The 288,358-nt window shown below is 40.2% G+C and overlaps 12 protein-coding genes across 18 annotated transcripts in view; 8 read left to right on the top strand and 4 right to left on the bottom strand.

Annotated features, from left to right (window-relative positions):
* Positions 1 to 846, bottom strand: part of LOC134644073 (F-box only protein 47-like) — a 5,866-nt gene extending 5,020 nt beyond the window's left edge. Inside the window, exons 1-3 of the mRNA XM_063496771.1 lie at positions 651 to 846; positions 153 to 314; positions 1 to 23 (exon numbers count right to left, since the gene is read on the bottom strand). The exon at positions 1 to 23 is cut by the window's left edge and continues 54 nt beyond it. Coding sequence (XP_063352841.1) covers positions 1 to 23; positions 153 to 314; positions 651 to 846 — 381 coding nt within the window. The remainder of the gene's footprint in view (positions 24 to 152; positions 315 to 650) is intronic.
* Positions 847 to 2,788: 1,942 nt separating this feature from the next.
* Positions 2,789 to 7,816, top strand: LOC134645806 (claudin-14-like). Its single transcript, XM_063499404.1, has 4 exons — positions 2,789 to 3,000; positions 3,500 to 3,956; positions 5,341 to 5,597; positions 6,589 to 7,816. The coding sequence occupies exons 3-4, from the start codon at positions 5,364 to 5,366 to the stop codon at positions 7,096 to 7,098; spliced, it is 744 nt and encodes a 247-aa protein (XP_063355474.1). The 5' UTR covers positions 2,789 to 3,000; positions 3,500 to 3,956; positions 5,341 to 5,363; the 3' UTR covers positions 7,099 to 7,816.
* Positions 7,817 to 9,455: 1,639 nt separating this feature from the next.
* On the top strand, positions 9,456 to 20,908 carry LOC134646039 (high-affinity choline transporter 1-like). Its single transcript, XM_063499713.1, has 9 exons — positions 9,456 to 9,623; positions 10,843 to 11,095; positions 11,356 to 11,469; positions 11,881 to 12,036; positions 12,204 to 12,352; positions 12,669 to 12,812; positions 13,055 to 13,208; positions 15,220 to 15,437; positions 16,439 to 20,908. Exons 2-9 carry the CDS (start codon positions 10,912 to 10,914, stop codon positions 17,090 to 17,092), a joined length of 1,773 nt encoding a protein of 590 aa, XP_063355783.1. The 5' UTR covers positions 9,456 to 9,623; positions 10,843 to 10,911; the 3' UTR covers positions 17,093 to 20,908.
* Positions 20,909 to 51,340: 30,432 nt separating this feature from the next.
* Positions 51,341 to 71,945, top strand: LOC134644812 (GRIP and coiled-coil domain-containing protein 2). Its single transcript, XM_063497898.1, has 24 exons — positions 51,341 to 51,527; positions 52,031 to 52,093; positions 52,351 to 52,435; positions 52,520 to 52,599; positions 52,690 to 52,794; positions 52,972 to 53,476; positions 53,595 to 55,453; positions 55,606 to 55,681; positions 55,814 to 55,914; positions 56,154 to 56,252; positions 58,290 to 58,409; positions 59,273 to 59,437; positions 59,627 to 59,731; positions 60,430 to 60,592; positions 61,004 to 61,104; positions 61,317 to 61,394; positions 61,489 to 61,626; positions 62,812 to 62,930; positions 63,422 to 63,598; positions 63,857 to 64,065; positions 65,737 to 65,964; positions 66,175 to 66,314; positions 68,785 to 68,986; positions 69,856 to 71,945. The coding sequence occupies exons 1-24, from the start codon at positions 51,522 to 51,524 to the stop codon at positions 69,927 to 69,929; spliced, it is 4,998 nt and encodes a 1,665-aa protein (XP_063353968.1). The 5' UTR covers positions 51,341 to 51,521; the 3' UTR covers positions 69,930 to 71,945.
* On the bottom strand, positions 67,534 to 68,555 carry tmem223 (transmembrane protein 223). Its single transcript, XM_063497899.2, has one exon. The coding sequence runs from the start codon at positions 68,428 to 68,430 to the stop codon at positions 67,648 to 67,650; it is 783 nt and encodes a 260-aa protein (XP_063353969.1). The 5' UTR covers positions 68,431 to 68,555; the 3' UTR covers positions 67,534 to 67,647.
* A 1,772-nt stretch (positions 71,946 to 73,717) lies between the features above and the next one.
* Positions 73,718 to 108,460, top strand: LOC134645346 (LIM and senescent cell antigen-like-containing domain protein 1). 5 transcript variants are annotated; one of them, XM_063498756.2, is made up of 11 exons: positions 92,663 to 93,007; positions 98,202 to 98,361; positions 100,009 to 100,075; positions 100,231 to 100,351; positions 101,088 to 101,237; positions 101,517 to 101,667; positions 102,875 to 102,967; positions 104,491 to 104,539; positions 104,772 to 104,847; positions 105,206 to 105,337; positions 106,800 to 108,460. In XM_063498756.2, exons 1-11 carry the CDS (start codon positions 92,796 to 92,798, stop codon positions 106,912 to 106,914), a joined length of 1,326 nt encoding a protein of 441 aa, XP_063354826.1. In that variant the 5' UTR covers positions 92,663 to 92,795; the 3' UTR covers positions 106,915 to 108,460. The 5 variants fall into 5 exon arrangements, with proteins under 5 accessions (XP_063354822.1, XP_063354823.1, XP_063354824.1 ...); XM_063498752.1 differs by lacking the exons at positions 92,663 to 93,007; positions 105,206 to 105,337 and adding an exon at positions 73,718 to 73,879; XM_063498753.1 differs by lacking the exons at positions 92,663 to 93,007; positions 105,206 to 105,337 and adding an exon at positions 78,460 to 78,547.
* Positions 108,461 to 110,380: 1,920 nt separating this feature from the next.
* ranbp2 (RAN binding protein 2) lies at positions 110,381 to 135,234 on the top strand. 2 transcript variants are annotated; one of them, XM_063498060.1, is made up of 30 exons: positions 110,381 to 110,565; positions 113,164 to 113,231; positions 113,319 to 113,430; positions 114,695 to 114,847; positions 115,146 to 115,376; positions 115,539 to 115,681; positions 116,191 to 116,386; positions 116,632 to 116,772; positions 116,892 to 117,051; positions 117,170 to 117,351; positions 117,696 to 117,892; positions 118,393 to 118,516; positions 119,112 to 119,273; positions 119,677 to 119,814; positions 120,122 to 120,253; positions 120,398 to 120,625; positions 120,728 to 120,811; positions 120,955 to 121,096; positions 121,234 to 121,328; positions 121,414 to 125,902; positions 126,315 to 126,392; positions 129,862 to 130,038; positions 131,314 to 131,400; positions 131,584 to 131,759; positions 131,945 to 132,185; positions 132,677 to 132,763; positions 132,860 to 133,014; positions 133,099 to 133,372; positions 133,555 to 133,910; positions 134,160 to 135,234. In XM_063498060.1, the coding sequence occupies exons 1-30, from the start codon at positions 110,494 to 110,496 to the stop codon at positions 134,463 to 134,465; spliced, it is 9,186 nt and encodes a 3,061-aa protein (XP_063354130.1). In that variant the 5' UTR covers positions 110,381 to 110,493; the 3' UTR covers positions 134,466 to 135,234. The 2 variants fall into 2 exon arrangements, with proteins under 2 accessions (XP_063354130.1, XP_063354129.1); XM_063498059.1 differs by lacking the exon at positions 126,315 to 126,392.
* Positions 135,235 to 136,408: 1,174 nt separating this feature from the next.
* Positions 136,409 to 140,713, top strand: tpt1 (tumor protein, translationally-controlled 1). The gene is made up of 6 exons (XM_063498061.1): positions 136,409 to 136,534; positions 137,152 to 137,225; positions 138,694 to 138,878; positions 138,968 to 139,073; positions 139,902 to 140,018; positions 140,228 to 140,713. The coding sequence occupies exons 1-6, from the start codon at positions 136,507 to 136,509 to the stop codon at positions 140,228 to 140,230; spliced, it is 513 nt and encodes a 170-aa protein (XP_063354131.1). The 5' UTR covers positions 136,409 to 136,506; the 3' UTR covers positions 140,231 to 140,713.
* A 1,880-nt stretch (positions 140,714 to 142,593) lies between these two features.
* LOC134645128 (general transcription factor IIF subunit 2-like) lies at positions 142,594 to 210,152 on the bottom strand. 2 transcript variants are annotated; one of them, XM_063498428.1, is made up of 9 exons: positions 210,087 to 210,152; positions 208,615 to 208,688; positions 208,361 to 208,379; positions 207,414 to 207,581; positions 206,254 to 206,281; positions 149,026 to 149,107; positions 146,762 to 146,861; positions 144,689 to 144,832; positions 142,594 to 142,780 (listed from the first exon to the last, which is right to left on the bottom strand). In XM_063498428.1, the coding sequence occupies exons 1-9, from the start codon at positions 210,150 to 210,152 to the stop codon at positions 142,652 to 142,654; spliced, it is 810 nt and encodes a 269-aa protein (XP_063354498.1). In that variant the 3' UTR covers positions 142,594 to 142,651. The 2 variants fall into 2 exon arrangements, with proteins under 2 accessions (XP_063354498.1, XP_063354499.1); XM_063498429.1 differs by lacking the exon at positions 206,254 to 206,281 and having other exon boundaries at positions 207,437 to 207,581.
* kctd4 (potassium channel tetramerization domain containing 4) lies at positions 174,640 to 176,578 on the top strand. Its single transcript, XM_063498427.1, has one exon. It carries the CDS (start codon positions 174,955 to 174,957, stop codon positions 175,729 to 175,731), a length of 777 nt encoding a protein of 258 aa, XP_063354497.1. The 5' UTR covers positions 174,640 to 174,954; the 3' UTR covers positions 175,732 to 176,578.
* A 17,782-nt stretch (positions 210,153 to 227,934) lies between the features above and the next one.
* LOC134643992 (TSC22 domain family protein 1-like) lies at positions 227,935 to 269,419 on the top strand. The gene is made up of 3 exons (XM_063496612.1): positions 227,935 to 231,280; positions 265,756 to 265,807; positions 267,759 to 269,419. Exons 1-3 carry the CDS (start codon positions 228,672 to 228,674, stop codon positions 268,026 to 268,028), a joined length of 2,931 nt encoding a protein of 976 aa, XP_063352682.1. The 5' UTR covers positions 227,935 to 228,671; the 3' UTR covers positions 268,029 to 269,419.
* Positions 269,420 to 271,070: 1,651 nt separating this feature from the next.
* On the bottom strand, positions 271,071 to 276,141 carry serp2 (stress-associated endoplasmic reticulum protein family member 2). Its single transcript, XM_063499204.1, has 3 exons — positions 275,975 to 276,141; positions 272,661 to 272,733; positions 271,071 to 271,504 (listed from the first exon to the last, which is right to left on the bottom strand). Exons 1-3 carry the CDS (start codon positions 276,056 to 276,058, stop codon positions 271,464 to 271,466), a joined length of 198 nt encoding a protein of 65 aa, XP_063355274.1. The 5' UTR covers positions 276,059 to 276,141; the 3' UTR covers positions 271,071 to 271,463.
* Between the last annotated feature and the right edge of the window lie 12,217 nt (positions 276,142 to 288,358).

Below are 288,358 nucleotides of genomic sequence, written 5' to 3'. Positions count from 1 at the left end.
GGTACACCTCTTGAACAACACACCTAAGACATCAAACACGAGGTCACATTGCCATTCGATGGTATGTTAAATTGTAGCTGAGGCTGTCAGAAATACAAGTTGTACCTTAAAAAGCAGCAAGAAGAGCTATACAAAACAAAACACTGAAATACCGAGGTCTCTGTAGTGTCCAATGGTGGATTTCTGTTCAATGGGGCTGGAGTGGTGAAAGCTTTGGAGGATCATTTTATTCTTCCAGGCCACAGTGGAGATGTAGTCTGCAATATATCTAGTAACTTCCTTTGATACCATGCTGAACACACTGATCTCCAGCACTGAGAAAAACACAAACATATTTTCATCGATCAAAAATGCAATCCCAATTAAACTGTAACTGTAAAAGTTAAAACAACCTTTTTCTAAACAAATTACATCAGGACATTCCAGAATGGAGCTATTATTGCAGAAAGTGTTGTAAAAGTAGTGCTTAAAATTACACATAAAGACACATAGTTACACATATATGTTGGTAAAAGCTTTTGTACCTCATATAAGTTATACAAACAAAAGGTCTAAGCTGTACCCAAAAGCCCCTTACAAAATAACAGAGCTCCTATTATATATTAATTGGGGAACAGTGTTACAGGTACAAAATAATAGGTGAAACTCACCAGACAGTTTGTCTAGGATCATGTCAAACACCTCTGCAGGGATCCTGCTGAAGAAGCTGGTGCAGCTAGTGGCGCACTGGCTGCGGGTCATGATGGTCCTAGAAGGTGTGGGCCCATTACGGTTCTTCTTGTAAGGCGTGTGTGTCTGTGAATACTTACCAACATTTCTCAATGGCTTCCCTCTGACCATTGTCATCGCTGGCTAATTGACTGTCAAAAAGATAAGCAAATATGACTCGGCTAACACAAAGTCAGCTAACATAGTTAGGTAAAAGTAACTCATAAAAACTACATTTTCATCAACTTTGAGCCTCACAAGAGTCACAAATTCAGACACAGAGTTAACAGGGCTACAAACTGACATTACAACATCTTACCTGTGCAATTAAAACCGTGAATAGCAAATCCTGGAAGTAAAGGTATTGGCAGCTAACCTTGCTGCTTTCTTTAATGCCACATTAGCAGACAACGGCGCGAAACTGCCCCCTCTCTCTCTTTCCTTTCATCTGTGCGGTAGGGATGGGAAATATTTATATCCTTAAGTTACAACACCGTTATATATATGTTACTAAATTAAGGCTAAAAAGAAAGCAAATGTCAGCACAGACTGTAAGTAAATCAAATGAAAAAAGAAAAAAATAATAAAATTGCTCACTGAAAAACAGTAGCAGATAGCTAGTTGTAGCTAATAGCTGGGTTAGCTGTTATCCCAGAAAGCCATAGAGACTTTTCCTCTATAGTATTATTAAATAATTAAATAAGGTATTATTAATGTTTAATACATAATAGTAAGATAGTTGTTAAATGATACAGTCAGTTTTTTTAAAAAAATAGCCTACATTCAGTTCCAGATTTTATGTATGTTGTGTGGCATTGTTCCATTACCCTATTATCAAGCCAATAGAATTGGCAAAGTATTGTAGCAAAAGGTAATTTGTGATGTGTCTATGTGGTTTTTTTGTTTTGTTTGGTTTTGGGGTTTTTTTTTTTTTTGGGGGGGGGGGGTATGTTTACTTGTATTAGTAAATTGACTTGTGAAGACTAAATATATACGTATATATAATAAATACATTATCTCACTATATACTAGTGAGTTTTTCAAAATGCGTCCACGGTAAAAATGAAAATAAAAAAATGTTGATTTACATTTTTTGAATTAACAGAGACAGTTTGGGGTACAAGTACTGTTTCTGTAATTTTACACATTTCTTAAAATTTAAGCCCAACAAGTCATGGTGACAAATTTCATTTTTTCTCATATTAACCCTCTCAAGGCAGGTGTTGCAGATTTGCAACAGTTTACAACTAACAACCTGATTACCCCACATACATATTTTATGAGATTTTTTTTTTTGATAATTTTCCCCGAATATCAGATTTCTCCTGTAACTAAAACTTAATTTGAGCCTGAGAGGGTTAAGATATCTCAAGGATTACATTTGTAGATAAACCTCTTTGCACTGACAGAAGGGTGAGTTTCACTGGTCCATCACACATAAGATCAAAGTGGGAGGTATGTGGGCCACAATGTAAAATACCTTAATATCCCTGATATAGACCATATTCACAACAGACATTTTTGACATGTCAGGAAAGCAAAGTGGTTTTATGTTAGTTTAGGTGTGGTCCAGTGCTAATTAGAGTTATCATTTTTTGATGCTAATTAATTGTAATGCTTTGATAAGCCACAATGTGTGCAGTAAATACAGATTTGTCACCTGAAAGGCCCTGTATGACATCCACACCAATGCTTTTTTTCCCATTATGGTTTGCTGATAGAATTTATTGACCTCACTTAACTCCCATTATTGGTCCAACCAACCTCAACCCACGTATCAGAGGTCTAATCAGCCAAATGGCCAAAACACTTGTGTCTTGTGTGTTTTGTGCGTGTGCAGGGGCTTTTAGATATGTGACTTTGTAGGCTGCTTCGTCGTTATTCCATATATCCGTTTGTTGACAAAATATGTGTGGCACAGGCAAGACCTCTTAAGACTTAAACCAGTTTAAAAGAATGGCCTGTACTACACACATTACCCTCTAGCACTGTGTCCAACAAACTAACCATGCTCAGCTGCTAATCACAGGATTATTCTGCTTAACTAAGATTATTAAGTGTTCCACATTCAAATGGCGTCTCCCACAGGCAGACCTTGGAGAGGATCATCTCTTCACTATAGAGCTGTCACAGAGAGTTGTATGAAGGGCCCAGGGGACAGACTGGGAAAATGCTCTTGTATACCAAGAGGATGTCACGCCAGGTTAAACTTGGGACACAGAATGAGGAAAAGCACGGAGAGAGAAGCTCAAACTTCGATGAATTCACCAGCATTTCCTGGATTTCCCTACAGTATGTACAAGTGGAGTTATTGTCCACTAGTTTCATTATTATTCATGTTTTGTTTTCAGGTAACTTTAGTTTCAGTAGTTTCCAAGGTGAGTTTGCTCTTTTCAGTTGAGGTTTTTCTGTTTGTTTGTTTAAAACATTTTAGTTAAATCTTCATTACTTTCTATTATTAGTTTTATGAAGGCTGCAATACACAGATTTATATAAGCCAAAGTCTTCTCATGCTGGTAGTGTTGATTAAATCTAAATAAATTTGCTGTATGTTTTTTGTTTATTTAAGGTAGCTAAATTACATCCATGCATTGTTTTAATTTTAGTTAACTAAAATTACCTAATGTGCAAGTCATGTATTTAAAAACAGTCTTAATTGGCTGCAGCTTTGTTTTGTCTCTTTAAATTGCTTGTAATAGCAGTTAATAAACATTAACCATTCCTCTACAAGTTTGTTGTTGGATTTAATTCTGTATTCATTTATTCTTGTTTTTATTATTATTATCAACAGATCTGTAGGTGCAGAACTGATTTACTGAGACAAAAACAGCACAGCCAGCGAAGACAATGTCTTTTCTGTCTGCCTCAGCTTAGCAGCGCTGCCCTGCCTCCAGGTCCACATTTGACATTGGCCCTGTTTATCTGTCGGGAGCAAGAAGCCAGCAGCGGGACTGTCTCTCATGTCATCGCTGACATGATGCTGCCGACACTGACAGGGATAATGCCGATGATGATGATGATGATGATGATGAAGATGATATCTAAAACAGGCCAGTCACACAGCTGACAGTCTTGCAGCACACAAACACACATCCACAGATTGTTTGTCCATTAAGACAAGAGCAGAAACAGAAGGAGCTGGTCAATGTGGAGTCAAAGGCCCTGTTTATCTGGAAGTACATCTCTGCATCTCAGGACGAGTATACCATCTGGACACCTGTGATGATGGTCCTGTAGTCCTCTTATTGGTGAGTATTTAAATGTGGAGACTGTTAAGTAAATGTTAGAAGTACAGGTAAGGCTACGCAGCAGTCATGGAGTGTTTTATATTGTAAGTATTGCAGTGTGGTATGCAGAGTAGTCAAAGACTAAACTGGGCTAATTTCAGGGCAAGCAAATTTGAAGCAAGACACTTGTCACAGCTTTGCCTTTGTTCCCATTGCTTAATTGTTATGCCTTCAGCGTAGTCAATCATTAAATAAGGACAAGGAAGCTTGTGTGTATGTGATATTTTAAGAGGCTCCGGCAGTGCCAGGTCTAACACTGAACAATAATCAGGCTTCATAAACAGCTTCTGTTCTCTGAGGACGTCAAAACAATGGGTCTGTATAAGCACAGTTTGGTCTTTGGTGTGAAACTTAAAGTCAGTTTTATTCATGCGGGAGCAAAAAGGCACCTTTAATTAATAGTATTGTTTGTCCGTTCATTGACCACATTGTATTATTCAGAGACATGAAGTCTAGGGAACAAAAGTAAATGATTAAGCATGGATGTTTTTTACCTTTTCACACCGTTCACTTAGGGGATCTGTAGTTGTAGCCTACAGCTGAATGTTATGGTGTTTTTAGGGCTCAGCATGCATTTGCAAATGTAAAACTAAATGCCAAAGGATGTCAGGTCAGAAATTTTCATTGAAAAATAACATAATTTGGCCAATTATTACAACAGCAGTCACTGCTATCCTCTCTTGTCACAGTTTGGGGCCCAGCGGCTGGAGGCTCTGTCAGCAAGTCGTTCAGTCCTTCGCTTTCAAATACCCTGCAGAGCTGTGAAAAATTTCAAAGTTAGTGGCTTATAGCGGTGCTTCTCAGCTTGGGTGGTTTCTGTAAATGTTTAATTTCCTCTCTCTCTGCCTTCTTGAGGGGCGGCGAAGAGCTTAACAAATAGACTTCTGTGGTTTGCCCTCCAGAGGAGAGCGTTAAACAGGTGAAGCTGAACACCGCACTCATTAGTTACACATGCAGTCACCTGCCACTCACCAGAGACGGATGCCAGAATACTGAAAGTTTCCACAGCTATTTGTGCCCACACTCGGGAGAGACACTTGAGGAATGACTCAGACTCTGTGACTGGATGTGAGCTCAGTGGAATTACTGTACTGCTGGGAACCGTGGCGATAAGAGGAGTAATCCAGCCACATTTCAGCCTGCGGGACAGTCAGTAGTTTTGTTCTGAAAGTTTTCTTTTTAAGTGGCATGTATTTAAATTGGTTTATGTTTGCTGATTTTTATGAAACCTCTGAATCCAATGCAGTTGTCATCTTGTTTTTCGGGACATTGAAATGCTGCTAACTGCCTTTTACTAGAGTTTATATATTTTTACTGATGGTAATTTCATACTTTGCCGTTTCAGGATCTCTCTGAAAGGAGCCGATCATGGCCAGCATGGCGCTTCAGCTCCTTGGCTTCTTCTTAGGATTGCTGGGGTTTACAGGAACTATAGTTGCAACCCTGCTCCCTCACTGGCGCAGCAGAGCTCATGTGGATGGTAACATTATCACAGCCACCGGGTACATGAAGGGCCTGTGGATGGAGTGTGTCTGGCGCAGCACTGGTATTTACCAGTGCGAGCTGTACAGGTCTCTGCTGGCGTTGCCACCCGACCTGCAGGTACTACACGAACACCAACATGTAGAGAAATGAGAAGAGCAGAAATCTCAAAACACATATAGGGTGGTTATTTTATTTATTTATTTTTTTATAATAAGTTATCTGAAAACCTGCTGAAAACCTTATTAGTTTAGTCGTTCATTATGAAGTAAGCATCTTTTTAAAAATCCTTTTTGGAATTCTGACATCTCATAAACAAAACCAGTTACTAACCTATCATATAGTAATATAAAATCATTAACTTAAATTCATTTGATAGCAACCATGCATGTTAACATAACTCTGTAACTCCAATACACAGTTTAAATTAGCATGCTGCACAGAAACTTTATAGCTATATGGTTATTTTCCACCTTTACACCCAGTTAGCATTTACGTGCACAATGAACAATTTAAATATGAAGTTTTCAGTTTTCATTAATTATCAGATTAAATGCTAATGAAAATAATACTTATAGCCCAACTCATTAGTACATATTCACTTTTAGAATAAAGTTTTAGGATGGGCAGGTAGGTGGAAGGTCAAGAAGCCTGTTTTTTTAAGGACTCTTGAATATTAAATTTATGTTGCTTTAATCACTTTACACTCCTAGATTTTATTAATACATTAAATAGATTATACTATGTATATATGTATATATATATATATATATATATATATATATATATATATATATATATATATATATATATAATATTAATATCTTTGAATATATTTTCTTATGTGAGTTTTTAGTCATACTGCTGTTATTATTAAACTCAGCATACTCACTATTCAGAAAAGCATACATAGTCTCAATTTAGTGTAATGTGTTGGATATTTATTAATAGAGACGGACAATAACCCTTAATATAGGCTAGAATATGAGTGTTTGCACTTATTAAAAAGCAGTATATTAATTGACTGGTTCATTGCCCAGACCTGTTAAAGTAAGAGTTCATTTATAGTCCAAAGTTTAATAGTTGTCTACTGTTTCCCTCTCCACATCAGGCTGCCCGGGCGCTCATGGTAATCTCCTGTCTCACCTCAGTCCTGGCATCTCTGGTCTCTGTAACTGGGATGAAATGTACCCGCTTCGCCCGGGGTTCGCTGATTAAATCTCCCCTGGTCCTGAGCGGTGGGATTTGTTTTCTTTGTGCTGGGCTTCTTTGCCTGGTCACCGTGTCCTGGACCACCAATGAGGTCATCAAGAATTTCTACAACCCATTAATTCACAGTGGAATGAAGTATGAGATCGGACTGGCTGTGTATCTCGGATACGCCTCGGCCTGTCTCAGTCTGGCCGGGGGAATGGTGCTTTGTTGGAGCAGCAGTGGCGACAGGTCACGGCAGAGTCCCCCCCATACGCAGAGGGGTCAGTCATCACACCTTCCCCCTGTCTTCAACAACTTACATCCGCCTGCTCCACCCTACAGGCCCCCCGAGGCCCTGAAAGGCAACCATGCTCCCTCGCTTTGCTCCGCTTCCAGCAGTGGCTATAGGCTCAATAACTATGTCTAAGACTAAGAGGAATACTGAAACAATAACTGTGAGACGACATGGACCCTTTTTTCAATATTTTTAAGTTTTATGTCCTGCGTACCCATAAAAGGATCAGCTGGAAAAGAGAAGACCCCCATAATGCAAAACACCAAAGTCAGATTTGAACAGATATTTGCCTCTGTCTTTCCTCTAACATAAACAACCAAGAGCCTTGGCTAGTCTTGTCTTAGCCCTGTAAGGCTTTTCCTATGCACCTGAAGGACCAGAAGGTGGCAGTGTTTTACAGGAAATCATCACAGAAAAGACGATATAAATGATATTCCATGTTCTTTGCTGTGACTCTCATGTTATTGGATCATTTATCTGGCCTTCTTCCTAGATGGGATTTAACTCTTTCTGAAAGGCAGTTCCCTTTAAAGAAAAAGATTTTATGTCAGTACTCAGTGTTTTAAAGGATTTTCATGACACTGAAAATAAAACCTGACACTATAAGTTGTCTAAAAATGTGCACTAGTGTTAATAAATGATTAAATGTTATATTGTTACTAGTGTAAGCATCCTCTGATAAAAGGGACTGGAAAAGGCCGTTGCAAATTTATGATCACAAGTGACATTTTCACATTAAACCCATGTTTGTAAAATAATAGATTGTTAGAAGTTTAACACCCAGAAAACCTTTTTTGTATGTGTTAAGTACCAGGCCTGTCTGTGAAGCTCCATTAAAATATAATTTCAATGTTTTTTTGCCAACTTATTGTCAGATTTGCGTAAATCTTGACGAAGCCACTGGATGGCGACAAAGGTCTTTTGAAAAGGCATCCCAAACCATTTTTGAAGAGCTGCTTGTATTTATTTAGTCTGCCTTGTTTGGTGTACTGCATAGGACACCAGTTGCATCGCTACATCTGAGCAATTTTTTTTTTTGTTTGAATGGCTCTGACATATTGTGAGTCATTAGCCATATATGTGGAATTATTACCACCTTGCGGAGCTTTTCTGGCTGTCTGCCTACTGACATGTAACACTGTGGACATCTTTCTGAGGCTTATTAGTTGGAAAACCCTCCAATTAGAGCTGCCCTCTTTCTGGCAGGCTGTCAGACCAATGACTGTATAAAAGAGCCACACAGGCACTAAATGAGAGGACATGTCACGATTCAAGGAAGTGACTTATCTTATTTCAGCAATCAGACTAGTCGTTGTCATCATTTACATCAATTAGATAAATTACATTATGAATTAACGGGAAAAAATCTATTTAATGCCATAAAACTATAAGATTATTTACATTAAACCTTGTTGAACTGCTCCAGAAAATGGGTTAAATTGTATATCTATAGGAATTATTTGCTTTGAAATCACAGGTTAAAACATGAACTGTACATTGAGTTGGGCCAAAGATTTGTTGCTGAGCCAAAATGTTTTTTCAGTGAGCAAATCAATATGGTAATTTTAAGATCCTGGGCATGTGCAAGATATATAAAAACTCTGTTTTGAATTTATATCAGATCAAACTCATATTATTTTGTTAAACAGGATAACTTTATTTCCTCCCTCATTAAAAAATTACAAATTTAAGGCACTTCTTACATCAGTGAAAGCATTTCTTGATGTATGTGCAATACAGCCTTTCCCTGCTGTACTGCTGCTTTCACGTGCACATGTTGAGCTCAGCTTCAACATCATTTTTTTTTAAATTAAACATCTCAGAGAAGTACTCACCAAATATGATTTAAACAACCTAGAAATACGAAATGTTAGTTTAGTACCATGGACAGCGGAACTGGGTTCCTTCATAGATCTTTAACAGTAATAGATCCCGGTGCAGGAAGGCGATATAATAAAATACTGTAACTATGCTGCTTCCAAATGTCTAAAAGTTTACTTCAACATCATGTTGATCAAACGCACGAACTTGCGAGCAGATTGATGTTTTTGGACGAAAAGGCGTCAGAGTTGAATGTGTAATGCGGACTTATAAAGTGGAAATTAATCCTATGTGCGTGGCTCACATTCTCAACATCACCGCCATACAACAAGCCTTTGCAATAAAGGCGCCTTGCCTTAATCATCAGCGAGCGAGGACCTGCGCAAGATCATAAATCAGGCCTGAAATGTAACCTGGCAAAGTAAAGGTTTCATCTATTGCCAATATGATATTATGATATTGGAAAGCTTTTCCGCAGAGGTTGTGCGTCATGCCATTCTCTATTAGGTGCTATTTTCGTCCTGCCCTGGAAGACATTTATCCACCATCTACCCACCCTGACAGCACCCAATAAACCCACCACTCCCATTCATCTCCATCCCTCCACCCACCTCCAGCCTCTCCCCCTCCCTCGCTTGGTCCGTCTCCCTCTCTGCTGCCGACGAGCATTTGTGATTTAAAAAACAACATAGTTGAATGGTGTTTGGTCGTCCAGGAGGATTACAGACTGGCACCGCAATATATCACAAATATAATTTGTCTCTTACACTTTTTTGAATCTACTTTTGGAGTCCCAGCTGTTGTGATCTATTTAGACCCGTTTTTCCAAAGCAAAGGTAAGAAAATTTCTATTTTGTAATGACTTTACTAAAATGATATGTGGTTGCCGAATGTAATTGCATTTTACTGCATTGACAATTGATTTAAAGAGAGCTCAATAATTCAACACCGGCCTCTTGGCACCATGGTGTCAGCGCAACGGGGAACCTCAGGTCTGAGTTTGAGCACGAACCTCATCAATGCAGCTGTTTTTATGAATCTGTTGGAAAACGGACCTGATTTTTTTTCCCCCAATGCATCGCCATTACAACGGAGTGCCCGACTTTTGCGCACAATAGAGTTACCAGAAACATGCAAATGTGGGTGCAAATCTTTGGAAGCGTAAAGTTGTAAATACGTTGTTTTTTTTACTTACTTAAGTCAAGTGACCGAAAGGAATATCTGTAAATGAGGGCGCATAACGCGTGTAAAACACGTTCAGCTGTTGTGAAGAACTAACTAAAGTAACACTAATAATGTACGCACTCTTGGACTGATACCACTGGATCGAGTTTGCATCGTTTCTGATTCCGATCTGTTGATTTAGTGACACAAGCTGGAGTCCCTGCTGGATACGGTAAGATTCATGGTCGCAGTATTTCCGAGCAGGAATTTGCAAATCGGTCATTTTATCTAAAATATAGTTTAACCTGAGGAGTTTAAACTTTAATTAGCAAGTATATATAAATGTATTACTTGTTACACTTTCACGTGTACTAATTTAAACTTTGACATTTGGTTAAAAAAATATTATTATTATTATTATTATTATTATTATTATTATTATTATTATTATTATTATCATTATTGGGAAAATGATTAGTTGTTCAGGCTAATATAACTTCGGTTAACAAGGAGCATTAAAACTGTAACAGCTGAATATTTGCAGTAAGCGTGCATGTGCGCAGAAAACCTGAAAATGAAATTTGAAATACTTTGTAATTTCTAACGGCGTTGGAAGCACCTGGCATCACTTGGACTTAGCCAGTATTACATCCGACACACTGAGGATAAAATGCTTCTGTTTTGTTTCTTTTAAGAAATGTATTTGTCACACATTATTGTTTTCAGGTTGATTAAATTGATAGCTTTTGAAATGAAGTTCCATGTAGTTGCAGTTACAGTTTGTCTGCACTCCTTAAAATGTGTTTCTGCGGGTTGGGATTGTGTGTTTTTATTATTTCTGACAAAGCACAAATGTATCATTAAAGGGCTTTTTCCTTTGTTTCTTCCAAGTTTTCTCCATGAGTATCCAGTCCGCGCGCAGCAGCACTTGATCTCGGCGGGGAAGCGGAGAAAAGGAAGATGACCATTCACGTCGAGGGTCTCGTGGCTATCGTGCTCTTCTATGTCCTGATTCTGTTTGTGGGGATCTGGGCTGCGTGGAAGAATAAGAACTCTGGAGTTGGCGATGGCTTAGATCGGAGCGAGAGTATCATGGTTGGGGGAAGGGACATCGGCTTGTTCGTTGGTGGATTTACGATGACCGGTGAGTCTTTAAATCTGTATTTCTTGGTGTCTGTTCGACGACAGCCACGTGCGCATTTTGTCCAATTTTCATACCGTATAAGGTTCAAAAGGACAAAAAAAAAAACCTTTCCATTGACTAGGGTCTTCCGCTCCGTCTTTTACGCACAGATTGCGCAGCGGGCAGTTTTCACCATTATACCCATGCAGTTCGGAAAACTTGAAATGTATATTTTCTTTTGATTTGTTAATTTACAAATAAGTTTTCTTCTTCTTTTTCAGCCACTTGGGTGGGAGGGGGCTACATTAATGGAACAGCAGAATATGTCTACCTCCCAGGCTTCGGCCTGGCCTGGGCACAGGCACCCTTTGGTTATGCTCTCAGCCTTGTAGTAGGTAGGAAACCTAGAAAAACTTGGATAAATATATCTGCTTATAGCGAGATTGGAAAGGAAAAGAGTTGCATCACCTAATGTAGTTAATGTAATGTAGTTTTAATGTAGTTAATGTACTTTTTGCCTAGAAATGAATACGCTTTCCTATTTTTAAGACAGAAATTCATTTACATTAAATTCATATTGATATGATATTTAGGTGTAGGAAGACTGATATTTGTGCTATTAGACTGATATTAAAGTAAATGTAAATTTAAGCTGTGTTGCTGAAGCATATAGAATTTGGTCTATTCATTAAGGTTATTATACAGCATCAGCACACTTTACGTTAAGTTAGTAGTATTGTACAACTTTCTAAAATGCTTCTCTTGTGCTTTTTGTCTGCATTACCTCAACATCTGACATCACTCAGGGGGCCTTTTCTTTGCCAAACCCATGCGATCACGTGGATATGTGACCATGCTGGATCCCTTCCAGCAGCTATATGGAAAAAGGATGGGTGGTCTGCTGTTCATTCCTGCACTCATGGGAGAAATCTTCTGGTCTGCAGCCATTTTGTCCGCTTTGGGTAGGCATCCCAATGGATGAGATCGTGAATCTCACCACTTTAAATCTAATCTATGCTTTACAATATACTGCATTGTATGCCCAAACTCATTGTGAGTGAAACATCAGGTTACCCAGATTTTAGTGAATTTTTTTTTTCTTCTTCACTCTGGTTATATTTCCATGCAGGTGCGACTCTCAGTGTGATAGTGGATATAAATATCAACATGTCTGTGGTGATCTCAGCACTGATAGCCATCTTCTACACACTTGTTGGAGGACTTTACTCTGTTGCATACACAGATGTGGTCCAGCTCTTCTGTATCTTTCTGGGTTTGGTGAGTTTGGGAGCTACTCAACCAGCAGCTCTAATGATTTTAGCCAATATTTAAAACAAATCTTCTATCAGTTCTAGAAGATTTTTAAGTAACTTTTTAAGTAACATAACTTAAAAAAAAAAAAGATCTAAATTTATACACACAGAATCATATCAAAACATGAAATTGATAAAAGCACCTTTTGTATCAACAACACAGGGTAGAGTAGAACTTGATTTCAACAGTCAGATTTTGAAATGGTATAAGAATACAATAATTCCATATTTACATTTTATTGTATTAATGTTGCATTATGATTTTCTTCTTCTCCTTTCAGTGGATCAGTGTGCCTTTTGCTCTGTCCAATCCTGCCGTGTCAGACATCGGTGTTACAGCCAAGAAAACAATCTATCAGTCTCCTTGGCTCGGGACGATTGAGCCTGAAGACAATTGGCTCTGGGCGGACAACTTCTTTTTGCTTGTAAGCCATAACTTTTATCTGAAGTTTCACCGAGAGACAGTATATAACTCTAAAGTCAATTGCAGACACACTTTCACTGAAGTCAAAATGAAGGCATCGTGTTTAAGAGACCCATTCGTGGCACATAGCATTTAATGGTTTCTTAGTACTGAAATGGAGTTCTTTACTAGAAACAAAGAGATTCACAGTATTCTTTTTAGACTGCTGATTGTAATGCATTGGTTTGGTGTTTCTGTTTCTAGATGTTGGGGGGGATTCCCTGGCAGGTCTATTTTCAACGGGTTCTTTCTGCTTCTTCAGCTACCTACGCCCAGGTCCTTTCATTCCTTGCTGCCTTCGGTTGCTTGGTCATGGCTGTCCCCTCAGTCCTCATAGGAGCTATAGGGGCTTCCACTGGTAATAATACACACAGAGACACAAACACAAATATGCACCCACAGGTGCATCAGACATTATTATTCTTAAAGCTAAAATGGGGGTCCCATAATATTTTAATAATCTGAATTAGATGAGTTGCAGAAACAGTTCTTTTTAAACAGTGTACCCGAGTGTAGTATATATAATCCTTTCTTTAAGCAGTAATGGAGCTAGCTGTCATTTGCAGCCAGATTTACAAGGACAACAAAGACATGTAGAAGTATGAATCAGTATACAGTGCCACCGGTGCTTTATATGCACACATGCTGTTATGTCTGGATTGCAGCTGTTAAATCAGACTTTTTAGGCAAACACACGCTAATCAGAGACTAATCCAAGACTGATGTGCACACGCACAGACATGCACAGTGATTGAGCAGTAAATGAAACATCACAAGACAATCGAAACATCCAAGAACCTGATCCTTTATTCAAACGGGAAAGTGTGATCAAAGAGAGCACCCTGGCTTCATGGGGTTGTTTACACCCCAGCAGCCCTTTTCTTTTTTCAGATGTGTAAATGCAGATGTATACAGTGTCTGGAGGGTAAACAGCAGACGGATGCTGTCACGACGTGCAGAGGAGAGAGAGCCATCAGACCATGGCAATTTAGTAAATATTACATCTGAAGAGGAGCTAATTAATCTGGTCCATCTGAAGCCGTTCCACGTATAACCGGCACTAATCAACCACTGCCTATGAATATCTGGGGATGGGTAGAGAAAGACATAGACTGTGTACCTCTTGTGGAGGAGGAGGGCAAAAAATAGTAGAAAGAAGGTTAGGGTAAAAGAGGGAGTTTGTAAAACAAGTAGTGTCAACTTGTAAGTGAAAAAAATATTTTGTGTCTAAAGGAAAGGCAGAAGGAGATAGAGAGGAAGATCACCTGACCTGTAATTGGACAATACAAAATGGGGTTAGATATGCTAGTTTAGTTTAATATATACAGTGAATGCTATGGTTAATTTGAGGATTTTTTTTCTTAAAAACAAATATATATATATATATATATATATATATATATACACATATACATACATATATATATATATATATATATATATATATATATATATATATATATATATATATATATATATATATATATATATATATATATATATATATATACACACATATACATACATATATATATATACACATATACATACATATATATATATATAAACCATAGTCGTCTGAATGTTGGCTTAACGAAGATGAGGGTATCAGTATAGCTAGCGTGCATGCATACGTTTGTATCTAATAAGTTCAACATAGCCTGTCAGAACTATTGGCTCCCTTATGATGTTAATCATTATCAATGATTAATCGACAACAGTTAAATGCAATTAATCAACATAATGTCCATAATTATTTAATACTGACTCATATGCTTCCACGGATCATTAACATACCAGTATATTACCCTCGTCTATGTTGAACTGGGGTCTAGTTTTCAGTCAGTATCCAGTTTAATTCGTACTATTATTACTGTGGCTTTGTTTATTGTGTTTTGACCAACAGCAGATTGAATCTGTGCTGCTATTAAGGCACCTACGCACATTAAGGCCTTTTGTTTCTCAGCTTTAAAGCATGTGTATCCACTGAGAGCATTAACTTTTTTTTGTCTGAAAAGCTAAGGGATCAAAAATTGTAATAAAGAAATCCGTACACTTAAATTTCTGCAGGGTGGCCGGAAAAGTAATGCTATTAATCTTAAAATGCGAATGTGTGCCAGTTTGTTCAGCTTGAGTTACGTTGTGTTACTACCTCATGCAAGGCACTTTCTTTCTGTTTTTTGTTCAAACCAATAATTAAGACAAATGCTGATGACTGTTTTTCTAATTTAACACATAGATACTCTTGACAGTTGAGTGCAAAGATTGACTGGTTGGCTAAATGTTTCATAAGAGCCGTAATAATAAGCTGTGAAATTTGCATTGTTTACAGTGATCAATTTTTAACTGTTTCTCATGTCCTGATTCAGACTGGAACCAAACTACATATGGTTCCCTCCCTCCAAAGGATAAGGATGAGTCTGATATGATCCTTCCTATAGTGCTTCAGCACCTCTGCCCACCGTACATCTCCTTCTTTGGTCTGGGGGCTGTGTCAGCTGCGGTCATGTCATCAGCAGACTCATCCATACTCTCAGCCAGCTCCATGTTTGCCAGGAACATTTATCAGCTCGCGTTTCGGCAGTCGGTAAGAGCAATATTCCTAGCATACACGTACGTCTGCACAATTTCAGCAAGTGGTTCCAAACATCAGTCAGCCTATCGATAAATCAACTTTATTTTCATATGGAAAAAACAACAAAACAAGAGCCTACAGCAGAAATTAAATGTGCACTTTATCGAATTTGCCTAATACCCAAAACCACACCCGAAACCTCGAGATGGAAATCTTTGTAAGTTGTTTGTGTTATAATTATTTGTTAGATAATGTTAGATGGGTAGACAATCTACTAAATTGGTCTCACTGAGATTTCCTGCTATTCATTCTCATCACATTTGTAACAGACATTAATTTTCAGAATTGTGAAAATTACTGTGCATGCTAATACTGTGCAAAAGTCAAAAGCCAACCTGCTTTTCTTTATATTTTGGTAGGAAAAATATATATTCAGGCATCCTTTTATTGTACTAACTGTGTATTTGGGAGCATTGTCATTCTAAAAAATGAAAAATGAAACAATTGCTAATCAGATGCTTGCCAGTTTTCCCAAGATCCCCCACACCACTGGTTGAAAAGCAAACCCAAACCTCGGTTGTGTTGTAAAAGCTGCTGCAGACACATATTTATACCTCTCTTCTGGTTTCCTTTGAACATATTAATTATGATTAGAGGGAAAAAATAAATACCATTTGGATTTCAAAAAATCACTTGATTAGACCTGTTGCCATTGATTTTAAGACCAAATAGTGCCCTACAGTGTTATTTTGTTGTACCACTGAGCTCACCTTTTCTCAACATCCAGTTTCCCTGAATAATAAGAGTATGGAGAAGTAAATGAGTGAATAATTTCAAACAGAACCTACATCTCCAAGCGCTTTTGTATCTAAGTGCAACCTCACATGGACACTACTTTAGCTGTAGGCTCTAATCTTTTATCTGAACTGACTTTCATTTTAGTTAACACCCTGTTCCCCTCCAGTTGTTATGTTTCTGTCTTTACTCTTTTATCCCTTTCATCTCCCTTACAGGCCTCAGATCGGGAGATTGTTTGGGTGATGCGCCTCACCATCTTTGTGTTCGGAGCTCTGGCCACTGCCATGGCATTGTTAACAGGATCAGTATACGGCCTGTGGTACCTGAGCTCTGATCTGGTCTATGTCATCATATTCCCCCAACTTCTCAGTGTACTGTTCGTTAAGGGCACCAACACCTATGGTTCTGTGGCTGGTTATATCTTTGGTCTTCTGCTGCGCATTGGTGGAGGGGAGCCCTACCTCAAACTACCTCCATTCATCTATTACCCCGGCTGGGTGACCCAGGAGAAGGTCCATCACCTCACTGGAGATGTAGAGCACTTTGTCCAGCAGAGGTTCCCCTTCAAGTCTGTGTCCATGGTGGCATCCTTCTTGGCCAATGTGTTTTTTTCTTACCTGACAAAGTATCTATTTGAAAGTGGTATGCTGTCACATAAGTACGACTTCCTGGATGCTGTTGTTTCCAAGCACAGCAAGGAGATAATGGACAAGGCAACACTGGTAAGCAACCATGATAACATAATTCTTTCAGAGATGGCTCCTGTCAGGCAGGTCTTGGGTGCCTCACTTGCTGGGACCTTTACCAACACGGAGGTCCTCAGTGATGATGGGGCATCTAGTCCAGAGGCTTTTCACAATGAAGATTAGACATTTAAGGCACAAAGTAAACTAGAACCAAGGAATGTAAAGAAGAAGGAACAGTCAAAAGAGGCATCAATATTCTTCAGGAAAATTACTACTGCCACACTGGGAGCCAAATCAACAGAGCATCTGCTGTGGCTTTCAAGTGACTCCAAAAGTTTCTGACGGCAATATGGTGCCTCCTTCTTTTTTGAGATTCCTTGCCTAGAAACAGCAAACGGACTCAATCACCTGTGCGAATCATGCCACACTCATTCTTGTGTTTTCTTATCATGACTCTGTGAAACTTCAACCATTTTCATTTAAGTGCTGCTATAGTGATCGGAGGAACTTTGGATGGATGTACAGTGGGCCTATATGAGCAAGTCTACAAGGATTTGTTGTGGATCATGAAAATAGTGCAATATCTAACCAAGAAACTGTGTCCACATCTACAAGTCATTATATAAAGCATAATATACGTAAGTTTGTTTACATGCACCTGACAACTAAGCTTTTATCATACTTTGAGTTTCATGTAGAACAACTTTATTGATAGAGCAATAATATTTTTTAGGATCCACATTGTACAGCTAGATACATTTTAATGAATTAGATTTTTACCATGTCTGGTCTTAAACCTGAAGACCAGTAGATGTTTGCAAGTTTTATGTTCTGTTTTCAGCTCGATTTAATCTTCTTGCTGAAGTCCATAATTATATGACCAAACCCTGACTTTACCAAATAGAAGATACTGGCTAAATCAGCAAAATCCCAAACAGTGTCCCATAAAAACATTTTTTTTCATTCACTACCAACACTTAGCAAGCTAACTACCATCTTTGTTGTATTGACAAGATTACACTAAACAAAAGAGATCAATGAGTGTCCGCATAAGAAGAATTCACTGTGGGGTGGGGGGTTTATAGATACAGGGCAAAATTATCATCCAGTGGTGTTGTGGTTAACACGCTCGCCTTGCATCCGAAAGATCACCAGTTCATAACTGGCTAGTGTACTCCCACTATTTTGACCCAAGTCCCTACCTGGATAAATGGCAGGGTTGCATCAGGAAGGGTGTCCACTGTAAAAATCTGTGCCAAATAAAATATGCAGATACATTCTCTGTGGTGGAACTAAGGGAGCCACCGAAAGTACCTATCCATCAGATTAATGAAGCTTCTGCTCAGCTCTGTTTTGATCTTTGCTATTCTTGTCAGTACTGACGAGTCCCTAAAGTTACAACTTTATTGTAACTTTAACCCAATCTCTTTAATGTGAGCTGATGAGACGGTGACAGTGAAATCAGAAAACCAAAACAGTGAGTAAAACGACAACAATAGTCTGGAGCACAAAAGAGTGGTTCTGAGCTCAGTGATGTAGTCATTTGATCCAGTATTTATTCTAAAATAAAGTTTGATGGTGACAGGGAGACATAAATAATGATCATAAGCTTCCTGCTACTGACACTAAAGTTCTGCACTGAACCTAAATTGTGTGCTGCTGAATCATCATGAATCAGAGTAATTAGACAGGAGCTCTGACTTTATTACACTCCACCCCGTGACCTTTCTTTCCCCTTGTACTTTCCAGGCAGCCATTGTCTTCCCTTCATTTCAATGCATTATGAAAATCAATTTGCTATCATTGTTTTTGTCAAACATACAATGGGAATACATCTTTAAACTACCATTCATTTACAGCTGTAATGGTAACACTGACACCAGTAAAAGCACATGATGTTCATTTTGCAAACAGATTTTATAAATGACTGGAACCTAATAGCAGCCTGGAAATAAATCTCAATACAAGACGCGACAGTGAACTTTGAAAGTAATCAAGAACACTTCAGTGATTTTTATTTTTAACATGAACTCACAGAAGCCATTTTGAAATATATATATGTGTGTGTGTGTGTGTGTGTGTGTGTGTGTGTGTGTGTGTGTGTGTGTGTGTGTGTGTGTGTGTGTGTGTGTGTGTGTGTGCGCGCGCGCCTATGATAGTTTGTTTTCTCATCCTAAAGCTGTATTGACTGGCCAGCTACAGCAGGTTAGTGGGGACAGGAAATGATTGTTCCTCCCAGGATGGTGTAGTAGCACCAGTCATCATCGATCCGGCCCCAAGTCGATCAGCCCTCAGGACATTTGATTAATGCTGCACAGAGGTTCAAAAATGATGGTTTGTAAGGAGTGTGTTACAGTGCGATATTAGCAGTGATGAAAGTTGAAGTGTTACTTGATTGAGCACCCTCATACATTGTTCAGTATAAGTCCTTACATTGTCACAGGCCTGGCAGTTTTAAACTACCGGACACACTGCTGCCCTGTGTGGAAAAAAGAACAAAAGAAACAAAAAAATCTGTCAAGTTAAGAAGATTTTTGGCATTGTTATGTGTTACTGTTGTCCAGTTGACTTCACTGTGTTTATCTCCTCTTAGCATCGTTGTGGTTCGTTGGTGTCTTTTTGAATCTTATGGACTTGCCTTAATTCAAACGTCAGTGGTGAAAAATGAGTGATTTAGGAACATGTTGAAAAGGTGACATGTATGAAATATTTTTCCATTGAAGGATAAGGCTGGTAATATTCTAGATGTTCTTGTCAACTATTATTACCAAGTGAGACCGAAATCAACAATGTGTTAGTCGGCCTTTTGGCACTCTCTGACCTCAAAAAGTTCAGCGAACCATACCTGGTTAAAATTTTTCCCTCAAGATCACCTTCTCAGATAGCTTCTTGTGCTGCTGCTATTTTTGCATTGCTTTCTGATAGTCCTGCTATGACCACTTGCTCTGTGAGATTTTATCACAGACCTCTAAATTGTGCACAAACCTCAACATCTGCTTCAAAGTGATCGAGGTTTGTAGGTTCAAACCATGAAGGAGCAACATCAGCTCATGAGTAGGACCAGAAGGGTGAGACTACCATTGTGAAGTCCTACTGCTCTACTGGCATCTGAAAAAACATGACCTCAAACGAGTTGAGCACTTGCCCAAAATATAAATGGAGCTGAAGCTTTACTGTGTTGACACACCGGAGGAGATCAAGCATGCCTGGCAGAGGCACAAGACTGCTACTGAGTGTCCAAAAATAGCAGATGTGCTGGAAGCTGTCTGGACTTGCACCAGTAGGTGATCTTGAACAGGTGATGGGTCCTGTTTTAATCTGGAAAGTTTAAGGATTTTAATTGGCTGTTTCCCAGATTTTCTCAACCTTTTACATAATCGGTATTGATCCCAGGTTCAGGTTTTGGCTTCAGTGGCAAAACTTGTTACAATCATATTATTGATGATTTTTGTCTTTTTAGGCAATTAGGTCGCAATGTAAAAGATCTAGAATAACACCAGCCTTCATCCTTTAAGATGGCAGAATTGCCTTGAAGTTAGTCTATAGAGAGCAAAGGGGACTTGAGCCCCCATGTGCAGCCATATCAGCTGAGGTATAGTAGGACCTACTACTGATCTGACCTGAACCAGTTTTGGGATCGATGATAAATCAGCTTCAGCTTCAAACAGGGCGGTCTGGTCTGATGCTATGCAAAGTGTCAGGCAATCTCATTGGACTTAAATGTGAATGTAAATGTTCTCCTCAACAGATGAGTGTGTAGTTTCCAGGGTTCATCCACAAACCCGAGCGCACACGCAGAAAATAATTAACGTCAGCTGGTGGACTGACACGTTTTTGGCTCTATGTCGTAAATAACAATGACGCTGTATTTTTGTGTGATAAATGTATATACCAACAAAAAAAAGAAAAAAGCATAGAAACAAATTAGTTTATCTTAAAATGCAGCACTGAAAATGATGTTTGTTGACAGTGAAATTACAGCTATTTATTTATTTATTCATGCAGTGTCTATAAAAGTATAGTTGTAATTGTGAGGTCACTTGAATAAATTATATTCATTTAGCAAAGTACTGAGTTGGTCTTCTTTCATCTACACGTATGCACACGTTTGTTCTATAGTGTATTAAATGTAGAGATGAGACAGTAAAGTGTGTGTGCATGTGTGTGTGTGTGTGCGTGTGTGTGTGTGTGTGTGTGTGTGTGTGTGTGTGTGTGTGTGTGTGTGTGTGTGTGTGTGTGTGTGTGTGTGTGTGTGTGTAACGCGCGCGTTACGGTAAGAAAGTGAATGATAGTTATGGCTTACAGTATGCCTCCAAGTAATAAATGTGAGTCGATTGTATGTGTGTGTGTGTGTGTGTGTGTGTGTGTGTGTGTGTGTGTGTGTGTGTGTGTGTGTACTAGAGGTTTTAATCTACAGGCTGCCACCCACGTGGAATCATCAATCAAAATGCTCACCTCCGAATCTTATAACTGCCAAAACTGTCAAGGCTGTCAATCAGTCTAACGCACACACACACACACACACACACACACACACACACACACACACACACACACACACACACACACACACACACACACACACACACACACACACACACACACAAATACACAGTCTGGATCCCAGCATGACCCCTGGCTGGTGGAAGACATCTTCAAATTGCATTGTTTCCTCCTCACAGTATTACGTTCAGTAAAAGGTGAGTCATGTCCAATACTGCACCAGGTTTGTTATAGATTATAGCCACTAGTCATGGCTTTAGTATGCTGCAATACTGTAGATAGTGAGAAAAATACTGGACCACACCGGCAACCACAAAGATCCAGGAAATAGATGAAATACTGTGAATGTGGGGTTTTGTGTGTCAGACCTTGGGATTGTTAGCCATGTAGATCATAGCTGTGATTTTAGACAAAATGATGTTACTTTTTAGTTAAACTTTGTAAGACTTGAAGAAAATCATTTAAAACCACACAAGATATTACAAGACCGTGTTTGAGAGAAAAAACAAAAGGACTTTTGTGGTAAATAGAAACCAAAAATATATCTCAAGATATTTCCCTGTGTGTCACAAAAAGTTCAAATGTGTGTTTTTGTTTAACAGGTGCATCGCACAGCTCAGTTATGCTAAAGAAACACACAGACACATAAACACAAACACACACATATATACTGAAAAGATTAAAGTGTTACATTTGCCAATCTTTATCACAATAAATGAAAACAATGGGAATACAATATTTGCTGAGCACATGAGTCTAATAAAGAATACAATTGTACTCACTGTTTACTTTGAGGTATAAATTTAGCTACAAAAATATGATTTGTCTTTACTACAGAGAAGTGAAATAGTTCACAACAGCAGAAAGTAACTTTTGCCTCTTTGGCATGGATTCAATACATCACTACTGGAGCTGCTAAGCAGGTGGAAATGAGGAAGACCTCAGACAGGATTCATGGATGTATAGAAGAAGGAGAGGGTAGATGAAAAGCTGGAAAGTGTAACTAGTAATGTAGATGTTTTCTTCCTTAGCAGAGCCCTTTGTGTTCCACGTGCAACCCTGTGATGTTCATCGTATGTTTATCATCACGAACCTCTGACTGAACTCCCAGCTGATGTCTTTGTATCTCCATGCATCCATATATGTACTCCCTTTTAACCCTGCAGGCTAGCCTCAGGCATCATAATGCAAACTTTGTCCTCACTGAAGCTTTCTCTGTGTTTAACACAACAAAGAATTCCCTGAACATTCCCTGAACTAGCATGCACTTCACACACGCACACACACACACACATATTTCAGCCCTGCAGCACAACTCATGACTTATTCTCTCTAAAATGACAAAAAGTCAGGAAGGCCAGCTGAAAATGCTGATGAAGAAACAACAAATTATAGACTTGGACTCATATCTTTTATTTATTGATTATTTTACATCTTAAATGCTTTTGAGACCGAGGGTTTAATAAGTGATTGGCTCAGTGCTTAAGTGCAGCTGTTTTTGTGCTTCCAGACACACTGACATAACTTCAAGTAGCTCTTCCTTTAGAAATCATATTTTGGAAAAAGTGTCTGCTGCTTAATTAAATGAATAACAATTCTGCCATCCCATTACTTTATACCCACGTGTCCAGGAAAGGCCCTAGTATGACTTAAAGAGGTTGCCAGCGAATCACAAGCCTCCGATAGCCAATCCTCCTCCTCTTAATGGGGCTAAATAAGATTTCTAATACAAGCTCCCTCTTGGGACTTCTCAAATTTAGTGTTTCCGGGTTCTTAACTCAACCATGAAACATGGAGTCCTCAATTAGAGGTCAGAGAAGGCCTGTCTGGCTCTTTTCTGTGATCCTTTTGCAGCCTCTAGCAAACAAAAGCTCCCAAGAGGAGACACTTATCCCTTGGGGGTTGCATCACGAATGATGTTGGGTGTAAAAATCTGTCAAATCAAAAATATGTGGATCTACCTGCTGTGGTGACCCCTTATTACTAAGAGAGTAGCCAAAAGTAGCACTTTTAAAATATTCAGCTGGACTTGTCAAACAAGACAAGCTCTGCATAGCGTCTGATCTAAAGGCTGTCTGTTTCTGAATGAACTGCTGCTGCTGGTGGAGGAGGTTTTACTTTTAATCTGCATCCCGGGCAACTCTAAAATGTTTGGCTGTAGAGAAAGATGGAGAGAGGGGCGAAATACTGTAAGCTATCCATAATTCTTTTTGAGACACTGTGAGCCAAGACTAGATAGCCTCATACATTTTAAACTAATAGGTTAATAGGGATAAGCGGTAAAATGCATGAACAGCTCAGAGCCAAGTAGCCTACTGGAAACAGAGTGAAAGGTGTGGAAGAAAAAGAACTCACTTTGATTCTGGCTACAAGCTAAGATATCCTTAATGAATAAAAGACACTGTGCAAACTGATCATGAGTAATCAGTTAAATCAGTTAAGCAAACAGTTAAGCAATCAGCCTAAGTTAGAAAGCAAACGGAAAAATGAAAACAGAAGCAGATAAAATGCAATAACAGACATAAAGGCATAAAAGAATAAACTACAATGCTAAAGAAAGATGTGAGCTGGATGAAGAAAGAAGAGAGCGAGAGAGATGATGTCGTTTATAGAAGTAAATCTTGGCCCATTTAGTGCTTTCTCAATAAGGGCAGTGGATGAGGGCCAGTCTGGAAAACAGTCATCGTCATTATTCACATTAGACTAAGTGCTCCACTTCTCTGGACAGGGGAGGGGAAAAGAAGGAGAGCGAAATAAATGGGAAGGCCAGACATTTACTGTGGCACCCTTAGCTCATATGAGAGATTGCCTGGACTGAGAGTCTCCGCCTACCAGTTATGTCCTTGCTTCTGTCCTTCACCACTTAAGAGTAGATCTCATAGGGAAGAAATGGATAAAACCAGAGGTTTTTTTTATTTTTTTTGACATCTCCTTACTAGTTTAAAATTAAATGAACCACATTTCGGAATAAAGGAGAAATGTCTTTATTCACACTAACAAAAGAAAATGCAGAACGTTAGCAAAAACCTGACAAACACTCAAATTTGTTGGCTCTTTATATTTTCAGAACAATCCTGTGAATCCTAGAATATCACTGATTATGTAATGTTCTCATTCCTGTGTGGCACTGACACCATCGCTAATTAAACTGGATAATTTATTAGGTACACCTTGCTCTTATGAAGTTTGACCCCTTTTTGCCTTCAGAACTGCTTTCAATAAGGTACTGGGAACTCTTCTCTGGGATTTCTGTCCATTTTAACATAATAGCATCACACAGCTGCTGCAGAGTTTTTGGATGCTCATTAATGAAGTAAATCTCCTGTTTGACCACATTCCCAAGGTGCTCTATTTGATTGAGATCTGGTGAGTATGGAGGCCATGTCCAAGAAACTAGTTTGAGATAATCAGAGCTTTGTGACTTTATGTGTTATCCTGCTGGAAGTAGCCATCAGAAGATGGAACCACTGTGGTCATAACGCGACATGGTCAGTCCCAAGAACATGTTCCCCAAACCATTACACCACCAGCATGAGCCTGAACCAAAAGAAAAATCTGGATCTAGATTAACTGAATCAGCTTTCTGGGAACAAAGTAACAAATTAAAATTAAAGGTGCAATATGTAGGATATCTTCTGTGCTACTTTTTGATCCTATAGCTGCAATAATAATAACATACAATCTATACTTTAGTGACATTTCAGTGAAATTAATTGAATTTCTCAGAGGTTTTTCTTTAAAAATATAAACACTTTCCACTTGAACAGATTTTGGACACTGATGTACCTGCTGATATTAAAAGGAAATAGATTTACTTTATAAAAATAAAGCTATTTCCTCACAAACTGTCAGGTGTTTTTAAATAATAAAGTACTGTATCTGAGTCACTCATGTAAGCACGGTCATTCATTATCGTAGCTGATAATGTCTAATATACCTCTGCCCAAAGCAGGTTTTTAATGAGTGCAATTAAATTATATGTGTGGTCTGGATATACTCTAGACAATACCTTTGGATAGGTACGGTATCAGGATGCATAATAAGCCATGGTGAATATCATGTCTACAGTAATAGTGTTAAGGTTCAGTGTAATCTATTATAGTCCCCTCTGATTTGTTTGAGATACAGAATCAGTTTGGTCACAAACAGCAAACAGCTGCAGCAAAATATAATTTAATACTTGGCATATTTTGGGCGGGGTGGGGTGGGGTGGGGGGGGGCACTACACATACTTTTGATCTTTTGCCATTTTGGTAAAGATTAAACTTTTAGTTGCCACACCCCTTTCTCTTCCTCCTCTTCTTCTTAAACTCACTGACAAAACTTTTTTCTTGATAGCTTTAAAAAGTAGCACATTACAAGAAAGTATAGCTAATGGTTTCTTCTTTTGTTTTGTTTTGTTGTTTTTTGCTTTTTGTTTGTTTGTTGGGGGGTGGCATTGCTTATATGTTATCCTAAATCATTCTGGTCATGGACACTAGCAACCGAGGCCATAAACTCATTAGTTAAGTGTGTACTGAGGTCACGGAGGACAGGTTTTATGGACTATTTTCCACAGACACACCACTTTGCCTACACTCTACACAGTCTGCCTTTCTTTGTGCAACCCACATTGAGAGGGATTTGGTAGTGCTGATGTAGCTAGCTCATGGGAAAGACATTGGGGCGACATTGCTACACAGTCTTCGAGGTAAACCCACCTTAATTTCATTATTCTTATAAAAAAAAATGTTGTCATTTAGTAAAAGAAGTCAAGCTGTTTTTCTTTTGGTTAGAAAACCAAAAGAAACCATGTTTTCACCAGTGAAGCAAATCTGTTATTCTTTCTAACGTGTTTGTAGATTTTACCGTTTTTAACTCTGACTCCAGTTAATAGTTTTCAGTCATGTGACCAGCCTGGAGCCCTAAAGGGGACTATTTCTACATACTAGACACGCTATAAAACCTGTTGATCTTCCTTTTGTTGCCATCCACAAATATTCAGATCACCTTTTAAAGGAAAAAGACACAGCCTATGTAAATGTACAAGTTTTGGGTTGTGATTTACAATATAAAGCACCTGCCACAATATATCAGACCCCAAAAATCATAACTAGACCATCAGTTCAGTAGTGTTTTCTTCACTTTATGACCTCACACTGCTGCCAGGATGAAAATGTTCAAAAGCCAAGACTTTTATCACTTAGAAGCAGCATTTTGTATCTGGATAAGTCAATAATGCTGCTGTTTGGAAGGTAAAGGATGCGAAATTCTTCACTGTCAAAGAAATGGTAACTGCTAATTAGCTACTATGTATCCTTCCATCATTAGTTTGAGGCTTATTATAGTCAATGATATGAGTTAGCAGATAATCAATATTTCAATATTTTGAGAGGGTTTTTTAAAAACATGAATTTAATTAAAACTTATTACCAGTGCTCATATATTGACCCACCATTAACAACCAGAGTTGCTGTTAGGAGGCTACAGCTGGACTCAGTGCTTGTACATCAGGATTAAAAGAAAGGTGTTTTTGTGCAGTGTTGTAATCAACACGTAGCTAAACTGAGTGTTAAATAATTTGTACATCTAATTATTAATTATCCAGCATTTTGGCTGGATACAGACTTGATATAAAGTGACAGTCAGGAATAAACGAAAGCCTCGTTTTCACCTGCAGGTTGGCGTTTCTGTGATGATGTCAAGACACCTGAAAACTTCAGTTCTTCTCTCGTTGTCTTTTGTTTAAGCTGCAGTGACACTGAGGACTGACAGAAGCTTGCGTATCTCATCATCTGACATGACTGCGAGTTTTTGGGTTTTTTTACTTTTTGGGGGCATTTGACCGATACACTACACCTATTGATTTTCTGTCACAGTAACACAGAATTAAAAGGCACTTTGTGTTAATGTATGTGTGTGTGTGTGTGTGTGTGTGTGTGTGTGTGTGTGTGTGTGTGTGTGTGTGTGTACGGGTTCGTACTATCCTGGTGGGGACCAAAATCTGACTTTTACTATCCTGGTGGGGACTTTCTGCACCGTGGGGACCAAAATCCAGGTCCCCTCGGGGTTGAAAGCAATTTTCACACTCAAAATGCGGTTTTACTGTCAGGGTTACAATTAGGTTATGGTTAGGTTTAGGGTAAGGGTTAGGGTTAGGCATTCATTTTTAATGGTTAGGGTTAGGGTAAGGGGCTAGGGAAAGCATTATGTCAATGGGATGTCCCCACGAGGATAGCAAACCAGACATGTGTGTGTGTGTGTGTGCGCGTGTGTGTGTGTGTGTGTGCCCTACATGGTATACATTTCACAAATGAAAACCTCATACTCACTTTACTCTCTTTCATTATCATGCTTTTAATGCACTTCAATACACATCAAGTCAAATGTGATTTTACCTTGTTCGAGTGTTTTTCGTTCACTCGTGGAAAATTCATATGACCCATCCACATTACAGGGTATAATTTAGCTACACTAAACTGCCATTTCGTACAAGTGCCTCTGCCTTCTGACAGATTCTGTAGCCTTTCTTATTACCGCAGCACTAACTGATTGCTGTGGTGGCTGCCTGTGTATTGAACTGCGGTAAGTAATGAAAATGGTGTGTATCCGCTGCCGGTCCTCCCATTGATCCCATCAGTGGTAAGTCGCTTGGCTCCAATTAGGCCTTAATCGGCATGAGAGAAAAGGAGAAGATGAAGTGCACGAAATGTGAAGCAAAGGGTTACCTGTAAGAAAGAATAATTACCTATATTTCTGTAAACAAGCTCAAGAAAAGTCTATTCTTTCCACTCACAATAACTGAGCATGAATACACAGTAACCCCCTAAGGGACAATAGATTATTTGTCCTACAATTTATATGTAATGTTAGTCACAGAGGAAAGCCTACTTCCCCATTTTTTTTCCAATTTACACCATCCAACTCGCTCCTCCTCCTTCCTGAAGAGCTGACAGGCGCTGACTCTTGTCACAGCAACGCTAATGTAATCAGCTGAACCCACACAACCTTCGATGCACAAATTGTATTACAGTGTCGTTTTGGAGGGTGGGGCTTTACAGTGATTTTGTTATTGCCTGGACTCTCCATGAATGTTGAGTGGGGGAAGGCACTGCAGCCCTGACTTGCATATTAGACACATCCAGTAGCTGCAGACAAGGCTGTGCATGTGTGTGTTTGAGTTAGGGCTTCCTCTGTGAGCGTGTATTTATGTGTCCACATGTAAATGTGGTCTTCTTTCTGCTTCACTGCTGCTGCACATCTGGTTTCCTCACACAGGTACCAAACAAGTTAGGATTCGTGCTCAGTTTGAGACAAAGCAAAGAAAAACAAAAACATCCAACAGTGGGATAAGAATATGATGAAAGCTGGCGGGTGAAAAGATGCACATACATTAATTTGGAAAAAACAAAGGTTTTTTTTCCAAAATGAGGCTGTCAGTTTTCCTTTAATAACACGATCACTTGGCAAAAAATGAAAAGATCAGTTATTCAAGCGTCATTCTGTTTTGGACAGCCGAACAGTGAAGTAAATAATTTATCCCATTTGAAATTATAATTCAGAAGGTTTATATAAAAAAAATTTGGTTGTGCCATCTTTGAAGAAAAGGTAATTAAGCCCCTATTTTCCTCACCCCACACCAACCAGGTTTAGTCACTCTTTGCAGGAGGAATGGAAACAAACTCTGCTATAAAATAATCATCAATATTCAGTGATAACAAATCCATTATACATAAACCTGAATGAAACCTGAAAGAAACCCAATTGTGACAACTTGGAACTTAATCAGGCACGACTGACTACAGAGATCAAGTGAAATCATCAAAATCCAGTAACTAGGAAAAATCAACAGACACCGATGGAGATTGAGCAAAATCTTGGGTGAGAGATGATCCTTAAGGTAGAGGATGAATCAAACATCAACCAGTTCTTACTGATCAGTGAACGGTGAATCGAAAGAAGTCCTGAAACTCAAGGGACTACAGCACACAACCTACCTGAAACCGAACAGCTTCATTGACCCATCGGTACAGAAGGCTGTTATACCAGGTTTCTCTAGATTTTTAGAACACACTAGCATCACATGGCATCAAATCCATTCTGTATAAAAGCAAAGGCAAGAGCTACATCTTGTATTTCTAGACCTAGCCATGCTTTTTAGATCCACTTCATCTGGACAGCCTTCAGCTTTTTTAAGGCACCAAAAAAATAACAATGGACAGAAACCACTTCCAGAATTTGCAATTTTGTGTCACAACTTCATGGCAATGGAAGTGATCATCTGAGCTTCCAGCTGGGTTTTAGGAGGACAGCATCTACAGGCTGGACAGTAGATGGCTCCTATTCATGTCTACATGGATGACCACCCTGACCTCAATCATCCCATTCATTAACTGACTGTTACCAGAGTTTATCTTTGACACCAGAGAATCTATATTGATGAAATGCCTTCTCCAATGGTAAAGCTGGTACAGTTGAGAAGCTGGAGAGAACAATCAGTTCACACATTAAAAAGTGGAATGAACTCCCTTCCTGCCTGAGCAGTGTCAGCTTGCATGGGTATGGGACTCTGGAACTGCCTACCTTTAGTCTCGCTTTAGAGTAAAAACGCCCAAAAATGAGGCTGAGAATGAGTCCAACTTAGTCTCAAGCTACTACAATATGAGCCACCAGTCCCATACTGGCAACTTGGAGGATGTGGACTCTGTAAAAAGCCATGCAGCAAGTGTAATCTACTCTCAAGTACTGAGATATCATGGGACAGGTTCAGTAATGAAAAAGCATGACAAGTCAACCAACATGGCACAAGGTGAGATCTGGCAGCAAGAAGACCCAGAGAGATAGGTAAAGACCAAGCAGGGCTAGTGGATAAATTCTGGAGCATTTCAAAATCTGGATTGCTTTTTCATCCTCCCCTGGCTCATGTGCACCTGTTGCAGCAGGCAGGATGTGTTCCTGATTAGAAGTGATACCAGCTGCTGGCTAACAGGCTAACAGGGAGATACATTTATCTGGCTAACAGAGCCCTGACAGGGCTTCTCTCCTCCACTCTGCTCTCCGTAATGCTTTACGACACTGTCATTTAAAGATGACATATGATACAAGCGGGGTTCAGCTCGCCAACATCCCCCATCGTCACACAAACACACACATACACGGCTGCTGAGGAGGCAACCTGGGACGGAAAGAGAGGCAGAGATTAATAAGCAGCTGCTCTGTGGTGTGTGTGTATGTGTGTATGTGTGTGTTTGTTGGCCAGTATAGTCTCGGTTATTTATTTGGTTTTTATTTCCAGTTTTACGTCTTCCATGAATCAGGAGCAATGGTTGTGTGTGACTCTGGGTATTGGCTGTTTATTCTGTTATGTGTGTTTATGCTGACGCTTGTGCTTGCATGTTTGTGCTTTAGATGTGCCTGAGACACAAACTAGCACAGGGATGGCTAAAACTCAAACACAATACACAGTGTGTTGAGCCTGGGCGATTATCATGGCCCCATAGGTAATCATTAACTGAGGAGACACATTACTTATTAACTAATCAATTAATAATTGATTAATTAACAAGAAAATCTGAGTCCAGTGGCACAATGGAACCTATTTATAGTACACAGCACAGGGAAAGCACACTGTCATAGATAGATAGACGTGAAAAGCTTTAACTTAAAAGCATTTTTTCTCTTGTTTTGAGTGTAGCTTGAGGTTGTGGTTACTGTACTGCTACATTAATGTATTTTTATACCATAACTCAGCCTGCAGGGAATGACTCTTACATATATATAACTATTTATATAACTGACTAAAGCAAGTGTCTCAGTGCTCAGTTGCCTTAACATCATGGGTCCATAGAGAGTATATAAATGACAACTTTAGCCAGTCTTGGGCTTGTTACTCAAAAGAAAGTAATGTATTACTTGTTACTTTTCTTAAAAGTAATGCATATGTTATTTAATTTTTCCCTGCAGAATATATTAAATCACACTTGTCCTTGCATTACGTTTGCATTAAGATCTTAACACGGCGGACACGTAACATTTGTACAAATGTTTTGTATATTCACCTATACTTAATGCAGCCGTTCACATCAACCGCGTGATTTCACAGGATGAATTTGTGGCATTTATTTTTCTTAAATCAATTTCAAAATTTTGCATGTGAATAAACAGATCTGACCAATCACTGTCACAGTGCATTAAAGACTTTTCTTTAATGTTTAAGTCTGAACACAAACACTGCAATAGAATGTGAAGAAAAGCTTACCAAAGCGACTTCAAAGTGATTGTCACATTGACTCTACTATAGAAACGTGTACAGATACAAATGGAGGCAGCAATGCTAAAGCCCTACATGTTCATCACTGTCATTGTTACATGATGAATTTCAGGCTCTTTCTGCTGGTATGGGGTCGCCAAACACTCGCTCACTTTAACATCACTCTAGATTCTTGGCTAGCTCAGTGTTAGCGTGCTGTCTGTGCAGATGCATGCAAAGAGTTGATGTTGTGTTAGCAACAAATTGCAGTTATTGCCGTCTTTGATACTGTTTCCACTTTAACATCACGTTTTTGTCCTTTCATGCAATAAAAAAGTGTCATATTCATATCTCCAATCCTCAAAAGGTGTAGGCTTCACCATTGTCCTCCTCCCTGGACAGAAAGTGAAATCAGCTTAATGTAGTCTGAGTGAGCAGGAAGAAAAAATCACTTTTGAAGTGCAGATAACTAAAGAACCTTTGTAACACAAGTACAATAACTCATTAACATAAATACAGCACTGAAAATTACAATGTGATTCAAGTAATGTTTTACTTTGGAACACATTACATCAAGTACTGAGCTTTTCTACTGTGATGTCACCTATGAAGTCTTTGGTTTCTTGTTTTGGCAGTATCTTTTTTTGAACTAAATAGTATCTTAGTTTGACTAAATGGCTGAGCTGGTCAGCTAACACTTGAGCTAGCACGTTGCTAACCAACTATGTTAGCACAATGCATTCTTTGCTCAGTGTCAAATTGATTGACATGATTGTTTTGATGATTGAAAATCAGGCTTAAACCAAAAAGTACTTACTAAAAAAATCTAAACAGCCAAAAGATTACAATACTGTAATCTCAGAGTAGTCAAGGGCTAAACCGGGGCCTGTGTTAGTGTCTAGTGTACTCTATACATATCTACACATATCTTACAAAAACAGCATCCTGCTTTCATAAAGAAGACCTAAAACTAGAGGTTGAGACCCTAAACTCTTAGAAAAGTGTTTCATCAGGTCATAAATCAAGTGAGAAGTAAAGTTTCTTCTACACAATCATAATTAATTTTGAAGCCAGGTGTAGGGTGACCAATTAAGGCACTTTTGCATTATCTTCAGACCAATATACTGTGTCCACTTTTACCCCTCAGCTGTGAAGGGGTTTTGTAATCACCCTGCCAGGCGCGTGGGTAACATGGACATCCAAGTTTGTGAATGTGATAACATGAGAACAAAGCGACGTAGGACTTTCAAATTGAAACCGCAGTTCCATCTAATTAAAATCTCACACTAGTTTAAATCTCAGTGACCTCGACCTCAAAGTCAGGGGTTAGAGGTCATGTTTTCTGAAAATCTTATGAACAGCTTATTATGAATAACTCAGGAGGGAAGTCAGCTAGGATTTTGAAATTGATACCATAGTTGTATCTTCTAGGAGGCTGAGAAGAAGAAAATGAACATGATTGTCAGTATTTATGGGACTTGGTAACTACAGAGCAAGGAGTAAAAAATTAGAAAATAGACATTTAAGTGACTATGTGCTGAAGCTGTTCCAGAACTTGAGTTGGTGCAAAGAGTCACTGCTCTGACAAAATTCTTGCCTGTTAGAAGCAACTGATAGAAGAAGCATCAGCTGGCTGAGCTTAAAATACTAATGATTTACAGCAGCTTCACAGTCTGCAACTCACTAGAGACACATTATTATATATTACAATATGGTTTAAGAAAAGCAGTGTATATCTTGAGTATACAGATACCAGTATTTTCCATCTTCACCATTAGTTTGTAACACAGATCTTCATTTTTCTATCTCAGAAGGTTCCCCTGGAACAATTACAGGAGCCTAAAAGTACCTGTAATACTTTTAGGATTTTAAGTAAACTTTTATGGTCTGGTCATTTTTACATTTGGAGTTTGAAGTAGTTGAACATCTTTTAAGGTATACTTTGTTTTCAACTACAAGAAAATAAAGGGAAGGTGAAACATTTTTAAATTAATGATCTTGGCTCAACCAAGGAGACTCTCTTTGTGGCTCTCTGCTTATTAAATTGCCTATTGATTCAGTGCTATCTCAGCCATAAACCATGCAGCCAATCTGGAAATATTTATGTGTTGTTTAAAAAAGGGCTTACCTAATATAATTGCTCCAAACATCTAACACTAAGGTGTCATATTTAAAATAGTGTGCAGCTCCACTAATTATAGATTATTGTCACGTGGAAACTTGAGTGTTTACTGTGGGGTTATTATTTGATATTCTTCTGGAACACCAAGTGAGCAAAGGTAAATAAAAAAATAAATAAATAAAAGGCAAATTCTTGGAAGCAGGGAGGCATTTCACAAACAACTCCAGTACTTTCAGTACTCCTCTGCATTTCTGTCTCTTTCTACTCTGTACAGGAAGCAGCAGAGGATAATTAGATTACCGGTTCTGAATAGGGAAAGATAATTAAATCAAACATGAGCTAACCCATTTACAAATTTATTGCCCCTGTTAGGGATTGGGACACCCTCCCTGAATGCAGAGGAATGACCCTTAAATTCAGATCAATAAAATGTAGCTCCCACACAGCACAGTTCACATCCTTGCTTTTGTTATAGGTTTTGTGTTTACATTTTTGTTTGCATTTTGTTTGGATAAAATTTTTAGCATTTTTTAGCACATATTTGGTTTGTGTGAATCTTCATTTATTGCATTAGGGTCATGGTAAATATGTGAATGTTGCAGATGTCTGCTTTCTTCTAAAAAATAAACACTGCATAGCTTCTCTGTCTGCATGTTTCTGTATCTTGGAATTTTTTTGAGGAAGTAAAGTGCATCATCTGCGTCACAATAGAAGTAGGTTTTGGTTTCAGGCTGTGAGAGTGCAAAGCTAAATGGATAAAGCCCTTAAGACTGTGATGAAGCTGGGAAAACCAATGTTTCAGAATTTCAAAAGGACTGTCTGCTCTAGATACAAAAGCTGACCCAGAATTAGTGCTGATGTTGCGTCGCACACATTTTATGTCCGTCACTAACTGAGAAGGATACAGTTGAGTAGTATATATTGTTGTATAAGAGTGTATACACCCTTTCATGTGCTTCAGCTTTTAATGTTTTATGACAAAAAATGAACTGAACGCATAGAAATGTATTTAGCCTAAAGATGTAGACTGGGTTATTCCTCTGAAAGCATTATATTGCCATCATTTGGCAAATACTTTTGGCAAACATTATTTTCTTTATTTCCTCTACAGACTGGGAGCAATTTAGAGTTCACGGCCTTTCTAAAGGACACTTAGAAAGGACAGACGTCAGGATCAAACCACCACCTTTATGACTAGCTAAAGAGTTCCATCTGCATTTTAGCCTGAAGGGAGAATATTCATGGATGTCTACTGCCCAGTGAATAAAATACCCATTTTCTTATTAGATTTTTTTTTCTATCAAACTTTAATGTCAAATGGTTTCAGTAGACAAATACAGTGGAACCCCGACTTACGAAATTAATTTGTTCCTGAGGGTCTTTCGTAAGTCGAAGATTTTCGTAAGTCGAAGCACCCATCGCGCCTTTTGAGTGAACGATAGGCTGTAGGCTAATTGCTAACTGCAACAACAATACGTCGTTCAAGTGGAACAGCGAAGCGCAAGTACGAAAGCCAAGGGGTTGTCACATGATTTGGGAGGCATTGTGGGCATTCTGGGCTCAGCCAATCAGAGCCAGCGGATTTTGTTACGCGGGCATTTTGCCGTAACACGGGCAGAAATATTGCCGTTAAGTGCCTTCGTAACTTGAATTTTTCGTTAAATGGGGTATTCGTAAGTCGGGGTTCCACTGTATTTAGATTTAGCGCTTTTCTCCTCTAGTCCACCAATTGAAGCGTTTTATAAGACCTGCCTCATTCACACAGCCCTTTTTTCTACACCTAAGTGCTTCTATCCAACATTCACACACATTTATACTCCGATGAACCCATTGGAGAGCAACTTGGGGTTCAGTATCTTGCCAAAGGATAGTTTGGCAAACAGACAAACAGACTGAAGCAGCCAGGGATCAAACCACAGACCTTCCAATTATTGAATGACCCTGCTCTGCCTCCTGAGCTACACCAGTGTGTGAACAAACGTGTTCTTTGTTCACACAATAACACACACACTGGTGGTCACAGTTACCATGTATCAGGAGCTAACTGGGGTGTGGCTGTTCTAACACCTTTGGGCAGAAGGTATCCTTTTGGCACTGGGTTTATGACAGTTCTGACACAGGTCACTCCCAGCTCATCAAATATGGAAGCTTTAAATTACCTCTTGCCATCACACTTATGCATGCACTGGTTGGGTATAATTTTCCAGCATGCACAGTGAGTGTCAAATTTAAGCAAAACAAAGTGTAAAACATAAAAGTAAGAAATGGAACAGAAGCCCCACCTGTGGACTTTATCACACGTTAAAACAGAACTGTATATCTCAGTGTTGATTCAGCAAAGGAAAACTTTTGCATATCCTGCTAGGGGCATCGGACCGAGTAGCAGTATTTGATGTCCTGGGATGAAAACTCTTTGGTGTCTTACCCAGAATAATTTGGCGCATAAATGGGGCAGATTAAGGCACCGGGTAGTTTTAATTTGGCATAAATAAATACATATACAGGTGGGTCCACCCTGGAAAGCTAGTCAGTCTGTTGCAGTCTGTTGCTCTCAGACAAATAACTAAATTTCCCCCCCAAAAAAATGCAGCACTGCAACAGTTGCTGTCTTATTGGTTGATATTTTTCACAATAAGAAAAGGAATATATAATAAATGCCACCATTAGCATGCAGCTTTGATCAGGAAGGGTTTTAGTTTTTTGTCCCTTTCAGTCTATTAAAATAATCCCTCTGCATTGATTTGCTTGACAAAAAGGAAGTAACAGAGAAAACAGGGCAGGAGAAAGGTGGTATTGATTGACCCATTCTTAAAATAGTGAGGAAGCCATACCCTGAGCTCTGAAGAAAATACTTTCCATCGGTCAGATGCAAAGTTCCCTTTGTGACATTTGTCCACCTTTAAACAAGTCTAAATATGCACACATCCAGTGTTATACTTGTTTCATTCAGGGCTGATGGATAATACCTTTTACTCAACACATTTTCAAACAGTGGTAATGGTGTTGCTACAGAGTAGATGCTGTGAATGACATCAGCAGTAGATGGCATGCACCACTGTACAGTAACTCTTTCTGTAAAATGAAATGGATTCTTCGAGAGAGTCAGAAAGGCTATTTGTCTCCTGGTCCAAACAAACTGAATCTAAATAGGAGATCAATACTGATATCTTTAGGCTGCTAACTGCTACACTAATATATTATTGATGCCAGGGTCTTGCTGGATTAAATTTGGGCTGCACACAACAGTTCATCTTGATCTGCAGGCACAAGGGGGAGAAGCTCCAACGAATTCCCCTAGAAATGTGTGTATGATGCTCATACAGGTCCAAATAACAGAAAGATAATATGTGTTAAAGAAACTGCCAGGCTGAGAAATGAAGAAGGTTACACAATGTGACTGGGAAAAGGCCATCACAAACTTTGGCTCCATTCGTCCAGTGATGGTCTGGATAAAAAGGCTGTGGGATTCAAGAGGATTACTTATCCAGAGTGTTAGCCATAGGCTGAGGTCCCTATGATTCAGTCACTTTGCGTTTGACCTTATTAACCAGGTTTCTAAGTACATACATATCACACATAAATAATAATGTGTATTTTTTAGCATTTAATATTTTTTACTTTTTAAGCCTTTGCATTTATAAAGGCAGTACAGAGCCAATAGGAAGAATGGAAGAGAGAAAAAGAGGATGGCATGTAGCTCAAACCATTTTTACCATTTTTCACAAAAAAACAAAAAAAAAGTAAATCAAACTGAATGAATAGCAAAAAGACACGAATTAAAATGGAAATAACACAAAATATGTTCCCATATAGTATAGCTGGACACTTAAGCTTATTATACCTGCCTTTTCCACACTGCATATTCTGGTAAGATGTTGTTTTATTAGTCTATTTCACCAATACAAATAAAGTCTCTGGTTTTAAGCTTAACATACGTGACTGACCCACACACACAAATCTGTTGCCATCTACATACACATCAATTCACATTATATTCACATTGTTGTTGGTGTCACTTTGTTGATTTGTTGGTCACTGCAACTACTTGCAACTGGTTGCCAAGTGTAAAAATCTGAATCCAGTCACAAACCTCTCATTTTACATTTTTTACTCCAGGGTGACTGAGCCCTGAATAAGTGGGCAGAAAGAGGCTAACATGTCTTTTAAAGCTAAGACTTGTCACAGAAAGAATAAATAATGAGAACAGGCTTGAGGGAGAATAGTGATAATGAAAAGGGTTCTACAGTTTTCAGTGAAACCACCTGATTGCTTTTCATTTCAGCTGATGTCATCTCTTTGAGGGAGCAGCTGGATGTTTATTTTACTTAGTGACTTTGCTGAGGTGTAATTTTCTCATGTATGTTGGTAAGAGTTAGTTTATTCAATGCATGTTCACGTTTTTTTATCTCATTAGGCTGAGAAGGAGGATCCCCAGGACAATGGCAGCATTACAGGATTTGAGTTTTTCCTACAGAAACAGCTGAAGGAGAAACATATTCAGAAAGAGATTGCCGAGTTCATACAGAAAGGTATCTGCTATGTTCTTTTTTCTAATGTTTCATTTTGTTCACGCTTCACAAACGATTTCTCCTTTTTCACTCTTTCATTTACATCAGTGAATTGCACAATAAAGGAAATGAAAATGGGAAACATTGCTGTTGCCATTGTGCCATGTAGTAATCAACCTCTCTACTTCCTTCTCACTAACAATCTCTCCAAGCTCACCAAGATCCTTCTAGCAGCCCAGGAGAAGGGTGAGTGGCTGTGAAGAAGAAATAGACACAACCTGCCCCCATCACAGAGCACCCTGTCACACATGGGTGCATGGATCAATAGATTTTTAAAAATTGTCAACATCTGAAAAGCACTGTCCCAGGCTTCTTACTTTAAACCCGCTCTAGAGTTGTGTAGGCTGTAAGTAGAGTTTTTTAGGCTCCTTCCTTAACAGTTGATTTTATAATAGCAGTGTAATAATTATCGCACTACAGAGGGTACATTTAATCTCAGGAAGGTTAAAAGTCAAAGTCAGCTTTAAACCATCAGACCTAAAACAAACACACACACACACACACACTCACATACATAAATCAACAATCTTTCTATAGTGAGTGTGAGATAGAGAGTGTATGAGTGAGTGTGAGAATGCCTGTCTCTTTGTCACAAATGCACTTGATAATGAGGATGGGAAGCTGCAGCGATGCCCCCAGAAGCCGGGCAGTCGACCCCTCTAGAGGCCGGCCACCCTGGTACGAGTCGAGAGCAGGGTCCCAGGGACCGGGCATAGGTGGAGTTCCAATGGTAACATAAAGAGCAAAGCTCGTATTATGGAGATACTGCAACCCTTTTCTTATTAATCAGAGTCTGTTTGGACCACACCAGCCAAATTTTGATTAAACTTGCATCTGTTTGCTAATTACCATCATCACTAAAGGTGATTAAATATGATCTATCATCTGCAGTATTTACTTGAATGAAAGAAGTCAGACGTTCCAACTGACACCATCCCTGGAGACGGCAACAAAAATACACCCAGTTAATAAATAACTCTTTTCTCAGTAAACAGTAAATTTGTGCTTTTGGAGATTAAATAGACTTTCCCCGTGTTTTTTCACAGGAAAATATACACAGCAAAGTCTGTTCCAAAGATGCAACAACAGTTTACTTGTTAAAACATACAAACATGTTTTCTGAGCGGGACTTATTTATTTTTCTTAGTCAAATTTCACTTGATTTTAAACCAGAGTACCATTTACACAGCGCTAAACATAGATAAAATCAGCTGAAGTGACATCAATATGTGATGTCATGAATCAGATAAAGGAACTAGCTTACACTTATGTTAGTTTATGATGTGAGTGCGACATCCTGTTTGTGTATATTATCTTTAACTGCATATACCTACAACGTGCGCAGCGCGGTCAGAAAGGCAAAGCGGAGCTACGGGGAAAAACTAGAGTCACAGCTACGACAGTGCGACTCTAGGAGCCTGTGGAAAGGACTGCGGACTATAACGGACTATAAACGACCAGCTTCTTCAATGATGAATGCCGATGCTTCACTGGCTGATGAGCTGAACACGTTTTATGCTCGCTTCGACGCCGCAGCAATTAAAACAACAAACGGCTGCGCGCGCTCGGAGTGCACCAGTGAAGACAACGCATTCATCATCACAGAGCATGCCGTGAGGAACACCTTCAGGAGGGTGAACACCAGGAAGGCAGCAGGACCAGATGCAATCCCTGGCCGGGTCCTGAGAGCCTGTGCTGACCAGCTAGCACCGGTGTTCACGGAGATCTTCAACCTTTCCTTGGCCCAAGCAGTAGTTCCCACGTGCTTCAAACAGTCCATTATTGTTCCTGTTCCAAAGAAACAACAGCCCGCTTGCCACAATGACTACCGTCCAGTAGCACTGACTTCAATTGTGATGAAGTGTTTTGAAAGACTGATGAGAAATCACATCACTTCTTCACTTCCTGCCACCATCGACTCACTTCAGTTTGCTTACCGGACTAATCGTTCCACAGACGATGCCATATCTCACCTGCTCCACACATCCCTGAGTCACCTGGACACTGGCAGAGGGAATTATGTTAGAATGCTGTTCGTGGACTACAGTTCAGCATTCAACACAATAATTCCCTCTAAGCTTTTTACCAAGTTGACGGATCTAGGACTCAGCTCAGCACTGTGTCAGTGGATCCTCAACTTCCTCACAGACAGACCCCAATCAGTGAGGGTGGAAAAACAAGTCTCCCCCTCCATCTCACTCAGCACTGGAGTGCCTCAGGGCTGTGTTTTAAGCCCCCTGCTGTACTCACTGTACACTTGTGACTGTGTAGCCACATCAGACACCACCTCCATTGTCAAGTTTGCTGACGACACTGTTGTTGTAGGCCTGATCTCCGACAACATCGAGACGGCCTACCTGGAGGAGATTAGGAACCTGGAGAACTGGTGCCAGGAGAATAACCTCCTCCTAAACGTCAGCAAGACTAAGGAGCTGATCGTGGACTTCACTACAAAGCAGGCGAGGAATTACAAACCCCTCATCATCAGTGGCACGCCAGTGGAGAGAGTGGACAGTTTCCGATACCTGGGTGTCCACATCACTCAGGACCTGTCATGGTCCTGTCACATCAACACCCTGGTTAAGAAAGCCCGTCAGCGTCTCTTCTTCCTCAGAAGATTTAGAGACTTCCATCTGCCACTGAAGGTGCTCAAGAACTTTTACTCCTGCACCATCGAGAGCATCCTGACGGGAAACATCTGCACCTGGTTTGGGAACAGCACCAAGCAGGACAGACGAGATCTGCAAAGAGTGGTGCGCTCGGCCGAACGCATCATTCAATCAGAGCTCCCTGACCTGCTGTCCATCTACACCAAGCGGTGCAAGTCCAAAGCTAGGAAGATTATGATGGGCCTCTCCCATCCCAACAATGGACTCTTCTCACTGTTGAGGTCTGGGAAGCGCTTCCGCTCCCTTAAGGCCAAAACAGAGAGAATGAGGAGGAGCTTCTTCCCCCAGGCTATTCGGGCCCTGAACCAGGTGTAGGACTGGACTCTCCCACACACATCACATCACTATAAGACTGGACTCTCACACACATCACATTAACACACGCACCACCACACATTTCCTATAATTTATAATCTTTATAATCTCTTTCTGCTATTTGCACATTTTTTTTACTGTAAATTTCTAAGTTAATTTGTAAATTTTGTAGTAACCTGTAAATTGTAAATACTGTAAAACTTTTTTCTGTCATTTAATGGTCGGGCATTGTACAGCTACAAGCATTTCACCCCTATGTCATGCTGTGTATGGTTGTGTGTGTGTGACAAATAAAATTTGAATTTGAATTTGATACCTGATGACACCTGGTCATATATCTGTTGCTGTGGTTGTGAATCATGTCAGCTCACAGTTCACTTTAAAATCCTGTTTGTGCTGCTTCATCAGAATCTATTATGATTCTGAAAAAAGAGAACAGAAAAGGAGGGATTACAGAAGTTAACACTCACTAGTGTATTTGTTTACCACCTTATTTTTCCATCCATCCATTTTCATTTGCTTCTCCAAGTCTGATTATATGAGCTGTCATGGAGGACAAGAGTAAACCATTTACACCTTTAGCCAATTTAATCAAGCCCCATGCATGTCTTTGGATTGTGAAAGGAAGCCAGAGCACCTGGGGAAAATCTGTGATGACACGGGGAGAACATAAAAACTCCACACAGAAAGTCCTATCCTGGATTTAAATTACCTTTTTACTGCATCCCCGTGCATCCTTATCTGTTAACATTTTTGAATTTACACAGTAATTAGTTGTACTCCACAGACACTAGCAGACACTAATTGGCATGACCACTAAGTGTTATATGTTGTCACTTAAAGACTATGGAGATTTATGAAGTCAGTAAGTCAATAGCATTCAAACACTCACATACTTGAGACCATATACAGGGGAACATGAAACCTCTGCACAGAAAGGCCCCATGTGACCATGAAGTTCAAACCAAAAATTCTTCTTATTGTGAGTACACCACCATGCCACTTGTTACTAGAAACAAGATTTAAAATGGTTTTGTAGGAACATTAGATTTTGTAAATGAAAATCAATCCGATATAATGAAGCAAAGCCTATAAAGGTCTAAACAATCAAAAAATCAGCTGTAACTATTAACTGAGCCAGGACAGTGAAAACATTGAGCTAACTACAGGCTAATTTTCCTTCCAGTAAATAATGACTTTCTATCTATTCCTATTTAAAACTCTGAACTTGTTGAACCAGGAGCTTTTCTATGACTTTTTCATTCACAAAAACCTCAGACTAAATCTTCTAATCAGCACAAATCAAATGGGATCAAATACTAATTGTTTCTACCCACATCCACCTGAATATGTTCGCGATACATAATTTACACCCTCTTGTGAAATGCAGGTTTAAGCTATTGTCAATGGTCTTTTTCTATCATAGCTGATGGATTACTAATTGGACTTCATTAGTCACCTCTATCTGCAGTACTCTGAAGCTGCTGTAATTCCACTAATGGAGTGCTTACGATTCAGGGCCAGTTTTCTGACAGTGACTGATGCTGCTTAATTGCTGGAAAAAAAAGAGAGCAGTTCCCCAGCTATTGCTTAAGCATAACGGTAGCTACAGAGAGGGAAGGCAGTCTCATCATGAAAGCCAAGACATGTTACACTCAAGCACCGCTGGTCTCGCAAGGGAACAGTATGAAATGATAAGTCTACTCACTAATGCTGAACCAGGCGTTTCTATTTCTCATGAACAAAATCAAAAGCCATTATTTTGCAGAGCTTTGCAGCTGGGTTATAATAGCACAGCAAAAACAAAAAAGGAAAAAGAGAGTGTATTCATATGTATTGTGAATATAGTCACAAAAATAATTGAATGCTAAATGCTAATTATGCAGCAGTTAATATAAACAGTATGGAGCATTAAGCAGGTAGACAAGCCAGGTTTTTCCTTTAGAAGAGACTTGAAAGAGACTGAATATTGGACTCCTAATAGTGCATTTGCATGAGAGTGAAACAGATAAGGTCTATGAACACAGTGTTGGTGGCTTGCAGAAAAACGTTAGTAACTTGTTAGTAACAGAAACAGCACTATGTTACGTTACTATCTATTTACTGATGTGATGCACACAAAACACCATCCTCAGCTTAGGCTCCTATGGCAACTGTCAACAAAGAAATATGTGACATCCATTTTATATTTTTAAAATATGTGTTTGGGACTTTTTAGCCTTTATTCAATAGGACATTGGAGAAAAGACCCAGTGAACGTTGGTGAAAGATCAGTTGGATAACATACAGTAATTGGCCTTGGGTCTTTGCATTAGGCTTAGAGCACCTGGGACACCTGCTCACCTCGGGGAGTTAAACCAGTGCCCCAGCCACTATCTTAACCTATTATGAGGCTAGAGCCAACCCCACCTGTCATAGGACAAGAGGTAAGGTCATGCAGTGCAGCCTCGGCATATTTTAAATATATGTGATTTTATGGTTAATTGTTAAGTTTAATTAACCAGGAAGTGAACCTCTTGGGATTAAGAATCTACTGTAAGAGATAGATTTTAACTAGCATGTTTTTCATTGGCAAGCACTCCTGGAGAAAACCCAACTCAAGCATGGGCAATGCAAACACAGCAGGGCCTTACATGATTTCAAACATGGAACTCTTTTTGGCACTTTGCTCATCAGTTTAGAAAATAAAGTCAGAACTCTGCCATGTTTCACTGCACTGACATTTTCTTTGATTTATGTTGAAAAATTAGCATACATGAATCTTGGTCAGGCTTAATGACTTTGAATGACTACCATTGTCCTGTATCATTAACTTTTATTTGCCCCAGTTAGTCTAAAAAAAATCAGTTTGCTTATAAATGCCTAAACAATGCTTTTATATATAAGACACTGTCTCACTGCTGAGAAGCTTTTTATTTATGTAAGGAGTTTTTTATCTTTTACTGCAAATGCTGAATGCTGAACTTCACTGAATTTGACACACACGTTCCTGTACTTGTGTGTGTGCAAAGGAGCAGGGCTGAGCTGAGGGTTGGCCAGCACTTCCATTAGCTCTGATTGAAATTGAACCATGTAGATGAAATATGTGAAGGCTAAGAGATCTCTTTAGTACACACATATATATACACACACACACACACACACACACACTGGAAAATATGTTCATGCGTACAGCTACAGGCCAATGGTTACAGGTCACAGCTCCACCAGACTGATGATGAATGACAAGAAGCAGAAGAGAGAGAAAAAGGTGGAGAGAGAAGAAGTGTAAGAGGGACGCAGAGCGAGGCAGTATTTCAGTCACACTTAGCAAACAGCTGTCACTGGTGAATCCAGATGCCTCATCACTCTCTGAGCCTTCAGCTACAGCGCTTTATCTCCACAGCCGCTAATGAAATCAACACTGGCCTGCTGTGTGCGCGTGTGTGCGTTTTTTGTATCTGCATGTATGAGTTTGGGTTGTTGTTTGGCTCATGTATTAAACAGAGCTGACGTTTCAGGGCTGCCTCACTACGCTGAATGAATGTGTACATTAGCTTCTGTGGTGACTAAGCAACAGGGTCATGTATAACAAAATGACAGTGAAAAATTGCATTCTCACTGATGGTCTTGAAATGATTTGCATTACAGCTGGCTGTTTGAGTGCACAGACTTCAGTAAATGTCTGATGTGAAAATGTGCTACTGACTGCAGACTTAATCTTCTCATAACCAGTATATGTGTTATGGAAAAATTATATGTTAACTGACCCTTACAGCTTTTGTGGCAGTTTCCCCCAAATCATCAGGTCCAGTATGAATATGAATACAAAAGTGCATTGATCCTTAATTTCACTTTTATTTTTAAGATGACTGTTTGGTTTCAGTTTTCTTTGGAGGAAGCAATTCAGTGAATCTGCAGTATCTGTGCAGGATGTTCAAAATGTGGTGTAAGCATGTGGAAGAGGCAGGCAGGGAGTGGGGACAAAGGAGGAGGAAGAGGGGGAGAGAGGAAGACGGTTGTAATCAAGTGCATCAAGCGTAAGTGCAGACGGATGCAGGTTGTGCCCATGGTCCTTGATGAAGTGCTGTTCTCCTGCTGAGCCACCAAACTATTTATATACAAGACACTGACAGCCTATAGGTACGGAAGAGAAAACTGCTACACTTACCACTCTTTCTTCCTTATTGCTCGATACCTCACGCATATCCCCCCACTGTGTGCTATTGTACACAAAGCGAAGTCCAAGAGTTGTTCTCTCCCAAAATTTTAAAGTATTTCCAGAAGCAGTTGACCCTGTCCTGTGGTAACTGGTGTTCTGGACCAAGGGGCATCTGCCTCAAAAAGTCGGGTTAACCAGAGAGCAAAATCCTGATGAGATCAAAGGTCACCCATGCATTTGGATTCATCAGATCAGAGGCCTTGCTGCCTGTATGCAACATCAATAATATACTAGCATCACCGGGATCAAGGGCCGCCACCTCTTCTGTTACACCACACCTGGAAACACAGAATCAATGAGAAGAGCCACCAACAATTTTCGTTATCTTATCACATTTAGGCAGTCATTCTTTTAACTTAAAATTGTTTGGTATTTTTCAGCAACCTGCCTAGAACACCTCCTGTTGCAAAGCTACATGGGGTTAGGTGATGGAGGCCATTTAACAGTCACAACATACCTTTCATGTTGCTTCTTTTCATGCTTCCTACATGACTCACAATCTCTTGATGAGTCCAGACTTAAATCACTAGTAAACTATATATTTATGCACTGACATCATAATTTGTGCAGGTGTTATGGTTTACATATGATCTATCATAATGACCAGCATCGTTGATCCATCCATCCATTTGCTTCCGCTTATCCTTTCCAGGGTCGCTGGAGCCTATCCCAGCTGTCAGAGGGCAAGAGGCGGGGTACACCCTGGACAGGTCGCCAGTCTGTCGCAGGGGCTAACACACAGAGACACAGACAACCATTCGCACTCACATTCACTCACATATTCACACCTCTGGGCAATTAGATTGACCAATTAACCTATCCCCATTGCATGTTTTTGGACTGTGGGAGGAAGCCCGAGTACCCGGGGAGAACCCACGCAAACACGGGGAGAACATGCAAACTCCACACAGAAAGACCCCGGCCTTATGGTGGAATTGAATTCAGGACCTTCTTGCTGTGTGGCAACAGTGCTAACCACTGTGCCACCCTGCTGCCCAGTAGCGTTGACATGGATTGTTATTTGCGTTTTAACTACTGATGCATGGTTTGATATCGAGGTTTAGGTCTAGAAAGATCCAGATGTTTCATAATGCTGTCTTTGTCTGGTGCTTTGACTTATCATTATAGGTGCACAGAACTGATGTGATTTACATCACCTTGAGCTCTACTGAGCCATTTATGATGATGAACATTCAGTATGCTAAACTAAGATGGCAAACATGGTTATTATTACGCTTCCTTAATATCGGCATTTTAAATCACGGCAGATGGCTACTGCTCCTTGCCCCTGATTATGCCACTGTTTCCTTCCTGTGAAAAGGAAGTTTCTTCTCTCCACTGCTGCCAAGTGCTTGCCTAACTGTTGAAGTTGTCTTTTCATTATTGTACATTCTCAGTGTACCTACGAAACAGCTTGAGGCAACTGTTGTTGCAATGTGGCACCATATAAATACAGTTTGAATTTAATTAGAAACTAAAAGACTACGCAAAAAGACTACCTATCTCTTATCTCTACTTGAATAATGAAATACAGCCACTGACAAATTGCCTCTTCTAGGAATTCTGACACACTGATTTGACTATTAACCTGTTACATAAAGAGCCAGAGTTATTAACAGCAGCTCAGAACATAATGACATATTCTGTCATCTCTCAGGTGTTCACGCTTTGGTCATTTATTAGAGAACCTGCGCTCTCGGGGTCTGTGGTGAAAAGAACAATCTGAGAGGTTCAGTTCCCACATTAATACATTAAAATGTCAAAGCTATATGTTAAAATGCCAACCCTATTAATGGTGCTGCCAGTCTGCAAAGGTAAAATGTCAAGAGGGAAACAAATGCAGGAAACAATGAAGATAATAAGGGGGAGACCAGTATAAATCCCGAGTAAAGGTAACAATCGTATCTCAAGGACTCATTCAAACAAATGCAAATACTTTGTTACAAGAGAGATTAGCAAAAAATAACTGAATGAAGTCGCTACTGCTGTGATGATTAAAGATGACAGACTATGATCCAAAGAGTGTGTAAAGAATTTTGTACATAGTTAGTGATGAGTAGAAATTTTGTATTCTGAATTGTTCATTCAGTCTTTATTAGCAGTGAGTTGTGCTTGTTTAAGCCTAAATCAAAATGCCATTGTCTTCAGTGAAGTTGTTGCTTACTCAGGAGCTAATCAACAACTGCCTTGGCTTCTGAAGGGTACCCACTGGGAGGCTTCAATCACACTGTAGGGGTCAGTGACATAAGCACTCCACCTCGCCACCCCCAAAGTCACCTTTTAGTGATTGGGTAGGAGGTCGAGTGGAATAGATTGGGGGAGCAAGCGAAGACAGAAATGGGGCGCGGATGCCAATTATTTTATCTCCCCTTCAGCTCTGCTACAGCTTCACTACAGCTACACTGATTTCCATATTGTTTAAATCAGAGTTGGTACCTTACACATCACTGATTTAAGAAATCCATTACACTGTCAAAGATTTGCTTAATGTAGCGACAAACACACTGAGGATGATCGCCAAACTCTGCTGGATCACTAAGCTTGACTGAGCTGTGTGTCTTTAACCTTATTATTATAGTTTTCTTGCAGGTTTCCTACAACATTACTATTTTATTTTATTAAGTTCAATTCATTTTTACTTATGAAGCACCAAATCACAACAACTGTCACCTCAAGGCACTTATATTTTAAGGTAAATACCTGTGACAGCATGTGTATATGCTTTTTAATGACAAAAAACCAAATGATTTTTATATTTACTATATTTATAAAGTCACAAATGCAAATCATGTATGCGTGTGATGCATAAGAGGAGCACACTTCCTGTGGCTCCCTGCCTCCCCTATTTTAAGGTAAATACCTCATTATAATAGTGAGAAAACCCCAACAATCAAACGACCACCTATGAGCAAGCATATGGCGACAGTGGGAAGGAAAAACTCCCTTTTAATAGGAAGAAACCTCCAGCAGAACAAGGTTTGGGGAGGGGCAGCCATCTGCAGTGGCCAGTTCGGGGGTGAGGGGATGGAAACAGGACAGAAGAGTGGAAGACGGTCAGAGATGAATATGCCGATTAGTGTGCACACAGAGAGTGAAAAAGAGGTGAGTGAAGAAGAAACACTCCGTGTCAGCAGCCTAGGCCTATTGTAGTTAGTTAGTTATATTTAGCTGATGCTAAAGATGCTCTAGCAATCCTTTTATTTGCTACTGTCAACTAGCTGGTGAGGACAGAAAATAGCTTCAAAAGTCTTCTCATTCATAGGTTACTTGCTCATTAAACACTCATCAGCAGGAACATTTATTATGTGACAGCTGTTGCTGATTAGTGGTTGTGATTTCGTAGAGTGAATTTGTACTGAACTAAATCTGAACAATAAATTTACTTCCCCAGTAACAAGTTAGCCACATCAACATAGCTTAAGGTGATGATGAATGGCTGTTGTCCTTACCAGCTATTAGTCACAACTATCAGTAGTGTAAATACAGCACAAAATTTCTAAAGGTAAATTTGACATGACATAAATATTTAAAGTTAAATTGTAGAGATGAAAGATGTGATTTTTGTGACAGCATGTGTATATGCTTTTTAATGACACAAAAAACAACTGATTTTCATATTTACTATGTTTATAAAGTCACAAATGCAAATCATGTATGCGTATAAAGCATAAGAGGAGCCCACTTCCTGTGGCTCCCTCTTCTTATACAACGAGATGAGGTGAGGGAGAGCAGCAAGAAAAGGTGAATGTGTCTCACTTGTTAGTTTAGTTTGAAATGTGGGAGCAGAACATACAGGAGAGAGAGACAGAAATAAAGAAAGGCAGAAGCATGAAGGAGCTTCTGTTGCTCCTCTTGATAGACCCAGTCAGGCTATTCATTACTCCCGGAACGCCAGCCAGTGTCAGTTATATTACAGCAAAGCCATCCCTGACTGACGGCCACGAGTGGGGGGAGAAAAATGGCAGCAAAATACTGCTCCATGCCCTGGGAGAAAACAAGGGAGTTGCTGTGATGGATGGATGTGTTTGACCCAGGCGGGGTGGAAGGTAGAGATGGGTCTCTTCCAGATGAGACAGGGAGTCGGCAGAGTCTCTGCACCCCCCTGCTCGGAGCATCTCAGCCTTGTCAGGATGAGAGGCATCTTGCTAAGTTGCTTCCGTCAGTGCTTCTATCACTTGTGTCAAAACAGACACTCTCCATATTCAACAGATAAAACTGGACCTCACGTGATTGGAATACTGAAACAGAGCTAGGCTGTCCACTGGGTTTATGACAGCCCTGATGTCAGCAGGAGGGCAGATACCCCCCAACCTCTCTATAGCAGTCCCAAAAATATCATTGTAGTATCAGACAGCTTTGGGATGATTTTATGGCACCATAGACTTGCACACACAGTAAAAAAAAAAGTCTCTCTTTTTTTAGGATCTCAGCTATAGTATGCAACCAACTCCTATGTAGCCTTTGACTTCACACTATAGGTTGATAAGGTTTTCCTCTTTAGTGGGACTGCAGAACAAATGGTTTCAGTAAAAACAAAAATGTGTCTAAAAAAGAGATTTGCAAATCTATGGATGGTCCGTGAAACCCAAAGATGATTAACAGAGAGAACAGCAGATGAAATAACTGTAAAGTGTTTAAACAGATGTTGCAATACAAAAGCCAAATACAGGATGACAGAAAGCCCATCAATAAAAGTCTGAACCATTTAATTTAAATAAATATAACAGAATATCCCTTTATTTTCCAAATCCCAAACTTATGACCTGCATAGTTTCCTTGTCTTAATCTCTTAAGTTATATATCAAAATTTAATTCTACCCCGTCCTGCCTTGTCCCATGCAAACATACACTTTGCCTCATGTAGTTTGTTGGTATCTGTTCACCCTACGGCTAGATCAAGTGGCTTTGATACACCGTATGTGTATAATAAACAGCAGTTGTATTTTACTTTTACAGTGGAATAAAATCTTTCTTGACCATAATACTAAATTCTGTTGATAATTTATTAAATGTTGAAAGACCTGCTGCAGGCAGCTACTTACTATTTCTCCTCTCAGACATCAGGCCAGCACTTAATTACAGGTTTTGCTGCCATATAACATACCCAGATAGACATCACATCTATGTAGCCATTTAAGACTATTTACCATAATCAGTATTTTATTAAGTTATTATCTAAGTTATTTTCAGTTTTTGCCTTTTCCACATTTTAAATATCTGAGCTGTTTGTGTCTAACAGGTGAAAGTGAACAGAAATTCAGTCTGTGCACAACTCAGAGAATGCAAAAGGCTCTGATTTAAAAGACAGATGTGCTGAGCTGGTGAAATTGAGATGGAGAAACTCAAATTCCAGTTGGTAAATAATGTAATTAGATATAAATAAATTAAATATGAACATAGCAAATGAACAATGATCAGCCAGGATCAGTATAACTTATACTACTGTTATGCTCTTTTTTCTTTTCTTTTCTTTTTTTTAATCTAAATTTAATTTGAATTAAATGCTTCAAACATTTAAATAAGGGATTTTATATGTAAATTATTATTATTATTATTATTAAGGCATATGAGGGGCAGTTCGTTATAAAGTTTAGCTGCTGACATGTTTTTATTTGTTATGAATTTATAAGACTCAAAGTACTAATCATCACAACTTAGAAACAATGTAACAGTTAGAAATGTATCAATAATACATCGTTTGTTGTCTTTACGTTCAAAATAGATAGTTAACTTTTTTTCTTCAATGTTAAATTGTTGGTGATTGCCGGTGTCTCTGTTTAAAGTTGTGACGTCAATTATACCGACGTCACCTGGTTGACGAATGCGGAAGCGTGTGCTTTAGCTTGTTAACTCAAAACCATAACAGAGGAGATGTTTTCCGTGTTTAGTCTGTGACGAATCGTAAAATACTTTGGAAATCGATTCGACTTTGTCCGGTCAGGTTCCCGGCAATCTCCCTGAGCTTGTCAGACGATTGAGAAGCAGTAAAAAGTCCGAAAAGCTGGGATGGAGGTAAATGATCATTGTGGAGGGGTTAGCGTTAGCTAGTCTCACAGATAGTAATGATGTGTACCTCGAGGTTAGCTAATATATATATATATATATATATATATATATATATGTGCGTCTGTTTCTTAATAGCTGTTGTTGTAATGCATAGTTAATTATCATGATGAACTGTGCTGGTAACAGTAAAAGTCACCTGCAGTAGTCCTACTGTAACAACCATGAATTTTAAATGTGCTTAATATCGAGACGTTACCTGGTGATACTTAACTAACTTTGCTTACGCAGTTTCAGTAAAAAATCTTCTGCTTAGTTTCTTTGCCGAATTGACAATAAGTCCGTAATTAATCATAAAATGTTGTAAACGTGCGCCACCAGAGGTAGACTTTTGGTAAAAAAGGACATTAAAGTAAAATTCAAAGGAAATATTATGCGACCTTTGTGGAATAAATCTGGAGTTGATCATAAAAACAAAACATTTTTTCATATTTTTCTTTTATTAAAAAAAGGACCCTGGTGGTACCGGAGCTGAGTCTGCGACTCCATCGGCAGCAAGCACACCCAGGTCAAAGGTACTGCACTTCAGCTGTCTACAGGCTTGTGAGAAATTATAGGAAAACCTCCTCCCCCACCCCCACCCCTCTTCATTCACAAAGAATTCAACTTATTCTGTTCCTTTAATTGTCATTACTGTCCTGCATACTGTTACGACTTACACATAAGAGTTATATGTATCAACACTCTTCAACAGGATTTTTTTTGGTGTTTTGTTAGAGATATTTTGGTAAAGATATCTTAGCCTCCTTTTAACTTTGTGTCTTATTTTCAGCTGGACACGCTCTCTAAAGATGATGTCATCAAGTATGCAAAAAAGCAGGTAGCTGCCATGCAGAAGATGAAGAGCAGATGTACAGGTATCATTACACATTCATCCTGTGTTTGTGTTGTGCCAGTACTATACAAGTTAATGTCATGATTTTGTTTATTTGTCTTCTTAGATTTGGAAAAAGAAGTTGAAGCCCTGAAACAGCAATCCAAAAGCAGCAACAACAGCAGTTCAGATGACGCTTTGATACAGGTTTGCATGTTTGCTAAAAGCTTCCTCTGTTAACACGCAGTACTTCATTTTCATACTGTGTTATGTGAATCGTTTATTTGTGTGTAACAGGAGCTGACTGAGAGGATGGATGCGGTGCTGCTGGAAAAGGCGGAAACGCAGCAAAGTCTTGCAGTGTCTCGTAAAGAACTAGAGAAGACTAAACAGCAAGCCAAGGTGAAAGATAACACTCACACCACTGTATGATGTGTAAGCCTGATTACACATTCAGGTTTGTGTTCAGAGAAACTCAAACGGGTTTATTTGAACACACTTTGACATTTATGCAGTCTAATAGATGTATTTTGTTATTATAACCAGATCTTCTTAAAACACATATGCTGTTTGTTGCAGGATGATCTGGCAGCGCTGCAAGGTGAGTTTGACCGGGCGATAGAAGAGCACCAAAAGAAGATCAAAGCCCTAGAGAGCAGCATTGAGGAGTGCACCAGCAAACACCAAGAAGAGGTGTCTCATTTCCAGAAATTACTAAAAGAGCGAGAGGAGCGTGACAGAGAACGGGAGAGTGAAAGAGAGAGGGAGCGCCAAGCAGATCTTGCTAGTGCAAAAGAGAGTGCAGAGGAAGTCCGACGTTGCTTAGAAGCTCAGCTGGAGACCCTTCGAGCTGAACTGCAAACAATGCAAGAGCGAAATTCTCAGGAGGTTCTTGAGATCCAGGAGAACCACCAAAAGGAGTTGACACTGGCCCAGCAAGAGGTGGAGAACTTGAAGGAGGAGCTGGCTCAGAAGAGTCTGCAGCACGAAGAGGAAATGAGGACTCTAGAAGAGGACTATGAGATTGAGAGGGAACGTCTCTTGTTGCTCCAAGAGGAGCTAACTGAGCAGCTTGCACTCAAAGGTGAAAAAGCTCTTTTTAGTTAAGTCTGTTCTGGTATCGAAGTATTAATATTGTGTTTTCCTTTTTTTTCTTTAAATTCAGTTTCAATTAAATCAAAATATTACTCTTATATTTCCAGATAGCTACCTGCAGGATGTGCAGGAGGAAGATGAAGAAGCTGCCCGTGGTTCGGGGATCGCCAAAATGCTGGAGCTGTCTGGCTGCAGTCAGGGTGACTCGAGCCATGGTGATGGAGAGGAGACAGAGACGGGAAGACTAAAAGCGACACTTGATGATGTTCAAGCCCAGAACACCATGTTACAGGATGAGATGACCCTGCTCAGTAATGTGAAGGGTGAGCTCGAGGCAGAGCTGGAGAGGGTTAAAGAAGAGTTTCAAATGGAAAGAGAAGAACTGGAGTTCAAAATTAATGAGCTGCAGATGCTCAAGGACAGTGCTTCTGCTGAAGCTTCAATGACCCAAGATCCTGATCAGCAAGGTGTCCTCAGAGAAGCTGAAGAGTCTGTGACCAGTCCAGCCGAAGAGCAAAACTCTCAGAGTCCAGAGGAGGAGCAGCAGAAACTAAACCAGGAGCTGAGGACAAAATGTGAGGCCTTAACCAAAGAGCGAGACTCTGCCCAGGCCGAGTGCCACCATATGAGGGGCATACTTCAGAGTTTTGAGACAGAATTGGGAGAGAAGACAAATGATTTTATCGTACAGTACAAAGCCATGAAGGAACAGGCAGCTAATAGTATACGAGACCTTAATGAGAATGTGGAACAGCTCAGCAAGGAGAGGGATGAACTGCTGGAGAAGCTGAGAGAAGCTACAGATGAGAAAAATGCTCTGATGGGGGATATGCAAGACCTGAAACTGAAGCTTGAGAGCTCTCAAGGTGAAGAGCAAATGTCTTCAGCCTGCGAATTGAAACAGTCGTTGGAGGACATTACTAGGCGGAATGAGGAGATCATATCCCAGCTAGAGATGAAGGAGAACATGACTCAAGATCTGAACGAAAGGGTCAAAACACTGACTGAAGAGCGAGACGAAATGCAACACCTGCTGAAGATCAAAGAAGAGGAAATGCAAAAGCTCAATAATGAGAGAACAAAAGAAATCGAGAGGCTACAGGAGGAGAAAGAAAAGGAGGTGCTTTTGCTAAGAGAGGAAAAAGAGACGGAGCTGAAAAGCCTGAAAACAGAAACTGAGGATAAAGTGAAACGTTTAAAGGAGGAGAGAGAAAAGTTAGAGGGAAGCCTAAAAGAGGAGTTTGTGAGATCTGAACAGACAGTTTCCACTTTAGAGCTGACTATAAAAGAGCTTTCCACTGAAAAGTCTGATCTCCAGCAGAAAATGGAAGAGACTCTCTCAAGGCTTTCCAGAGCTCAGGAAGAGAGGGAGCTCTTAGACTCTAAGCTAGCAGCCCTGGAAGCTCAGCTGAACCAGGAGACATCTGAAAAGCAAGAACAAGAAGCAAGGCTGAATTCAATGAAAACAGAGGCAGAAAGAATCTCTGGTTTTCTTGGAGTAATGGAGGAAAATCTGGGTGAAGAACTCCAAGAGTCCATGAGAGAAGTCAAAGACCTCCGAGCACGGGTTGATGAGCTGGAGAAGGAGAGGGCCCTGTTGAGAAGCAGCCTTGAAGAAGCTCAAGGGGAGAGAACATTTGAGGAGGTGCAAACAGAGCTCAAGGCCCACATCAAAGACCTGGAACAAGAAAGAAACATGTTGAGAACCAACATAGAGGAGGTGGTGAAAGATACTGAGGGTCTCCAGAAAGACCTGCAGGATATGAAATCAGTCAATGAGAAGATCATCGAGGAGAATGAGAAACTGCAAGCTCAAATTTCTCTCATGACCAAAGAGGAGGAAGAGAGGGAGGAAATAGTGAGAAAGGTGGAGATCATGGAGAAAGAGAGCAGAGAGCTCAAAGAGCAGCTGACAGAAAAGGATTCACTCATATCACAGCTGAGGACCGAAATGGCTTCTATCCAGGTGAGTGGAGCACGTGATGTGTGTTTATTTTCTGTAAATGGGGAGAGTAAGTGCTTCTCCACACTAGCAGTAATGCATCTGTGGGGAGAAAAAAACTGTCACTATGACAATTTGTTTTTGTGCTCTTTCTAACATTCTCTCTTTTTCCTCAGTCACCCTCTCAGGAGTCTCCTGAACAGTCTGCTTCCTCTGAGGAGAATAAACCCAATGAGATTGCAGAGAAAATAGGTGTAGAGATGATTTCTGTCCATGCTATTTATAAAAGCAATCTAATCTACAAGTTATCATGCCGAAAAGAACCAACGTTATTTTCCCGGCCTTTTGATGAATCATATTCTTCTTTGTTTTAACTTCCTGCAGCTCTTTTAGAGAAAAAAAATAAAGAAAAGGACGAGAAAATGAATAAAATCAAGGCAGTTGCCGTCAAAGCAAAGAAGGAGCTGGACACCAGTAAGAAAGAGGTACTGTGAAGAATGAAGAATGTTATCATTTACCAACACAGACAATAAGGCTATAATGAAAAGCTCTAGATTTCTCTAAATAGCAAACATTGTGGTAGAAAACTTGCACTCCATACTCATCGTTAGGAGAACTCCACAACATTCTCCTGTTTTACAGATTAATGTAAACATGAATAATCAGTATATTTTTGGCCAGTAAATGAATGCTTGGTGGGGTTTTTTGTTTGTTTGTTTTTCAGGTTATAACCCTGAAGGAGGAAGTAGAATCACTGAAAGCAGAGAGGGAGAAAGTGAACAGCTCTATGAAAGATATCATCCATGGTGCTGAAGGCTACAAGGTAGGAATCTTGGGTTGGAGAAGACTTGTAGCATACAAAGGCAAATAGTTTGCATGAAGTAGTGCACAAAGTACGTAAACTATCACAGTTTTGTCTTCTCACTATACAAACGTAAAATACTGGGACAACTACATATTAATGCCTATGGGAGTTTTATGCCATGAAAACCATGGCACGAAGCTCCTGGACCACAGTTTTTGTGCTGATTTTAATCCCAGAGGAGGTTTGGAGCTCTGCAGCTACTGAAGTAACTCAGTATCTCTGCATTCGACAAACCTGCTCTGTAACTTTATGTGGTCTGACACTTCCTAAACACTAACGCTCTCAGTGGCAGTATTTCAAAGTGGATCATGGAATATCTAAGATAGCATCCTGTTACAGCATCACACTCGAATTCAGCAAACTTTTTAAAACAGCCCATTCTTTCACAAGTAAATGCAAAGCAGAAATTTGTATTTTCTTATATAAGTAGAGCGTTATAACTCCAGGAAGCCACTTTTTTCTTTCTCATTGGATGCAGTACCCTCAACATATTTTGGTTCAAAGTTTAATTTATCAGCTCACCAACAAGCTCTAGATTTTAGCGTGTTACGTAGTGAGAATATATATTTTAACATGCGTAGTGATTCTGCTTGTTTCTGAGTAATTTACCTGACAGTGAAGCTGAGGGATAGTCTTTCAAGGTTGACTCCATTAATACAGCACCATTGATTCAATCAGTTAACAAGCATAATGCATTCACTAGAGAAAGAAAATCTTTGGCTTATTTTCTGCAGAAGTTTCTAATGAAATATAGGTGCACTTTGGAGTTACTGAGATTTCTGACTTTCCTGCTTATAAAATAGGGTCATCTACTGATTGGAAGGTTGGTGGTTCTATCCCTAGCTCCCCCTAGTCTGCATGCCAGATATCCTTGGGCAAGATATTAACTCTGATGGATGCATCTGAAAGCAACTTAGAGTATGAACGTGTGTGAATGTTAGTGAGCACTTAAAATCATAGAAGAAAGTGCTTGTGTGAATGGATGAATGTGGCATGTTATATTAAGCGCTTTGAGTACTCTGGGAGAGTAGAAAAGTGCTATAAAAATTAGTCCATTTAATATTTAATTTGGTACTGATCAAAATGATTGAAAAACAGCATTTAAATAAAGTAATAACACATATACAGTTTTACACTGTAATGATTTGCATTGCAGGCTGTTTGTCTATAAGAGTAATTTTTAGGCACATTTTATAAGCCAGCACTGGAGAAATACTTGTAATTAAGAAGGCTTCACAAACATGTTCTTGCTACAGTACCTGCAAGAAGAATCCTGCACTGTTTCTAATAGACCTGACCTCCTAACAGTTAGGATAAAGGGTGTAGGTAAGGCATCTGTTGTTTACATGTTAGATACTGTCTATATTACTTGAAGACACTAGGATCCTGTAGTGGGACTTTCATGAAACTGAAATTTCCAAGTGGAAAAAAGTTTGTTTTCCTCTCGGGATTATGGTGTCAGAACAGAGACGCCGCAGTGAAGTATGTTTACACTGTGGCTCTTTTTCTCAATGGCTGATTGAAAATGGCAGAACTATTAGGTTTGTATCCGGGTGTATCAGATGTTACTGCTTCGCATGGACCTTTTTATGTCATTAGCTTTTCATCAAAATAAAAGCATAGCATGAATTAAAGCAAAATAAACTTGACAGATTCCATTGTGCATTTAATTAGTTTCATGCATTACTAATACAAAAATCTTTCTAATTGGCAAGTAGAGGCACGCTCACTTTAAAAAAAGACTTTGTGTGAGACATCGCTCCCAGTGGTGTTCATAAACAGCCCCCAGATTGCACTTTGCTTTATGACTGTGTCTCCATTAAAGAATAAAACCACTGTGTTGTGTCTAATGAGAGTTTTGTCCCACGTTCAAATGTAAATGCAGCTGATATCTGAGATGCATAGTGTTTACCTTCACTGAGCTGTTCATCCGGCTTCTAGTAATGAATATTGAAGACTTGTTTGTGTGTGCGCGCGTGTGTGTTTTGTGTTTAGAACCTGCAGATAGATTACGACAAGCAGACAGAGCAACTGGATAAGGAGAGGGAGAAGGTGGAGGCGGCAGAGAGACAGATTGCTGAGCTGACCAAACGACTCAGCAGTGCTGTCACGCAGGTAACACAGACACACATTCAGTCTCACGCACACACACACACACACACACACAAACTCTCGCCCTCCACTAAATCAAAGCAGGGGTTTTTGTCCAGTAATACATTTCTTCAATATTTACCCCATAATTCAGTTTCTGTATGATTTAGAGGGAGTCGTTTTAGCCAGCAACACTTTACCCAGCTATATCTGACAGCCCGGCGCCCACAAATAGCCCATCAGATGTGACTGGGTGAGCTAGGGAGAAATTGTTTTTATATGTACTCTTTTCCCCAAGCTCATAACTGTTTCTCTCCAATGAGAGAAAAAGAGGCAGGTAAATGGAGCGGGCTGTAGCTTCCATCTGCTGCGTGCAGTACTGAAACACCATTTTCTGAAGCACAGGCTTAGTCTTGTGTGCGCTCATGGATCTCAGGGGGAGCGCGAAGACTGGAGCTAGTCGGGGATCTCAGAGTACGTCTGGACATCTCTGTTTACCAATCATAGTTTCACTGTTTGGCTGACAGATGATGGGAGAGAGCTGCTGCACAGGAAGCCCATAGAGCCTGCTACTGTCAGATTTGCATGAATGATTTTTTTATTTTTATTTTTTTAGGTGTCACGTGCCAACTGGTGTATTTATAAATGAGAATGTTGACTACAAAATATGTAAAACAGCTTTCCTCTTTGTATATCATCCGTTTTTGTTTCCTGCAGTTCTTAACTGACACAGTAAACTGAAACCAGAATGAAGTTCACACTGTAGAGTCACTAAAGCTGACAGATTATGAGCAATAAATCAGATGAGAATACACCAGATTTCCTGAAGGGTATCACTGCACACTCACCTGACAGCGGCAACAAACAAGTCTTTTTTTTGTTTTCAGAGTGAGACACTGAGCAGTGAGAAGGAGGACCTTCTGGCTGGTATGGAAACCATGAGGAGCACATTGAAACAGTTAGAGACCAAGAATCAGGAGATGCAAAGGCAGTCAGCAAGTTTGGAAAGAGACCTGCTGGCTGAGAGAGCAATAAAAGAGCAAAAGATAAAGGTAGAAATGAAGAGAGATGGATGTCATCTCCCTCTTTTGTGGAAGCAACTGCTCTATGTTTTATGTTTTTAAATAATCATTAAAAACAGCCATGCACAGTGAATTTATTTTTATAATATGTAATCTATATTACATTTAAAGATACCCCCCCCCCCACCCCCCCACATGTGCACTTGCTTGCCTCTCTAGGATTTGTCATCTGCCATGAAGGAGGCAGAAGAGCTGACAGCCCAGCTCCGCAAGCAGCAGCAGCAGTCTCAGCAGACTGCCCAGGAGCTGGAGCAGCTACGCAAGGTACACACACACACACACAAATAACACACAAATGCTTCTCAGACACTAGCGCGTCTCAGAGGGCCGATCCAGTCAAGCGACTGAGCTGGTGATGGCCGGCCTGCAGCTACAGCAGCACCTGATGGAGAGAAGGAGAGTAATTCTAGCCCACAGTACAGGGACCACTGTTACTTTTCCATTAGTGGAGACCTACATAGTATAGACGTGTACATGAAAGCTGCCAGGAGGTCTGCCTACGTCATGTGAACACAAAGATTGGATTTTTCAGGCTGATACTGATAGTAGAAAGACAATTAAATGCCTATAAAGGTTTTTTTTAATCTCATTTTGGCAGTTTTAGATCAGGTAACAAGCATGTTTTAAGTGCAGCAGAAATATGTAGATGTTAGTTCAATGTTAATTTAAGGAAGATGAGGGATTGTATTATGTGGCTGTGATTGTAATTATTTAATTTAACTAGATTTTAGGACTTTAAAAAGTCAGATCCTTAGTTTTCTTTAAGAAAACAATGTGTGTGTAGATTATTTCATCCACTTTCTTCGGCTGTCCAAGTTTCAAAAATACTAACTGCACAATATATTCAGCATAATTCAATTAAATGTAGAGAGGAGGACATCAAGAGTTTCAGATAAATGGACTTGAAGATGAGTCTTAGCTGTGCTCCGTTTAAAGCTGTAATACGTTGATTCTCCCTGCAGGAAGCGCAGCAGAGCTCTCTGTTGGACATGGAGATGGCTGACTATGAACGTCTGGTTAAAGAGCTCAACACCAAACTATCAGAAAAAGATGAGTGTGTTGAGGAGCTAAAGGGCCAATTAAACAGCCTCAACCAGAAGGAAGAAGTGCTCAAACAGGAAATTGGTATGATAACAAGTTCAGGTTTACACTCAGTGACTGGCACACAGAATAATACAATCCAAATGTATTTAATGTTGCACTGTATAATAATCTTTAATTGAAATTTTGCTCGGTGAAAGCAAAACTTCAGTTTTATTTATGTTCTATATTAGCAGCACACGCCTGCTTTCACTGACCTGAGACATCTATTACTTTTGCATAGCCCTGTGTATCTGTGTGCCAGTACATGGGGTCAGTAGGATCATTATTTAGGAAATGTTATAGCTTGTTTTTTTCCTTCCTCCTTTAGTTGCTTCATGCTGTCAAACTCCATAATGACAGCAAAAAACTAGAAAAATAAGAAGACTACAGTTGAGAAATTCTGCTGTTTGTGTGTGTGTACATGCCCATTCAAATGTGCAATTGTGTCATCAGAGTCTTTGAAGTCCCAGCTGGACCAGGGGGAGGAGAAAAATGCTAAGATAAAACAGCTGCTGGTGAAGACCAAGAAGGACCTGGCTGATGCCAAGAAACAGGTCTGTGTGTGTCTGTGTGTATTTGAGGTGTGTCCCCAAGGATTTCTTATGAATGTGTGTAATGTTGTTTCTTGATGAATGTAAATAGTGTTATGCAGCCATGTGTGGACATGACTGTGGAGGGGGGCTTGAAGTTATTGGGAATTCTTAGTCATTTGTGTGCTTTCCTATTTGGTTGTATGTATTTAAATATTCCGTGTGCATGTTTGCAGGAAAGCTCACTCATGGTGCTGCAGGCCTCTCTGAAAGGAGAGCTGGAGGCTAACCAGCAGCAGCTAGAAAGCTCTAAGGTAATACACCTAGCACTATCCCTTTCAATAAACTGTAGAAACCCATTTGTTTCGTACCTGTGGCACTTAATAAAGCCTGTGTTTGTGAATTTAGATTGAGGTGTGTGACCTGACAGCCGAGCGCCATCGCCTGCAGGAGCAGCTGAAGTCTGCGTTGGAGCAACAACAGAGAACCAGCAGCTCTCTGCAGCAACGCATACAGAGTCTGCAGCAGGAAAGAGACACTGCCAAGGTGCGCGTGTTGACTTTTCACTTGTAACAGTTGAATTGACAGTTTACGCTATAATAACTCAACCATAACGACGCTGAAGTCGTTCAAGGACACCTTAACTGTAAATTTTGAGGTGCTGTAGCTACGTCAGACCTGTCCAGCATTGATTAAATTAATTGAAGGCTTCTACAGCTCAGGCTCAGCAGTGTTATATGAGTCTGCAACTAATTACTACTTCCATTATTAATATCTGAATTATTTTTGATTAATCCTCAAATCTTTGTAGTATGTAGAATTTTTTGAAAAGTGCTCAAGGTAAAAGCTTTCAATTACTCATTTTTGGGTCACCAACACTGAAAAAAACAAATTACACTATATGTATAACACAAACAAGAACTGAGTAATGTATTTATGCATGACGCCTCATCAGATGGAAAATATGGGGTATAAATAAATAAAATTTTATTGATTATTTTAAGAATATTTTAAGGTCTTACCTTACCTTACCTTATATCTTATATCTTATATGTATCTTGTAGGAACTGTGGTTGTGATTTGGCGCTATATAAATCAAATAAAATGTATTTAATTTGAATAAATTGAATTTAACTAAGGTCATACTACAAATCTGAAGTCAATGGAGGAAGATTCTTTGGCTCAGATCAGTCAAACAGCATTACAGAAACTTCTGAAACTGTAAATCTTTATAATCGTAGATTTCTGCAACAGGAAACAAAAATTTGCAAACTAGTCATTTCTGGTAAATACCCAACCAACCAACTATCTATCTGACCTTGATTTACCTGTAATCTCCAATGCATGGTGACATCCAAGACTGACAGTAAAATAAATGCTTTAGTCAACTGCTGCCACCTCTGGCTCAGTCTTTACTTTTTCCCCTTTACATTTTTAGACAGTAAGAGAGGTTTGTGAATGGGTTGTTTGCCTAGAGCAATTTAAGTAAAGTTATTGCTTTCTTTCTGTAAAAGACATTGTTCATCATTGTTCATCCAGTGAAAAACTGGTTTTATGTAAGCTGTGGTATTGAAATCTCAATTTTTGTAAATGTATGAGACACAACAAAAGTTTTCTTTATTAGATTTTCTAACAAGACTCACTAAAATAAATTTGTTCACCAGCAATGTATTAGAAAATCAATCGTCTTTTAATCGTATACGTCTTGTTAACCTTTTGTATTGATTCCAGGTTGAGCTTGAGGCAACAACCAAGGAGTTTGAGAGTTACAAGGTGCGAGTCCACAATGTTCTCAAGCAGCAGAAGAGCAAGACGACCCAGAATGAAGTAGACTCTGGCAAACTAGAGAGGTAAAGGCATGCAAAAATGATAGAAGTCTACAAAGACTGTAATAACAGACAGCTGGTAAATGTATGTAACTAGTGGTGGACTGTGTGCTGCAGATCATAGCATGTGAAATTAATGGTAACACATTCAGTTGGCTTTGCATTAGAGGAATTCAAATCTTACTGCATTGATTAAGGATGCTGTTCTAGAGCTTCTCTCTCCATGTGAGACTTTTAAACACATGAAAAACTCAAAGTACACCCAGAGTTAGGGTTAGGAAAGATAGTGTTGTTCAGATGTGATCAAGAAAACTTAAATAACATGCAAAATGTCAAAATGCATAGCACATAATTGATTTTGAACACAAACACCATGTACTTACAATGACCAAAGCTGAATTATTGAAGACACAGTATAACCTACAAGAAATCCCTCATGAGAAATAATTTACATTCATTTACATCCTTCTAAAAGAAAATATCACTGTAAGAGTAACGTGTGGTGTGTTTTTCAGGGAGCAGTTGGTCTCTCAGGTGGAACAGCTGAGGACGCGACTGGCGGAGAGCCAGCAGAGTCTCCAGAGCAGCGCGGCAGAGCTGCAGCAGCTCCAAACTGAGCATGACACTCTTCTGGAGAGACACAATAAAATCCTTCAGGAAACTGTAAGCAAGGAAGCTGAGCTCCGTGAGAGGTGAACACACTTTTGTTTTTTACGTTGTTCTTTAATCTTGTCTTGGCAGGAATTCATTGTACTGTCACGTTGTTGATACGCGGCATGTTTTACCCTTTTCAGCTGTTTATCCTTGCATTTGATTTTGCAATCAGGAGACGTAATCACACATGCTGAGAACACCTGATTGTGCTTTTTTTTTTTTTTTTTTTTTACTTACCTGTAGCATTTCATATTGATTCTCTTTCTAAACTCTCTTTCTGCTCTGTCCGCCTACAGGCTTTTGTCATTGCAGTCAGAGAACGTGACCCTGCGGTCAGACCTGTCCCAGGCCCAGGCTGACCTGTCTTCCCAGGTTGAGGCCCAGCGGCAGACCTACAGGGAGCAGCTGAGGAAGTTGCAGGATGACCACCGGGCCACTGTGGAGACCCTGCAGGGCCAGCTGACTCGTGTCGAGGAGCAGCTCTTTACCCTGCAGAGCCAGAACAGTAAGCATGGGGGTGGGGTTGTAAACTTGAGCCAATACCGGATTCTCTACAAGAGGTAACAGAGCAAATAGGTGAGGTAACATTTTTATCTTTTACTAAAGAACAGACAGCAATAGACTCAAGGAGTACATGAAAGGTATGGTATATAGAGATCAATGAAATCATCAAGTGCTTTACGGTCTCAAAGTTTTCCATGGTGCTTGCGCTTCTCCTCCATGAGTGGAGTGATGTGAGTCAGAAAGAAAACCATGAAGAGGGCATCAGTGTGTTTATCAGAAGAGCAGCACTGAGAGCTCATTCATCACCTCCCACACAGCTGCCCGCTGGAGTCAAACAGCAGAAACACACACAGTAATGACTAGGAAAGGCAAGTGTGTGTGTGTGTGTGTGTGTGTGTGTGTGTGTCACTTGAGGACGCCAGGTGTTGGCAAGGTTCCTCAGCTCTATCCCCGCCTCTCCGTGTGGCAAACAGCTCACTGTGGCATCTGGAGAGACTCATCATTAGTGGCTCACACATGGATGCAAGGATTAGCTCGATACTGGAGCCAATATTAGCCTTAATTTGAAGTCATATTTGAGCCACTTTTTACCACTATGCTTCAATTTCACGCCAGATTAAATCCGTTAGTGCCCTATCGGACAGACGGGAAATAAAACTACTGGCCTCGTATTTTTTTTCTTTAATAAATCAGATGTAACATTTATATATGCCTTTTGTCATATTTTGTCTAATCTTTTATCCAAACCTTCAACATAAACACAAACATAAAAAAGTCTTTTATAAATTACAAATCAGTCAGTTTAAGCCTTTCCAGCTGTTCCCTCTGTTGCAGGCTGTTGCGATGGCTTTGCAGAAACACTGCTCAGTATTTTTCAGATATACATATGATCCCCAGGGTGTTTATTTTCCTGTAAATTAGGTGCTTTTATTTCCTTATTGATTTCTTTAAACCTTTCTATTAGAGCCTGATGTACTATTGAATCAGGACTCCTGTATGCTTCACTCTTTTGAGTGGCAGTTGTCAGGATTTGGTTGATTAGAACTGGGTAAATATGTTGGGCTCTTGAGTTTACTGGACTTGAACTATTACGAAACGTGTTCAGTATGCAGGTAGACTTCTTGCTCCTCTCACTCGGCTACATGACAAGGGAAGTAAAGAGCCTGACGGGAGTGGCGAGGTGAGGGGGATTGGTAGTGAGTCTGGCCTCTTGGATCAGTTCAGGTTCATTAATCACAATCTATTCTTCTGAAGTTTCTCATGTTTCCCTCTACCCTTCTCTTCCCACGTCACCATTTATGCCAGCTGAACTGGTTAAGACCTGGAGTAGTCTGGTGCCCCCTCATGTTACAGTGAAGTAGGACACTAACTCACAACTGCTGTGATCGGACTTATTTGTACATAAGAATCCAGAGATGCTTAAAAAAAGATTTGAAGGCTGCTTTCAATTGAAACCCTTTTAAATTCCTTTATTTATTTACTATTTTCCACCAGGGATTTTACTTAAACATTTTAAGGCCATAAGCAGAAAGTCTTTTCTTTTTCTTTTTTAATTCTTGTTTGACACATCTTGAATCCAACCTCCTCCTTCTCTCTTGTTCAATATGAATGTATTGATGTGCCCAGAAGACCCACACAAATCTTCTTCTCCCAACCTTTTACACCCACTCAGATTCAGTTGCTGTCCAGTCCAGCCGTAAGCCGCTTGCATCAGATCCACAGCGCAGAAACACTGACCAGAACCAGGCGGGTGTGGGACCAGTGGCCCTCAGCGACCTGCAGTCTATGGCCAGGGAGGAGGGTGAGGGGATGGAGACCACTGAGACTGAGAGCTTCTCTCCTGCTCCTACATCCCTACCCTCTCTGGAGCAGCTTCTCACATCTCCAGACCCCAAACAAGGTGTGTTTGAAAGCAGAGGTCCACAAAAAAAACCCACATTCAGTTTACAAAAGGACTGCATATGTGACCTTTTCAACAAGATATAATGATGAGTTACAATGAACAATGAATGACTATGTTTGGGGAAAAAGAATAGATGTCGACTTTGTGTAGTGACAGAGTTTAATGTATTATATCACCTCATGTATGTGGCATTTGTTATATCTCTAGAGCCATTTGTGTGGACAGTGGAGCCAACCAAAGAAGAGTTAAGTGAAAAGCTGAACACAGCCACCCGCAGCATGGAGCACATGAACAGCCTGCTGCATGAAACTGAGGCTACCAACGCTATTCTCATGGAGCAGATCACTGTATGTATACTTACCTAATTATACAAACACAGAAACAACATTGAAAGTTGCCCAAAACTAAATAATTATTAGAGACCTAATAACCCAGACAAGTTGTCTATTTTAAAGTTGCCCCTGCGCACTTAGCAAATCTACTATATGACACATCCACTATAATAAACAGGACCTACTCCTTAGCATTGGTTACAAAACTCAAAGAGAATGATCCTCTTTGTTAACGAACAACTTGAAAGATTTAAAAACATACAATTAAAATCACTGAAAGATGTTTCTTCAAGACTGAGAGCAAACACATTGCCTGCATTTGCTGTACTACTACTGTTAGCTGAAGGAATGGCATAATTTTAAACCATCTGATTATTTTCTTATTTACCTCCCCTTTCAGGTTGGGTAGGGCAGGGCATTCAGCATTTAATTAAAAAATAATCTGCCAAATCAAATATGTGGAGATATCCACTGTGTCGACCCGCTGAGGATAAGAAAGCAGTCAAAAGTAGATTAACTTTAAGTATTTATTTTACATACATTCTGAGTTATAAAGATCATCTTTAAAGTTATTTTGTATTGTATTAGTATATTTACATTAAAGGTTTTATTACATTAGAATATGCCATATTTATTAAGTGTTATTAAAGGACAAGGTCTGTTCTCTGGTTTCTAGCACTTTATAAGGCACATACAGAATTGCTGTAATTCAGCCTCAACTCTCTTACTTACTATAAGCTTTTATTTAGGAGGCTATTGGTGGAAAAACTGTTAGAATTAGTCATGCTTGTATGTGCTACTGATCTGTGCATTGTTAAGAAAGTTGTTAAAGGTAACTGTGTTTCTAACCGTTTGTTCTTCTCTACTGATAAATATCTGTATTTTTACTCATGCTTATATTTGTGTTGTCTGTTACCCGTCTTTTTTTCGGGTAGCACGGTCATGTACTCGCTATATATCACCTCAAAGCATGAAGGTCCTGGATTCAGGCCTGCAGAGATCTGTTTTTTCCAGGGCTTTTGTGGCTTTTCTCCAGGGGCTGATTTTAATCTGCCTATAAAATTTCTTATTTTTAGGTAAAGCACACTGCATTTACACGTAAAGAAATGTGCAATATACATAAAAATTCCAGTTCATTACTTCAAATATTAAATACTTGGAAATTTATATAATAATACTGAGTCAAAAGCATGAGGTTTTCAATGTAATGAACTAAATGAGCCAAATATTTGTTGTCAATCATTTAATTCGGATTGTACAGATCAGATGAAAAACACACTGATATATTAGTGTGGCAGCCACGTGAACACACACCTGTAGACTGCTGTTTCAGGTGTGGCAGCTGTGTTTAAAGTGGCCTGTATGCACCAACGGTAATATCAAACAGCTTGGCGTTGTTCACAGTCCCCTCTTTGTCCAGAAGAAAATAGAACTTGTGCCCTTTGACCCTTAGAGGAATAAAGGAAGTGGTCTCCTGCCTGTGGGCGTGGCAGGCTACATGAGACAGAGGGACTGTTATTCTCCTGCCTTGGCTTGGTCCCAGAGGTGATTGTGTGCAGACTGTCACCATCCTCCCGCCCTGGTGTAAAACCACTTTGCTGACAGAGCGCCGACAGAACAGAGCCCCGAGTCCCACTATGCCTGCTCCTATTGTCAGGCATCCCAGCGTGAAACCATATCTCCAGGTGTTTGAGCCCAGGTTCATCTCAAAGCTCCATATTCCCGCCAGACCCGTGGTGGCAGTGCTGGGCGTCTTGGTTTTCCCCTTCTCTTTAGTGCCGCCCGTGTCTCTGAGCCCCGTGTAGGCGAATTGAGCCAAGTACGTCCAGAAGACGAACTGTCCGCCGCAGAAGATCGAGAGAAGCCGGAAGAAGCGGGTCCTGTCGTGCTCGAACAAGGTGACATCTCTGGGCGGCTGGGTGGAGGTGCACATCCTCCGACGTACGGCCAGCTGGGGGCCTGTGTGGGTAAATATCCCGCCCAACAGTCCGGGAGAAGCACCAAACCGGGAGGACGCGCTGCCGACAGGCGAAGTCTGCGCCGACACCGACGTGTTTCCTACCTGGTTTAGCTGAACGCTATGGAACCGAAACCGCCTGGAGTAACACCACAGCAGTCGCTCGAAGCCCATCTTTGTCTGTCGCTGTATTTTTTTAATCTATTTCGCACAAGAACTGCTCCAGTCCGGGTTTAAAAGTCGCTGTTGTACTCGCGTTCAACGCTTCATATTCAGAAGACAAGAGGACGCTGCCATGCTTGTTGTGTGTGACGTAAGGTGCTCGATTACGGAAAGTAGCGTGGACCAAATTTAATGTTATCCCTTCGATATACTAGTAATCACTAAAAACTCCTATTCCTATTTTTTAAACCTGAAATGGACTCGATAAGCTATTGTGCATTAGCTTATTTTCCTGCCGTTTAGCATTAGCCGAAGGGACGCTTGGATTTTGTAAATTTTAAAGCGCTTGTATGTTCTACCTCCTAGCTGTTAAAGAGTGAAGTTCGCCGTCTTGAGCGAAACCAGGAGAGGGAGAAGAGTGTGGCCAACCTAGAGTACCTGAAGAACGTCCTTCTGCAGTTCATCTTCCTGCGATCCGGCAGCGAGAGGCAGGCTCTGTTGCCCGTCATCCACACCATGCTGCAGCTCAGCCCAGAGGAGAAAAGCAAATTGGCTGCCATTGCACAAGGTATGCAATGGGTAAACCTTGTTTGCATGCATTTATAAAAATAAAAATCGTATTCACCGCATGACCTGTTCAAAAGGTTATTATGTATGATTTAAAGTGTAGAAACCTTTTGGTCAGAAGTTTGCATCCACGCATCATGGAAATGAATTCCATGGGAACTTTGGACATTTAATTATTTATTTGAGCTCTTCTTTTTCTTTTTTTAATGTGAGGGATGATTGTACAGCATGTGTCTCTTAATTAATTTAAAAGCAAGAATTGGGTGCACAAGTTTGAGCTTATCTTGGATTTTCTCTAATTCACATAGGGCCAGAATTACACTTGGAAACTGAAATATATGCATACACTCCAACTAATATTAATATATGCTACCACCACCATGCTTGACAGCTGTCACAGTAGTCTTAGGTTTGAAAGTCTCACATTTACACTTCCAAACATATCACCAAACATTTCTCCACAAGTTTCCAGCTCGTGGCAGGCTTGAGCCTTGGTGATTTCTGAAAATAATTTATTCTCATTTTATGATGGCAAAGTGAAACTGCCAAGTCATTAAAGGTGTGTGCTGTATTCCACGCTGAAAAAGAGACCATTTCCAATTCATTTACATGAGCACACGGCCCCACTGGAAGAATTTGTCTCTGCTGTGTTTTGTACAGAGCAGCGTCACACTGATTTTCATGCTGAGTCATAATAGCAAACACACACACACAACCTGTCTTTGATTTTTTGTTTGTTTGTTTGTTTTGTTTCTTCAGACAAAACCCTTTTTTAAAATTAATCTCCTCTTTTCTGAAGTGCTGCAGGTTATAGCATCCAGAATACCTCATAAATGTCTAACCACCTGTTCTTGTGTCTCCTCTCTGCAGGTGAGGAGGAGGCGTCTGGGTCTCGGAGCTCAGGCTGGACCTCCTACCTCCACAGCTGGTCTGGAATCAGATAAAACCGACCACAAATCAAAGCCAAGAAAACACTGGGAGCACAAAGTCGGCGTTATTACTGAGCCTTTATTTTTAATGTGAAAACCTGTCCTCATCATTGATGCTGCACTTTTAAAACGGTGACAACTGGGAGGTTAACTGGGGGCACTTACAACTTTGGTGGGATGCAGTAGATGGGACCAAGGAATGTATCAGATAAAGAGGAGTGTATGATTAAGATCAAGAAAACCAAAATATTCAACATGTATAATAATTTGAGTTTGCAGTGCAATAGCTACATGGGTCTCTTACTGATAACTGTGATGAAAATCTGTCTTCCTTCAGCGTACTATTAAAAATGTATTCCAAACATTTACTGGACGTATTGGTTACACAGTGAGGCATTACAAAGCATCATTACTAAAATGAATGGGTATAATACATTAAGTGTATGTTATGTGATGATCGCAGCATTTTTTAATCCCAAAGGGTGCAAACTAATTGTGAGAGGAAACCTAATCAAGGGAAAGAAATGTGTGCTGGTGTATTGCTTGAATATGATTTATAGATCTTTAATTACTTCTCAAGACAACTTTACCTGCATTTTATGATGGGCTTGATTTACACGATTTACATTTTAGCTTTTCTCAGAGGCATACCTAAAACTTATAGGCTGTTAAATGTGATTGAACTGCCTTCATGTCAGCCATTCTACCGGTCTCTGCCGTATAGAAATTAACCTTCTTCACAAAAAATTTGATTCTCTTTTACTTTTTGGTTGTTTCCCGGAAGGTAAAGAAAGCATTAGGTGATCTGTAACGCAGTATGCTGTGGGAAACGTGTGTGATTTACAGCAGTTCATGGGCTAAACTGCCATAATCTCATTTCAGTTGCACTGGGATGCGTGTTTATAAGTCTGAGGTTCTCCTCAACATTACTGATTGTTGGTGAGGAACTGTGATGACCTGTTATGCTCCTTCCCACCTGTATATTTTTATTTTCGAGTAGTTTCTCAGACTTCATGGTTTAAAAAAATGCTTGTGTCTTATACTGAGCTTTGATGCAGCCCTTCATCCACTTTTGATTCTCATTCCCTTTAAGACAGCCTCTTTTTCTGATTGGCTGCCCCTCACTAGCAAAATGTTGGACCTCCTGTGATCATATCAGTGATTTCACCCCTCACTGACATCACACAGAGCCAAGAGTGTAAGAAAACGAGTGTTTAAAGCAGTTTAAAGCCTGGGCTTATTTGCACATACACTCTTTGTGTTTAATCCAAACTTCCATACATATATGTCTATAAAACAGACAATAATAGAACACTTTTAACATTTTTCCTTTTTTTTTCCCCAGGCTGGTTTTACAGTTTTATGGTTAAATCCTCACATACTCAACTCCGGAGCACTAACAGTTTCCATGTCTTGAGTTCTGATTCATCGTGCCCTGTAATAATTTGTAATATTAGTTGTGACTGTAATATTGGACCATTATTTTAACAGTGTCTCTCTTTTATGGGAGTGTTTTATAGTTTTGTCATTTGTGTTTCTGTTAATCACTGAACCTTAACAAAGATTTGTTGCATCTTGCAGTTTCCATTGCTGAAAGCACATCTGCCTCGCAAAAGTGTCCTTGAGCAAGGCTCCCCATCAGACCTATAGATGGTGTTGATTTTACATTCTTACATCCTGACTTTTGACCTCTGCTTTGAGTTTGAAAAACACCTCATATATACCCCGCTCCCAGTGAAACATATACTTACTCGTATGAATACAGTTGTCTGCTGACCAGTGATAAAAATAATTATTAACCGGTTTATTTTCTCCCTCTAGTGGCAGCTTTTGGTGATTCACCCAGCACAAGGGACTGTATTTATATCTAGACTTTTATATTTATGATGCTTAATGTGGGCAGAAGCTATGAGAGATTACCTGAACTGCAAAATCCTATTCAAGAAAGACTACAGCAGTGATTGTTTGTGTGTTTTTCTGGTGTATTTACAACTGTTAAAAAAAAAAGAACTTAACAAAGATTAAAATGATTCCATGCTTTGCATTCAGTCCTTGTCCTTTATTTATAATCGATTTTTGAAGTGCAGCATTGCATCTACAGCTTCTAATCAGCATCAGCAGCCAGATGTTTTAAATTTTTTATTTCTTTATTTTTTTGAGGACATGCATGTGGTGAGAAAGCACTTTTATGGACATGTTTTGCACATTAAATCAAAAAGAGCACATAAAAACTACAAGATGAACCTTCATTTACATCATTAATAATCCTCCTGTTTTTGGTGTTACTGCTGGGCGTCTGAACAGATACAGTAGCCAATCTATGTGCTGCAGATGTTGCTTTGAAAGTCGTTCATCCCTCTGGAAGGAGGGAGCAGGGTCTAGGGGTTTCCCTTTTAAGGAAAAAAATGGTGGGTGCATTATCATGACGCAATCAGGAGAGGAAATGATAAACAAACTCCTGCATCTTTTACTGTAAGTAAACATGCTGTTAACCCCTCCCTCCCTGCCTGCTACTGTTATGTGATGGATTCTGTGATATGTTTTTTCAGGGCTCCCACCCGCCATGTTGAACTGTAGTTACAGTCCTCCCAGTGGTGGCAAACTGAAAGTCAGATTTTCCATCAATGCTGACCAGATACTTCATGTGTAGATACAGCCCAGCGTAAAGCTGCAGCGGATGTAAAAGCGGCTCTCGGCATCCGTCTCATTTATATTATAGTGAGATAATGAGCGCAGAGATCCTACTGAGTTTACTAGGTGGTTTTAGGTGCATCCTGCCAACAAAACCTGAAAAAAAAACAAAGTCAGTTGGACCGCGTGCAACAATGCACGAGCCTCTGGTCTCCAAAATAAAAGCATTTGATTTGATAACGCTGGGTTTCTGTTCTTCCCAAACGTGTTTGGACTCTGTTTTATCGCCTCACTAATGTTAAAAAAGATAAAATAAAATTAGGGGGGAAAGGCAGACAATTGAACTTTTTTGCTTTCTAACAGTTCTGAAATCACAAAGTAGCGAAAGAAAGGAAAATTATTTACAGTATCATCAGTTTTTGTTTGTTTTGTTGTTTTTGTGTGTTTGCTTTTAAGCAAAGAGCAACAAGTACAAAATCTTTCAGAATGAGCAACAAGCTCTTTGCATCACACACTTAAGAAAAACAAAAAACAAAAACCCACTGACACTGAATAATTCTTTTTTTAAAACCAAAATGTAACTCAAAATTTCGGGTTATTAACTTAGAATCTCGTCTTAATAACCCAATTAATCCAAGTCGTTTTCTCAGTTTTGAGTTATTATTGCGATTTATTGACTTAGGTGGGGGTGGGGACCCATGTCAATATATATTTGCAAAAAGGCACGTGAATAAAATCTTGAAATTCCACAAATTTCTTAAACATTTTAGCACCAATACTAAATAAAAAATGTTTAAAAATGTTTTCATTCATTCACTGATATTTTTTGCTGTATATTTTATATTGATGTGCATTAAACTTTGTATAATAAATGCGAGGCAAACAGAATGCAGTATAAACACACACAAACAAATACAGGTTAAAGGTATAAAGGAAAATTGTTCGCTACTGTATATTAAGGCAGTTTTCCTGACTCCTCATTAGCTTAAATGGAAACTAAATTTGTGTTAATAGTCTCGTGTGATGGCGTGAAAGACCCACATAAGATGAAGGGAGGAATTTATTCTTTTTAAACCGATTTTTAGAATCCAGTTTGAATCTTGCAAGCCTGCAGTTTTACACTGAAAGGTCCCACCTGGAAGTGGCTCATTCACTGGAGTGAGATCGGCTGGACTGAGGCGAGGCCCCTTTTCGCCATTCTACTCCGCTGTGCGAAAACCAACGTTACATCCCGGACTGCACAACATCTGGACAGCTGTAACAGTGATCGGGTGACGCACATCTGGTGGGAGAGAGGGCACAGTGATGCTCGGCATTACAGAAATGACAAACGGGTGAGCGATTTGTTAAAAAGTTTTATTTTTTCTAAAAAGAGAGAAATTGGTCTGAAAAGTTGACAGTCCGCTATGCTCTGTTCTTTTGTGGAGTGGAAAACTGCAGTTTGGTAATTTATAAGTCATCCAAGGCGGTTTGACCTTTTAAAATACACAATGTACTTCAGAGGGAATACTCTAAAATAGACGTAATAGTAAAGATAATTAGTAACATAGTCATATTTATTGTATTGCATCTTTAGAACAACTTAAGCTCCCCTTTAGCGCCTCCTACCTAGTTGCTTTCACTGTGGGAAAAGGTAACGTAGTTTTATAACATATGATTAGAACTAAAACACGTCCAGCTATCACATGTAAAATGATACGTAATCAGAAGTGGGTTTGGTTTAAGAAACCTCTGTTTAAATAGCTGTTTAATCTGTTTGGTCTGTTGCTCTGTGTGGCCAACGACATGGTCTGGAGGTTTGAAAATGATGTTACCTTATGTTTGAATATTTTTAATAATTGCAACAAATTTTCTAAAGAGCACTACTGTTTTTTAACGACTTTAATTTTTCAATTTTATCCAAGTTTTCCATTTTGCACTGTTAAAGATATAGTGTTTATATGACGGTGCAGAATTTAGGCCACAAAATCTGGAGTTTTTAACCTTGCACCAAATGAAAATCTCCAAGACTGATTTTTAACAAGCTTTTTTTTGAAAATTTGGGTTTATATTTAATACATTTTTGTTGACCTGGTAATCATGTGTGCAAGTCACTGATGTCACTGCCATTCTCACATCCACAGGTCTGTTTTCTGGTGGAAAACAGACCTGTGGGTTTTTCCAAAAGCACAAAACCTTGAGAATATTTTTCTCCAGAGGGAGGCATTATATATTTTTGTGGATGTTTTCTTTCTTTCTTTTTATTAAAAAAATGGAGGAGGATGTTCCTCTTCTCTGTGACCTCCACCCTGCCCTGGAATGTTCATATAAAGAAACTGGACAGTACTGCTTTCCAAATCACTTCCTGGCTAAACAGTCCCTTTGGGACTGCTGTTCAGAGCAGTAGTTTCTCCACACAGCATGAATGCTTCTGCAGAATTAATTATGGGTTAGGATGAATATGGCTTTTATAAAGCACTAAAAGCTCTAAGATGACTAGCCCTTCTAAAAGCCAGAGGATTGCTGCATTGCCATTGCATTACATTTTTATCTGATCCCACATTCTGTTGATACAACCAGAGCTTAGACCAGCGTCTCGATCTCCAGTGTGAACTTGTCCTTGTTTGGAAGCAGTCAAGTTGTGTGATGGTGGATTTAACTGTGTGGGCGATTATTCATACTGTGCTCAATCACTCTGAAATGCAGGAGTTATTTAAACAATTCAGGTTTTAAAAGAAGAAACATAAGTTCGGTATTTTTTTTTCTCCGACACAGTTCCTTCTTATATATTTGATCATTAATTGTTGGAAAAATCTCCATGCACCATTAAGTAATTTATTGAGTCAGCTTTCTCTAATTGTGTACACTGTTGCCTCACAGTGAGAACCTACCTCTTACCGCTCATTAAGAAGTATTTATAGTCATGGGAAAAAACCAAGTACACCCCATATTTCAGTAGCTTGTAGAGCCACATTTAGCAGCAATAAGTCAAATGAATTGTTCTCTGTATGACTTTATCAGTCTGTCAGATCATTGTGGAGGAATTTGGCATTGCTTCAGTTCATTGAGGTTCGCCGGCATTTGTTTATCCATAGCTCACTTAAGGTCCCACCACAGGATTTCAACGCCTGGGCTGTTGCAGCATGAAGATTCATTTCTTTTTTGGCCATTCTGTCATGGATTCGCTGCTGTGCTCAGGATTACTGTCCCGTTCCAGTTTTAGCTGTTGGACAGATGGCCTCACATTTGACTCTAGAATACTTTGGTTTACAGAGGAGTTCTTGGTCGACCCAGGTGCCAGATCACACACCCCTCCCTTCACACTATGCACGACAGTTGGTATGAGGTGTTTGGATTTTGCCAAAGGTGGAGCTGTGCATTATTGTCAAACGTCTTAACTTTGGATTCATGTCTTACAGAAATCTTGTGGTTTGTGCAGATGCAGCGTTGCAAACCTAAGTCGTGCCGCCACGTTTTGTTTTGTTTGTTTTTTAGAGAGAGGAGGCTTTCTCCTGGAAACCCTTCCTAACAACACATACTTATCCAGTCTTTAACATTTAACATGCTAAATGAGGCCTGTAAAGTCTGAAGTGTAGCTCAGGGGGTTTTTGCAGTTTGTCTGAGCATTGTGCATTCTGGCATTGGGGTGAATTTGCTGGGACGTTCATTCCTGGTAAGATTGTAGCATTGCCTTAACACACACCCGAATCCTCCAGAACAGCAAACTGACAAAACTTAAATGGAGCTTTTCTACTCAACTTGAGGACTGAAAGCATGCCTCATCCATACAACTAATTTTTTTTCTACACCTGATTGCTTTCTGTTTAACATTCACACTCCAATGGATGCACCGGAGAGCAGCTTGGGGTTCAGTATGTTGCCTGAGGATGCTTTGGCGCAGCCAGGGATCAAACCACCAACCTCCTGATTACTACACCTGCTCTACCTGAGCTACGGCCACCCACTGATGACAAGAAAACAACATAGTGTTAAAAGTATCGGGATTGCTGTTTTTGATAAATAAAGTCAAAATAAAAAGAAGATGACTTTGTAACTGATGCAGCAGTTAGCCTCAGTCACAGTAATTAATGAAGGTAACGTCTCCACAGCAAGAGTTTTTTCTTGGCTAATGACTAATTGCTACTAATACATTAAAGGCAATGAGGTTGTGTTACTTTATCTAACAGAAGTCTTTGCATTTTCCTGTTGCTTTTTTAAACTATTATTAATGAGCAAAAATGTATATTACACTTAAGTAAATCAAACCCCCCAAAAAACTGATAAAAAAACAATTGTTTTTGTTTTTTTTTTCCTTTTGGGGGCGCCAAAGTTCATTCCTACAGATAGAAACCATTCACGCCACAGTGCTGCTCTAAAACACTATGGTTCCTCTTTGTAAGTACGCTGAAGGATTGTCTGCGGCTTTTATGAAACCCTGCTGATGTTTTTAGCCTCTGGTTTGCAACGTATTAGAGTGTTTGACAGGAAAAAGCACAGACTTCTGCCTGTAACTCTTTCCCCCATGAAGATGACATTTGACAGCCTCCCCTGTAACCTTAATGATGAGTTTTGACACCTCAGGATATTTCTACAAAGATGCAATTTCATGGCCATTAGAATAGTTTATGTGTTTTTCCTCTCTGCAGAGGCAGAGACCACTCTCACTAACATCTGATGTACACTCAGCCATTTTGTTCTATAAGCAGGCCTGAAATTGGACAGAAGCTGCTCAGTTCAGAAGAGTGCTTGAAAGGTTACTCCTAAAAGGCTTTTAAGAGGTAAAGGGTTAATAAATGCTTCGGTCATGCCTGCTGTCATGTGTAGTCACCTCTGAAAGGCTCATTCAGAGCAAGGAAAACTCTGCTGGGAGCCTGACGGATGCATGGGGAAGTATGGACCAACAGGATGTGTAATGATCGTACAGTAATTACAGAAGTTCCTCAGTGGTGTGTGTTTGTGTGTGGAAAAAATGGCCTTTAAATAGGGTGAGGCAGATGTAGCTATTATTAATCCTGCACACAGAAGAAGAAGTAGCTACTTTTGGCTGCTTTGTTGTTTATAGCCCACATGTTTGATTTTTCAGATTTTTTTCTCATCCTGACACATCCCCAAAGGGATCTGTGTTTCCTCCTGGGATCAAACCGGGAATCTTTTGCTGCAAGAGACTGCGAGCTAAAGATTCCCTACACACCGTGCATGACTTGAGTTCCTCCTCCTTGATTATTTGTATCAAGATTAGCTTGTAATATGTTGTACAGAACATCAGGACTTTTAAAAATTATTATTTTAAAGTGATATGCATTTGTGAAGATATGAGAAATTTTTTTTCTCTCTCTCTGTATCCAGTGATAATGGTAGTGAATCTTTCCAAAGAATTTATGTATCCAGAGAGTTAATCTAAGTTGAATCAGGGAACTGAAAAACTGAACCAATCATATTGTTGGTAGAGATAAATGGGCGCTTGGTTATTTCAGCAGGGAGATATTTAGCAATCTCTTTTGTCTCGTCACAGTGAAACAGCCTGTTGTTAGACATATGAAGGCACACCCATCACTATGATGAATCCCTCACACACACAGAATATAACATGAGCTCAGCCTGTGGTTTATTGGGTTTTACCCTCTTGATTAAAACTGAGAGAAACACCAAATTTTGCAGCTCTGTGAGAATTACTTTATTATCAGCGCTCCTTCGTCGACAGCTCCTCGCGCCACTTCGTTCCTCCATTTTCCCCCTTTTCCATATGACCTTTTATCTCTCCTCCTCACACCCTGACTTCTTCCTGGCAAACAGTCTGTGAGCCAGTGGCCTGAACAACGCCCCCCCCCCCCCCCCCCCATCACTGTCAAACACACACAGTGCTGACATGTAGACACAAGTGACCACAAACATACACAGCTGTGAACAGGAAGTGATGTGGCCGTGTCGACTGAGATAACGGTTGTTGGAGTGTTTGCAGTTATAGCAAAGCGGACTTTGCACCAACGGCCGAAATATTCTAACTACAGTCTGACAAAATATTGGTAAGATGTTTTTTTTTTTACATTTCATTATCACTTTTTGCGATTTTAGCAGCTGCGAGACTTTACTACGTGCACAAGTGAAAGACATGTCAGGGTGTTCCTCTGTTTTAGTTGTCTGTGCTTCCTCATGCAGGTGTGAATCTTGGCAAGAATCAATTTACTATTTTAATTTAACATTATATAGTGTACCTATTTGACCACCTTTGCCTTCAGAAATTACCTAATATTGACATGATTGCATCACACAGTTGTTGCAGATTTGTCAGCTGCACAATCTCCTGTCTTCCACCACATCTCAAAGGTGCGTTATTGGTTTGACATCTGGTGACTGTGGAGTACAATGAACATATTGTTAGGTGGTCAAAAAAAACAGGTTGAGATGTTTGGGTTTTGTGGCTTGCCTGGAAACAGGAAACAGAAAATGAGTACATTGTGGTCATAAAGGGATGGACATGGTCAGCAACAATACTCAGGTAGGCGTGGCACTTAAATGTTGCACAGTTGATACTTAAGGGCCTGAAGTCTTTGCCTTCTTCTTCTGCTGCTTTTTTGGGGTCGGCACAGCAGATCATCTGCCTCCATCTCATCCTGACCCCGGCCACACCTATGCGTGCATGTCCTCCTTTACTACAGCCACAAATCTCCTCTGTGATCCTACTTGTCTTGCAGCTTTGTCTTCAACATCTTTTGTCCAATATATCTACTATCCTTCCTCTGCACATGTCCAAACCATCTTAGCCTTGCATCTCCCACTATGTCGCTAAAACCCTCAACCTGAGCTGTCCCTCTGATGTACTCATTTCTAATCTTGTCCCTTCTGGTTACACGTAATGAAAATCTTTACCTCTGCCTCCAATCTTTTTTTCAGTGCCACACCTTGCAAACCATCATTGCATATTTCATAGTAGGGTTCACTACCATCTTGTATACCTCTTTCACTCTTGCTCCCATCCTTTTCTCACAAATCAGCCCTGACACTCATCCCCACCCAATCCTCCTTACCTGCACCCCCCTCCCCCCCATCTCTCTTGTGCAGTCCGTTGCTTTGGTTGGATGACCCCATGTATTAAAATTCATCTACCCTCAACCTGTATCCCTTTCATTCACATACAATGATTCTGTTTCTTCTACTGACTTTCATTCCTCTTTTCTGCAGAGATTCGAGTGTACATCAGTGGTTTTAGGTGTACTAAAAGCTGTAATTCCACTGTCAGCTTATTGTTGTATAACATATTAATCATCATTGTGATGAAGTTTGTTCTCTGGTATGAACGTAGACCACACATAGGCACGCAGAGCTGGCATGCAACACCTTAAATTAAACGAGAAGCAGCATTGTGCTACTGTTAGCACTGTTTCTTAATCCCACTGTGATGTGTTTCATCTCTTACCTGCAGTGGTGCATGTCACACAAACCGAATATGAAAAGCGTAAGATCTAAGTCAGTAAGAGTAGCTGTAATATCAGCAACGGCCACACAGTGGCAGTGTGTTCATGGTGGAAGGCTTGTTGGGCTTGTGGGAAATGTCTGCTCAGCTTGTGTGTATGTGTGGTGATGACGATGAGTCAGTCTCAACTCAACATATCCCCTTAAATTCCACATTGCACAAATGTCATTGCACAACATCACTTTTCCTCTTTTCGAAATACAGCTGGCACGTTTTATTCGTTCCGAGGAAACTTTTAGAAACTGACTGAAGCATGTGACGAGTGGGGAAGAAAGAGAGAGAACGGTCTGGGATTCATCATGACTGTTATGGCATACTGAGACATGTCGGCCGGAGCTGCTGTGACCCTGTTCCAGCTGCTCCAGGATGTGAAGCTGACATTAAATTTCAAAATTCACACTGTGCATGAGTGTGTGTGTGTGTGAGCAAGTGTTTGTTAAGGCTACGTGGAATGCTGAACAGGTCAAGGCAGGCTGTTGAAGGTGAATCTGCGGGGTGGAAATGTTGCGTGTAGTTGTCTGTACATAATGAGGAGATACATGATTTTTGTCAGCCGTCAAACAGCTTTCAAACCTGAGCTGTACCTTTGCATCTCTAATGGTCAGTTTATTTAATATAAACATCATAAAAAGAACTCCTAAGAAAGCAATCAGAATTAACTCACGAGAAGTAGTAGGTTGTTTTATAGCCAGCACCTTTATAGCTGAGCTGTTAACTTTCTAGAAAATGTGCTAATAAACAATCATAAAATAAATGAAATAACAGTTTTAAAGGTGTTTTGACACCTCTCCTTTTTAGTCTGATTAAATCGACCTGTGGTTGCTTTGTGCAGATGTTAACACCAAACCAGCTGCACCAGGACACAGGAGATGAAGTTAAATGAATGAGTCACATGAACTCCAAAGTGGTTCATTTATGGTGACACCATGATCCAACCCAGCTACCTGTTGTGCTCTGCAAGTTTGAACTAAACACCTTCCTGTTGTAGCCAGGTATGCTTTCTGGCATGCAGCAGAGTACCCCAGATGTTTAGAGTACACAAACTCTAGGAACTAGCCATAAAATGAGTAAAACTGCCCAGACAAAGATGAATGTTGGTCAGTTCTCTGTCTTGTCTACTAGTTCAGAACACAGCACCTTCTTCAAGCCCAGCAGACTGAGTAGGCATGTGCAAGAGTAGCTGCAGATACATAAATAGATCCTTTTAAAATCCTCCAATGAAATAAGAGAACGTAACCTTATATTTGTTTTGTGGGCAGTAAAATATTTAAATTAGGTTTTTTTTACATGTTAAGTGTGATTAAGAGTAACTGCTAATAGTGTGCCCTGCGACCAGACATTTAAGTATTTAAATTTAGGCGCAGGGCAGAGGTAAACAGGCCATCTGTGCAGTATAGTCTTCTTTTAGCTAAAGACAACCTTCCTGCCTTTTCATACAAGATGTAAGGTGAGTGACAAAAGACTCACCTGTGGCAAAGCGCAGCAGGATCAGGGGGCTTCAAGGCCGACAAAGAAATATGCATGTGATCGCTAGACTGCACTTTAGCACATATAAACACGCAGAGCAAGAAGTCACGCACCCTTTGACTTTATATCTCACGAAATGCTCTGTGTGAGGGAGCTTCCTTGATAGAGCGTGCAGATAGTCAGTTGATGGCTGTGAATGCTGTTTACCGAACCCCGTCCCTTCTTTGATGACATCACAGCTTCATGTTTTGAGAGGTCTGCGCCTGAATATCTGTTGTGGTTTGTGTTCGCTGGAGAGGAGCCCTTCCCACATAAGCGCTCCCACATAGTGCTGCGATGAATTATTCATTGAGTGACATTTTGCTTTTTCTCAATAGTTTGTTGTTTGTTGCTGGGAAATAATTTCAGTTTACAAAAGAGAAGCCGAAGCAGTGAAAATAGTATCCGTGCCGATCCGTGTACCCGTGATCAGATATCAGTGCTGGTCCTTACTGCGTTCCAAAGTACAATAAGTTTGTGTCGTGAGGTTGTTGTGTGCTTTTGTTGTGCGTAGTTTAAATCTTGTTTTGTGTTATTTTAATGACATTTTTAGACACATGAACTATTTAATTTTATATAATTACTTCAATCCTTCTTATATTCCTGTCATCAATCATAATAAAGGAGGTTTTATGAACAAACAAGACATCTACAAATACTTATTGGCAATATTGACATTTTTTACTTTAAAGCTCCAACATGAATGCCTTCTTCAGGATTATACACAAGGCACTCACAGTCTGTATGAGTGTATTCTAAGTGTGAGAAAATAAATCTTCTTCTTTTTATCAGCTGTTCGTGCCTTTTCTTCTCCAGCTTTTATGTGTGGTACAGAGAGTGCTGAGGCAGAGAGATGTAGGAGGTGAACAGAGACTGCGTTGACAGTGTTGAAAGGTCGAGGACTCTTCTTCTTCTTCTTCTTCTATTGTCTCCTCCTTCCTGTGATGCATTCCCCCCCTTCTACCTGCTGCAGGAGGGGGAGGGGGAGCATATCTTTTTTGATAGGTGTGTAACCACGTAACCACACCTCTGTGTGCTCAAGGGTGTGAGCCCTGGAGGTGTATGTGAGAGACAAGTACCGGAGTGAGACGCGACTCAACAATTCATACTGGGGACTGAGTGTTTTCAGCTGACGAGAGGTAGGAAGGAAGGAAGGAAGAGAGGGAGGGAGAGAGAAAGCAAGGCAAAGGGGAGATGAACTCTTTGAGGCTGAAAGAGTTGTCAAACTCAGACTTATACAGGCGAAGGAAGGAAAAACCAGACAATGGAAATGTCAGCGAGAGTTTGGCTTGGGACAGCTACAGGTGGGTGCAAACGGTCACATTTACGGTGAGAAATAACGATTTATGCGCACAATTTTCTTGTGTCATAGTGTGTGTTGTACTGGCCGACATCTAAATGTGATCGTCAGTCTTTTGCACTCAGTTTTTAGTAAGTGTGGTCTACGCAGGGCGTTGAGCCCACTTTGGTTTTCACACATGTAAATAGTTTTTAATAGCTCAACAATGACACTTAGCATTTCAAATAAGAAACCATTAACAGTGTGCAGGTTCTTCAAAGGTCATGTCAAGTACTGCGGTGTGCTTACAGAAGTGCTCGGCGAGATAACAAATGATTAACTTCTTCAAATCTGTTTTTGAAGTCTTTGTTCGATGTTTCTTTTAGGGTTTAATCTCGGTTCACAAACATTGATTTTTAGTGTGGGGTCCAAGTGTTGTCAAACTTATCAGCTTCCTTATCATCAGCACTGACTTGCAGTCTCACATAAAATAACAAATCTGGTGTGTGGTATACTACAGATACCTATCTTTACTACAGGCTCTTTGAAGAAAAGTACTTACCGATGTGTTGCGTATTAGCGTGGATGGATAAGGTGATATTTTCTGTGGTGTTTGAACAGTAAATATTGTGGTTGATGGTTGAATTCCTGTGAGTTATGTGAGTAGAAGCAGCAACAGATGTGTACATGTACAGACTTTTGCAATATTGGTTTTTACAATATGATAACATCAGTTTTGGATGTTGGTTTCTTTTTGTCAGATGCTTCTCTCTCTCTCTCTTGCACTGTCGCTCTCCTCTGATGTGTGTTTTTGCGAGTGTGCTGAGTCGTATGTGGAATGCAAAAATGTCAGGAATGCGGACAGAAAGAGGGCTCTCTTCAGAGGTATGTTGAGCCTAACCCCCCCCCCAAAAAAAGCTCCGTCCTCGCCCTGTAACCCTGCAAAAGGGTTTGTAAAGTACGCATGCAATTAACATTTAAACGACTAAATTAAAATCAAACCTTTGGTGAGGCAATAACATCCGACTCAGCAGGTAAGTCTCGTATTCAAATGCACTGTCACAGACAGCTTATATGAATATAGTGCATAAAAATAACAAATAAATTAAATATCTCTGTGACAGTTGTGACTATGCAGCAGACACTCCAAAAAAAGGTGGTGAGAAAGACAGTGTGTATTTATTTACTCCTGTATTTCTGATCCACTCTGTCATGTGAGACGCAACTCAACTGTTCCAATACTCCTGACACAGAAAGGATCACTAAGGGTTTTCGCTTAGACAGCAGCTGTCCTTCTCTCCTGCATCGGCTGGAGCTTTCTTTAGGTGCCTTCCCATCTGTAACAAATATCCAGCAGGGATGACCACATTTACCCAGGGCCCTCTTGATGTGACGTTTTTCTGCTTCCCTGGCCACTCTGTCTGTGGAGATGGTGTTTGCTCTGTGTTGTAGTGACCTGATGACACCCAGTTTGTGATCCAAACATTAAATACTGGTCCGTATGCATTGGTTTATAGTACACATTAGCTTTTAAATGTCCCCCATTACTGATGGAAATCTCACAGGCTAAGAAGGGTAACCTGCCACTTTTCATATCCTCCCTGGTGAATTTGATGTGTTGGTCCACCGAGTTAATGTAATCAGTGAATTGTGGTATGTCCTGAGATTTGATTTTCACCCAGGAGTCATCCACATACCTGAGCCAATGACTTGGTGGTGTTCCAGGGTAGGATAATAAAGCCCTCTTTTCCACTTCTTCCATGTACAAGTTGGCCACAATGGGTGAAACTGGGGTACCCATGGCACACCAATTTTTCTGCCTTTATTACTGAAACAGGTGGAATGAAGACACAGTTCCAAAAGCAAACACACTTGGTCGATGCTGAGTGGTCCTGTTGCTGACGTTGGGGTCATCCTGTAATCTCTTACGAACTACCTCCAACGCTTCCGTGACTGGGATGCAAGTGAAGAGAGATGTAACATTGTACGAGACCATTGTTTCATCTGCCTCCATAATGACATCTCTCACCTTCTCAACAAAATCCAAGGTGTTCTGGATGTGGTGTTCAGAGCTGCCTACTAACAGGTTGCAGATTGAAGCCAGAAACTTTGAGATGGTATAGGTGACTGAGTTGATCACACAGACAGTTGGTGCACCCTGTTTATGTATCTTCGGTAAACCATACAGACTTGCTGTAGATTCCCCTCGGTATAGCCTGTAGTATGAGGTCCGGTCAATAGCTAACGGCTTCAGACAATCGATCACCCTCTTCCTGTAACCACTTCCTCGTTCTCGTTTCAGGGGCTCATTAGCATTTTTGTCACTAAGCAGTAACAAAATTTTCTCATGATGATCTTTCTGGTTTAGCACAACCGTGCACCTACCCTTGACTGCCAGAAGGATGATAATGTTGTTGTCATTACTAAGTGATGTGAGTGCCTTCCTCTCCTTCATGTTGATGTTGGATGCTGGAGGCTTTGAACTGCTGAGACAGGCTGAAACTTTCGTCCGTAGTTGCTCTGCTTCCACGTCTGCACTGTTGTTGTTTTGAATCGCTGTTCTGTGGCTGTGATCAGTTCCACTAGCGGGATTTGTCTCAACGTCAAAGCAAAATTCAACCCTTTAGCAAGGATGTTTTTCTCTGCTTGGATGAGTTGTCTGTCAGACAGATTTTTCACCCATTTGTCCAAATCCTCAGCGTGGCATCCTTCTCACATCTGGCTGCTGAGGACACTCTCCATATTTTGCTATGGTGATCAATGGTCATGACAATGTGCATATTAATGATCAAGGAAGTGACCTCACAGCCCATTGTTCATTCCCTGGGCTAGTTTCAGTCATTGTGCAAATGTACTGTTTATAAGGTTGGGGAAACCTGCAGTCAGCTGAGACTGAAGAAGTCACTTGGATGAGTGATGAAACGTTTCTCCCACTGAAAACGCTACGTCCAGATGAACAGAATCAACTTTTTGGGAACCTTTCTCAATGACGAGTTTGACGTCAACATATATCAATAAAGACGCAGCTTGACGCGACCACAGGGTCTGGGTTTTTTCAAGCCCTAATAAGCTTATGCACAGCTCGTTCATACCCAGTCATATTCCTCTAGAAGCAGGCTTGAAATATGACACAAACTGCACAGTTCAAGTAAGAGGAACATGGGCTATTCCTAGCAGGCGTCCAAGGGGGAAAGAGATAATATTTATATTTCAGAGAGAAATATAACCAAAGAAACAGTGCTACAGGATTTAACAGTGGCAGGTTATCCTTAATTTTCTGACCTATTTTTGGTGCCAGACTTGTCCGATAAATTTTCAACAGAACCGAAATGAAGCGGATCCTGTAAGTAAAGCTGATAGTAGAGAACCTTAACAAGCAAATCAGAAGAGCAAAATGAATCATTAAAAACACAAAGAAGGAAACACTTATCAAACTGATTAAAGGTTTGGGTGGAAACAGTTTTTATTTGATTGCCTAATCATTTGTTTATATAGGTATAAATCCTATGACAATTCATGTACTGTTGACTATCCGTGTGAGGGAATAATAGTTAATATCACAAAAAAGGTTCTGCTTGAAGAACGGTAAATAGTAGTCTAATTTGAGTTTTATGAGTGTGTGCATAACCTCTTACTTCACTATTGGTTGTGTGGTTTGGCTACAGGGGTGGCCACATTTTAGTCTCTGTTGTCAGTGGCCATGGCCACCCCTTACCACCGGCCCTGCAGTTAGATCCGCCTACACACTTCCACTCGTCGTCATCAGAATTAGGTGGAGCAGTTGCAATGTTGACAAAGAAAACAAACACCGCAATTTCAAAGATTAGATTACATTTACATTTTCCAAACCAAAAAAACATCCATAACTATGTCAAAATTATTTATTCGTTACATGTAATGATCAGTTGATTCATATTTATTGGGGATGGGGTGATGTTAAAAAATCTTTAAAGGAAGATGAAGATTGCAACTTGCTAGTAACTCAGCACTAATAACAAAGAGCATGTGACATGTTGCTGTTATGCTTTGTGTGTTTTTCCTGTCCTGGGCAGTTAAGTGGGATTGAACATTTGATAGTGGAGGTCAAAGTGGCCCTCAGGACAAAACGCCCAAAACAAAGGAAACGTTAGTCATGAATTATGTTTGCACACTCATCGATTCGCTCAGTTTTACGTTTGTGTGCACTTCTATGCTTGTGCTGGTGTGTGTACACTTGACTCGGTGCCAAAGGTTTTGCTCAAAGAGACGTCAGGTCTGTGTTTCCATGGCTGCTGTTGACACTGCGAGTATGTTACAGGGGGTGTGTTAGATTAGTTTCTTTGGTCTGAGACTCCTTGTGTTGCATCAGCTGAGAGGAATCAGGACTGCTGCTGATTCCAGTTTTAAAGCGTGCCTGCAGAAAGAAGCCAATTAAGCCTACAGTAATATACATTTAAACATAAATGTTCTGTATTATATTGTATGAATAAATGACCTGCTTTGTTATTATATATATATAAAAAAACAACAAAACTGGTTAGGTTCCATCTTAAAATTAAAAACCAAATAAAATAGAATTAATAAAAAATAATAAAAGAATGAGAGTCGTGCCGACCCTTGTTCTTTGTTGAAAGTGCCAACAATGTTGAAAGTGCCAGCAATGAGCACCAGAATTCGGATACGGAGCAGTGGAAGAAGGAGGCCTGGTTTCTTTTACATCACATGGATGGCCTGTTGCATGTGCATGGCATACCGGGTGAACACCTGGCACCAGGATGCCCTGTAGGATGAAGGCAGTGTGGACAATGTTCTGCTGATAAAACTTGGGCCCTGCCATCTATCTGGATGTTAGTTTGACACATACCACAAACCTAAGCAATGCTGCAAATCCAGTAGTGGATCTGACCCATTGGAGTACTACCTGATGGCTATAGCCTCTTTCAACAGGATGACACACCCTACTACAAAGCAGAAATGTTTCAGGAATGGTTTGAGGAGCACAACAATGAGTTTGAGGTTGTTGACTTAGCCTCCAAATTCTCCAGATCTCAATCCAGTCAAGTATTTGTTGACTGTGTGGGTCAAACAAGTCAGATCTATGAAGGCCCTACGCCCTACACTGATCAGTGCTGTTAAAATCTTGGTGCTAGATACCATGGCACACCTTCAGGGGTCTAGTGAAGTCCACGCCTCGACAGGTCAGAGCTCTTTTGGCAGCAAAAGGGGGACCAACACAATATTAGGCAGATCAGATGTTATGCCTGATCAGTGTATGCTCCCGAACTCTGCTGAAGCTCTGCCGTGTTTATTTGCTCATTTGAAAAATAGAGGACCTGTATTTGTGTTTTTAGGATAAGCTAGTCAAAACAGTGCACATCTAAACATCAGCTCCTTTGTGATCAATGGATGCTTATCATGAGTGCCAAGGGCTCGGACAGTGATAGAGTCTATAAAGGGATCAAATGTTGGTTCAGCACATCTAACGTTCCTTTTGTAAAAAAAAAAAACAAAAACAACAACTTCTGAAATAAATCATTTGTTTACTTTCTTATATATAATTTTACACTCCAATACTACTGATATTTCTTTTCTTATATGTCTATAATTCATGAGTTTTTTTACATTATATAAAAAGAAAAGGTCTCAAATATTGCACACAGAAATCATAAAGAAAAAATCTGTTATCCTTTTTCTGTCTAATGTCTAAATATTCTCCACAGTTGGAGACAAGCCCAGGTCATTTAATTGGAACCTGACCTGTGAACCTTCCAATGATTCCCCCTCTCCAGACTTTTATTAGCACTGGTCATTTATAGCACTCTTTCAAGCTAATGCTGGACACACTATCCCGAGTGTCCCATGTTCTGATTTTGGTTGAGGATAAAGATAAAGTACATGATTTTTTTGTGGCAAAAAATTCAAACCACAAAATAAAATATAGATTACATAATTTAGAACAATGCAAAACTACTTTTTTGGTGCTTTCACCCTGGCATGATGATGTTGACACTGTACTACACTCATTGACCCTTAATTTAAGTGAAAACTGTTGCTAATGTTAGCTTAAAACTAGATTATATAACTTTTTGATGTTTTATTATTCACTTTATGTTATGCAGCCGATGCTGACACAGATATTTGTTCAGTTAAAAATCTAATATGATCAACCAATAACATATCTACGAAAATATTTTTTCTTTCAGATACACAAAGCACAAACACATTGCCTTAGCATTTGTTTTATTTAGTTATTTATTTACGCGTTTAAACTCGCCTCCCATCAACTCTTCTTGGATCAGTTGGTTTTTGTGTTTGTTCCAAACACATGTTGCCAACTGGGAACGTGTCAGGAAAAAAAGTCTCGGATTACTTGTTTACGCAGATAACTCTGACTCTGCTCTACTCATCCATTCTGTTTCCATTAGGGATGTTGTGGAGTGCCCTCTGGTGGGCAAAATATGCAACATCGATACTTATAATATGGTTAAAGGTTGTTTTTTCCATCTTGTCTTTACTTTTTGAATAGATTTTTAAAATCTTTGTTTAATTCTAAAATTAAAACAGTGCTGACCATTTTTGTGTTTAATATTAAAGAAACAGCAATTCTCTTTCATGGATGCCTTGATTATTTACCTGATTATAACTGCTGGAAGACCAGCTACACTGATCCCCGTATTAGAGTATCTTTTTTTAACCCTCAGTAGTGCTTGACACTATTACATCAGATTTTACAAGGAGTGAATGAAGCCTAAAAATCCTGTCCTGCTAAAGGAACACACCAGAGACATTTAGCCAACTGCTGACAGTTGCTGTAGCCAATGTTAAGCTCAGGTTGACGTTCATATCAACACTCACATTCTCTCTCTCTTTCTCTTTCACTAGCATTGAGAAGCTCTTTGGCTGAGTGCTGGGATTAGACTATACACTAACTGTCCAATCTGACTTGTAAAGAGCAACAAAACTCTGTCAGTTTTGTGTCTTGGATGCTTCAGGAATCTAAGACAGAAAGTCTTGTGTGAAGGTTAGATCCTGTGTGAATGTTTTTTTTATTTATTTTTTTTTCACGTTTTCTAGTTTAATTGTGTCTACAATGATCAACAAAAACAAGAGGCATAGTTTGAGCGTTTTCATCTCCTCACATGTCTAAACATAGTCATTTTGAGTAATGACAAACTCTGCTCTGGGGTGAAGTCACTTGTTTGGCCTTTAAATAATATCTAGAGAAGAAAAGTTATAACAATTGAATTTTCCGGTTTCAATATTGGCACATTCAATATTTTCAAACTGACACTATGGTTAGAAAATAACCAACTTGCAAAAACAACTATGGTTAGTGTGGGCACCAGAGAACTTGAATAACTGTTTATTCAAGTCTTTCATTTTTTAGGGTGGAACACTGTGCTGTGACTGTAATCAGGAGGAAAGCTTCCTGTTCAGCACCCACCCTGTGTCCATTGTGCCCCGGTCACTCAATACTCATTCCAAGTGGCTAAGATTCCCCGCGCAGACCACGTGACATTATGACAGACAATGCTCTTTTTTGAAAAAGCTCTCGAGGCTTTAAATAGTGCCCGGTGATATGTCTGGCTGATTATGTCATCTATGTATGAATCCAGACTTTGTCTTTTGATGACAACCAGATAGTTCAGACATACCTACCAAGATGTCATCCAAGGGTTAGTATAGTCCTGTTGTGAAGTCTTGAGCTTTTTCACCATATTGATGTTTGGAAAGCAGGCATGACACATGAGGGGTAAATATGACTAGGAGCCACTTATCAGTACTTTACCCTACTTTACCCCTCTTTTCTTTACCTGAATCAAGAAAGTTATTTACAGATTAAACACCACATATTATTCATCAAGCTTAAAACTAGCAACTGAGACCATAAACTCACAAGAAACTCATTGCCTCAGGTTATAAATCAAAGCCTGTACACTTTGATACAATCAGTTGATTTTTGCAACCAGAGGAGTCTCCCATTCCTGGAAAGAAAGAATGCAGGTTTAAGGCATCTGCGTACTGGCAACCCTCTGATTACCCCCTGAGTCTCTACCTCCTGAGTTTACTTTGCTTACTTTCTCACTCTTTTGCATCTTCCTATCACAGATAGGCATCTTCTCCGGTGGCCAGTGGTTTTGTAACATCTTTCAGTCACTGTAAAACTACTATCGTACTTTAATAAAATGTGAACAATGTCTTTACACCAGTTAGTATGTCTGGTGCTGCCTAGCAAGAGCACCAGTCACCTAGTCGCAAGCTTATGCGTTGGTATCAAGAAGAGGCATGAAAAAAAATCTACAGCTATGATGCTTTTAAAAACAAGCAAGAAAAAAATGTGGGTAATAGACTTTGAATGTGAAGTTATGTAGCCTTCCTCTACCCCGAAGACAGAGTTGGCCTCTATCATGTATACAAACTCTCTCGCACACATACACAGACACAAAACAGCAGCTGCCAGCACCTAGTTTGGAGTCGAGGCTCCACTGGGTGTCTATTTGTAGAATGGAGTCATGTAGAAGACTTATACTGAAGGACTCCGACATGTTTCAGCTGGACGCACAATGACACATGGGACTAGAACATCGTGGTGCTGACGCTTTACAGGTTTAAGCAATCATCAGTCATCCCTTACTCCTGCTGGATTAACACACTGGCTGCTCTCCAGTGTGGAGAGTCAAACATGTTTGCCTCACTGGAGCGTATTTGCGGATATGGCCTGGTGTTGTTTTGATGGTTTGGGAAGTGGTCATTAATTTGAGATGCCAGCTTAGTGTAGCCACATAAAGAGCTATCAAAGAGAATTATGGCTTTAAAGGAATGCCCTTGGCTTGGACCAATATAGGATAGAAAGATGATTAACAAATTTATAATTGTAGCCCTAGACAGCTTCTAATGTTTCAGACTGATATTGGAGAAGATTCTTACTATTTTCTTAGTTGAATTCAAGTTTGAATCCTGCTGAGACTTTTAAAGCCAAAAGCAGTTCATAAAAGGTGTTTTTGGAACCAGTGAATATGAAAGTGTTCAGGGATTCTGACTCAGCGAGGCAGCTTGTATTGATAAAGATTTTCACATGATACCAAACTTTTTTTTCTTGTGTGTGAATTTCCTGCTTTGCACAACAACACAACAGCTGGAAAGGGAAGAAACAGGGATGCTTGCGTGTAAAAATAATAATAATAATAATAACAAAGGGAATTGCGTGCAATTAAAGCCACTTCTGTTTTTTCCTGCATGTGTTAGCTACTTACCTCGTATCAGGAGGCTGATTACGCATTCAAATCTGGCCCCTGCAGGCTTGCCGAACACACTGCTGCTTGGTTTCTTTCACAACTGTGTTTATCCAATGATGTCTTACATGAGATGGAATAAACAGTAATCTGTTACACTGTTATTCTCTCTGTTCCTGGTTTGTACTGGACTCTTTTAGGCTCTTTGCGTCGCTGTCTGACATTCCCGCTTTGCGCAATCCTCAGTTGGAGCCACATTGTTAGATCTCCCAGAAAGCTGAGAGCTCCAGCTGTTTAACACACATACAAACACACACATACAGATTGATAGCATGAGGAGATATCAGGCAAAGACTGTTTATATATTAGGGATTTCAAAAATTAAAATAATGCTGTGTGTGTGTGTAAGTGCGATCTGACACAGTGACCTCTGCCTGGACAGGCGTCAGGGTGGGCCTTTCAATTTCAGCAACCTGCCCAAGAATAGACAGCGAGTTTGGAAAAGTGTGTGTGTGTTGAGAGTTGATGGGGGAGTGAGAGAAAGGGGGGGAGTATGTCCATGAGAGAGGGTGTGTGTGTGTGTGTGAGAGAGAGAGAGAGAGAGACTACTCCCAGCGTAGTGTGATTGGTGTTTTGCTCTCCTTCTTGCTATGTGGATTACGGCTCTCGCTGCCTACTGCATTCCTGCTGCTGGAAACGAACACTGAAGCATCCCAAAGCTTTTTTACTGGAGTGTAAGGACTTCTAATAGCATTTCTCTTGAGCCGGCGGTAGACGGACTATTGCTGTTAATTCAGATAAGCATGGATATGAACAGACGTGGAATGCCTCCATCGATACCTGAGGATGGAGAAGCTGTACACCACAGTCCTCACAGCGAGATGAACGGCTACCATCAGAGGCTTCAGGGCGGTGGAGGAGATGGAGCGGAGGATGAGGTCCCCGTGTCCAAATCACAGAGGCGGAAGAGTGATGTGAAAGTCTACAAGGAGTTTTGTGATTTTTATGCTCGCTAGTAAGTAGATCGGAAGTAAGATTTTATTGTGACTTGGAGACTTCTAACCACAGATTTCAGTGAGTGTAGTGAGAAAAGATATACCTCAGTGTAGGATGTTGAATGTGCAAATTGTGCCTTGAGGTGTGTAGTAGTCTTCTGCGTTCCCCTTTCAGCTGTCCCACTGCCAAAATATCACACCTTAGTTTAGAAATCTCAACAGGACTTAAAGAGTTGTCTTCTTTGCCTGGCTGTATGATGACTGGTATCATCTCATTCTCAGCTTAAGAATATGCATTTTGTAACCAACATGCCAATTGAAGTGGTAGCAGTGCACACAAAAAGGGATTATGACAGAGAAATTGTGGGTTAAGGACTTTACTCTGCTCATTTTCTGACGTAGCATTAGTGTGTTAACCCCCAGCTTACGGCCGTGTTACAGAATGTGAAGAATTCTGATTTATTTACTGGGTTTTATCAGCTTAAGCTTCCTTAGGTGCCATGTTTGTGCAGGGATAGCTCTGAGCGCTACAGGAGGGAGCACTAAGGAAGAGTTATTTTTGTGCCAAGGGGGGGGAGTTGTTATGCAAAGCAGAATATGCTGGCTGGCATTTGAAGTATGTGTGCCTGAAACACAGGAAGGCTAAATATACATACTTTATTTCTGACTGATCGGGGTACATCATCACATGTGGGAAAGCATGAATGTAGGGTCACCCACAGGTTTCTCCAAAGGACGCTTAGAGGCCTGTCATCAGAAGCAGTCAATAGAGACAGAAGAGACAGAAAATTTTGTTTTGAGGAAAGCAAGAGCCGTGTCAGTCGTGTAAAACATTGAAGTGGACCTTTTCAATATGATATTTCTTTTCATGTGCTAAGACAGTCATTTCATCCATTCATTTTAGCTCTATCTTTGAGCCTGCCCCTCCCTGTAATCCAACTTTTCCCTGACTGGCTGCACCTAGCAAACAAAAGGTTTGAACAGCAGATGGGTGGGGCTTCTGTGCTCACAGCCTAAAATGGTCATGTTAGGAATATCCATTCTCAATGACATCATACAAGGGCCGAGTCAGGAAACCGAGCTGTTGGTTCACGGGGATTACTGGCACATGTGCTGACTTCATTTTTTAAAACTTTGGCTATTTTTACTGTGAGCATTCACCAGTGTAATAAGACGATTTTTATTTGTAAATCTGTGTTGAAATCATTCTAAGAAAAGCTAAAATGTACCATTGCATGGTCAGAACAGTCAGGTTTTTTATATTAAAGATATAAGAAGAACGAGAAAACACTGAAAAATCAAATAGAAGACCTGAAGATAAATGGAGACCAGAGAAGGCAGAGTAGAGGGAACAGATGGTGCTCATAAAAAAATTATTTTCTTTATCCACTCTTATCCACTTTATATTCACTGTGGAGTTTTAAGAAATCTGGACCCATTTTAATTGTATTAGAAATCATTTTGCCCTCTCTTGACTTGTCCATATGAGCAGTTCATGCAGAAGCTGGTGAGAATTTTTTTTCAGCTTACACGGCCTTAAAAAGATCCGGATTGTCATTGATTGCACTAGGTTTAAAGAAAAAACATATTTTGTCTGAGATCTGCATCTCTTGCTTGTCTTTGGCTCACACAGAGTGCTAGAAGCTGATAGCAGAGTGGAAATGCCTAAAGGATGTATCACTTCCTCCCACCAAGCCTGTGGACAGGGCAGGGCTCTCAGTGTGTTTGATATCAGCCCAGACAGGGCATATAAAACAATATGCGTCTGATAAGCATGTGAGGAGTGGAAACATCTTGTTTCAATGTGTTCATGTTAAAAGAACCTCCACTCACTCTACCCGTTTGATGTAGCGCGCATTCTTAAAGCTATTTGGCAGACATTTGGAATGATGACCAGTTTAGAGTAAAGCCCTAAACAGTGAGTTAAAATGTCTTGAAGTTTATGGAATTCTTGATGATTCCCAAGTTGGTGTGAGTTTAAATGAACAGATGGCATCACTCCATAAACATCCTTCAACGGCCTTGTGTGCGTACTTCTGTTGCTTAGATACACTGTGGTATTGTGACCTTTAAAACAAAGCAGCGAAGCCGGGACAGTCCCGCTATTCCCTTGTCGTTGTTCCTTTATCTGTGCAAATGTCTGCACACTCCTATTTACCTCCAGTTTGTCGTAAGTGTTAGGAGGTGTTTTTATTCTGAGCAGGGGGCATATGCTATTTATTAATTAACAGTGAATGTTGCAGTTTTGGCATTTGATTGCTTTCTGTGCTTGAGGTCGAGATAAAAGTAGTCCAAAGTTCAGCCTGAGTATAATTTGTAACAGAAGTGGGTTTGGAGAGTTATGACAATATAAAGGATCAGATTGTGGAGAATTGTGTAGAGACTGCCATACCGGATTCATTTGGTCAGATCTCTGTGCTCGGTGTAACAAATCCTACCTTTAGGAGTAAATACAGACTGGTCAGATGCACACAGGACCAATCAGCCAACTATTAGATGATAGCATAGCTAAAACTTGTCAACATCTATAAAAACTAGATGCTGTAAATTTGAGCTGACTGTTTGACAGATGTGTTGCACATTTTTCATAATATATTCATTCAGTTTGAGAGAGAGCGTAGTTTGCCCGTTGCCAGATCAGATTGGCTTGTTTTCCATTTTGTAAATCACAATCAAAACATCCAGCTGTGTGCCAGCTGTTCATGTGTCAGATTTTCTTTTTATTTAAATGAACTAAAAGTTTGGGGGTTTTAACTGTGTGTTGTGACAAATTTTGCAGATGTGATGGTTGACAGAAGAAAAGATTGTAAATAATTCTTTTTGTTTTTTGAGGAGGGTTTCACAAATCTCTCTTGCAGGTTTTTGGGTGTGCCTCATAATGTGCTGCTTGTTCTGGCACTGGTTTTTGCAACATAAGGAAATATTAGCCTGGGGCCCACCCCCAGTGATGCATTACAGTTGTGTTTTTAGCAGTACAGCAGTAAAAAAATATAAGGACTGGTTGTGTGGCTGGCAGAGTTGCACTCAGAATATAGCACTTGGAAACAAGAGGATTAAACTAAGCTAAAAAGTGCTTTTATTAAACTAAAACGAAGTATAAAATAACACAAGCTAAGGAAGGTATTAAAAAAAACCCTTTAATAAAGATAATGCGAGAGAGAATACAACCATGAGAGAAGATGTGACAAAAACAAGGGAAGACTGAGGCAATAGATACAAACAAAGGATAACGAGAGAATGGGAAACAGATGGGAACACAGCTGGAGATAACTAGCATAATGCCTAAGGAGGAAGTAAAACTAGACACAAGATACAGGGAGGAACAGACACCAAAATAAAACAGGAAAAGACTGACACACCCAGACTAAGACAACCAGGCTTAACACAAACAGAAGACAAAACATGGAGACCAGAGACAAGGAACAGAGTGGGAATACACAAAGGGGATACACAACCTTCAATTAACTAAATGCACAGATAATTGAACAGTAACCATAAGCTCATAAGAGAAAGCCCGAATGTCAACAAACAGAATACAGAACCATGACACCAAGAGTAATCAAAAATACAAAACCAGAGAAACCCAAAGTTTCTCAAAACAAACAATTCTAATTGTCGAGCAAAACAGCAATAGCTGCTGCCTGTCTCAAGTTTTCAAGCTTTTTTTTTTTTTAAAAAATCATTAGACCACATCTGTTCGGTTTTGTTTGGGGTTTTTTGTTCTGTTTTGTTTCCTGTATGAATCCATGTTAGTGCATGCACTCACATTTCTTGGATGGATGAGCAGTAACTTTAGTTTGTTTCCCAAATCAGCTGAGCCAAAATAAACCTCAAACCTTGTGTGTGTGTGTGTGTGTGTGTGTGTGTGTGTGTGTGTGTGTGTGTGTGTGTGTGTGTGTGTGTGTGTGTGTGTGTGTGTGTGTGTGTGACTGGTCTTTCCCACATTACTTTCTCTTTTGACTACTTTCTCTTTGACTTTGAGTGTATCTTTCAGCTGTTATCATGTTGGTGGACGATACTACATTAGGTGTTAGGTGTGTCCTGGCATGACCCTTGTTATTATTATTCTTTAGGGAAATATGTTACAGAAAGAAATTCCTTACAGATGTAAAATCAATGGTAGGAAACAATAAAATAATTTTTTATAATTAAGTTAGAGAAATAAGGTTGGACTTATTAAATAGGGGGAAAACCCTGGATACCCTAAAAAGGAGCCATCTAGAGGACTACTCATAGCAGTTGTTTTGTAAGCCATAGGAGTTGATGCAGATAAGAAAGTAGTTTACTCAGTATGGCAAAAACAATTTGCAGGGAAGTGGCAACCAGAGACCATGGAAATGAATATTTGGTAACCACAGGTGAAGTAACGGTTGGCAACACAAAGTAGGTAGGAGCTGAGATAAACTTTGCGACTGACTGAAGCAACCATGAATGAGAGTAAAGAATACTGTTGACTGAGATATGACCTGGTACTTAATACAATAGAGGGCTTACCTTGGATACTAGAGCCTGGAATGTTGGCAAGCAACCAGCAGTCACCTTCAAAGCAATGCACGGAGTGACTTGGTTCCCAGCTTTAGGATTAATGAAGGCCAATAAACTGGATTATAGAATACACAGTTATGTGGTTTCTTAGCATTATGAACCACCTTTAAACCACACAATGATGCCTGCAACAGACAAAAGGCAATGCCCTGACTCAGAGTAAAGTATGGTGTCATCTGCATAAAGCTGCATTTTAGCAGTAAATCAATTCTTTTAAATTGTGTTTTTAAAAATAGAAAAAACAGGGGCCTAAAATTGAACTGCGGGGGACTGTCCAGGAAACTTGACTTGTATCCATCTGTATAAACACAGTGAGATATATCCACAAGCTAGCTCCTGAACACAGTCACCCAAACCAACATCACTGAGTCTGCCTAAGAGCAGGGTTTGCTTGAGAGAATCACATGCCTCGGATAGATCAACAAACATGGTAGCACAATGTGTCTTTCTGTCCAAGGGAATAATAATGTCATTTGTTACTAGCATACCTGCTGTTATGGCCCTATTTCTTTATTTGAAGCCAATAATATCTTGAGCGAAGCGAGTTTTGCTTCAGTTGCGAAAGCTTTTTGTAATGATTATATTGTATTTAAAGTTTATATCAACTAATTTTTTGAGTACAGAAATATACTTTGTCCTCGATTTTAAGTTTGTTTTTCTTCTCCTCAGCAACATGGCCAATGCACTGGCCAATGCCATGTGTGAGCGCTGCAAGAGTGGCTTTGACCCAGTAGAGAAGATAGTGAACAGCAACGGGGAACTTTACCATGAGCAGTGCTTCGTGTGTGCCCAGTGTTTCCAGCAGTTCCCAGAGGGGCTCTTCTATGAGGTAACATCTTTTTCTTTACTAATCCCATAAAATATGCATGATGGTACCTGACAGGTTTGGGCATTATAATAATAAACACCTGCTAATTGTGTCAGCTTTTTATAGCAGATATGCTTCATTGCCTAACAAAGCTTACAATGCAGCTTAACAATAAATTGGCCTTCTTTATATAGTTAGATCAATGTTTAGTGTGAGGGAACTGTCCAGTTAAAGTAAATAAAGAATGGTGAGCACAACCTTAAAGAATTATTGGATTATTAGAAGCTCTCTTCCAGGAAACCATTTGCTTACTTGACACAGGGCCAGATGTTTCACCGGCAAGCTCAAGGGAACCTGTCAGCTCTGATCAGTAAATAAACATCAAAGCCAAGGATGTTAGATGTCATTCCTCATGCTACATGCTCCTATAAATACTCAGATAAAGATTAGCCGCCCCATTGTGTGACAGTAAATACTGGGTTGGCTGGTAATAAATGAGGAACGCTTAATGAGTTTTTTGTTTTGTTTTTGTTTACATGGCAAAATGGCAAAGTATCAGCATCGGTATCAACCTTGATAAGAATGGTAATAAAACTCTTGTTTTAAAGGGAAGACTTAATATATAAAGTTTAAAAACAATTACATGAAATTAAAACGTATACAAAGAAATATGTACAAAAGCTTGTTTATTCTTTTTATATTCTAAAACTGGGTTACAACAGTGTGGGTTTAATTCAACCTGCTGAACTGATTGGAACACCCCTTCTGTTACACAATTTATGCATTTCAGTTGTCTCCATCTTGGTTTTTTCGAAGGATGGATCCAACTGAGAAACAATGACACTGTGCACTCATAAGGTAGCAACTTGTCAATGAAAATATGTACTTTTTCGTTAAATTTCACTCTAACTGGCACCTTAAATAACCAAATAAACATCATGCTGTGCTGAAGACTTGAAACTAGTGATGCATGTGGTTGCAAGTGGTTGCTTGAGGTTTATGGCAGTTGCTGGGAAAATAATGTCTAAAACTTACAGAACAGTTAGTGAACCCCTGGAAGCCACATTGAAGTCACTAAGGCAAAATGGCAAAAACCTCCAAACTGATTGTTTGAGGTATAGCATATTGCTCCAGTTGTACTTTGAATAGAAGTGATGGACTTGTCTACAAACATTTAACAGCTACTCTCCAGTAGTGAAACTGTGGAAAGAGCAATGCAAACCAGAAATGCAAATAGTTTGCCTTCAAAATCACCGACTCGTTGTACTGCTGCTTGGCTAGTAGTTAGCAGGTATTTCCAGATAACAATAAAATACTAACAGTGGCCATAGCAATCACTAGGAGGTTTTTAGTGCAACACTTTAGTTGAATCCAATTTCACCCAGTAAGACCCAGCAACCAGCAATGGCAGACATCTCTCGAGCAATCTGCAGATGATGTCATGTAAGAAACCCCAATACAGTCTGATCTCTTTTTAAACTAGAATCGCCCCCTGCTGGCCACTACAAAGAACTTCAAGGCTACATCCACCTTTTATTTACAGTCCATGGTTCACACAGTATAATAATTAGAAGTTTGTGTATATTTTAGCTATTTGAGCTTTTTTTTTAATGATATTGTTTATCAGTGTTATGACTGTCCTAATCTATTTATGTGATCTGTTGACAGTTTGAAGGCAGGAAGTACTGTGAGCATGACTTCCAGATGCTGTTTGCACCTTGCTGCCACCAGTGTGGTGAGTACAGGGAATTAATTAAATCCATCCATCTTCTTTACCTGCTACGACTGTTTCAAAGGGAGGATGTGGACTTTGTTTCTCTTGACATAATTAATGTCTGCGTAACTGTTTGCTCATGAACACACCTATTTAAATGTATTTTTTTCTCCCAGGTGAGTTCATTATTGGCCGTGTGATCAAGGCAATGAACAACAGTTGGCATCCAGACTGCTTCTGCTGTGATATCTGCCAGGCTGTGCTCGCAGATGTTGGATTTGTTAAGAATGCTGGAAGGTCAGTCATCTACATCAACTCACCACAGTTTCGGTTGCAATTCTTTTTAAATGATGTCTTTTAACAGATATAGAAAGCTACAGTTTTTTTTTCTGTAATGCTTTTTATCAGGTACTTTATATAGACCCTGTCTTACTCTCCCCTGTCTTTTATATTGTCTTGGCTCAGCTCTGAAATCTTACACCAAAGCTCATAGATGTAAAACAGCCCTAAATTTTTCCCAACACCTTCCGACAGCGCTGAATGTGAAAACCAAAATATCTGGCACAGCTGGAACATATTAAACAGTTTTAACTTTGCCAGCCTTGTAATAAAAAAGTCCATCTATTGTCCAACTGAGATAAATGTGTGGTGGTTTTCACACCAATGTGAATAAGGTGCTGCGTGTGCAGAGCTTGCAAGCATCATTTGTCCTGCTTCTTGCAAGCTCTGCACAGGCAGCGCCTTTGTTTAAAACAAAATATTTCAAGTAGTTTAAAGTTCTACATATGAGGAAATCCCAACCTGATTTTCACTGTGTTAGCCACAGTTAATGTATAAAAACATGTCATGGACACATCTAACTCCTGTGAAAAGGATTTAAGGAGGATACTTGTAGGCTCTGTTTGATTCACTTGAATCACAGAAGACAAAACCAGATGTGGAAAGATCTACAATATTCATAATAAGTTATAAAGCATCTAAACAAGTTTTCATCTGTCTTTCTATATTTATCTCCCTCTTGCTGTCCCAACAGGCATCTGTGCCGCCCATGTCACAACAGAGAGAAAGCTCGGGGCCTCGGCAAGTACATCTGTCAGAAGTGCCACGCCATTATTGAGGAGCAGCCTCTGCTTTTCAAGAACGACCCCTACCACCCTGATCACTTCAACTGCAACAACTGCGGGTAAACAGAGACTTTCTATTAAAAAGAAAATCACCGTCAAACATGTTTGAAACAATTGTTCAACAAAGAGTATTTTCAGATCGTCACAAAGTTATAGAGCAAAGGCGTATTATTGCTCTCTGCTGGACAGACTGTGTTATTGCAGCTTTGTGAAGCTATCTGATCATATTCATATATGGTTTATTGGGTTGTGTACGTAAATGACAGCTAAATAAATCTCTTCAATTACAGTAAAATGTACTGGGATTGTTTTATTGTGTTTTTTTTTTACCTTTTCAGTAAGGAGCTGACAGCTGATGCAAGGGAGCTGAAGGGGGAGCTCTACTGTCTACCCTGCCACGACAAGATGGGTGTCCCGATCTGTGGAGCCTGTAGGAGACCCATTGAAGGCCGTGTGGTTAATGCAATGGGCAAGCAGTGGCATGTGGAGGTGTGATAATAAAAGAACCGAAAAGCATATGAAAACAGCTTTAGTTACATTAACTTGGCTCAATTTATTCACTAAAATAATAGAATAGATAATATTTCAGTGTGTTCATTTATTTAGTATGATTTGTCAGATTGTATGTGGATCTATTTTAAATCTAAATGATGTATTCTTTGGTTATTTTCCTTTTCTGCATTGATAGAAATAGAACAAACACAGTAATTCTCAGCTGGATTTCATAGAGAAAAGAAAATGATTGCTTTTTATTATCTATATTTTATCCTAGTGAAAAATGTGCCATACTTTTTATCCATATTTTTTACCTCCACAGTTACGTTTATTGGCTTTATTTTTCTTATTTTCATCTCTATTTTTACATATTTCCTTGCATATTTTCCTGTCTTCCCTCCTCCACGTGTAGCATCATGTGTGCACTGTGTGCGAGCGCCCGTTTCAGGGCCACCCGTTTTATGAGCGAGGCGGTCGTGCCTATTGTGAGAGACACTTTGATATGGTGAGGGGATTAAGCACCGGCCTTACGTTGGTTACCGCCCCGCCTCCCTGCCTGGCTACAGTCACCCGGCCTCCATACAAGGGGTTACACAAGTATAAAAGTTTTCTAATTAGTCTTTCAACTGAAAAGTGGATATCTTGGCAAACTTTTTTCTTGGGGCCTAATCATACTTCCACCTTAATTTCAAACGAGGTGCTTTTCCTGACTTAACATTTAAGGGTATCTAGAGAGCTTTATTGTCCTGTGACATCTAGAGCTCTGTCTGAGAGTTTATATGTGCTACCAGAAAAAGATACTGGCTGTATATATAGTATTTATTTTGTAAATGAATGTTAGCATTTAAAAATTGGATCGTAAAACTATCCACCAAAATCAGCTATTTTAAAAATCCATGCCCTCACATGTATTTATCGAAAATATGTTATATCTCGTAGCTGAGATATGATTTTTATTCATTACCGTCATAAAAATTTTGTATTTTCCCAATATCCTCTAGAGGTGCTCTAGAAGTCACTATTCTGACTTCTCAACTCTCTGTATGGACGCAGCAACAAAACATTTGAAACAACTGATCTATTTATGTTCTGATAATATCTAAGCCGGACTGTGCTGCTACCTTTAGCACAGTCTGAGTGTGGTACTGTACTGACTGATGGCTGTGCTAACCATGTGTGCCTGGCTTGGGTTTGCTTGCAGCATTTTGTGTGTGCTAAGTGTGAGAAACCTTTCCTGGGACACCGTCACTACGAACGCAAGGGCCTGGCCTACTGCGAAACGCACTACAACCAGGTAACACACACTGGTACTCGAAATATTGATGTGGAACACCAAAATAGAAATTGAAACATGCTATTATGTTTAGCCTGTTGTGAAACTGCCATTTCTCTGTCTTAGTTTATGGTATGCATGACTCTATCAGTATCAGTAACAGAGTTTACATTAGCAGTGAATTGGAACTGTGTGTTTGTCCACAGCTGCTGAAGTATAAAGTGAAGATGAAAACGTGAAAAGTCGAAGATTGAAATGGACAATAAATTTTTCAGCATACAGCGTATAGAATTTTATATACACTTACCAGACACTTTATTGGGTACACCTGATCATCAAATTGGTGTAGTCGACATGAAAACATCGTCCCATCTTGCCCTGTACCAACAGCTCAGGCTCCTGGTGTCATTTGAGCATCATTAAAACACGTATTTTAGTATTGTTCCTGACCACGCCCATCACTTTATGACCACAGTGTAACCATCTTCTGATGGCAGCTTCCAGTAGGATAACAGACCATGTCGCAAAGTTCAGATCATCTCAAACTGGTTTCTTCAACATGATGAGTTCACTGTGCTCAAATAGCCTTCAGTCACTAGATCTTAATCCAATATAGCACCTTTGGGACATAGTGGAAGATCATGGATGTGCAGCTGACAAATCTGCAGCATTTATGTAATACTATCATGTCGATATGCACCAAAATCTTTGAGGAATTATTACAGCACTTTGTTGAATTTGTGCCATGAAGAATTAAGGCAGTTAAGATTCCTAAAGGAGGTCCAACCAGGTACTAACAAAGGTGTACCTAATAAAGTGACCAAAAGTGTATGTAAGCATTATGGATCTGTTCCAAATATACACGTATTAGTTTTTGTCCAGTGAGTCTATATATAAACCACTTGCACAGGTAGATATGAGTTACATTGAAAGAGATATTTCTCTTGTCCCAATGAAATTAGCATGATCATGATCATCGATCTATAATATTATATCAAAGTGCTTACATTTTTTGGTGGACTTTATCTCTTTATCATCTAAACCATTATTGACTAAAATCTCAATAATGAGATAAACGCATGTAGAAGTGAACCGAGCAAAAAGCTCAGGTTTCTCAGTTTCTGATGTTTTTTCTACTAATGAGCTTGGCACAGACTTCCATGATCCTAAGGAGTTTGTTATTATAGGCACTAATTTGGTGGGGAGCAATCAGGAAAGCAGGCTTTCCAAAAATTAATCAGGAGATTTTTTATTTCTTCGTAAAAGAGCCTTAAAGCTCGTCTTTCTCATACATGTATATGAGACACGTTACATTAGTGTGCACTTCAGTGGCTCTCAAAGATGATTGTCAATGTAACAACTCCACCTAGTGTTCGAAAGCTTTAGTGGATCTTTTTTCTTTTTCACTCCAAATGCCTTGTAGCCTGCGCTTGTTTCTGTGCCTTCTGAGCACAGTACTGTGTGTCATGTGAGCCTCAATAAAAACTGATAAGATGTATCAGTGCATTGTTAACCTTTTGTTTCTCTCTCCTCATCACATGCAGCTGTTTGGGGATGTTTGCTACCACTGCAATCGTGTTATTGAAGGCGATGGTGAGGAAGTTAATTTTAATAAATATAATGTATAATGGCTGTTTACATCAGCTTTGTTTTTGTTTTGTTTTTTTACTTTTACTGCTTTATTATATTGAATTTAACTTGATTTCTTCTCATATTTTGCCTTGAGAATTATTTGTAGCCTGAACTTCACACCAACATTAGTTTAATTTAAACTATAAGTCTACAATCTGCCTCATGTGGCTGCTCCTTCTGCTTTTTTTTCCAGTGGTGTCTGCTCTTAACAAGGCGTGGTGTGTCAACTGTTTTGCCTGCTCTACTTGCAACACCAAGCTCACCCTGAAGTAAGTTTTGCAGACAATTCAAACTGAATTATGACTCTTTGAAGACTCTCTGTAGACTTTAACATGTGATATGTCTGACGGTTTCTCTGTTTAGTCTGTCACGTTTTTTTTTTTTTCACTATCCTCCATCTGAGACTGTTTGCTTCTGCTACCAAACTGTTTTTTCTTACCTTTCTCTTATGCTGTTTCTCTGATGGCTTATTTCTTCACCTCACCTTCCTTTCATCGTCCTCCTGTCTTGTCCCACTTTTCCCCTTCCCTCTCCTTCATTCCTTTCCCTTCATCTTCTCTCTCTGCCCCTCCTCATGTCTTCCTCCTCTTTCACATTTCCATCTCTGCTTCCTCCCTGCTCTATCAGGGATAAGTTTGTGGAGGTGGATCTGAAGCCGGTGTGCAAACACTGCTATGAGCGCCTCCCTGATGACATGAAACGTCGGCTGGCCAAGCGAGAACGTGACTCAAAAGAGAAGAAGAAGAAATTGATACCCATGTGTCTGTGATCCCTCTCTTTCTGCTCTCTCCTTACTTCAGCTGATTTTTCCTTTGGTCAGTTTTTGTCTTCCTTGCTATCTGTTTCAGTTTTTTCCTACTTTCCATGCCACTTTTAACCCTTAGATCACTGATACACTGAGTTCAGTTGGCTTCCAAGGCATGAAACAAAAATACAAGCAGAGAATTGTAGATGACTGAGTATATCTGAGTGACGTAAGACCGGGAACATTTCAGCAAAATGTTCTTTTCCTAGTCGGAAATGCTAGTAAGGATTAAAGCTGGTACTCTTGTAACCTCTGCTATGCAAACAGGAAAATCAGATCAATCACAGGTTGAAGGGAAAGCTTTGTTTCATGGGTCTCCCAGTCTGTCTGGTGTAAGGCGCAAAGCCGTAATCATTTCCGGCAGCTTTCTGGCATCAGCTGTTGAAATTCCGAGGTCCTAACAGTTATGACACGTGCGCCGCTCCATACAGCGATTATCTACTTTGGGAGGGAAGGCTGTTCAGGGGCAGCTGGAGGAAATTGGTTAGGGAGCTGGCCAAGTTAGTAGAAGTGAACACAATCAGAAGGCACCCAAAGACCTCCTACATCTCTGTAAATATTTTCTTGTAACTCTGTGTCAGCACACACAGTGATTTCTGTCAAGGAAAACACAGGCAAGATTCTGTTCATTCAGGGAATTGTTATTCATCAAAAGGCATTAAGTATTCCCATGAATCCCAGCACTAAAACAGACATAAATTAGGACTGCTTGAAAAACAATGATCAGAATGACTTCATTTAACGTTGAGACTGCAATTATTAAAAGAGGGATGCATGTTTCTGTCATCTTGATCTTGTCTCAGCCTTGTAGGGTGTCAGGTTTTGTTATAAAGGGTGAGAAAAGATGAGGTCAAGTTGAAAGAAAGGCAGATGTGAAATGTAAATATTAGGTCAGAAGTCAAATGTGACATGGTACTTTGAATGCAGAGTATAATGTGATTTTTAGAATCCCCATATACCAGTATCAGTATCCAAATTTAAGTCTTAAGTTAAGACAGTTGTCTTCTTCTTGTGTATTGTCTTTAAAGATAAAAATATGATTAATTGCAGCACCCTACCAGAAACACACATGGGAAGGTGTGCATCTTTGTCCAGGATTTGGGGTTTTGAAATAAAGGTCTGAAAAATAACATTCAAAATTCAGACATTGCTACGTCCAATTTTTGCAGGAATCAGAGTTTTTATGATGGAATTAAAAATGTATTCAGAAAATGGGATTTTAAAAGTAATCTCAAGTCTCAGTAGGTCTGAGACTTGTCAGAAATGGGCTTCTAAAGGAATGAGATCATTACAGTGATGCTAAACATATCATGATATGTTACAAAATAGAAAATAGGTCCTCTCACCTGGAGACAGTATCCTCTACTGATCACTGACCAGTCTTCTGAAATACAACTGTTTCTCTTTCTTCCACAGGAACAAGTTTGTGGAGTTTGACATGAAGCCGGTGTGTAAGAAGTGCTATGAGAAATTCCCTCTGGAGCTGAAGAAGAGACTGAAAAAGCTGTCTGAAACTGTTGCAAGGAAGTAAAAACACAGTGGAGCAGCTGGAGAGGGAAAGATAGATGAGACCGTGAGGTGGCCGTGTACAAGCCCAGAATTAAAATAAAGAATTTGTGTGTTTTGTAACTGCTATGTTGCATTTAGGTTGGTTATAGCTAGAAAGCATTGCGCTTTCAATTTCATGTGCCTGCAGCCGGCAGCTCCGCAGTCACATTGTCGGTCAGACAGCTTTAACATTGTGCCTTGTACCATTTTTTGCAGAATTGCTCCACTGTGTGTTTTACACATGCCTGCTAATTTCCTGTATTTAAAAAAGTGACATATGAGTTTTAAGAGTACATAGAAAGCTGAAGGTAATATGATGACTTAAAAGCTTTGCCACCACCTTGTCTTGTGATGCCAAAAAACCTTTATTGAAAAATATTACTGCTTCATTATTATAACAATCAAGTAAGCCCAAAGAAAGAAAATGTCCTAAATGTGTAAATAACCTCAAATATTTCCAACTTGTATCATTTTATGCAATAGTAGTGTTTATTTCCATTAATATTATGCATAATAAGTATTTTGTCTGCCTTTTTTTTGTTTATTGGACCTACATTTTAATATTATACAACATGCTACAGAGGTGGGCTCGACCATCACCTGCAGTATGTTGGATTGCCTTGTTACTGTACGTGCTATGCATCTTTGTGTGGCCTGATCTCTGTGCAAATTGGTATTTATTCAGCATTTTCTTAAGTTTGCGTTTACAATCTGAATTAATTCAATACAGCCAAAGTGCCGAAGGCGAAATTTTGATTTATTAAATACATGTGAGTGAATAACTGTTACCTGTCAGTGTTCTATAAAACAATCCCTCCCCCGTCCCGATGTGCTGTCAACAAATATTGATCATAACAAGCGTCTGAGCCACAGGATTTATTGAATGGTTACTGCAAACTCAGTGTGTGTTACAACATGACGGCTTGTAGCATGTACCGAGACCGGATGTGGGATTGATGTTGAACATTTGAACGTTTCCTCTGTTGTTTGTAATCCAGGGAAAGTGATCCTCTTAGGGAGGTGTACCGACTTCCTCGGGGCTCAGACCCACTTAGGAAAGAAAGCCAAACTGGTCTCATTCTTGCAGAATGCTTCACATGAGCTGCATTTTATCACAAAGCTTTGCTTAAAATACAAGTTCTATAGATAAACACATTCCACTATTTTATCATTATGTGTATGTTACTGTTGTGCATTTCAGTGCAGATGGCACAACTTTCTCTATGTCATATAGAAGTAAAACTATCCGCTGGGCTGATTGTTGTGAGGCAGAACTTCGGCACCTCGAGCCACAAATAGTTCAGTGCATGGTTTTATTTGATACTTTACTACTCTGATGGACTGAGATGACTCTGTGCAAACAGATACTGCTCTGATACTGGATATCATCATTGCAATGTTTGCAAGCAGATTTATTCATGTTAACACACCAAAGTGCATGTTCTCAACTTGAAATTTGGAAAGTTGTTTCTTATTATATTTAATGTCATTCTGACACTTCATCAGAATAAACACATATGCCAATGCTACCAGTGTGTGTGTAGTGATTTATTTGGTTTACAGCTTCTTACCATTCTCGAAGTGTAACGTGAAACCAGCAGCAGGCTCAGGATTCACAAGTGTTGCGTAATGTTTAATGACACCCCAAAATTTCACATATGTTGCATTCGGGTCCACGTTAAATGGGAACATGCTTGATTTTTACCTTTATCAAGTATATTAGCAGCATCTCCACATTCTCATATACACACACATATGATATGACTCAGAGGACTACTAATGGACATTATGCACATGTGTGCAACACTAAACAGCCATTAGCATCTGCAGGATAGTCAATATGACAACCATAATCTGAAAAAGCATCCATCTAACTTCAGAAGTTATTAAGAGCACAAATCAATAGAGTTCAAGACAAAATTGTTGGCTATATCCAGATGTTAGCTAACTCTCAGTCACATTCAGCTAACAGAAAACAATTAGAAATACAACTGCAACATGTTTGACTATACCAGTTCAAAACATAAACTGATAGAATAAATATTTATTACTAGAATTATGCTGTAAGTATATACAATGACAATCATGCAGAGTATAAAACTTTTGGGAATAAAGTTAAAGACTAAAAAAAAAAATACAGGAAGATTAATCAGTGCACAATATCAACTAAACAAAGGCAACATCCAAGATGATACATACTTACAGACAAAAGAACATCAGTTTTATTAATACATATCTTCAGAGTACACCAGTTGGAGTATTTTCATTTATATTCTACCTCCTTTTGCCTTCAGCACTGCCCTAATTCTCTGTGGCATGAATTCAATAAAGTTCTGGAAACATTTCTGTGAGATTTTGGTCCATGTTGAAACGATGGTTTCCATTTTCAATAAATAAGAGATTACTGGTTTGATCGCAGGAGAAAACAAAAAATCTACCAAATCAAATATGTAGAATTACCTGCTGTGGTGGCCCTTTTACAAGCTGCTGAGTAGTACTGACATGATAGCATCACGCAGATGCTGCAGATTTGTTCTCCTGTTCCAACACATCCCAAATGCACTCTATTGGATTGAGATCTGGTGACTGTGGACGCCATTTGAGTGCAGTGAATTCACTGTCATGTTCGAGAAAGCAAGCAAAGAGATTATTTGAGCTTTGTGACAAGGAGAGTCATGCTACTGAAAGCAACCGTCAGAAGAGAGGTGCATGGACATGATTAGCAACAATGCTCAAGACTGCTGCATTTCAGCAATACTGAGTTGGTACAAAAGGGCCCCAAGTGTGCCTATAATTACCATTACAGCATCACAAGAATCAGAATCTTTTTTTTATTGTTGTGCAATGGAACATTGAAGACTTTTCTTTTTCTGACTATTGTTAGTAAATCCTAGATGTGGTTATGTGTAAAAATCCTAGTAGATAATCAGTTTCTGAAATCATACTCAGTTGACTCCATCTGGCACCAACAACCACGTCACATGCAAAATCACCCAAATCACTTCTCCATTCTGATGCTCAGTTCATAATGGGTGATGAATGTGTGTGTAGCTGATAAAGTTCAAATGGGCATTGCATATCACAGCTTTTGATGTAAGACCTTAACAACAGAAACAGACAGGAAACATCTGCAAAGGTATCAGCCTATAAAAATGGGCATGATATAGCATGATTTGTTTAAGTTAATAGTATTGGTTACACATATACAGGGTTTAAATATCTGTTTGTTTAATTTAATTTATGTAACAAAAGTTAGCCAAAATATTTATCAAATTAAGGATTAAGGCTTAATTGTTCGAGAAATTAGCATTTTCAGGTATTTGTAACAGAACCCTTCAAACTGAAATGCGTCAGTCTGCGTCAAACTGAATTCTTGTTCTCATTGGTTAAGAAGTCACGTGACAGCTGCCATTTGACGGCATTGAGACTGCGCAATACCATCATGGGGAGTTAACGTCAGGCGAGCTGATGTTAGCGTCAGTTTTGTTTTAAATATTTAGTGAATTTCTGGTTTTCTATGTATCACATTCAGCCGCTGTAGAAGCCCCTGACCTTGGAAGCTATGCGGCGAAGTAAGGCTGAAGTGGACCGTTACGTTTCCTCTGTACAGAGTTCCTCTCCCTCACTCAAAGAGGTAAGTTAAGCCCGCCGAGGCTAATGTTAGCATGCTGTTGCCATCATGTCAGATCAGCCGGTATGAGGTACGACCTGTACACATGTTCAATGAGCACTCGTTGCTTTTTTAATTATGATGACGGTATTTCGGTTGACTCATATGTCGTTCTCTGTGTAACCTCCGTCCCCCGGATAGTCTTAAAGACTGTAGCTAACCGGCCGGCGTGATGACGCCCCGTCGTGTCCTCCCCTTTATACTCGGGAAAATGCGCGGCATGGGATCCCTTGAACAGCGCCAGCTAATCAGCTATGCTAGTTAGCCACGACAGCGAGACAAAGCTAGTTGGATATGGTGTGCAAGTTTCATTTCTCTGGAAAAGCGAGGTTTCAGTTCAGACAACAATTAAAAATGCTCGTTGCTTCATCGTATCAGGAGCAGCAAGCCTAACTCTGTTCAAAAACTGGTGGTTTTAGCTTAATTGCAAACAGACTTGTCTGTTAATCAGGCACAGTTCCAAGGTTTCTTGATTTGTTTTTGTTCTTTTTAAGTATTATTTATTCGTTTATTTATTTGGATCGGATGTCACGGGGGAAACTGTTACACCCACAGAAAATCAGAATATTTAATGAGAAATAAATGCAGTGTAAGAAAACATTGAATGCATCAGAAGTCAGGCTAATCAACAGTCTGAAAGAGGCTTAACTAATAGTGATTAGCTCGAAAGTGTACTGAAAGGACAAAGAATGCGGAAATATATGTTAGTGTTATTATGAGATCGTGATAATTTGTTTTGTAGATATCCTTTTAATGTTGCAGCTGAAGATGTTGATTTAATTGCTTATACATATCTACACCTACACCATGGCAGCATAATATGCTAGTCGATCAGTCAATTACTTGAGTAAATGTGATGCTATGTGGTCAGTGGTCCTAACCATGCTCTCAAGTTACTTTACCTAGTCAGGGTTTTGTTTTTGCGTAATTCCAACGATATTTTGGTCTTACATCAAAGTAAAGTCATCAGGATTGTGGTTGTTCATTGATGTAGTGTGTGGTTTAATGTACTCAAGCTTAGAATACACTTTGTGTGCTTAAGATCAAAAGTAATTTAAAAAAATGCACGGACCTCTAGAATAGAATAAACCTTTATTATCCCACGGATGACAAATTTGGGTGTTACAGCTCTTAGAGCAAGGGGAATATAAAATATAAAAGGAAGACACAAAGTGGTAGGGAGGTGTACCGAAGGTAAGCAACTGAAGTTTGTATATATACAGGTAACAATGTACAGAAATATGTATAGAAAAAGTAAAAAGTAAGGCAACACAGACTCTGTCTTAATAATTTGTGGTCCCGTTGTGCTTACATCCATAGTCACCCTCCCAGAGGCTTGTTTTGAGTCGGGAGAAACTTTGGTATTGTAAGATTAACAGTCTAGCCCAATGGTATTTGTAGAGTTGCACCAGTAGAACTACAAAAATGTAGTTTTGTTTGACAATAGATTTACACTACTACACATACCTGCGAAATGTCTCCTTGTGCATTTTGTTGTGTACAGTAATGTGTGTAGTCTGGAGACATTTGCCTGAAGAATTAAATCACCAGATTGGGTGTCATGCTGTTCAGAGCTTAAACCTGTATTCTCATCAGCGAAATCATTCCTAAACAAACATACAGAAATTAAATGTTTTTGTGATTTGTAAGTAAAATTTAATTATTAAGGACTTTTTAAGATGGGAATCTATTTTTAAAAAGTGCTTTACAGGGAATTTAAAAAATACATCAAACAAAAACAACGTATTGCACAAGAGCATTACCCAAATGCCTGTCTAAATAGATGAATTTTCAGCTGTTTTTTTTTTTGTTTGTTTGTTTGTTTTGTTTTGGGGTTTTTTTTAAATAAAGAAGCCAAAGAGTCATAGTGCATAGAGGGGGAGGTAAACTGTTTTGACGCTAAGGTTTGGAAAGCGTGATCCCTCTTTGTTTTCAAATGGGTCTATGGAATAGTCAGAAGAGCACTATCCACTATCAACTTATTCTAAGTTGTTCACCTGACACTGAAAAAGTCAGTGATAATAGTTGTAGTGTGGTGGGTAGGAGAAGCTAGCATTAAATCTGACAATGGGTAATGCTGTAATCACGATGGCTAAGATGTTACTAACTTTAGCCCCTGGGAGGAATAATTTCCCCAAACTACAATTTAGTTAATTCCTCAGGATAAAAGATGTTTTGGGGTTTGTTTTTTCTTTTTGCGGGGGGGGATACCATGAAGCTGATCACTTGATCAAAACTGGATAATGAACAAAAATATCTTTCACTATTCTGATGTATTCCCAGTTAACAAACTACTTGAACCATCTATAAAAATTATAGATGGGCATGATTTAACTAGTCATTGGCAGCTCCACATGCAGTATTCTTTTTAATTTTTTTTATGGCTAAAAATGGGCCTTTGGGTTTGGGTACAGTTACTAAGCAGGTACTGAGTACTGGTGAGTATTTAAATCCCAGTAAGCCAGATAACTCTTCAGGACATGTGTAATTGCATCTTCTCACTATCATAACAAGATGAATCCATTTCCTCATCCTGGTCCACATTTTTTTTTCTCTCCACAGAAGCCAGTCAAAGGGTTTTTATTTGCTAAATTGTACTTTGAAGCAAAGGAATATGATCTTGCAAAAAGGTAAGCATGTGAGCCTCTCCATTGTTTGACACAATGCTTGTGTGTCGCTATATTGTTTGTAATTCCTGTCTTTCATGCTTTTCCTAGGCATGTGTCAGACTATCTCAAGGTCCAGGAGAGGGATCCTAAAGCACACAAGTTCCTTGGACAGCTCTACGAGAGAGAGGGAGACATCAACAAAGCAGTTGGATGTTACAAGGTAAAAAGAACATCTTAGTGGAAGCATTTTTCCCTTTAAAAGTGTGTCAGAATGTGGTTTAAGAAATTATAAGATTCAGGTATGAAATGAAGAAACACTGTGTAAAGGATAAAATGATGAACAGCTTCCACAAACCCTGTATTTGCTGTCAGTTGCAATCTTTGATTTTCAGATTCAGCTTCTTTTTGTTTGAGAAATCAGAAAGATGATTGACCTAAAATTCCTCCAATTGTCTATGTACATAAGTGAATATGTGTGTGGGTTTAAAACTGCTCTTTAAGTGCTGTCTGTGCAACTGCTGATTCATGCTCACACCAATTTAAATGCACCAACCAAACTGGTACATTTACCTGGACACGAAAGGGAAATTACCCACATGCACTTTGAATAAATTTGGTTAGTTGTGATGAATGAATATTAAAAAAAAAAAATAGTTAAAAATAAGTATCCTCTTTGTTACTATGGGTCATTTCCCACAGCAAACAACAAGGCTTTAGATGTGATTTCCGTCTGCCTTTTGGTGTGTGATTCTTTTTTCTTTCTTTTTTTTAATGCACTAGGTAGTCTATCAAACTGAATGCTAAATGCTCTTTGTTGTTTTACTTTTTAAAAGATGAATCACCAAGCTCTCTCTGACATTCGGGAATCAATAATCAGCTTCCCAAAGGCACTGTTAGGTCTTATTGCTATAGCATCAAATCTAGAAGATGAATGATGACGGAAAATTGAGAAAAATAAACTGCGATTTATTTGCTCTCCCGTCTTGTAGCAGTAACTTTTAAGAACATTAAACTCACCTTGAGGGAGTTTTTTACTGATTCATTCGCACCTGAACACTAAAACTGATGTGTATTGTAATGAAGCTGGTTCTCAGTTAATGAGCTGAAACAAAGTGATTCAGAGTCAGTGCTGAGACTCATCAAAACACTATCAGCTATATAATTGCTGTACATTTCCAATCTTTTTAAATGCACTCAAGCTGTGCTCTCTCCACCTGTGGGAGGTGAAAACGGCCCACTGGTCTCTGTTAAAACACAGAGTTTTTTATGCACAGTTGGCTGACTGTAGTGCAACCTGTTTCTTGGACGTAAACGGCTCCAGTTGCTGCTGTAATAAAGAAATTAATAATCAGCACAGTGTGAGAAAGAAGAGGAGGTGATGAGTTTTTAATTCCTTAGCGTAAAGCAGGGAGAGAGAAAAAACTGGCAGAGCTTTTGATGCATATGTTCAGCTTCAGACTCAATGTTTTTCGCTTCTATTGCAGCGGTCGGTGGATTTGAACCCAGCCCAGAAAGACCTGGTGCTGAAGGTTGCAGAGCTGCTTGTCAGTAAGCAGGAGTGTGACAGCAGGGCAGAGTTTTGGGTGGAGAAAGCTGCAAAGTTGCTACCAGGAAACCCGGCGGTTTTCAACCTTAAGGTGAAGCTCCTCCTTTCTTCTTTAGCTCCAGTAACATCCACTAAACATTGCCTTTGTCAGCTGTGAAGTCATGTAATCCCACTATTTTAGGTTGTTTAACAAACTGTTGTCTAGTTCACAGCCTGATCGGTCCATCACTTTGCTTAATATTCTTAAATTAAAATTTCCAGTTTCATGAGTGGGAGTTTTAATGTCATTTAGGTTTACAAAAACAGTCCAAGAAGAGGGTACAACTTAATTAAAAGTGGAAAAAATGCCACACTGAATGTCTTCTGTTCATTGGCGCTGTTGCTTTTAGGAGCGCCTGTTGAGTCGTCAGGGTCAGCAGGGTTGGAACCGGTTGTTCGACCTCCTTCAGACGGAGCTGGCAGCGCGGCCGGCTGACGCCCAAGTGAACGTGAAGTTGGTTCAGCTGTTCCGTCAGGATGGCCGGCTGGAAGAGGCTGTTAAACACTGCCTGGCTGCTGAGAAAAGAGCCATGCTGCGCAACAGTCTGGACTGGTACACTGAGGTGGTGCGCACACTGAAGGTTAGTATGGACTTTGCACTAGTGTCCTGCTAAATTAAAGTGTACCTGAATAGGCGGGACCAGTATGCTTTAAGTACTTCTATTTTGGGCCTTTATTATACTCATCTTCTCACCTTTATAAGTGCATAAACTTTTTTAAAGAATGGATGACTTTGGTTTCAGGAGTACCTGGCTCAGCCCAGCATCTTGAACAATGAGAAGATGAGTCGACGTCTTCAGAGAGAGCTGTTGTTGGCCCGCTGCAGCCTGCTGAGAATCACACTATCTGAAAGCAGCGTGCAGCAAAGTCTAGATGCACTTAGAGAGTAAGTCGGGTCCTGGATTGTTCAAGAGAACTGGACTAAAATCTGAGGCTTTTTTTTTTTTTTTTTTTTTTTTGTAATTAAGGAGTAATTTACAACGTAATTTCTCCCGTGTATTCTGGTGGCCACGTGTCATTGTATTAAAGTTAAAAAAAACAAAAACAAAACAGTTATATGGTTAAAAGTTAACACACAGATTTTTTTCCTCAAACATTACTGATGTCAGAAAACCTTGCCAACCTCATAAAATGTAATTGAATCACATTAACTTCTGGTCTTTAGTAAAAGTTCAGTCTATTTAGGTGTAACACGTTGTTTTGTAGCTGTGTTAGGTGTTGTTTGCACCTCGCTCTACAGGAAAGAGAAGCAAATAAGTCTCAAGCTTTGACTATTTACAAGTCAAAAAGGCAAATTGTTGCAGCTGTTTCAACAAAGGCTAACGTTTTCGTTGTTAGTTGTGTTTTTAGCATTCCAACTTTTTTGTAAACTGTTCATCTGCATTGTGCTTGTAGGTTTGACCAAGCTATGCAGGCACTGAGCAGCGTTGCAGGCCGCAGTGCGGACGAGCTCCTTGAGGTGTTTGTGGAGATGAGAGGGCACCTCTACCTGCATGCAGGCACGCTGCTGCTTAAGCTGGTTCAGGATCGCCAACAAACCTGGAGGGCTGTTCGTGACCTGGCTGCACTGTGCTACCTACTGGCATATCAGGTAGTGACACACCAAATGACCAGATTCATTTACTTATGTTGTCGTTACTTTAAATATATTTCAGTAGTTGTACCATTGTGCTACTGTGCTGTCCCTTTTACCTTTTTTTTTGCCTGACTTGCAAAGGTTAAAGGACTTAACAATTCTATGAACTTGTTCAGGACCTAGTTGTGGTCTTTCAGTGAACGCTATGCAGTTTTGTTTTTATTTTATTTTTTTTAAATTAAAGTTTGTTTTTCCTCCAGGTCCCCAGACCAAAGACAAAAGTGACCAAAAGAGATCAGACAGCCCCACAGCTTCTGGAGCTGCTGGCGAATGACCGACAGAGCCAGGCTGGCCACATGTTGTTCAATCTGAGTACAGATTCATCTGCCTTGATCAGTGAGGTCTGACCTTGGTTATATGTGATTTCACATGATTCTCACTGAAGTGTTTTTATGTCAACATGAACATCAATCATTCGTGCGTCAGTGTTTTATTTGCTTAATTATTTTTCTCTTGGTAGGTGGTGGAAGCTTTCGGGAACCGGAGTGGTCAGGACTCCCTGTTTGACCTCCTGCGGGGTCCACAGGCTTCTGCTGGATTGTCTTTTATCGCCAATGATGACATTCATTCCCTTACTGCCATGGCTCCAGAGCTCTCTCAACTGGCCAAATGGGACACTGGTACAAACCAGTTAGCTAACTGAATACTTAAAAACCATTTCTGTTTGTTTGTTTTCCCCTGAAGTTAAAGAAGCATTTAGTAGTGAGTAGTATAATAACTTTGCTGCTTTCTCTTTAGGCTCCATCTTGCTCCACAGTGGTCAGTTGCAACATCTGAGCTGGTTGGGACTCCAGTGGAACCTTCTGGACCAAAGACCACCACTGCGGGAATGGTTACAGCAGCTCTTTCCTCGGCTTACGCTGGAAACCTCTAAACTAGATACCAATGCGCCAGAGTCAATCTGCCTGCTGGACCTAGAGGTAAGGTGGTGCTGCTCCTGCTCTGTGTGCACTGGTCATAACATACTCTGTAAACTTTCTCCTGGCTAAAGCACAGAAAAATGTATAAATAGATAAAAGGATTTACTTCAGAGAAAATCTGGATCTTGGACTTCTGGAGTTTTTTTGTTGCATTTTGGTTCATTTTCATGAACTTATGTTGGCACTTTACTTACAGCAGGCTGTGCAAAAGTCTTAGGAGACAAAATGAAGTAAAATGAAACTTCGACAGGCCAACAGCACTGCTTTTAATTTATAAACACAGTTTTGTTCTTGTATTTCTTTCAGTATTAAAGTTTTTTCTCTCTCTTGTTTGCTCCATCAAGGTGTTTCTATATGGTGTGGTGTTCTGTAGCCACTGTCAGCTTCAGGAGACAGCAAAGATCAGCGCTGGAGTCAATCAGTCACAACAACAGCTCTTTGAGCCTCGTTGCCTCCCTCTTCCTCTCCTCCGCCTCTTGACCACTGACAGACAGAGGGAGTGGTGGGATGCCATCTACAGCCTCATTCACAAGCGAGCAGCGTGAGTACTAGTGCTGTCGAGCCAAATGGAAAAACATCCAGAACTATGGCATAAGCAAAAGGGATATGATTGGTTATGTTGTGTTTACTTAAACTGATTTAAACACTATTTTGAGGATCTCTCCCGATTTGAGTCTAGTTTGTTTTGTCTGTTGTCTTGTTCCTGTATGTTTAGCTCTGTGATTTATATAATTGCATAACAACTCTCTATTCTGGTTTTCAAATTGTTTTTTGATGTATTTATGTATTTTTCCTCAGTATTTTCCCAAAATGGTTCAAATCAGTGGTCATTATCTGTAGTCTGTTTTAAATCTTAGAAAACTGTACTTAACAGGGCTAAACTCATTTAAAAATCCATTTCTAAAACCTCATTTCATTTCAATAAGTGACATGAACCTATCAAAACAGTACATTAACATTTAACTGCAATTAATTTATAGTCCCATTATTGGCTATGTTCATATATTCAGTGTTTTTGATGTGTGGCCTTTTGCTTTGCAGACCTGGTGTGTCAGGAAAGCTACGAATGATTGTGCAGCATGGGCTGAGCACATTGAGAGCTGGAGAAAAAAATGGGCTTCAACCAGCGCTGGTCATCCACTGGGCTCAGTGTCTTAGCCAGACGGTACAGAAACACACACAGATGCATACACTGTTTGCTTAAACTCAGTGAGTTGCCAGATCGTAAAGTGATTAAAATTCTAATGTATCTCTTTTTGAATGCTTTTTTTTTTTTTTTTATAAAATAAGGCATTTAGAAATCTTCATCTTAGTCCCTTGTACCTTTGTACCCCTTGTATTGTAGCTTATAATGGGAAAACCAGCATATTCTGACTGTGCTGCATGAATGTCATCAACTTCCTTTATTTAATACTTACTTTATTAGTAAGTAAGTCCATATGCTTTAAAAAGACAGCAGTAATCTACAGTCACAAGCTGCACTGACAGTTAAAAGTATGTAGGTAACTCGGAGCTCTCTCGGCTTTCACACCTGCTCCTTTCTGTCACTCAGTCTGCAGCTGCTAAACAGAATTAAGTGCAAGATGTCCAAACAGCCACATGTGCCACTTCTTTGGCTGTGTGTCTGCTGGATTTAAAACCACTAAGAAATGAGTTGTGACAAAAGGCTTCTGTGTACCATTTTGCTCATGTGCCAGACTGAATTTCTGTGTGGGTTTTTTTTTGTTTGTTTGTTTTGTTTTGTTTTTTTTAATAACCAGGGGGATGGAGTGAACTCCTACTATGACCAGAATGAGTACATTGGCCGCAGTGTCCACTACTGGAAAGTTGCCCTTCCACTGCTGGAGAAGATCAAAAACAGACGCAGTATACCAGAACCTCTTGACCCTCTCTTTATACACTTTCCCTCCAAAGATATTCAGGTTAATAATGTTCTCATTTCTTTTTGCATCCAAGTAGAGTTGTCATGTTTAGCCTCAGGTTTAGTCCCTAAAGACCTTGACACTTTCAGCTATACCTGAAAATCAGTTTGAGTTTACCTCTTTGTTTGATTATCTTGCTGTGGTGACATATTGTAGTGAAATGCTTTCATTTGCATTTAATCCAGAAGTGTCAGGTCAAAAAGGTCAGAAAGGTTTGTGTGAGTAGGATTTTAGGTCAGCACTTCACCTCATTGGGTCTGTATAAATCCCACGAAAACTAGCAAATAGCAAATTTGATCACCTCACATTAATAGAATTTGTTTTTATATTAAAGGATTTGCAGTGTGAGAGGACCAAGATGTACCACGTTGGTTCATAAATTTATCTTTTGCATTCTTTTCAGATTTCTTCTGTGAAAGGTTACGAAGAGGAAGCAAGGATAGCATATGCAGTTCTTCTTGACATTGAAGGGAAAACAGAGGAGGCCATTTCTACCTTGGAAAGCATCAATAACATGTCCTCCATCTGGCATTTAGCTCAAGTAAGCGTAACAAAATATATACCTGGATTTATTGTTCACACCACAAGAAGCGCTTGGGTACTATGGTTTTTGTTTTTTGTTGTTGTTGTTGTTGTTTTTAAGACACATATTTGTGTCCAAGTCTATCTCTTAAAAACAATAAATTAAAAAAAACAGATTTTCAATTAATATTGACTATTAAACCTCATACAGTCCAGTGTTTTTTAAGTTAGTGGTTCTAACACTTGTAGAGGTGTTATATTTTATTATTCTAGAATGTATAGTGATTTTTTTTTTCTTTTCTTTTTATTTATTTATTTTTTGGCAGATCTATCAGCGGCTGTCAGAAGAGGCCAGCAATGGTGTTGAGGAGACTCAAGACAGGTGCATCATGTTCTTGAGAAAGTTCAGGGCATACCTGTCAAAGATCTACAGCGCCAATGCAGATGACATTGAAAAGGTAAGTCCCAATTTGGAACAATCAAAAAACAAAAACTATAAATTTGTATGACTGATGTTTAACTTGTGACACTTTATTTTGTTTTGTTTTTTTTGCTAAAGTAGAAGCAGTGTGAAATTAAAGTCTAAACTTTTTCTTTCCTAGCTGCCTGTCTCTATGGAGGAAGTTGTGGACCTCCTAAATGATGTGAACCAGCAGCTGGGGGAGAACGGGGAGGTCATGGATGAAGAGGATGAGAAGGAAGAGGGGGGCCTAAGAGGACCAGCCCACTCCAGCCCTGCTCATCTCGGCGAAACTAGTGCAACCATATCCCACATTAAGTTCTCCACTCCCTCTCCAAACAAAAGCATTGTTTCTCCTTCAAAAAGACTGGTAGGTCCATATTGTTATTTATTTAAATGACTCAGTTTTTGTATTTTTAGTCAAACACAAAAATCAATTACTCTTTATAATTCATTCACATCCTTTGTTTAGATTTCTCCCAAAACACAACCTCATTGGGTGGAGGACCAGAAGAGTCTCCTTCAGATGTTATGTCAGCAAGTAGAAGCCCTTAAGGTCAGAATTAATTTTTAAGATAATATTTTGTAACATTGTCCCTTGTTTTTAAACGGTGATCACTGTTACTTGTTGTGTTCCTTTCAGTTTGGATTAAATCAATACATTTCAGGTTGAGTTCACATGATGCTCCTGTTTTACAGAATGAGGTTCATGATCTGAGACACAACTCATCAGGCACTACAGTTTCTCCTCACCATAAAATGTATGGCGAGACTTACGGGGCTGAGGGCCTGCAGGAACCATTTACCCCGGTTCAGTCCTATCATGGAGCCCCCCTAACAGGTCAGTATGATACGCGGATCTGAAACATGATTAATTTTATATTTAAACACAAGATTTAATTTACTAATTTACTAGCAGTTTAGTGACATAAAACATTTTTGCATGTCTTTTTTCTTTTCTTTCTTTCTTTTTTTAAGTTGCCACCACAGGCCCCTCTGTGTACTACAATCAGTCACAAGCTTACAACTCTCAGTATCTCTTGCGCACAGCAGCAAATGTAACCCCCACCAAGGTAATCATCATTTTAATGCTGAACAAGCTTTAATGCTTTAAAAAATGGAGTTTGTTAAGTTTATTTTTATTCTATCTTTACACAGACCCCAATGTATGGCGTAAACCGCATGCCACCTCAGCAGCATATGTATGCCTACCAGCAGCCCACGCATACACCTCCACTGCAGACAGCCCCAGCCTGCATCTACCCTCCTCAAGAACAAGTCTTTGGTGCACCTCTGCGGTTTGAATCACCAGCCACAAGTCTTCTTTCACCCTATGGTGAAGATTTTTATGGCCAGAGTGTTACCCAACAAACCAGTAACCCTACCTTACCTGAACCTGGCTATTTCACCAAGCCACCTGTAGTCCCTGTTCAACAACCAAAGAACATTGAGGGAAAGCCCATGGACTTTGGAAAGCTCTCCTTCAGCCAGCAGGCACCCGCTGAAGTCCCCAGAGTGCCTAGTTTTGGTACAGGTGTAACTGCCCAGTCAACACCTTCACCTGCTTTTAAATTCAACTCCAATTTTAAATCCAATGATGGTGATTTTACATTCTCAGCTTCTCAAAATAAGCACAGTGAAAGTTTGCTTGGCCTTCTCACATCAGACATTCCCAGTAAAACAGACACCGTTCCAGAGAAACCACAAACTCAGGAGCAGCCCACCACCCAAACGGGCATCTTCACCTTTGGAAACAAAAATGTTACCAGCTTTTCATTTGTTGATTCTGCACAGAGCACAGCCACTGGAGGCCTGTTTGGGAAGGTGGATCAACCATTTCAATTTGGGGACATGTCCAAGCCAGTGTTTGGAATGTCAAAGCCTACAGCAGAGCAGGAACGGGCAGTGGAGAGTGACAATGATAGTACTCATGCTGAGGAGGATGAAGATGGGCCTCACTTTGAACCTATTGTCCCTCTTCCCGATAAGGTAGATGTGAAAACGGGTGAGGAAGAAGAGGAAGAGATTTTCTGCACCAGGGCAAAATTGTATCGATTTGACACAGAGACAAAAGAGTGGAAGGAACGGGGCATCGGCAATGTTAAAATCTTAAAACACAGCACTAAAGGCAAGGTCCGCCTCTTAATGAGAAGGGAACAGGTCCTTAAGATCTGTGCAAATCACTACATAACGCCTGATATGTTGCTGAAACCAAATGCCGGCTCTGATAAATCTTGGGTATGGAATGCTATTGATTATGCAGATGAGGAGCCTAAACCTGAACAGCTGGCCATCCGTTTCAAAACTGTAGATGAGGCAGCACTTTTCAAAGCCAAGTTTGAGGAAGCCCAGAAGATTGTACTCAAATCACCTGACAAGACAAATCAACAGGAGAGGAAGGAAAAAACCGTGAAAGATTCTGAATCGATTGCAGCCCAGTTTGCACTGAAAGAAGGAGAATGGGAATGCTCTGTGTGCTGTGTAAGAAATAAACCCACAGACGTACGGTGTGTATCCTGTCAAAGCCCTAATCCCAACGCCTCTTCAAAGCCAGACATTCAGGCTGCTGGGGAAGTTAAACCTAGTTCTTTTACATTCAAATTTGGCACTGATTCAGCAAAACCAAGTAGTTCTGGCTCCACATTTACTGGATTTGGTGGTTTTGGATCTTCTGTAGCCTCTTCATTCACATTCGGTCTCAGCTCCTCAAAACCTGCAGACACTGGTTCCAGTACATTTGGTGGCTTTGGAGCCCTACTTACCAGCAAACCAGGGCAGTGGGACTGTGAATCATGTTCTATAAAAAATGAGGCCAATGTAGACAGTTGTGTTTCTTGCAAAGCTCTTAAACCCTCGGCTAAAACAGCTGCCGCAGCACAAGCTGCACCAGCTGCTGGTGCACCTGCAGCGCAACCCGTTCTGTCCAGTGTTGACTCTGCTGGGGTTGCTGCCAAGTTTAGTAAGAAGCCTGGACAGTGGGATTGTGATGTGTGTGAAGTAAGAAATGAAGCCTCTGCTGGTAAATGTGTATCCTGTGGAAGTCCAAACCCTGCTGCTAAGCCAACAGAGGGGGCTTCATTAGGGTCAAATCTTCCAACGGTGTCGGGACCACAAGCTGATTTTGCAAAGAAAGATGGGCAGTGGGATTGCAATGCCTGTCTGGTCAGAAATGATGCATCAGCTGCTGAATGTGTTTCCTGCAAAGCTCCAAATGAGAATGCATCTTTAGCAGCTAGATTTGGTAAGAAGGATGGAGAATGGGACTGCGACACTTGTCTCGTGAGAAACGAAGCCTCTGCTGATAAATGTGTGTCCTGTCAGACCCTAAATCCTAACGCTAAAAGCACAAGCAGCACTAGTTCCTCATCGTCCTCCTCAAAATTTTCCTTTGGAACAAAGAGTTCGTCAAGTCAGCCTGCTGGAACTGGATTTACAATACCTTTTGTAAGTGGGGGCACCTTTCAGTTTGGTCAGAGCAAAGATAAAAGCTCACCTGCTTCTTTCAAATTTGAAGCTCCCCAGACTGGATCTAGTACAATCAGTTCGTCAAGCTTCTCTTTTTCAATGCCCATTGGGCCTGGTGGCTTCAAGTTTGGTGTTCAAGACCCTCCAAAAGAATCCCCTTCAAATGATAATCAGACTCAATCTGGGTCAGCCTCCAGTATGCTCAAAAGTATAGCTGACAAGCACAAGGAGAAAGAAACTGTTTCTACACCCTCAGTAGAGCAAACGGAGGAAGAACAAAATCCATTAATATCTGGAAAAGCAAATACGTTCAGTTTTGCAGACTTGGCTAAATCTGCTGGAGGAAACTTTCAGTTTGGCACGAAAGATCCAGAATTCAAAGGTTTCTCTGGAGCAGGTGAGCAGTTGTTCACATCATTCCAAGCAACCCCCACCAAGACAGAAGCCTCAGATAAACTGGAGGATGATGATATGTATAAAACAGAGGAAAATGATGACATCCAGTTTGAACCAGTGATCCAGATGCCTGAGAAGGTGGACCTGGTAACTGGGGAGGAGGATGAACAGGTTCTTTACTCTCAGCGTGTCAAACTGTTTAGATTTGATGTGGGTACCAGTCAATGGAAAGAGCGTGGTGTGGGAGTTCTCAAATTCCTGAAGAACACTACAAATGGTCGGCTAAGGGTGCTGATGAGAAGGGAACAAGTTCTCAAGGTTTGTGCCAACCACTGGATCACCACCACCATGAACCTTAAACCCCTGGCAGGCTCAGACAAAGCCTGGATGTGGTTGGCCAATGACTTCTCTGATGGAGATGCTAAACTCGAACAGTTAGCTGCCAAGTTTAAAAGCCCTGAGCTTGCTCAGGAGTTTAAGGAAAAGTTTGAAGAGTGTCAGAGACTTCTCTTGGACATCCCTTTACAAACCCCCCACAAGCTGGTTGACACAGGTAGAACAGCACACCTCATTCAGAAGGCAGAGGAAATGAAGTCTGGTTTGAAAGACCTGAAATCATTTTTGACTGACGAGAAAACAAAGATAAAAGACAATGACACACAGGGAGACATTGCAACAGCTGGTGACATTTCAAGCCTTGTAATCAAGCCCCAAGGTGACACCACCGGCCCTACCTTGGAGTGGGACAACTACGACCTCAGAGAAGATGCTTTAGATGACACGGCTGACGCATCGGTCTATGCCTCCCCTCTTGCCAGCAGCCCCCTGAGAAAGAACCTATTCCGCTTCGGGGAATCCACTGGTGGGTTCAGCTTTAGCTTTCAACCTGGCATCAGCCCCTCAAAGTCTCCTGCTAAGCTCAACCAGAGCAGAGCTTCAGTGGGTACTGATGACGAGCAGGATGTCACCCAGGATGAAGAGCGGGACGGCCAGTACTTTGAACCTGTGGTCCCCTTGCCAGATTTGGTGGAGACTTCTACAGGAGAGGAAAATGAGCAGGTGATCTTCAGTCACAGAGCCAAACTATATCGCTATGATAAAGAGTCAAAACAGTGGAAGGAGAGAGGAATTGGAGACCTCAAGATCTTGCAAAATTATGACAACAAACGAGCGAGGTTGGTAATGAGAAGGGATCAGGTGCTGAAGATCTGTGCCAACCACTGGATTAGTCCAATCATGAAGCTGGAACCTATGAAGGGTGCAGAGAAGGCCTGGGTCTGGAGTGCTTTGGACTTTGCTGAGGAAGGAGAGGGCAAGCTTGAGCAGCTGGCTGTGAGATTCAAGCTGCAAGAAACCGCAAATACATTCAAACAAGTCTTTGAGGAAGCCAATGTTGCTCAGGGAAAAAAAGAACTCATGACTCCAGTGACATCTAGAGTGGTTGCACCACAAGACAGTGGAACACCAGGATCTGCAAAGACCACTCCAGCTGTATGTGGCAAAGCAGCCATTGCCGTTCTTGAAGAGACGACTAAGGAACGTACTGAGCTTCCTACAGACACTGGATCAAGTGCATCTGCGTCACACAGTCCTGTCAATCCCGGAAAGACTGTGGTGTCTCCCCCAAAGTTTGTTTTTGGCACTGATACCCTTCAGAAGATTTTTGGCACTCCTAAATCTCATTCTGAACCTGAGCAATCTACAGCATCTGGTTTGAAAGCCAACGACTCTGGTTATACTGCCAAGACTTCACTTCAAGTTCCTGCATTCAAAATCCCAGAGAAAGGTAAGAAGAAAAAAGGGGGGTCTGAATTATATTTGCATTACTTTTGAATGAGTATCTCAACAGTTTCAGTTCATTTCATTTTTACCCGATCGTCCTATTTCATCTGCATCTCACTGCTTCATCATTGCCCACACCTTTCATTTTTAACTGGAACACAAAGTGTATTTCCTCCTTCGACATGCTGCCCTTTTATATTTGTTTTGCAACATGCACATTTAGTGGAAATTTTAGAGACAAAAACATGACTATACTGCACATATTTTACATATCCATAGGGTTAATAACATTGTTATCAAATCAGTCATTGCACAGCTACAGTATTTCACATTTTTCAGTCAATTTTGGCATTTTCTGATTATGACACCAGCCTCACAATTAGTCTCTCTTCACTCAACAACCCACCATCCTTTAGGGCTGGATTTTAGGCTTTTCAAAGATAACCCAATGGCTTTTTGGACCAGCTCATCAACCACCCAATTTGAACCCCCAGGTACTCTAATCACTGCAGTGTGTGTTAACACTTCTCAGCTGTCACGTGGCTGGCCCTTACTACTACAAGAAATAACCTGGATGCACGGAGTGGAGAAAAAAAACAAAACAAAACAGTCAAGCTAATGTGTTGCATGCCAAGTGTGTGAAGGTGCAGTTTTTATTGTTCAGTAATTTTAATTGTAGTTCTTTAAGTAGCACCTGTGTCACAAGATTAAACAGTTTTGCACGCAAGTAATGCAAAAAAGAAAATATTTAATCTGATTTCATCTGAATCATCATGGAAATGGTGTTTAAAGCACTGAAATATTTAAGGGAAAAAAGTAAACTAGGAATTAAATGTAACAATCTTTTCATATGAGTGTCATTTTCATAGTGTGGCTCGCAGTTTTGTTTATATTAGCTGAAAGTAGATGAAAGATAGAGGTAGCCCCTCTGTCTGAAGGGTGAAGCTGAAATGTAACTGCCTTAAATGTGGTCAATGTTTAGATTGACCAGGAGGGGGCAACTATTCTGGTTGCAGAAAGAATTTAGATTGTGTAGACCTGAATGGGAAAATTACAACTACTCCCTTGATCTATGACATCAGTAAGTTAATTAGTGTGAATGCTTGTAAAAGCATTCACAGTATTGTTGTTGTAATCTTTATTATTCTATTTTATTATCTATTCCGTACGTTTTTTGTACTCCTACTCCTTCAAAACCGTTCAACTTAGAAAAACCATTCAAACACCGTTAGATTCCTCTTCTTTTGGAATGGTGTGCTTCTATTTTTCTCATTTTTAACATTTATATTTTTAATTTTATTTAACTTTTTTCAACAAAAATTTCCCATGTATTTCAATGGGGAGACCCTTCAAATTCTACTTCAACTCACTCATTTTTAAACTCTTACTACTTCCACATACGTTGACATAGAGCCACCATTCAAACTTTAAAACGAAGCCGAGACATTCAATTATTCAATTTGTATTTATCTTTTCAATATCTATTATACTTTTTCTTCAGTTCCAGTTTAAGTTTCATGATGTTTTTTCACCCGTTTCAGAGTTTATAATGGGTGTGTATGGGACGGAATGTTGGGGCTAGAGTGAGACAGCTCAACTGCTACAGTGAGAGAAGCAAAAAAATTAATCTTAAAATCTTTTTTAAAACTGCTGCTGTGTCTGCAGCGTTTGCTCTACCGGTCTGATTTTACCCTCAAAACGTAGCCATCGCTGTCCTCTTTCATCCAATGTGTTTACTATTGTACTAGGTGTTATGGTTCTTTCATAAATGTCACCAATGCACAGCCTCCTCCCTCCAACTGCTCCATAGACTGTAATGTTAAAATGGCTCAGAAGGTTCGTTTGAAAATCAGAAGAGCATGGTGTGTCACCACTGTCACCACGTCCATATAATAAACTCCACAGGCATGAAAACCGAGAATTCGGTAGACTAGACTTTGCTGTCGCTCACGGTGAAAGAATTTTGTCAATAGGACTTGTACTTTTCATTTGGGAGCGATTTGTTTCGGCCAGACTTTTCTGTTCATTTTAAGCAGCAAAAGTGAGGTGCATGTCTGTGAGTGTGTATGGAGCCATTGGCTGCACTCACTATAGCAACCAGGCTCACACCTGCCTGCTTAACCAGCTCTCTCTCTCTCACTGTGCCAAGATTCATCTTAAACACTTCTCTTTAAACTGCTGCTGTGTCCACAGTGTTTGCTCTACAGCCATCATTTTACCCTCAAAACGAAGACCTCGATGTTCTCTTTACAGCACCGTGTCTTTCAAAGCTGATAGTCACAAACTTTTAAAACTGTATGGATTCAAGTGGAGGGATCATATTTTAGTCATTCAGTTATTCAAAGAATATGAAGTTTTGATATTCATTCAGATGTTTTTTGACTCTAAATTTTCTTTTCTTATTTCTTAGGTTTTTCAAATTTTTATTTAAAAACTTTTCAGCTATTTTCCAACTTCTTCTCTGTAATTGTCAGCTTTTAGCAGTTCAGCACTTTTGTTTTTCAGGTTATAATTTCTGTATTTTTCATCTCATTCAATATTTTTAACTTAAAATTCAGCAATTAATTCATTTCAGTGCATACATTCAGATTCAAGCATTCACACTGCAGTTTCTTCAGAAAATGCACTTTCTAGTTTCTTGAAGATCTCCGTCGCTAGTTTTTAGCCTCATTGAACATCATGTTTCATATATTCAATCTGGAACTTGGTCTACATTAGGGGGTGTCAAAACAGGAACAGACCAGCAGCTTTTGGTAACCAAATGTCAGTGAAGTATAGGCACTTGTACAAATTGTGTGAGTCGGTATAAAAGATGGACGTTTCTTAAAAGCAACTTCAACACAGAACATTACAGATTTCTATTTAGTGGCCACCAGGGGGCGCCCAGTAGTTTTAAAATGATTTGGGGTTGAATAGAAAATCACTTTCCTGATGCCTTTATGGGCTCAGTTGCTAGTATCAGATTATACTAATTATAACATTAAGTCAATTTTGGAGCAGGGTTAACCACAATTGAAGAGCTGTCAACCACAAATTGTTGACCAGTGAGCATTCAGGTTTGCAGCCAGATCAGATCCTTGTTTTGTCACATTCAGCTTTAAAACACCTAGATGATGAAAGTCCTCAGCTCAAGGCTTTAACAAATGGGTGGCATCATGGCTAGATCCACACTTCTCAACTTGGAGAGAAGTGTGGACCTCAACTCGAAGCTTTACAAACTGGTCAGTGACTTCATGGTGGCTACATCCATCTCTTATAGACAATCTGTACAAAAGTGAAACACGTAGGTTCTTTGATTTGACTTGGCAAAAAATAAATGTTCACTTATATTTATGTTATTGTTTCATATGAGTCTTCAGTCTGGATTGAAGGTCTTACACTGCGCTTCATTTCATGTCCTGTATATATCAGAGAGGCCAAATTAAAGAGTACAGCGATGCCACAATTGTAGTGTGGGGCAGTTAGACTAGCAGCAGAAAGGTCTTCTGAAAGGTGAGCTGAGAGCAAAGGGCGTTGCTTTAGAGAGGAATGCACTGTGCAAACGTCACATGTGCCATTTTTAGTGCTGGGTCTGTAGCAACAGCATGGAATGTAATTCCTCATCTGGTTTGATTTCTGGCAGTGATGTTTACCTCAGCAAAGGCTAATTAGAGTTAAAGCTCAGGTATTTATGCTGTTTAATGTTACGATACCATGCGTCCAAGAGTAAGTGGTGTAAACGAGACCATGGAGATATCCTCTGCTTATAAAACATGTCTCTCACTGTTGTAAATCAAATGCATGATGTTCTGTTTTGCTGTGCATGATTTTGTGTGGGTGTGTGTGTGTGTGTGTGTGTGTGTGTGTGTGTGTGTAATTAACACCTGTGGTTGCAAAGGCTTTTAATTTTTACATTTTGGCCTGTCTTCCAACAGTTCTTTCCCAGCCTGACTTGTTTACTCCTATCATATCCATCTATCATAGGATCCCCTCAGGCAGAGGCAAGCAGTGCTAGGTCGGATGAGGATTCGGAGGTGGTGATTGTGTACGTCAGGGAACCCACAGCTGAGCAGGCAGCTTTAGCTAGGAAGCTCCAGCTGCCCATCACCTTCTTCTGCTACAAGAATGAACCAGGCTACATCAGTGATGACGAAACTGACGGTGAGACCCAAGATATGGAACAAGAGTTTGTTAAAGTGAACATCAGTGGTTGTACATATGACATATGACTCGCTGAAATAAATCTGCTTATTTGTGAATCGTTAACATTCCCAGGAGACAATGTAAGAAAGTGAGAATGCTAAAGTTTTGGACAGAAATGGATACCAGTGTTTAAAATGACAATATAGCACATAGATGCTATATAGACATTTTTTTGTTAGCTTTTCAGTTTTTATTCCTTTCTTTTGAACCTCAAAAAATGTATCCAGTGCAAAAATGAATGTGACCGCCGAAGTGCTGCTGGCACTGGTAAATGTCACCTTATTTGACAGTTTTGAGAAATAAGGGTGGTATAAGAGATGTACATGACTCTTTTTAATAATTGGTAATTTATTTAGAATATTTGAACTGCTCCCACATATGATGTAATGAGCTATTAGAGCCAGAAGGTAGCAGTAGTGCACCTAGAAACATTTTGCCATCTTCTGTTAAACAAAAAAAAAAATGTTTAAAAAAAAACAAAACAAAAAACCAAACAGTAAATCATGCGAGTTGCTGGGAGTTTAGATGGATGGAGCTTTGAAGAGCAGCTGTGAAAATTTAATGGTCCATTTACAATTCACATCTAACCTGATACAGCTAAAGGTTGGGTAATTCAATCATTTATACCAAAAACATTCCAGTTGTCTCCATGTAAAGAGTGCATCGGCTGTCTTTTATTACTCTTTGTCTGCTTGGCTTGTTACAGCTGCCAACTGGTCAGCAGAGTAGTGTGAAACCAGTGACACTAATGTGTACCTTATACGAATCAAACATTTGACTCCATAGTGCTGCTGTTAGTGAAACTCCACAGGATCTCTGACAGCCTTTTAAATGGGTGAAAAATGTGATGCACGGTATTTCTCTATAAGGATATACATCTGTCCTGACATAAATATCAAAGTGGAACCTTAACCTTAATTAAAGTATGTTATTTGGAGTGAATTTTTATTTAAATTGTATTATTTGAAACTGTAATTTCTGCTTTTATAAGACAAACTAGTAACTGTCCCATTCAGAAAGCTAAGAAAGGACTTATTGGACTTTTTGTTTGTTTGTTTTTTTGGTGGGGGGGGTTTCTCCTTTGACATCAAAGTTCAGTAATGCCTCTTTGGTTTTAAATCTGAGAATACAAAATTGCCTTTAATTTTTAATTCATTATGGGTTGAAGTCTGAACAAACGCTATAATTTTCTTTGCAAACATAATTAAAGGAAACATTTGTTTTAAACTTCAGATGAAGACTACGAATCAGCAGTGAAGGCCTTGAATGGAAAGCTCTACCCTGATCCTCCTGAGAAGAACGCTGCAGCTTGTGGTGATGGTATGTAGTCTAAACCCTGTTACATGTTATTATATCCAACTCATTTTTCAAAAGACAATTGGTTTGGTTAAATTCTGCTACTATGTTAAAGGCTTTTATGTCGATCTCTTATAGCCAAAATGTGTGTACCTTAATAAATGTTATGTTGATGTTGAGCCTAAACGTGCTGTTTGCTGCATTCAGAGTCAGACTGTCAGGTGGTGTGGGAGAAGAAGCCAACACCAGAGGAGGAGAAAAAAGCCAAAAGCCTCCAGCTTCCACCCACCTTCTTCTGTGGCCTGAGCACCACGGACAGCGACCCGGACCAGGATAAGCCTGAGGACTTTGAGACAGAAGTCCGCAAAGTACATGAAGTCCTGGTAATGGCTCCGAATTTACATAGATAATTCAGATTATACAAGCAGAAAACTCAACTTTTGTTTTTAAGAAAACAAACAAATGCTAACTTTTTAAATCAATTATTTTACTCTGTCAGTAATACTCATAGGCATCTTAAGATGGGTATGAATTTGGAACATGTTATTAATTTGGAAATGTGTATCAGGTTGCTCAGTTAGACAAATCTAACGAAGCCTCCAGCAGTCCTGCTGTGACCCCTGAAATGCCAGCATCAGGGCCATCATCCAGCAGAGCAGAGGCTGCCGACAGCACATCTACAGCAGACAAACAGACCATAGCAACTCCAAGCAGCAGCTCTCCCATTGACCTCTCAACTAAGAAGAGTGTCGAGCTGGAGTCCAACACTGAGACTAAATCTGCATCTTTGACTGCTACAACAAGTCGAGGTAAAAAAAAAAGTGTGAAAAACGGCATGAGTATTTTCAAATGAAATATAACTCTCCATCTTCAGCCACATACTTTATGGGATTTCTCTCCAACTTTTAACTTTAATTTGAAAAAAATGTTAAAATGAGGAGCTAGTTTGGATGATGAATATTGAATACATTTTTGCACAGACAGAATTTCAGCTGAGGGGATACATGGTTTCTTTTATACTCAGAATGTTTCTGGGGAGTTATTGTGAAGACTTATTCAAATGAGTTACCCCAAAATATGATTTTAAAAAGGCTTTTTTTCCCCCTGTGAAAGTTATAATTATGGTACCATCTTTTCAGAATTCTCTATGATATTTTCATTTATCACTCTGAACACAGCTTGATTCTAATGTGCTTTATGAACTTAGAGAATACATCATCCCAGTATTAACCTTTTAACTTTGACAGATATGGGGGGAAAGGGTTTTAAGTATTTAATGTCTTTGTTGTTCTGGCTGCAGACATCTCCACCTTTGGCTTCAATGCATCTGGCTTTTCTTTTGCTGAGTTGGCCAAAAATACAGATGGATTTGCATTCGGATCAAAAGGTTGGCTTTAACATTAAACATTTTCTTCAGTTGTTTATCTGGACTGTTGTTTTGTTTCACTGCTAATTATTTTAATTTTCCCTTTAAAAAATGTAGATGCTAATTTCTCATGGGCAAATGCTGGAGCAACAGTGTTTGGATCTGCAGTGACCTCTCAGCCTAAAACCAATGCTGATGAGGAGGGAAGTGATGAAGAAGAAGCTCCTAAAAATGTGGACATTCACTTTGAGCCCATAGTATCTCTGCCCGAGGTACGTAAACGTGCTAAGCCCTAACATTTTAGTACAATTAGTAAACTTGTATTTATTTTCCGTAAAATTGTATTTATCACTCAGGTGGAGACAAAGTCTGGAGAGGAGGACGAGGAGATCCTGTTCAAGGAGCGCGCCAAACTGTATCGATGGGACCGGGATATCAGCCAGTGGAAGGAGCGCGGCATCGGTGACATCAAGATCCTCTTCCACCCAACCAAACATTTCTACCGAATCCTGATGAGAAGAGAACAGGTACTGCGGGTTTGCGCCAACCACAACATCTCACAGGCGATGGAGCTCAAACCCATGAACGCCTCAGCGAACGCACTGATCTGGACTGCCACTGATTACTCAGGTATACATACAGCATCGATGTGACATTGTATTGTGCTGCGTTGTGTGATTTGTCTGTAAATACTCACTAATAATCATTCATCTTGGATTTTTAAACCACTTGCATGTGTTTATTTCTTAAGGCAACGTGTGGATTGTTCTTCACCTGCTCTCTTTCTCCTCGCCCCCTTTTTGTTTATCCAGATGGCGAAGGTGTGATTGAGCAGCTGGCGGCCAAGTTCAAAACCCCTGAAATAGCCGAATCCTTCAAAAAGATCTTCTGCGAGTGTCAGAACCGGATGGGCCAAATTGATGGTGATGCTTCGTCTCTGTGCTCGCCACAGATGTCCAGAATTCAGGAGCACTCCAGAGACACTAACCCACAGGTGTTCCTCAAGCTGGCAACTGATGGCCAACCTCTGGGCAAAATCACTATAGAGCTGTTCTCACATATTGTACCCAAAACCGCAGAGAACTTCAGAGCTCTTTGCACTGGTGAGAAAGGCTTCGGGCTGCGGGACTCCATCTTCCACAGGATCATACCAGATTTCATGTGTCAGGTGAGGAAAGATCAGGGTTTGGACTTTCAAGATCAGATGAATGTAAAACTTGTTTGATTACAACAAAGTGGAATTTACTCTGGGTTGACAAAAATACACCCTGGTTGCTGTTTGTAATCATAGCACAGCTCTGCAATTTGATGTATGAAGTATTTTATTGATGCCATGAAAATCAGTCCTGTTGTTTAAAAGAAAACTCTCAGGAGAAAATCTCTAACATCACTAACAAGTGCTCCATTGGTCTTTCAGGGTGGTGACATCACCAAGAATAACGGCACAGGAGGCAAGTCCATTTACGGCGACAAGTTTGAGGATGAGAACTTTGATGTCCGGCACACAGGCCCGGGCATCCTGTCGATGGCAAATCGCGGGCGTGACACCAACAACTCGCAGTTCTTCATAACCCTGAAGAAAGCCGAACACCTGGACTTCAAACATGTGGCTTTTGGCTGGGTTCGGGATGGCATGGATGTGGTGCAGCAGATGGGAGAGCTGGGCTCAAAGACAGGCACTCCCACAAAGAAGATCATCATCACAGACTGCGGACAGCTGTAGCGTTTTAATGTTAAGATGAAGCTTTACGGCTTGGTGTAGGTTATTAAGTTAAGATCAGCTGAGACTGGATGAGAGCAGTGTGTACCCTGTGCTGTACTTACATTCCTGCTAAAACTGAATCTTTAGTCACAAGGCGCCGATCACAGGGCTGCTGGTTAAGTTGTTCGTCACAGAAACTTGTCCACAGTAGCCTTGAATTAGATAATCTTTCACTGTCCTGACATATTCACAAAAACAGAAGCGAAGTTGGTAAAGGAGTGGAGGCTTTTGGAACAAATGTTGTAAACTTTTGCACTTGCGTCTTTATCATCTGTCAATAAATTCTCACGTGTATTTTGTGTGTATAAATGTACATGGACTATTTTTTTTCTTTTTCTAAATGTTTGTTCCTCCTTTTTGTCTTGCATGTGCTCTGTTTCAATGCAGTTGTTCCCTCCATGAGCTCCACTCTGGTATTTTTTTTCCCCTTTTTGAACAAGTCTTAAGCCACTGCTCCCCTGCCTTTTCCTCCAAATGCTGCCTCCATGTACTTTTAACTGTTGGGCGCCCACAGGATTTTTTTCTGTTTCAATGGATTCCACAATGCAGGTAATTGGACTTCATATGTGCCCATGCAACCTGAAGTAATCTCACTTTGTGGTGGCTCAATGATAATATGGTTTGAATTTTACAAAGGGGATCCATTTCATGTATAGTTTGAGAGAAATAAAGGCTGAAATGGTGCCACTTGTACCAAAATATGCTTATTATTAAACAATAAAGTTGCTTTACGAATAATCGATGGTTTTATGGCTTGTCCTTGTTGACATCATTTTGCTCTGATACAGTTTGCAGGTTCACTCGGGGTAGTTTTAGACTTCTATCAACTTTATTTTACCACTTAAAAGATTTTGTATTCAGGTCTTTAATGTGACAACATGGATGAGCATCAAACTATTTGGAAACTTGCATTACCACTGGTATTTTTTAATTCAGAGCTTAAAGCGAGTAGTTGCATTAAGTTGTGTCTACAGCAGGGGTGGGCAACTCCAAGCCTCGAGGGCTGGTGTCCCTGCAGGTTTTAGATGTCCTTGAACCAACACAGCTGATTTAAATGGCTAAATTAGCTCCTCACCATGTCCTGAAGTTCTCCAGAGGCCTGGTAACGAACTAATCATGTGATTCAGGTGTGTTGACCCAAGGTGAGATCTAAAACCTGCAGGACACCGGCCCGAGGGGCCTGGAATTGCCCATCCCTGGTCCACAGACTGTATATAAAAGATCCACTCTAGACTCAATGGTTAAGTGTTGAGTTAAGCCATAAAGCTAGTCAGATAATTGCAGCATTAAAAAGAAGTTTGGGCATTTTTGTAATCTGTCATGCACAAAACATAAAGCCCCAGTGACACAGGCCTAGAGACAAGCAACCCCCCTGAAAACTATGGTTGTAGTTTGCTGCCAATTGCTAGTTAAAACTGGCTGCAACAAATATGGTACTACACCAAAAACCTTGCAATTCCTCAGGTTGGTGTCTTTCATGCAAGCTACACCAGTAACTGCTAACAACCAAAGAAATCTAAAGGCGTTTGCTGCAGCACCCCTTAATTCTACCCAGGAACAACTTGTAAACTGGTCAGGGAACACACATCTTCCCCCAGCAACTAATGGTTCCTGGGGGCGATTGCCGACTGATATCTTATTCAATGATTGTGTAAAGATGATTCTTGAAATGAGAATTTGTCCACCATGGAGGTTGTCACATGGGGAAAAATCTCAAAGAAAGAGCCTCAGAAGAGCTTCAGATCATGCAACAGATTGTACAAGCTGCTCCTTTTGTGCTGTGATGATCCAGAATTTCCTAGTTCAGAATAGCTGTAGTACCACGTCTGACCACTGCACCCACAAGTGGCAGCAGAACCCGGAGCAGGAGCCGACCCACAGTGACGTCAGCAGGATGTAAATGTAGCGCCTCGCGGCCCGATCGGTCTTTTTCCTCTCCCGTGCTGTTTGGGCGGTTGGCCTGCTCTCTGTCTCTGGGAAGAATTAACACCGAAGCAGCAAAATGATCATCTACAGGGACCTTATCAGCGGTGAGTGACCTTTTTACGTGTCTTCTTTCACGCTGACCGGGTAGCGTGACGGTCGCGTCTGTTTTTTCACGTTTGTTGTGATGTTATAGGTGAGAGTTGGTCACGCTAACGAGCTAACTCGTGTTGTCATGGTTCGGAAGTTAGCGTTAGCTAGCCAGATGCTAACTCAATCAGAAGAGTATGTGGAGTTAGCCACCCTGTTGGGCTAGCCGGTGATTGTGGCCGGTTAGCTTTTAGCTTTGCCCACACTTCGGCTTAAATAAAGTTTTATAAAAGTCTAAAAGAGCACCGGCTCAGTCACCGGTGAGGTGGCTTTGTAGTTGCCGGGGGTTGGGGCTATTCCTGTTGGGGTTCGTCATGGTAAAGTAACGTGGTGAATGTGGCCTTTCAGCATCCCCCCCTCTGCTGCAGTTTTATTTTTGTCCGGCAGATTTTTCTAGACTTGCCATTGTTGGTGTTCCCCCACCACTACGCCTCACATTATTATTTTTATCGCACAAGATTCAGCCTTGAATTGTGGATAACTTTTTAGCCTCTGCTGCTGTTTCTGTTCTTTTAAATCATGATGTTAGCTTGGAGTGTTGTAATATGTTCCTTCCTCCCTTTTCCTTCTACAGGTGATGAGATGTTCTCAGATGCCTTTAAAGTCAAAGAAAGTGAAAACGGGATCTTCTTTGAGGTTGAAGGAAAGGTGAGTTCGCCACCACATGTTCAACAGAGGATTTAGCCAGTTTCACCCTTTTCCAACAGCTGGTTCATTGCTGCTTTGCAGCGAAATTTAAAGTGTAGTTGGCATACACCCAAAACTAAGGTGTTTTAATAAAACCCCAGAGAATAAGTAGCTGCTTTAAGTTGCTCCCTTATTAGGGATTTATGCTTTGGTGGGAAATTACACCGTTATCTGACGCAGACCTCACTAGAAATGTAACAACACATTAGATCAATACAGCCCAAGACTGTTGTGTTGGCCTTTTCAGTACTGTCCATTCCTTCTGTGAGTGGCTTCTGGCTACTTTTTAACCAGTTTTTGAGTTCATTACTGAGAGAGTAGCATCATTATCTCAATCTAAGGAATAATAATCATTGTATTAATGTAACATAGAAACAGCTAATTACTGGAAGGAGACTGCTGAAACTATTGGAATGGATATATGTACAAAGCAATTGGAATTTGAGGGACAAATACCAACACACACACCCAAAAAGAGAGAAAATGGGGGTGGGGAAAGCTGACCACAAAGGGGGGTGGGGAAAAAATAAAGGTACTAGCATTTTATTTGTTTCTGTCTTGGCTGAGCTTGCATCTAAAACACCGGGACACGATCATATGGTAATTAACAAATAAAGCGTACGCTCTTTTTAAATTTATTCCCCAGTTTTGTAATTTCTCTTACAGCTTTGGTATTATTATTCGGGATGGGCCACTACTTATGTTTAAAGTAGATTGGTAGATGTTTTTTGGAGTGAGTCATGTGATTTCTGGCTGTACTTCCATGACGTCATATTGACTATGACTGAAGATGACTCATAGTTGCAGGTCTCCAATAGCGTAACTACAAGGTCCTTAACCTGCCTAAGAATCAGACAAAAAAATTTTTTAAATGCTTGAACAGTTTGAAGTATCATGTTAGCTTGGTGTTTGTCTTTAAGCATATTTTAAAATTAGTCAAAGAAACTTGGTGAAGTAGTTACCAAGCAAACACTTACATAAAGCTTTGTTTTTAAGTTAATAAAAAAAAAGTAACATTTTTAGGTTTAAACAAAAAAAGACGTGATTCAGATCAGGATGGCGGATCGGGGTTTTGCTAAATAATATCCTGTTGTAAATTTTAAGATGTGTATGAGGAAGGGCTGTATTTATGTGTATGCTTTTTTTTTTTTCATAAGTACATAAATGCAACAGATAAACTGTGCTTCAGGTATAATGACGAATACTATAGTAATGAGGTTTAGCCTCGAAGAGGTTGGGAAACTGTTGCAGGCTACAACATTTAAGTCAGCCGGCTGTTCTTGTTAGTTATACATTTTTAAATGGCTCAAAAATACTGAATTGGAGGCCAACTGATCTATTGGTATTTCCCAATCATTTACTATTGCCCTTGCCATGATGCACCAGTAATAATTGTTTTTTCTTTTTTTGTTCCTCTCCTCGACTACAGACCGTCACCAGGACAGAAGGGTTTGATGATTCTCTAATTGCAGCCAACGCTTCTGCCGAGGAAGCAACCGAGGGCAACGAGTCTTCCACGGTCTCTGGTGTCGACATCGTCCTGAACCACAAACTGCAGGAGACGGGCTTTGACAAGAAGCAGTACATGACTTACATTAAGGATTATGTGAAGGCGTGAGTAGCTTGATGTGCCAGTGAGGAGGAGTTCTGGTTTTGAATGATCTTCGGCTCTGTTAAATGAACGTGTCTGTTTGCATGTCTAGTGTTAAAGCCAAGCTGCAAGAGACCAAACCAGATAGAGTGGAGAGCTTTATGGCTGACATCCAACCAGAAGTCAAGAAGATCTTGGGGAACATCAAGAACTACCAGGTAGCTATACAGAGATGAAATGGCATTTTAAACCGTGTTCACACTAAATATAAAGTTTTGCCTTGCGAATACAGTAACTACAGTATTTTTGGAAACCCTTAAAAGCCAACGGGAAGGGTGAGGAGTGTAGACAATGGGTGGAATTTGAGTTTGAGTGACATTTTCAAGTCTCGTAGGAAGGCCTGCATGTCACTTTCTGAGTGTGTGTCTATACAAAACTTGAGTTGAATCATGCAGCTGAAGCTCTCTGAAAACTGTGGCAATAACCATGTTGGCACCAGGAGAATTCAGTTTATGGGAGAATCTCAGCTGACAGATTTTTCTTTTGTGAGTCATCATCAATTGCTAATGTTTTCATCGTGGAGGTGGATTTGCCTCTATCATTTGTCAGTTTGTAGCTTTATAGACTGTGTGATAACGTAGTGTGAATACTTGACATCTAGACTGGGTTCTGCAGTTAAGTAGTGTCAAAAAAACAAGTTTAACCAGCTTGCTTGTTTGAAATAAACATGTCAGTTCTTTGACATGTTGATCTGTGGCTGACAGCCAGCATCCCGAAGCTTGTTAATGAAACGTACCTAATCTGAGACTCAATGAAGGTACGTTTGGGGGGTGATGGGGAGACTTGCCCCTGCCATCAAATTCAAGAAAAGCTGCCAAATTTGAAATTATATTTTATTAGATTTAAAAATTTGGCATTTTCTGTGTTCTACTGTGAATAAATTATGGGTTTAAGAGTTGCAAATCTTTGTAATCTGAACTTCTTTTTAAATTAAAGGCTTTCTGTACGACTGAGAGGAAGGTCTAATGGTTGCTGTTTGCTTGCAGTTTTTCACAGGAGAGTCCATGAACCCAGAGGGCATGGTTGGTCTGCTGGACTACCGTGAGGATGGCATCACACCATTCATGCTTTTCTTCAAAGATGGCCTGGAGATCGAAAAATGCGTAAGTGCTATGAAGTGGGAAAGACGTGATACATTTCTCAAACTACAAAGTGTTTCTGCTGGAGAACATCAGTATGCCACAGTACACACACTAATTTGGTCTGGATTTCTAAATGAATGTTCCGTGTTTGTAAAATCATGCCTGCTGTCCACTTGGGTGTAGATAGTTAAATTTAATAACTACACACTGTTCCTCTCTCTTTCAAACAGTAACTACCTGGAATTACATCTGCTGTTCACCTGACTGCTGCTTCCAAAATGGCCTACAAAGCAGACTGGAGGAGCACTACCTTGCATCATGCCTGAACAGAAACATTGTCCAATTTCTTAAATATTCACATTACGGCCCACAGAACCGCTCCCAAACCTGGGGGGTGAATCAAACATGATTAGTCACCGAATACAGTTTTTAACCTTTTCTTTTTTGGCTTTTGCAGTGTTTGATTTTTGTCCCAGGATTGGCCCAGTTTTTGTGATTGAAACAAAAAGGCTTGGACAGCGAGCAAAGCTCTGACTGGCTGAAAGAAGACGTTTGTTTTCCTTCTGTCTGCATACTGTTTTAGCAACAATCCATACAGGTTGGCATCACCAGACCCCTTTGAGTTTGGGTTTGTGGTTGCATTAAATAAGATTCCATCTACAAAAAAGACTTATGGTTTAATTTGAAAATGAATAAAAATGAGTACCACAACTTTCCATTTCATTTCTCTGCATTTGTGTCAACCTTCACTTCTGGTACTGCAAACAGGCAGTTTGTGGGTTGGATTTTAGAATATCCTTTTTGAATTGCTTGAAAAGATGCTTTTGTAGCGTTGACAAGCTGATCTCATGTGCAGTTGTCCTTGGGTTTTTTCATTCACCTTTTTGATTCTCAGATTTTTGTGAAGTGCAGAACAGTCACAGCCAGTAGCTGCTGGCAATGTAATGTGTGGGCTTCATGTATAAAAGGAGTCTTATGTATAAAAGCGAAATTCAAGAGAAAATGTTGCCATACAAAGTAATGAATAAGCACAAAAATTAGGACGACTAGAGCTGGTAGTACAGAGGTTGTTCGGGAGTGAACTAAAGTGCTTGCGGCTGTTGGCCCAAGGTCAGGTGTATGATGAATGCAATTTACTGAATGAGAAGTTGCTGATGAGATTGGTGTTAAATGTGTGAAGGTTATATGGAGGGCAATAAGTGCCAAAATTAGTGACATGTCAGTAATAAAATATCAATTTCCAATTTTATTAATGACTTAATTCATTTTGATCGTCCATAGTTTTACAGTAGTGATTCAGAGCAGCCTAGTGATCTGCAGTTTAATCCATTGCTGAAGGACTGCAGTACAAAGAAACGTGTGTAGCCAACTTTAGTCTCAACAACTAGACTCATTAACGTGGAGGACAATAACCTCAAACTCTTTTAAAGAAATTGACACGTGTTGCAAGGTTTGACAAGACAAAAGTTTGTTTTCCTGTAGACTTCTGTAGGATTGGTAATGTCTGCAATCACAGCTATCACCATCTAGTGGCCTTCATACAGAATGCATATTTAAGACTAATACATCGGCTTCATGTCTAAAACAAACTGCACCCATGTTTTTGTTTTTGATGATGCACTAAGTGTGAAAGCAGAGCTGTTAATTGACTCGTACATCTTCATTCCTATCCTCACCCACAGCCACGAGCTGTGGGCAGTGAATTAAAGGAGATTGAGGGTATAAGCAGGGGAAATCTGTTCTCTCTGAAGGGTGTCTGGGCTCAGGACTGTAACTTAACTCTTCTACACCAACACACTGGCAGCTCTTAATGTAGAGTTGGCACTGTCATGGTACCACGAAACTGCCAAGCTGAGAGCTAAGAGAGAGGTTATCAGAAGAAATCCACCAAGGATTCGCAAACATGTTTTTTTTCTTCTTCCCCATGGATGTTACCCCAACTGCTGTTATGTGGCACTTTCAAAGGGTCTCAAACCTTTTGAAATGTGGGCTACTTCTCAAAAGCAACCAAAGCAGAACTGCTTTGTACTGGTGGGGGAAAATAAAAGAGGTAAAAGTAAAAGACAATAATTCTATTAAAGACTGTGTTTGTCTATACTTGTGACTTGTGTGAAGATGAGATCACATTTTGAAAAAATAAGCTGGTTACAGAAGAGTTAATACTTTTGTTAATTACAAAAACCGAATTGCATGGCTTAAAAAAAAAAAGGAAAAAAAGAAAGTTGTGCTCACTCCTGATCTCACTCGAAACTAATGGGAATGAGACCCGCTGACACACATTTAATAGCTGGGGTGCAGTCAGACCAGCAGCAGCAGCTGGTGTGATTCATTGTAACCATAGTTTAAGGCTGTTCACAGTTGCCATAGTAACACTCCTAGAAAGAGGCAGCATTGCTAGAAGTTTCGAGCCAGTTTGCCCCTTAATCTTTGTTTTCCTCAGCAGAGGACGTTTATTTCTTTCTTGGAATACACACAAAAATTTATCCTACCACAAAAATAAAGATTTTACACCATCGTGCCATATTAGTTATGTTTGAGTGCACACAAAGCTTTTTCTCCCCATAATTCTGTCAACATAAAAAAAAATTACTGAAATAAACAAATTTATTGCAAATTTGAGGCCCAGAAGATACTTCAGAGGACTCTGGCTCGGCCTAGGTGGTCTGCATCTCCTCCTCGTCAGATTGGTAGTGTCGGTACTCCGGCTTCAGTTCCCAGGTGCTTTTGTGAACGCCTTTGCTGTTGTATGTGCCGATTTCCCTCATGATTTCTTTCAGGTAGGTCTGTGCCAGACACAAGAAGCAGCTTGAAACATGATGCATTTAAACAGATGTGTTGCATGATTTTGTGGACAATTTGTAACTAACTGAGCACAAAGAGCAAACATTTGCACCTTGTTACTTTAACCCACACAAAGACAAAAGTATGCCTTCATTTTTCAGTTCACACCCACTTTCTCCTGTGCTTGTTCTAAACCAGTTGAAAAACCGGTACTGGCCTCATATTTATCTTTAAGTACCAGTTATTAGTATATGACACTACTGGGAGCTGGTGATTGACTCCCTGCCTTTGTCTACTGCCTGATCCACAATACTCCAAATCCACGTGCCTCTTCCTGCATGTTGTGGTTCCACAGGAGGGCCGTCCCACATAGAGGGGTGTGGAGCTCACAAATGGCTCAGAGAAGAGCCACAACTCCTTCGCATCCAAAGAAGCCAGCTCAGGCGATTTAGGCACGTGTCTATGGCCCCTCCCAGGTGAGCTGTTGAACTGTGAGGAAACCCAGCGCATATGAGAGAGAGCGTGTCTCTCGATCTCCTCATGATGGACTCGAGCCACTATGGTGGTGACCACTGTTTAGAAAATTTCCCCTGACATCCACAGGGGAAATATTGTGAGGTCTAATAAATCACTGATCCGTTTCCACAATCACTCTATGCTATAAGAATATGAGATTTCTGGCTTCTGGTGTCCTTTTTTCCCCTCAGTTATGGATCAAGTATATTCCCAGAGTACTAAAAAGAGCTCCACTGGTAGAAGTAGTTAGTCTAAGGTTAGGTATAATCCATTTCTTGGTTCAGGGGCGTTCACGCAGGAAGCGAACAGCAGAAACTAGAAACCACAAAAAGTCGATGGCATCAGCAACTTCAACTGACAGCAGAACAGAAATAGCAGCAGTTTGTTTGTCCCAAGTTAAACTTTTCTGAACTTCGAGGTAAGCGACTGAAGTGTCTTCAGGAAAACTGCCACTGATTGACATATGACAGGGTGGCAAATACGGTAGTAGGTTACCTTGGCAACTGGATAACCCTAATAATCAACCACCAGCTACAAAGACATGTGCAGTGAGCAAATATTCCCCTTTAGGCACAACAACAACCCTGGTTTAGCTGTCAGAGGGTTAGAGTGGACATGATATGCTAGTCACCTGTAGCATAGTGTTGCAATTGTAACAAACGTATTTAAGGATCATATCAAACAAGTTTCAAATAATGAGTCAGTGTATGTACAAGTGGGCAAAAAGCTGTTTCTTCTTACTTTAAATCATGCGCTAACATTGACTTTTGGTTTAATCAGCAGGCATGAACTCACAAGCAGGGGCTACTCTTTAGCAGATCAGACAATCCTCTGCAATGACCAGCAGGTGTCTCTGTTGAGCTTGTATAGACGCGGCCGCCAACTGATGAATAACCGTAATGTGCTCCAAGACTTTTCATAATGGGCATTTCGGTTACTTTAGTTCAGTTAATTTGAGTGCTAGCCAAGTGCTTTAGGAGAGAAATGATGGTGTGGAGTGTATTGGGGCGTTTGACTCCTACTCAGCCACTGGTTATGCAATCAGATGCAATCAGAGGGAGAGGAGGACCTAAAGGTCTCATCAGCACCTACACATTTCTGTTCACTGCGAGCTGGAACGAATCCACTGCACTGTATCGATTCATGCCATGTGTGCGTGTGTGTGTGTGTGTGTGCACACGTTGGCCCAAATTTCAGCCACAACAGATAGTGTGAACAGGCATGAACGTCACGCCGTGGGCGATTTGTTCAAATTTAACAAAGCAAGGTGGATAGTGGGCAGGTGTATTGTTTTTTTTATGCTTTTTACAGCGATGCTGTTGCATGTGTGCATGTTTGAGTGTGTGTACATGTTGCCTGTTTCACATGGGTGTGTGTGCGTGCACGCTGCTCACCACAGGTTGTTTGGTGATGTCCACCAGCGCCTTAATGTTGTAATACTGGTGCTTCTCGAAGGCCGAGAAGAGCATGTCCAACACGAGCTGACGTTCAGCTCTCACCATCTTCCCTTCGGTCTTCTTTTTCTTCTCATACTCCACCTTAGACCCAAACTCAGTATTAAAACTGATGACAGTAACATTAATGACAGTGAAAATACTATATAATATTGCCAGACTAAAGACAACTAAGATCATTTTAGATGGATTTAAACACCAAAAACTGTGCACTGACTGTTTTCTCCTGATTTGAATCGGTGAATGATGGTACACTTGTTGCGTTCCCCCCTTGGCTTGTTCAGTTTTCACATAGAATTCAAACCGAACCAAAATGCATTATTGAAAGCCAAAGTCTAGGACCTAAACCTGGAAGCGCTTTGTTGTTATCTTGGAACAAGTTCTGAGGTCATATCCCCACAGATTAACCCCACCAAAGGGGGAAATGAGCCAGAGGCAATTAACCTGGAAGACCACAGGCATGAAAATACAGATCACAGATGGGTCTAGCGGCTGTATCTGAAAAATGCAGAAGTGGAGCTTAAACTTGCATTCTTTCAAATGGACAGCAGGGGGCGACTTTTTTGGCTCCAAAAATAAGTATGAGTGAATGACCTGACTGGTCACTTGACCTGAAGAAATAATTTTAAAACCCTAAACAGGTTTGTATTAAGTCTTTGTTGCTCATTAAATCTTCTTTAATACAGAATGATTTTCTTCCAGTAATATCTTCTAATTTAACCAATAAAGCGGGGTATGCTTTTTTGAAATGCTGTGATCCAAGTTTCACCCATCAAAGTTAAATGGTCATGATCAAAACACTCAAATGGACATCACAAGCCAATGGATGTCCATCTTTTATGTACAGTCTATGAAAACATGTTAGTTTAAAATATTAATAAAATGGTGACCCACAGAAGGTAAAATACCTTTCATACCATAATTATTCCCTTCAGGAGGTTACATTGCAAAAAGTACATATATATGTGTGTGTTTTTTTTTTTTTTAAATACAGGCGAGTGATTCGCAAAGTGTGGGCTGCAACCTCCTGGTGGGCCGTGAAGGTACTGCAGGTGGGAAACGAGAAGTCTTGTTTATTTTTAAAAATTTTTAACTGAACTATTTGACCTTTTTTAGCACATCGTAGCGGTTAAGACATTCACCTAACACGTGAAAGATCCACAACTGGATACAAACAGTTAGTTCCTGTAAAATTTCCAAAACTTATAATAGATAAAAATATAATTTAAAAGAATTCCCTTTAATCCTGTAAAAGAATGGGATAAGATGCACTCTTATAAAATGCATTTTTAGCTGTTTTTTAGTAATTTAGTTTAAAATTTCCATGAAATATTTATATTTTAAGATGGAACTGAACAAATGCAACAAAGCTGAGGAATTAAAAAACAAAAAAAATTTCCTTCCATTTCTAATGTATTTTTAATCCTGAACTCATCTTATATCTCGTCTTTAGCTGGGAAAGAACTTAAAACTGAAAAGTAAAGGTGCTGATGGAGAATCAAGTTCAGCAAGCGAACCATTAGAAGATCAAAATGCATTAAAGAAAACACAAAGAAAATTATTATCTGCTTGTGTGATGAAGTGATGAAGACTGGGTCATTAACACATTTCAAACTGTGCTGTCTGAAGTTTGATGTGATTCACTCTCGTTAAGAAAGACTTTGAAGTTACTTTATAAAAGACGACCTTGCAGCTGGCAACATTACGTCAGCACAACAGCTTTTTTTACCCTACAATGCCAAGTGTATCATATTAGATCCATGAGTTTTTGAGACCTCTACATCAACAGTGGTATTTTTTCCTTTCCCTGCTACTGTGAGCAGTAAACAATAAATACAAATTAAAGCTCACATATACACGTTGATATTCTATTTCTTTTCTTTTTTTGTTGCACATTTCTTGCACTTTGCACCAGACTTTACAGGATTAAAACCATTTTATCAAACAAGTGATACAATGAGTCAAACTAGTTACAGACACATGCATGCAAGGACTGCTGATATTACTTCTCACATTGAAATCATGGTTGGCCACAGGCTTGAAGACGGTGGTGACGGCTCTCTCCAGCTGCTGTGACAAACGCTGAGGCTTGACGGACTCTTTAATCTGCAATCTGACACACACGCACACACACACACAGTGAGAGAGAGAAAGTTTCCTGTATCATCTGTGCTCTAACGTCTAATGTGATCTCAGCTGACAGATTGGCCTGTTGGCACAAAACACAACTGTCATCACCTTGGGCTTGAGCTAAGCAAACAAGTAATGGCAGCTGCTTTGCTTGAAGATATCCTGCTTTCTATTTATTTATTTTTTTGACTTTCATTAATCTTGACTCACATTTTTTTATTATAGTTCGACCATCAAATCAAACAGCAAAGCACTCTGCCTCCCTGATGTCCTGCCATAATCACTGTGATAACTGATATTGGCCACAAGCACTCCTGCTTCAGTGCTGCCATTAGTGAAGTCGATCGTCCTCCCCATTTATAAATAAACCCAATAATGATCAGATTGGATCTAATGCATACATTTATTCGATTGAAAATTTTCACTAATGTGCCGGAAAAGGTGGCAAAGAGCTTCATATAATCACTTGAAAATGTAGCAAAACTATTCTTGAATTGTGTCCACACACACAGACGCCACCATGACAACATAATGTCCTTCATTATCCTGTAGCCTGAAATGATGGAGGGCCATTTGTCAGCTGCTGTCCAACTGGGAGATTAAAAAACTGGATCCAAAAGTGAAGAATTTTCTTCTCAAGTTTGTGTCGAAGTACAAATCAGACAGATCTAAGTTCGGTACGTGCTCTATGTTAGATAAATACTGCCATCCTGTAATGTTTAGGGAGGATCTCAGCTTTGTTATGAACACACACCGGCCATGTTAGGGACAGAGGACGTAAGACTGCTTTTTTGCACTTCAGTTTTCAAGGTGCTTGCTGTTAGTTCTGATGTGCCTCGCTGATTTGATGGTCGACAGAGGAAGCGTCTCACACACTGCTGTGTTTTGTGTTTGCCTTCGGTTGGATTGTAGCAGTGCATCTGCCACAGTGATGCTGTTGCTATAGCAATGCCATCCTCTAACTCTGGCTGGAATAGCATAATCCAATGAAGAGGAGACAGAAACCAGTTTGGAAATAAAAAAAACTAAAAATAAAAAAAAAACAGCCAGAGTGGACTCGAGTGTTTAGTGTACACAAATTAACAGTTGCAGTCGTGATCCTGTCAACACGCTGCCAACTTGTCTACTCACGCTGGAATTAATTCACAACACTTGAATAGATTTCGTGCTTTTCAGGGGTGAAAGAAGCAAATTCAACAGCACGCTTCCAAAACAACAAATAACACCCTTACTGCTTTGTGCGTTTGATGTACATTTGTGTGTTTGATGCTCTCCAAATGTCATACTTTGTTACCAGTGCACCTCTAAAATATCTGCGTTTGATGGACCACAATGTATCTGACTTCCCTGAACTTGCAGCGACTGTTTAGGAATTGCAGATATTTTTATACAGCCTCCTATTATCAGGGACTGAAAAGTAATTAGGCAAACTAACAGAATTTTAAATATGAGGATTGTTTTTCGTACAATCAAGTCTAGAACCCAGGGACACCACCAACGGGTTGCTGTGTTCTGAGATGAGATGCTCTGCCAGGGATTTGCTGCAGCCACCTTCAGTTGCCGCTTGTTTGTGGGTTTTTTTCCTGCATTCAGTTTTGTATCTAATGCCTTCAACTTATTTGCTCTGAACCTGAGCAGAGATTATAGGCCTGTCATCAATAAACACCAGTGATCCGGTTCCACTGGCAGCCATATACATGCCCGTGCCAGCATGTTTGACAGACGACCTGTTTCCATCTTTCTTCATACTTTTCTCTTTCCTAATTCTGGTACAAGTTAATCGTGGCTTCATCTTTTTTTTTTCCCCCAGAACTGTGTTTTTAGATGTTTTCTGGCAAAGTCTAATTTGGACTTCTTCTTGTGCCTTGCTGCAAACTCTCTGTATTTCCATTCATGAAGGCATCTCTTGGTTGTAGAATTTGACAATAATACACCTACCTCCTTGATAGAGTTCCTAACTTGGTTAGATGTGACGATGGAAATAATTCCAGTTTAGTTCTCTCCTTTCCATCTGTATATTATTCTAATCAACTGCAATAAGAACCACTGTAACGTTTAAGTTCTCAGGATTACATCATCTCATGCAAGATGAATTTAACAGCTTTCAAACTGCAGCATTTGGAAGGGAAATTTCAGCATTCACTCACTTCTTCAGCTTCATGTAGCTGTCAGTGACGGCTGGCCTGCATTCGGCTCGGTGCACCACCATCCCCTCCAGACTGATTTCATCTACAACAAAGACAGTGACTCAACTGCTTAATCATGATTCAGACACACAGATTCTGTAAGCAGAGGGAAGTCTTTGTTATCCACATTTTATTGACGTGTAACTCAAACAACACACACACACACACATTTTTATTGAACTGCAGGTATCTTTAGTGCACATTTGGAAGAATCAGTTTACAAGTAACTACCAGAAACTGTTTTTAACCTCTTGAGAACTTGGGTGAATGCACACATTCCTACCTTCAGCCTATTTGAAGTGGACTTGCAATGCATTTCCTTATTTTCTATCTTATATATCTAAACTGTTGCATTTTAGATACTTTAAAAAAATGGCCAAGTTTCACTTAATTAGGTATTCATGAATAATCTGTTAGAAGTTCAGACTGCTGTAGATGCTTGCTTTCTTACTTAATTTTTATTTGCTTTTTATACTGTTTTCTGACATCATGAGTACATTGCTCTTGAGATGTCCACCATATGGGACATGATACAGCCACCAGTTGCTAGTGAAACATGTATTCCCCGACTGGTCAGTAGTGGTTCCTTAATGTTGGTTGATATCAGCTGATATCAGATGTTGCTGCAGAAAAAAACTTCCTGGTGATTGCTTTGGTTGCTAGCAGATTGTTAGCAGTCTGCAAACACACAATCTGCTAGCTGAGGAGTAGTAAACCTTGAAAAAGCACGATGGAAAGCAGAAATGGAGACGGTTCATCTTTGAAGTAAATGTTGTGTCTCAGAGCTGAAAACAACATGTTTGAAAATTTTGAAGGCAAACAGTCTAGCCACAGGTGGTTGCTAGGCCTCATTCCATCGCGACCATATATGTTCAAAATAGCTGACAAGTTAACATCATGTCACGGTCTCCTGTCTGCAAAACCTCAAATCTTGGGCTTGTTTGATGTTACCTGGCAGGGTTTTCCTCACTTGGTCACAGAACAAGACCACAGCCCACCTTCTTCATTTGATTCAGAAATCTTTTCCCATTAATGTTGCACTGCGTATTTATGCATGTGTTTGTCCACTCTGCATTTAATCATTAGTTATTATTAACTTCTTGCTCCCATCACTCCTAAATAGTCACGTCATGTAGCCTTGTAGATGATTGTTAAAGCTGGATCTTGTACAGAGTAAAGCTAAGGGACGAGGACTGTGCCATATGTAAAAGGCTACATTGAACTCTCTCAACCGAAAGCTGTCATGATGATAACATATACTGCACATTTACTGCACACCAAGTTAGTAATTTAAATACTATTAAATTAAAAAAGAGTAAGTCTTTAATTTAAAAAAGTAGGCTGATATTTCCACTGATAGATATTTCAGACACAGACTGTACATAAAAGATGAACATAGCTCCTGGACTATTCAAGAAGGAGAAAAAAACATTTAAGTGAGACCTTGAATTTGCTTTAGAAACAACTAAAATGGCACACAAAACCATCCCGACATTGGCCGAGGTTAACGTGAATGACAGCAGACAGCAGAAGATGAGGTCTTGAGTGGGGGATAAATGGAAAGGGCAGATGAAGATGATGAGGGAGACTGCGACAGTGAAATTGAATGCGATAATTAATGGCCGTTACACGGATGTGACAGTCTATGATGACAGCAGATCACACCTTTGCTCCACACCACGTCCTTTTCTACTCTGAAGATTCCCAATTATTCACACTGAGTGTTTACCTGCATTTTAAAGCAACAAAAACAACCAGCCTGCACGCCCACTCTCACTACCCCTGTGCATAAAAGCTTTTTGAGGATTCCTCATTGAAGGTCATTTAATGTGGGGGCTGTGGTGCCCCCTGGTTTTCAGAAACCAGAGCTCACTGTGTTTCTAAAAATGTCAGTGTGCATTCATCGGTGGTACCATTGAGACTCGAGTAGGGCCCAACCTGGACCGATTAGGAGCTTTTCCAACATAAGAGCCAAACCCATGGCTTTAACAAGGAGACACAAAACAGAATTTTTTAAAAAAGATACTTGTTGTGGTCATTTTGTATCTCTTTATACTCGTTTCAGCACCTCTCACAGGGATAGTACAGGAAACAGTGAAGAGGGCAGTTAAAACGTTTAGATATACTTGCTGTAATCTGTTCAAAATTCAATCATCAGCATTAAAGTTAGTCAGACTCTTTTTTTGGGAGCACATTACGTTAATTTCTCCCAAAATACACTTTCTGAGATTTGTGATACACCTCTGAATGTCTTCAACCGCCACAAAGCACCTGAACCCAGCTGAAAATCAGTTTAGACACAGACTGCAATTTACCAACACTTTCCAATCCAATCTGTCACAGCAGGAGACAATACGCAACGAGCACAAGTGCTTCAAAACCCAGGTGTGCGCTGCTGCTGCTAGAAGGAACCTCAAACATACTCGTAGCTGTAATTGCTGTCAGTGGAGCGCTACAAATAGCTGAGTGCACTGAATAAACTACGTAGCTCGTTTATCAAGTATAGCTGTCTCTTTTAAACAAGTGCACCAAACTGCATAATTACAGGATTCGCTCATAAGACTGGAAACGAACAAGCTGCTGTATCTTTATGCACACGTTTAGATGCAAGGGACTTTTATTTGATCACATCCAGAGAGTTTCACTTCAAGAAACTGTACATTTCAACTAGCATAAAGCATTAAGTGAACATATTTATAGTCCAGCCAGAACTCACAGCTTGACATTTCCTGCCGTTTGTCATTCACCCTGCACAAAGGTTTTTCTTTTGTTAGATTTATTTTCAAGCTGTTCTTTCATAAGGTGCTTTAGCCAATTATTCAACTGCCCAACCCACAACCGTGTTCCTGAACCATTTGATGCCTCTTCTGCTCCTCTCCAATCATTATCGGGAGCCGTTTTCTGTTTTCTTTTTTTCTGAACGTTCAGGAAATGCCGGAGTCCAGTTGGTGAGCGTTGGCGTCAGATTGGCAGCGGCTCTCGCTATTGTGCATTGTTGGCATCGTTTGTAGCCGGACGCACAAAAAGGTCCAAAAAGCCACTATATTTTACACCCATCATTTAACAAAACCAGCAGAAAGACGGAGACGCTCAAAGGGTAAACAGAAAGAGCGAGTCTACAGAGAGCTGCAGAGGCCAGCAAATAGTTGGCGAGGCATTCATAATGAATAGCCTGAGAGGCCTGAGTGACCTGTGCAGCGGAGAGACAAGCTGTCAAACTTATTTTAACAGGCTCCTCTTATTTTTGAGGTGGTAAATCCTGTAAATCCTTGATGGCTACACACCAACCCTCTCATATCCATCTGCACCCTGTGCATTTTTCTTTTTTGTTTCAGTCCCTTCTACTTAAAACGTGGGCATAATGCAAAGAAACGGTCCCTGGCATAGACGTCTCTCCCTCTCGGGCGTCATCCGAAGAAACGTCAGTTTCTGCTGATGGAGGCGCAGCAGGATCACCTGTCAGTCGGCTTCTGCTGCTCCGCGGCATCTTTTGTTCCCTCGTCTGCGTTAGCGCAGATGATGCAGCGTCCTGTCCAGATAATTACAAGGGTGCATATCACAGCTTGCGAGGCAGTTATTGTTTTACCGATGTTCTCCCAAATGTCTAAATAACATAAAAAATATGTCTCTGCATGTTGGCCCTTAAAAGCACATGTATATGCTCTACTAACCCATAATGAAAGCACAATTAAATTTTAATCCAGACTGCCTGAAAATTTTAGGATTTTATATACTGAATAAAAAAAAACACATACACTAACAAATATATACACTGTACTGTTATCCATATCCATTAGTTTTAACAGGATATTAAATAAGAAACTCTAGAAGTTCATTTATTGCTGATATAAACTGTAGCGCTGTGGTGAACTAATAGCTATTGAATCATTTAATATAAAGCTCAACCCTTCTGAGGGAAACCTCAGTGCTAGGTTTTTAATTATGAAAGTGCAAGAAACAATGAAACAAGGGAAATATAACTGTCGTTCAGATTGGATTGTACAAAAAAAGTGAAAATTATCTATTGGAGCCACTATCTCTGCTGTTTTTGATGATCCCTGATGTTGTCGCTGCCCTTCCTGTTCTGGCCCACTTTTCAATCAGTGTTTGATCTACACACATCATCCATGTTGAGTACTGATCTGTTGGGTCTTTGGAGGCCTGCACGCAAGCGCACCTGCTTAGGTTTCATACCCCTCTGTGTGGGCTCTGTGTAGGCAAATAGACATGCAAATGGACATGAATGCAGAACCGTATAACAGGCTTGAGACTGCATGCCTCCACCAAGGTTGACAATTCCCTTCTCACCGTGCATGAACGCAACTGAAGATAATGAGCTTCATTCATAGTCTGTATACATGTGCACATTTGTGCATAAAAAATGCTTATGATCATTCCAACAGCATATCTGGAATGACATTAATACCATTTAACATCAATATAAATTTATTTATTATCTTGTAGCAGCCTTCGGTGAGGGGTCACTAGTGCAAAGACTCATGGGACTGTTCATGTTGATGTTAATGTGTTAACTGCAATAACTGTCATAACATCTTAAATTATGTTGTGTTGGTCTTTCATTCACCATGACTTAGACTGTTAAGGCAATGAATGACCTCTAGTCACTGTTCATATTTGTGGGGTTGTGTGTTAATGCTAATAAGACGACAAAGAGTGGTGTACAGAACACAGGAGTTGCAAACACACAGCAGCGAGTGTTTCTTGTGGTCTGTGTTCAAATATTTTTATTCTGTTAGGCTTCTCTTTTCTCCACATCAAGTTATTATTATTGTATTGAGTTATTTATTTTACCTGAGCCATAAGTTCATGACAATGTTGGACAGGCGTCTCTCAAAGAACAACGTAATTGCTTCTTTTGCAATCCAGGAAACCTGCTTCCTTCTATAGAGAAATGGACATGTGGCAGACAGCAAAACATGGGCTGAAACATGTCCCAGAGGTGTTCTCTTGGATTTAGGTCAGGTGAGCATGGGGGCCAGTCAGAGGTATCAATTCCTTCTCTATGAACTGCCTGCATACTCTCGCCATATAAGGCCGGACGTTGTTGTGCACCGGGAGAAAACCCAGGGTATGACAGTGCATCCAAGGATTTCGACCAATAGCACTCAGGGTGCCGTTGCCTAGCCTGTAAAGGTCTGTGCATCCCGCCATGGACATCCCTCCCCAAACCACTGTTGACCTGCTACCAAACCGGTCATGCTGAATGATGTTACAGGCAGCATAATGTTCTCTGGGGCTTCTCCAGACCTTTTCACGCCTGTCACATGTGCTTCTAGAGTAACTGTCTGTCTCCTGAGAGCTCCTACTCGCTCTTGAGACTGTGCTGGGAGAGGTATTGTCTCATGCTACCAGTACTGACACTGACCCTAGCCAAATGCAAAACCAGAGTGGAAAAAATAATCAGTCAGTGGCCTCAACCTTTAAAAGTGTTTTGGGGGTTGTCTCATTGTTGCCAATTTAATTAACAGCAAATCAGCTGAAGCTGATTAACAACCTCCTCTGTTACGTAACTGACCAGATCAATATTCAAGAAGTTTAAATGACTTGATGCTACACTCTGATTAAAAAGTGGTCCTTTAATTTTTTTTTTTTTTTTTTAGTAGTGTAGTTTCCATTTTAGAAAACAGGGAAAACAGGTGGAAACAGTGAATGTGTTGGGGACTATTATAAGCAGTGGATAAATTTGCTCTTTGCAGATCACCGAGCGCTCATATTGACTGTAAAGGCCGAACATGTCACTCAGTGCTGCGGCTCATTTGTGTTTAAAAAAACAACAACAAAAAAAATCCTTTTCATATTCAACAATGGAGCCCTTGTCCGCAGGATAAGTGGCTGCATGTATGCATGCATGTATGTATATATGTTTACGTATTCAGTGCCAACCAAAGCTGAACAAAAAGCAGGTGCAACGCCACAGTCACCATAGTAACCATCACACCATCACCTGACATTATGTGTCACACAACATTTCATCAACTGCCCGCCAAGTCCGTTTTTTTAAATCTTGAGGGGCAAACACTTAGGTGTCAGATATTTCTCACTAATGTTCATCTTTTTTTGCCCCACTAATGGATGCAATTATGTGCAATTATTGGCTAGTGAGTGCCAGAGCAACACGCCTAAAAATACACCCACACATGACAAACATGTGTGCACACAAGCACTGCACCGCTGAGCATCCTTCGCCTCCATCCCCGTTATGAAGTAGTTGCGGTCAAACAGATTCAAGGACAAGAGGATTGGTTTCCTCCTGCCATTCAAGTCTTCCAGTTTCCTCTTTCCGAGGCCCGAAAGGACACTGATTGTAGCAGAGAAGTGCCTTTGTAAACATGAACAAACATACAGCAGAGAGAGAGAGAGAGAACCAGCATGGGATGATGACTGACCACATCAAATGTAGCTTCAGGCGTCTGTGTGGGTGGAACACTTGAGACGAGCTGCAGACTCCTGCACACCGGCTTTACTATAAAACTCGAGCGCTACATGAATGTTTTGGTCCACACCTTCAACAGACGATCGATATTTTAATTCTCCCACGCACATATCATTCACAGGGCCTCATTACTCTTCAGTGATACAGAAATGTCATGGCTGTTACTCAACCATATCAATGAAATCATGAGTATAACATAACACAACCACACTGACGCAAACAGATTTTCTCTTTGTCATGCTTTTTTTTCCTTTTCCATATTAGGATTCCTGAGGAATAAAACACATGTGAATGAAGCAAATCTCCAGGTGAGGATGCTTGAATAAAGCAGCTGAAATTGTGATCGTTATTGTCGGATGACTTGTTTTGTTTTTTTAAATCAACATTGTCTAACACAGAAGATGGCTAAAGAATCTCCAAGGGTAAAATCGTGTGATGTCTTCAGGCTGTGCATGCCTCGGTATGCCAGCAAAAACTCAAAAACTGTCTCTGATTCATCCCGAGTGTGTGCTGACTGGCTGTGGCAGTCCTGTTATCAGGTTTGGATTTATAATTTAAGCTTACCAACACTGGTTTAGAAGAGAAGCCTGAATCAGACAGCCCAATTTGAGGTGGGTTTTTAGTCTTCTTCCTCTTTAGTTTGATTTTGCAGATGACTCCCATGTCCCTTATTCGTATTTGATCTTTGTGAGCAATTGGACATCAGCAGCATTGCATGATCCTCCATCCATCCATCTTCTTTCACTTATCCGGGCCCAGGTTGTGGGGGCAGCAAAGAAGCCCAGACCTCCCTCTCCTCAGCCAACTCCTCCAGCTTGCCCGGGCGAACACCAAGGCGTTCCCAGGCCAGCCGAGAGATATAATCTAATCTAATATAAACCAGCGTGTCCTGCGTCTGCCCTGGGCCCTCCTCCCGGTGGGAGATGCCAGGAACACCTCGCCCAGGAGGAGCCCAGGAGGCATCCTTGTCAGATGCCCAAACCACCTCAGCTGGCTCCTTTTGATGTGGAGGAGCAGCGGCTCTACTCTGAGCCCCTCCCGGATGGCTGAACTTGTCACCCTATCTCTTAAGGAGTGTCCAGCCACCCTTCGGAGGAAGCTCATTTCCATTGCTTGTATCCGCGATCTCATTCTTTCGGTCACTACTAGTGATAGGTGAGGGTAGGGACGTAGATCGACCGGTAAATCGAGAGCTTCGCTTTTATTCTCAGCTCTCTCTTCACCACGACGGACCGGTACAGCATCCGCATCACTGCAGCCGCAGCACCAATCCGTCTGTCGATCTCCGGCTCCCTTCTGCAGTCACTCGTGAACAAGACCCCAAGATACTTAAACTCCTCCACTTGGGGCAGGAACTTGTCCCCGACCCGGAGTGGACACTCCACCCTTTTCCGGCTGGGAACCATGGCCTCAGATTTGGAGGTGCTGAACCTCCTTCCCGCTGCTTCACACTTGGCTGCCAAAGGCAACTACAGCTATCAACTGCTCTGAGAGCTAAAACTAACGTAAACCCAGAAAGATTACAGTTGGCAACATAACCAGCTGTATACATTTGCACAACAAGACAAGCCCAGGCATGTCTGAGAGTAAGACTTGTGTCAGCTCTCAATGATGACTTAGTATCTACAAAGGGAGCTACTTTAAAACATGCAAGAAAACTTCGCCACTGAGACAAAAACACAACGGCGAGTACAACCGGGGTATAACGGCTGCGAGGAGGAGATACGAGCAGCTGGTGATGGTCGTGCAACTCAAAAGTAAAAAATTACTCAGCTTAGCATTGTTGGAGCGTGCACTGTTTGGAGTCCATACGACAGGAAGGTCGAAAGTTACTGATTTGGTTATACAGTGGTAAAAATTTAAAAGCTCCATCCAAGATGCAAAAACCCAGTTAAAAAGATATTTTTCAGTTTTGTTAATGACATTATTGTTCAACTCCTGTTAAGTTACTTTAGTTATTGTTAAAATAAAGTGTTCAGCAGTTATTTTATAATTTTACACCAGATAAAACCAGAGTGCTTACATTCGACAAACACTGTGTCACTGCTACTGCACTATAATGCTTGGTCTTGGGAGCTTGTGGCAGTAGATTCACACTTTGACTTAGGCAGTGTGTCATCACTGACAACAGCTGATTGGAAAAGAAGGGTGGAAAATGGCCTTTATTTAATTTTGCTGCTGCCTGCAAACTGCAGTCACAGATAAATTGATTTTCAGTATAATTTATATATCGCAAATTTAATAATCATAATATAATTTTGAGGCTTTATCGCCCACCCTACTATAGATGGTGATTCCACCAGTGACTTTTTCCACATCATCACTAGAGGGTGGTTCATTTTAAAGCATTAAACCGTTGGTCAAAATAAGAATTTGGTGGTGTTTTGGGGGGGGGGGGGGGGGGGGGGGTGGGTAACTTTCTGCTGTGTTTTACAGTGTTCAAAGAGTTGAAAGTGAGACTTTAAATCAACTGGCTTCATATAAAGTCCAGGAAACTAAAAAACTTTTCTTTTTAAGTGTCTCCTGCCTCTTTATGTAATCCCAGACTGACTCACTGATGTTGCGATCAGGGCTCTGTGGGGGGTCATACCACATGCTGCTGGACTCCTTCTTATTATTACTTTATAACTCTTTCTATATATTCAAGGTCGCAGTCTCACTCTGCAAAGTGCACTCAAGACCAGTAAAACGCTTTTCCGGTTTGGCGCCTCTTACATGTAAAGAAAACAGTGGCAGAGACAGAAAAGTCCAGATGCACTTCACTCTTTTTCAGGTTTTAGCTGGAATCACTCGTCTCCCACATTGTTGCGTAACACTCGCACTTCCTCTCTGCCCGCCCATCATGTCATACTATAAAATTACAGAGGCCTGAATTTAACACAGATAATGTCAAAAATGGCCGGAACCTAACGCAGACTTACAACACCATCCTGATTATAGATGGCACAGTCCGATCCCCAAAAGGAAAAAGTATGCGTGCATTCCAGCCGCTGACAGTGGCGTCATCCAAAGACATATTGTGTTGGTTCCGAGTTCCTGCAGCTTAAAAAGGCCAAATACACCGTAAGTTGCATAATTATTACAATAAAAATAGAAACCGCTTCAGGTGTCTCCACATCAGAACTGACGTCCGCTGAGCACATCTGCATCACAGCCCGGCCATGTCTTCAATCAGGCTGGTTTTTAAAAGCAGCACTTTGTCTGTTAATGATTTTTTTTCTTTTATAACAGCTTTACTGAATTCAAGGACCCTTTCTTCCATTTTTATTTTGCATTTTTATCTCTTTGTTTGAAGACAAACACTCGAACTGGAAATTTGGATCAGACAATGTCCCCCCCCCCCAAAAAAAATCCCTCCCTCTGCTTTTAGCCCACTGCTTCACGCACCCTTGTGCTTTTATTTCATAAAGATCTATTCAAAATACATTTTCTCTTCTCACAGATGAAGCTCTGCCAGATAAAAGATTGGGAACAAAGACCATCAGCGCACACGGTGGCTCTAATTGCAGCACATTTCAATATATTCAGCGGTCTTCAGGGTTTGCTTTTTCCAAGGCGCCCAATCGTTATTAATCAAACAGACTTCTTCAATATGTCCTCACATTTGAAAGTGCAACCAAGACAAAAGAAAGCTGACAAAAGAAGCTCCAGTGAGGCAATTGTTCAAGGGTAATATTTTTATGACCACCAATCATTTTATCACAGAACAGCACAGCTAACAATTACTGTACACAGTGGTGGTGCCCACAGTGATTTAGGCGAGCAGACAAAAATGCAAAGTGCCAAGAACATTGGCATATTTTCCCTCTTAATAAAAAGCCCACCCATTTAGTTCAATCTATTCATAATATTAGCACCACTTAATACAAAAGAAGCCAGGAGATTAAGTAAATTAGCTGATTAAAGAGCGGCATGATAATTTAAAATTTATTGAGATCTGGGCAAAGCTTTTAAGAATACGATACGCTTTAGTTGTCTGATTCAACAACTAAAGCATTAAACAGCTGAATAATTACTAATAAATGACGAAAAAAATAGAATAAATAGGCCACGGAGAAGTCAAGACCTGTATCAGCTATAATCCAGATGTGTAAATACATTTAATGCCATTACATTTAGCTAATTCTGTAAGAGCAGAGAAGCGAAAAATGTCCGAGTGAAGACGGCAGAGGAAGAGAGACACAAGCGCAAGGAGGGCGAGGAGGTCACTCGTCCACCCCCTCATGCTCATCTCTTACCTCCATCTGCTCCGAGGCCCTTTCCTCAAAGCTGTGACCTTCCTAATGTTAAAACAACAAACAGCTTTCCGCCCACTAGACCTCCATCCACCATCACCGTCTCTCCATTTGTTCTCATCTGTTCACTAACATGCAGAAAGCCTGCATATAGAATCAGAGCAATAAATACGTCAAAGAAATTCATCAGGCACGGATGCTTTCTCTTCTCGCCTAACAGCACATCTACTTTTAAATGTTTTTTTTTTTTCAACGTTTATTGACCTCAAGTTTCATTCGGCAGCTACAAAAAGATTTTGCTCTTACAAACACAAGATCTAACCCATTGCATAAGCAGCTTTTGTTACTGTGCTCCAGGCTCTTCAGGTGACCCCGGTTCTGTTTTATTATTATAATTTCATTTCTGCTCAAAAACAGCATTCTTTCCTCTGACCCCAGCTGGGATGGGATTGAAGCCCGGTGACCTCCTGGTTATATTGCCAACTGTGATCTTCATGGGTTTACACTAGTTTTTGCTCTCAGGAACCGTTTGTAGGCACACGAGTATTCAGAAAAAAGCACAATTTGAATAATTTCACACACAAACTGATGTTCATAAAGACAGATGGTGCAGTGAGAACGCACACACGGGCATACACATGGTTTTCTAGAGCCAGCTGTAGGTGATAAGATGAAGTGGAGATGGAAGTATAAGGTGTGAATCTACAATCGATGTATGGTCATGTGAAAATCAGCTGATTTCTTCTAGACTCTGGTTGTGCACCGCTTACTTTTATACCTTCGTGTGCTGGATTTTGTTATAACACGTAACTAACGTTTTACCCACTTCATTTACACTTATGAACTAAGAAGACGTAAACACAGTTGGGTGTGATGTAGTGCAGCAGCAGATCAGATCTCAACTGGAAATGGTTCAATTAAAGTCGCAGTAGGCAAAAATGTGCAAAAATGGCCCTTTCTTGGCTTCATGCACAATAAAGCTTAATTTTTAGTAAAGCATTGAATCTGTTGTTTGTGTTTCTATATCACATGTGAAATAAAGCTTGTAATGTTGAAAATGAAGATAAAATTTTACTGAAACAAAGGGAGGAAAACAAGAAAAATGCAGTACACTTACACTGAACCAACACTAGTTATCACATTTTAGATATAACTTAAATCCACTACATTTTTTAACAAAATTATTGTTGTGTTAATGATTTACTGTCTTTACACGACACATTACTGTGTCCTTTCTATTTCTGTTATCTAATGATTCTTTTCATTCATTTAATGTTCTTGTAGTTTTTTGCAGTCTTGAGCTTTGAATCTTTTAGGGATATTTCCAGGTTGTTGTTAGTTGTTTCCTGCTTGCTAGTCTTGTATGCTTTGTGTTCCTGTTTTGTTTCCCTTTGTCCGGTTGGTTAGATTCTGTTCACCTGTGTTTTGCCTTCACCAGCTGTGTCCTCTCTCCCCATTTACCTCGTTTGTGTATTTAAGACCTCAGTTTTCCTCAGTTTCTTGTCACGTCATACCATTTTGTTTCGCCCACCTCACTGCTTGGATTACTGAGCTTTCTCTTGCTTTATGGTTTTCCTGCATCAGCCTAAATAATGGCTAACTTTTGTTTATTAAGATCTGACCTCCATGTACACACTCTCCACATAGGACACAGTCTTCTAGATACCCAGACCCCCCTCTGTCGAGCCACCTCCTACGCAACACCAAAGTGTTCCTAAGCTAGTTAGGAGGCATAATTTCTCTAGTGTATCTTGGGTCTGTCCAAAGATCTCCTTCTGACTGAAACACCTCACCTAGGATCAACCCAAGAAGCATCCTAGTCAGATGCCCAAACCACTGAGCCACCTCAGCTGGCTCTTTCAATGTGGAGAAGTAGCCGCTCTACTCCGACTCTCTCCTGACTAACTGAGCTCCTCACTTTATCGCTAAGGAAGAGCCACCCTTTGGAGGAAGCTCATTTCCGCTGCTTGTTTCTCATTCTTTCTGTCACTGCCTGCAAGTGGCTGCTATAGAAGAGGGAAGGAACACAGATCAAGCATTAAATCAACTGTTTGCTATCATGTCTCTGCCTCTCTTTACTGCAACAGACTAGTACAGCATCAGTATGACTGCAGACACGTACCAGGCCTTCTATATAACTTCCAAACATACCAGTCACAGTTGTTGAGGTCTATGTCTTTGTGACTCGTAGTTTTGTTTTTGGGAAGGTGCACATAGAGCTATGCTGTAAAGCAAGCATGAGGCAATCCTCACTTTTGGCTTTGCACAAGATTCCAACCCTGTTATCCCGGGTTCAAGTCCTCTGCACAGTCTTACCTTCTGTGTAGACCGTTCCTTTTCATACAGATAACCTGAAAGGATTTTGATTAGCTGAAGTCTCCTGTCATAGACTAGATTAGCTAAAGCCAGTAGAGCTGTCTGATTCCCTCTCATGCCATCTGAATAAAAATTTGTTGAAAGGTTATTATGAGCATTTTGTTTTCCTTTTTCAGTATCAGTGAAAACGTGTGGCCTAACCCAGCTCTGCACTCTGCACTATTACAGCCTCAATGATTTTCCAAGTAGTAGTAATGGCAGATCTATTGCTTTGGGTTGCTTTTAAATTGCATTGTATGTATAGCAAAGTGACTGTGTTCAGTTTTTTGGACAGTTAAGCATGATTGATATTGTAATAACAAAAAATACCATCTAAAAGTGCCGCAGTCAGAGCCACAATATAGTGCAGTGGAAAGCAGTGGAGACATGGGAGTTGTAAAAAAAAAACAAAACAGAAATATGTAACAGCACAGTTTCTTTTATATAGTTGAGATGCAGGAAAATATGATGTTTGTTCTTAAAACTGCAGAGTAACAGCATGAAGAACAATGCAAACTGTATCATAATTCATCCTACATTAGTCTCTCTCTTAATTTCATGATGAATACAAGCGTATGTACGTAAAGCAGAGCACTGTAGCTTGGGGAAAAAAAGACACACAAGCAAATCAATGCTTAAAAAAAATACAAAAAACACTGCACAATAAAGAAAAGCACTGCAGTTAACAGAGATCCAAAACTCAAATGTTTCCAGAGATATTCCTATCATCACATAGAAGTGTTACTCTCATTTAAGTAAGTGTTACAAATAAACTTACTATAGCAGCTACATGATATGCAAAATATGCAAAATATTGTTAAACCTGGACACTTTACTGAAATCCAAAAAGGTGTTTGTGCATTTAGGCCAAACTTCAGTGTCATTGTAGGTAAGATAATTATGATATTCCATAAAAATAAATATATTATCAATATAGAATACTATGTCTGGGCAATGGCTTCATTAAACGTATTAAACATTTGTATCTAGTTTTTCAGCTTGGATCTTAAAGAACTGCATGGGAGCTTTTATATGTATTTAATGAGTCCGTTTCCGCAATAGGTGAAATTTTTGCTCAGCGTTTCAGCAGCAAAGCTTTCAGATCATCCTCTTCGGGGCATCAACACGCTGACATCACTGGTCCTTGGAGAGATTTAGACTTTGATTTCTCCTTATCAGTTTTTTTCAGCAGATCTCGGTTTGCTTCAGATCATTTTGATGCTGAAACATCCACTTCCTTACTTATTTTACTCAGTTAATTGTGGCTTACTTCTTAATTTTTTGCATCCAAATAGATTTTGTACACTTCTTAAATCCATCATCAATAAATGCATGCACCTGAAAGTATTTGTAAATTATTGTACTCTGATTACTTTCTGATGTAGGGATCATTTTTTCCAGGTGCTCATGAGCTTGTTATACTTTGTTGTAAAGCCTTTTTGGTGTTTGAGAAATGTTCATATTATATGATTAACCTCATGACTTCACACTTGATGATGGTTTATATGTGATGAGTTAATAATATGGGGCTATAAAAAGTCACTGCTCTGCACATAATGACTGCTGCTTTGGCCTTTGTTGGAGAACCTTGACAGCGCTACAGAAGAGGTGAAACTCTATTAACTCTGACCAAAGTATTGTTATTTAAACAGTAAATGCTTCTCCTGGCCTCTCTATGTGTTCAAAAGGCAAATATAAGAAATATATATATTTGCATTTGTTTCCAGACTATTATTTGTAAGAGAGAATGTTGAGGGAAAAGCTGCTGATTTGCTGTTTGATCTGCATTCCCAGCCTTACCCTGACCACGAGCTGTGGGTAGTGACCAAAAGAATGACATCATGAGTACAAACAACTGATGGAAAGAAGCCAGTTGAGGTGGTTTGGGGATCTGACTAGGATGCCTTCAGGAATCCTTTTAGGTGAGGCGTTTCATATCCAACTGGGAAGAGATCCCCGGATAGACTCAGAATATGCTGCAGAGTTACATTTGTCAGCTGGCTCAGGAACCCTACTTCAGTATCTCTGTTTAGACCGCTACAACCAAAATATGCACCCAGATCAGCGACAAAAAATGGATGGATGCTACTACTTCTTGGTTGATCCATGTGATATGTCAGAACTAGACTAATGAATATGTGAAATCTATGTAGCCAGATAAAACACACCAATTATTTAAACTACAGGAATGCCTTAAAGACCTGGATGACCTTTATTTCCTGCTTCTAAATTGAGATGAAACTGAGGTTATTGTATTCGGCTTTAAAAATCTTAGAAATATGTTGTGTAACTAGATGCTTACTCTGGTATTAGCTTGGCCTGCAGTAACACTGTGAACACTGTGAGGAATCTTGGGAGTGTGTTGTTGACCAGGATGTGCTTTTCAATGCGCATACTAAACAAATATGTCAGACTGGTTTCTTCCATTTGCGCAACATCTCCAAAATTAGAAACCTCTTGTCTCAGAGTGATGCTAAAACACTAGTTCATGCCTTTATTACTGCTATGTTTTAAATGGCCTGTATTTGTATAGCGCTTTACTAGTCCCTAAGGACCCCAAAGCGCTTTACACAACCAGTCATCCACCCATTCACACACAATCATTCACACACTGGTGATGGCAAGCTACATTGTAGCCACAGCCACCCTGGGGCGCACTGACAGAGGCGAGGTTGCCGGACACTGGCGCCACCGGGCCCTCTGACCACCACCAGTAGGCAACGGGTGAAGTGTCTTGCTCAAGGACACAACGACCGAGACTGTCCAAGCCGAGGCTCGAACCGGCAACTTTCCGATTACAAGGCGAACTCCCAACTCTTGAGCCACGATCCCCCCAGGCCATGAAATCTATGTTCCAGGCAGTGTTGGGGAGTAACGGAATACATGTACCGCCATTACGTATTTAGAATACAAAATATGAGTAACTGTATTCCGTTACAGTTACCGTTTAAAAAGGTGGTATTCAGAATACAGTTACTTTGTTGAAATAAATGGATTACACGGCGGTACTTTCCTGTTTCATATTGTCGCGGGTCAGGACTGTTTGGGTTTGTTTGACAGCTACGCTCTGTTGTTCCAGGCGGAAGCGTTACGGTTGCCATGGTTACAGGGTGACGCTCTCTCTCTCTGCGTGTTTCCTGGGTGAGAGAGTGCTTTTTTGTTGTTGTTGTTGTGCTAAGCTAAAAGGCAGAATGCTACAGGCATGGCCCTAAAGAATGTAGCCTCATGGGCAGTGTAGTCCGTGCTGCAGCGAGAATGGACTACCATACACGTTATGTGTCTGTGAGCGAGGGAGGAAGAAAAAGGAAAAGTCCGAGCTGTCACGGAGCAAAAACGGGAGCTGGAAGCATGTAAATATAATAATAACCACTGCAGCCAAGAAGAGTGCCTGACGAGCCCATTTGTAAGTAAGCTATTAAGACTCAACTGTACACTGTGTTCGTGTTTTCCTCCGAAACAATAAGTTCCGTTGGAGCAGCCTTTCAACGCCTCTCTCTGTCTCTGGCAAGCAAAGTTGACCCAGACAACAAAGTAAAGCTAGTTTTCAGCTACGAGCCCGACACGGAACCCGCCGTATTAGCCAGATGTCCCTTTACTACGGTTCGGAGCTGCGGACCTTCAGTAACAGTAATAAATCACAGCAATAGTACATTCACGTAGTTGTAAACAGCATGATAATATATTAAGTAATCCAAAGTATTCAGAATACGTTACTCTCATTGAGTAACGTAACGGAATACGTTACAGAATACATTTTGGGGCATGTATTCAGTATTCTGTAATGGAATACATTTTAAAAGTAACCTTCCCAACACTGGTTCCAGGCCATCTATGTTAGACAACTGTGAGTCTGTGAAACCAGTTCCCAGTCTGGACAGAAGCTGTCTCTACTTTTAAGATCAGGCTTAAGACTTTCCTTTTTGACAAAGCATATAGTTGACGCTGAACTGGAAACCTTTGATATATTATAACTTATTTTGACCTTCCCCACATGGTAATTTGACCCTTAAAAGTATACAATGAATACTCTCTTTAAAGTTCTTCCAGTGAGTTATGAGAAAAATGGATCAAACATCCAGGGCACCAATGCTTGTTTCTCTTACTTTAATGTTACAATGTTAATCTGACATTACATTTGTGAAACTTCTTCCTACTGAAACTATGATATGTCATGATAATAATGTAGCTTGTTATGGAAAAGTTATAGAAAAATATGCAGTAAATTGTGAATTTATTGTGACACCCTGAGTGAGTAAAATAGATCTTGAAATATGAAAATATCATGTAGGCAGCTCCCGTACTTAAAGCATTACGACGACTCAAAAATGCTCAAACAACAATGACATGAATTAAAATGTGCAATACTTTTGATTCACCCCTTTGTACTCTGAAGGTTTTAACACGGAAAATATTAATATTATGAAGGGTATATTTTGTACAGCTTCTTAAAACATACCTAAGATATTGTATATATTTAAAAAATTGGTTGACTTTATGTGGAATAATTGAGTTTGATTAATATCAAAAATTCATAAAACAAAAATGTGTGGGATTAAAGTTTAATCATTTTGATGTTTTTGTTTTAACACACTGTTTAGGTCCGGAAACTTGAATGAAGTTTATGCATCTAGCTTTTAGACATCATCAAATTTTTATACTTGGGAGTTTACTTTATCAGCTACTAAATACAACAGACAAAGGGAAATAGACATGAACACACTGTGTGCACACACATACATATACAACAGCTGTGGCAGGCTTGTCTCAACATAATGACAAGCAAGCAATGAGTTTGCTAGGGTGGGGGGTGGGTAAGGACATGACGGGGGCAAAGTCACTGATTGGATCTCCAAATATAATTTCCCATTAAAGCTCATATCTGCCAAGCCCAGAGGCTGCTTCATTAAAGAAATTTAATGATTCCATTCGTTAACTTTGAAGTGATTTTCTGACGTTTGCACTTCTACTCAACCCACTCGTTTTGATTTTAAAGTTGATTAGCAGCATCCATATGCAACAAGTAGGCTTTGAAGTGCCGTAAATACACAGAGGAGTGCTGGGCCATTTAATTACGAGTGGACCGGTCTGGCATAAATGAGTCGGTTTCTCACCTTAAAAACTCTTGGGCAAAACAGAGCATTGAGAGTTTTTAAAAAAAGGTATAAAAATAGGGTGGATTTTAATGTCAGAGTGGCTTTTATTATAAATCTCACCTTTGTGCCTTTACAGGTATCATACAATCCTGCATTTTGGGAGGGGGTCATGCTCTCCTGCTATAGTAGAAAATGAAATATGCCCACCTTATAAACCCCTTAAAGAAGCTTTCATTGATTATTTGCCAACCTCTCAGGGCAGTCTTTGTACAAACACACCTGAACTTTAATTGATGCATACAAGCCATGGAAGTATAGTTATGAGCTGAGCAGTTTCCATGAAGATTATAGGCTTTATCTAAAAGATGGATCTGTCTAAAAACTGAATCCTCCTCACGGCTCCTTGGACCTGTGACCTCAATAAACGCTTTTCTGACCAATTTATGGGCTCTGTTGATGCTTTAAAGTCACACTAAATACAAGATGATGTTTATTTTGTAAATTATGGTCATTATTATCCACTAAGATGGATAAACAAGGGTATAATCATCAGTTATTGACATATGATTAACAAAGAATTAGCCTTGGTTCCACAGTTTCAGTCAGATCTGCCCTGTGTTCGAGGCATCTGGTTTTAAAGAGCTAAAAACAGAGAGTGATGTCATGGTTGCTACAGTCATCATTTATATACAGTCTATGGTTTCTGGGCACTGCATTTTGAAACTTCTACATTAGCATTTTGGCTGCTATGATACTTTTTTAAGGCCAGAATTCGCCATCTTTAGACGAGAGGGTCAAGCGCTAGGTTATCAGTTAGAGGTGCAACACATAAAAGCACAAATCTGCTAATTACTTCTAAGTAACAGACTAATTAAGTACTAATATTTCAATCACCAAAACTGGAGCACTGACTTCTTCGGCTTGCTGTGCTGCACAGGAAGCCATGTCATAAAATTGCATTAAAATGCTCCAAAAAGGCACCAAAAGCGCAAACACAGTACAAAGGTCCCGTTCAGTGGCTGCTGTTACTCGAGGTGAGGCCCGTGGCAGGGACACGTGTCAATCAAAACAGCCTCGTCAGTTTCCAAATGAGAGATTGCTTTTTTACTATCCTGTAAATGTGCTCTTATCCTGGCTCAATTTCAGGTTGCTGCTTGATTCATAAAGAAAATTGAAGACAGTTACGTCCTTTAATCTTGCAATGATGTTATTCAGGGATCACTGAAACTCAGCTGGGATTTTGTAGGAGCATTTAACTCAGTGACTTCCTGTCGGTTGCCCACAGCTGACCACGTGTAAAATTTTCCTGAAGGATCACCCAGCAGCAGAAACAATAAGACCTCCTTTAAATTGAGAGTGATGTGCTCATTTACCCATGTGGCACAGCAGCGGTAACTTAATTAAAGGAATCAGTCAGGATGCAACAGAAAATAATGTTGTTCTGCACATCCGACATATACAGTGGACCTGCTAGTAATAAAGCCTCTGAATGAATCTTGACCTCTGAACATTTTTAATAATGTATAAATCATAACGCATAAAATTCATTTATACTGCTTTAACTGTGATGTAGAACACAGGATTGTGGAAGTAAACTTTTTAGCAGCTTGGATAAATCTGAGCCTCTTCCTGACCAGGTCTATGTTCTTTTCTTGGCAGGTACTCACTGAGCACGTTGTTATGGTGTCTGACTATTCAATTAGGTTTTAAACCAAATATCCAATCAGCAATCACACGGCAGGAAGTCAGTGTATTTAGGCGTGTAGACACGGTGACCTGCTGAAATTCAAACTGAGCATCAGAAAGGAGAAGAAAAGTGATTTAAGTGACTTCGAATATGGCACGCTCGTTGGTGCCAAATGGTCTGATATGAATATTCACAAACTGCTGATCTGCTGGGATTTTCCCAAAGAACCATCTCAAGGGTTTATGCAAACAGTCCAAAAAAGAGAAAATGTCTACTGAGTGGCTTCAAGCTGAGGCTGAGAAGAAGCTGAGGCTGAGACGGGTCAGAATTTGGCATAAACAACATGAAAGCGTGAATGCATGCTGCCTCGTATCAACTGATGGGGGATTCATGCTTGTAAGTACCATAAGGGCAGTACCGTCAATTCCTCCTATACATTTGTCCACTTGTTTTTTTTAAATAGTTCAGAGAATAATGGTAAATGGCCTGTATTTGTATAGCGCTTTACTAGTCCCTAAGGACCCCAAAGCGCTTTACACATCCAGTCATCCACCCATTCACACACACATTCACACACACACACACACACACACACACACACACACACACACACACACACACACACACACACACACACACACACACACACACACATTGTAGCCACAGCCACCCTGGGGCGCACTGACAGAGGCGAGGCTGCCGGACACTGGCGCCACCAGGCCCTCTGACCACCACGAGTAGGCAACGTGTGAAGTGTCTTGCCCAAGGACACGACGACCGAGACTGTCCAAGCCGAGGCTCGAACCGGCAACTTTCTGATTACAAGGCGAACTCCCAACTCTTGAGCCACGATCGCCCCGATAATCATCATCTCAATATAAGGACTAATTATCCATCCATCCATCCCCTTCTGCTTATCCTTATCAGTGTTGTGGGAGGGCATATAAAACACTGGGACATTACCACATGGTAGTTAACACATAATGCACCAGCATAAATACCAGCAATGATGCTGGCTGCTTATGTACGTTAAGTCGTAGGCTCTGCAAAGATTCCCTGCAGAAGTCTAAATACGGCGTCAGGCTGATGGTGGTGTGGGGGATATTTTTTTAGCACATGTTGGGCTCCTTAGCACCAACTGAGCATTTAAATATCAAAGCCTACCTGAGTACTGTTGCTGACCATGCCCACTGTACTAAGCCTCCAGAGTCAGCAGATCTCAATCCAAAAGAGCACCTATGGGATGTGACAGAAGGGGAGGTTGGACCGTGGATGTGCAGCCGACAACTCTGCAGCCACTGTGTGATGCTGTCACATCAACACAGCTAAAATCTCTGAGGAATGTTTTGAGCACATTGCTGTAATCTGTGCCATGAAGAATTAGGACAGTTTTCTCAGAGCCTGGTTCTGCCCGAGGCTTCTTCCTGTCAAAAGGAAGTTTTTCCTTCCCACTGTCACCAATTGCTTGCTCATAGGCCATTTGATTGTTTGGGCTTTCTCTGTATTATTGTAGGATATTTACCATAATAATATAAAGTGTCTTGAGGTGACTACTGTAGTGATTTGGCACTATATAAATAAAATTTTACTGAAGTCTAAAGGCAAAAAGCGATCCAACCCAGTACCAGCAAAATGTACCTAATAAAGTGGCTGGTGAATGTATACCTGAGCAGTTTCTTTCTATTCTGGAAGTTCTGACTTGTTACACAAAAATGCTCTATACCCATGCCAGCAGCTCTGTGAAGCAAATACTACATATACTACATACAAATACTAATAAACCGATATTTAAGAGGTGTAATATTAAGCATCCTTAACTAACAGACACATTATATCAGTGGTGATTAAAGTCAGGATAGTTTTTCATCACAAATCAGGCAGCCTTTTGTTGATTTTTTATTTATTTATTTTTTATAGAGATGGGAGCTCTGTGTGCATTTAAACATTGTTTATGATATACTTCCCCTTTTCCTCCATGGGTCATATTCTGTTTGCTTGTTTGTATTACTGAAAAAATAATATTGGTAATAGGGTGCTGATATTCATAAAAAGAAAAAGTATCTGTGATCAAATCAAAATTCACACAGTCATCATTTTAAAAATACGCTGCTCCCATCTGATCAGTTCGATCCACTGGGACTAACACATGCAGACCCTTTACAGCAGACAGACTTCCATAATGAATAAAGCGAGAGATTGACAGCTCCGAGCTCGCACAAGACCCCATTTTAAGTGGTTGCCATGCCAGCTTCACAGCAGTCAGTGACTCCATGTTACACCACAAGCTCTTAGAGCGGCTCTATGAATAATTCACCACCTTTAAGAGCGAAGGAGAGTCCTTGCTAGCAGCATTTTGGGGAATTTATTTCAAACATTCAAAAAGCTGTCACTTTGACAACAGCCGCGACTAACAGATTCCCACCGACGTTTGAAGAAGACGATGGTCCCCGGCGAGGCTGTTTTAATAAAGAGAGCAGAAAGCAGGTCAAACCTCCCACAATCCTCTCTGCTGCATCTTGTCCTCGTTTGCAATTCCAATTGAGTGTCGTTAACGATGATACAACTAATCACTTATGAACGGAAAAATCACAGAGGCGACGCACAGGAGCCGTCGTTTTGGGGATCAACTACCCCACGTAGGCAAGGAAAAGAAGCATTTCAGTCACCCACATCAATCAGAGAGCGCTCGCATGTTTGAATAAAGTGTTTCAGTTCAAGTGAATCTTCAATCAGTGCACTTGCCTACATGATTCATTTACATCTACAGCAGCAGCAGCAGCAGCTCTGAGGAGTAAGTGGGTGATAACCTGTTGCATCAGTGTAACATACCTGTTGCTTTTTAGGTGAAAAAGCAATCAGTGTAGCCTCTTTTATTCATTTTTGTCTGTTATTAAGGGAAAAAGAGCAGGGATAATTAAATGGAGGATCTACAAATAAGCAGACACACTTGAAAAAGACTTTTTAATGTAATATACTCTGATTTATAACCTTTCTGCTTCATTATTGATTTTTAAAAGGTGCAGCAATGCAGCTATTTTTCATGCTCACAGGGATTATTCAGTTTAATGTATTGCATTCTAATATATTTAGATTTAACAGCTATTCACTGACATATTTTAAAGCAATAAAGCCAAAATTTTCAGTAGTTACAGAAACTCAAGTGTGAATATTTGCTGGTTTTCTTTAAACTGAATAGCTTTAGGTTTTTGACACTGAGTAGTGTAACCAATAATCATTTTGTTGAACCTCTTAAATTAATTATAATGCATTTTTTCTTTTCTGCCTTTTAAATTTTTTCCCCTCATTCTCATTAGATCCATAGTGGGGTAAAAGAGAAGCCGTGCATAAGGCAGGATTTCATTTAACGCATCAGAAAGGAAACAAAGAAAAGAAATAAATAGATAACCAACAAATCCAAAAGCGCCCAAATGCAGATACAATTCATTCACAAAACTCTGCAATATTCACAACATACTCAGCACCAAGAAATCTGCCCGTAACTGCTGGATTCTGACCTGATCTTAATAATCTAAGCTGCATGGGTAATCTCCCAACTGAAGACCTTGCCTAAATGTTCTATAATTTATGCAGAGGCTGTCATTCATCACATTGGTACCTCACCATAAATAAGAAAATGCTGTGTAATCAGAAACTTGTTTTAATGTCACTACCCACTGTGATTTAAAAGCATCCTTATTGTATTGATTCTTTAAGGAACTAAACATAAGAGGATAACTTAATCGTGCCGGTATCCGATAATCCACACCACAAACCATGTCTGGATATAGAGCACATTTTTATTCACCTGAAGTAGTTTCTTCAGAAATTTACCATGAAAAGCTTCGATAAACGAGATATCTTCACACCTCTGACTCATGCAGCGATACCGGTAAGCAACTGCAGCAGGGCTTCAGCAGATAATCCCGAGTCTCTAGCTTTAGTTATTCCACTGTAAAGGGCGTTTTTTAGCCTGCTTTACTCGTTTTCGACAAGCTTGCTATCGCTAAATGTTACATCGAGATAACCTAATCTTCCACTACTCGTATAACTGAATTTTCTCACAAGGTAAATAAATTTAAATGCCTTAACAATATTTTGCTAGTGAGTAATCAAACATATAAACACCACTGCAAAAGAAGGCGCCCCGTCTCCGTTGCCCTCCGGTGACAAATACCGCCACAATCCAGGTATTTTGTAACTGCCAGACTTCTGTGCAAGTGATGATAAATTATGCAAATTGACTGGCATTGCCTTCCTGGTGTAAAAACACATCTAAAGTAGGTTACAAACCGTCTGCACTGAAATATTTCTGCAGCAGTAGAAGAGCTGCGCGGGTCAGAATCAAGAGTAAACATGGATTTAGTGTGCAGGCTATCGGGCCTGAGTGTTTGTGTAAGTGCTTGCGTGATAAATAAGAAATGCAGGGAGTTCAACATGGGAGCAATCTGACTGCTGACATTTTCCACTTCTAATATAGAAACGCCAACAAGTAATAAAGAGGACACGAGGAAAACCTGTTCTTAAAAGGCGACTGCATAATAAGACTCTGATGCAAAGATGTTTCTTTTATGGATTATATGTTTAACAAAATCATTAAATCACCACATGGAAGCTGAAGTACACATTGACTTTGCACACTCACACTTTAGAGCAGCTTCTGCTATAAAATGTACATCTACCACAAAGCTGATACGTATCATTAACCGTTATTTATTTAGTAGCTTCCTAGAATGGTAATTTTTGTTCCATTTTCAGCCCAACTACAGTTATTTAGCATAGTGTTTAGTGTGTTAGAGCGTAAGCATGAAGCACCAGACCAAATCATCTGCGTGGTATGCGCAGACTTTTATGTTTTTATCACACGCTGTTACCAGTCAGCACTGCTGGAGCCGCTCTGCGTGTTTCCTCGTGTTTGATATGAACTGTGATTTCTTTCACATTTGTAGTCGCGCTGGAGGAGACACAAAAAATGTGAAACGCAGAACAAAAATAAGCACACACGGACACACATAAACAGTGGCGGCATGAGTCGTTAGTACCGAGCGACCAGTGGACCATTTTTCCCCTGACAGGAGGCTACAGGCCAAAAGCATTAACCAATTCAAAAGCTGTCCTTCATGACCGGACCACCGTGGACTGTAATTGGTCCATTTCCTTCGCAAGGCCCTCAAAGCGAGCGCACACACACACCGCACACACAGGCACGATCAATAAACAATTTGCTAAGACAGAGGGCCTGCCTGTTACCTCGCAAGAAGGAAAGCAGGAGAGTCACATAAATTTACATGAAGCGAGGCCAGCCGCCTCCTTCTCCCCGTCATGACCGGAGATTTCAGACAGATTCCAGTTCACATGAAGCGCTGTGTGGTAAAACAGATGGATCTGGCTGCAAAAAGGAGTTTCATATTCAGACTCACACACGCTGAGACAATTTCACACCACAAAAATTATGGAAGCAACCCTCCCCCCTCCATCTGGTGAAAGCATGGCGTGCGTGCATGTGTGTGTATGTGTGTGTGTGAACTAACAGCTAGAGCTGAGCTTTGCACCTTTTTTATCCAAGATAATTAAAGACAGAGTGAAAGAAAGAAAAAGAGCGAGCTTCTGGAGTCTGTACTCCTCTGATGTTTGCTCACATACTCCCTCTCTCTCCTCCCTGTATGTGACGCTGCCTGCCCACCCACTCTTAAAGAAAGAGAGAGAGAGACAGAAAGAGTAGAAGAGACAGAGAGAGAGAGACAGAGAGAGGAGGGACACGGAGCAGAACAGAGAGCGAGTCTGTTTTCAGCTCCCAGTTCACTGTCGCTCCTCTGCCAGGCAGCACTCACCCATCCACCATCACACGCTTGCAGACACATTTGCTCTCACTATACCGACAGCTGACAACACCTTCTCATTTCCTCTGCTGCCGCACCGACCCACAAAGTCAGATCCAAAGGAGAGGGGGGAAGAGAAAGAAAAAAAACTGACTCGATTGGTACCGAGCACACACAGACACACACGCGCACAGCCAAGCAGACACACCAGCTCCGAGGCTGGGTCGAGGCTGGAGAGGGCGTCTGGAGAATGGAATGGGACCTCAGCAGGATGGAAAGTGAACTGAGGCACATCAACCCGGACCTGCTGCAGCCCAGCAAGAGCTTCAAGAAGCCCTCCTCGGGCACCATCACCCTCAACGTAGGGGGGTTCCTGTACACGGCCCACCGGACCACCCTTGCCAAGCAACAGGGCTCGTTTCTCGAGGAGGTGGCCAACGGTAAGAAGGCGGTCCAGCACACCGATTCCATGGGCAACCCCTTCATCGACAGAGATGGTCCGGTTTTTCGCCATGTGCTCAACTACCTCCGAACAGGAGAGCTCCAGCTGCCCGATGACTTCCGGGAGGCGGGGCTCCTGCGACGAGAGGCCGATTTTTACCGCCTGACTGAACTGGTGGAGGCTGTGGTCGAGTGGGAAACTCAGAGGGCGGCACAGCGGGAACCCGCCTTCCTGGAGGTGACGGATAGCCACGAGAGGTCGCAGGGCCTCAAGGTGTACTGCAGTGACCCCGCCTTCATCGACAAGGTCAAAGGGCGGCTGGTGCAGATCTCCAAGAGCCGCTTGGATGGCTTTCCGGAAGAATTTGTGGTGTCATCCAACGTGATACAGTTCCGACACTTCATCAAGTCGGAGCCTGGCTCGCGGCTCGTTCTGAAGGAGGACAGCACATTCCTGTGCACACTTGACTGTCTGAAACTAGAGACAGTGATGCTAGCACTGAGATCGGGCTTCAAGCTTGTCACCTGCCTTGACAGCAGCAAAGGCTCCGTGGTGGTGGCCGAGGCCCTGCATTTTGTCAAGTAGGATGAAGAAGATGATGAAGGGGGCGGGGAGGGGGAAGTTAGAGGGAGAAGGGAAAGAGCCTGTTTCTATATCCACCCTGTGAGGTATTGGTTTGAAAATGTTGTAAGATGTGCCGAGCTGTAATGTGTCATTGATAGAAGAACTGGTGGGTAGGTCTGTCGTACAGGGCAGGTTTTAAATGTTTACTGCACAATAGTGGCTTACACACACACGGGATACGTTTTTGGGTGATTGTTCTGAGCAGAATGGTATTTTAGCATCACCGTTTGCACTGCTTTGTATTTATAGAACTCAAAATGACCCACATCATCTTGACATTTATAGCATCTTTAACTGCATCTGGTTAGGTATCATGCAAAAGTTTAAGTGACGCGAAAGTCGACAGCGAGTCCTTTCACACATAAGACGAACGCGTCGAATTAAGGTTTTAAAAACTGCTTCTGCTGCGTGATGTGCACTGCTGTGCCATTCAGCTTTTACTACAGCCTCCGTGTGTGTGCGCACATGTGTGTATGTGTGCTGGCGCGCGTGTGTGTCCACTGCTAAACCCACCCCTGTGTGCTGTGTTTAGTTGGTTTAATAGCTTGTGCTCAGTTTATTAGCCTCTCCGGAGCCTGAAGGGACAGCCACAGCTCATTCGGATCGATTCGGATGGACAAAGCGAACTTCACAACCAAATGTTTGAGTTTTGAGTGCAAAGAACTGTGATTATTGTAAGGGCTTTGAATCTAGCATGATGCATGTGCACTAAATAAACTGTGTGTTTGTTAGTGCTGTGAGCCTCTGTGAAGCCAGTGCCACAAAAAAATAAAATGCCTATTACTTTTCAATGTGAGTATTTTACAAATAAAAGTGAGACTAAAACTCTTGGGTCAGAGTGTTTTGACGTTTAATGTCGCTGCTTTTGTGTGACAAACCTCACAAAAACTGCTTCCGTTAATGAGGAAACTTATTTTATACTATCAGGCAGCAAGTCTTAGTATTAGATTATTTTTCTTTCATACAACAGCTTAAAAGCTACACTTATAACCATTTAGTCCTGACCCTGCTGAACTTACAGTCTGTACAGAGTGAGACTGTTACCCACTGAGTCAGACAGGAGCATTATTAATGTTACGTATCCAAATGGGAGCTATACACAGACTTGGCTCTTGCTTACAGCCAGTACTTTTCCATGCTATAAATGATGCACTTCTGCAGTTCTCCAAACATGTGAAACACTGTTTTCCACATCTGGAAAATTAAAAGGAGAAGGGAGTCATTTTCCATGGTTTTACATGCCGGCCAGTGGAAACCTGTAGAAATTAACAGGCTTGTTCAGAATATTTCCTGTGACGCTGTTCCACGATGTATTGTTCAGATCACGCAGTGCTGCAAAGTAGCTAAACATCATTAACTACAAAAAAAAACCCAAGCCATGGAAGCAAAAATGTAAGATAGAGGCACAGCAGTCAAAGATCTCAGAAATATAATGTACAGGAAATTCCTAAAGGAGCTTCCAGGGGGTGAAAAGGGTTTCAAAATGTATTTTAGGGCAAAGCGTGTAAACTGTTAAAGCAGTTTCATAATTAATTAACAAAACGATAATAAAATAAATTGTCAGAAAAGTAAAGGTGCAAGACTTGCTTCTAGAAGGACTTTGATTCAATCTGAAACAAAACTCTATAGTTTCATTTGCCTTTCAAAAAACTTTCAGAAGGGCTACAGATACATTTTTTAGCGGTTCTTACAGAATTAGAATGCTCTGTATTTGTGGCGGCAAAACCACGCTTTCTTAAATATTTAAAAAAAAAAAATATCTAAATGAACAAACCTCTCTCTCTTATACAGATACATTTAAAAAAATAAATAGAAAATAACAGCAATAACATTAATATATTTATAGCCAGTAAACAGTAGTAATAGTGCAACAGGTCCACTATAAGGAGAGCACCTGACATCAATTTAAAAGTCAGTACTTCTCATAATGCTGCAGAGTATGCAGATGTGCTGCTGCGTAAACAGAAAGATTTATACAAGTTAAATAAAGAGAAAGATTGACGTGGAGCTCTGGTACAAATCTCTGACTGCACGTCAACAGTGATACAGTGAGGCTCACTGTGTGTCCCCACCAGTGTGTCTGCAAAAAGGGTCCTAATTCAGCCCACCGACATCTGCAAAGTGTAAAAAATTGCAGTGAAGTCTAACTAGTGTAATATTTCCGTAAAGTAATCTGCCAGCTGTACGACAGTTGATTGAATCATAAAGTTGCAAAATATTAAAATAGCTGGAAAAACTACGCGTGATAGTTTTGTGCCTTTCCACTAATCTACATGTAAATACAGACTGTATGAATGTGGAGAAACTGGGATACAGTGTTGAAAAAGCAAAAAAAACCTTTTCCTATGGCTCAGACTTGCAGGTTAAAAATGAGTGCTTTTACTAGCAAAAATCAACCTATAGGCTCAACAAATGTGGCCAATAAACTAAAATGTTTTAAATTGATGTTCTTCTTTAGCTAATGTGGCTCATATTCTCACATAAAGTATTTTAATCATCCCTATCATATTTTCTACAGCATTTCTTTTTTATTGTCACAGGCATCCTGCAAGCTCTCTAATATAAACCATGAGTTCAGTGTAAGTAGCTCCAACTTGGTTACAACGCTCATTATGTTTAAAGCAAAGTCTCCCATTATTATGCAACAGCGTCTGTCACACAGTCTAATCAAAACATGCCCTGCTCTCACCCTCACACCGCCTGCTACAGTAACTGACAGCCCAAGTCGTGCTGCCTCCACAGTGCAGCAGCTTCCCCTGCCGCAGCCTCGAGGGAGCCCCTTCAAACCCGTCCAGCTCTAGTGGAGATATTTGGCATTTTAAAACTGGGTCAGACTCTGGGATGAATTCTGCCCTCCTCCCCCAAGGAGGATCTCTTTTTATCCCTTTTATCACTGTACCCCGATTTGTGTCATGCATCTAAGCAGCTAGTAACAGGTAAAGCGTAATCGTTACCTGCAAAGTCCAACTTTGCAATATCGTACTGGTCAAAAGTGCTAACCGTAGGTGGACTTATTTTAATAGCAGGTGGATTAGTAAAATGATCTAATCAGCCTCCTGGGAGATGATGCAGAAATTTCATAAGTTCGTGACTGCAGGAATGGAAAACATATTTCACTCTGTGAGACCACTGTAATGCAAATCAATGAATAAACATGGAAGATGCTGCTTTGATTTCATCAGGTGAAACATTCCTGGCTCAAACATAATATACATCATAAAAATCAATGGCACTGATATTAAACAGGTACAAAGCTAAGTGATGGAAAACTTCTTTAATTTGAATGCACTGAGAAGTAGAATTATATGCCCCTGAGGCAAATAACTAGACAGTAAATCATCAAATATCTACTCCTACACTTTCACAAAGGATGGAAAAGAACTAAATCAATACAACAAACGAAGAGATATGCAAATGAGTTTCTCTTATGAGTCTATTTCCTTTCTAAACTGCTTAAATCAAGTTCCTCGTGATGAATACAATCTTAGCTTCAGATCTAACAGTAGAGGTTGTGTTTACACGGAGCCTAATATTCTGATCAGAAATGGTTTAAAATCTAAAACTGGATTCAAATAGCCGTTTAAACACATAAATCAGGTTAACCAAGCTTGGCTCAATGGTGGTGATCTTCATGTTCACTCCCTCTGTTCTGATGTAAAATGCATGGCGATATTTGCTCCGTGTGTCCATCTCTTTCCAAACAAATTGCAGCTTCCAACTGAGATAGTTACAGTCAACTTTAACGTCCATCTAAATGTTGCAGCAGAAATCACCGCTGATAAGACCAGGCAATGTTTTTCTGATCTTCTGTTGTCCATCTTTGGTAACGAGAGTTTCCTGTTCTTGGGCGACAGGAGTGGCATCGGGTGTTCCGCTGCTGTAGTCCATCTGCTTCAAGGTTCAACATGTTCAGAGATGATCTTCTTCATACTATGGTTGTAACGAGTGGTTGTTTGAGTTGCTGCTGCTTTCTGATCAGCTTCAAGCACTCTGGCCATTCTTCTCTTACCTCTGGCATCAACAAGGCATTTTCACCCAGAGAATTGGCGCTCACTTATGTTTTCTCTTTTTTTGGATCAATCTCTGTAAACCCTGGAGATGACTGTGGGGGAAAATCCCAGCAGATCTGCAGTTTCTGAAATACGTACACCAGCCCAACTGGCACCAACAATGATGCCAAAGTCACTTAACTCCTCTTTATCCCCATTCTGATGTTCAATTTGAAGAGGTCGTCCAAACCGCGCCTACATACCTAAATGCAATGAGTTGCTGCCATGTGATTGGCTGTTAAAATATTTGTGTTAAAAAGCAGTTAATCAGATGAACCTAATTAAGAGTTTTGTTTTGAGACTTGGACGTTTGTCATTTGTAGTTAAGTGTTTGTCTTTGCTTTAAACTTCAACTAACAGTCAAACTAATCAAAAAACCCTGAAAAGCTAAACTGATATAAGCAACTGAAGTCCAGAAAATAAATGAAAGTAAGCTGAAATAAAAAGACAACATCAAAAAGAAACAAAAAACTAATGAAAAACCCGACAACATTAACTGAACAAATCCTCTGTGCATAGTTTGCTCTTAATGCCAACTTTTAGATGAATTAGAGAAACAATAACGCGAAACACAGCTGAGACAAGATTGAGTAACACTGATGAGGAGAAATATATAACATGTATTAAAACATTCACTGTAGTGCAATCATTTCAATCATAATGAATGACTGAAACGCATGGTAGCAACTATAGCTACTGTACTTTCTCTTTAAACATGAGATTTAAACACATACCCCGAAAGCAGGCGTCTCAAACTCGTGGCCTGGGAGCCACTTGCAGCCCGCGTCACCCCTACTTGTGGCCTGTGTATTGACGCAAAGAAATGTAATGAAATTTGGCCCTTGAAGTTACAGAGGATTTGCTTGTTATAGAGTGCAATGTTAAAATAAGTTCTTTAAAAAGCAAAACATTATTTAATATGAAGGCGATATGAGCAGAGAGTACAAACATGTTGAAGGACAAACAAAATTATAGCAGAAGTGCTGCCATAAATTGGCCCTCACATGAGATGATTGTGCCAGCAGTAGCCCACAGGTCATTTAAGTTTGAGACCCCTGCCCTAAAGGAATAACTAAATGACAAATAAATATTTAGAGAGTGAATTTTAGTTGCAGTCGTTCATACTATTTAACACACATGTCCTCCCACATGTTATAAACCAGCAGGTTCATTGAACGAGGAAGGGGAAAGAAGACATTATTGTTTGTGTGTGATGGCTGCAGCGTTTGAACAAACGTGCTCTGGTACTGGGCGACATTTCCGGCACCAAAGCAAACACACACACACACACATACAAAAAGCCTGGCATACATTCAAACAATGCTAAGAGGGATGCGTCAAGATCCATTTATGGAAACTTGTGGGAGTGGAAATGTTTAAATTCAATTGTCCCAAATGGTGACAAGCATTCATCTCCTCTTCTTGTTAGGAGTGGAAAATCCTCCACGAAGCAAGTTACATTGCCTCTCGCTACCTCTGCTGGATCTGTTCGTTACTGAGCATGCACATATGGAGAGGTACAATCAGCCACCTTCTGATGACTAGCAGCTCTTGTTTTACTTTCTAACTGTGCTCCCCCAGGCACGCCAGCCAAAACCATCTGCTCCAGCAGGGGAATGTCGTCAAACCGACAACCCAGGCGCCACCACCTTCCTCCCCCGACTCATGACTCACACGCCCACGTCAACCTCTGACATCAGGCGAACCTAATCCACAGCCCACTCCTCGCAAACAAACACAGACGACAAATATACAAACACACATGGTAGAAAAGTAAAACGCGAACACCTTGAAGAGGAGATTCGCCCAGTGAAGCTGTGATGCTCACGTCACTCACGCTTTACTGTCGACAACATCAAACTCGAGGCAGGTTTTAATTGCACATCACCTCCATGCATTTTTTATGAGCATGACTGCTTCACTTATTAGTTGCGGGGGTCAAAGAGATCCACGCCTCATCAAAAGCTGGGAAAAGGGCGACGAGAGCGGCGGCAGGGGCAGGTGGCGATGAGGAGAGAGGCGGTAAAAGCAGAGAGGGAAAACTCAAATATCAACAGTCTTATCTCAGTCTTTTCACCTGTTGCCAGGCAAACTCAACTCCCACACTGAACTCCCCTCTGTCGCTCCAACACACCCCTCCTTATCATGATGGCTCAGTCGTGTGGTGCCGCTCAGCCAGAAAATGACTAACATACCTCAGATTTTTTTTTTTTATCTTTCAATCCCAGAAAGAGAAGCAAAAGCAGAGAAGGAGGAGGTGGTGGAGGAAGGATGAAATGAAGAAGGAGAGGGGGAGGGAGGGTCAGGCCCCTGCTTTCAGACTCAGCGCAGACAGCAGTAATATCAAAAAGAGATATCCAAGTATGAACGTGCAGAATCTGTAGATTTTTTGGTACTGGAAGCCTTGTGGGCTTCTGTTTGCAGCACAGGGTTTTTATTTCCCACTTTACAGCCTGTATCATAGAGAAAGCACTGAGTCACGGTTAACACTGTTCATGCAGGGCAAAGAGTGGTTTGTAATTAGTGGACAGATACCAGCTGAACAGGTCAAACGTGTTAAGTTCTAACATTTCCATTGGTACTTTATTCCTTTCTCACCCGGTTTATGTGTAAAAGCTCCTAATGCAACAGTAGGCCATTTGTTAGTTCTAGCTTTTTTTGTGGATATATATAAAATATGGACAGCTGGGATATCAAGCTTTTAATAGACTTGATAAAACCTTGGAAGCGTTGGCTAAAATTTATCTAAGAACCAGTTAAAGATCATTGTCTGATCATTATTATTATTATTAGCTTTTTATTAACCTTTTAAAAATATACCTGCATCCGAGTCAGATTTTAGACAGCAGCAGCAGCCAGCTCACATATGAGGTTACCGCTTATCGTCTACAACCATTTCTACTTGAGGCACTCATGACTCACTGCTGTTGCCTCCTAAACGAGAGGCGCATCTTCTCAGGAAAGACAAACCTTCACTGCAGGATTAGGAACAGAAGTCAAAACAGGAAACAAAGAGATTGCACCGTTTCTTCCCCCTTGAGGTTTTCTTGTCTGATCGTTGCAGACTGTTGCTGAAATCCTCGGATCCTTACACTCGTGCACTGACGTATTTTAGAAATGACAACTGAAACAGGACATTCTCACTCAAAGCAGAGCCCAGCAATGCTGCACGTCTCTGGAGGAAGTTTTTTGTTTTTAAATTTATGTGGTGTTTTTATTTGTTTTATCAGTTCTATAGCTTCTATGCTTTTATGTTCATGCTTTTATTTTGAAAATTCATCTTTTCTTGTGTCTGTAGACAGTTTTACTTCTTACTAACTACACTGTGTCAAGTATAAAATGTGGTGGAGGAGGATTATGGTGTGGGGTTGTTTTTTTAGGAGCTGGGCTCGGCCCCTTTGTTCTAGTGACAGAAACTTACTGTTTCAGTATACAAGAGGTTTTCGACAATTTCATACTTACATACAAACTTTGTGGAAATTGTTTGGAGATGACCCCTTCCTATTTCAACATGACTGGACACCAGACAGTCATGACACAGATGAGCGAGTTTGGTGCGGAGGAACTTGAGTCCTGACCTCAGCCCCACAGAACATCTATGGGATGAATTAGAGCGGAGACTGCGAGCCAGGGCTTCTCACCCAAGATCAGTGTCTGACCCACAAATGCACTTCAGGAAGAATGGTTAAATAATCCCATAAACACTCCTAAACCGTGGAAAACCTTCCCAGAAAAGTTGAAACTGTTAAAGCTGTAAAGAGTGGGCAGACCTCATATTAAACCCTATGGATTAAGAATAGGATGTCATTCAAGTTCATATGCACGTGAAGGCAGACGAGGGGATACTTCTAACATTGTAGTGCACATTCTAAATGGAAAAGTTGAGAGTTTTGTGTCACTTTAAAATGCCACGGAAGATGTGCGTGTTGTCCCATGGAGCAGTAATGGAAACGGGGAAGGTGATCGGCACTAGATCAACATTACAGCTGAGTTCAAACCTCTGCCGAAATCCTCTGAGTACCATCTTCTCCTCATCACCTAAATACGGGACCTGGTGTCGGGATAATTAACTGCGGGTTGCATCTTTTCTGAGCAGGAGGTCGGCACCGCTGAGACGGGAAGCCACACAGAGACACGGGTCTCTGCTGCCGGCTGCTACTGGATGTATTCCTGCAGCTCCATAAAAAGACTTTTTATTTTTTAATGATCCCTTTATGAATTTTCTCTTTGCTTAACCTTTGGATTTTATTTAGTTAGTCTTATTTAGTCATTGTTATTTGTGGTTTAGTATTTCTGTGTTTTATGGTTTCAGGAAATGTTAAAGTGACTCCATGGTTACCATCGCTCTTTTTGCTCCTAAGCTGCTGGCTGTAATACTGTTTTTCTTCCTTTTTATTCTCCTGTTAAATTCCCCGTATACACACAGACACACTCATTCACACATGAGACACTACTTGTGATGTCACTTTCACCCCGTGTCACTCTACAAAGAAACAACATGCATAAACAGCCTGTTAAATACCATTTACAGTCTCATGTTGGTGTACATTTATGTAGCTCAATGCAGAAAGGGTAACTGTGGGAAATCAACCATTATGCAGAGATGCAAATCAAAGAGCCTGACGGCAGTGACAGTGTGTGCTTAAATGCTGAGAGCTTCTTCAAGGACATAGCACCAAAAAAAACACATTAAAGATTAAAATGGCATGCATGACAACCACAGACCGTGGCTACGGTGGACAGTTTAATTGTTTCTAATACTCAGTTTCTCTTCACTACAAAGAAGATCATCATGGCAAAGACTAATGGACTAAAGAGAACAAACACAAACAAGAAAAGAAAACACTGGTTGTTATTAGGTAGCACCCAAAGACAGCACCATGCATGGACCATAAAGTAACCAAATTACAGCAGAACAGTTTCCAAATTAGAAAACAACAAAAAAAAAAAGAGATGAGAAATAGAAGCAAGAAGTTGTTTTTCTGATGATGTCATTAGTTGCACTTTCCTAAACAATTATATTTTTTCTAAAGGGCCTAAAAAATGCAACAGCATTTTTACTCAAATTCAACCCTGAAGCCACTCATTGGGCGTGAGACCAATGCCTTTGTTCCCAGTGCACCTCTGCAGCTTGTTGTAGAAACAAATAAACATCCTCAAACTCGCTGCTGTAGAAAACAAGCTTATATCACAGAACCAGTGTGAAGCTGGAAAATGTGGAAGAGACCATATACTGTAAAATGAAAAAGACGCAGCATGAAATAATGAATAAACTCCAAATAAATAAATAAATATTGAGAGAATAAAATGGGGGCAGGCAGAAACACAGACAATAGAAGTGGTAAAGAGGGCAGATCAGAAATAGAAAGATACAAAAAGGATCTCCAGCAGAGCCGAGGCAGAGACGGAACAATGTGGAGGAGGAAATCAGAGCAAACCTGCCCTCCACCTTTCCAGAGCATGTGTGAAAGTGGTAATCAACGCACTCTGACACAACACGACATCACAGGCCGAATCAGACGAGTGTGTCTGAGTGTGCGTGCGTAGCTGTGTGCGTTACGTGCATCCGTGTGAATTAATTAACGTCTGTGCCAAAAAAGTCTCTTTGGAGAGATGTTATTAATGCTGTGCTGTTTCCGTTCCATAATTTATGATCTGTGCAGCGTTCAGGACTCCGAAACGACACGCAGACCTGGAATGACGCGGGTGAAACAAAACGATCTGGTTCACTTGTGCTGAATTTATTCAGGTGGGACCACAATACAGATACTCTGCACTCGCTGCCCATCTGTGGCATTTTTAGGAATTACATAAAGTCATGAGAAATTCATGAGAAATGCAGCAGGGGTGACTTGTTTTTGTATTGATGAGTATCTATTTAGTTTTACGGCTATATTTATGTATTATTACCGGTGTGGCCAACAATTGCTTGCAAACTTGTTGTGCCTTTAATGAAATTAGCCTAAAATGAATATGAATTAGCATGAATTAATTATGCATTGTTTATTACAAGCCCATTTCAGTTTGGGTGAATTCAATTTTTAGATGTCTGCAAACCTTTTTGAATGTGTTTTGATGCAATTATCTGGCAACAAGGGTGGATTAATTATGTATTCTTAACAGCTCATCCAAGAAATTTGTGCTTCATTTTTGGTGAGTGAAAGTCCAAGATTCTATTTATCTGTTACTTCCACGCTATCGTCCAATTATGGACACTTCTGCCTCCAATAAAACAAAAACAAAAACAAAGTAGCAATGGCTAAAATGCTAATGTTGATGTATCAAAAAGACAACACCACAAACCAAAAACTGACATCACAGTGGCTACATCCATGTCTGATAGGCTGCAGCACATTTGCTTTGATGCTTTGAGCTGTTCAACAAACTACATGATTGCACCATTTCCAAATAACCCAGTTTTTTGTTTTGATTATGTTCTGCAATAAAAATGGCCACATATCAGAAAACACACACTCACCAGTCATTTTATTAGGTATACCTGTTCAAGTGTTTCAGAAACTGCTGATCTACTGGAATTTTTTCACACAAGCTTCTCTAAGGTTTGCAGAAAATGGCCCAAAACAGAGAAAACATCCAGTGATCATCTGTGGGTGAAGATGCCTGGTTGATATCGGACGAGGGCCAGACAGCTTAAAGCTAATAAGAAAGCAACAGTAACTCAAATAAATGCACTGGTACTGATATAGTGCTTTTCTGCTCTAACCGGGCACTCTGAGCAACTGAGCACTGAGTGCTTTTTACTATAAGCATCATTCACCCAATCACATACATGCAATCATAAATTTCCAATACAGTTTCATCACAGGTTTCAGTATGTTGCCTTCCACATGCAGGCGGAGGGAGCTGGGAAGCTCTCTCCTGATCCCCCAGCTTGTAACCACTTGTTATAACCATAGTATGAAGAAGAGCATCTCTGAATGCACAACACGTAGAATCTTGATGCTACAGCAGCAGAAGACCACAACAGGTCCCACTCCTGCTAGTTAAAAACAGGAAACTGATGATACCATTTGCACAAGCTCATCAACACTGGAAAACAGAAGATTTGAAAAACACTGCCTGGTTTGACGGGTCAATAGATGCTCCAACAGTTGGATGGTAATTTCAGAATGTGGCGTAAAAACATATGAGAGCATAGATCCCTGCTTCCTTGTATCAGTGGGTCAGGCTGGTGTTGCACTGGCGTTGGGGATATTTTTTGGCACATACAACAGAGGCTACCTGAGTATTTTTGCTGACCATGTCCATCTGTCGTTTTCTGCTTTCTTAAACGTGGCAATAAGTTCACTGTACAAACACCAGCTCCGAATACAGTAGAGTTGTTTCCAGCACATTGCTAAATCTGAAATCTGAAATGCAACAAAGAAGGTGTACCTAATAAAGTGGGCCTGAGCGTGTATGGCAACACGGTTTTATCTGTGATAGACCAATATCAGCCGATAATATTGGCAAAGCAATCGATCATGTATTATTACTAGTTTTACTGTAGCGGCGGTGTAGAGGTGTGGGTAAGCGAGCCGATTCCATTCGTGTACCTGCAGCGTGTGTTATGCAATCTTGATATGTTTGTGTGTCTTCAATAACTTTGTCTTTGTGCCTTTAGGAGGTACAGCAACAAACAACTGCCCAAGGCTCTACAAGAGAGCCTGCCATAAAATATGCAGCAGTCAAGCGGTTTAAGACATCCCTGCCACGTCTGGCTCATCCTCAGCGGCAGAAATCTGAGAACAATGAGTGCAGCACTGGATTTATTTGTAAAAATTAAAAGCAACAAATCTCTAATGAAATCCACACGGGCAGGTGGGTGAGGAGCTTTTTAAGGCAGAATCCGGCAAGTTTCTGCACCGCTGAGTAAAACCCTCCCACACAAAACAAAATTACTTTTCTTTCTCAGACATCTCACACAGAAAGCATTACTAACATATAGTTTGCGTGACCCGTGCGTAGATAATATTTGATGTGGACAACCTCGTGACTGGATATAATTATATTTTTTAAAAAAGCACCAATGTCAGCCAGAGTTTCCAACCAGCTCGCGCACACAGCCCTGACAATAATGTGATACTTTTTTATTCATGTGTCAGCGTGCATGACTCTCAACAAAAGGCAACCGTTGACTCTAATACACCTCTAAAAAGCCACTGCTGCAGGTCAGCTCGGCCTCTGGATGTTAAATACAGAAATGGGCTGTTAGAGTAAATTGGATTCCTCATTTGAAATGCAGCCGTGGAGAGGCTGAAATAAAGCACAGTGCAGGCTCAGATACAAAAAGACAGATTTCAAAAAATTGGAGCTGGGGAACAGGGAAAAGAAGAGGGAATTATCAGAAATCATTTTGACATGGAGGCTCTCTCTGTTTCGCTGCTTTGAACACTTTGTCTAAAAGAGCCAGAGAAACTGAAATGCATTTAAAACAACATGCCAAATATAAGCTGGTTGAGAAAAAGAAATCCATTAATATGATGGGCTTTGTAGACAGCAGCATGGGTCATCAAAGTAACAAAACCTCAGCATTTTCCAAGTCTAACTTCACAGAAAACATTTCCCTCCAGCGTGCATTACTAAAACAAAAAAATCTTTCCAGCCTTTCAGCACCCCACTGACAGAGGCGAACGTTGTATCTACTGGCGACAGAACATCACATTTTAGCCCCTCTATCATTATTCAGGGTGTCACGTGTCGGCTGTGTGGGAGCGCAGCAGGGGATGGCTGAATAAACCTTTATTTCAAGAAGCAAAACAGAAACGAGAACACACATGGCATTTCTCTAGCCAAACAATTGCTGGCTCACTCTCTCATATTTTCACCTTGGGCAAAACAAAACATGCTTCTCTGAGAAGAATGGGAGCCAGTGATTCACCTTACCGTGACTACAGGGAAAAACGAATGTGAGATCTGCATTTTTGAGAAACCTGCAGGGTGCAAAAAAAATAAAAGTTTTATTTTAATCCACATATTTTGATTTTCATTCTCTGCAGTAGCTTTTTTATGCACAGAGAGGCACAAACCACCCACCTGTCCTAATGCTCTCTGGGTAATAGAAACATATTGCCAATATTTCAGTGATGTAAAGCTACAATGGCATACTGCTTCCATGTATCCCCTATAAGTAACTGAATCAGATAATTTACACTTAAGTGCTCATATTTTTAAGTGTTTTATACAATTTAACTAAACACCAACCTCGGGGGTGAAAAATTCAGTGAACAAGGAAGAGTTTAAAAAACTTGATGCTGGCTCCAAAAGTGAGTCATGTTAAAAACAGAAGACTGTATATAAAAGATGGATGTCGATTCTGGGTCTAAACAGGAAGCCAATGTTTTTTACAAGAGTCTATGTGGAAATACAAACCTCATGTCATATGTCCCAAATAAACCCTTTTCAGATTAGAGAACCGGTTAAATTGTGAGTTTAAGCCTTACTGAATATGACTTGATGTTCATAACCTAAACCAAGGAGGTTGTGTTTTTGTGGCTTTCTGTGTGCGTGTTATTCAGTTTGTAAACACGATAGCACGAAAAACTTTGTAGGGGTGTAGAGTGGGGTCATGTTAACAATCAACTAAAATCTTCAAGGTCAACTTAATGATTTACTGGGTTGGAAATTGACAACCTGTAAGGCTTGCAGGTTGTGCGAGTTGGTCATGTGGGTAAGCTCAGATCAGCACAGATGAGCTACTATTTGGTAGTGTTCAGTTTTAAAAACAAAATTGCTATGTCAAACTCAACTCAGCTTTTGAGTTAGCCTTTTGGGGCCTTCATTTTTTCAAATAAATCTGCTGGTTTAATGCCACTTTTTGGGTTAATGTGAGCCCAGGGCACTTTCAAAAAGGAGATTCTTAATCTCAAGAGTTTGACTTTCTATTTAAAATAACATTTTTACCTTAAGGGTTTGAATTATACATTATTAGAGGCTGCTTTGAGTGTCAGGTAGGTGCACAGGACCGGTAGCTTTGCTTCAGTTAAACAGTCATAAAACTAGACCTCTTGACTGGATTTGTGGAGTCACTTTCAAAGAATTTTTAATGCAAATATCTTATGAATTATATTGATTGTTACTATTCTGTGGCCCAGACTGTCTGAGACATGAGTCTGTAGGTTTTTACCTCACACCTATAGTTCTACTGACTCATCCAGTCTGTTTTTCTCTGAGTTTTAAATGGTTTAAAATGCCATTTTTTATTATTATAATCAACAAAAACATCCAGTTAAGAATTTAAAAAAGAGGGACAACATAAAGGACCGTCCCTCCAAGTATCGTCACATTAAACTCTAATTTAAAAATCAAATCAGCAGTCAGAAACATCCTCTGCTTGCTCTCATTACAGATAACGATGGCTGCATGTTGCTGTACAACAGACACACACACACACATCTGGGCTGTGGGTCTGTGTTGTGTCATTTATGTGCAGAAAAGGAGACATGAAAACTGCAATGAGGCAGATTTAATTTATTATCATAATAATTATATTAATTTAATCCATCAACGGAAAATAAGATGAAAAATTGCTTTGAATTGCGAGTTGTTGACCACTAACGATCCACAAAGTCATTGCCCATTTCCACAACTCTAACATACACAGTGGGTGCATCCTACTAAACAAGCCTGCAACTGTGAGCAGACAACTTAGCACTCCACCTTCTTCTAAAAACAATATGAGAATTCCTGTTTTTAGAAGGAAAACAGGACTTTTCAAACCAGTGGGTGACATCATGGTGACTACATCCATCTTTTAAATACAGTCTATGGTTTTGGCTATATGACACCATTCCTCTTGGTTACATATAATTTATATAAACATGTTTTTCACATAAATAATCCAAATGCATTTGTTCTTTAGGCATAATTGCACACGCCATCACCAAGTGCACTTAGCTGAAACTGTCCAAACCATTTTAATCACAGAGGCTAAAAAAAACCCCCAACAACAACACAGCAAACCCCACCACCACCTCTCTATATAATTCAACAAAGTTGAAAAGAGCACCACAAACCACACTCTTTAAAATAAGCAATCAGTTAACGCAAATCTACAACACTTTCAACGGAAATATAACATTTTCATCACAGAGGGATTTACTGCAGGACTGATGCATTAATTTGAACCATTTGTACCTAATAAACTGGGCACTGAGTGCATGTAAATGAGGCGGTGCTTTCACGATTCTGCTTAACTTGCAAGCAATTGAGCAGGCACTAAATATGTTTTTCATTCCTACACAGTGGGGTGGCATGAGAGCTTTTAAAATGTATGTGTTGATTAGTAACAATGGATTCTTACACTCCCGATGCGCAGCTACCAGCCCAAACGTGACCCGAATAAATGAGAGGGAGACAACGGAGGGAAAAAAGCACAGAGCTGAAAGTGAGGGTCTCCAGAAACATAAACACAGCAAAACAAATGTCAGCTTGCGAACAAATTACTTCCAACAATACCTGTGACATTATATTTTCAGAAATATGCTCTGCGCTGCGAGAGAGCAGTGCAAAAGGAGAGAGCTGACAGCTTCAACCAGCCCTGACTGCAAGGATGCCCAAGAGGTTTGAGCCCAGTGAAAGCAGCAAGTCTGAAGCCTCCCCACTGGATTACCGCAGCCTTGACTCGCCTAACAAAACACAGAAAGACTGCTCCTTGACGTCAGCCAAGGAAACGGCCCAGCCTTTCCACTATTCGTGCACAACTTCCAGCATGGCGAGAGGATGGCTGAAAGCTGGAGATGAATGCAAACAATTCATACTGGAAAGCCTGCTGAACGCTTCTGAATGAAGCCAGATATAACCAAGCATCGGCTGTTAGTGTCATCTAACTACAAAGCCATGCTTGTTTTCAAGAGGTATCCAGTCAAGAGATATTCCTCTCTAAAGCCTCAGCAATTCATAAACCACACTGGCGGAATGAACCTATAAAGCTAAGCCACCCGCACTCCTTCAATAAAACACCTACGACAGTCTGCCCAGGATCCAACCAGCAGCCTGCGCGCTTCCAGAACTTTTGAGCGTGATGCTACTGTGCAACAGGGATTTCAAATAACAACACAGGACAATTTCTGCTTTATATTTAGCCTGCTCACAGCCCTCTGAATCGCTGCCCACATTTCCACTTTTGTCTCTCTCGGAGATCTGATATTGTTGTTGTAAACGGATGCTTCCTGCTCGGAACAACAGCCAAGCCAATCAGTATTTATCAGTCAGACTACAGATGGTGACTTTATCAAGCTGTCGCACTCCAACACACAGGGTCACATCTTAAATATGGAGCTGCAGAGTGGGAGGAGGCCCTGGTTTTATAGATGCTTTCATAAGGAATCACAGTAGTAGGCATTTAGCAGCGTTTAGAAAACCTAAAGCAACGATCGCCATTACAGACACAGTTTTAAAAGCCTTCCTCCGTCCGTTCCTCCAAGAATGACTTGGCCGGTGTGAGCAATGACAAATATTGCCCAGAATCCATCTGCACTCGCACTTAAAAATGATTTATGCTCATTTCTAGCTCCATATTTCATCTCTTTAAATGTTCTCTTGATAATTAAAGATACTTCTTATTTTGTGCAGCCCCTCATCACATGTGGCCTAAAATTTAAAACACGTGTTTATAGCTATGCTCCCTTTAAGCCAGCTTTCTTCTGATTGGCTGCCCCTCTCAGTCAGAAGGTATGAATAGCAGGTGGTTGAAACCCCTGCGCTCACAGCCAGGCTCCTGTGCCTGAGATGACCATTTTAGGTGTGTCCAACTTTTCCTCTGAACTGCCTTTAACCTTCATGAAACAGATTCAACAAGGTGCTGGAAACATTCCTCAGAGATTTTAGTCCACATTGACATGATCGTATCACACAGTTGCTGCGGATTTGTCGGCTCTATGTCCATATGTGAATCTCCCTTTATACCACATCCCAAATGTGCTCTATTGGATTGAGATCTGGTGACAGTGGAGACAATTTGACTACCAGTTTGAAATGATTTGAGCTCTGTGACATGCCAGGTTATCCTGCTGGAAGTAGGTGCAATAAAGTGATGGACATGGACAGCAACAATACTCAGGTAGGTCTTGGAGTTTAAACAATGCTCACTTGGTACCAGAGTACCAAAGTATGCTAAGACGCTATCCCTGACACAGCACACTACTCATCAGACCAGGAAACATTTTTCCTGTCTTCTGTTGTCCAATTCTGGTGAGTGCATGCAAACAGTAGTCTCAGTTTCTTGTTCCTTGCCCACAGGAGTGGCACCTTGTGCAGTCTTCTGCTTCTGTAGTCCATCTACTCCAAAGGTTGAATGTGTTGTGTATTCAGAGCAATGTTATGAGTAATAAGTGGCTACTTGAGTTACTGTAGCTTTCAAATCAGCTCAAAGTAGCCTGGCAACTTCTCCTCTAACCTCTGGCATTAACAATTCAATTTCAACAAGAGAACTGCAGCTCACTGGATATTTTCTCTTTTTCAGACCATTTTGTATAAACTCTAGTGATGGTTGTTTGTAAAATCTCAACAGATCAGGAGTTTCTGCCTGCCTGGCACCAACCAACACCCCGTGCCATGTTCAAAGTCACTGAAATCACTTTTACCAGCTGCTTTTCTTCCTGGGTTATCTTTCTCAGCAGAAAGTTCTCAGCATTGTGATGACGCACTACAACAAATTACACAGTGACATAACATCTCATCAACAACGAAACACAGACACATTCAAGATAAGCTGCTTAAAATATAACAAACCAGATACGCCGCAACTGCTTCCTTTGCTTTAAGTTCTTCCCAGTGTTTAGCAAACTTTGTGACATACTTGATATTGTTTCAGCATAAATGAATCTATTACTAAAGCACACAGACTTTAGAAATAGATTCATTTGTGGTCTGAAGCCTCAAAAATGAGATATCGTTCCAATATAGCTATATATAAATATAAATATATACAGTTTTCCATTCCCTCACAGCTTGATACCGTACTGTTCTTTGAACTAAAGGAAACACACCATCTTTACGGTATAACAAAGTTTGTTAACCTTCAGGAAATCACTCTGTCCAGTCAGGAAACATTGTGAATCCATTTCACCTGCTTTGGTTGTTTTGCAGGTGGCGGCCACAGACTATAGCTTTCTCCATTTTCCTCCAGACTGATTTTTCTGTCGTTTCGCTTTTCATTACTGCTGGTAGCCTGAGATGATATCTGCAGCCTATTGAGGCTGCACAGCTACTCCAGCTCCTCCAGTAACACACACACTCCCATATGCGCCGACATAAGGTTTTCTCTGTATCCCAGTTTCAAAGAGTGTGGTACCATGAGACAACAGGAGACAGGCTGTAACATGAGGAGAGAGCTGAACAGGACCGTAGAAGGGCATCAACCCAGCAGCAGATTTGGCATCTGCTCCTTTGTGTGAGAAGGAGCAGGAGGAACACTGTCAGAGCCCGAAGACACGACCTCAGGGGGGCTACACATGTGCATGTTTGTGACCAAACTGTCAGAAACAGACTCCATGGAGATGGCACGAGGGCCCCACGTCCTTAAGTTGGGACCTGTGCCCACAGCCCATCGCCTGTGCAGCTTGACTGACAGTCACCAGAACTGGCAGGGCTGCCACCAGCACTCATGTCTGTCACGTGTATTAAATGTCCTCCTGCAGCCTGTCTGGTAGAATGATTATATCTGTATGAACTGAAATATAACTTTTTATAAAACGTAAGTGGAATCTTTGTAAGAATAATATTAAACACTAAAAGACATTGACACATTGTTACAATGTCTCTACAAACAAAGCGATGTGTTTTCGTAGCACCGTAATTGACTTTTGTGTTTAGGGGGACTATTATTTGTTTGGACATTGCCTAAAAACAGACTTCTGGGCTCTGCAGGGGCTGTGGTGGAGTGCTGCATCAGTTGATCCGGCTCCTAAAAAAATCACTTGAACCGAAACCAACTAAGAGTTTGGGATGAGCTGGCGTGAGTGAAACACAGCTAATAAGTCCTCAGCATATGTGAGAACTCCTTCATAGCTGTTGTAAAGCTTTCCAGGTGATGACCTGGTTGAGAGGGTGCAAAGCTGTTCATTTAAAGTGTTAATATACAGCTCCACAACAAAGAGATCCTCAAATGTGGAGGTGTGCTGATGCTTTGGACTGGTACTCGAGTTTATTGTCATTAACTAGTTTTTCAGATAAAAATTAAACCTGTTATTTCAATACAGTGGAGAGCAGGCCACACAAGTCGCCTTCTTTCAGCTGCTCCCTTTAAGGGTCGCCAGAGCGAATCATCAGCTTCCATCTCATCCCATCCTTAGCATTCTCCTCTGTCACACCAACCCTCTGCATGTCCTCCTTCATCAGCTCCATGAACCTCCTCTTAGGTTTTCCGCTTTTTCTCCTGCCAGGCAGCTCCATCTTCAACATCCTCTCTCCAAAAACAGCAGGCAACACACATGGCAGGTGAAAAATCAAACACCGTTTACTTGCTAAACACATCATCTCAGAATTTATCCTTGCCCACGATTATAGAAGAGTTCTATATTCAACACTCACAGTTTCATCTACCAGCAAGACAGAAGTCAAAGAACCAAACAACACATTTTGTACATTTGTTACTTTTCCCTAAAAGTCTAGGGAATGTTTTAAATTAACAAAAGTATCCATGTCGAAAGGAAATTAGGCAAGGAGGCGAAAATGGCAATAAATTAAAGGTTTTAATTATTAATTAAACTAAAAGAGACAGGCAGGCTGCTATCACCACCAAAGAGGAGAAAACACAACAAAGCTCAAAAAGTTCATCACTAAGAAAAAGAAAGAAAAATCAAAACGGTTAAATGATTTGTGCACCGTCTTCTCCACTGAGTAGGAGTAAGCATGCACGAACAGGGAATGAAAGCATAAGTAAGAATTATGCAAATAAAATTATGAAAAGCACATAACTTATGTGACAGCTAACATCACAAACACCTTTAAACCCATGTTTCTGACTTCCACATATTTCTGATGGTGCCTTCAAGTGTCAAGAGACAGCAGGAAACCACAAGAAGAGCGGCATCTGCAAAGCTCTGCATCGACTTCTGCACTCGTCAGCAGTGCAGGGTTTGGACTCAAAGATCAATAGTTACCTTCAGAGCTACGCATCTTCTTAACTTTGGGCTACCTGCACTTTTCTATATCAAATTAAGTGATCAGATATTTTCTAACTTTCTAAAACAAGAGGAGTCAACTATAGTTTCATAAACAAATGCAGGTAAACAACTGTTGTATGCAGGTGTGAGCTTATTAGAAGTTAACTTTATCAATTTTAGGAGCATTAAAGCATAGATTAGCATTAAAATGTTTTTACAAGAAAATTTATTCAAACACACTAACAGGGTTCAGAATTGTACGATTACACCGCACAAGAGCGGGAGAGGCAATCCTACAAAATAAAACATCTATTCAGAAAAGATGCTTTATTTTTAATAGTCTCAACAGACTGTAAAGCGAACCAGAACATACCGTCGGAAGAAAAAGGGACTACACACCTGAGTGTTTCAACAAGTGTGCAAAGTTATAAAAGAACTCAAAGTGAATCCTGTAGCTGTGTAAACACTGATAATAAGAGCACAGACTGTTCTGTGGTTTTCAATAGTTTCAAAGAACTCAAGGACTGCAAAGTCGGAGTGAAAGCTTCACACAGACAGCTGAGGTAAAGTCCTACTGTAGCAGAGCAGCACATTACATCTGGCTTTTCTTTTCTCTTCTGCACGCTACTGTGGCAGCTAAGCCTGTTGCTTAGCAACCTCTTAATCAATACCTGGTTCTTTTTGCCGGAACAAAGCAGAACAACGAGAGGGGAAATAATGGAGGAACATTTAGCTAGCAGCCTTACAGGACAAAAGGCATGTCAGGCACCATTTGTGCTCGTATCAATCATGGATGGTCACAATTAAAAACCTTTTACAATTGTTGGATCAGTGCATACTTGTATAGCAGAGGTGGAGGAATGCATTATACAGAGTCTGAAATGTTTGGATTATAAGGATTAGACACTGCGTGGTTGGCTAAATTACATATTTCCTTACAAGCAGAGATGGATCAAGCAGGCCCAGCCAACTCTGGGACGTTAAATGGAACAAACGCTTGTGCGTCACAATGTAATTTGCATATCACTGCCACACAGTTTCATATAGCGTTATTCCAATTCTTCAACTGAATAACACCTTTTTTTTAGGTTTTTAGATAGATGTCTGTCAGTGATAAATAGTCACTTCAGTCACAACTGGAAATCAATTTTAGAGTTAGTGTGTCATGAACTGAGCAGGACCACGTGCAGCGGGTTTGAGGGTTCCCATTTTGAAGACTGGAGTTAGATTTTTTGGCCATCGTCATGCGTTAATAATGATAATATATCACAGAGATGATCCCTAAGGGGAGCAGCCAAAAAAAGAAAAAAAAACTGACATCGAAACTATTGAAAACGAAACAAATGATCAAATCAACCAAATCAATCAACCAAACAAACAAACAAAATGAAAGAAAATCGATAGGAAATAGTAAGTACACTTGAATCACAAGATTTTAAGGGAATAAATTGTTATTAAATTAAGAGTAGTGATAATGCCGCTTCTAATATTTTCTCAAAGTATCATTTTAGTATTTAGTTTCTTAAAATCTTGCAATTTCAACGTCCTGTACTTCTGCTTTGTCATACATATCTACACTTTCCAGTCCTCATGCATGTATAGTAACCAGTTAGTCCATAATTTATCCCAATCTCCACTCTGCACAAATGCACATACAAATATAAAATGAAATATAAATATGCTATACTTGTTATTTTCTGTTTGTCTATTCTACTGAGTACATTGAGGGTAAAGAAAAGGTTCAGTTCCCTCGATGTGTACATATACAACGCTGAGTCTGATCAAAGATTTCTATATAAGGATCTATAGCTGATGAGATTCAGTGGATAATAGTACCAGCACCTGGAGGTCTGACAGTAATCCAGCTGTGCAGTAAGACTGATTATGACCAAAGAAAAAAAATGATATGCATTTATTAAACAAAATTACTCTCAGACTTTGAAAAAAAAAACCCCAGTGGATTTATTAAACTTTAAAATTAAAAAGAAGAAACCCAGCTTTGTAATTTAGGCATACTTCCTTAAACCTTAATTACAACTCAAATTAAAAATAAATAAATAATAAAATGTGAACTGAAGTCACCATGAGACAGTCTGGTAGAAAGAGAATTTGAAAGCAAAGCAAATGAAAAGGATGCGCTCAAAGACAAAACAGGAAAACAAAACAAAGCACAACAGTCAGTTTCTCTCGATTTTCTTGATTTATTGATGCTTGGAAGCCAAAACTGTAACTGAAAATAAAATTCAGTTACAATTCACTTTAGTAGTGATGACTAGAACTGCAGCCATGATATAATTAATGACATCGTCTCTGCCTTTAAGTTAGTTCAGACTAACTGTACTTAAAAAAGGCCAATTTATAAACATGTGACATCTACAATGACTGCAAACATTTATTAAATTGAGTTTAACAAGGATTGAAACTCAGTACAATCTCTAAAGTGAGCAGGAGTCAAGAGAAGGTAATATAGTGGAAATTTAAATGCCAATAGCTGATTATATAATTTCCCAAATGTATCACACAGAAAATCCATTATTTCAAAGTATAGCCTGAACCTGCTTTGGCCGAGGTGTCAAGAATCTGTTAACATTTGAGTAGGTGAGGCAAAAAGTGTGAGAGCGAGAGTGCAAGTGCAGATCAAACCCGTGCAGGCGTGCATGCGTGCGCAGGTACGGTTACGGCTGGAAAGCTGCTGTGTAATTGTACGTGTGCATTTCGGAGAGCGAGACTGTGGGGAAGCGAGTGGGAGACCGGTGTCATACAGTACACCTTTCCTGTGGGCGAGTGGGGGTGGAGCTGAGCGCCGGTCAGGTAAATAGAGACTACACACCACCGCATCTCAGAGGACGTTATCCTACGTCTTGTTTCCAGTGCACTCTGGCAGTCAGGCCAGCCATCTGGAGCACCAACACCTTCTAGAAAAAATGAAGAGGTTTAAACGCCTCCTGTGCCGTTTCCACATTCACAAACATAAGATTATAATCCTGGTGATCCTCTGACACCTGTGCCCACCCACTGCTGCTGCTGCAGACTAACACAATAATGTTTTTCTCTCTTAAAAAAACCAAATAAAAATTATACTTTTTTTTTTTTACAATTCTAAACTTCTGCTGAAAATTTCCAGTTCAGCACGTATTAAAGTGTTTCGGTTTCGGGTTTTAATAAAGGACTGAACAAACAGAGAAAAGCCTTGAAAAATAGAAACTGAAATATCCATTATCACATGTAGGAGGTATTAACATGCACATGCAAGTGTGGGTGCATCTAAAGAGCGTGAAGGCGGTGATAGAATAAACCTCGATAAGGACAACGCTTTATTTTAATTTTCATTACAGTTTGGTAATAGTTTTCTGAGACAGAGATGGCTGATAACGTCGATATTAATTATTATTCTCCAATTTGGGGATAGTGCAAATATTCATAAACACAATTAGGTCCAAAAGGTTTTGAACCATGACAATTTTTCGCAATTTTGCCTCTGTGCACAACCACACTGGATTTTAAATATTACAGATGTGACTGAGTAGAAACTTTCAGCTTTATTTAAAGCATTCCAGCAAAAGTGACGCATTAACTGTTTAAGAAAGAGATTTTTTTTTAATATATATACAGAGTCATTATTTTCAGATGCTCCAAAGTCATTGGACAACTGACAGGCAGTTTTATGGCCAAGTGAGGCTTGGTACCTCATTTTTTTTTCAAGCTGAAAAAAACTCTAGAGTTGATTCTAAATATTAAACTTGCATTTTTTGTAGCTGTTTGCTGGCAACTCTCAATACAAGGTTCAAAGAGATGCTAATGCAAGTGAAGGAAGCTATCTTCAAGCTGAAAAACCAAAAATAAACCAATAGCCTAATAAACTAGAGACAGAGGAATGACTTTATGAGTGTCCAAATAAACAACCTGGTGCATTCTTAAAAGGACTGAGTGCAATAGCCAGCTCCGCAGCACAGAAACACCTAAAAGATCCCAGAAAGTGAATAATTTTGTCAAATGCTGCAAAACTGTTCGAACAGATAAAAAAACCCCAAAAACAAACATATACTACATGTTTGTTACTCAATCTCAACCTAATACAACATGTTTTTCAGTTACTAAAGACAAGAGGCACGGTAGAACACGGTACAACCTCCCCCCTGGCGCCGTTGCCCACCTCTCAATTTTAAATACACGTATACATTGAGGACTATCAGGAGGGGCTATGCGCTTACCTGCTGCTCTCTGGCAGGTAGCTCCATGCCCTCCTGGGTTTTATATGCACCTTAGAACACATATACATCAACACTACATATGAGCGGGCGAAGGGAGGTTTGGAGTCTTCACACACCCCCGTTCTGTTGCCTGTTGGGGCGGGGGGGCTGGAAGGAGGAGTTGGCCGTCCTATTGGGGTCTGGAATGTGGGGCCTCCCTGCTGCTGCGGAGTCGGGGCGGTCTGCTTCTCTCCACCCCAGGGAAAGGGTAACACTACCTGGGTCTGGGTGCAGTTTCCCCCTCCAGAGGCAAGGGTACCTAGACCTGGGGTATAGACCTCCACGCTTGGGGAGTATGATTGTGTGTACAGTGTCTATTTATGGCTGTCTCCAGGTTGGGTGAGTGCTGAGTAATTGCATATGAGAACATGAGGGTAGGAATGGAAACATCGGTGCATTGGTGGTTCTTTGTATCCGGGGATGGGCGTCCAGGTACGCACCAGCTCACTCCTGGTGGCTGCTTGTCAGGGCCTGGAGCCTGGGGCTCGCTCGGACCCCTTTGGGGGTGGGGTGCCCTCGGTCTCTTGGCCTGGGGCTCGGTCACTCTGGCACAGCTGGCTGCCGGCGGAGCTCACAGGCACGTCACTGCAACCCCCCCTGGCTTCTGCTCCGCGGCTGCTGAGTGGCCCCTCATCTGAGGCTCTCCTCAGCTCTTTCCGGGAGAGTGGCACGGTTGCCCCTCCGTTGGTCTTCCTTGGTCTCTTGTGCTCTGGGGGTCTCTGGATGTCTGGAGCCTGGATTTCCTCCATACCTGCTTCATGCCCTGGAGGACGGGGCTATGGCTCCCCACACCCTCTAGCAGATCATTACATGAAGGAACCTTTTAAATACAAGCGCGCTCATGCTCACAGGCGTACACACGGGTGCTCGTACACACAAACTACACCCTTTTTGGCTCCTACCTCAAAGCACACTGTGCGCTGTCGATCTTACGTGCTGCACACGGTACAGCATTTCAAAGGAGGTTCTAGACTTCAGGCAAAAAATGACTGCATGTATTAAAAAACAAACAAACCTTTTGTAAAAATTGTTAGTTTTTCAAATTGCTTTCAAGCTGCTGGAAATGGAGGACTATCTGTGAAAATGCTGCTGAACAGTTAATGCATCACTTTATTTAAACCCCTTGAATTAAAGCTAAAAGTCTGCACTTCAGTCGCATTTTTATTGTTTGATTTAAAATCCAAAGCGACGGTGCACAGAGGCAAAACTACAAAAGCTGCATTACTGTTAGTCTAGTGGTCTAAACTATTATCTCTTTACCAAAATTGAATTTTCTTTCCTACACGGGCACACGGGTCCCATTAAAACATTTAAAAGGGTTGCATAATACTCTCAAATGCTGGAGGACATATTTGTTTTTTGGACACATGAGTTGTGGAGGATTTGGGAATTGATTAGTTTCTGTGGACTGGAAAATAAATAAAAAAATATTTGTAATTTTATTTTCCTATATTGAAAGAAAGACTGGTTCAGATTTAGAATGACGGGGGATTTACTTTAACTTTTTTTAAATACTTTGGCTAAAAAAAAAAAAAATGAAGTCAACGTACAGTAAAAAAACAAACTTATGGCTTGAACCTGTTTAAAGTTTTAAAGTGTGCATCATTAGTGGCAATGCTACTTTGATATCTAGATCCTCACATTTCTACATGCTATAGCCGTAGACTCACACCAGGGGGCAGTGTTAAAGTTTTTTGGAACAACTTGTCTGAGGGCTACTAACATTTGCATCTGTGCTGTAATTGGTCCTCTAGCTTAATGAAACAGAGTGTTAAAAACAATTTTAAAAAATCCCCTTTCCAGAGTTCTCATGTAAACTTTCTTGATCTTTAATGATTTTTCTTCACTTCTTTCTCTTTGTGGTGAACTTTATACTTGAAACTGAAATAAACCAATCACCTTTCTGTCCCCGCGCAGCGCCAACGGCTGCTGTTGGTAGCCAACACAGACTGCACACAAGCATGTCTGCGTTGATTGTTACTCAGGCCTTTACCTTACACAGACAGACATAAATATAGTATCACGAGTTCCAAATGACTTGACTCGTGGACTGGATTTCTCAATGGTGCTTGTGGTGTTGAAACCTATTAATTAAAGTATAAATTAGTATTAACCAATATAAACACATGAGCTCATGTCTTGCTTATGTGGGAGCCATTCTTATAACTAAACTGCTCATGTAGTAAATTTACTCTATGAACACTGCCCTCCTTTTCAGCACACTAGACACGACCAACATGTCTGCAAACTTGACATGGTGAATGTGTTGGTACTAATGGTTTGGCTACACCGCCATCTTCATGTCAGCTCCAGCTCTTAAAATCTATTGTTACTGACACCCATGTATACAAGCTGCAGGGCTGAGTCACTATTTACAAGTCAGTCACACAAAGCAGGAGCACTGCTTCAGTTTCTCTGTAACAGAGTCCAACATCAGCTCATTCTGGAGTCATTCCATCTCAGATTATTGTGGTCTTTCTGCTCGACCATCCAAATCAGGGATGTCAAATATCGTGGGCCACATACAGCCCATTCTGATCTTAGGCAGGCCGGACGAGTAAATCTCATCATTGCCCAGATTGTCCTGTAATTATAAAACAAAAGTTTAAAGGATACTATATAGTTTTTGTTAATTCACAGAAAGTGCACCATTTCTTTTTTCTTTTTTTTCTCTTTTGACACTGTGGACCCCTTGTAAAAACTGATTTTTTTTATGACATAAATAGTTGAAAAAGCTGCTTATTATATTATTCTGCTGAATGACCATGTGGTAAGTCTTTATCCATGGGAAGAGTTATAAAACTTCTGAAAATAAGTCCAAATATTGTGCCGTTCTATACATGGCTGCTTCCCCTGAGCCTGGTTCTGCTGGAGGTTTCTTCCTGTTGAAAGGGAGTTTTTCTTTCCCGCTGTCGCCAGAGAGGGCCATCTGATTGTTGGGGTTTTCTCTGTATTACTGTAGGATTGTTACCCTACAATAATACAGGCTACTAATCGCGCTATGTGAACACGGCAAATTGACCTTGCAAGGCTACTCACATGAAATTAGCTACTAATGGTTTTTATTTATTTATTTGTACATATGACAACTGTTATATATGTGCGTTTTAATGCCTTAGTACATTTTAATCGTAACCTGAATTATTAGACTCCTGCAGGGCAATATGCTTGTCTATAAAGTGGATCTCAAGGTTAAATTCAATATATTTTCTTCATTTTTGTCATTAAGAATTTCATGCTGAAAGTATGCTGTGTGTTTTATAAATAAAGCTGTAAACCATTCAGAAATGGTCCGTTTTTTATTAGTGTGCACTAAAATATGCAACTCTGTATTTTATCTAGTCAATACTCAGATATTTTTTAGGTATCTGTCCCCTGGTTCATTTTTATGGTAAGAAAAGCCAGTTAAAGTTTCAGGCTTTCACCGGTAATATTGTTTTGTTATATTTATGTTCAGGTATCGCTTCAGGTTTCAAAGTCCAAAAGAAAAGGGTCAGGAGCTGCAGTAACCCTACATTTAAGTAATCAATCATTAAAACTTTGTTTTTCCAATTAGTGTACTGAAAATGTCTTCAAAGATTAAGTTAAAATTTACTTGCGGTAAGGTGTTTCTGTTCTGTTTCTTTGCTGTAGAATGTAATATTAAAAAAAAAAAAAAAAAAAAGCTTTATCTGTCGTGTTGCTGAAAAAAAAAAAACACAAAAAAAAAATCTGTTCTTTTTCTCTCCAAACTGCCCACGAAATGTATTCACTGCTCCATTCGGATTCACACCTTCCACTCTGGACAGACTTCTGGTCTCCAGTCAAAACTAATCTGGTAACGCCCGGGGAGCGCTCGAAATACACCACCACCCAAATGCGTGCCCCCTTATCGGGGTTTAAAAAAAAAAGCACCACCACCACAAACAGTAATTTCTTTGTTACTGAGCACCGGCACCCTGGGAGCTGCAGAATTGCTCTTGACATTTTGCTGATTTGAGCACCCCACCCCCTGCCATTTATTTACCTTTTCACTAAATGGAAGTTTTCACTGAACTGAGATAAAAAAAAAATAAAAAAATTATTCCACATCAGGGAGCTTTTCTTTCCATTTTCTAATAATTTAACTTTCAGTTATTCCCCTTTGTATTGTCTAGAAATGTTAATTAAATCCAGTTCATTGTTCTTTACTTTTGATTCACTCGACTTGTTCAAGTGTTAAAATAAAGTTATCCCTTTAAAATTAACACTCTAATCTATTGTAATTCATGGTTCACACACTCCCAGACACCAAACCATACAGTTGCAGCTATTTTTAAGCTCTTGGTCTGATGCAAATCCCGACAAATCCCTTTGGCTCAGACGGGGTATGACACATCGTGCCTGGCAGCGAACGTCCTCCACAAATCAGAAGCCACTCTCCGAGTATCCTCATGAATTTTACAGTGCAATCAGTGCAGAATATATCAAAAACAGCTTTCCATCAGTGCAAGTAAACCTAAGAGACTCGAAGGCTACTTAAATGTCACATCCTGAGTAGATTCACAGCTTTTCTTTCCCCTTATATTAGTCGTCAACATGGCAGCTCAAAGACTTTTCTCTTTCTATTCTCCGATCAATACTTTACAATTAGAGGAACCAGAAAATGGCTTTTATGGTTGGTTTGACTGGAACTCATTCCACAGCATTAGCATAATATATTGCAAGTGTGCAAGGAAGCTACTCTAATGCTGATGCCTGCCTTGGATCTAAACCACATTTTTTCCTGTTTTTCTGATTATACAACAACTTCTCTTTTCTTAATCAGACAACGCTACCTCAGAAAACGACTCTGTGCCCCATTGACCTTGAAAATTGAGCTTTCTAAACATTTTAACACAGTAAAAAATAGTATTTTAAACTTTTCCTAACCATAACATAGTCGTTTTTGTAACTAAACCTAATTTAAGCTGTTTTCACACATGAACTTCAGATAATAGATAATAGATAAAATCAAGTCTGCACAGAGGTGGTCTCACTTTAGCTGAGGTTTAGATGAAGCTGCTGTCTGGGTACAGCTCACAGGAGGCAGTGCGCACGATGCCTATTTGCTTGCTGTGAATTCTCCATACGCATTACATTCTCGCCTAACTCTGCAAAGCCAGGCTCTGGTCAAGACCTAAAGTGGTCCTGACGTGCAAATTGTTCCCCTGACCTGATTTGAAGTGAAAGACTAATCGATCTCTCAAGCAATTGATTCCCTTCAGGATCCCTGGTGCCAAGTCTTTCTGGTTTACTGGGCAAAGCAAATGACTAGAGGTCTTTGAGCCTCAACAATCTCAATCTATTCTCAAACTTTAAATGCATAAGAAGCTCAGCTCGCTGGCTTGTGGCCGGGTGTGGTATATAAACAGCACAGTGGGCCGCTTTTTGTAAGAAGAACTGGAGGGCAGGATGAACTAGCCCCAGCAAAAGTGTGGATACAGACAGCGGGACGGTGACCATGGAAGCTGGAACCAGCTAATGAGTGCGTAATAACTCACCAGCCAAGTCAATTAGCAGGCCATCATACTCACTTTCTACTAGGGAGCCAGCAGGTTAAAACCGGTTTTATATCTCATCTGAGTCAGACATTTGCATCCTCACATACAGCTCCACTGTGTAATTATGGAAAAAAAATCAGAAGCATGTGTGTGCAAAAAGCACGAGCACTTTTGCTGCCTGCAAATAACCAAATCACAAGAGAAAATAAAAGTAAACAACGCTTGAAAGTGAAATTCCCCTCTTGTCCTGCAGGCGGTCTTATCCTTGTAGCTCGAGTCTTCTACCAGAGGCCTCGGCGTTTGAGGGTCTTGCGCATCATCTTTGCTGTTCCGGTAACAGCACTCTTCTGGACAGAGATCTCGGATGTCATTCCTGGGATCTGCTGGAGCCATGCACCCAGTTTGGGGTCATTGCACCGATTGTTCCGATTATCACAGGGACCACTGTTGCCTTCACCCTCCACATCTTCTCGAGCTCCTCTCTCAGTCCTTGGCATTTCTCCAGATTCTCATGGTCCTTTTTCCTCCTGTTGCCATCACTTGGTATAGCTGCATGGCATCTTTACACAGCCTAAACCTGGGGTCTTGCCTGATGTGGAAGACCCCTGCCTTCACCGATCTTGTATTTGGAGCTTGTCCATAATTAGTACCTCTGCTTTCTAACAGTCCAGTTAGCAACCCACTGATAGCATTAATCAATATCAGCCACTTCGTCTACCTGTACATGCTGTGGAGGGGCCTGTCCTTCAATGATGGTTAATATTCTCACCCCTCTTCTTTCTTGGGTTTCTGCTGTATTCACTAAGTTTCTGTGTATTCACTAAGCACTTGATCAGTTATGTCCATCTTCCTGATTTACTCCTGTGTGCATGTCGTTTCATCCTGGACAGTGGTTCTGACACTCACTGGTCCTCAGCATTTTTCTTCCATGTAGCCGCCTGGGGGTGAGTGGCTTAAATCTCCTCTTTTGCCCAGCTGTTTATCCCAGCAGGGTATCTGACCACCAGCAGGGCATATATATATATATAAAATTATAAGGATGCATAGATGTATGTGGTTATCCCTACCATGTTCATATTAGTCAGTGAGCCGCTGAAACCTTCTGTTTGTGAGTAGCAGCCAATCAAAAGAAAGCTACCTGAAAAACACGGGTCTCCTTAAAACAAGAGCTAAAACAGGACTGCACCAAGGCCTTGTATAACATTGTTAAATCTGAAAACTGTGAATTATGCAAAGCACTTTAATAGAATCCAAGAATAAAAATACAAAGCTGGAAATGGGTCTCATTTAAAAGTGGTCTAACGGCCCCAGAGTCAATCTCCTGGTCAAAATTAAGACGTGTTTGTTCCACCTCTGCTGCACCTCTCTCTTAATAACCTCTTAAAAGTGGAAAGACACTTGTAGGCTGATTCAGGAATCCTTATGTGGACTGTTACGAACACTGCAAACAAAAAAGCATCACGATTGTTTGGTTTGAGAAGTTGCTGCTCTGAATATGCAGGAAGGATTTGCTCGTATTGAAAGCAAAACCAAAAAAAGTTTCTTTAATTATTAAATAAAACAGAATTTTTATATTTTCTCCCTCTTATATCAAAGCCGATCTTTCTCGACTTTATTATGCACCACCCTGCAGTAATCACATGCACTGTCTATTTCAGTTTGAACCCTCGAGCCAGCTACCAAACATAATCCAGATGGCTTCATGATCCGGCACGAAAGCAGCACGGAGACGAGGGCTGAAACAGCTGGTTTAGACTGACCTGTGTTACTGTGGCTGAAGACTGCCATGGTCTGTCCACCCACTGGGTGCATTGTGAAGGGATGATCCTTTGGGACCTCCAGTGATGCATTGTTCTCCCCCACAGCATCCAAGGCCATCAGCTCGTCACTGAGGCTGAAACATACCTGAGAAACAAAGCTGGAGGTCAAACACGATGCACTGAAAATATATCGATCCATCAGAGGGAGGTGGGTCAGAGCAGCAGCAGACAGTGATGGGATGTAATATAGAAGGAAGAAAGAGTAAAATTACACAAAACTAGCTGTGATATAACCTTGATTTTAAATATAGAATATATAGGTGGGACTGCGGATATTTGGACAGTGACACAATTTTAATAATTCCAGCTCTGTAGGCCATCACAGCAGATACGCAACAATCAACTCTCAGCTTTAATTCAACTGGTTAAACAACAATATTGCATTAACTTTTAAAGTCATTTTAAACACATTATTTTACACGTTGAAGTAATAAAACCTTTATTTTTAATACTTTGTTGACAAACCTTTTGCAGGCAATAAATACCTGAAGCCTGAAACACTTGACACCAACAAGAAAACTGTTTGACTTTGTGATATTTTTTAATTTTTCCTATAAAAGGTGTAATCCCTAAAACCCTCAATTAAACCAGAGTCTGCACTTTAAGTCATTAATTCATAAGATAAGTGCAAATATTTTGTACACAAGTTAAATATTAAAAATGATACCCATGTCCAAAAATATGAAACTAATTTGATTTAGTATGAAGGTGTGTATATCATTAGAAACAAGCCGTTCCTGCTGATCTAAAAAAAGGAAGAAAACAGGCGGAAAGGCCCTTAAAGGTCATCTCATTGTAGTTAAAAACCAGCGTGTTTTATTCAAACATTTAACCAACAAACCAAATCATCCAAAGCTGACTCACCTCTGTTTTGCCTTGCTTCCTGTCGGGATTGTGAGAAAACAGAATAATTTAACATTTCATTAATTTCAATAAGTCAATAATTACAATTTTCCCACAGCTACAGCCAAGATTCAGTTTATGACGATGATATAAAAATTCAAAAACTGACATTTTTGTTAAAAATTACTTTTTAAAACAGCTGCTGAACAATCAGCTAATCACTGCAGCACTAACACTAAAAACTAATATGGACACATCCACACTGCAGTACATACTTTCCAATGGTAATCTTTCCAACTTCTCCCTTTTCTGCAGCTTTGTCCCACTGCTGAGATAAATACTTGGGAACCTGGAGAGAAATGCACCAGTTTAAAGGCATCATAAGAAGGGTGCGTTCATGTGCTCTTGTGGTCGGTGGAGTTGGTCTTCTGACTGTTGTGTTTACCTGAATTTTAGTTGACCAATTTATATGCTGATATTTTTCCTACTGACTGAGATCTAAAGGTGGTAGGTATGGGGAAATAAAATGAATCAAAATAATCTGCTGTCACTTTGTTTTTGTCCTAGTTAAATGCAGCAACACACCCGATGTGCATCTTTAGGGTGAACTATGCGTCGACGCTCATAGCAAGGTTGAAGGATGTTTCTCCCATTGCTGCTGTTTTAAATACAGATATCGATAGATGATCAAATTGCTAGTTTAGTCCCTTTATCAAAGGGCTCTAATCATAAGTATCACATGCACTGGGAGCTGGCACCATTAGCTGCCGCCTTGAACTTGGAAAACAACACAGTTTCTGATGTAATCCCAGAGTTATGAGTCCAAGATACCTGATGAAAAGCTGAAACCACTTATTGAGTATAACATCATTATATGGGCATTTTCTATACTTATTTTTATGAATTTTTTCATCTTAAACTTTTTGGAGTAAGGGAGAAAATGTCTTTGATGTGTTATTTGGGATTAAGATTCATTTACAGAAAACGGATGTTTTATTTTATTACCGGAAATTTGCAGTCATCTTAAATCTTATTTTATATTCAGATGATTTGCGAGTGCTCACCCGTTAAGGAATTAAAGAATGAAAAACCAAGGGAATAGGTCACAAAGCCATCCTCTAATTTATTTTGAATATCAAGCATATGCATCCCTTTTCTCTTTATTCTCTTCTCAAGTCCCAATTATTTGTTACTTGTACTTCTTGTATTGCAAGAAATATTTTAGACTTAAATATTGATAAAGGAAAGCTTAAAATCTTGCTCTGATTCTTCCAAGTGGGCTTTCGTGTAATTTTTTCCCTCCCCTATTACTACGATACCACGTGAATGCACAATAAAGTCAACGCTTCAGTTGTTTTTTCTCTTGGTCAAACTCACAAACATATTCCGCTTAAACACCTATTGTAAAACAATAAGTACTAGCACTTCTTAAAAAACAAAACAAAACACAACAAAAAAACGTTTTTCCTGGCTGTTTTTCCAATTTCATGTGAAGTTGCCCCAACCCGGAAGCTCGTTTTTCCGATTATTCTCACACCACATGAATGCGCAATAAAAGTTCTGTAGCTTCGCTTCAATCCTTGGATCAAGCCGACACCTTTAAGGTGAATTATTAAAAATCACTTTTCAAATCTGTGCCTGTGTGTACCAATAAATTGATAACACCTGTTAACGTCATGTTTACCAGCTGTTACCGTCGGTGAAGGTGAAATTACGTCGTGATTTGATCATTTTCAGGTGAACAAACCTTCACAAGCCACACGCCTTTACTTTGTTTAACTCCAGTCAGGTCAACCTCCATTTTCTCTGACATCGTTTTAAACAGTAATGCGAGGATTGGCTAAACAAACAAGTACAAACAGGGACGCCTGGTGAACGTTCAATTTACTCAGGAGTATCCAATTAGGCAAGGAGGCTTCAAAATAAGACTTCCTGTTCTATCTTTCAAAATAAAACTGATTTTTATGATTTAAAAAATACTTGCACAGAAATGTTAAGTCTTGGCTTTATTATGTAAAATAGCCTAAGGCTGATTATACCTCGCTTCTTATCCTTTCATGGAGAAAAGAAAACCACTTTATTTTCCTCCATTATCCGCAGGTTCACACACAGATTTAAAAAGTTTGGGCTTGTTATCTTAATTTTTATTATGTAACATCCTCACGCGTGACCATTTGTGTGGACACATTTTCAGCTCTCAACATTTTGATTAATGTGGGACTGTTTGCTCTTTAAAGACTTCATTTATCACGGATCTGCTGGGGGAGAAGTAATGACATGACGGGGACAAATGCCACAGGCTTGTGTGATTTTATGAGCTACAGGCTGCCTATTAAAATTACATGACATCCCATGAGCAAGACAGTGATTAAGGGTCGTGATCTTAAGCCTTCTCCATCCAAGTCTTAGACTATTTCCTCTAAAATAAGCCTTCAGTATGTGCATATTTAGATTAGATTGAAAAGTAAAGAAGTTAAAATGTTGAAAGGAAGCTCAACAGCTAATTATGTCCACTTTTTTTTTTTTTTTTTTTTTACAATAATTCACCCATAATGGACAAATAATCATATGGTTGCATCAAACAAAATATACTTAGGTCAAATAAGGACTGAACGGCAGTCTAGACCTCTGAATCATCACTCTCTCAACGTTCAAAGAGAGCAAAGAGAGTCTGATTGTCAGGCCACTAAAGTCCAGGGTCAAGCGCTGCAATGAAAGCATTATATGTGCACGCTGTAGGTGGCTTTAAAGGATACACTGTTGAAGCCCCCAAGTTTCTTATATCACAGCATAAACAACCTGGTGAAAAGTACAAAATTGACGGACATCTCAGTCTGCAAAGGTGTGAAAATAATGATCGCTGCAAATTACTGTGCCTTAAGTTTAAAATTTCCTCAAGTCTTCAGCATTAAAATGCTGCATTTTTGGACATTACATGTCTAAAAACAAGGGAAATACAGTACCAAAGGACATTAAAACCAACTATATTAAGTATTAATGCACTTTATGACTTGTTTCATGTGTACAGAGATCATAAAATTATCATATTGCCCACTTTCATTCATCCTAATCCTAATGTCCATATTTATCTAATTGTGTTAATTCAAAACCATTTACTGACTGGTACCATCACCATGTGGATCAAAAGAAAACCTGGAATCATTCAAAAATGAAACTAACTATTATTATTTTATCTAATTTGTACCTCCTCATCTCCCTCTTGCCTGTGACCCTTAAATTAATCTCAGTGGCTCAATGCTGAAGGATGTCACTCAAAAATGCATGTTGAAGTGAAAGAAGCTATCCACTGTAGGAAGCGATATGATGAATACTGCACAGATGTGTTAAAATAGGTGTTGAACACAGCTGGAATGTACAAGCCATGAAGGGAGGAGTCACCTGTGATAAGCTGTGTGGTCATAAAAAACAACTGCAGTTGAGCTATAAAAAAAACTGTTTTGCTTAGGCTTAAAACTGATTCTCCAAGGGAAGGATGTCTCATTTTTGTTAAATGTCTGCTGTCTCATCTCCTCTCTCTTTATTGGTCTTCCTCACATCTTTAAAGGAAAGCACAGAAACACGAAGAGACCAAGTGAGGATGTGCAATTTGAGAGATGAGAGCGGGGTTAGGTGGCGTCTGTGTTGTTGTTTTGTGCTGTGCCCTGTTTTGTCCTCCAGGAGCTGATTGGAGGGCAATTAGCTGCATGAGCTACACCTGAGCCCAGTGTGCTCAGATATGAAAGCTCCCTCTTTCCTGCAGTCTGTCTCCGAGTTTCTCATTTCCCCGACTCCTCTCCTTGCATCTTACTCTCTCTCACCAGTGATGGAAGTAGAGGAGCTGAACAAGAGACGGTCGCTTAATGAAATGAGACACCCTCGCCTTGGAGCAGCAGCAATTTAAAGAGGTGTCAGTTAAATGTGATGCTTGATATTATTTTGTAATAATAAAAACTGCAGCTATGTTTTAATATCTCAGGTATAACTGAGCTCACAACTGTTTAGGAGCTCTTTTCATTAAACTCACAATATGGCATATATATAAAGGTTATCCTTGTTTTTAATCACACACACAGGAACACTTCAAAAGCTGAAAGTGTGACCATCTTAAATAACTAAAACAATTTATGAATGCAAAGATGAGCTGTTTAGTGAGTCCTTCCACCCTGGTTTGTATATTGCAGCATCTTTTGTATAAACTGATAGTACTGCTGTAGAGGATACACCTGTGCAGCTTCGATTACATCTCCTCTGGTTAGCCTCCTCTCTTCTCCAAATGCATTTAAAGTGTTGAGACACACTTCAGTGTGGGGCACTGAGATTGATTTCCAGGTCACAGGCAGGAGGTGAGAGGAGGTGAGAGGAGAAGCCCTCTATCTCGCACTATGATCAGCCTGGCTACAGCATGCTCCTTAGGTTTCTTTATTTTGCTTTCCCAATACACTGACACTTCATTAGGTATGCTCCTGCTGCTCAACTGCTCGTTAAATATCAAATCAGTCAACCACATAGGCACAACATAAAGATTGTTAGGTCAAGGCAACCTGCTAAAGTTCACACCGACCATCATAATGGGGAAGAAAGGTTATTTAAGTGAGACTGAACGTGATATGGTTCTTTACTTCTATTTTACCGAAATTGTTGATCTTTTGGGATTTTCCAACACAGCTGTCTCTGGGGTTTGAAAAAGAAAAAAATGTCCAATCCTGTGGGCCAAAGTGCCTTTGTGATGTCAGAAGTCAGAGGAGAATGACCTTGCGGACAACAATAACTCAAATAACCAGTTATTACAACCAAGTTGGCAGAAGAGCATCTCTGAGTGTATAACACATTGAACACAATTCGACCCAATTTGCTATTTCTAGGTCATCTCTGTTTACTTGAACATGACAGCAAGTACTCAACTGTCCTTCACACTCACCAAATCTCAGTCTAATAGTGCGTCGTTGGGATGTGGTTGAACAGGAATGTTGCAGGAAAACAGGAAACTGTTTGAAGCATGCTGGACCAAAATCTCGAAAGGAAGACCTTACACGAATACAGAGAAGTAGAGAGAAAAAAACAACAAATGACCCCTTATGAGCAAGCACTTGCCGACAGTTGGAAGGAAAAGCTGCTTTTAACAGGAAGAAACTTCTAGCAGAGCTAGGCTCAGGGAGGGGCGGCCATCTGCCACGACCGGTCGGGGTTAAGGGGAAGAAGCTGGGACAAAGACTAGCTGTGGAAGAGTACCAGAGATTAAAATTAGCTAATGATTAAAAGCAGAGAGGTGTATTAACACATAGTGAGTGAAAAAGAAATGCTCGTCATGGGAAGCCCCCAGCTGCCCAGGTCTATTGCAGTGTAACTAAGGGAGGATTCAGGGTGACCCAATCCAGCCACAACTAAATGCTTTATCAAAAAGCCTAATCTTAAATCTAAACAGGGAGATGCTTCCACAGAAAAGGTGCCTGGAAGCTGAAAGTGGGTTCAAATTCACATTAGCAAAATATACCCAGTGAAGTCACAGGTATATATACATGTTGTCTTAATGTAATAATGTTTTCGTAAACACATTTCATGTCTCTCAGTCCTGGTTTGAGATTGTGGGCTGAGTTTCACAGTTTTTTCCTAAACCACTTCACTGAATGAATCACCTCAAACAGTTTTCAGCTGCATTTAGACACAGTTTGCAGATCTGTTTTAACCTTTTACATAGCACGTTTTACGCAGTGATTCACTTGTGATGCGTAATGACAACAACAGGTGGCCTAAATTAAACCACAACACAGATGCCATTTCTGAAACACAGCAACTCAAAATTGTTCACACTTGTTGCTGCTGAGCCAGCTCCAGAATAGCAATTTTACATAAAACCTGCTTTTTTCCTTCTTCTTCTTCTTTTTTTTTTTTTTTACATGTAATGACAGTCTACATGATAAGAAAGAGAAGGAATGGATAAAAGTGTCCTTTACATTTTTCTTATATAAGATGATGTTTACTTGAGTCATCCTTCATATAATTATGAGAAAACATGGTCAATTTCAAAAGAAAATTATAGTATGAGGCATATACATCCGTTGGTGATCCTCTGTTGTCACTTTTACTGTTTCCTGATGTTTCGTCACTTTGTATTGACAGAGGAAGCTGGGGAGGGGGTTTGTTTCTGTTTTACTTCATATTTTTTGCCATTTTAGTCGAATCCAAGACAACCACGGGGAACAGCCGCATGTCCTTCTTACTTGATCTGGTGTGCGATGGCTGGTCAGCTGTGTTTTTAATATGACTGGCTGTGTGTGTGATCTGAAACATTTATTTGGTTTTGAGCATAAATAAAACTGTTCCGGCATGGTTGAAGTTTTTCTTTTCTTTTTTTTTCCAAAGGAGTTCAAGGTTTTGTGAAACTGAGCTTTGTGTTTGGAGTCTTTGAAAAAGATGTAGGGTTTCAAAGACTCCAGGAAGGCTGAGTGCTTCAAAGGAGGCGAGAGAGGTTGACAGTGTGACCTACAGTTCTCCTGATACTCTGCAAGATTTAACTTGGTGAAACTTTAACTACTGTGATAAATATACATTTCTACACACTTGTTTTTTGTTATTGTTAGTAGCGATATTAATGACTGAACCACCATAATAATGATTTAATGCTGTTTTAAAAAATATCATTATTATTGTTGTTATTATCATTACAACAATAGAAATGTGAATACACACACTCACTAATCTAAACCTGTTGTATAGGTTTAAATTAGTATAAAAATAACAATAATAATAATCTAAAAAGGCAGAACTCAGACCAGACCCAGCATAGAGGAGCTGTTTGTTAGTTTAGGTATTAATAATTAAAACATGTTAAAAGTTTCTTTTTATATTGCAAAAATGGGAAACATAATTCTTTGTTAGGAGAAATAGATAATAATTACTGGTGCCCAAGTCCAGGCTCTCTGAGTTTGGATAAGTAATAAACAACCTTTATTTTTGTGGGCTAGAGCCATTAAAAATACACAAACAAGGATCGAGTAAGGCCTTCTTCAGGGTTTCCTTGGTTATGAGTTGTTGTTTTTTTTTGTCTTATAAGTGGCGAGCTGAGCAGAGCTGACTGTAACTCTACTATGGAAACTGGGAGAGAGAGCAGCAAACAAACACAATGAGGCATGAGGAGAAGATGGTTAAACATGAACGAGATGAAGAAAATACAAAACAAGAGTTGTGCTACTGTGACATAAACATGTTTTTTTTGTCTTTTCTTCTGCTACCACCTTTATAATCTTTACAGCCTGGCCAGCAGAGGCTTAATTGGAGAATAAAATCACAGGTTTATGTTTAAATAGTGCCAGTCCACAGAAACAGTCATCTCAGAGCAGGTAAAGACCTGATGAATCAGTGATCCCTTATGAGCAAGCGACAGGTGTGCAGGTGAGCAAACAGCATGCAGGAGAGGAACAGAGAGCCACACCTGGACACACAGAGAGAAAGAGAGTGGAGAAAGGGGAGACAAAAACAGACTAGGAGCCTCAAACCTCTGGTCTCCAGCGGCTAGTGGCTTTGACCAAAAAAAAGCCCTGCAGGTGTTATTCATGCGTCACCCTCATCAAAGGGCAGAAATAAATTTTTACATTAATGCACCATGATAAACCCCATCATCAAAAATATCAGTAACAGGAACACAAATGTGGATGGCACTGTGTAGGATTATGACTGATTTACTGACCTTTATCCTTCAAAAGAGAGCTGTGGAGATTGTTTCTGATACTTCACCGTTTGCCCGGTATGTGCACTGTGATAGTCTGGTGAGTGTTTTTGCCACACTTGCACTTCAGACTTAACATCTGATGGCGTCTTAAATAAGAGGTCTGTGACTGCTAATCAGTAGGCGAGGTAGCCGAGCTCTGCAGTGATTATTTCACTGCATAAATTATGCATGTAGAGCTTGAGCCCAGCGTAAATCAAGATTAGCTTTCGAGGTCATTAACATGAATCATCGGCGTGTGACTTGCATGTAATTAATGCAAACTGCACTGCACTGGCTCAGAAAATTTGGAGACTTAGATAAATTCACGGAGATACTGAACATGTGCTCTCAATATTGCTTAATATTAAACACCTTACTTGATTTACAGTTTGATTAACTGTGACATCATAAGTGATGATAAACTAAGACAGTAGCTGTTCTCAGCACATCATGAGTCTAAATCAGAGTCGTTTATCACCCTCATCTTGTTGTGAGTAGTCAAAGAGGCACACCCAGAGGGGCACAGCTTATCTGAAATGACATGTTCTCTGAAACTATCTTTAATTAAGTCGTGGATTGGGCGGCATTCATGCTTCAGCACTGAAGCTCATTTGTATATACTGCCATCTTGTGGACAAATCCTAGAACCGGAACGGAATGCAGTGAGTGAATGAACAACAAACTAAATGTGGGATGAAGAGTAAGCTATATTTAGGATCCCGGGACTTACAAACTGAATTCATGGTACTTGGGGAGGATGGGTGCTTGTCATGTTGGGACATTCAAGGGAAACCAATAAGATGACTGCTAAAAAGGAGAGGGGAAGGAGCTCAAATGGCTTATTTCAGGCAGATGATGAACTGAAAGCACTGTATAGGATTAATAAGGATTACTCTGAGCTGTGACTCAGGCAAAACTACTCTAATAGGTGGTTAAAAATGTAGAGTTAAGGTGTAATCTTTTTGCCAGGAAAAAGTTTTAGAAACACTTTTTAAATGTAAGATAAGACCCTCATGTTCAGATGATGGGTGTTTTTTCATAACAAACAGCAGAAAGAACTTCCTGTAACTTTCCTAAATACATCTCTCAGCAGTGTGACCTGCAACCAGCATCCATGTTTTTGTAACACAAAGACTTGCCTCAGAGCCGCCGCACCTCTGTCAGCTGTCCGGCCGTCAGCACATTCACATAAAGTCGAACACAGTGAAAGCTGCCATCTACATCAAGACCCAGAGACAGAGGGTCCAAAGTGACCGACCCGATGACCGCAGATTATCAGCATCATTGGAATGTGTTGAAAGTTAGACGACAAATCTTAAGTATAACTTCCTCTTGTAACACAAGTTCAAACTCTGTGAAAATCCTGCAGTCCTTTATATGTCCTCTGCTGGGTGAAAGATTCAAAAACGCCTTTTCATCAGGGATAAAATGAACTTGGCAGCAACTCGGCTGCGGTTTTGGCTTTGCTCGCTCAAGGTCGTCCTCTCTTTGAGTTAGGCGCAGTCTGAATGTATATCAGTGAAAGACGAGGATGATAATTAACCCGGTGAATTAAATGCCAGAGCTTTGATTTACGTTAAGACGTCTCCATCGACAAGATCTCACCTTCAGCTCGGGGGAGACATTCTGACATGAAAAGTGTTGTTTTATTGTAATTACCTGCTTTTTCACTTCAATGAGAATATCTCCTGGCTCTGACACGCTTGCTGTGAGTGTGATGTAAAGCATGATTGTTATAATTTTATTTTACAGTTAAGTGCTTGCGATGGCCTGCAGGGTTTGTTGCCATGGCAGCCCCTATTAGACAGACGTCTTTAAAAGGAGAAGAAGAAGAGGGAAACGGAGATACTGAGGAAAGAGTTTCTAGTGTTTATTACAGCTACTTTACTGTTAAATATTAATTCTCTGCCATGGGCAACAAAGATTCTTGAACTTTTCACTCAAACACTGATGTAGCCAGGTCACTGAAACAAAGTGACAACAGAGAATGTTGACTTGATATTTATACATAGCCACAGCTGTGTATAAATATCACAATGTTCACTCGAGTGTGATTATATTTGGATGTTAGACAGAAACCGCTTAGGCTTAGAAAAAAGTGTTTGGATTAATATGTGTGTGAATGAATCAATGAGGCTTGTATTATAAAGCGCTTTGAGCGCTCAACCAGAGTGGAAAAGTCCTATATAAGACCGGCTCCATTTACAATTTATTCTGTTTAATGTAAAATATATAAGCCTGTAAAGGTCCAGTGCATTTAACAAATAACATTTGTTTGAAATATATCTGGCTGCAGGAACATGATTACAGCCTGAACTGCTTTTATTAAAACTTTTTTTATCAACATTAGACACAGATGTTAGACATAGATGTCACAGATTTTTTAATGTATTTATTCCCTGTGGTTAAACAAAGGTTGACTTAGTCTACTCCTTATTTAAGCTTTAAATGAGTCTATTATGCATGTTTCCATGTCCATATTTTGCTTCACAATTCAATATCTGTATCTTATACTGGGCCTTTGTCATAGATAGGCCTTTGTAGATAGATAGGCCCCTAAACCCCTAACTCTTTGTAGAATATGAACATATCCACTAAACAACAAAAGCTGGTTATAAGCTAACCGTAGGCCAGCTAATGTTAGGCTCAAGTGTTCTAAAAATCACACCCTACCTCTAAAAAACAATTTGATTTCATTCTCATATTATATGAGAGTTTATTCGCTAAGTGTCCCAGTCCAGCAATGTTAGATCATTTTAAATGACGTGTTACAAAGCCAACTAACAGCAGCTAACAGATGCTCATAGCAGCTAACAGCAGCAAAAACAGCAGCGCTTACTCACAGAAAAGTTCAGGATATCCTCAAAAACTCACCAATGTATCACTATCATCAGACAAAAATTAGCTTCACTAACTCTTTGACTCACAGTGGACTCCTTTCACAAAGTTTTACAGCCTCCTCAAGAGAAAACAGAAGTGGACACATATTGACAGCTGAGGTAAACACCATCCAACAGCTAACACTCGCTACAGATGACCGGCAGCCAAAGTTATTTATCCTACTGACATCTAGTGGTGAGATTTTGCACGCTGTACTTTTAAGAAAAATTAACAAAGTACCTTAAATCTGCATTCTTACTACTGGCATGCAGGGGGTGAGCTCTGTCATTTTGGATAAATTTCAGTAAATTTGCAGCTCCCTTTTTGTTTGTTTGTTTATTTTTCTAATTTGTTTTATGGTATGATGCCAGTTACATTCAAAAACTGCACACAACCAACACAAATATGCTTGCATGGAGTCCTCCAAAGACCTAACAGCATGTAGCTCCACATTGAACATCCTATTTGTAGGTGAATGCCTTGTCTGTTACTGTGTGAACTCTAAAGTTGTATGATATAACCTCACTCTGCTCTACAAGTGGGTAGAGGACCAACAACAGGTCAGTTCAGGATGAGTAACCCACAGACCAGTTCTTTGTGACACTGCCCTCTGGTGATGATGGTATCCAGAAATGTTGTCACTATAGTTTCAAGTCTTAGTGAACACACCATGAAGTTCATGTTGTAAATTATGATCCTCAGTTTGGGATTAAGAAAATGTTGAGCCGCAATGTTGAAAACACTTGCCTTGCGACAGGTCTTCACAAATCAGTAAGTGATTATATCATGGTAGCTACCTCCATCTTTTACTTACAGTCAGTGGTCTGAGTGTAGCCCTCAGTTCATCGTCCACCTGAAACGAACTGAAACGGCTTATTTTTAATTGTTATTATTATTCATATATAAGCAAAATTATGAAGAACAATGACATCAATGATCTATGACGTCAACATTGATTGACTTTCTTTTTTGCAGTAATCACCTAAAGATTATTTAATCCAGCAGTCCTAACAGCATGTCAACCACAAGTTATTAGAATATGTTTGTACATCTAAACTGTTATTTGAAAAAAAAAAACAACAACAACTCCTGATCACTTTTGATGATGTTTTTCCAGGTTTTTTTTGCTATCACTATTGTATAATTCATGACATTGCTCTTCTACATACTTATAAATATCCCAGCGACACAGCTGTCTAACTGTCTCCTCAGCCCCACATTATATTGAAAAGCAACAACATGATTCACTGTGGAGGAGCTGAATGTTTGCTGGTAATTAGTATGTGCAATTTTTAAAAAGTAAGCCACTGATTATATGTGTTTATAAGCTGAATCCTCCATCTAATCAAGAGATTGACTTGGGTGTAGTAACGCTCTGCGCCTGAGAACTCAGTGAATATTTTCTCTCTGGAATGTGGCTTTCTCTGATGAGAACATTTTTTTCAAAGTGTGTAAAGTCATAAGGTAGATTTGTATGAAACATGAAAATGTAGCTGACACAGGACCTGAGCGATGTATCTGACCATTCAGTTTACACATCTACCATTCACTAAAGCCTCATCAGAAGTGGTTTCTGTAGAAACGTGGCTGCTTTTTAAATCAAGGCTGAAGACTTTTGTTTGTCTCTGCTTTTTATTAAATCAAGGAGTTACAGATTTATTGTACTCTCCTCTTGTATTTCTTAAATTCCTGTCTAAATGTCAAACCACTTAGCATTGCTTTGCCCCATTGAACCTTTGATGTATCAAATACCCTGACTAACCTGATGGGGGTGCTGTAATCAAATCTCACCTTTTAGTTATCATGTTTTTGCAGATTTAAAGACAGGAGTTAATACTGTTGTACAAGTGGTTGTCAGGATTGTCTACAGATGTAGAATTTCTAGTGTGATTTAAATTTAATCAAAAATGCCATTTTTGCATGTACAGCATCAAAGCAAGCAAAAAGTAACATCAAATTTAACATTATTGTTATGAAAACAAAGAAAATGGTGGTGGTTGAGTATAATTCTGTCACTTGCATGAGCGTGAAAATCCTTAAAATCTGGTTATATTAAAGTTTTTGATTATTTCGCTTCTTCACTGTTAAGTTTGCCAAAAATACTAAAGTCTTATCAGACAATGTTTTTGTTTCATTAAATGTGAGTCTGTGGCATCTTAAATCCTCTCCTTCATTATTAAGTGCAGTATTTCCACTGGCTCCTCTCAGGTTTCCCTTTCACTCATCACTCAGGCATGCAGCTCTAAGGTTACTGCTTTGTTTAATTCATTGTGCTGACTCTATGTTACTCTATCAATGCAATAAGGAATAAACAGCTGTTCTTACTGTGGCACAACTTTTTAAACCCTTTTGTCACATCTCATTCTTCTAAAGGGAATCTCACTGGCCTTTAAGCAGCTATAAATCAGCGAGGTGAGGCCTTACAGTGTATCCTTATTCACTGGTATAAAGGAAAAATCAGTATGTTAGCATTTAAGTTTCACTGATGATCCCACGAGTATTACACCACAGCTGAGTCACCTTTTAGCTAAACATGGCTTCTTAAAATAGGAAAACAGCCTGTAGATATTTTACTTTATTTAAAATCAAAGCATTTTAAGAACAGAATACGTTGGATGGTGCATCTTTTCCTATAAGCTGCAAATACTGGGAATACTAATGTAGCAGACAGAAGGACCCAAAAGCATGGCTCAAAGCTCCAAAAAAGCTTTATTGCTGGGAACTTGCAAAGTAAACCTGACATAAGGGCAAACAAATAATCAAAAGGAATTCAACTAGTGACACAGGATAAGAAACACACAGCTTGAGGGAGAAGGCAACAAAGAGCACGGGAAGACAATGAATCCACACATGGAAGACACAAAAAGCTGAAACTAATATCATATGATGACCCAGAGGTAGTACAACTAGACATGCTGCAGAAACTAAAGACCACCAAAGTATAACAGGGAGAGACAAAACACTTGACACAATGACAAAAATGTAAACAGCCACAAAAAAGACTGAGTCAGATACAGAAATGGGCGGGTGGGGAGTACAAGGGATAAATAAAGAACCATAAAACCAAGAATAGTACAAAATATTCTTAGAAGTACAGAACCAAAAAAATCTCAAACATCCTAAAAACTCAAAACCCTGAGTCCAAGACTCAGAGACCATGACGACTATACCCACAGCACTACAAACAAAATTGACTCTCTCGCCACCTCTATAAAACAGTGATTAATCGAAAAAGTAAACTCACTTCAAAATGTGTTTATGTACTCATGGTTTTTTGAGAGTTTTTATAAATGGGCTTTATTTTTTTAAAATATGTAAATGCATTTTTGATGATTTGATGAGCATGAATTGTGTGCTGAAGATGACCATACAGACTGTTGCAGGAATGGCCAGTGATTCTATATATGAGTGGGACTGGCTGCCTGTGTTTCCATTAGCCCTGCAATGGACTGGCTCCAACCCCTGAGTGACCCTGAAAATCGACAAGTGGAAGAAAATGGAAGGGACATAAAATACTCATGTCTATACTTCGTCCCATAAAATGTGTTTGGTAAGAAGTGGCTAAAAGGAGCTGCAGATGTCAGAAATTCAACTCAGGTTGAATGGTGTAATGAGGGAAAAGGACCAGGAAGCACGAGGTCCTTTTTTATCAGGTGGCGAGCAGCTAGAAAGTAAAAGGGTGGTGGTAGCCAAGAGGTACAAAACTAAACTGTAACAGTTAACATAATTTATTTACAATAAAACCATCCCAAGGAATTTAAAAAACTAAAACTATAAGTTTCACTTATATACAGGGGCGTAATTTCCAGGGGGGATAGTGGGGTTATGACCCCCCAATAATCAGACCCAACCAATATTAACCCCCCCCCCCAATAAAATTATGAATTATCTTACATAAATAGGCTGTTGATTTTCTTTACTCATTTCAGTTATTACCAGCAAAATAGACAGAGATCTTGTGTATATTCACTGTTACTATATAAGTATATGTCACAGGAAATAATTCAAAGAATAATAGAGCTGCTTTAAATTTCACTAACAATACTTAAAGAAATTGGGACCTTGCTGCTAAGCAAACATGTCTTCAAGCCTTTACCCTCATCCATTTTTAAGACCAAAACAAAGCGTAAAAGGTCATGTGTATATGTTCATCATATCTGGGTTTCCATGTGACATTTGGCCTAAAAAGTGCAACAGATGGTTGTAGAAGGAGCTTTACTCATCACAATCTGTAGCATATTACTAGACCTTTTGATTTTATTATTAGTAACAAAGAAATAATGCATCTCTTCATGTGCAAGAGAGAATAGGGAAATAGATCACAGGTAAAATGTCTAAATCAGCAGAAGATATATATGTTAATTCATTTTGGGGGGGTAATGTGTCAATACAAACCTGCTGCAAGGGATTCGGCAGTCTAATCTTTCTTTAGTCAAGCTCAGCAATGTGGGAAAACAGGCTCATGAATGAATGTTGTGGTTCTATTCAAACACACACTCCTCTGGTTGAAATAAAGCTGGCATCTATTCTGGCCTCCATTCACATCAGTGGACACAAGCCTCAGACAGACTCAGCTACCCTGGTTCTCATCACCGGGCATTCAAGCATTTTAGCTCAGTTATTCCACCATCAGTCACACTCACGTCTGAAAGATCTGCTTCCTTATCATTAAAGCTCCACCAGGATACTTCGACAAGCAACAAAGACTAGATTCAGAGCAGAATAATCATTACCTGCTGCTACAGTTGGTTAAACAAGATAACTGAGGTAACTACTATCTAGCATCGCACATTTTGGAAATGTGCAGCAGAATGCAGATGTACTCACAAATAAATTTGGTTATCAAAACTTTATTTGTAAAAGAATAAGCATTTTTTTTTAAAAGGTTTGTTTGTATTTTGCAAAGTTACAAGGACAAAGTAAAATATTTCCCAGTTCTGAAAGTTTGCAATGATCAGAAGATGGAAATATTTGGGGTTTAATCATCTCAAAACTGTGCAGTGCACCACAGAGCTTCACTGCTTTGAAGTGCACTTTTCAGAAATCACTTGTTAATCAAAAGGCTCTTTTTGTTTATATAGAGCCTTTCATCCCTCAATTAATTTAATTTTCGCATAATAGTCACGTCTGTGTTTGGTCTGGGCTGTGTGCAAGCACACTGAAAGCATTTCCTAGCTTGTGTGAACGCAGTTCTGATTTGATGAAAACACAATCACATAATAAACTTAAATGGCCCCATTCCCAAAAGAAGATATGCAGTGTTTTAAAGCTTTTGCGGTCCACACATTATCACACTAATGTTCCTCTGACTGTGCAGCGCATAATCAAGAAATGCTGAATTACCGTTGTTATTTTTGGACCTTTTATTCCTCGTTCATTTATAATTTGTCATTGTAACAACAACCACATTGGACAGAAATGATGAAGTTTCTATTAAATAACAAAGTCCAGGAAGTCCTGATGATTGGTGCAGGGATAACAGGGCAATATATCTTCAAGTGAAATCACATTCATTTATTCTTTAACCATAGAGGCAAAATAGCAGCGTAACATTAAACTTTTATCAGGGTTAGAGAGTCTTTTTCTATCCCCAGCAGTGTTCTTGCTCCCATTCCTGGACTTTTTTTTGTTCTGTCTGCACTTCTTATGAGCACCTGTTCTTTGGAAAATAACATTTTCTTGTTAACCCCATTTACATTACAGCTTAGAGAGAGGGGGGATGAATCAAACTGCCTGCTCAAACTTAATAAGCTAACTCATCTTCTGCCCGAGATACGTCTTCCCTAACTGCCCGGGTGTTCTTGAATTAAATTAGGAAGAATCGCTTTAGGGCACATCCAACAGTTGGTTGCCTTTCAATCGGATATAAAGAACAAAACATGTTTCTCCTTTTTCTCTGAAAACCCTTTGAGTGATTACTTTTCTTCATAGCAGGGCAGAGAAAATGAACGCAGAGTTCAGAGTATAAATTGCTCATTATTGCTAGAGCCACAGCACAATAGTGCTGTGTTTTGTTTTGTTTTTTTGTGGAGTGCCAGGGTGATTTAAAGCTGCTGACAGCACCAGACGCTTACACTGCAATAGGCTCCTGCTGTCTCTCTTGTCCTCTATCATTTGTATCGATGGGTATAGCCTGTCTGCTTGCCTGACAGTTAATCTCTTCTTCTCTTCTCTTTCCTCCTCCTCCTCCTTCACTAACTATTACTCTCTCCTTTCTCTCTGTGAGCCACCACAACTCCTCCTCTTTCTATTTCTTGCATTACCGCCCCTGTTTCGTTTTGTTTTTTCTCACAGATGTCGTCATGATGTATGATTTCACAGTAGCTCAGACAGCCAGTGTTGCTCAAACTCTGCAAGACATCTATTTTTTCTTACATGGGGACTTATTGTGGTTTTTTCCAGTATTTTTTCTCTTATATGATTGCAGCCAGCCAATTTATCTTCTGTATTCTGAGTTAATCTAGTGGTTCTCAAACCACCAGCATTAATTTTAACACCACTGTTTCCCCCAATCATGACCCTTTTTAAAAAAGAAATAATCCACATGTCAGCATCAACATCATTCGACTTGGCTCTGAAAGCCACTGCTTTAACCCAACTTCCTTGTGACTGGCTGCTCAACACAAACAGAAGGTTTGAACAGCAGGTTGGTTTCACTTCTGTGCTTATTGCTGTATACCTGAGATGACCGTATTAGGTATATATTTACTCTGTTTGACATCATACTGATCCAATAGAAAAATATTGGGAAAGAAACCAAATCTCTGAACCTGAGAGTTTGGAGCAGTCAGGGATTCCTTGCACATATGCTGCCCTCATTATTTGAAACCTGCGTCATGTTTAGAGCATCTACCTTTGTGGATCATGAACTCTGACCTCTGGTTAGATGTGAAAGAAATGCAATTTCCCTTAAAGCATAACCAAAATACATGCAAAAGAAACATATGCACTGTAATTCTATGCCTTTTTTAATTGAATTTAACATATTATTTAAATTTTTCAGTGCAAAGAGAAGAGAAAAGAAGAGATTGATTGAGAAGAGCTAGAACTGGTTCTGTATATCCAGTGATGAACAGAAAACACCAGAACACATAAAATGGAGAAGCTCGAGTTTGAGATCAGAGTTCGTTGACCTGCTGTGGCAACATTACCAACCAACAAATGTGTACATTTCTCTCTCTCCTGTGTTTAAAAGGGAGAGAGTGAGGGCGAGAGAGGCCCCAAACAGCACCTGCATGTAGAATAATCCTTCAGTGTGGTTGACACCTGTGTCTGTAGAGGGATCTAGCAGCTCTCTGTCTACCTTTGTTTCACAAACACTGCTGTGGGGATGTTTTGCTCATACCACAACAAATGTTTACACCCTCCATCATTTTTCCTCTTCTTTTCAGTATTTTTCACTGTCAAAATAAATCACATTTTTCTTTAAATGAGTACAATAAAAGGGAAACATGATAACCTAACAATGGAATTACTTATTATTTTCCCATGTACGTTAAAATAGACATAAAATTAATCATTACACAGAATTCAGGTTTATATTATTTAGTTTATTATTGTATTTTTTAGAAGTTAGTGCCTGAAACTGCAAGCCTTTGTTTTTAACAATTGTCTCTCTTTAAACTAGTTTTAATGTAGGTAACTGAGTTATTATACTCCCCCCAAAAAAGTATTTTTGTTGTTTCCACCGTCCCCAAGAGATACATCATAGCAGGTCTTACTAATACTCACTCACATACTGTCTTGCTTTTTCTCACTTTCATTCCTCTTCTCTCCAGAGCATACCTCCACCTCTCTGGACTCTCTCCCACCTGCTCTCTGCTTGCACTAAGACCACAACATCATCTGCAAATATTATAGTCCACAAAGACTCCTTCCTGATCTCTTTTCCATAGCTTTATTGTATGGCTCAGCAGCTCTTCACATCACCCTTGTTCTTGAAAACTGGTACCAGCACACTTCTGCTCCATTCTTCACAGACACTCTATCTCTAGGATTTAGTCTGGTGAAAAGGTCCCTTGCCCTCTCTCCTAGACATCTCTATACCTCCACAGGTATGCAATCCATCACTTAAGGTGGATGTTGATTTTCAGTTAAGGGCTAAAAACTTTTTTTTTCAACTAAACAAGAGTATTTTGTGTTTTTGTAATTCAAACAACTTCCCTTGATTTAGAAATATGTTTAAATTTACTTCCATTTTCACTCCTGTGTTATGTTGGCATCCCCTGTGTCAGAAACAGTAATGCATTTTATTTATAGAACTGGAGTATTTCCTGCAGGTTTTTCCACTCTGCAAAGAATATTAGAGTGAGCCATACTGGATCTTTTGACTAAGGTTATTACAGTGTACCACTGGTGTAATACTACTTCTACTTTTTATAAGAATGGTTTATCGTCTGTTTTATGTATGCTGCTACGACAACTCAATTTCCTTCTGGGCTTAATAAAGTTTCTCTGATTCTGATTCTAAAACAAAATAAAACCTAACTGAAACAATTTTGTGAACTTGGAAAACTATAAAAACAAAAAGGAAATTACCTTAGTTTAATATGTTAGTTTGGTATAAATGTTATTATAACTTGTCTGATAAGACTGTTGATGTTAATTGAGACTTTGGATGTCTATAAGACTTTGTAAAAGTTATTTTTATTGTAAAAACGTGTACTCTCTGTACCCTCCATAGAATAAAAATAAAAAAAACAAGAAAATCCGATCTGAAAACTAACTGAAACTAAACTGAATGAAAAACAAAAAACTCCAAATTAAATAAACTTTTAAAGTAATGAGAAACTACAAAACTATAATGACTCCATACTGATTTCCTCTGGTTCAAAAAGACCAACAAAATCTATTGTGATGGCCCTAAACTGGTTTTCGGAGGGAGCGGCTGGGCTCGGCACTTTCCGGCACGCTTCGTGGATATTGACGTGAGCTCGTGGCCGCCTCTCCCAGACTGCTTTATGTCTGGCAGCAGCGGCCATGCGCGGTCGCCATATTACTGCGCACCCCTCCCCTCCGGCCCCGTCACAGACAGCGCAGACCACGGCAGCGGTGCGGGAGGCTCCATACTGAACGACGCTACCGCCGGGGAGGACCAGTGATACAGCAAAACCCAAACGAAGACCCAGAGGAATGGATTTAACCCGTGTACGCCGCTTTTATTAGAAGTGTTTCGCCTTTTAAAGCTTCTAACTGCGGATTAAAGGTGGCTCGCTTTCACTTCGTTTCCTCTTGTTAAAAGAATAAGAATAAAAAAAAACAGCAGTTTAAACAGCCGAGTTTGTGTTTAGCTAGCCGGTGATGGAGAGTGGCAGCTAGCTAGCTTTTAATATAACGCTAACTTACTCAGCAGCTTTTTTTGCCCGCTTTTTGTGTTCATTGCAGCGTGGCGTCTTTTTCCTCTTCAACAAAACATACAGAAATGTTAGCTTGTGTTTAATAAAGGCGCAGACGGACAGCTCTGGTAGTTAACCGGCGAACTGGCATCAGCTGACGCTAGCGGCCACTAGCTTCTTTTGCCTCGCTAGGATAACGCCGAAGCGAGTGAAAGAAGACAAGGGTGTAAATATCGGCACAACTTTTGCCTCATATCTGCGCACTTCGTTGAAATATATATATTGTTTTTTTTCTAGATAATTTTTTTGGTCGTTTGTCTGTTGAGCGTAGTTTTGTCAAAACGGCGCCTTTAACGAGCTGCAGCCTTATTGCATACTGTCAGAGACCAACTACCGCCCGGATCTTCTCGAAATGCATCATCCGGACCCTGCAGGAGACTCTGGCAGTGTTAGAAAGATGGCGCACCAGGCTGTCTTTCACAGAAGGGGGAGCAACACTGGCAGCGGGAGCGGCCCCGGGCTGTCAACATCAGCTAACCCGGTGGTTAATAACAGCCACGTACCAGGCGATGACTACCCGCCCTCCCTGTTGATTCAACCTCCTGCTGGCTCATCCTCCCCGGGTCCCCATCATCCTCCTCCCCCCCACAGCCTAAATCTGCTCTCCCAGCCCCAGCCCACACAGTCCACTGGAGCTCAGATAAAAAAGAAGAGTGGTTTCCAGATCACAAGTGTGACTCCAGCACAGGTATCTGTTAGTACCAATAACAGCATCGCAGAGGATACTGAGAGCTACGACGACCTGGATGAGTCCCACACTGAGGATCTTTCATCTTCTGAGATTCTGGATGTGTCCCTCTCCCGAGCTAATGATGTAGTTGGAGCAGAGAGAAGCTCCTCAGAGGAGACGTTGAATAATTTCCATGAGGCGGAGACCCCTGGAGCGGTCTCTCCAAATCAGCCTTCACACCCCCACACCTTGAACCAGGCACAGAAGCAGCACGGTGGAGCCATGGTGAATGGGACTGTACACCATCAACATCCTCCACATCCTAACCATGCCCAGGTCTACCCTCTGTCCTCTGGCTCCGGGAGCACCCCGTCTGGTCTCACGTCTGGAGCTTTACCTTGTGTCACCCAGAAAATGCCTTCTAATATGGGCGGCCCTCAAGAGAGAGTTTCCCAGGCTGCTCCTTCAAGTATCCCCACTCAGCCTACAGGGACTGCAGTCCCGGGATCTATCCCTGGAATGCACAGCTCTGCTGCTGGCAATACAGTTAGCATAGTTAATCCCCAGACCAGCAGTGTTAGTAATGTGAATATGTTGAGCTCTGCCAACGTGCCTGTGAGAGGGGGGATCAGCACGAGTGCTAGCACTAGCAGTGGCGGCTATCCTCTCAATGTGATGAGCAGCAGTGGAGGGAGTGGAGGAGGAGAAAGTGCTGCTGCTCCAGCTGGGAGCAACCTTATGGCCCCCACTAGCATGATTCAGCAACACCAAAACTTAAACTCCAACATTGCTATGACTGCTACAACTACTGTTGCTGTGAGTGCCTCTGGAGGCGTAGGGCTCCCCAGTGGGCTCCATGGAAGAGTTGGATCAGCTGTGCAGCAGCCTGTGAGTGCAACTGCTACAGCTGTGACCACAGCTCCTGTATCATCTGCTCCTGCGGCCCCTGTGGTGGCCACCACCACAAGCTCTCGCTTTAGAGTGGTGAAGCTGGACTCTAGCTCTGAGCCCTTCAAAAAGGGTAGATGGACTTGCACTGATTTCTATGATAAGGAGACCCCAGCTCCTGCCCCCTCTTCTTCTTCTGATCCTGGGTCCCACAGCATACGGCAGTTTGTCTCTGAGAGCTTTGCTGGGGGGTCGGAGAGAGAAAGCACAAGTGGGAGTTCTGTGAGTAGTACTATGAGTACATTGAGCCATTATGTCGAGAATGTGTGCAGTGGAGATGTTGGTGGACCACAGCATGCACAGGATTACAACTCCCCTCCTCAGGGCTTTCAAGGAATCCTTCCCAGTGGTTTAAGCATGGGAGTATCTCACACCCAACCCCAACAGCATGATAAAACTAATGCGGCACCTACAAACATTCATCAGCCTCCATCCATGCCGAGCCACCAGACCACCATGGGACTCACTGCTGTGCCCCAGCAGCAGCTCACTTATGCCCAGGCAGTTGCTAATCAACCCCCAGTAGGTGTTCAGCAGCAGACGTTGGGTTATGCCACCCTACCACAACAGGCAGCTGCTGCCCCTCAAGCACACACGATGTCGATGAGGCCACCTGAGTACACACATCCGCAGCAAAGCATCCCTCATTCTGCTGCTGCTTCCCAGCCTTTGTCCAACCAAGCTGGATCCACATCTGCTGGGATGGCTAACGGAGCCTGCCATATGATGGGAGGTCCTCAGCAGCCCCACTCTCTTCAGTCTACCACCTCTAGTATGCCCTCTCATGTCGGGATAGCAGGTGTTAGCCAGCAGCCTCAGAGCCATCCAGGCCATTTGGATTGCCAGCAGCAAAAGCCGCAGTCACTCCCAACACAAATCCAAAACCAAGGGCTGAGCACCCAGCTGCCAACAGCGGCCCACCAGAGCCAGGCGTCTGCACCAAGTGTGCCTCCCCCCAACCCTCAGAGCGATCACCAGGCCCAGGCCCAACCCCAAGCTCACAACACTGGGAATACTGCTCGGATGCCCCCGCAGGGGGTTCCCCATAGCCAGCCGTCTTCTGTGAGCTTGACCCATGACCACAGCAGTGCCCAGGCCCTGGCTCACGCTGCACAGGCCAGCGCCCTGTATGCCAGTCTGCCAAGCTTCACCACCACTCAGCTGCAAGATGCCCAGCGGCTGCTCCTCCAGCATCAGTCAGGTTTGTTGGGGCTGCCCAAGCTGTCTGGAGGAGAGACTGGATCCAACACTGGCCATGGTCAGGAAACTGAGGGCAATGCTGCCACCGGGAGTGCCTTAACAGCACCAGCTGGTCTCAAGACTGTAGATGGAGAAGAGGATGGGTAAGAGACTTCATTTTTATACTTTTCTCACTTTTCTTATATTTGTTTGATTATCTGCGAACGGTTTATGGCTTTCTTTTTTTTTCTTTTTCTTTTTTTCTTTTTTTTTGGTATTTAAAAAAAAAACAAAAGTTTTGTGTGATGGTACTCAGCTTTTTAAGTCTGAAGCTGAATGAGTTCACTGTTTAATGTTGCAGCTGTGAGGGAAGAAAAGTGTTGTTGTTATCCTAGATCACCAGCCGACAGAGGCCAAGCTGCTGCACTCTCTCTGTCCTCTGTCAGTGGGATACAGTGCAGGGCTCAGCTGGATGTGACGTTTCTTGTCTTTATCAAGTGGCTGCAGTGATTCAACATTTTACCTTACCCGCCCGCCTGCTTGAAATCCCGGCTGTCTGCCTTACAGAGCACATTTTCTGCTGGGCGCACAATTCCCTGTAGAGACTCTCAGCACATTTTGTTGTTGAAAAGCAGAAATTACAGTAGCAGTTGTCGATGACTTAATGAGCAATAGAATAAGACAGGTATGAAATAAACTGACAGCCATTGTCAATTTTGTTTTGTAGTCAAAGCAAGTCTTGAAATGCTCTTTCTCCTTTAGGAAAGAAACAAGAGTTGCCAGGTTGCTTGTTCACATGAAAATGAAGGCACATGACTCCTTTTTTTCCTCAGTGAAAGCTTATTGATTTCATTAAGAGCCTTTTCTCTCTCTCTCGCTCTCTCTCGCTCTCTCTCTGTGCTACTGGCAAACTTGAAATCCTTTGGAAATTCCTAACAAGAAGTTTTAAGAACATATTTTGAGGTTAGACAGGAATTTTAATCACTTTGCAGCACAAGGGACTTGCTTTCATTTCCGTCACCCCTAACAATCTGAAGTCTTATGAATATGTTGGCGTTACTGTCACCCTTGCCCTCATAGCTTTAGGGATGTTTAGCATACCTGAGTCTCAGTCAGCGCTTAGCAAAGTGATGCCAAGTACAGCTGGGAATGTGGAGGGTAACATGGAAGTTATGTTAGTTTGTTTTTTTGGGGGGGTTTGCCTTTATGGGTCAGCTGGGTAGATACTAAAGGGTGACTGTTTTTTATCACATGATGTTCAACTCTGAGGAATTTGAAATCTATGTAGGATCAGGTAGATTATTGTCTTTGATCAGCACTCAAACCAAAGCCCTGCTTGCAGATTATCTCTGTGAATTATGCTCATTCTGTCTAGTTTACCTGCTGTCAGTGGTAGTGTTAATATTTTGTATCGGGATGTTCCTGGTGACTAATTTCCTGGATCAGACTCTGTTTTCTTACTTTTAGACTAGGCAGTCTGCACCATACAGTGGTTTGTGTGGCTAACATTTACAGTGCTACCTTCTGTGCTCGCAAACACCTGTGCATAATGTAAATAAACATGTCTCCGGTCAGGTGGTTTTAAACGAGTTTACTTTGATGCGGCCTACATTTTGCAGATGAAAATAAAACAGAACTGTGCTGGTTTGCAGGGCTGTTACCTGCCCTGTCTAACATTGTGCTTCTTTACAACTAAAGTGAGACAAAGAGTGGGTCCAGGACGCTGGGCCCGGCAATCGACAGGTAACTTGGCAGCAACTTTAACCCAACACATAACTGGCACTGTACATTAATGCAACATGAGAAATTAGTTTAACTTAAGGCTGTTTGATTATGGCAAAATAATGATTATGGCAAAAATAACCAACAATTCGGATTATTATTAAGCTCAGTTATTTAACATGCTGCTTGTTATTGTCAGTAATTTCAACACTGTACAGTTACAGAAAACATGACTTTTTTACAGCAAGTTTCCTTGAAGATAGGGAGAGTTTTAGACCTGGGCTAACAGGTGTTTTTGACTCTGAAGCCTGTGTAACAAGGGTAGCTGCCGCAAAGAAGCCCATGCATCAGCTTAGCTACCTCGCACAGCTCAAGAGGCCTTCATGGTAGCTACAAGGTGAGACCCGGTGACGGAGGCAGTTACAGGCAACTGATGATAATCTTTTCACTTGTACACCAATGAAAACGTTGCAGTATTTCTTTTCCCCCACATAGTTTCGTTTTCATGGCTCCTCCCTAAAAGCTCAAAAGTGGTGGTGTGAAAATGAATGTAAAAGTAATTTCAAAATCCGATGATTATTGTTTTTTAATTTATAGTATTTTTGCTGCAAATTACTGAAGGCAGCAGCTTTTAATCATCTAAGCAATTATTTGTGCACAAATAATTAATCTCAAGTTCACAAATAATTGTGAACTTGAGATTTTTTATTTTTTTAAACTGATATCTCTGCCTCTCTTTGATGTTCACTGACAAAAGTAATGCACTTCCGTGACTGCATAACAGGCATACTTCAAGAAAGGTATTTCCCTTGTGATTCTAAATTTGGACTTGTGCAGACAAAGCACAGTAAATTAATCTATTAATCACAAACTGCTATGTAAAGTTATGTTAAATGACAACCCTCTTGGGTTAAAATAAAACTTAATTTAAAAGCATCACTTATTACCAAGACAAAAAATGAACAGCTGTTGTGATCAACTGCATGGTTTTTAAATTAATGAATAATCAAGATTACAATAATGACCACAATGATTGAGCAACCTTGCCAGCAGTGCAACACGGCTCTCCACCTAAAGAAATATGGTTGCATGGTCAGTATTACAGGAGCTAGATATCTTAGCTGGACTTTTGAGAAAGGTTGCCCCAAGATATAGAGCCTCTACAAAAGGCCTTATGCAGATGAATTAGTGACATGATACTTGAAAATGTCTTTTGGCAACAAGAAATTCAGTTCTGTTTTGGAACATAAATACAGAGTGGTAACAAGAGTAAGCACTGTGGAAGCTGACCTTATTCTTAGCATTTCAACTTTATTCTCAAAATAGAATTTCAAATTTATGCTGAGTTTTAAACAACAACAAAATACTTGATGTGGTCTCAGTGGTCATTTGGGGAAAAAATGGGCTGTCAGAAGTGCCCTTTGTTAAACTGCAATCAAAAGAGGAACTGACCACATGTCAGATAACATAGGAGCTGCTTTGCTCATTGGTCTGGCTTAACATTGTGGCGTCGTGCCCTTCTGTGTGTTTTGGACACACAGTTTTGAAACACTCATGTTTTTTTAACAGTCACTAACAGCTCCTGCCCACTGTTGTTGAATTGTTACCCTAACTTTAGTCGCAGTAACAGAGGAATGACTGTTCTAACTTTAAATTTCTGCTGAAACATCATGGTAATTTTGTGCAGAGGCTGTCACTGAGATGTTTTTTCTTAGCTTTCCCTGTCTGGTAGAAATATGTGTACAAGTATGTTGTGAACAGGGAATCTGTGAGCTGTATTTGGGGCTGTACAGTTCCTGTGGTCTTCTCTGTGACTGTCGATGACCATATTTTCAGTTTTTGTTATGTGGGATGACCCTGTCCTCACAAACCCCTCCGGAGCCAAAGCTAACAGTTAGGTGTCCTCAGAGTGCCAGTTCATCTGTCTGCATGTGTCTCTTTGAATGAGGGAGCTTGTCTGTTGTACATATCCTGGGTCTGTCCTGAGAGTTATTAATGAGGTGTGTGTGTGTGAGTGAGTGTGAGGATGCCACTGCTGGGGTTTACTGGCAGCTAATAGTGATTTAAAAATAGAATGTCAAATGTTCCTGTGTGCAGAATGTTAAGTAAAACCTGGCATGCTCCCACCCTCATGGCTCGTCCTGTATGTGAGGAAGTGGTTTTGTGAGGTGAGACTTCACATTTGTGTGTATTTGAGTCTTGTGACCAGAGGTTTTGTAGATTGGCAAGCTGTAAAAGTTTGGTCAGAAATGAATATACAGTGGTGTGTAAAAAGTGTTAGCCCCCTTCCTGATTATTATTATTATTTTTTTTCACGGGGGGGGGGGGGTGTTTATCACACTTGAATATTTCAGATCCTCAAACAGATTTAAATATTAGACAAAGATAGCACAAGTATAAATGCAGTTTTTTAAATGAAGGTGTTTATTATTAAGGGGAAAACAAAAATCCAATCCTACATGTGGAAAAATAACTGAATTGGCCACCCTAGGCAGCAACAACTGCAATTAGGTGTTTGTGATAAGTGGCAGCGCTGTAGAGAATCTTTGCAGAATTGTTGTAATTCAGCCACATTGGAGAGGTTTTGAGCATGAAATGCCTTTTTAAGGTCATGCCACAGCATCTCAAGATTTTCCAAAGTCTTCATTTTATTTTTTTTAAACCATTCAGAGTTGGACTTGTTGGTTTGTTTTGGATCATTGTCCTGCTGCAGAAAACAAGTGCGTTTCAGCTTGAGGTCACGAACACATGGCCTGACATTGTCCTTCAGGATGTTTTTGTAGATAGCAGACTACAGCAAGTCTTACAGGTCCTGAGGTGGCAAAAAAGCCCCAGACCATCACACTACTACCACCATATTTTACTGTTGATATGATGTTCCTTTTCTGAAATGCTCTTACTTTTATGCCAGATATAATGGTACACACACCTTCCAAAAAGTTCAACTTTTGTCTTGTCAGTCCAGAGTTATTTTCCCAAGTTTTGGTGATAATCAAGATGTTTTCTGGCAGGCAATCACTTTTTCACACCACTGTAACACAGTTTTTTGTTGTTGTTGTTGTTTTAGCTTTAATGAGGCGATTCATCAATTACACTTTGCTCTATTTTACCCTCCTTTTTATTTATTTGTTTTATTTTTTTATTTTCTTGCTTTTTTGAGATTAAAAGTTGTCAGTTTATTAACTATTATTGGCATTCCTCTTGTGCCTTTGTCTCACCTCAGCAGTATTGCTTGTAATTTCACTAAAGGACCCACTGGGAAATGAGAATCCCATGAATGCCTGGATATACAGTTTATTGACCTGCTTTAATTTAATGTAAAATTCATGTCCCACGTGTAATGCATGTAATGTAAAAAGGACATAAAAGCTTAAAAATTGCAGCTAAACTTTGCAGTTTCTCTGAAAATCCTTCTTGGTATTTCCTCTGCATTTATCAAACTTGCTGTACAGCCTTAGCACTTTGAGATTTGGCTCTCGACATGTCTGCCTCTTTTTCCCTCTCAATTGCCCCATATCTCTGCTCGTCTGTGGATGCAACCATCAAAATGAAAAGGCAAGTTATATTTCTTGAAGACAGAGATTATTTTATGGTCAATTATACCAGTCTCTGTTAGCCAGAATTTGTGATAGAGGTACCCCTGTCTGTGTAGTTTGGCATATGCAACCTACATATTCTACCAGCCAGGCCAGAATGTTTTGAGAATCTAGAAGTGCCAAGTTTGGCCCTCATTGTCTAGAAAGGTGCTTTTTCTCTCAGGCAGTGAATATAGGTGAAATTTTGTCCTGTGTCCTGTAACATAAAGTCGGTGGGGGACTAATACTTGGATCTGTACTAGGTTCCCTGCCAATGCTGCAAAGCTTTAGGGATAGTTATAATGTCAGACGTTAAGGTCAATGTCTCTTTTGGTTTTAGAATGATTAACATCTGTGGGGAAGCTTTCATTGCACTTACGGTAATGATGTACACAAGTGTATGTCAAGTGGAGTAGTGTTAATCTTCACTTAACCTGTCTGCTTCTCTATTATGCTAACGGTGAGCAAAGGAGAGGAGACAAATTAGTGTGACACTATAACACAGGAGAAGCACAAAAAAAGACACACACACACACACACACACACACACACACACACTCACTCACTCACTCACTCACTTAAAAATTTGTTCTTTCTCTGGATTCCTGGTTGGCACTGGACCCTATTGATGGGTAGTCAGATGATAGTGGTTAGGCTTGATCTTGGTACATTAATGTAAAGGATATCCAATCAGCAGTGTTTGGGCGGATGACTGTGTGACAGATACTCAGATGTTTTATCCTAAAGACAGTCATGCTAGGTTTTTTTTTTTTTTTTTTTTTTTTTTTTTTTTTTTTTTTTTCTACTTTCTCATTGAGAATGCAGGGTTTGTTTGTTTGTTTGTTTGTTTTTTAAATATATAAACACACTAATACATGTTGCGTCTAGCTGATAACGGGATGATGATGATGATGATAATCATCACATGTTATAGTAATGATGCAATAAGTTTCCCAGCAAGTCAAATGTAAGTGACGGCATTAGGGTTGGGTCTTTTCGTTCATGTCTATCTATTCACTAGATCCTTGCAGTGTTTAAAAATGGACATAGCTGCTGCGATGCCACCTGTTATTTTCTTAAGTCCTATTTTGAAACCTTAAAACTTTCCCAAAATTACAAGAATGCGACAGTTGGTTCAGTTTGTGACCTAAGGTAAATGCAGATTGTCATTGAAAGACAGCTAAACTTTAACCTACAGTTTTAAGTAGGGAAGGATCTGCATTGGATATTCATATCAGCATGTTAATAAATGAGACATTAACCAATGCCGGTGGTTGATGTTTATCTGCAACATAATTTTTCTACCTACATGTTCAGATAATGCAAAGCATAGAGAAAGCGTTTCTTTCTTTTTAAAGATTTTTCTTTGTGTTGGCAGTTAGCTTCAGTATGTTCACTGAATTTCACTGTCAGTGCATCCTTAATTTTATGGTGACGTCTGCACATTCTGATGTTATTCCAGATGCTTGGTTTATTTATTTAAATGGATTAGTAGGGATTCATTTTATTTTATTTTATTTTTAATTTTTATTTTTTTAAGGTTGATAGCAACACTTGTGATATTTGGGCTATGAAAAGATATTTGCTAGAGGTATAAAAAGTTTTGGATTGAAGAGGGGAAAAATGAGACCTGTTATGAATCCAGCATGTGAGGCAACTTGTATATAGGGATGGGTACCGGTTCTGACATAAACGGTAGTAACCAGACCGAAAAGCAGCGCACATTTCGGTGCTTTATTTCGGTGCTTTTTTTTCCTGAGATGTCATACACTTTGGATTCTAGCCAATCATTTTACCTTTCCAAAGATAGTAGGCGGGCCCAGGTACGTACGTTCTTTTAGAGCAGAGCTACAGATTAAAAACGCCCAAGGTGAAGCGGTCAAGAGTCTGGCTGTACTTTACAGCAAAAGATACAAACTCAGCAGCCTGCAACAAGTGCTTTAAGGTGATACTGTGCAAAGGAGGTAACACCTCGAATTTGATGAAACACCTGGCGACGCATAGCGTTTTTTTAAAAGCTGAGAAATGCACTGTATTTGATAGCTTGCTGCGAGACCTCACACCGAGCACATCTACTGTGGGTGTGGTGCCTGTTATCGTACCCGGAGTTAGCAACATCCCCCAAGAACCCGAAGAGTAGAGTCCTGGCCCTAGCCCTGCCAGTGTAGCAGAAATGATGACTGATGATGATGGCAGCAGCAGCCGTTCTTCTCTGCGTGAGTAGCTTAATGTTGTTCGTGTGTAATTTACGTTGAGTACGCTAACCACGTTATTAAATTAATGCATGTAAGGTGAACTAGCAAACACCGTCGTAGTAGTTACATGCAGCTGTCTTCTTGTTTGATGGCAGATACTCCCTTCACCCTGGCCAAAAAGGCTAAAATGACCAAAGAAAAAGTGGAAAACAGCTAAACATGAGAGGTTTTTGGACAAAGTTTGTGTTTTTTCCATTGTTTAAGCACTGCTTCCAGCCAAGAGTGATACCACATATGCCCTATAGCTGCAGAAAAGGCTAACATTAGCTGCTTTTTTGTAAAAAGATAACAAACATGAGAGGTTTTTGGACAAAGTTTGTGTTCTCCATTCTTTAAGCACCGGTTCGAGCACCGTTTAAGCACCGGCACCGTTTCAAAGTACCGGTTTGGCACCGGTATCGGATAAAACCTAAACGATACCCATCCCTACTTAGATATTTATATTCTTGCTAGCTTTAGCTAGCAAGAATTAGCTTTTGTTAAATTTATTATGGCCCAACAAACTCAGTCCACTCTATAATAATGCACCCACTGTGGAATTAGGCAGCAGTGTAACTGTTTTCTCTATAATGAGGAAACAAAATAACAATAGATGGAGCTGTTTGTCATGAAGGTTAGCCTATTGTCCCTGTGTGAGCATGTTCAGGTTGGGAGGGCAGTTTTCTCAGATGAAAGGCGCACTAAAAACACAATCCATTACCATCCATTACAGGCCATTAGTTTTCCCACCACACTCTTAAGTGAAACAATCCTGTTTATTGATGAAAAAATAAACCATCAGCAAGAACGGGACAGACACAAACAAAATCAATGATGCATCTGAGTAGAGAACACCAACAAAGCAGAAGACTAAGACAGTAAACTGCACTGAGAGGTTTCTGCTAACTTCTGCCCCCCCCCCAAAACAAAAAACAAACAAAAAAAAACAACAACAAACAATCTTAGTGTTCAGTTTCCTTCTCTCATTCATACTTTCACCTCCTGGTTTAAAAAGTGATAGTAAATACTCAGCGAGACCTCCCTCTCGCTGCCTCTGTCGCTCATACACAGCATGTTGTTGCTCTGTTGTTTTCTGGTGCTCTCTGGCTCGGTCTGTATGTGTGGTAGGATTGAGGGAGGTGTCAGCAGCATAACACACAACAATTGCTGTTTACTTGTAGTGAAACACTTTAGTGCTATATAAAGAGAGCACGGCTGAACGTTACAGCAGTTTTGGGCCATTTGTTGTGACGGCACTTTGTCACGGAGATTGTTCTAACTAAATGGGATACCTGCCCAGGTTTTGGCCCCTGTGTGGATTTTTCAGATTTGACTGATATTTTCACTGTGTATTACAGCCTGATAATAACAAGGAAATAGTGGGGTAATTCATAATAATTACAAAAACTTGGTACCAACAGTGATTATAGCTTGAATACTTGAATACGATTGGACTGAAATTAATGTAATATGGCAGTGTGGGAACATGTGATCAAAAGTTTGTATTATGGTCTGTTTTTTTTGTTTTTTTTTTAAGGTTCTGGTGGTTTCACATTATATCGCTACAACTAGTAATGAAGTTTTTATTTAAGTAAATCCTTATTTAGGTTTAGAGTCACCCCCCCCCCCCTCCCTGTCATGAGTGTATGACTTATAGTGGCATGAAAGTGCTTTTTAAGTGGACAAAAATACCACTACACAACCAAAACCATAAATAGTGGCTCTTTGGCTTTGTTAACAGTATTTTTCAAAGGGCCATAGAGTTGTCCTTAACAGGCTGCCTGTAATACTAAGAATAATGCAAAAACTTTTTCTGTAGCATCTTGCTAAATCAGTCTATATTTAAAAAAAAAAAAAAAAAAGATTAAAAAAAAAAAGATAAACGGTCCAAAATATATCAAATTAATGAAAAATAAAATGTCCAAGCAAAAGACAGGGAAGGGAAGAGTAAAAATTTAAGGTGTTTCTAAAACTTAACAGTCGATCAACATTCCTACCCGCATCTATGACCATGAGCTTTGGGTGAGGAAAAAATGGGATTGTGGAAGCAGACGGTGGAAATGAGCTTCCTCTCAAAGGTGGCTGGACTCTCCCTTAGAGATGGGGCGAAGGTCGAAGTACAGATGCTGCTACTTCACATTGAAAGGAGCCAGTTAAGGGGTTCGAGTATCTGATTAGAGAGCCTCCTAGGTGAGATGTTTCAGGCATGTCCTAGTGGAAAGAGGCTAAGACCTAGGACCCTCTGGAGAGATTGTCTCTTGGCTAGCTTGGAAATGTCTTGGTGTCCCCCTGGATAAGGTGGAGGTGGTGGCCAGGGAGATGCCTAGACCCCTCGCAGCGCCCTGTGCCGCTGGGACCCTAGCTCTGTTAAGCAGCTAATTTTGCTAATCTTATAAGAGGAGGTTTGTTCCACAGCGGTCTGGCTAAAACAATAAAAGCACATTTTCCCCTTTTGTTTTAAGCCTGGATGGTGAAACCTGTAACAGTAATTGATTCTCTGATCTGACAGGTCTGGGGCTTAGGCTTTTATATCTAATGAAAGAGGTTTTCAGTTATATTGTTCTAAAGTATTGGTTTGACCTTTACAATATTTCTAGTTTGTACAAAGCAAAACTGAACTAGGCTTTTGATCCGTTTTGAAACTGATAAATGCCTTGTTTGTGCGAAGGTTGCTGTGGTTTGGTTATTAGCTGTCCAAGGTGAGGAGTGACGCTATCAGAAACATAATTGGGACCAGTTACAAGGATTATCAGTAAGACGTTAAAAGTTGGACTGCTTAATGTGAATGAGGCCACTTGGATTTAAAGTATGCTGTAAAAACTAACCTGTGGTGAGGAAAATCACCTGTAAGTCTTGTGTAACACATCGTCGTTTCCTCACCTGTGGGACGAGTTGACCCCCAGTGAGAGCACGGTGATAGACAAAACAACCAAAAATAAGACGGGCCTTCTTTGAACTGAGAACAAGACAAACTGCAGATGCAGCTCCTCTTTTGGTCACAAGTTATTTTGGTACCTCTGGTCTCTTTTCTTCATCCTCCATTTGCCTTCACTGGTCTTGAATGTAGCTTTGAGCTCCTCCCAGCTGTTAACAGGCTGCTATGCTGCCTGTCTAGCTATTATTATGTCCAACATGCTGCTCAGTGGTATAAATTTTAATAATGTGCAGATAATAGTTTGTTTCAAAAATTTTTATGTACTTTGGTGTTTGTCCTGTGAGACAGATAGCTGTGGATCATTAACTTTTAAATTAATGTTTATGTATTCATATAGTTAGAACTGTGAGTGAGGAGGCTCAACAGTCAATACACTCCTTAGCACTAATATTTGCCACTGACACACTATAATTCTAACTTTACTTTTGACTTGTGTAACTAAGTTTACAGATGTAACAGTTTGAGAAAATATGTTCCCTACTTTTGAAGCGTAAGCAATCAGGCAGTCTATAAGCAAAGGCATTTACTAAATAAAGATCCACAGGTGAAATGTAGGTGGTTGAAATTTCAGCTAAAGATGTAGACCCTGAATCTAAAGAACAAAAGACTGAATAAAACAAGGAAGTCAGGTAAGGCTTGGATCAAATGGATCATTTTAGTTATCCCCAAAATAGAAATGGGATTCTTGCTAAATATCACTTTATTTGGATATTAACTTCTTAAGTATGTGTTTTCGGTTTTCCTCCCTGTTGCTACTTTGATGCTAGATTTATCTGCTTTTTTTTTTTCTTTTTAAAAGAAATACAAAACCCAGAGTCATAGGAGTGAATCCTAAAACCCAGAAGAATTGGCATGTATCTACTTCTGGTAGGCGCGTGCAGTTGGGTGAATTATAAGTTAAGTGCAGCATAAAATGCGTAACTAAAGGGTATACCTTGTGCAGTGGCAGTTAAACTTCAGAGATCAGTAAAAGTGAGTTGGGTGAGATTATCTTGCAGAACAAAAATGTTCAGGTATCATAAACATTTTTCCCACAGAGTTTGTTCTCTGTATTAATCCAAGAATATGGAAAAATCCTATCGAGGGAACCCAGGAATTGCCATACTTCATTTAATAAAATCTGTGAATAGTGTCCCATAGTTATCTATCATGCTTCTGCAACTGAAGGGGAAAAAACCCGACTCATTAAGCAAGAGCTCAGAAGCAAATTTCAATGCAGCAAACGCACAAAAGAAAAAAGATTGCTTTGTAATTGTTACAATCCTAAACAAAGAGAGATTTCTTCTGTAAAACCCCACCAGAACATCTGGACACTAGGTCTGTTAAATGTCAGTGCCAATAATAAATGAAATCGAATCGATGAAAGCCAGCAGTGAGCGACTCTGCTCAGTTTGGTTCCATCTGGTCCCGTCTGCTGTGGCCTCAGTAGTCTGAACCAGCTCCAGTAGACCTGACTAACTCAGGTCAGCTCAGGTCACTTCCGCTGTGTGCTGTGAATTTTAGGGATCTCGTTGATCTCCCCACAATGAGCAACAGGCACGACACGCACACACCGGCTCCCTGCACTGCCAGGGGGAAGATTACATTCAAAACAGCAGCAGCGGAGATAGCCATCATGCTGCCAACCAGCCCACATTCCCCTAAGCTTTCACACTTTGAAACACACTCACACACTATACACTTGTTCAGACCAACAATAGCTCCCTTTAAAAAAAAAAAGAAAAGAAAAAGAAACAAAAAAGCCTGCCACCTCATTCATTTTAGTATGACCACTGTGTTAGCTCAGCAGTGGTTTCAGCGGAAAAGTGTATTTTTTTTATTATTATTTTTTTGCCAAAAAAGTCTAACCCATTTTAACTTGTTCAGCAGAGCAAAGCGCCGTGCTAGGTTGGCTGTTAAAGATGTGAAATGCACGTTCACAGATGCTGATTGAACACCACTTCAGGGATGCAGCTGGTTCTCAGAGGCTCTGCTTTGGTTTAAGTTGCATAGGTGGTGGTGATGTTTGTGGATGGAGTACTTGAGCATTTTCCAGATAAATTTTACAAATTTTTTTTTTCATGCTGTTTTTGACAATTATGATTACTGTAGTTTTAAATGAATCTGGCAAAACCTCTTGTATTTCTGGAGGTGACTACACACATAAGCTCAGTTGTCGCGCAATCTATTTTACATTAACAGACGTATGTGCCTTTTCCTGTTACTTTGGGCCATTCAGTGAACAAAATCCTGTTTCATCCTGACTGAGCTAAACCCCAGGATGAGAAATATTAGTTTTCTTGGTACTGTTATGTATTGTTTAACTAACACAAGTTAGATTTTGTTTTACAAACAAGAGCAGGATTCATCATACATATTGATGTTGACGTGGTATTGTTATTATCTAAATATGTACATTGTTGGGGGAAATTGTGCCAGAGACGCTGTGTTGTTACAGTTATTTGTTTGAAAAGTTTATTGTATTAAAAACATGGAGGAAAAGGGGGATTAACATACAAACACTAAATCTCCTGTTGCGAACAGAATGCGTGACACATTTTTTGGGTGTATGCATAAGTTTTAAAATGCTGTTGATTTCATCTTCAGTCACGCATTTTTATTTTTAGGCTTTAGTGGGCTGCCACTGTCATCCCCCCTAAACATGCAGGCAATGTGCTGAATCATGGCCGGCATTCCTGTGGCCAGAGCACTGTCCAGTCAGCCGCAGGAGTTTAACACACACACATTCACACACATGTAGAAGCAAAAATGCAGTGCATGACTTTGCTATAGGCGTAAGGATTGCTGCCTCTTTGTACTCCATGTGTTTCATAGTGTTTGTTCTGCTTCTGTCATTATGTCTCTGTTCGCTCTTAGCCCAACAGCACAGCTACCAAAGGTCATCCCAGGATAACGCAGACATAGTTATTGATAGTTGTGAGGCTTTTTTTTTTTTTTTCCTCCATTGATTGTTGCTCTCATCATTCCTGCAGACTATTTTCAAGCCATTTTCTATAGTGTTGCTGGATCCTATGAGATATGTGAAGTTCTCTGTTATTGTGAATGTAAAACTGTGATATTGTAACAACCCAATCGTATCACAATGTATCGAGAAAATGTGGGGGAAAAAAACCTACAACAAATAATAGCAATGATGCTATCATATAACAAATTAAAATGGAGGTGGTGAGGGAGTCTGTAAACACCAAAGTAACAATTATACAACTACTCACGATACGATACTCACGATGTAATTAGTGAAGCTGTATCAGGATTTCATTTTTGAAAAGTCATGGCGCATCTAAATGGTGTTGTATCCTGTGTAGAGAAAAGACAAGTTGGATGTTAATCACTACATTTATCACTTGATTGTCATCGTGGGCGTGCCCAGCTCACTGGGATTTAAATGTTTCTGCCCATGCTAGTCAGCACCAACAGTTGTTATTATTGTTTTAAATTGTTCTAAAGAAATGACTAAGCCTGCTTGAAAAACAAGTGTTAATTTGGTGTTTTTAAGTATCAGTGAAAGACATTTGCAAGAGCTGCTGTGGTGTTGTTACTACGAGTCTTAATGGGTAGTAGAAGTTATCTGCCACTAACTGGGGCTGCAGGTTCGACGGACAGTACCACTCGTCTCTCCTGTGATACAAATGAGCGAGGTTAAAGACAGCTGTAAGAAGTAACAATTCTGCAATATGATGTCGAAAATATTTTATTTCTGCTGTGTCCAGGGTAAACTGACATCACAATGTGACTGAAGCCTTGTGAAACACGTTCATGTAATATTTGTGTGGCCAGTGTTTAACTTTGTCCATTTGACTGTGTGTTTTTTGAATGTTTTGTGAGCATTTTGTTACCTTTTGGACTGTTTAAATAACTACTGAAGTAGTAGCAGGAACAGCCTTAATATTGTTATCGTGACAGAACAATGATAGATAATCAGTTTGCTGTTATGAGAAAATCGGCAAACATTTTAGGTTTTTGGAGGTTTGAAGTAGAGCTATGTCACTTTAAATGGGCCTGTTGTGCTTTTCTGTATTTTGTCATATATTTGCTGTTACAATGGTGGGTGTTACTATTAAACATGGTCACTGTGTGCAGGAAATTCTTTTGGACTTGTTTGAACTCTTGGTTTAACCTCCTAAGACCCGAACTCTTCCACGGCATGCATTTTTAATTTCTCTTTGATATTTGGGCATATTGGGGCCCGATAAATGTAAAAACAAAGAATTACCAGATTTTTTTTTTTTAACCTTATTTTTGTTTTTAAGAAAAATAAGAGCCACATATGAGAATATTCGTTTAAAATTTTGATAGAACAGTAGCAGTATAATGTCCTCGTAAGTGGATATCAGGCCCTTGTAGAGCAAAATTGAGTATTTTGGTCTAAATAACCCAAAATGTGATGTCCACATATGTGGACACCAGGTCCTAGGAGGTTAAGGCAGTTGCCACAAGTTGGAAAAGGATGAATGCCAGCAGAGAAATGTTTTAAGAATCCTATTGATTGGAAATGGGTTAAAATAAAAGGCTTATCTATAAATACCAAAGCTAAACAGTGTTGGGTTATCTCAGGCTAATGCAGTTTGATACTTTGTCTGCTTGGCTGTGGTGATGTGAGAGTTTCAGTCAGTCGGGGTGCTTTCCCATAGGCTTCAATATTCATTCACTCTGGCTTTGTGTGAGCTAATCCCCTTCTCTATGCTCTGTGGCTGAATGAGGAAGGCTGCTGGAGCTCTACTCTGCTGAAGCCCCCCCCCCCCAAAAAAAAATAGTCCTGGCAGCTGCTTCTCTTATTAGCATGAGTAAAGCACTGAGATACTTCTCTGTGTCCTGTACTTCAGTGTCTGTACTAAACCGTTTCCCATATAATACTTAGGTATCAGCAAATATTTATATGTAATACTTTTTACCTGTGCGTCTGTGTTGACATGCACTTGGATGCACACAGTTAATAACAAAAAAACAAAAGTTTATTTTGAACTTCAGATGTCTTTAGATTACAGATTGACTGTTTGTTTGGTTTATTTTATTTATTTATTTTTTGCTCTTAGTTTAACTTTTGACAGCTACTGGCACGGTTTCTGACTTTACTGTGTCTCTGTGTGCAGTTTTGAGCTCTGTAAACAGTGCTGTACTACCCCCTGCTGGTTAACAAGCAGCGACTGCCAACAGACACCAGGATCATCATATTGGATGCAGACTAGGACTGTCAAGGGATGGTTTGAATGCTGCTTCTAGTCCTGAAAGAAGCACATTTAAACCTAAGAGTCCTAAATACATTCTTCTTTCAGTCCTCCTTTTCAGGCATGCTAGCTGTCTTGCTGGGAGGGAAAAGCAATGCAGTAGAGCTATAAATTCATAACCTGTAAAACATTATTTTTTTAATTTATTTTTTAATTCCTCAGTACATGCAGGATGGCCAATTTTGAGCAAACAGAGGTTGTTTTTGTTTTAAAGACCAGTTTTCCAAACTGTGATCAACTTTTCCCCTCGTTACAGTAAGAAATGTTCCGTTTAACCTGCCTGGGTCCAGGAATGGTTCTTGTTTTTGAGTTTCATAGCCCATTTACTTTTATATTTTCTTCATTCATTTAATGTCTCTTTAACAGCACTTTTTCAAGAGCGCTTGTTATTCATTACATAGTAAATGTATTTATATTACGTATTAAATATATGGATTAACACTTTCAGAAGAGCAGGTCTGGATGACAGAAAATCATAGCACTTTAATCTACTTTCTGGAAAAAACAAAGAGTTTAATTTAACAAATCTCAACTCTGCTGTTAGATGAAAGGTGTGAGGAAAGTCCTGTAAAGTCAAATGATTGAGGAGCACTGCAGTTTTTTTCCTTAAAAGAAGGAAGAAGTAAAGCATGTTCATGTCATTTTTCTTTCCTTTTCTTTTCCTTTGGCTATTTGACATGTATTTTAACTCCACGAGAAAAACAAGTGACTTTTCTTTGTGGGAACCAGATTTTTATTTATTTATTTTAATTTGCAGGGAAAGCTCTGGCACTGGGATGACTGAGGACAATGAGTGGTGAAATGTGAGAAATGCACACCTTTACTGCACGGTTGCTTTAATGCTTTTTAGGTGTGATTAGACTTGATGAAAAGAAGGGTTGGCTGTGAAAACGGTACACTAATATTTTCTCACAGTGCCTATAAGTACCTGAGCGAATTATATGGGGCCTAATATAAACAGTTGGTAGACATTCGCTGTTAATATACTCACCTGGTTAATATTAATGTGTTCATGCTAAATTAATGATAGGTGTTTGAAGTGAATATAGGTGACCTTCCCATGTAGACCGGACTGAAAAGATAATGAGCAGTTATCTGTTTAAGATCACAGGCTTGCGTTTGTATTGTCCTGTTAACTGTAGCAGAGGCTGTTAATCAAGTTCATTTAGTTATAATTGGAAAGCAGAGGCTGCTTCAAAGAGAAATGTTAATATAGTTAATATAATCTGGGAAATTATTATACGTTTTCAGCAGCCAAGAGCTCATATTATTCTTCATTAGGTGTTGGTTCAAGACATGGTCTAAACCAGGACCATAAACTTTTCCTTCATTAATCTTTTTTTTGTCTGGAAATAGACTTAGTATATGTGTGGGAAACGTGCTGAGAGCTTAGTTTAAACCAATTTATCAGCATCATTTGACTAGGTTTATACATAAACTAATTTATAATGAAGAAAAAATGCCTCAGACCTACGGTGTATCACAATCTAAATTACATCAGAATCTCTTTATGGCAGTTTTTTTTTCTATAACTTTTGAGACGTTTTGCTTTAATGAGTATCAAGGTTTCACAGGCAGTTTAATTCTCTGCAGTATCAAAGAAACCTTTTTTTGTTTTGTTTTTTTAATGTCACAGAAGGTTTGTTTTTGAGAATGGTGAACTTCAGCTCACAAGTCAGTTTGTGAGATGCCAAATTTGAATTGTTTCTCTGAGGAGCAATTCACCATAAAGATGTGTACAGTGTTCTGAATTAGAGAAAGTTTGGCTGCAGGAATGTACCAGCAGATGGCACTGTGCACAAGCTAATACCTCCTAGTCATCCCCAAACGGGCAGTTGCATTAGGAGTATAGCCTCGCCTTGCTGGTCTGTGACAGTCAACAGTTATTTATTTTATTTCATATTTGTAAAATGGGAGGAAATGCTGAAGCAAAGAGAAATTAATTTCCTTTTAGGCTCAATGCTCAGAACACTCTTGAATGAACAAATGCCTGTTACAGCTTCTTATCAAATTATAACTGTGTATAACACAGTTATAACTGTTAGGGAAATGTAATGTAATAGGCTGGAAGGCTAGGAACTGTAGGAATAGGGTATTTTTGTCACAGTCACTTATGGTGTGCCCTCGTGGTGTAATTGTAAATAAATTGTTAGTATCAACTTGTTAAGATCAAGTCTAATATGAGGGCAGTGTGTTGGTTCATCTGTCGATGTTGACTGCTGATTTTACTAAAAACTTCCCAAATATCACATGGATGTATCTTTTTAATTTTAAAAAGTTTAATTTTAGTCAAGTAAATATCAGCATGGTGACTTGAACAAAAATGTAATGACACTCATGACAAGATAAATTGTAATCGCATGCATGATGAAGGGCAGAAAATTGGACTAGTCGTTTAAAGAGTCATCCTCCAGAAGTGGTTTGTTTATGCCACCTGTGTGCCAACGTAGTCTTTCCTACAGATGCATTATGGGAGTTGAGATGCTTCGACATGCTGTAGTGATATGAAATTTCCAGGTCACAAGCAGAAGGGCAGAGGAGGCAGAAATGAGAGAAATGATTAGACCCTGGTGTTTTCAGGCCAGTTTTCTCAAGGAGTTGCAGGAGAAAAGTTGAATTGCATCCTGGTTGTCACCGCAGGATGGTGCTGATGTTTTATTGTCATTTTTTGATTTTACAGTTAAAGGTATGTGGTTGTGTTGGGCTTGGGCCGTTATTTCCACTTTGCTGCAGGTCTCTTGTTTGTTTAGCTTTTTTGGTAAATCCAGACAGTATTTTATGAATCATCTTTTTGCTAGTTTTGCAGTCAAGCAGCTACCCAGACTCACTTATGTGATCGTCATGTTGACAAGCTACAAACAATATATGTACCAACCAATATGTGGCAGCGCCTCCTAGTTTCATCATCACTAGCTGGCACTGTTGAGCTGTAATTAGTCAGAGAATACTTCTCATAGTTATCACATGACTTAGCTCTGTCTCTGTAGCTATGCTTGGACATTTATATTCGTTAACCTTTTGAGAGGAAGCTGGATACAAAAGCAGAAATATCCAGATAAGGGCCATCTTAGTGAAAGTGGCGTGACAGAGCTTGCAGGAAACAACATTTTGTTGTTTGGTTTGTCACTAAGCCGCGCTTATGATAGCTCTGCTGTCGTCAGGGGTTTAGGTGCGGTGACGGTGGCGCTATCATTGGCTAATCCACTCGGTGCTCCGTCCTCGTGTCTTCACTTGTAATCTTACATGAGTACAAAGAGGAAACTGGGTCAGGGATTGGAGCTTAACATTTCCAGTTATTGATCTGCTGCTCCTCATCTATCAGTTGATGCTAGGTAAAGAAAAACTGAATAGCAACATTTTGTTTCCCCTACATTACAACAACAAAAAAAAGAAACAGATACAAAGACACATTTTTGTATCATTGTATTTTTGTTTGTAGGCATTTGTTGTTCTGAAGAAGCCTAAGAGATTTGGAAAGACCAAAGCATTATTGATCTCAGTGCACCCAATTTCCTCAGTGATCCATCACTGATCAATTCTGCTGCTCCCTGAACCTTCAGTGTTTATATTTGTATTTCCAGAGCTCAAATTAGTTTGCAGGTAGCAGCAAAAGGGGGGATGGGAGAGAAGCAGCAATATGTAGAAGGCAAACCAAATTAATCAAAAGGAAATGCTTAGGATACTTTGTTTGATAGGTGATGGTCAGATAAAAGAGTAGGCAACACAGAAGTATTGCACTTGTGATGTGAACTAAAAGCCTTGCTCTTAGCAAATGTTTCAGAATTTTGCAATTTTTCAATTCAATTTTTCAATTCAATTTCTTTATTGTCCCACAAGGGGAAATTAGTTTAGCAGCAGGATAAAAATAAACAGAACAATACTATAAAATAATAATGACAATAATAGTGATAGAAAGTCTTAGTCTTCCTCACAGGTACTCTAAAACGGCGGCCGGAAGGCAACAACTCAAACTCACTGTGAAGTGGATGGTTCAAACAATTAATAATAGAATGAGCCTTTCTAAGCACATTTCTATTGTAGATGGCCAAAAGTCCATCTTGCCAGCGCCCTGAAATTTTGCTAGCAGTTTTTACCAGAAGTCCCAACCGATTCTTATTCTTCACCGTCAGGTTTTTCAAGATGCATTACAGATGGGGAAAGTTAAGTTTAGGAAATACTGGAAAGTGTGCAGTGGAGATGCTAATCTGAATAGCTTTACTTGATTATTGATAATTTTATCCTACCGTTAAGCTGTTGGTTTGAAAAAGCCCTAACCTTTTTAAGGGGCTTGCGCTTTATTAATAGTGCTGCATTAAATTTGTGGCGTAGGTCTATACACTTTACCATAACCCCATGCACCTTCCCAGAAATGTGTCTACACAGACCTCAGGCCTGTGATTGATCTGTTTGGTAATAATACGCAGTGTAAACTCACCATATTGATCAACACAAAGTCATACTTCTGTGAAATAAATGTAACAGGCTGTAATTATATCTAGCTTGCTTGTTACATTATAGAAATAGATAATAATCTGGCAGTGTTGATATGAGGCTTTTCTCATTTTCACAGCTTTGAAAATCGCTGTATAGACTCAGAGCTCAATATTCCTCAGGCATTGTGTAGACTGACTGTGAGGGTTGATGTTACCAAGAGATGACGTCTAAAACTTTGATTGTTGCACTAGCCAGCTGACCACTGCTGCAGTCTTTTCCTTAAAAGATGATGATATCACAGCTCAGAAAAAAACCCTCCACATCAGGTCTGGTGGTGGAAAAGTGAAAATGGGGACACAAAATTATCATGGAGGTTATCATTTTATTTCCTGCTTTCTCCCAGCTATTGTAGCATCTCCCACTCTGTCGTCTGAGAATGTCTGAACTCCTGCATTAATCGTATTGCTCAATTAACATATGCAATATTTCTCGTAGTGCAAACAGGAAGTGCACCTTAAATGTTCTCGATGTGAGAAGCTATAATTGTGCATAAAGAGTACAGCGCTTGCTTTTTAGTAGCATGGTGTCATTAGTTTTTGTTCTGTTACATCCTATTAGCTGCTGGCTATTCATTAGAATAATGCCCATCCCTAGGAGAGACCATTGATTAATGCACATCATCAGTTCTAAAATAGAAACATATGACTGTGCTGATGCCGCTGGCCAAAAAGAATTTCAGTACCGCTGCTTCTGCCCACTGCTTTCCCTGAATTGGCTGAGAAACCTGCTGAATATGGAGGGAAATTTGTTGAGATGTAGAGCAGGGCATGAGAGGTGCAGATGACTCAGTCAGACTTGTGTGTCTGTATGAGAATAACAGCCTCCCACCAGCCAACACAAACACACTTATAACACCTTGTGATAGCTTTTAAAGTGCAGGTGTGAGTTGTAAAGGTTTGTAACCCAGACATCAGTGTGACTCAGTTTTCCTCCCTCACAGACGCTTAAGGATTTGATATAAAGAATTTGATTTTTGGTAGGTTAAAAAACCCCCTCAAATATATATATCCTCTCATATTATATTATATTTTAATGCAGTTTGTAGTGCAGATTTTCAGCCTGTTCCCTCATAGCATTAAAAATTAACAGAAAGAAACACTGAAACTGAAGGCAGAGAAACCCACAAACAAGCAGCATCTGAAACTGGCTGATATAAAGGTCTGGCAGAGCATCTCCAGGGTGAAAACACAGCATTTGGTGGTTTGGACATTCAGCTACTGACTGCAAATTTTCTTCCAAGTACAGCAAATGGTTCCTATAATGAAAATTGGGTGACTATGTGTAAAAATAGCTGTAATCGCGAAACCCTTTGAATTAAAGCTGATTTAAAATTCACTGTGGTGGTGCACAAATTACAAAAATCACGTTTTTGATACTTTCTCTTTGTTTTACTTTCTTTGTCATTCATGAACGATCTCTGCACTGGAATTGCTTGAAATTGAGGCTGCAGAGAAGAACATGGCCTGCAGTTGTAGATGGTGGAATTAAGAGTTCACCTGCAGGATGAGAAATCGACTGCAAAGCAGTTTATTTTACCATCAATTATCATCATAAATTATACTGTTTACTACTTTACTGGAAAAGCGTGGGTGACCCTCCTTTGGCATGTAAATGCAGGGCCCTTTTTCCATCTGCCACCACAAATACAATGCGCCTGTGTGGGGTAACGGTGCTGATATATCTGTGATAGGTCAATATCAGTTGATTTATTGATCAGTCACCTTACAGGACCATTACAGATGTCAGAAATATTTTTTTTAGTTTCTTTTAATTAAATTTATCACACAACTTATAAAGTTATCAGTCATTAAAATCAATCCTGTGTAGAGGCCCATAGTATCAGTGCATCGTTTGGATATGCTTACAGCCTTTTTCTCCTCCCTTTTATTGCTGATGTGAGCATCATTTCTGTCCTCTGTCTGGACTCAGAGCACTGTGTTTTCTTTGGCTGCTAATCCTTTTAATGCCAGGTTTCACTCCGCATTATTCAAACCTGCTGCTCACAAACCATCATAGCTTATGTAACTGTGTGTGTGTGTGTGTGTGTGTGTGTGTGTGTGTGTGTGTGTGTGTGTGTGTGTGTGTACCTACAATTATGTGTAGAAGAGAATTGTTTTATTCGTAAGAACTGACTTTGGTGCAAGGCTGATTTAAACTGTGCTATATGCATGTTGTGTTGTGGCAAGAGACTTCAGGCAAAAACACAGTTGGTTTTTATTCATAATGAATTATGAGTTACTGGTTTATTTTGCTTTTATAACATGTCTTCTTTTAGACTAGTGGAAAAATAATGGCTTAAATACATCATTGGGTATTTATTTTCTTGTTCTTTGTCTATTGGATATTCATGCAAATTGAAGCCTGTTGCATATTTAAACAGAAAAAAATTTGTAGTAAATAAATTGAAGGCAACATGCTAGCCACCAAGCTGCCCCACATTGCACCATATTAATGACTAACCCGTGTTGTGGGATCATCTCAGACTTTCTCTTGGCCTAGATTTGGTCCATTTTCAGTGTCCTCTCCCTGCCATGTGATGGCATGTGTCTCTGCTGATTAGGGACTTTAACTTAAGTGAGGAAAACCTTTTACTTTTACTTCAAAGGCGAATCTTCTCTTTTTCTGGTTTGCATCACCTTTTCACAGTTTCACTACTGCTTGGCAAATGTTTGCAGACAATTCAGCATCTAACCTGCAATCCATGGGTAGCTGATCACTGATGTGCCATGCGAAAACATCTTCGCTGTTGAGTTTATTGGCTTAATCACTAATTTTTGATCATATTAAATTTTTTTTAAAGTTTTTTGTTTTTTGGTCATGCCATGTTTCAAAATGGAGGATTATCAGTGGTGGTAAACCCCACCTTGATAACTTGTGGTTGTCTGCTCATTAGCACCCACCCTTCCTCGTCACATCCATTCCTCCCAAAAATGCTCAACTTAAGGCTTCAAAAAGAGACTTCAGAAACAGTGGATGATGTCCGTAGTATCTCTCTCCATTTTCTATATGGTCTATAACTAAACCTCACGAGTCATCTTTGTCATGGATGTCTGGATGTTAATGTTGCAGACCATTTATAACTTTCAGTCATTTGTGTTTGGGAACTGAAGGACATAGGTAATGACATCATACTTAATGAGCAGGTTTGGTGGCAGTAAAGGTGACATTGTACAATTCAATTTGCTTAGCTAAAAGGTCATTGCGAATATAAGTCGTCAAACTGAATATTCTCATGGTTGATTTATATTTGAAACGTGCATTCGTTTGTGCCTCTCTCCCTTCTCGCCGTATGACTCAGTGAGACAGTACTAATGCAGAGGCGGTGGATCTAGGCCATTCCAGTCCCCATGTCTCTGGCCAACTCTCTCCCTCCTCCTTTGCCTCTCCCCTAATGTGTGACTTTTAATTTAGAGTGAGGACTGAGGACTTGCTGCTGTCAGCCCAAATGTTCGAAAAGCCCATCCCTCTGTCACATATGGATGCCAAAATGACCACTCATCATTCCTCCCTGCTTCTCTGACTGACTCACTCAGTAGCTCTCTGTCATTCTCCATAGTCAGGGTGTCACAGTGGAAAAACCACTGCCAGGACTTACTGGTAAAGTCTGTGTGTGCTCCCCACTATCAAACTACAGCACAGCCAAAAGCCTTTACAATTCAACAATTCAATGGGTCTCTTTTCTCATCACTGGGACGCGCCAGGTCCTTTCTTCTTCTTCTTTTTTTTTTTTTTTTTTTTTTAAACATTTACAGTTTACATTTTCCCTTCAGACATGGCAGAACTGGCTGCCATGTTAAAAAAAAGAGTGAATTAAACCAGAAACTGAAGTAATTAGAAGTAATTAAGGAGACAGATAACATCAGAATAAAATTACTCATATTCAATTTTAGCTATATCAAAAGCATGTTATGACAGGAAACTGCAAATACTTCATTCCAACTTATTCATGTATAGCTTACTGTGAAATCTGGTGTAATGGTGGTATTAATTTTTCTCCATACAACATTATTGTTGTTCTATTTTTCTTGTGCTTGTTTTTTTTCTGTTTTCTTTTGCGCTGTTCGCTTGTCAGAGACTATAGGTGAAAATTGACGTGTGGCTAAATCTGGCACTTTTTAAAAATGTGGTGTGGCTTTGTGAGAATTTCTCCCCCACCCAAAGGATTTCAGTCTAAAAAGCACCCACTGAGATAAACGTTGAGTCTGTGGTTAATCAGAAAGTTACTCTGAGATGATGATATGAGGATGATGACTGCATGTTGGAAGTACCCAACTTTTGAAGCTAATCATCATGTGAAATTAAGCAACAGATCACCTCAGGTCTATAGGAAGTCTGGTTTCTGATGGTTCAAAATAAGAAGTAAATGTATGATAACCCAGCAGTGCATCTGCTTTTGTGTAGTTTAACTTTTTGCATGTGTTTAGGCTGCAGAAAGGTGCAGGTCACCTGTGTGCTCAGTTACTAGCAAGTAGTGCTGGGCGATATGGAAAAAATATTTATCACGATATGAATTATTTTATATCACGATAACGATATATATCACGATATACCACCTGACCTGTGGTCATCTGGAAAGTATGCAGTCTGTAAACAGCGAGTGGAGAGGGTGCAGTCTTTGTTTTGAGTTACTGTAAAGTATGTCGCAAATCCGGGTGCATGTAAAGCAGCACCATGTTGCAAAACCACAAGACAGTTTCTTTGCGAAAAATATCATTTTTTTATACTTTATTTTCTCTTGCATAAAGTTCAGAGTATGTATAGTGAGAAGACGACACTAATATATTTGCACAGGCTATTTAACCCTTTAAGACCAACCATAGAACCAAGTCCGCCAGAGCTTATCTTTACATTTATTTATTTTGAGTGTCTTCATAGTTTTATTTTTGAGATACACAAATTTTTATATATAAATGAAAATAAATAAATGCAAATTTGCAAAAAAACAGCATGTGCATCAAAATAAACTATTTCCAACAGTGTAATTTGACTTATAAGCATCCCAGAAACGATACAGAAGAGCATAAAGTCAAACATGACTTTTAAAAACACCAACATAGACTTTGAAGCTTAAAAAACTACATTTTCCGCGAAAGTGACGTCACTTCCGGTTTCGGACAGGTAATGGCGGACATGCGATAGTTGCGCTGACTTATATTCCAACTAGGAAGTGTTATGAACAGCTGATCGGATCGGCAAAGCCTGTTTCTGGAATATTATGTTTTTGTTGCTGCAAGTCTGGAATATTATGTTTTTGTTGCTGGAAGTGCTTTTTATGCAATTTTTGCAAAGCTATATGTGGAAGAAAACCGTGACCTAGGGCAAGCTAATGGAATAAGATGTAAGTACAACCCCTACGGTTTCATATGCAAAAAAAAAAAAACATTATTGCACTACCTTACGTGGTTACAGTTCTACAGGGATTTAAAAATAGTTAGGGAAAACGGAGTGTGCCTGCTCTGACCGGTTGTAAAGGGTTAATGATATATTTTATGTAATATTTTGTAAAATTCGGGTTAGAAACGATAGAAACGATAGAAGACAAATGGCACGATTGACACTTTTCTATCGTCCACACGATATATATCGTCATATCGCCCAGCACTACTAGCAAGTATGGAGTAATTGTTTGTCTTACTAGCCTCAGAAGGGAAATGTGTGTTCATATGTACTGTACTGTAAAAGGGGGCCCTTTCTTTAATAAGTATTCCTTATTTTTAAGTTTTAATTATTTTCTCTGAATAAATAAAAATCTGTCCACTGGAAATATAGTTGAATATAAAACATTAACTCAAAAACTAAAAAATTTGTCCTTCAACACACCCATTAGAATAAAAATAATCTCTAAGAATATGGTTTATCTAAAATATAATGCCATAAACGGGGTGTGGCATGAGCTGCCCAGAAGTCATGTGGTACTGATTCATATCCCCTGGATTGTGCTCATCCTTTACCTGTTGTTTCTTGGCGGGCTGTCTCTAAGCCAGCAGAGGCCCTGTGAGTACATGTTGTGTTTTCTATCTGTGGAAAGCACTAAGCCATCTTAAAGCTGCCATCCAATGAGATATGACAAGATAAGACCCTAAAGCACAGGGTCTCTGGTCTGTCACACAACGGGCTGGCATATGTACTCGTAAAAGGACAAAGACATGATTTGGTTTGAAGTGGCGAGTTAAGTAACCAGTGTCAGGAATGCTCTTACCGTCTTTGACGGGAAACCCTAAAATCCTGTTGACTTTGAGTTCAAGGGAATTTTGTAGCGTTATTAATCTCTGTCACTAAAGGTTAAAGGACTGATTTGTAGTTCTTGAGACCAAAGAATGCTACAAACTGAGACTCCGCGTAATCTTTTTTAAGATCTGTTTTATTTTATTATTATTTTTTGCATATGTCTCAGGCTATAGAGACCACAGGAGCAGGGAACTCATTGGTCCACATGCTAATCTGCGGTGATGGTTTATGTAACTCCTAGTATCACATGATCACACGTCACCACCGGCTCAGTAACTGGCTGTATTCAGTAAATCACTCACTAGTCAGCCATTCAAACACAAATGAGTGACCGAGGAAAAAAATAAGGAGCTCATGTACAGTCATAACCTGGCACGCTGCCTTTTATTCACTGTCCAGCTACAGCTGCGTCTTTTGCTGTGATCTAGCACGCTGAATTTAATAAGGCACGAGTGGTGTTTTTTTGGGGTTTTTTTTTTTGTTTTTTTTAAAAAAACAAAACAAAACAAAAAAACCCACACTAAACAAAGAAGGTCAGGGACACGCTGCTGCGCTTACTCTGGAGTGTATATGCTGCTGCTGACGGACGGCTCCATGAGAGTGCGGGGGATACGAGTGCAAGGCCATGACGAGATGGCAATGAAGCTTTTGTTCTGGGAGCTGGAGCAGCATCTCAAAAGGTAAAATGAAAACAGGGAACCCCCACCGCCATCACCACCTCACCCCCTTCCCTAAAGGGGTCTGTATACGGTAGCTGTGAATAGACCAGTCACTACAGTAGCTGCACACAAAAGGCTGCATGGCTATATTGTCCTTTGGTTCAGTCATGCAGGGCTTCAGGGGTGCATTAGCACTGCATGTTCTTTAATTCATGTGTAGCAGATAAACTGTAGGGAGTGTTTGATGTATACTAAATGTGCAGATGGCGAGTAGACGATACACTGTGTAGTCCATGTGTGCTGCTTACTCATATCTTCTGGTGGGGTGAGTAATTAAAACCTACAGCATGCTGCTTTTTTTTTTTTTCTTCTTTTTTTTTTGCCAAATTCTGCTGTTTTATTTTTTTAATTGGCCTCTTGTTACAAAATGGGGCCATCTCCCCCATCATCTCATATGAAGTTGTCCTATTTTCGCAGCAGATGCAGCCCACAGTGTCATTTCTGTACTTCCTGTTGAGGTGTTCTCGATAATATGCACTGAAAATGGGTTAAAATCATTGTTGTTGGTGTTGTACATTATACTTATAATGGTATCAGCTACATGTACATAGTTTTTATTGAAATAAGTGCTCAGTAATTTTGTTCAGATAAAAGTAGAACATCATCCAGGAGCTGGGTTATTTCTCTCTAAGTTTCTTCATTAGGTCACTGGGCTGGTGTGTTGTTTCACAGCAAAGTAGCGAGGCCATTCATCGGTTGGCTGACCTGCGTATGACACTGCCAGTTATTGCATGCATATTTTAAACACTACAGTGTTCTGTAATACATCAGCAAACAGAATAAAGAAGAATTCCTGTGACTTTCATAGCAGCATTTTAATGGGTTCACTGCATCTGTGGCACATGGTGATGGCAGAAATAAACTGAAATGTGATGGACTGGTGAGCTGTCCTGTCCTGGGTATACTGGGACAGCTGAGATAGGCTCCAGCCTTGGATGGATGGATGCTTTTAACTGCTGCCTTTCTTAATAGAAACAAAGAACACGCTCATGCAGACCTCAGCAACGAAAACATGCCTTAAATAGAGTTGGAAAATGGGTACTAATGTCTAATTGAATTTGTGAGGTGCTTCAACTCTGGATTAGGTTTTTGGGTTTTTTTGTTTTTTTCCAAAGGTGCAGTGTGGAGTATATAGTTCATTGGAGGGTGTTTGTAGTCGTAAACATGCCGCAGCCTGGTGAGGAGTTACTTTGGGCTTTTACAGAGGGACTAAAGCTTCAGCTGTAAAGGGAAAAAAGGATGATTGCTTTGTTTTTATGTCTGAAAGCCACAATTGTAATTAAATAAAATTTGATTTGTTGTTTCTGTGTTACCTGATACCAGTCAAAAGGTGGGAAAATGTGAACTGCATCTTTGTGATGGCCAGCAGGGGGCAACTTTTGTGGTTTCTGAACGACTTAAGTTGTGCAGAGTAGGCCTGGGTATCACAAACAAAAATACTGCATGATCTTCACTGGCAACTATTGGAGTATTCTTTGAATTCTGGAGGCAATCGATACAAATGTAGTAGTTTGTGGGCAAAAGCTGGTGCTAGCTGTTTAGGATGCCAACTTGCAGTTTTACTAAGTTAACTTGGACCACTCACATTTGCAAAACAGTACATGTGCGTCTAATTTGGCCCACAGTCAAGCTCAAGCACCAGGATATTTAGACAAAAAAGACTGCACCTCAATGAATATACAACCCAATTACAAAAAAAGATGACTGAATAAAATATGTCTTTATGAGATTTCAGTAGAACACAGAAAACTATCAAATGTTTAACCTAAGACATTTTATTAGTTCGTTACAAATATTCACTCAGTTTAATTTTGATGGCAGCAACACATTTCAGGAGTTGCCCTGCCTGCATTCCAACTTTTTAACCAATGGAAAATCATGAAACGAATAAGACACAACAAAGATGAGCTGGGCTGCTGACCAACGAGAATCCTCTATCAGACAAGAATGGGACAACATTCCTCTGTTTGGCTGCTCTCCTCAGATGTTTATGGACTGTTGTTTAAAGTTGAGGGGATGTTTGTTTGTTTGTTAGTGGTATATTTTCTCAGTTTAAACATTTGATATGGTTTCTGATTAACTGAATGAAATACGGGTTTATAACATTGTCAGTGTCCCAACTTCTTTAGAAGTGGTGCTGTAGCTGTTAGCCTATTAACCTGTTTCCATCAGTTCAGTTTCTCCCAGCCTCCGGACTTAACTACATTTCTGTCAGAAACTCTGGATTTATTTGATAATTTGAGTTAAAACTTTATAACCAGTTTAAAATTTTGTCCTAGAAGGTAAAAAGAAAAACCCCTCTGTCTTCACTGATGAGGGCTTTAGTTCAGGATTTTATTAGGTTTAAATCACGTGTGGGGAAACTAAGTTACTAAGTTTCAGTAGTGTTTTTGTGCAAGTTGCACCTTGAAAAGCTTGTTCCTGGCTTTTCCTGGAAGTGCATCAAATTTTTTCAGCATAAACACGTATAGCTCCTACCAAGCCTCAGTGTAACTCTCCATATGTGTAGGTCTAATTTGGACCTTATGCATGGGTGTTACTCCTCAGCAGCCGCTCTTGTACTGGCTATTTGGGGTGTGGATAATTGGCTAAACCCTCTTCCAGTCAATTGACCGGAAGAGATAAGCACGGCTCAGAGCTTCTTATTGAGGTACTTGGCTTTTCGGTAAGTGTTTGACTGAGGACGAGAGTGTGCGAGGCGGGCATGAGTACAAAAAACAGTTTGTTCATAGTATTGGTGCTTACTGATGCCCAAATTAGCTTAAGCCACCATTTGTAAAGGTGACTTATGGTATCCAGCTGGTGCTTTTGTTTTTGAATACTTCACCTGAAAACACTAAGATTAGACCCCTCCCATTCTTCTCTATACACAGCCTGCTGTAGTACTTCATACATCAAAATGTAAAAATGTCCAAAATTTCATCATTCCAGTTTTGCAGTTCTGAGATTTTACTGCTTTTTTGTTTGTAGATTTGGTTTCATCTTTACTGCTGGCTCAGTAAAACATGTAACTTAAATATGATGCTACCAAACTAATCGGTAATAAAAATAATTAGCTACAGGTGCAAGTCTTAGATGTAGAGAATTGTCATTGTTTTTATCCAGTCTTTCTTAAAAATAAATAAATAAATAAAATAAAATAAAAAGACAATAGTTGTGCGTCATATGGCCCCTTGAGGGTTAAGCTCCACAGTCAGTAGTACTCAGTGCCTCAGTTTTCCCGATGGAAAATTATTCTTGGGCGTAATACTGCAGGACAAAGGCACAAGATCATTGACACTTGTGACTATTTGTAAGAATAAGAATACATAGAAATATAAAAAGCAGTTTTATTAAACATAAGGTACACACATACACATAAAAGAAACCAGTAAAACTTGAAACGACAGAAGTTCAAAGAAGTTGTAAAGTGTTAACATTAAAATCCAAGTGAATGTTTTACACGTTGCTCTGTTCAGTCTTTAGCTCTTGATTCAGGGTTTTAATTGTAATAATACAGGCATTTATTTTTTGGGGCCCTGAGTTGAATTCATGGGGATGTTGAGTCCTCTTTGTTTTATACCAGCTTGCTTGCCACAGATTTGTCTTCATAGCTGTCCTGTGCTTGCTGGCAAGCCTGTTTCTCAGCTGTCTGGTTATAATTCGCATTCTGACCTCCTGATGAAACATTAACTCGTTCTGACCACAGAGACTGGACCTTAAGTTTCTTCACACTAGTTTTGTGGCTTGATTGCTGTATAATGTGGACATGGGTGTGATCAGAGGCGTGAATGTCAAGAGTTTGTATAAGAGATTTTGAGGACTTTGCGTGTGTTTGGGGAATGTGTGAGAGTGACCTTTTCACAGGGCGTAGGGAGGTATATGGGAGAGGGTGGTGCTCTGTGGATGTCTGATGTGGAAATGTCTGGAAATGTAGGAGTTGTTTGAGTCTGTTGGACAAAGACTCCCATCTGTAAAGTGTGTGAAAAAACATTTGGGTGTGTAGATTTCAGTCAAATTAGCTGCAGTGACCCACCATGACCGCCTTGAAGACAGACATTTGATAACAGTGTAGAGTTAGGCAAGATAAGAGGTTTTTATGTTTAAAAAAATAGTAGCAAAATTTCCACATTATAGCAACCAAAACAGTAAACACAACCAACAACAAAACAAAATTAGTGGAAGTGAAATTAATCATAAAGAAAAAAGCTCAGTTGAATAGGATGAAATAAAATAACGTAGAAAAGTAAGTAAGATTACGAATATGTCTCTAAAGTAAAACCTCAAAAAATGTGTAGACATGGATCATCTTGCATCAGTAAGGAGGAGCATCTGCTTTATTTACTTTTGTTTCTGTTTTAACTTTTTGTTAACCCAACACAGCCATTGCACATCAGATGTACTTGTATGTATCCCAAAAGTCTGTAATTTAATGTGCTACAGCAGTCAAAAGATGAAAAACAACCAATCTGAAAAAGTATAGGTGTACAACATTATGAAATGGCACTAAAGAACTCCTCACTTTGTTCTATTTCACTAAATTGAAATATTAAGTTCTTCATTGGATTATTGTAAATTCCAACAAATAAATCCAGATATTATGATATGAGGGACTGAGTATTTACACAAACTAAATCAGAATGATATACAGACATGTATACCAGTATAATAAAAGCAAATTAAATGCATCATCCATATGCGCTCAAAACCACAGAACTAATCGTGTAAACCACATTTGTCTGACCAGTATTTTCCAGACAAATGTTGATTTCTTTATACATAGTTTCACTGTTTCAGAAAGCAACAGTTTATGGCAGATGAAAAATTGAATATGTTGTCTAATAAGGCTGTTATAGGTGAACATGATCTTTTTCAGAGGGTTCAGAGTTTGTAATGGTTGTTTTACAACAGAGGTATCTGCTCCCCTCACACTGGAAATCCCACTCACTGTGTTCAAAAAGAAAGCCCAGGTCTTTCTCTCATTTTGTTTGTAATATACATAATGGTATATTCTGCGAGAGTCAACACTGTTTTATGTAGAGGACAAACTGCCTCAGTTATGTATCTTTTAAAATCTATTCAATTAGGAGAGACTTGTGGGGTGATGGATTTCTTTTCTGAAATGTGCTTATACGGTGTTTGGCCTGCATATATTTGAGAAAATAAATGGTCTGGAAGTGGAGGACCTTTTTATTTCTGTGTATACCATCTCTGTTCCCATTTGGTAAGGCAGTTGGGGGGGTTTCCAGTCTTTTTAATGCCAGAATCCTTTGATAATAATCCTCAAAGTGCAGTACATCACAAGGCCGCAAGGGGGCAACATATGTACACGAAATAACACTAAGTGCACACCTGAAGTATTTTACATACGTTCATTTCTGTGTAACCTAAAATAAAAGCTAAGCTGTTCTTTTGATTATGTTCTGTTAGTGCAGATTACATGGACCAAGTTGACTTTCATCTGGAGTTTCAGTGTTCAGTTTTATTTCTAGCATCAATTCACAACAGCACACTGACCCTACAGAATTGGAGATACCCCCAGCAACAGTACGGAGGAAGATCTTCCTTTTTACAGAAAGAAACCTCGAGCACAACCAGATTCATGGAGGAGCAGACTTCAGCTGTTCTGTGTGGGGTTGGCATGTTCTCCAAAGACATGGATGTTATAGGTTTAGTGGATCTAAGTTACCCACAGGCACCACAACACATGTGAAAATTAATTTAAGTAATAACTAAATGTTACCTTTAAGTTTGACCCCCTTGGATGAAAGTCTTTCTTACTGTGGAGATTACAGCAGCAGTAGCTGATACATTCCCTGTCCGTCAACCTTGTGCGTCTTGTCTAAATAATTTATCGTCTTATCTGTCCCTGAGCCATTTCTCCGTATTATAAGCTCTTTCTCATAATGGACACTGGCCCTCATGGGTGCCAATGAAATAATGCCTTAGTTTGGACGAGAGCGTGGCTCTCTAGGACCAGTAGTGCAAAGCAACTTAGTACATTTACATGGGTACTTTACTGAAGCACAGTTTTGATCATTTATAAGTATTTAAGTTATGCTCATTCCCTTTCTGCTCTACCATATTAAGTTTTGTAGTTTGCACTCCATATTGTTACAATCTTCAGTTACTTGTTGTTTAGGAAGATTTTTTACAAACGTTATTTTGGTGTTTTAATTTTTGGTCCATGCAAAAAGTTGCATTGCTCCTAAAGGGTAGAGCCTTTATTATTCTCTGGTGCAGAAAGCTGTTCTACTACTTTGAAGCCCACTGTTTTGGGCGTGTGCAATAGTAATGTGGAGGTCACAAATGACTGGCAGATGTGCAGATTTCTGCACGGATCTTCGTGCTCACCATTTTGAGGAAAAATGTGCATTCACTGAGTGGTTGGCGAGCGGTTGCTTGTTGTTTTTAGGTTAAATTGGTCAGGTTGTGCCAAAAAAGAAATCTCCAAGCTGCTGCGATTGCCGGTCATTTGCAAGGAAGATTTTCTGCAAATGCTCGCCAAATACATATACGTTTACCTTCATGTCAATGTTGAGCCTCACCACTGTAAGCGTGTTTGAAGAGGCATTCAGGGAATTCAATTTTTTTTCCCCTCTAGCGACGGGTAGTTGCCAGGGGATTGCCAGCTAGTCTCTAGGCCTGTGAGTACAGATAAAGATATGGCCATCCAGCAGTGATTTAAAATGATTAAATTCAATAATATATGATTATGGGGGGGAAAGCTGTTTTTCGGATATTCTCCCTTTGTGCTGCTGGACTATGATTTTATGCCGAAACCAGTCGGCAGAGCTGCAGGTGTGGGCGTTCCCTGCATATATTACGCAAACAGACTCAGCCTCCACCAATCGGAGGTCTGCCTCTTTCTGCGCGTGTGTGGATAAATCATCCAGCCTCGTCCTGAGCTGCAGATCTGTGTGTACGCGCGTCGCTGTGATGAACTGACCTTGGCTTACATCCGTACCGCTGCAGTCAGTGCGCTAGCTTTACCGGAGAGGGGACCAATAACAAAAGGAAAGGGGGAAAAACACACAGGGAAAGAAGCGCGTGGATGTGCCACGCAGAGCCTGTAAATCATGAACAGCATGAATGCTCCGTGCTACACCATGGCTATGGATCTAGGCGTGTGCCAGCTGAGGAATTTTTCCATATCGTTCCTGTCGTCGCTGCTGAGCGCGGAGAGCTCGCACGTCCAGCTCGATAATAGGTGAATGCTCCGTCAGCTGCTTCACCTGCAGCGCTGTGCCTTTTCCTCATGACTGTGTAGCATCCAGCTTAGCTGACTGTAAATGCTCACTGTGAGGGGGGGAAAAAGAGCATAAAGAGTTCCTGCTTTTATAGAAAATTCCAGATGCTTCTAGTAGCGACCTACATTTCTATAGAGGGAGCTCCTCAGGCTCCGCGGTTTGCTTTCCTCTATTCTCTGCATTTCTCTCCATCCATCTTATTTGCTGCTTTTCTTTTTTTCCCTCCCATTGCAGCACAGTTTGGCTTAAAATGGATTTATTTCTCTTTTCTCTTGCAGTTCATCCGGAGCCAGCGTTGTGGCCATAGACAACAAGATAGAGCAAGCGATGGTGAGTTTTTCCTTTAATTTGTTGTCTTCGAATTGCTATAAGATGTCTTAATAGGGTATTCCTTTAAAAAAAAAAAGTATTTTACTTCTTCTAAATCACCTATATCTGGAGCTTCGTCATCCCGGTGTACTTAAGTGTTTATTTGAATCTCTGGCAAACGAAACGTTAACGAATTGTGAAATAAAACCGCTAATACTTAGAGAATAGAGTGCAATAGTGTGAGACTGACGAGTGACCGACTAAAGGTGAAAGTAGTTTAGCTAACTCAAAACTAACCGCTGGTTCCAAGTTGAAAGACATCCCGATGATTTCAAATATTAAATAAATATAAAATTATAAGCACAACAGCCGATCAAAACGTAATCAAAGCATTAAAAAATCGAGCCCTTTATTTCCAGAAAAATCTAACGTCTCTGTTGTCCCTGCTGTCAGCTCTTGTTGCTAGGCAAACTGGAAGGCTGGCAGCCTGGTTATAAATATCTCGGGCTCTGATTGGCTAGCACTTAAACGTGGGCCGGCTTGCTGACGTAGCACCTTGGGAATATTCCCTCTCACGCTTCTCCTTTTATCATCTTCTTATTGTATTATCCCAGATTAGATTACATAGAGACTCGCTTCTAAAGATCTCTTTCCGCTTACTCCTTCATGAACTGTTAGTTTAATGTTTTAGGTAACTGTCATTTTGTTGTTGTTTTGTTGTTATAGCAGTTTATTTTTATTTTTTTCGAAACACATTAGTTTTTGCATAAAATAGTCCAGTATAATGAAGGCTGGCAGTGCTTTTCCATGAAAAGATAACACACAGCTTCAATTTAGGGATACTTTCAGCTTGAATGAAAGTTCCTGACTTTTTCCAAATAAAATAGGTCAGCTTTAAATGTTTGTTTTCCCAGATCATTAAAACTATGATCAACAGTATTTTCAGTGTACAGTCTCATGATGCACAATAGTCACACCTTAAGGCCATCAGCATCTGGTCCAGGTGAAGACATAAGACAGGTAGCTTTTTCTTTAGCTGGTGTTTGCAATTGAAAATGAGCTGGATCCTTAAAGTCTAGTTAGATTTTAATAAATGCCCCTTAATGTTAAGAACATTTGATTTTTGGAAATCAGAAAGCAACTGAAGAGGATAATAAATTAAAAGTCTGATCCAGAATGTTACTTTCTAATTAGTCACAACAACATTGATAAAATTAAAAGGAAATTTTAAATAATTAAAAGGAAATTTTAAATAATTAAAAGGAAATTTTAAATAAATAAAACAACTAAAAATTGTTAGTAGTTTTGTATAAGGCAATAGCTGTGTCACATTTCCTTCCTTAAATTCGCCTCACTGAGGAGATCAACCCTTAGGAGTCACCTCAAAGCGCTTTGTATTGTAAGGTAGAGACCTTCCAGTAATATAGAGAAAACATCAACAATTAGACGACCCCCCTCCCACCCCTGTGAGCCAGCACTTGCTGACAGTAGGAAGGAAAAATTCCCTATTAACAGGAAGAAGCCTCTGGCAGATTTAATTTAATTTTAAGTCGGCATAATGTGTCGTCACCAACTTGATTCAATGTCATTTCACTCCTGACTTCAATGTGTGCAAAGCAGCAAAAGAAGGTACTCAGTGTGTAACGGGACTGATAAACAGCAGTGTGTATTATCCTGTGACTCTTGTCCAGTCTCTTCCTTACAGTGAGGATTACAGCTTATTTAGTAAACATTGGTATTGTAATGGTGCTGTGTTTCAAATTGGTGCATACCTATTAAATGTAAAAATGTGCAATTTCCATTTGGTTTAACAGATGCTACCTGTTATTTTATCCTTCTCCTTATCAAAATCATCCTTAAATTTAAATTCACATCATACGGTTACAATAATGATTTTTGCCTAAAGGCACAACCTGATTTACCTGATGTTTGTGGATTCCTGTTGTAAACCTCTACCTCCTGTCTTTTTCAGGACCTGGTGAAGAGTCACCTGATGTACGCCGTGCGTGAGGAGGTGGAGGTGCTGAAGGAGCAGATCAAGGAGCTGATCGAGCGCAACTCCCAGCTAGAGCAGGAGAACACGCTGCTGAAGACGCTGGCGAGCCCCGAACAGATGGCCCAGTTCCAGGCCCAGGTTCAGACAGGCTCGCCACCTACCCCTCAAACGGCCGCCACACCGGGACCCGCAAGCGCCACCACCCTCTCCCAGTCTGCCACACACAGCTCCGGCCCCTCGGCGTAGCCTGGCCCAGGTGGAGAACTTGACTTTTTTTTTTTTTTTGTTTGTTTGTGTTGTTTTTTTGAGCTCTGGCACAGCCGCCGAGCCAAACTTTGCCTTCCACAGCAGGAGGCTACGCCGTTAAGATGAGAATTTGCACATTTTATCTCAGAAGGATGCAGACAGAGGGACGAGCGGGGGCTGCGCTCGGAGGCGCGGGGGGAGGGCGACAATCTTGAGATGCTGTACATGAAGTTGTTTTGAACATTTGCCAAAAAAAAGTCCCCCTCTTTTCATCAACTAGAATGTCTTACAGAGGAACAGCTCATCAGTGGAAACAATGCTTAGATTTAAATAGAAGAAGAAAAAAAAAAATCACTGTGCCTGAGTGATGTCGACTACACCAGTGGGTGGAGCAGCAGGATTGATAGTTTCCTGTTTTGCAGAATGATGTAAATAAAAGATGTTCCCTCTCGGAAGTTTCCAGGTTGACGGACTCAAGAGGAAGACGCCTTCTCCAAATGACAAATGAAGAATGTGAGCAATCATCACAGACTCCCCCATCTGGAATGGGGGAGTTTGGGGTGGGAGGGGAGGTTCTTTACAGCAGCATGTTGCAGCATTGATGATGATGGTATGATCTTTTAGCTGTGGGTTGATGGGATGAACAAACCGTGGTTTCTTATGGAGATGATGATATTCTATTTTCAGTATTTCAACCTCCTCGTTTTTGCCCTCGAAGCTCCTCATTGCAGTTTTCTCAGCCCTGCAGTGGCATGTAATTTAAACCTTATCAGACAGGGTTGAGACTTCTTTTGGGCTAAGCTGCATATTTCCCCCTTTTCTTTGTTTTCCTAAAAGATTCGAGAGGGCAGAGGATGATGTATATTTCTGTATAGTGTAAGTATCATGTAAAATAGAGAGGAGGTGGTGGTGAAGATAAACAACAGATGCTATCTAGGTCACACAGATTGATGCAGATGAGTCTTGCCCAGCCTGTGTCATCTATTTTTAATGCTGTATTTTCAGGACTGTGGATGGACGAGGAGTTTAGGATATTTAACTGACAACAAGCAGCCCGACTGTGTTGTCCATAACCCTTACTGCAACATTAACTCTTGACTGTAAAACCATTTCCACTTGGTTCTCTTTTTCTTTCTGGAGTATTGCACTTTTTATTTTATTTTTTTTTTGACAGTGAAATACTTTTGGATGAACAATATCTTAAAGTTCAACTTAAAAAAAAAGGAAAATACAAACTCTAGAGATGTTCTTTTTCATTCTGTGTATCAGTTGTATGCTCATGTTCTGTGCATGTTTCCGCAATGACCGGATGAGATATTGTAACATACATACCACAATTGCACTTGACAGCTGCACTTCACAACTTTCAATAAACATGGTTAAGGAAGAAATGACTCCTTTTTTTTCCTCCCCTCCCCAGTTTTCCTGTCCAATTACTGTGCTCATGAATGAAAAGAGTGACCACATTTGGACAAGAGTGGAGCATTAACTAAAATAAAACAGATGATTTTGTGAACTTGAAATAAACTAGAGGAAATCGCTTTAATTTTAGGATTAATTTGGTAAAATGTTTCTGTGATGAGACTGAAAGACAAGAGGTTGACACTCTAGATGTCTACAATACTGTGACACGGTTAACTTAAAACTTGCCTCCGACGTATCCCCTTCATATAGTAACAATAAAAAAGACAAAGCAACTGAAATTGCATTAAATTAAAAAAAAGTCAAAGAGGTTAGGTTGGTCTTCCTGTTTGCAGCTACAGTTGAAAAAAACCTGGGAACTAGTCTAATGTTAAACTCTGACAACCACTGGACAATTAGTGCAACTCAACCCTTTGCAGTAAGGGAGTTGACTCAACTGGTTGGCAGCTGTGTGTATATATATATTTTTTCTTTTTAAAGAAGGTTGGAGCGTGACAACTGCATCAATATTAGTTTAACAGCTGAAATTCTGACTGGACTCAAAAAGGAGTTTATGTAAATTTCTGTGTATGTATGTATCCATGTATGTACTTCACATTTAATCACAGTATTATCACAGATTGCTCATAACTGCCCACTTGTCCCTTTCAATCGCAAGCTGATGGCAGACGGAGCCCATCGCATCACTGTTTTATGCCCATCTTTACACAACAAAGTCGTTTTGAAACAAGTAGTTGTACACCAGGTGCCCGTCTCCAACTGTTACAAAATGAATGAGACCGCTGCACATTGTGACTGTAGCATTAGTTAGAGAGGCCATTACAATCTCTAAGATCTCCAATATCCAGGTGGATGACTTATAAAATAAACTCACCTTCCTCAGTTGCTGTGGAGGGAAAACTATCCAAAAAGGCCAGACCTCCCATGGCTTTCTTTCTTTATATGAAACTGCCTCCTACGAGCAATTACATATAACCACAATGGGCTCTGCATGTATTTAAGAGTCAGGGAATTTTACAGACTTCCATTAAAGTGACGCTAAAAAAACCCAACCCCAAACAAATGCATTTAAGCTCCAGAAAAAAAAATATGAAATTTGGATCAACTTGCAGATGTAATTAAATTCAGTGTTTACATATCAAATAATGTTATCTTAGCAGACAGAAATTAAGTCATATTACAAAAAATATGTATTATATCCACAGAGCAGTAACACAGTTAAACAAGGTGATATTCACACTGGTTTAATGCACTGGGATCTCATTTGTTCCCTTTAGGTGGCTGAACTGAACCTTAAATATAGAAAGAGCAAAGCAGTGTTTTTGTTTGTCATTCTCAAACTTCTAAATCACCCCCTGATCCCTCTCATTACTGAAAATACCCACCATCTCTGTTTAGAGGGAAACCATATTTAAACTGGAAATGCAAGATTATGTACACAAAGTTCTGATAGCTGCTTAACAAATGAGCTGTATGCGTACCCCAGGTGACATTTAAAGCATTTAGCTCCATCCTGCTGCCACCTACAACATGAAACCTGACGGGTGGAGTGAGTATCGTGCTCTGGTAAAACCGAGTCTACGACAGCAGAATTAAACGTGGACGTTTTCTAAATGCTCAACGTTTATTTGAAAAAACATTCTTCATAGACTGACAGTGAATTACACAAGTATGGCACATTGTTAGCAGGAATCACTGGTCGCACAGTCACACACCACCTCTCTCTCACACACACACACAAAATGAATCACGATCTCCAGCCGGCGTGGTCTCAGACTGTCCATAGAAAAGCTGTCAGTACCACAGACTGCAATACTGTAAACGCTGATCAGGGGCAGGGTGGTGTCTTTAGGGTCAGCTTCAGGGGGATGCTTCTCTCCCTCTCTCTCTCTCCAAGGAGTGGCATTCATCTCTGGACCTCTGGAGGGTGCACAGGTGAGGGTTAGCCAGGCTCTATGAGGGCATGAGGAGGGTTGGGGGGTAGAGGGCAGGGGTCCAGAGTCTTCTCCTTCATCACATCCCCATACGGATGCTCTGGATGATCTGAAATATGGCTGAGAGCACACAGGGAGACATGACGTCAAAGCCCTGACGGGAAGGAAAACAGTGTAGTAAACAGCCATGACATCATTTCTCATCTGGATTCTCTGTCCCGTTCCTGGGTCCGATTTCCCGCTCCAATCAGCAGCTCTCTCTTTTTTTTTTTTTTTTAAATGGAGGCCACATTAAAAATGCTCAAAGTCCTGTCAACTCTGTGACACTTTTAAAAACTGCAGCAGATATGTGTCCCTGAAATGTGGCGTCAGTTTGTGGGTCGCTCACTGAAACACACTGAAAATCTCATCGTTTTGAATTGAATTCGAATGAGCATTTAAAAGACGTTTTTAAGTTTTAAGTTATTGTAACGACAGAAGTATTTAGGGCTTAATCATACTCAAGTGGTAGCACAAATGCTTTACCATCAAAATATACATAAAGTACTTAAAATACGCAGTTATTAGATTTACATTTTAACCCCTGATCCCATCCATGCTGTCCTCTAAGCGATTTGTAAGACTTCTGGCGAAGTTGTCATGCGGCACAGCTACATGACGCAAGCTCCAATGACGTGACGTGAAGGTGATGCAAATCGATAGGCCGTTTCAACTTTGGAGAAAAATTTACTACACCCTGGGTTTGAAAAAATGTCTGGGATTTTCCCGTAGACTGAATTATCTACTGATGCCACCGTCATCTGAAATGGAGGAGGAGCTTAATACGGGTCAACCTCTCTTTTACTAAAAACAGACAAGTAACACGATGTGAGACTTCACACTTCACAGCACTCTAGTCTTAAAGCATCAATAGACACGCTACACTCCCCTGTGAACACAGCCCTGCTCCAATGAGGCTGATTAAATGTGAGTGCTTAATAAATCTACTGGAGAGGGGATGTGGAGCTCCAATGGTCAACTGCATAATTAATTAACATTTGAGTGAGCCTTTAAAAATGAAATAAGCCTTATCTGTGTATATAAAACACTTAATTTAACACAGTTACTGAAGGTCCAATCATCTGTTCAATACCCAGCAGCTCTTTAATGCTTTGATTATCTCACTCACAGACTGATACATCACATCAGTCTGACTTTAGGTCCTAAAATCCAGCATCACTGACCAGTTTAAACCACTTTCTTCTGTAGATATTTTAAAAAAAGAAAAGGGCCGTACCTGATCCACACACAACAAATACAAAGAGGGCGAGCAGCCAGGGACCGACAGGATACTTCTCTTCTTGTGGCCTCTGTGGAGGAGAAACACACATCATGTACGTCAGCAAAAATGTGCTGCCGAGCAAACACAGAGAGGCTTCCCTGAGCTCCCCTGCTCCTTGTCCTGGTCACTGTGTTTCTTAAACTTCAACAACTGTTTTTCCAGGGATAAACCTCAGAGTCTAATTATACACTGAAAGGTGCAGGGTCAGCACTTTTCTCTCCCTCTTTACACAGTGGCTCATCAGTCAAAGGTTTAGAGAGCAGCCGTGATGAGCTCATCTGGTTGGATGTGTTAAACCTGGGCCACGTGCAGCTTGATTTGATCTCAAGTGGGCTCAACCTGTAAAAATTTTGCCAGTAACTTAAAGAAGGGAGAGAATTTGTACATCTAAAAATACCTCTATAGTCTGAAAACTTTCACTTTAACTTTAAAAAACCAAAGAAAAATATTATTCCTTTCCAAATTATTCTTATTTAATGAGACATTCACTCTTTAAAAAAACATGTACATATCTTATCAGACACCAGCAACCAGCTCAAGGATTTAGCAGCAAAAACCCTGATAATCACAACCAAAGCATTCAGAGGAGCATCTATGAACCCATGACACATCGAGCCTTGAAGCAGATGGGCTACAGCAGCAGAAGACCACACTGGGTGAAACTCCTGTCAGCTAAGAACAAGAATCATTGGAAGAGAAAAACGTGGCCTGGTCTGTGAAACTCAATTTCTGCTGCAATATATAGATGGTAGGATCCAAATTTGGTGTAAATAATATGGCAGTATGATTCCATCCTGACTTTCATCAACAGTTCTTGCAACACCTTCCTTATAAATTGGCCAGTGTGTCTGTACATTGTAGTTTATAGCTGGCGTCACAGTGGGAAAAGTCAAAACCTGCTTGTCTTTAGCTCATCTTGGTCTAGAAATGCTTACACTCCTCATGGGGATCACCAGAGAAGGATTATCATGGAACTTTATTGGAAAACTAGAGCAAAATTTACAAAGCCATTACAAAAGGTGAAACCAATCTGACCCTCTGGATGGCTGGACGTGGCTTCCCCAGACCGCATGTTTGACATGCTGCGTTACATGTCTGCTGTTGGGATGTGAAACATGTGAGGAGGAGGAGGATATGTGAAGAAAACTAATGTTGACATCACTGAATAGAGTTACTGAGACTGACAGAAATGAAAAGAGAAGACAACCCTCCACGATCCCTTTACTGACCTTGAGAACAGATACTAAAGTTACTGAATGTTTAAATCCACAGCAGTGGAAAAGAGTGCAGATAAAAATGAAAATGTGAAGGACGCATTAAAGATATTTAAAAAAGTTCCACAGTCATTTATTAAAAGTAATTAATAGTAACTAATAGACTCATAAGCGCTGCGGTGTAATTTGATTCATCCAAGAAGAGCAGATAATGGAAAAAAACAATAATTAAGTTTTATTTTATTTCAGTTTTTTTGCTCTTTTATGTCAAATAAAATAATTAAACTATTTAATGATCAAGTACCTAGTACATGTCCTCTATTTTATTACTATTTTTAGATTTCTTCATATTTTATTGGTGCCCTTAGTGTACACACCAGCCATCTAACATCTATTTTCACTTTTTTAATTCAGTGATTTTTTTTGGTTTTGCTTTGTGATATTTTCTGTCTCTTATCAGCTTGCCATTCACCTGCAATGACCTCAGTGAAAGGTGGGAGCAGGTGAGACAAGCATGTTGAGTAGCAGGGATGTCAAAAGGGCAAAGACTCCTGTTCAGCTCACCTATTTTGGCATTAACTGTATTTTCTTAGATTTTACAGCTTTTGCTACATTCATACTACACCACATTCATTGATTCAAAAACAATTAAATGAGAGAAAAGCTCCAGTTGGTTCTTTTTTGTCTTTTTTTTTGGGGGGGGGGGGGGGGGGGGACTTCACAAAAATCTTCTAGGCAATGAGCCACCACAAACTTTTCTGCAATTTTTTTTGCAAATTTCTTTCTTAAAATTTAAGCCCAAATGGTTGTTGTGCTGTAGTAAGTGAAAGAAACCAATTTTTCTAGCATGCAGAAATTGCATGGTTTTTTCAATTCAACTCAACTTTATTTACATAGCGCCAAATCACAAAAACAGTTGCCTCAAGGCATATTGTAAGATAACCATTATACAATAGTGGACTTGGCGACAGTGGGGAGGAAAACCTCCCTTTTAACAGGAAGAAACCTCCAGCAGGATCAGGCTCAGTGAGGGGCTGGTTGGGGGTTAGGGGAGGCAGGAAAAATGTAGAGTGCTGTACAGTGGTCCCTCGTTTATCGCGGGAGTTACGTTATAACAAATAATCCGTGATAGGTGAAATCCATGAAGTAAGGAAAGTTTTAAAGTCCGTCTCCTGAATCCAAACTGGGAGCTGGTTACATAGGGGTGTCAACATAAGGCCCAGGAGCCAGAACTGGCCTGGTGAAGACGCCAAACAATGTGAAGGAGGTCATAAATAAAGTTAAAAGTCCAAAATGTAAGTTTTACAAGTCTTATTTTTGTTTTTTTTTAACAATTGGTCCACAGTAAAACAAACAACAGCAACAAAAATTTCCAAAAAAATACCAAATAAATCGTACGTTCTTTTATTTACCAAAAAGCCTTTTATCATTTGTTTTGTTTCATTACTTATAATCATTTTTGTATTTTTTTTATATATTTATTTCTAACAAGTCTTTTCTGTTACTTTATGATATCTCAGTAATTAATGTGTAGTTAAACTTCTTCACCATGACAGAAAGTTTCACCGGTCCGACCCACTTAGGATCAAAGTGGACTGTATGTGGCCCACAATGTAAAGTAAAATAAAGTGATGGATCTATTGGGGTTTATTTTCCTTTTCCTTGATGACAACCAATTATTTGTTTTTAAATCAATGCATTTCACACGTGCTCTCACGTTTACCGCTGATTTTATGTCAGAATTAACGGGTTTCGGCTATTTTCCTGCCCTAACGGCAGCCTCTTCACCCGGACAGCAACATGCAGTGTGCGGCGGTCACGAGCGGAGTGAATCCAGTCTGAATAAATTACACCCCGATCCGCTCCGTGTGAAATAAAACACACCGCACATATCACGCCGAAGCTCCTGAGTCACGCTCAGCACCCTGACACCTTTAACTGACAGCTGGCACCATCAGCACTACCATCACCGCTGCGCTCACGCCGGGCTGAACGTCACCTCTCTGGGCTAACGTGTCAGGCTGGCGTCGCTCTGCGTGTCCGTTAGCGGCTCACCAGCGTCTTGGCTACATTTCCTCTTTGAGTGATGTTCTTGCTGTGCTTCTCGTTGGCCATGCGGATCCTCTGTTTGGCCACCATCTTCACCGGGATACGCCAGTCTGTTTTTAGCCTGTTGTTTTCTGATGCTGCAGGTTGACGACAGCAGCAGCAGCGGCGCCTGCGTCAAGTCACCAAAAGCCCGCGAAGAAGAAACCGGAAGCGAAGTGCGATAGCGTTCAAAATACGAGCACGAAGCTATTATAACAAGTTTTTATGCTCTATTCTATGCTATTCGAAGTTCAGAAATCCAACATGTGACTATCTATATATGCTTACTGTACGTTTAAATCGTTGTAAGACTTAAGTTATAAGAAATTATACAAAATGTTTACCGAGACTCTTACTTTGAAGGGCCCCATAGGATGTTGCATTTTGTACGTTGTTGAGCTTGAAAACAGCATCCATATGCACCTGGCGCGTTCAGGGGCGCGCTCCAGCTATCGATGACTGAATAATAGACTATGATTGAAAATAAATTAAATAGAAAACGAGTCGTCACTGTACGACTCATTTTCTGTACACGTATTTTGTAATAAATATTATGAGATGATTAAAAATAATCTAATTTCTATCCATCCATCCTCTTTTGCTCATCTATATCAAGGTTGTGGGTTTACATGTCTGTCATCTACCTAAATATAGCTATGCGTGTTTTGAGACAGCCTAAAAGTTACCTTGTTGTTTGCCTTAATGCCTTAAAGAAGAAGGTTGAAATGTTTTGGGGTTTTTTTTTGTTTTTTTTGGTCCAGTGGTTACCAGTCAGAAAGCCAATGGTTTGATCCCTAGCTCCTTCAGTGTGCATACCAAAGTATCCTTGGCCAAGCTACCTCACCCTTAGTTTCCTCAATGCATCCATTTCACTTTGTGGGATACTTGTTTTGACATTTCAAAGCACTTACTACAAGTCTCATTCACCTATCCAGACAGGTGCTTTTGCCTAACATTCACAAAGTTGCTTTTATTCATCTAGATGTAGCTTTCCAGTGGGAGAAATATTTCGTCACTTGTCTAAGTGACTTAATCAGTCTTGGCTGAGTGCAGTTTCCCCACCCTTAAAAACCATATATTTGCATATTAACCTAAAGAAGCACCAACAACAGGGCATGGGGTCATGGCCATTGATCAGTGATCATGAAACTGAGTACTATTCACAGATCGGTGGGGGACGACTGCAAGCACTGCATTGATTGTTGGTTCAGAGATGGTCGTTCCTGACCAAACCAGCATTCCTCCCTGTCCAGGATGTGTACATCCTCTTCATTGTAAGAGTGTCCACTGACCTGTAGGTGTAAATAAGACTGCGGAGTCCTGGTCTGACGGGGTAGCTCTTCCGTGCCGTGCCGTCCGTGAAGCCTCCTGGAATACACCATATTACTGTTGTTGTGAATGGGGACCCGATCCTTGGGGGTAACATGTTTTGGGATTTGAAAGCCACGGAGACAGGAGTATTATTGCAGAGATGCATTTTCTAAAAACACTAACACATAAGGCATCACTAAAGGTTTTCGCTTAAGCAACAGTTGCCCTCCGCTCCTGGATCCAGCTGGCATAACCACATTTACTCAAGGCCTTATTGAAATGATATTCTTCTGCTTCCTTCTGCTGTGCCCGTCTGGGATGGTGTTCATTCTGTGTTGTAGCATCCGGATAACACCCACCTTTGACTCTTTCAAGATTCCAATTCTGTGTCAGAATCCAGGAAGCCACATCCATTTAAGAGATCCACTGCCAATGTACTGGTTCTATACATCATAATGTCCTCAGAAGTCCTGTTGGGATCAAAAGTGTTTTAGAGGACCTACACATTATTAAGCTGGTAGTATTTTTTTTTTTAGCTCCTACACCCTGGATACTCTGGTTATTAATCTTTACCAGGTAGCATTTACTGGGATGGCACATTGACTGAAAAACTGGGTATTTGGTGCTTCCTTTCTGCTCTACTTGATTCGCTAGAGCTGCAGATTCACTAACATCATTATTTTAAGGCTCTAAGTGAACCTTTTAGTATTTACTTTATTAACCTCTGCCTCTGTACCACAGTGTGTTTTCTGTCCCATGTCCCCCCTCTCACCCCCAACCAGTTGCTGCAGATGGATTCCCGTCCCTGAGCCTAGTTCTGCCAGAGGTTTCTTCCTGTTAAAAGAGCTTTTCCTTCCCAGTGCCACCAAGTGCTAGCTAATCTGGGGTCGTCTGATTGTTTGGGTTCTCTGTGTATTACTGTAGAGTCTTTAGCTTACAATATAAAGTGCTTTGAGGTGACTGTTGTGATTTGGTGCTATGTAAATAAAACTGAAGTTTTTCCAAATCTCACTCTGATAGATAAGAATACTTATTGTATTTTAAAATTCTTCCACGAGTCTGATTAAACTTGAAAATGTCAGCCAGTGGCTTTAAGGGCCAATCTTCAGGGTGATTAATGGTTTTTGTTCATTTTGACAGCTAACTAAGTGTTTCTGATATCAGCAAACCCACTAAAGCCTTTTTTAAATGACTAACTGGCTACAATACTGGCAAATGTTTACACCACTTGAAAAAACTCGTACTGCTGGTCTTGTTGTGACCATTTATCAGTGAATGGATTATTGCTGTAAGGCGGTACTTGTTTGACACCACACTACACAATCAGGGTCAATAGACTCGGTGTTTAGACCACCTTAAATTACAGCCTGTGTGTCTGACTACAGCAGAGTGACAAGTGCATGGTGAGAGTGATAAGAAGGTACTCACTCTCATGTTACACAGACAACAGCAAAATGACCAATATAAGCATCAAACCCATCTCAATGCAGTGAGTAACAGCTCAGCTTTTACTTAGTATGACATGTGTTTGTTTATGTTACAGCGTCCTTACATCACGAGGAGGAGCGAGCCGTCTGCTCGCAGTCAGGAGGGCAGAGACAGAGCAGAAGTTTCCTAGCAACTGAGTCAAAGAGTTTACTTGGAGAGGACTCCACCAATGAAGAAGAGACAGACGGGTTGTCCAAACACTGTGTACTTACGAGTGTGTTTGTACAGAGGGCCTCGAATGGTTAGATTATCAACTGCTTGACCAACTGTACAGTTTGAAATACATACAGAATACAGCATGTTGCTTTACTTTTGTAGTGCACCCCAAGACAGGTTAACAACGGAAAAGTGTTTAACTGTTGGCAGAATCAGTCCTATAATCACATCTAATACTAATTGGACACCGCATTTATTTCTTCCAGGAGAGTATGTGTCAATGCATACATTTTATTTCAGACAGTGAAATTACAAAGAGAAGGAATACTTTCAGCTTATACCATTTTTAAAAAAAATGTAAGCAGGCCATTTATTTTAACATGTACAGAAAGAAAACTAACATGCATGGCACTTGTCCATACCCATAATTTAGTACCCATGGTTGCACTGTTTAATGAATGTAAGGGTATCTGGACCTCTGAATTCTTTAAACAGAGTTTATAAAATTTGGAAAAATTTTACTAAGTTAAAGAATGTTCAAAACAAAAGAGAAGACAGATTGCAACTTTTGCTGGGTCTCTTTTATAAAAAAAAGAAAAAAAAAAGAAAAAAAAGACTGATCTCAATGGGCCTTTTCTGGTAAAAATAAAAAGCAATCAACTAAACTAACCCCCACTGATCAATAATGTAGCTGAAAGCAGAGGCATGAGCTGTCTTTAGAATAAAGGTAAGCAGAGATGACACTGAATTGTGTGCTTCGGTGTATCAGCCATATTCTTACAGTTGTGGACCCACCACTCAATTTATAATTGATACTTGTGAATTTACAAAACCAAAGACTCTCCTGATAGGCTCCTGCCACCCCATTTAAGAAAAAGAAGGGAAAAAAAAAGAAAGAAGCTGTTTTAGTTTACGTCTCGCCTCAGGGGCAGTTGTAGCAACCTTGTCAGCCTCTCTGACCTGACTGCGAGTCTCCAGCTGCTGAGCTCAAGCCTGCCAAGAAAAATAACACCCAGCTCCCTCTGAAAATGCAAACATTTGACATTTCCCTTCATGTGTGAAACAGAAGCGCTGTGAGGAAGTCAGAGGTTGTGGCTGCTACTTCAGATCAAATGTCCTGGTGTGTTCAAAGTCGCCATCAATGCAGGACCTGAATTTGAAGCTTCTTTCTTTCCCATCCTGGGAGGTCTCCATCGTCTCTGAAAGAATGAACAGTTTTGGTGAACCAAGATCAAAACTGGCATGAATAAACAACAGATTTGGATGCCGAAAACGAAGAAATTATAAGCTTCCTCTGCAATGACAAACCTGCTGCTTTTGGTGATATTTGGTCAATGTTACCTAAACATTATCATCCTGAAGAGTTGGTTGGTTTAAGAGAGATTAAAAACATTTTAGTCTTTTATAAATATAATGATACTGTCATTTCAGTATTCCTGCTAAGTGACCGTACTTTGTAACTTTAGGCACCAAAATCACTTGGTCACCTAGTCACGTGGCAATAACTCAGGATTTAAGCCACTGAACTTTAAGCTGATCATCAGAAAGGGGAAGAAAGGTCATTTAACCCTTAAGCCCTCCTCAGACATTTTTGTACATTTTTTTCAACTTTTTCCTTCGATGAAAAAGATTTCCTGCAAAAATCCATGACACAAGCTTAACACTGCCAAAAATGATCATCAAATCAAATTTTTAAAAATCAGTGTCCTTTACTCTTACATGTGGTCCATACTCTGATGCATTTGCACCCCTTTGAAAGGAAAGAAAAAAAAAAAAAAAAGCAGAAATATTGTTGTACGAGGATTTTATGGCAGATTTTGCAATGTGAGGAGACAAGAGCAAAGTGACGTTGAATGTAACATGGTGGTAGTTGTTGGCGGTGCCAGACACTGTAAATCCAAGTAACATCGTGTGGGAAAATTCCAGGAGATCAGCAGTTTCTGAAATGCTATGAACAGAGAATGGTCTGAAAAAGAAAATGTTCACTTCTCTGGGTGAAAACATCTTGTTGATGCCAGAGGAGACTGGCCAGACTGCTTTGAGCTGCTAGGAAGGCAGCAGCTATATCGGGAAACTGAGGTGACACTGGCTCGCCAAAATTAGCCAGACGATTTTTAAAAAACAGAAACAACACAACCCCCCCCCCCCCCCCCCCCCCCCCAAAAAAAAACCCCCAACAAAAAACAAAAACAAGCATTGCCTGGTCTGAAGAGTCCCGATTTCTGCTGATACCTTTAAAATTTTGGGTCAAAATTTGGCATAAACAGCATGAAACCATGAATCCACACTGCCTTGTATCAGTGATCATTTAAAACACCACAGCTTACCTGATTATTGCTGCTGACCACATCCATTCCTTAGCCACCAGAAGATGAGTACACCGTGGTTACAGACTCCAGCAGGATAAAGCTCTATGTCATAAAGCTCAGATCATATCAAACCTTAAGATCTCCAATCACCTGATCTCAGTGCAACAGCGCACCTTTGGGATGTAGTGGAACAGGGTCACATCATGATGTGCAGCTGATGAATCTGCAGTGACGCAGATGCCATCATGGAACAAAATGTCTGAGGAACGGTCCCAGCACCTTTTTGAATCTGTGCCATTCTGTCGAATCTATAAAGGAGTTGCTGTAGCTTAGAAAGAAGAGCAGGTCATCTAATCGGAAAGTTAATGGTTCGATCCCAAGCTGCTCCAGTCTACATGTCAAATCTTGTCCTTAAGATGCTTACCCTGATGCATCCATTGAAATGTAAATGTTAGAACACACAAAAGTAGTGTTTATACAACATGCCCCATTCATACAAAGCGAGTGCTTTGAGTGCTCAGGTAGAGTAGAAAAGCAAAATATAGGAACCAGTCCATTTACCACGCCATGAACAATTACAGAGGTGCACCATTTTTGTCAAAACAGCTTGGAGAATTTCTGCATGTTTATCTGCCCTTGCAACACAAATGAAAACATTAAGTTTCCATTTATTCTCAAACTGTGCAAACATTGTACATTTTAAAGAATAAATATAAAACTGTGTTCTTGCTCTTTGTTAGAGCAGACAGGAGGGAAGCTGAGACCGTTTACAACTCCTAGACAATAATTATCCCCAAGTCTAAGGGACAGCAGGTAGATGACTTAACATGTGCATGTGGGATGAAACTGCTGTAGGTGACTCCAACTGGGGAGTGGGGCTACTAAGTTTCACATTTAACCCACTTTAGAAAAAGATATTGTTTGAGGAGTATAAACTTAACAGACACTGTTAAGTAGGATTCAAATTCAGAGAATTTCAGAGCTCATGTCACTTCAAAGCATCTGTGTTGTAAAGGAGCACCACTAACATTAACCCATAACACTGGGAATATATGACCTAAATTCAGACTTGTTTACCTCAAACCTGCTACTCTAATTATAGTCCAAAAGCACCCTGTAGAGCACAAACATGTACTTCCAAGTCGTCACGAGAGGAGGGTAAACGGCAGTTAACCCAAGCAAAATAAACCTGAAACATGAGAGATGAATTAAGCTACAGACAGATCCAGCAGGAGCGGTGGAGGAGGGAAGGAAATATTCAATGTCAGCTCATATGAGGGTGTGACGTTAACAAAATAAGGTCTGTATGAAAACACAGAGACAGGAGGCTGGGTTGAAGCTCATTACATCCTAAACGAGTCCACCCTCTTCTTTTGAATGCTGGGCTCATTTACCTCCTCCCTGCTGGCCCACTCCCACTTGCCTTGATGCTGTCAGGCAAACAGAGCTCCATGTTTAAGTTCGGCTACAGAAAAACAGACTTAACATAACTGAGCTGCTGGAGAGTGCGTTCATTTCATGTCCGCAAACAGTGATGTTCATTCTCTTTCTTGTCAGCTGCTCACGCTTACTGCTGCTGCGACGAATGTGAAGCACCATTTACACGCTTTCCTGCCACACAAGCAGTCTCACAGCAAAAATGCCAATCTGCTTTTTTCTCTCTCAGCACAGCCAAATGTTTTTCATGGGCTGAAGAAGGAAGAACAACAAGCTGGAGAATGTAATTGCAATTAACTGACCTTTGGCCACTAAGAAATTCACTGACGCTTTGTGGTGAGGCACAATTTAGAAAAAAGAGCTGTAATGGATTGCTTCAGTCAAGGTTATTAAATTATTTACTTACAGTTACAAGCCATTGGACACCCTGGAATTGTTGTTAAAGTGTGGAAAACCCCTCATTCTGACATCCAGAGAGCTCTTTATTCATTATAAAGAATGGTCTGTCTACTTAATCCATTAGTTTTTTAAACTGCCCATTATTTGATAATGTACCATTAACCTATCCATATGATTTGTCTGCTCCTGGATTTGTGTGCATGAGTTTGGGAATGCATTTTTGTTTCTGTGTGTGCCCGTTGTGTCTGTGGGTCGGGTCTTCGACTCAATCTCAGACCCCCCACAACTGTGGAGGCCTGTCTCACCCCATCACACTTGCTGGTGCATTGGTCTGCTCTGGCGGAGCCTACCGGCTTGTCGCTGCAGCCCCCTATGGCTTTTGCACGATGGCTGCTGGATGAACCTGGGTGACTGGTTGGGATCTCAGCACTTTTCTTCTCCACTAGGGGAGAATGACCAGGAAGATGGAAATGGCCATGGGACAATTTCAGCCTCAAACTGCTTCCTGGACAGTGTTACAGGGGAAGGACTCTTGTGGTTGTTGAACCACAGCAGCTTTCAAGACGATGAGGAAAAATAAACAGAAAGGGGATGTCTGTGATGGTTCTCAGTCATCCAGGTCAGCGGTCCCCAACCTTTGTTGCGACATGGACCGGTTTATGTCCGACAATATTTTCACAGACTGGCCTTTAAGGTGTCACAGAAAAATACAACAAAATAAAACCAGTACCAAAAAAAGAATATTTATTCATAACACACGGGGAAAAGACCCAGGGAAACAGAGTTAACGAAAAAAAAAACAATAAAAAAAAAAATAACGATAAAAAACTGACAAAAACCCTGAAAACCATAAATGTCACACCTGAGTCTCAACTCTCACAGCCTGGTACCAAAAGACTCACGGACCGGGGCTTAGGGACCGCTGATCGAGGTCATTGTAGTTTGAGTTTTGTGTCACGGTCTGCGGGCAGACAGAGTGGAGAAAGAGAGAGAGGTGGACCCAGGAGCAGACACAGGTGAGGAGGCAGAACTAAATTGACATGAGGGATGCAACACAGACGACGCGACACTGACAAAGAGAAACCTCAGACCCGATACTGACACAGAACCAAAACCTAGGAACAAACAAAGACATCAAGAAATCAAAGATTAACAATACAAAACAGAAAACGCAGGAGAACACAGCTGAGAGTAATTGACAAGACGAGACAGGGGAAGCAAAACTGAATACACTGACATCAGACATGAACCTTCAAAGTAAAACAGGAAACAAGAGACAATTCATAAGACAGACTTGACACTGAACTAAAAGGGACACATGGAAACATACACTGACAAAACTCAGACCCAATACTGACACAGAACCAAAACCTAGGAACAAACAAAGACATCAAGAAATCAAAGATTAACAATACAAGACAGAAAATGCTGCGTCACCGACCCAGGACCATGACACTTTGAAAGAAAAGCATCTGTACTACTTTAAGTTTCTTGAAGACATTTCACCTCTCATCAGAGAAGCTTCTTCAGTTCTAAGAGCAATTGGTGAAGAGTCCCAGATTTGAAGAAGCTTACTTCTTTTGAAGTCTCTTACCGAGAATGTGAGCCAGTTTAACAAAACAAAAAACAAAACAAAACAAAAAAGGACTGCTATTGATCTGCAAGCCCGTAGCATGAGAGATAACCTTGCGTTTTCTTATATCCCAGAATCTGCTGGAGAGGATGTGAACGCAATGGTGAAAAGCTTCATTAAAACCCACTTGAAGCTGGAGGAGGACACAGTGAAGAACAGCCCTGATACGATGGACTCTATCGAAGGTGATAAGAAATCGGGAGCTGGGAGACCATGTCCTATTGTGGCCAAATTTGGCTATTTCAAACAGAAGGAGCAGGTGAAAAGTCACAGAACGGAGCTGAAAGGAACAGACTTCAGTGTAAATGACCAGTTCCCCCATGAGATCCTGAAACGATGCAGGGTCCTGTTCCCAGTCCGACGCAGCTTCAGGGCTCCCACGCTGTCATCGCTATGGACCGGCTCTATGTGGACAGACAGCTCTAGCACTTCCCCGGCATCTATGGGCTCAAATTGTGGTCATAAATATTTTGTACTTGTAAATCAGTTTTGTAGTTGTAAATCAGGATTTGTATGTGTAAAAAGAATTTGTGTGTGCGTAAAAAAAGATCTGTATGTGGACTTAGCCCCAAAATACGTGTGAAACTCTGCACTCAAGTTTCAAGTTACAAGTACGAATTTTGACCCTGTTTTTCTTCCTTTTATCTGATTGGCCAATGTCATGTCAATCACAAATTTAACTATCCAATCAGAGAACAGGTGGGTTTGGCTATTGGAGGGGTGCTTTATGGAGCTTCAGGTCCTTGAAGGGAATAAATGCCCTTTTACATGCCAGCCCAGCGTTTTCCTTCATCACCACAAAGGAGACCAGTCTGTGGTGGTCTCAGTTTGGTGATTTTTGTGTCACAGGTTTACGTGCTTAATACAGGGACCACCAGAGCCTTTTCAACAGTATTGTGGAAATGACAGTCTTCACTAGTGGGGATAGTTACAAAGCTTTCTTCGTTATGAATGGGCATACATGTTTTTATTGAACATTTGAAGAACCAGCAAAAAAAAAAAACAGAAGGAGCAGGTGCATCTAGTACAGGTAGAGCTGCTACAAAAACCCACAGAGCTCAGCAGCCAGCGCAACAAATTCTGGATCCTTGGCTTTTAGTTAGCAGTTAGCATTAGCAGTACATGCTGTGTCCGATGTGAAAGGACCTTTATGCTGTGCACTGACTCACAGCCATGGTCTTTGTGTTAAACTAATCCTAAAGTAATAATGGTATTTCTAACCATTGATATACCACAACTTTATCCTTTCAGACACACACACACACACACACACACACACACAAATTCTTTTTACACATGTAAATCAGTTTTGTACAGGATTTGTAAGTACAAAATATTTATGACCACAATTTGAGCCCATAGGCATCACTCAACCTAGACACAGTGGAGGTTTTTTTTTTTTATTATTTTTTTAAATAGGTAAACCGTGATAACTCTTGAGGGGTAGGCATTTCTCTCCTCTATTTTTTTCTCAGTACCTGCAGCGGACCAGTGCATTCTACTGATCAGCAAGGCTAACAGTTCTTTTTTAACATGGACTTTATAAATGGATAAATGTGTATTCATTTTCTTTTCTAAAACAAAAGCTTGACTTTTAGGAAGGGGTGAGAGCGGCGCAGGAGACGTTTTACAGGTGGAAGATTGGTGGGCTTTTTTTTTTTTTTAAATACATCTTTTAAAATATACTGATAACCATCCTCTGATACAAAATAGTATCTTTGTACTGTGTCTAATGTTAGAGAAATCATCCGCCGTATTTTATTTCATATATTAACATAGCGCATGTCTCTGTGTTTCTTCAGAAACACCCACTTTTATAGGTCAAAGAAGGCCTGTTAGAGACCCTCTAACAAGCACAAGGTGTGTACAGAATTACAGTTGAATAAATAAACATGTATTTTAAACATTGTTTTTTTTAAATGATGTATTAACTGTGCTTTTCTCCAACTTGCGCACAGGGTTAATAAACGGACCACAAAAACCTTCAGATGCGTGTGGAGAACCGGACATGACCTCAATAACACTGGACAAACGGTAAGTATAGTCATAAAGAAAAAAAAAGACGTGTATATGCTGTTTTCAAATGACATATTGCAAACTGTATATATAATGTTTTAACACATGTTTATCTGCACAGCCAGCACAGAACCCCTTCGCATGATGAAAACAATGAGCCCATCACATTTCTGGAATATTTACGCCGTATAGAACAGGAAGAAGACAAAAAAACAAGCAACTACAATATAGGCTGTGTGTGATAGTGGAAAGCCAGACCCCTTTTTTAGCAACTGGTCATCTGCACCTCAGGGTGTGTGTGCCTGGTGATTTTATCAATGTTTTTGAGCACAGTGTATTAGACTTTTATTTAGATCTCTTAGCATTTCCAGCACCGATAACCATCCATTCTGCGGTTTTAATCCCTACTTGCATTTTATTTGCCCCCCAAAAAGTTATGTATAAAACGAAGGAGAACACAGCAGGTCTGTACAAAGACAGACTTGACGAAAAGGCAAAAAAAAAAAAAAAAAAAGAGGAAAAAAAAAAATTAATAAATAATAAAATCAAAGGAGGGAAAGGGTTAGACCCATACGAGCATACAGAGTGGACTAAAGACGTTAGCGTGCTGCTCAACTTTCATCATGCTCATATTAATAATTATATGGTCCTAAGTGTGAGTTCATACACTCATGAAGTGTTTAGTAACTTCAGATCCCTGCAACAAGCCCAGGTCCAGTTTACCGGCGGATGGGTACAGGACCTTCTCTGGTGTGGCAGAGAAATGTGTACATGTGGCAGCTCTCCTGTACAAAATTGACACTGCAGTGTGTCTACAAGGGAACATCACACCTACAGATGTTCATTCTTACTGGATAATGCTCTCAAATGTGCATATAGTGCAAGGAGTCCCGGGCCACGCAATCGACTACACCACCAGTGCAGCAAGGAAAAGGACACTCGACCAGTCCATCAGTGAAGGACAAAGCAAGTGTTCTGTACCCAAAATCCGGACACGTACTGGTGGCAGTTCGCTAAAACAAAGCACACTGAGTTAAAACCTCTCACAGATCTTTTGCATGCATACCGGTCAGGACTGCTCTGTTATGGAGGAATTCTGCCACTTATATCCAGACCCTGTCCAGCCTTGTGTCCTCCCCAAATCCCTTCTACGTCTCCATGACCCAAAGATGACTGTACTTCTGGCGGCACCATGAGCAGGCAGCGGCTGATAGCGCTCCGGCAAAATTCAATGTTTTTTTCTACGGTGTATTGTATTGTTTTGTTTTGCGACCGAGGTACGATGGGTACCACCTACCTACAACAGACAATTCCTGCTCAGAATCAGGAAAAAAAAACAAACAAACAAAAAAAACCAAAAAGCACAATTTCCACGACTAATCTACCGACAGAAACTTCGGATTCTGGGTTTGTTAACCCCCCCACCGAGGCAGCGAGGCGCAGCTCGCCAAAACTAAAGCGCTGCACACGTAAACAAAAGCGAGGAAAGCCTGCCAGTGCTAGTGCTAGCCTAAAGGCTAACCCGTTCCGACCAGAACTTCCATCGATCGTGCTCTCCAATGTTCACTCCCTGGACAGTAACATGGATTATCTGTGGCTCCA

This window comes from Pelmatolapia mariae, linkage group LG16_19 (genome assembly GCF_036321145.2).
Source record: "Pelmatolapia mariae isolate MD_Pm_ZW linkage group LG16_19, Pm_UMD_F_2, whole genome shotgun sequence".
In the NCBI taxonomy this organism is placed as follows: Eukaryota; Metazoa; Chordata; class Actinopteri; order Cichliformes; family Cichlidae; genus Pelmatolapia; species Pelmatolapia mariae.
Note: the sequence above shows the minus strand (reverse complement) of the source record. Positions and strands in the feature narration are given on the sequence as shown.

What these genes read in the sequence shown, in the direction of transcription:
- LOC134645806 (XM_063499404.1), top strand. Translation starts at nt 5,364, where the DNA reads ATGGCCAGCATGGCGCTTCAGCTCCTTGGCTTCTTCTTAGGATTGCTG. An exon ending in CGTTGCCACCCGACCTGCAG is followed by an intron (nt 5,598 to 6,588) that starts GTACTACACGAA and finishes TCTCCACATCAG; the next exon opens with GCTGCCCGGGCGCTCATGGT.
- LOC134646039 (XM_063499713.1), top strand. Translation starts at nt 10,912, where the DNA reads ATGACCATTCACGTCGAGGGTCTCGTGGCTATCGTGCTCTTCTATGTC. An exon ending in CGGACAACTTCTTTTTGCTT is followed by an intron (nt 12,813 to 13,054) that starts GTAAGCCATAAC and finishes TTCTGTTTCTAG; the next exon opens with ATGTTGGGGGGGATTCCCTG. An exon ending in AGCTCGCGTTTCGGCAGTCG is followed by an intron (nt 15,438 to 16,438) that starts GTAAGAGCAATA and finishes TCTCCCTTACAG; the next exon opens with GCCTCAGATCGGGAGATTGT.
- LOC134644812 (XM_063497898.1), top strand. An exon ending in AGGAAAGAGACACTGCCAAG is followed by an intron (nt 61,627 to 62,811) that starts GTGCGCGTGTTG and finishes TATTGATTCCAG; the next exon opens with GTTGAGCTTGAGGCAACAAC. An exon ending in ATTGGCTGCCATTGCACAAG is followed by an intron (nt 68,987 to 69,855) that starts GTATGCAATGGG and finishes TCCTCTCTGCAG; the next exon opens with GTGAGGAGGAGGCGTCTGGG.
- tmem223 (XM_063497899.2), bottom strand. Translation starts at nt 68,430, where the DNA reads ATGGGCTTCGAGCGACTGCTGTGGTGTTACTCCAGGCGGTTTCGGTTC.
- LOC134645346 (XM_063498756.2), top strand. Translation starts at nt 92,796, where the DNA reads ATGGATATGAACAGACGTGGAATGCCTCCATCGATACCTGAGGATGGA. An exon ending in TGTGATTTTTATGCTCGCTA is followed by an intron (nt 93,008 to 98,201) that starts GTAAGTAGATCG and finishes TCTTCTCCTCAG; the next exon opens with CAACATGGCCAATGCACTGG. An exon ending in AAGAAGAAATTGATACCCAT is followed by an intron (nt 105,338 to 106,799) that starts GTGTCTGTGATC and finishes TTTCTTCCACAG; the next exon opens with GAACAAGTTTGTGGAGTTTG.
- ranbp2 (XM_063498060.1), top strand. Translation starts at nt 110,494, where the DNA reads ATGCGGCGAAGTAAGGCTGAAGTGGACCGTTACGTTTCCTCTGTACAG. An exon ending in TCTGCCTGCTGGACCTAGAG is followed by an intron (nt 117,352 to 117,695) that starts GTAAGGTGGTGC and finishes TGCTCCATCAAG; the next exon opens with GTGTTTCTATATGGTGTGGT. An exon ending in AGCAAGTAGAAGCCCTTAAG is followed by an intron (nt 120,812 to 120,954) that starts GTCAGAATTAAT and finishes CCTGTTTTACAG; the next exon opens with AATGAGGTTCATGATCTGAG.
- tpt1 (XM_063498061.1), top strand. Translation starts at nt 136,507, where the DNA reads ATGATCATCTACAGGGACCTTATCAGCG. An exon ending in TCTTTGAGGTTGAAGGAAAG is followed by an intron (nt 137,226 to 138,693) that starts GTGAGTTCGCCA and finishes CCTCGACTACAG; the next exon opens with ACCGTCACCAGGACAGAAGG. An exon ending in GGAACATCAAGAACTACCAG is followed by an intron (nt 139,074 to 139,901) that starts GTAGCTATACAG and finishes GTTTGCTTGCAG; the next exon opens with TTTTTCACAGGAGAGTCCAT.
- kctd4 (XM_063498427.1), top strand. Translation starts at nt 174,955, where the DNA reads ATGGAATGGGACCTCAGCAGGATGGAAAGTGAACTGAGGCACATCAAC.
- LOC134645128 (XM_063498428.1), bottom strand. Translation starts at nt 210,152, where the DNA reads ATGTCAGAGAAAATGGAGGTTGACCTGACTGGAGTTAAACAAAGTAAA. An exon ending in AAGGCGTGTGGCTTGTGAAG is followed by an intron (nt 208,689 to 210,086) that starts GTTTGTTCACCT and finishes ATTTCTCTCCAG; the next exon opens with GTTCCCAAGTATTTATCTCA. An exon ending in AGCTACATGAAGCTGAAGAA is followed by an intron (nt 146,862 to 149,025) that starts GTGAGTGAATGC and finishes CGTGTGTGTCAG; the next exon opens with ATTGCAGATTAAAGAGTCCG.
- LOC134643992 (XM_063496612.1), top strand. Translation starts at nt 228,672, where the DNA reads ATGCATCATCCGGACCCTGCAGGAGACTCTGGCAGTGTTAGAAAGATG. An exon ending in GTAGATGGAGAAGAGGATGG is followed by an intron (nt 231,281 to 265,755) that starts GTAAGAGACTTC and finishes TTTCTCTTGCAG; the next exon opens with TTCATCCGGAGCCAGCGTTG. An exon ending in ACAAGATAGAGCAAGCGATG is followed by an intron (nt 265,808 to 267,758) that starts GTGAGTTTTTCC and finishes TGTCTTTTTCAG; the next exon opens with GACCTGGTGAAGAGTCACCT.
- serp2 (XM_063499204.1), bottom strand. Translation starts at nt 276,058, where the DNA reads ATGGTGGCCAAACAGAGGATCCGCATGGCCAACGAGAAGCACAGCAAG. An exon ending in GAAATGTAGCCAAGACGCTG is followed by an intron (nt 272,734 to 275,974) that starts GTGAGCCGCTAA and finishes TCTCCTCCACAG; the next exon opens with AGGCCACAAGAAGAGAAGTA. An exon ending in ATTTGTTGTGTGTGGATCAG is followed by an intron (nt 271,505 to 272,660) that starts GTACGGCCCTTT and finishes GTGTGCTCTCAG; the next exon opens with CCATATTTCAGATCATCCAG.